Source organism: Colius striatus, chromosome 4 (assembly GCF_028858725.1).
Source record: "Colius striatus isolate bColStr4 chromosome 4, bColStr4.1.hap1, whole genome shotgun sequence".
Taxonomy (NCBI): Eukaryota; Metazoa; Chordata; class Aves; order Coliiformes; family Coliidae; genus Colius; species Colius striatus.
The window spans coordinates 45,759,304-46,016,299 of record NC_084762.1 but is presented as its reverse complement, the minus strand read 5'-3'; the positions used below and the strand labels follow the sequence as shown (position 1 = coordinate 46,016,299).

General features: G+C 39.6%; 2 protein-coding genes across 4 annotated transcripts; one reads left to right on the top strand and one right to left on the bottom strand.

Moving 5' to 3' along the window:
* The first annotated feature begins 25,789 nt into the window (after positions 1 to 25,789).
* Positions 25,790 to 36,402, top strand: TGIF1 (TGFB induced factor homeobox 1). 2 transcript variants are annotated; one of them, XM_010209232.2, is made up of 3 exons: positions 25,790 to 26,287; positions 32,610 to 32,836; positions 34,156 to 36,402. In XM_010209232.2, the coding sequence occupies exons 1-3, from the start codon at positions 26,272 to 26,274 to the stop codon at positions 34,720 to 34,722; spliced, it is 810 nt and encodes a 269-aa protein (XP_010207534.1). In that variant the 5' UTR covers positions 25,790 to 26,271; the 3' UTR covers positions 34,723 to 36,402. The 2 variants fall into 2 exon arrangements, with proteins under 2 accessions (XP_010207534.1, XP_061851119.1); XM_061995135.1 differs by lacking the exon at positions 25,790 to 26,287 and adding an exon at positions 26,500 to 26,677.
* Positions 36,403 to 55,511: 19,109 nt separating this feature from the next.
* On the bottom strand, positions 55,512 to 198,844 carry DLGAP1 (DLG associated protein 1). 2 transcript variants are annotated; one of them, XM_061994856.1, is made up of 10 exons: positions 197,891 to 198,844; positions 181,236 to 181,450; positions 154,937 to 155,114; positions 152,097 to 152,337; positions 87,750 to 88,123; positions 81,402 to 81,493; positions 70,931 to 71,349; positions 61,298 to 61,389; positions 58,584 to 58,736; positions 55,512 to 55,721 (listed from the first exon to the last, which is right to left on the bottom strand). In XM_061994856.1, exons 1-10 carry the CDS (start codon positions 198,842 to 198,844, stop codon positions 55,512 to 55,514), a joined length of 2,928 nt encoding a protein of 975 aa, XP_061850840.1. The 2 variants fall into 2 exon arrangements, with proteins under 2 accessions (XP_061850840.1, XP_061850841.1); XM_061994857.1 differs by lacking the exon at positions 197,891 to 198,844 and adding an exon at positions 186,821 to 186,871.
* Positions 198,845 to 256,996: the final 58,152 nt, after the last annotated feature.

Genomic DNA, 256,996 nt, shown 5'->3' with positions numbered 1-256,996 from the left:
AGCTGAACAGCCTGTTATTTCCAACCTAAAGCCACACGTGGTCTGCAACGTGATGCTGTCTTTGGGCCTAACTGTTGTCTTTCTCCGTCCTACACCAAGTCCAGCAATCATATGTTGAACATGTTTAGCAAGGGTGGACAGCACTGAGTGGTGCACAAGTACAGTGGCATCTCATGCAAAATCATGACTGATGAGATTCATGCCTTTTGCATTCCAGCCCAGTATTTAGATCTTACATACAGCAAGCAGAGACCTGGGTGTAATTTCCTTTTGGAGCTTGAGAAGACTGAAGGCTCTTAACACCAGAAACTTCTAGAATGAGACCTTACTCTGTTCTTCCTGTTGAAGCTGGACTTTAAAAAAAAAGGGTCAGATTCACAAGAGGACAAGAGAAGACAGAAAGAGACAGCACAGGGTAACTTTTCTATCTGGATTTAATGAAAATGCAGAGATAAGGTGCCAGTTTCCCAATTTTCTGTTGATTAGGTTTGGATGCCGTGTTCTGCAAGTACTTAGGTAGGAGAAAGAGGCTGTCTACACTCTCCACCTCTACTTGGGTCTAGACGTCTAGTCAGTGAATTTCTGCAGGTTTTAAGAACACACAAACAACGATGACCTGACTGAAAGATGCTCTTTTCTGCCCGTCATCTACAGTCTCCTCCACTATACATCCAGTGGAGCATTATGTATAACCTCCATCACAGCTTCAACTAATTATTGATGTGGCTGAGATGTGTGCAGGCAAGGAATGAACTCCCTCACTACATAACTCAGGAAGCAACTGCACATCAAAAATTTCCCCATCTGGGGAAAGGTCACAGAGCAAATCTGGACCTGCCATTCCTAGTAAAACACCTGTAATGTACAGCTCTTTCGCACTCTCTCTCTTTACCTGCTCCCTCTTCAAACAGTTCTTCAACATTCAACAGAAAGATGGCCAAAGACCTATACAGCAGATACGGCCTAGCCCTATGATGTGGAAAATTATGGAAGAGCTCTTCAAACCCCTAAATTGGTCTACATTGCCAAATGACCTGAAGCAACGTTTCAAGTTTCAAACCCAATTTAAAGGATTAGCATTTGTCAAGTCTAAACCGTAAAAGGTAGGGGTAGAGGGGATGATACATAGGAACATACCAAGCCTGTGCTACACATTATGCCTCCTTCTGCTCAGGTTCCTGCCTGACCTCACCCTCAGACACCAGCCTTGCCAATTTTTAGCTCCCTCTCAGCAGAGCTGTTATGCCACAGCCCAAGCATGCCAACACACAGGGCTCCAAGCCTTTAAATAACACTGCTTTTCCATGCATGGATTTTCCCTGCCCTCAGCTCCCCAGCCTGAGTGCCTCTCTGGTATGGGATTAATTTAAGAGTGGGACACCTTCAACACACTCCCATTGTAATGTAGTAACAGAGGATGACAGGAAAGCAGTCAAGCACTGGGGGGAAGGGGGTGTACAAGTGCTTGCATGAATGAACTCATGCATTGACCCTGTTCCATTTTTCCCCCATGTGGTGCTTAATACTAACATTGCAGTAAACTGTAGATCTGGCATTTTCTTACAGCATAATATGGGAGAATTCTTCTGTCATTACCGCAGATCCTGGCAGAAGTAACGTGCGTATGGCAAGTCACCAAAGTGAATTGGTTGTGGCTCCACATCTGTGGTTCCATCAGTAGCAAGGCATGGATCCAGTGGTTCATTCTCACATGTATGTCTACACTATGAAACAAGTCTGCTTGTTTGCAACTCTCCTTTAAAATTGTCTGGAATCAGTACATTGAGCCTATTGCACATTCCAGATAGGTCCACTTTCATCTGTCTGAACCAGGCAGCCCTTTGCTTATCTGCTGCACCCCAAGACATCCTTGGCTTTAGCTTCGGTGCTATGCAAGTCAGCACATTCCCCTTCTCCTGGAACATTTCTGTACAAGCCCATCTCTTCTCAGCTTTCTAAGCCAGCTTTACCAATATCAGCCTGTGCCACATTCCACGCCTTTCTAGTCCCAGCTTCTATCTAAATTCTGTGAATCCACAGAATGGCACAAGATAATCTCTTCACAGGTCCTGAACCAGACCAAATAATCAGAATAATATCCCACTGAAACACTTTTGGTGTGAGATGACATTATGGTAAAAAAATTAAGATCAAACATCACAACCTGATACAATCTTTTTCTGGGGATGTTGTGGAGAAGAAGTCATGGTAATAAAAAGAAATCACTATGGACTGAGGGAAGCAGGTATCCTACTGAGGAAGATGTCTGCATAACTACTATATAAGCAATAATTACTACACAGGGTGGTACCAAGTTCAAGAACACACAGAAACTATCATGACAAAGGAAAGCATTAGTAATACTGTTATTTATTAATCTTTCACAGTAAGCAATTAAAGTTAAAATCAGCGTCAACTGTATTTGACAAAAAAACCTTGAAAGATGAAACAAAGGTGCTTTCATGATTTGCTTGTTGAAAAGGGAACTTTTGAGATTCAACAGGAAGCAGTCAGACTATCAACATAAAAGGAGTGATTGATCAGAGGAGAGTGCAGAGGGGCTCTTGCTACAGAGTGTGCTCAGGAAATCTGTGCAATGGGCAATAATAGTGATGATGGAGAGCCCAGACCAAACGTTATGGAGGGGTTTCTTAAGCGATGGGAAGGCCTAAGAGCCCACTTGTATGAGTTAGAAGGAGGCAAACTAGTAGCAGAAGTTTAGGGGGGGAGGGGGCAGTTGAAGGAAGAAGAGAATTTAGATTAATGCAAAGATAAAAATTCTTTGCCTGTGGCTCAAGGAAAAGGCCAAATGGGGAAGACAGGCTGAGTAGAGACACAAAAGTTACTGAAATTGAAAAGGGAATCAGGCGTATTAGTGTCTTCTGATGGCAGACATGAATGACAGAAATTAGCGTGCTGCCGAGAACATTGTAGAATAGTATGGCATCATTATATCTAACAGATGAGGAAAGCTATTATCTTCATCCTTTCTACTTGAGAATCCCAAATTACTTTGCACTGCAATACCTTAAGGCATGGAGAAAGTTCCTAGTCTTGAAAGGAAATACCAGTAGGCCAAATACAACTGTTCATGTTCATAACAGCAAAAGGAGAAAGGTTAGCAAGGGATGCAACAAGATAGTGAAATCTGGCTGAAATAGGTGCAACTGTGTTCAGAAAGGCACTGTCTGGTCATTCTCTGAGTGGTGAGACTATGGGAAAAAAAGTACAGAACAAAGGAGCATCGGGTAGATGAGCCCAGGAGCAGTTTTGAGACACAAGCAAGAGAATCTTCCCAGTGAAGGCAAAACAGAAGTGTACAGAGGGTAATCAGAAACAAAAGAAATCACAAAGGAAAATTCTGATCAAACCACTTGTCAGTTCTGCTGGCTTGCTTCATTAAGAAGTTTATTTAATATGTCATGTGGAAATCAAGAGTTTGTGCTTATTCCACTCCTCTGTGGTCAGTTTTAAATGTTACCCCAGAACTCTGACAGCCATTTTAAAGCCAAAGTAAGAAACTTCCTGAAAACCAGAAGTTTTGCTATCCATATAGCTGGCACAATTCATCAAATGTGTATACAATTAACATGAACAAAAAATAAAGTAACACCATCAAGTTAAAATTTCAACATTTTCTGTGCCCCCTGCTTTTTCTACCTAGAAAATAGGCATATCAATCACACCTCCTCTTTTCCCTCTAATGGGCATTGTCCTTTGCATGCTGTCCCCCTGAACAGAAGGTGGAGGCTGGGAAAGCTAAGGACAAAGATTTTCAGAGAAGGGGGGTGTTATTGACCAAAGGACGTCAGTAGATGATAAGGGAGAGGGATTACAGATGTAAGAACCGCCTGTGGAGCTCATGGTTTGGTGCTGCAAGAGGCAACAGCTGCAATCAGCAGTGCTGCATGGGCAGAGGTCCTGGGAGGGACTAGGTAAGCACAGAACATGGGCTGTGGCTAGGGCAAGTGAGCTGGGAACAAGCCACAAACTCCTGCAACTGCTGAGAGAAGGTAACATTTATCTAGCAGGGATGATGTTACCAATCTTCTCCTGCTTTGCCTTGAATTTTTTGAAGACATTTGTCATCCTTACTCATGCAGATTCATTCTTACCCTGGAAGTGACCCGACAGATTTCAATTCAGATGTTAATTCTACAGACACAAATGTGTCATACAGAGCACTCAGAGGCAAAATCATGACCCATAAGTAATAAGCAGGATAAATATTTGCTACACAAAATAGTTTCCTCTGTATAGGTTTTGTTGTCAAAAGGTGCATTACAACATCATTATGTGACTAAGACCAGGGCTTTGGGCTGGTTAGGACTGTTTTGCCATCCTGCATGGACCTTCAGAGGCAGAGGTACCTATACCACTAATAAGGTTTATAGCAGCTGTACATAGCTACCTAGTCAACAAGCAGGGCTCAGGAGAGGACAAACGCTACTATCAATATAGAGAATGCTGAAGGTGGCTGAGGACGCAGATGGCAAGAAGATCCAGTGGAGACATTTAGGTAAAAATCCTGCCATATTCACAAAATATATAATGAAGTCCACAAAACAACAAGGCTGAGGTGGCACACTGATTTGAATCAGGTACTGCCTGGCAACATTCATACACACAGGGCCTGATAATGGTGGACTTTCACAGAACAATTCCTGCTTCCTCCTTGGTAGCTGACCAAATATTGGACCCCATGGGCTCTGCTGGAATCCCACCCCTTTCCACATAGGAATGAAGACTCATCCTGAGAGATCAGTACGTAAACAGCTACTGCTGCCCTTCAGAGAAGGGTAACAAGCTAAAAAGCCACACAGGAGCTGAGATGAAAACTGAAGAGTTTCTGGCTGGATGTCCTCTGGAGGCCACAGCACTTTTTCTGATCAGAAAGAAAAACATTTGATTTACATCGAAATGGTTTTGACAAGAGCAGGGAAAAGACACGCTATATGATGGATATGGTTTTGATTACACTTTGAAAGTTTACCAGTGGAACAGCAGCAGCAAAGTAGTTTGCTTTTTAAACTATCCCCTTCCAAACTTAAGGTAAGGCTTTTCTGCTGAGAAAAATATTAAAATGGCATTTCACTAAAAGTTCAGTCATCTTGCAAAGCTGCTCTCTCTTTACTAAGAAAATTTTTTACTTGCACATTGAAACATTTATGGGTGAAAATAAGCTTGATCCATTACTCATGGTTCATCTGTTTATTCAGATGTTAACCTCAGTATCTTTTCCTTTTCTCATTACAACCATCACTTCGACAGTAGAACTTGCATTTAATGTTGCAGGAGCCCTTTAATGATGACAGAGAGAAAGAAGTTCCTTTTGCAAGTATTTATTGCGCAGCACTATCGCTGCAGCAAGCACACTTATGTACAGATCTCCATTTTAAACTCAAACTTCATCTACTTGAGATGTCTTTTTTGTAGTTTGAGTCCAAAGGAGAAATATTTCTCCTCTTTCGTTTAAAAACCTATTTCCAACACAGATTGCAAGTATTTTATTGCATCTGTTCCTGTTGTTCTTTAATCTATGGATGCTTTGGATGACAGGCTGGAAAAGAACTGTAGAATACCATTTCTTTTGTTGCAGAACTATGAAAGTTAGAAAAAGGGCTGGCCAAATCGAGATCCAAATAATGGACATGGACTGTTCCCACTTGGTCAGGGTATGAACAAAGAGTTAGTCATTCTCTTATATGGGCACTATGAAAAAATATGTTGCTTACCAACTCACTAAGTTCAAGGCTTCATCTAGTACATATTTGACCAATACCACTGGAGTCCTGTTTCATGGCATAGCCAGAATCTCCTCTTTGATCTTAAGTCATGATCATGGAAATATTCCATTTGAAAAATTTGGCAAACTGGATCTCCTGATAAAATTAGCATGGTCTTACAGCTATGAGTACATATTTGCATTTCCAAACCAGAGAAAATAATGTACAAGGCAAATATTAATGTTGCTGGATGCATTGTACAGTAAAGGCCAAGGTACTGAACACAGAATTTACTTCTTTCCACAGACATCTAGTTTAACAACTTAGAGTACCAAGGTAATCTTTAATGCATCCAGCATTCCTGTCAAAAACTTCTTTAATATATTACATCACCATTTTAATAAGCTAGCACTCTGAACCTAGACAAACACTGCGTCCACAACCTTTATTTAGAAGTTTGCCATCACAATCCCGTTGGTGGTAGGCAGCTAATTATCTTATGAAGCAGACTAAGGCTCTTTAATAAAGCCAAAGGTTTTTTTACGTAGAATTAAAACAGCCACATCACATCTGGTAATTGGGAAGCACATCTGATTAAGTAGAGATCCATACTATGTGAGTGCCACTTTCTGGTCTGAGAACACCCTGCACCCTTTATATCAGGACATGCTAAATCAGAAGTCCCCTTCTGTGTGTAGCCTGAGCTCTCCCTCAGTGCTGCCACAGGGCCATGCTGGCATAGTCCTCACATTGCTGGAGCTACCCTCCCTTTCACAATCAGCTGCGGCACGGTGGTCACAAGCTTCACCTTGCACCCTGAGGGCTGCTGCCTTGAATATTGGGAATGAGTCAAGTACAGAACAGGGAACTCTAAGGAACTGAGGTCTTGAATCTATTGCAATGCTATGGCACAAATTAAACTGACAAGGTTGCTTTCACTGGTGGAGATGGGTATGCTGGGCAAAGGGGACACACATCTCAAATGGGATGTTGCTTGATTTGTTGTTTTGGCTGCACTTGTAGAATCTTCTACATCATCACAGAGAAGACCTTTCACGTTCACGAGGCCAGACACCCAATGTAGGTCTTTCGAGCAGAGCCATGCATGTGAGATCTGTCTTGATATGTGGGGTCAAAAAGTTCAGGCCCCTGTTATCCTCTCTCCCTTACAGCATATGAAGAAAATTCTCCCTGTTGAGATGCAACTGTGCTTCACCCTTCTAGAGGAGGAAACACTGATAAGATCACTATTTTGAGTGGAGGAGAGCTCAGTGTGCCAGATGAAGAGAAAACCCTGGCTAGGCAGGTTTCTCCCAGACCTGCTCCCTTCAGCAGGAGGTGTAGACTCCTGCAGAACCCTGCCTGTGTGAGGTATTGCCACATGGCTGTCCTGGCTGTCGCCAAGCCACAGATCTTTGCCCAGTTCTGCAAAGCAGGAACAGCACACTGCTTGTAAAGTAAGGCCATGACAGTTTCAGCTCCCTTTCTCTGACCATCCTTCCCAGAAACATCCAACTTCTCTGCCTACCTCCAGGAAAACTGTCTCTGTTTAGAGGCAGGGATACCAGGACTCTAACTGCAGATAGGACCCCTACCTGAAAGGCAAAGCCAGTGCCACATACAACTGAGACAACTGATGTACTAGAGCAGCTGCACAGTTCCACTATACAAGAGTGTTCACAGACGGCAGACATGCTTGTGAGCCTTCCTGTTAGAAAGTGGGATAAATTAACATGCATTAAAGTATCACAGAGCAGCATGCCGTGCCTCCCCAAAAGAGCGACCAACTTCATTTTTACATGTAATTATGTATCCTAATCCTGTCTGACTCTACGCTGCTGTTGCTGAGACAAGGAAGACCCTCAAACTCAAATAATTAAGTCAGGCCTAAACATCAATCATACTTTATTCAAAACAACTGTGCAAAAGAGACAAGCAGATAAAGCACTAGATATTTGTCAGTATAAATTGAAATAAGCACTGAAAAGAGAACTGTGGAAAAATATGTTGTACTTGCTATGGTTTAGGCCACATCCTGATTTCACATCCTGATTTAATTCAGTACAAGTTTAAAACAACATCAGTAAATCCTCTTTGCACTTACCACAGGTAATAAAGCAAACAAAGATCTGGAATGAAATTAAACGATTTTAAATTAACAGTTGGGCTCAGCAGCACACTTGAAAGTATAATCCCAAAAACTGTTCTTCCCCATCCTTCATGTCACATTGCATTTTATACATATCCAGACACTGAAACTATTGCAGTTAGGCAGTTCCTTAGTTACAGGAACATAGTTTTCAGAGGCATCAAAGGTGTATGCTTTGAATCTGCATGGGTTACTTTTTTAGCGTCAGACTGAATTTAAGCAGTTGATTTTGCTCTGGAGAGTTCCATGCAGCCCTTGGATCTATTAGGTTATACCACTCTATGCAACAAGCAAGTAAATCCTGGCAGTTTTCTCCAAAGAGGTTGCTCATCTTCCCACTGCCTGCTAAAACTGAAATAAAGCTTTACCAATCTTACGTCCATGCTGCAAAGCCTAAGTACCTTCATGACTTCCAGAGTCTATGAAAATGCTCCCAAGAACAAAAACACCTGCCTGTTAAACCCTTTCTTTTGGAGAGGAAGCAGCAGGTGGCATTCCCTCAAGCTTACTATGATTATAGTTGAAATTCAGTCCAATAGATCTTTTTTCCAGTCACATTTTCAAATGGGTCAAGAGGCATCTAGAAACAACAGTGTTTCTGTCTTAGGAACAAGAACCTTAAAAATCTACAAATAGCTATTTACAACTGTTTATTCCTGAAGAAACCAAGATACTTTCATAAATACTTTAAGTACTATTTTACTTTTTTCTTTTAATTAAAAAATGGCAATACTGGGGACACATATAACATCCCTTCCTATATCAATGACTCAGACTTCAACAACACAAACACGAAAGAAAAGCTCCAACATTAAGTGATACTAGAAAACTAAGGACACTATAAGCACTAGTGATTTTTGCAAAAGCTGCTTTCTAACTCTGCAGGTAGGTACACTTTCATGATTTCATGTCCTTAAATCCACCCTAGCATCAGTCCTTAGGTATTTCACTGACTGATACAAGCCCCTGAAATCCGAAACCTTCAAGCAGGCTCTTCCCCCAGCATGTTCACCAGGACAACTGAAGCCTGTAGGTCATCTATGAACATCCCTAAGCTATTTATAGCACTTACAAAGGCCAAAACAAGACTTCCATCCCCTCCCCCCACAATATGTTTAGCACTTCTCACTTTATTGGTTAGAGTATTTACAGCTACCATGGAAGATTTTGGTTTCAGGCCCTTAAACTGGACTTCAACCTAGGGATCTGTATCTCTGTGTAACACAGGCTCTTGGGTAAACCTCTATTAAATAACTTGATATAGCTTTATATAACTAGACATCTATTAAAGCAAGGATATGCACTGCACTCAGTGACAATGCAGCTGAGTGAGAGAGGAAGTAATTCTTTCTCTCTGACTTGATAAATATTTATCTATAAGAGACTGGCAGAGATCTCCTGTGGAACATGGAGGAATCTAGGAGCTGGAACATTCCCTTGGGATGTGTGTCACTTCATGACTAAGCAGCATATGCTTGTTCTAGCTAATGACTAGCATTACCTTTGAATGACTTGCCAGATTTAAAGATCAGAGCTTAAAAAAAAATTTTCCACAGTGTAGTGGGGAGAGAGCTTCAGGAGAGGATGATGACAGAGAGAGAAAGATTACAACCTTGAGCCTTAAGGAGAACTTCAGCAGTCCTCGTGATAGTGGAATTCACAGCTGTTCCAATTCATCCTCCTGTTTGCACAGCGGGCTCAATATATTGACTTGAAAGAACAGCAACCCTTCCAAAAGAGGTCTTAAATGCAAGAGCAAGACTAGCTACCTGCTCACAGGTGGAGTGACTGATGGTCTGAATTGAAACTGAAAAAATATACAGTAAACTGAAGACAGGAACGTGTCTTTTAACAGTCACCAAGACAAACATGTGAAACAATCCCTGACAAAGTGTTAACTAAGTGATGGAGAGGAAACCTTCAAAAACTCCCTAGAATCTTACAGTGTTTAAATTCAATCAGAGGAAACCAGCAAGATGGTATCAAAACATAAAAGTTTCTAACCACCTCCTTATTTTGCCTTTCCTCTCTTCTGCCATGCTGGTTATAAACTCTTGAATCTGTGAATTCTTCCTCTGGAACAATCTCAAAATCAATTTTACCCAATATTAATTGTCCTAAATCGTGGCCTTTACAATATGATCTGTAGGTCACAGATCAAGGAGAAAATGACGTGCCGCACAAAGGCATGTTTGACCCAGACCTCCGGATCACTGATTTTTATCAAATGACCTGTGGGTGAGAGTTAATCACAAGGCATCCAAAATGGTACTAAGCACAATGTAAACAGCTGTCTGTAAACAAACATGTGTAGATACAAATAAATGTGAGGGGTAGAGTGGGATAATAACATGCAGTTTAGATGAATTTTTAATTTGGTTGTAAAGGGGAAACCATTCCAGCAACATTACACAAAACATGTGTCCTACCAGGGTGAGATATGGTATGACTCAGCATTCCCTACATTGTTCCTTCCATGTAGGACAGCAGGCCAGAGCTGGTGTACATTGCTATTTGGTTTCCCACTTGGTATGAATGAAGGAACAGGATATAGAGTGCAAGCGTATCATTGTGTGTATTTATTCCTTAAAGTAAATTCAACCCAAGCCTTCCTTGGACAGAGTCAAGAGTTAGGGATTAAGCCAGGGCTGACTGCCCAGTCAAACAAATGCCATTTACAAAGCTAGACTTTGCACTTCAGTGAATGCAGGGACGATCAATACTAAGAACTCAGATTACTGATCTCAAAATACTTTTTAAATGGCATAGTCACTCATTCTAACAGGATAACTATAAACCCCAAACCTTCTTCATTTAATACATTATTTTGAAAACAAATAATACTGGCACCAAAGAAGAAACATTGCAGATCCAGGTTTTAAATACTTCAGAAGGGAAATTCCACCTCAGGATCCTGATATATGGCTCTGAACTATGATACTTTGCAGGGTGCTGCAGGAACACAGTGTGTGGCTGCTTTTAGCTTATCAAAAGGAGACAGAATGATTTAGCTTAAATCTTTTTCCTGGAGGTTCATGCTAACACATTTTACCTTAGGCTTTCTATAGCCTAGCAGCACATATGCAGTGGCACTTACCACAACAGTTAACACACTCAAGCTGAGCAAAGAAATTCCAATGTGCTATCTTTACTTAGATCTCCAAACTCCCAGTCTCTTACACAGAATGCATCTCAGAAAAGCCAATGTAATTATTTTCAGTAAAGATTTTCCCTTCTCCTCCTACCTTTTTTACCTTTTTTTTCTTAAACAGCAAAATAAAAGTTCATGAAGTACTCATCTGTTGCAAATTGGTGCCCAGTTATTATAGCCTTATCATAATGCTTTAGCACTGAGTTTATATGTCTGTGTTTGTGAAAGTATTCTGTTAATTACAGAAAAAGGGAGTGATTCCTAATAAATGTGAACCTTGGCAGATAATTCACTATCTTAGTAACAGACACTGAAAAAGCTGCAATATAATTAAGCTGCAGAAGCACCTCAGTACTATCTCTGAGAGGTCAAGCTACACAGAGCAGGGGAAGACTACAATCATCATCAAGGTCTCCACAGTTAGAAAAAATGCAAGAACTTAATTCTTCTGCTTCAAAGGATAAAAATTGTGATTAATAATTTCACTAATATCAAAGCTAAACTCATGATAAAATACTATTCAATTGGGAATGGGTCTAACATGTTCTTAGTGCTCATGACTCAGGTCACATATGTCACCTCTTAGCAAAGTACTAAGAAAGAACATACAAGACCTAAATATAGGCAGTGTAACATTAACATTTGGATCCAACTCCCTCATTAGCATCTCCATCTTCCATTCTTAAATGGAGATCATGACTTGCCTACAATAACACAGCAAATGAAGACTCAGGAAGAACCACAGCATTGCTTTGCTCCCATTTCATGAATGCTGTCAGACTAGAAGTGCCCTAGAGCTAGCACTGAAGACAACAGCAGTCATTTCTGCAACTTTTTCCCCTCTGATTACCAAGATTATTTCTGGCATTAAGAGCTGCAGGATCAACAATTGCTACAATTCTTCACTGAAATCCAAGGCTGAGCCCCCAGGCCTGGAATAACAGCTAACCTGAACAGGAGTGGGCTGATTACAAAACCAACGATCTTTAAACCAACTCAATCTTGTAATTCTAGCTTCACACCTCTAGGCCCTCTCTGTGTCTCTCTCACACACATACACACACAAGAAAACCCATTCCAACATATACAGTACTTGGGCTCTGCAAAGCAGTTTCTCAACCAGTCTCTGTATTGTTAAGATGTGCTGTAGAGCCCCAGAGTTCTGTAAAGCTTGGCCTGGCATCCACATCACTCCATGTTTTGACAGTGTTCCAAGTCACTCAAAAATTCACCGGCTTCCTCTCTTTCCAAGCACCTCTGTTCACAGAGAATCCAAACCTGACTCCTACCTTTTTCTTTAGCCAAGCAGGCTCTCCCTCCACGTGTTATGCATTCCTGCTGAGAAGCAGCAGGCCTGTCAGCCATGCTGGTTCCCTTTTGTAAAAACAAAGCAAAAAATAAAACACACAAAAAGCAATCCAGAGTCCTCCACTCCAATGTCCTAGCCTTGCAGTTCTGAGATGGAATAAAAAATTGTCCTACTATGGCTCTTCTCTAAGATGTCTAAACTTTTTTTTTTTTTTTCTGGGAAGACAGCTCAGAACTCAAAATGGATGTCCTAATGTGGTCTCCATTTTGGAGAGTGCAAAATTCCCCAGAAAAATTATGACAAAAATGTGCCAGATTATTACACTGTCATAGAAAGCTTAAATTTTTATATAAAAAGATAAGCAAAGTATGGGTAACACTTTTTTACCCTGGCACATATAACTGGATGTGAAGCCACAGGTATGTTACATGGATTAGACTCTCCTGGGACAAAAAACAAATTCCAAGACATAAGGTTATATCACTCATCATCCTATGTATAGAAGTGCTAATTAATGAATTGTTTTCACTGGACCAGCAGCTTTCAAGAGTCTTGTTCTCACATCCATTAATCAGATTTTCTTAGAAAGCAAAATGACGGTTGACAGTTGCAGCGAAATCCAAGAGCTTTTTTCCTAAGATACATTTTTGCAAGGTCTGTGCAGTGCCTGATGCATGCCTCTTACTTTTTATTAAAAATAAATCACTCAGTACCTCTAATAATTTCAGTACAGACCATGAAGAGCTGAATTAAAGTGGAAAAGAAATGTAAGCTTTCAGCATCTAAAGGACAAACAGGTTATCACTTCAGATGCTTTAAATGATGAATGTACAATTTGACCTGAACCAAACTTCAAAGTCAGTGAAGGCCAGGTGAGGATAAAAAAAAAAAATCACCAATTACTTATCACTAATATTTCAGTAGTAGAGAAACAACATGTACTTGGGTTAGAAGAAGACTCCATACCTCTGTTAAATAATCTGGTACTTCAAAAAAAAAAAAAAAAAGCAAAACAAAAACCAGACACCAAAACTATGGAATATTTTTTTACACTCTAATTTTTTTTGTGTTACAGTATAAATAGCAATAACGACTAGGTTTCTTATAACACAGATGTTCTTCAAATAAATCATAGCATGGGAGGAAATATTAGCAAGGAGGGTGAAAGAGGAAAAAAAGAAGGTGAAAAGTATTTTTCCATCCTACCACTAACCTAGAGACCTAGTGAGCTATGTAAACCCAGGGTGGGGAGAGGCAATTTATTTCACAAATCCATAAAATTCACCACAATTATCTTTATGGAATCACATCCATCTGTGCAGAATTTTAGCACTTACAAAATAGCATAATATTTCCTAAAAGGAGATTTATTCAAGTTCCCCATGAAAGGCTAAAGAATTCTGAGGTCTCCCAAGCCTATCATTCACTCTAACAGCTAGAAGAGCTTGGAAAATACAGCTAAAGATATACGTAGCACATGGGAATTCTTGCCAAACTCCCTTCCTAATCAGCTTACTGCCTCCCACTCTGTTCTGCTGCAATCTTTACAATCTGCACTGGGTTTTTAGATTATCATTGTACAAACAGTTAAAAATTACTTTTAGGTTAGATACTGGCAACAGCATGGTCAAAACATCCGATTCACTGGTTTTGGCCTAACAAAGGCTCTATCAGCAAGAGCTGCCTCAATCTCCTTGCCATGTTCAAGAGAAAATTAACTAGTAAATCTGTTGGCACATTGGCAATGACAAAGAACTATTTCCAACCGATCAAAATGAGCTCATGATCTCAGGATGGTTCTGGCTGTAAGGTGGCATTACATCATTCACCCTCACTGTTGAAACAGAGCTTTTGGCACACATTTGGCAGGCAACACCTGCCTTGCTAAAACTCAGATATGAAATTCATTACTAGTTCAGGCCCCCAGGTGCACTAATCAGGGAAGCCACAGTTCAGGTAAGAATAGGCTTTTTTGGCTAGGACATCCATATCTGACTTAGAGGAGGATCAGATAGCACAATCATAAGAAAAAGGATCTAGTCTTGTCTCTGCAGCAGGTTCTACAATCGTTACCTGGAAAACCCTTACCAGTAAACTGTAACTTAGCCACAGAGAGATGACCAACTTAAAAGAGACAGTAGGTAGTAAACTCAGAATCACATGCACACTCACATTATTTGACCAAACTAAAATCTCCCATGTTCATTCCCTAGGACAAGTAAAATCTGCACCCACAAACTTACAGAGGCACCCAAATAATTTTGGCCTGTGATGTAATTATCTTGGTAGAAAGCCTGCAAACCACACAGCCCTACAGCACGGACTCTCATCACTCCCTGCTGCTATCTTACAAGACCTCTTTGGCAAGCTATCTCCTTCCTCTGTTTCTCAGATGCTGGGTAGTGCTTTATAGTTTTTTTTTCAGCCTTTAACCCTACTTAAGGCCCAAGTGACAAGCAGAGGTCTCACCATTAATCCCCAACATCTACCCAGTTAGGGACTTCCACGTGTGACCCTACATAACTACTTGTATAGCTTCAGAGAACATCCAGAGCACCATTTCATTGCTACAGTAGAACTTCAGAGCTGCCTGGCTGGACTGCCATCCTGCTCAGAAAATATTAAGTGTACATAAAACTTTACATGAAGTCAAAGGATGCATACCAAAATAGTGCAAAGAATCTGTTCCTTCTGCAGCATGTCTCATTCTCCTGCCTCCAGTATATTTTTTTTAGATCTCCCCGTGGCTCTGTCAAAGCAAGTTAGACTTTATTAATTTGCTGATCGGGTTTATTCATATTGCAGAAAGTAATGAGTAGTGCAGCCTCTTTGACTGCTAGCAGATGTTATAGCACCATGTCTCGCTTAATTCCATGGAAGTTTCTGCATAATTTTGGACCAAGCCAAACTCTAGGACCATCTAAACACTGTGGCTGCTTGAGTCATGTTGAGCCCCTCCCTCAAAGAAGTTTACTTGTCCATGCAGCTTGCAGTCCCAGCTGCTCTTGTATTTATCTCCACCAATACCTCTTTGCCTTTCTGCTGCCTTAAGCTGCTCCTGACATTGAGCCATCAATAAGCGCTACCTTGCTTATAGTGAATTTTACACTTCCAAAGTATAATGGACATTTCTGACAGGAACACTGTATTTCTGAAACTGCAGTTAACAAGGTGTTTGACCACTTCAGGGAAAGCATATTGCTGAGAATAATTAGTAGCATGACTTTATTGGCAGTTGTCATGCAGTACACCTGTGTTATGTGGACACAAAAGCCAGAAGCTGGCTTTGAGAGTGAAAAGTAGTATGGCTATACTAGTGTGCTGTTAAAGGTAATGCTAAGCTTTACATCTCAACTAATTACTAAAGCAGCAATGCCACAGTGACATGATCATACTGTTACCAGTATTCAAAATAAATTTTGCATGACACATGTCACTTGGATGGGTCTTAAATTTTAGTCAGTCTATGGAGAACTTTTACAGCAGCATCTCATTTCCCAGCACAACACACAACCCACAACAATCATTTCTAGCATTGCACTCCCTAAGCCTTCCAAAAAGAATAGTTACCCATTTAGTTACTCAATACTTACCAAAAGATAGTATTTCAAAATAGTATCCTACACCTGCACATCTATTATTATTAGTGTAGTATGACAAGGAACACTGATAAAATGTCATCGTCAAGAAGCAGAGATGTATATAATGAACAGCATTGTGTGCATATTTACACACATATAGATACAAGCAGTGGTTAATATTCTCCGCTTTGTGTCTTCTTCTAAAATTTAAACTAACTGTGAAGGTCAGAACAGGTTACTATATTTTATATGTATGTTCACAAGCACATACATATTCATAAGCCTGGAACATATTCATACATATAGAACAGAAAATCACTCTGAAATGCTCTGTATATTAACATGAGGCAACAACAACAGATTAGGTAAATGCACTCAGTGTTGTTATTCTTTTCCTCTTAGATTAGTAGGATCTGCCCATGAAATTAAATTTTGTTTTACTACAGATATTCATGCTTTCATACCAAGACTACAGATATATTAACTGTATTATTACAACATAAAGCAAGAAACAGTACTATAAGAAAACAGACATTTCTCTTGGTGTTTTGTCTCCACTGCACAGAACAACCTTTAGATAAACTGCATGTAACAACCTTTAGATAAACCATGTAACAATGTGATTTAATACCCTTATTCAGAGCAAATAATAGCTGTCAAGAATTGTAACCTTCAAACAATATTAAAGCTATTACATTTCTAAAATACAAACAATTTGAGAAATCATGTTTTGGAAGATGCCACTACCGTCATAATAATTATCAAGCAATGAGTTCTGTCTCTTACGTAATCCTTATCTCAGTCTCAAATACATGGTTCAGTGTATGAGTTAAAGAATCAGATTAAAACTTCAGTTTAAAGAGGGGAACTAATAAAAAAAGGGGATACATTTTTTTTCAGCATTTCCAGCTTTTGCAATTGGAACAGAGATTGCCAGCCTACACATTCCATGAGCTCACTGTTTCTCCTCAAAATCTTCCAACCTCTTCATGAGGGTAAGTACTTAATGCTACTTTGGCCCTGTATTTCATATCCATTATACACAATGTCGTGCCTATCCAGTTATCACTGTTGACTAAAAGACTCCTTATTGTAGGAGAAATGAGACTTACCAGAAGCATCTATTGCTCTTTTTCCCTCCTGACCAACACTGCTCACAGCAATATGGCTCCTGCTACCACATGACAATCACACACAGCTGGGCACATCTATTTTAGCATGTGAGGCATATTATGTTAATCATGACTACTTTATACATTAACAATTTGACAGTTATAGAACACTTTGTGTCCACTAGAGTTTACTTCAGGTGTAGGTGATTTATCTAATACTAAACCAGGCAGCAGTTTCTTTCCAGAGAAATAAGTGATAACACATTCATTGGTTCAGTATCAATTAGCTTTCAGTTAACAAGGTAAAAATAAATATGGGACTTCTGAAACTTAGAACCTTTTCCTTTCACATTTAAGGCTAAAAGGTTTTGTCTTCAAAGGGGAAGTTACTCAGTCTTAAACAAACATGGCTTCAAAATAGAAAAACTAGCCAGGACCTATCTATGTGCCTGCAGGCACACTTGCAAGAGATTGAAACAGATGTCAATCATCTCCCTTAAATGCACACAGGTAAGACAGACAATTAACATCTTGTAAAGTTGTAAACAGTTTAAAACAAAGACTGAAACTCATTCAAATCTCCTGTAGCCTCCTGTTACACTTTTCAGGACTAAGTAGTTAATCAAACAGCTCCACCCCTGAGGTTTATCTCTGAACAGCTGAAGTCAGATATTCAGCCCTCTGATGATCCTACATAAGACTTAACATCCAGGTGATCCAATTCCAGCTCCTCAGGAGACTAATGACACTAGACTCTCAGGTTTTGTCACAAGGGGTGCAGAGGTGGGGTTAGGTATAAGAGATTCTAGTATTTGCTGGTATTACGATAGTAGCTCTTACTGTAACTCTTGACTGCAATGGAAGGAAACATCTTGACTGCAAACATCTTAGCAGATAATAGATCAATGTATGATTAACAACTGTATAAAGATTTACCTTTGCTCCAAATGGATGTGCAGTTTGAACATCTAGTTTCACTTCTTCTGTAAGTGTCCTAAGATCCCTTCTTCTGAAGGCATGAAGTCTCCACTACTCAGTTTGCACTGACCCGCAGTGCATTATCATGACTTCCCTGAGCTCTCAGGGAAGCTATCCCCTGCTCCTCTGAAAGAACAATGTGTCTCTCCTTACTGCAAGACAAAGAACAATTAGCTATGACTCCCGAGTGCTCAAGAAGTACTGAGAATGTCCCCATGATTTCTGGCAGTTGAGATTAGTCTTTATACTAGGTTTAAAGGCTCTTGAAGATGATGAAAGTCACGAAAATTAAGACAAAAATATATACATGAAAGACAGTTTGAGTATTTACACTGCAAAAATGTCCAAATGCTCAAATCTTACAAAAGCAAATGCTTAGAATGCACACGATTTTAGCGGCTGCCTGCCACCATGCCATTCACTTTACATAAGTTAAGGCATCTCACACTATTTTAAGTGTTGTCACAGGTTCCATACTGTGCCCATGTCACATATTCACAGGGTCACTGTGTTTTGAGATCCATTAACTCTCACGCTCTCATGTTCATTTTTGGACATTGTGGAAGATTACTTGGTGACAGGTTGCTTTAGATCTTCACAAAACAAATCAGTTGTCTCAAGCTGTTATGGACTGCCCAGAATACCCATATCTTTAAGTGCCACATTCCAAAAATCCAGCCACGGGGAAGCTCCTAGGTTACAGTTCACCCTTCACCAACACAGCATAGCTTGAAAAGAAACCCTGAAAATTAAAATTCTGTAGGCCGCATCATTTTACTTTGGCATTCTCAATAAATAACCTGACAAAATACCTTAATATAAAAAGCCTTGTCTCACTTTTCTCATGGAGTCTAGGTTCCTTTTTTTTTTTTTGGCTAAATGGGCTATTTCTTCAGTGAGCAGTAGACCTTTCCCTACATCAGGATGGATCCCATACATCCAAAGAGAAAGCTGTCCTAAAGACGTACTAGACTTGATGATCATATTTAGGATGAACATTTTACATGGGGAGCAGAAATCTTCATGTGGACTCAAAAATGTTGGTACTACCAAACACAGAGAGCATGCATTTCTGTTTCTCTCAGCTGTTCAATCCTCCTTTACCTGCAAACCTTCAGGATCTGGGTTTCAAAAACCAAGCAGAGACACCTGACTGTATTTCCCCTAGTACAAAAGTACTAAGAGAGCCTCCATCTGATGTCCTCTCCCAAAGAACAATAAAACTCTGATGAAATTAATTCCCTTAGACTGCAGCTCTCTCATTATCTCCTAATATTAACACTTGGATAGGGCACATGCAGGTTTAGTAATGTTCCTTGGTGCCCTAAATCATAACTGTGGCCAGATAACAGCCCCAAATCATCAGAGTGGCATTTGCCTTCAGAAGACTAGGGCCTCAGGCTATGTCTAGGATTCTATAGAAAGGTAGCCAACACCCATTACCTGTCACTTTAAAAACTTTACAGGTTACAGGCCTTTTTCAGTAGTGAAAACGTAACTCTTTAGTTGTGAAATATCCTTTTCGTGGCTCCACCTAGGTGAGAACATCACCTCACCATGGACACTTCAAGATAGATGCAAATAGTCTCAAATTTGACAAATTTGCTTCTTTGCATGCCTGCCTCTTGGGTAGGCCACTGAATCTTTTCAGCAAAGCACTACATACAGAAGTGATCAGTAAATAAAATAACATTAATAGCTTGCTTTGATGTTCAGTTGATGAAGCTATGCCATATGGCTGTAATATGACCAGCTATGCCAACTGGTCACTCAAAATCTGTGTAACATCTACAATATCAAAGTACAAACATAATATTCTTTCAATCTGTGAAAATTACAACTAACTTAATTATTAAGCAGTTATTTAGTTACACAAGGTCAGTCTTGCTTGGGGCACCTTGTAGTAAACCTTGTGCATGCCTTGTCTTCGGCATGCACTAACCGATCTGTGGTAAAAGCAAGTTCTGCTTCCCATAATTAAAAAAAAAAAACCAAACAAAAAAAACACAAACCACCACAAACCAAAACAAACCTAAACCCTATTTTATTTTGGTCAGCCATACCTGCTTTACTAGCTTAACTGCTTACAGATAAGCAAAAGCTAATTGTGCAAATTGCAAAATTGCACCCACAGTTTCAAATTTCAGGGAAGACGAATCTGTTTCCTTAAATGTCCCAAGTTTTAGAGCTAAGCCGAGACTGCCAATGCTTATGTCATTTGTCATGATGATTTTGATATGCTCAAATTGTGATTGTGCCACAAAAGAAAACACAGACAGAGCCTCTCCTCTTAAACAAGAGAACAAAGTAGTTACGAGACGTGCCTGTGGTGGACAAATTATCATTGCCGCATAACTGGAAGGAATACATAAGGTCTGTTGCTTGTCAAACTTGTACACTTTTATTTTAAGTTAAAACCTGGAAGTGAACACTGTTACTCTCAGCAAGATTAAACCTACAATTAGTTTTTAAATTTTACACAGTGGTCTGACTTCAACCTATGGAGAAGAATTTGCTTTTACATCAATGCAAGTTTCATAAACCGCTCCCCAGAGTAGCTGCACAGCTTTTAGTTTTGGAATGTAAGTGATCATGCCACTTGTGAAGTTTCTTAACTAACATTACTGTATATACTTAAGCTGCTCCTATAGTAATCATTATATTCTATTTCTACATGAATATACACTGAAACACAGATGTGAGGATCTTGTGGAGATGAGGGAGCATGGGCTGGCACCGGGAGTGGTTAAAGAAGGTCCCAGAGAGAGACTAGGCACTAGAACCTGCTAGAGAAGCCATCATCACTCCCCTTTGGCAGTAAATGTCTGAAAACCTCACTGGCAAGCACAGACTACTCCACTGACTGATCCCCATCAGGAATGGTAAATACTGCTTTTTACCTCAAGTCTGTGCTGAGAACCAAAAGGTTCCAAGCCTGATTATCAGATGGGAAGTCACTGTGATTTTACATAAGCAATTCCTGGGGCTTTTGGTCTTTTCTTAACACAGGAACTCCCATATTAAAAAACTGAAAAGCACGTCTGAGTTGCTGAGTCTATGGTGCATAAGTTCTGAAATCTTAGTTGTCTTCGCAACTTTGATTTATCCTTTTTGCCCTTGCACAAAGGTGGCAAAGTGGGCTCTAATTATGGGAGCACAGCTGGTTTGCATAATTTATTTAGATTTCCAAAAGGTTTTTGACAGGGTTCCATACACAGAGCTACTAGAGAAACCAAGAAGATGCTAGGGGGAAAAAAAGCAAATGATCATCATGACCGAATATTGGGCTGGAGCAAGAAAATCAAAGTCTAAGATTATCTAGTTGGGTTTTATTACAACAAAAGGTTGTAACAGCAAGGTGCTTCTAGGTCCTATTCTCAGTCCCATCTTCTTTACTGTATTAACACAGGCCAACGAGAGAGGGAGAAATAGGGACAGGTAAACAGTGAGGTGCCATAGTCTGCAGCTATCAAAAAATCTATTTGGGAGAAAGGAGATTTATGAGTAACTTCAATGTGACTTCTGTTACATGAATAAACAATGCAATGACAAAAGAAATTCATCACTGAGATGTGTATAAAACCATGCACAAGAGAAACCTCAAAAAACTATGTGGCCTCCAAAGTTGCTAAAGCCCTGTGCTCTGTGTGTAGCAACAGCCAGAGATGAAGTCTAACATGCCAGATTCTGTAAGAAACAGGTCAGGAAGTAAAATCAAATATATACATATGGTAATCAGAGACATAACCTTGTTTAGAATACTGCATACAGCATAAGTCACCTTTACTAAAAAATAGAGTACAGTAGGACTTAGGAGAGAACCAAGGCAATGACTGAAAGCTGGGAGTAATTCTCATGGGAAAGGAGACTGAGAAGAAGGAAAAAATTTCTCTTAGAAAGCAGATGTGAAGTACATAAAATAATGAATGGTAGAGAGCAGTAAAACCCAGAAACTTCTTTTTCCATTGTCTCAAAGTACAAGAGGATATTCGACTAATTAGGTAAGAAAAAAAAAAAAATTAAAAGCACTTGAATGTAATTCACAACTCAACATGCTACTCTGCCACTGCCATTAGAGCTCTAATGCTATGGATACATTCCACTTTTATACCAGTATAAAGACCATCCTGCTGTTACAGTAGTTATATTACATTATTGCTTCAGTACTTGTATTAAACTATTAAAGATTTGGATGGGATATTTGTGTGAAAATATTACTTCACATCTGCCTTCTCTAGTCTCTCTTATTCCTCAGACACATGAGACTAGTCAACATCATGTATAAGAAAAGGTGAAGAATGGGTATAACCCACAGTAGCGATTGCTGTCTTCCCATGCATAGGACAGATTTAATCACTGGAAGAACAATTATTTGTTACATTGCCTTATTCTCATTGTAGAAGGTATGACCTGCTTAACTTACTGAGTGCTACTTAATTCTGTTCTGAATATAAAGGAATAAATTTTCTTATCAAACGTGAATGGGTTTATTTTCATAACATCCTCTAAAGGCACTGGGGGGGGGGGGGGACAGGGAGGGGCTGGGGATACTCTCCAGTTTATAAATGGGAAACTGAAACAAATAGACTAAGATAATAAACATCTACAAGTCTGAGATGCCTACATCCCAGTTTTCCAGAGTACTCCCTTTAAGAGCTTCCATGGCAATGCATGGCCTTGGAGATTTTAGTAATAGGAAAACACAGCCTATTGCTAAGTATCTCAAAGCAAAGCACTTCTCAAGCAAGAAACATGCAATTAAGTCATGCAACAGCTCACACATGGCAGTGTGACAGGACAGAAACACGTGTGCATCACCACAGAACACTGATAAATCTATGACATGGACAATTGTTGAGCAATTAAAAAATCTAGCCCCTCCAGTTTTATTTCTCTCCCTTCTTGGAATCCAGATTTACAAATACTTACAGCATGTCTATGCAGATGGGTCCAGACAAAGCTGAACTTGCTCTGACTAAATGAAGCTGTTCAAACCTGTTGGCACAGATGTATCTTGATGTGAGGAGCAGTACAGATGCCAAAGTTGCTCAGTGTGCAGTGCAAACTGCTTGTGAGATATGCTTGTTGATACAGCTCCAGCAAATTAAGTATTACTAAAAACCAAAGCCTCGCCAACGTGCAAAGGAAAAAGTGTGGAAAGTTACATATTATTTTCCATATCATCTGCTTCTGCCTGTGTGCAGCAGCCAACACCAATTATCAACTTAGAGGCCACCAGGTTGCTGCTTCCACTGTAAAATCAAGTTGTTCTGATTTAGCTCAAGACAGGCAAGAAAAATCACCTGCCCTTACTTTAGATACAAACTTGTTTCAGGTGTGTTGAGGCTTTACTGATAGAGAAGGTTGCAAGGGTTTTCTTTTACCCACTATTTTTTTGCAAACTTTTGGCACCCTACCACCTCCAACACACACCAAGAGTCTTCAAGTGGTAAAGACGGCCAGAATTTTCAGGCAGAAATGGTATCCCGTTTCAAGTATTTCAGACCCAAGGTATTCCCCCAGCCAAGAATTGCAAGATACACCATAGAAGCCCAATTTCTGTCTTTCCTAGGGGTCTCAAGCATGGATATACCCCACTATATTCACATCCATGGTTCAAAAAGACACGCTTATCCCTGCATTCTGCACCCAGGGAACTAGGAATGGATATCCATCCCACTGGTCCACTGCCTGCTCTTGCTGGCTAAAAAGCTGCCATGAGAAGGCAACCACCTCCTAGTATCCTTTGAGGAAATTCCTAGGAACCCACATTTCAGCACAGGTGGAAAGGTGAGTTCTAACACTATTAAAAGTGAGCATGAGCTCAGTGTGGAAAAAAAAAAAAAACCACACTTTAAAAAAAATTATTTCCCTTCATAAACGTGACCTTAACAAAGACGGGAAAAACAAACAAACAAGCTCCAATTCAAACAAACCCCCAAAACAAAATAAAACAAAAATTAAAGGAAAAAAAAGGAAGTTTGTTTCACAAGCTTGCCGGCCGTCCCAAGGACAATAAGCAAGCGTGAAACGGCTGGGGCGGTGCGGAGAAAGGGAAATCTCTTCAAACCCTTGACATGTCTTTTGTTAACTTCCCATAATTACTTTTCTGGCATGACTACGCCTGGACGCTCAGAACACCCGCTCGAAGACTCAGCACTAAGAGCTGGGAAACAAAACCAAAACAATTCAAACAAACAAAACAAAACGCCGGCGTGCACGCATGAAGCCCTCGCCCCCGGATCACCTGTCCCCCGGAGGCACAGCTCGCCTCTCGTCACGTTAAAAACACCTCGTCCCTCCCGCGCTCTCCCAGCCCCGTCCGGGCGGCAGCCGCGTGGACGCAACCGAGGCGCGGCGAGAAGGCGGCCTGAGTGGAGACCGCTCCCCCCGCGCCCCCTGGCCGCCGGAGGGCCGGCAGGTAACAGCCCGGCTCGCACCACGCGGCAACAACACAGCTGCCCGCCAGACCCAGCCATCACCGAAAAGTGAGTCGACAGTGGGGCCTTGTTAACTTGCCATGAGTCATCAGCCGCCCCCTCCCCCCCAACATGCCCCCCGCTCAGGATGTAACAGCTGTTTTATCTCCAGCAAGGTTGCTGTAATTACGCCACATAAAAAATAGTTACAAGGTGCTTGGGAGGATTTGCTATTAAAACGTTGTTGCTTCCTCTACTGCTGTTGAATGCGCGTTTGTGTGGATAGCCGCGCCGCCGACCAGGAGGGTGGGGGCACAGCTCTGCCGTAGGAATGCCATTATTTCGTCAGCCGTCTAAAGCGTTTTGCTTCCCAACCCCCAGCGCCTGCCACCGCTCCTCTTCGTCCGCAAACAGCCCCGCACGTGGCGGTGCAGGAATAACATAAATAAATAAATACACGCCCGTGCGTGAGAGCCACGCTACGTTCGCACGCGCGTTTCGAAGCAAGGCGGCTTATTGTGCTTTCCACGCCAAAACCTTCCCGCGTGAAAATCTCATCCCAGAGCAAGGCGTTCTGCACTTTGAAGTACGTGCCCGGCACCAAAGGGGCACCTCGCTTTGACAGGGGCCGGCAGGAAAGGGGCACCGAGCTTTGCCGCCGAGGCCGCCCGTGTTCAGGGAGGGCTCTTCCCTTTCATCTTCCCCCTCCTCCCCTCCCGGTAGCAAGCTGGAGCGAACACTCCACCGGCTCGCAGGTCCCGCATTTCCCATCCCGGAGAAAAATAAACTGTTGCTTCAAGGCGCGCTCGCCCGAGAAAGATGAGTCAAGCTGTGAGACTTCCAACAGCTATGAGCATGTGTCGCACCAAAACCCACCAGGCTGAGGATGATGGGGGAGGGGGAGGAACGGAGAGGGTTAAAAAAACCCACAACCTTTACGAACTGGTGTAAAAATAATCCCAGAAACGGGGCTTGCCTTCCTCACGGGAGAGGTTGGCCAGCGCCGGCCGGCCCCGCTCCGTGAGTGCCATCGGGGGCGGGGGGGTGGGGAGAGAAGGGTCTGGAGGCGAAGCAGCCCCTGCTTGGCAGCACTGAGAGGGGCACCGGTCTTTGGAGGGCTCCTTCTCTTGCCGTACGTACTCTCCTTTCTTCTCTCTATTCACGCGAAGGAGTGGGTGGTTCATCCGGCAGCAACAGGAGGAGGCTAGTCAAGGGCAGCTGTCAAAATCTGTCCCTCCCCCCCGCCCTCTTCTCCTTCCAGTTTAATGATCAAACGTCTGCCTGGAAGAAAGGCGAGGGAGCGGGAGGTACAGAGGTCTCCACTGCTGTTGTGTGTGCATAAGCAAGCGGGTAGGGGCGCACTCCCCCCCTTCCCGCCGGCCCGTCCCTCCCCTCCCGTCTGACAGAGCACAGCAGCCCGGGAGGGGAGGAGAGAGAGGAGGAGGCAGCGCGGCGGTCGTGAGTGCCAGTGCAGTCCTCGGTTACTCTCCCATACTCACTGCGGGGAGGTGGGGGAGGGCGGGCTCCGGGTACCTTTTCCTCCTGTGCCTTTCCTCACTTTAACTAAGCCGAGGCCAATCACTGGCAGAAGGGAACAAAGGGAAGGGGGGGAGGAAAGCCCACCCCGGCAGCGGCCGCACCAGAAAACCACCGGGGAGGAAGAGTCCTGCGGTTCCCGCTGACAGCAGCGCGGCCCCAGACTGGGCGCCTGGCTCCGCGGCGGCGTTTGTTCTTCATCGTTGTCCTCCTCGCCGAGTTTAAAAGGAGAGCGGCGTCCGGCAAAGGGAGAGAAACTTGAGTTGGTGTGCGGGCTGTCGGCGGCAGCGGCTCAGCCCTCGCGATCAAGATGAAAAGTAAAAAAGGTAGTTGTGATGGGAGAAAGCGGGGTGCCCCGCGCCTCTTCTCCCCGCGGGAACGGCGTGGGGAGGGCTGTTGCCAAGCTAGACAGAGTCTGTTTTCCTTTGCTTCTCGGCCCTTTTCTTCGTAGTGCTCCCCCTACTCCCCCTGGCAGAGCTCCCGTGGAAGATGGCAGTGGATGCTCTGCACCCAGACAAAACATGCGGGGCTGTTGTTTGGAGGCGGCCGCCTCTGCGCCGCTGGCTCCCTGTCAAAAACATGTCCAACCGACCGCTTTGTGCCTCCGCGAAGTTTTGTTCTCCGTCTCTCCGCCCAGCCTCTTCCCTCTGCCCTCCGTTAAAAAGCTTTTTGATGCTTTTTATTTTTCTTTTTCTACGCTGAACTCCGTCATCCCGGTACAGGAGGGGTGAGGGTGCGGGGTCATTTCCCAACTTGGGGGGAGGACAGCAGGGCCGCCTGCAACTCCAAGCGGCCGTCTGGCAACTCTTTGTTCGCAGTGGCGCGGTGGGAGCGGGCACGGTAGCGTGGGGGGACGCTGCAGGAGGGTCTCAAGCCCTGTCCGTGCCCTGGGCTGCCTTGCTTTGCTGAAACTTGCTGCCTTTTCATCTCCTTTCTTTTATCCCTTAAAATGAGGCTGGGGGTGGTGATTGAGGAGGAAGTACAAAAGTTTCGACACAGGGTTAAAAAAAAAAAGTTTACCTCTCCCCCTGCCCCCGAAAAAATAAGGCATTTTGAGTTTTCTTTGTGTAAACTTATGAACAGGCAAACTTTACAGTTATAGGATTGTTATCCGTTGCGCTCATGGTGCTTTAAGTGCCTTTAAATTAAGAGCTTGGCCACAAAGACGCGGAACGTGTTTTCAGATTGAACACATCTGCGCTAGCTGAAAGAAGTTGATAGCAAAGCACGATCCTAGTTGCGATTTACCAGTCTGTAGTGTGGATGAAAGGTGTTTTTGCATTCAAAGACCATTAAATTACCGAAAGTGGAGGGCTGAGTGGAGCAGTGCGCATGTTCAGTACTCCAGAGTTGTGCTGTTTTTCCCCTACTACGCATTCCTGTGGCTCTGTAGTAGAGCAGTCTCGCTCATTGTTAGTATCCGGGGAGCAATTAATGCATATATAGTTCGTGAAATCATTGGGCTGCTGGAAACGCGATGTACTAATATGGTTTGTAGCCCTCTTAAGAAGCTTCGGACGTGCTACTCTTCTAAGAGGAGCATACACAAAGGGAATTAGGGCACAAAGCCGAAGTTGAAGCGGCGGGCAGGGTGCAGTTTAAGAGCGAAGCTTCCCCACCGTGCCTGCCGCAGACTCCCCGCGAACTGCGGGGCTCCACAGCTTAGCGCCTGTGCCTAGGGACAGGGACAGCGTTGGCCTCATAGTATTTCAGTCGTCTTAAGTAGGTCGAGATTCTTAACCTTATTGGAAACATTTTTGGTTTTGTTTTTGGTTTGGTTTTTTTTTTTATGGTTTCACTGAATTAATTTAGCCCAGTTATTTTTAGGACATTCCTATGCTCCCTGTTTGCACAGCAGTGGTGAGCTGGTTTCCTGTCTGCTGTTGCTTCCATTGTTCAGACTTCGCTCCCCGAGGGCAGCTGCTGGTTGGTGAAATACCAAACTCCCTGCACTTTCAACTGTTGTTCTTGCCACCCCCGAAATAAGTGCGTGTGAAAAACGCTGACGTAGTTTCTAGGTATGCCTATGTAAGGCTTTGTGTGTGTGTGTGTGAGTGTGAGACAGAGAGAGGGAAAGATCTGCTTTGAGGATTGCAAGTCCTGAGCTGAAACAATGGAAACAACGAAAGGTGACAGGCGGGAGGGAGAACTTTTGAGAGCAGCCATGGGCCTGGGGTTTTCGTGGCAGAAATTAAAAGGTCTGAAGACAAAGACGGAAACTTTTTAAAAAGATGTTAGGGCTAGAGTGCCTTTGTTTTATTAAGGATTGGGCTTGTAGTTATTTGTGACCTCCTGGCATTTGAGGCTCATTCAAGAAGTTTCAAAGAGTGACTTTGTTACAGATGCCTGTCTTGCACTCTTAAAAAAAAAATCACATTAAAAGAAAAAAAAATGTATAGCACAGCTAAGTCTGGCCTCTCTAGAAGCAATAGAGCACAAGCTGTGAAATACAGAGAAAAACAAGTAAGCTGTTCCTCACTGATTAAACTTACTCAGAGGAAAAAGTTGGGTTGGTTTTTTTTTTATTGTGGAATTTCCCTTCTGCATCCTTGTAGTTCTTGTTTGCTTATGAATAATCTAAAACTAATTTATTTTTGTTGGTGGTTTTAAAATTCACATTAATTTTAGGGGGTTTTTGTTTAGCTTGATTTGGTTTTTGTTGATTCTTTTTTTTCCTTTAGCTAACAGGCAGTGGATTAAAACCCCAGGGACTCTCTGTGGATAGTTTCTTTTACAAATAATAATGTGATAGTAATCACCCTCAACATATTCAGCTTGTTAATTAGCTGATTTACAATACATTCTTGCAAAGATGCAGGCATGTTCTCAAGTTTATACATGTGAGGAATCCTACTGAACCTGGTTGCAACAGGATCGGGGCCTTAGATGGGAACTGGTTCTGTTTATCTGTGCTCATTAAAAAAAATCTGCCTTAAGAAATTCAGAGAAGCCGAAGGGAGTGGGAGGTTTTCCATAAGGTGATTTTTTTCTTTTTTTCTTTTTTTTTTTTTTGTCAACCCACTCTTTAGAGGGCAGAGATTGTTCCTGGTGGTATACTTTATTCTGTTTTGAATAACAATTGGCTTCTGCTGCTTCCTCTGTGAAGCTCTTCCCTGACACAGTGGGATAGAGGTGTTGGGGGTTTTTTTTCCTGATACTCAGCCTAAATTTTTCATTTCCCTTAATTTGTTTCAGCCTCTCTAAAGGCTTGTCCTCCCCCTCAAAGTATTTCGGCATGCCTTCTTAAGTAGCAGTAGTTTATTTTGAAATCAACTTTAGTCATCACTGTACTTTTACTCAAGCTGTTAAAGGCTGGGTGTTGAGCCTAGATCTTAGGTGTAATCTTCCCTGAGCTGATTGCAGGAGGACTTGTAAAGTCTTTGGGCCATGATACAATGCAACAGTGCATTCAATCATGTATATGACTTCAGCAGGGAAGCCAGGAGGATCAAGTAATTTATCAAGAAAGGATGCTGATGGTGTAGTTCTCAGGTCATTAATAGTGTGGACTGCTCATCTAAGTGGTGATGGCTGGAGTGGAGAACTGGGATTTTGTATTGTTTCTCAGACCTCTGTAAATTAACTTGTTCAGCTTTCACGTAGTCATGTAAAAGCAGTTTGGTGGGGTTTTTTGTTTTGGTTTGGTTTTTTTTTTGTTATGAAACACCACATCTGCTGGTGTTAGCCTGCTTTAAAGATGAAATAAATTAGTAGGTCAGCTGTGACTACTCGTCGTGTCCACAAGCCTTTATTCTGGGTGTAAATAACAGTAAGCCAATGGTCCAGCCATGGAGCCTAGCCAGAAGCCCTTTCATTTGGGCCCTGTTAAAACAGGAAACCAGTAGCGAATAGCCTGATTTACTAACAAGACAGAAAAACAAAGCTGGGTTGTAATCAGCAGGAATGCTTTAATGAAAACACAGCCTTGACAGCAACAACGTGGCTTCTGCTATAGTAAAAAATATCAGCTGAGGTAGTGCGAGATTTCTAGCCATGACTTCCTGTTGCTGCTCACTCTGTACAGCACTGCAGAGAAAGATCTGCCACAAGTTCTGAGGGCTGATCCTCTATTTAAATGAGCTCATTTAAATGAGAGGTTGTACTACACTGGATTTCCTGCTTAACCAAAACCTGCTTTGTGTCACTAACTTAGTGTGTCAATTAATATGACACACTAAACGAGTGGGTCAAAGGGCAGGCTCTGCTGTTGACTCATTTCTTGCTAGGTAGGTTTATGGTTAGTCACACGGCAACTTTTACTTTAGCAAAAGATCATGTTTGCAAAATAGAGAAAGGTTTTTTTTATGCTGCTGGCTTTCTGACTGTATTTTGTCACCTCTCTTTTTTGAGTGGAAAACAGTAACAGTTGTAGAAGTTTAGGTGTCAAATCGGTTTCCTTAAATTCAGAGACTTCCCGGTGGAATATTTTAGCTGTTTGTTAGGTCTTGCAGAGATTACTGCAGATGGGATGGTGTGTGTCTGGGGGACTTCCTGTTACGCCACGTAAATAGGGCTGGCAAACCATTAGACACTTAACTTTCTCATTGGAGTAGTTTCTTTGGCTTCTCTTCACTCTTATTTCCAGCCCTCATTGTTTGCCTCTCCCTGTTTTCCAAGGTCCTGTCTTGCTGTATATTATACTTAAAAACAAACAAAAAAACCCAACCCACTGAAGTGCTGCAACACTCTGGTTTCTGACAAACCAGAACCGTGCACTTGGAAAACATGGAATGGCATAGTCTAGTTTTAGCTAGTTTTAAAATTCAATTTAAAAGACATTGAGCTGCTTTGCAGAGCTGTCATGTTGTCTATGCAGGATCTTTGTTCCAAGAAGAGCTCCTCATGGCTCCAAGACCCCATTGTGCAAGGAGTATTCTCTGGTTAAGTTGCAAGTGTGACACCACTTTCTGTGAAGCTATGATAAATACAAAGCAGTTAGTTTAGAATAATTTTAAAGCAAACTTGGTATGCTTTCTATGGGAATTAAGAACTTGTTTACATAATTTGGAGTTTATCTTATAATGGCTATTTAAGTGGTCCTATTGTTCCTGTTCTATGACTGGATAAATTTATGTAGCAAATCATCCCAGGAAAAATTTGGTATGTCAGTTTAGTGTTTGTCAGTTACATAAATCAACAATTGTGAGAGTGAGAACAATACTAAGTTACTGAAGTAACTACACCGGACAAATTGTGGATCGATCATCCTGCTGGGAATGCTTGCGTATCAAAAATAGACATTGATATTTGGACAGCTTAAATGAAATCGAAGTATGTTGGAGCTATTCATAAGTAGGAGAAGGAAATAATAATTCGTTATGTCATCTTTGGCTGAAGTTTTAAAGTGTGGGGAAAGGGCCTCCTCTGCTTCACCCTTCCAAGGATGAAGGAAAACTAACTTTCTTTACTCCTTCTGTTTCTTTATTTAGTTTTATTCTTTCACAGGCCCATTTCTTTTATTTTAAGAGTTTGTTTCCTGAAATAGATTTTTTAAATTATCTTACTTTGATTTGCATATAGTTTGTAAGATTCTTGAATTTTTTTGTAAGCTTAATCTGGTGAGTATTTAAAATGTGGCATTCTTTTTATTTTAGGGTACTACTTGTTTCCTCAGTGACTTGTATCTCCTCCCAAAGGAGTAACATTGTAATCTTCCTAACTATTGAATACCTGCTTGTTTTAGTTTTATTTACACACCATAGCTTCATATTGCTAGCAGTGTGGTGCATATGTAAAGAGATAATAAAATTTTGAAATATCTTCCTTCCTTTGTCTTGAAGGAAGAAGGTATGCAGTTAACTTGTAAATCTGGAGCCTTTGTAATAAGCGTAGCACAGAACACACATTTCCACAGATAAAAATATGAGATGAAACCAATGAAGTTGAAGAAATAATCAGGAGGCAAAGTGATACATTTCAAACATACAATAAATCCACCCAAAGGTTAAATGATTCTGGTTTTTTGATTACAGGAGTGCAATTAAAATAAGTAACTCCATCTACTGTAAACTGGAGGACTCTTACACACAAAGTTATTTCCTTTTCCTTCACTTTTCCTTCCTAGGTGAAAATCCACTTGGGGTGGGAGCAGACACAGTTTTGCCCGTTCTTCTTGTTCTATTCGTTTTTATTAATATATCTGAAATGAGCTATTAATTTACAAAATCTACAGGGTTTCTCTCCCAGGAGGGAAGCAGCAGCATGTTAAGTAATTAACCCATTGCTTGAGTTGGGTGTTTCAAGTTCTTGCTTATTGACCTTTTGCCCAGGCACTGGGTAGTTACCCTTGAAGAACAGTGTTGGATGCATACCATAGCAAGCAAATTTGGACAATATTGGCATTAGATAGAAGCTATCTGATAACATGCAGCAGATAAAAGGTTGCCAGGGGAACAAGAAAATGAGAGTTTGCAGGGAGGAATTCCCCTAGGAACAGATCATTGGTGCTACTTTTTGTTCAGCTGACAGAAAAGCTACAGCTTGACAAGTTAAGGCTACAGGACAAATCTCCTGTGTAGGAGGCTATAGGAAGCTGTACTATCATACTTAGTAAAGAATGTAATAAAATATGTCTGAACCATAAAATGCTGGACCTGAGTAATTTTTGGATTTAGGAAGCTAATTGTTCTTGTCTTCTTATAATTGTAGGTGTAGTTGCAATATCAGGCAGTGAAACAGAGGATGATGACACTATGGATGTTCCACTGGATCTTTCCTCATCTGCTGGCTCAGGCAAACGGAGAAGACGTGGCAATCTACCCAAGGAATCTGTGCAGATTCTTCGAGACTGGCTGTATGAGCACCGATACAATGCTTATCCTTCAGAGCAAGAGAAAGCACTGTTATCCCGACAAACACACCTTTCTACACTACAGGTATTGGAAAAAGTAGTTCCCGCTTCAAAACTAATTGTTTTCTCTTAATCTACCTGAGGTCTAGTCACGGATAAATTTTTTTCTTACACTGCATGTAAGATTTCATTTTTTTTTATTGTTACTATCCTTCTGATGGCACTTTGTAAGAAGTAGTACAAATGAATTGTGAATTATGACAATGTTTGTTCATTGGGAATAAAAATGCTTCTCTAGGAGAACAGACAGTCATGAATTCAAGCATGCATGCAAATTTTTGTGGCATTAGGCTCAAAAAACCATAAAATGTCTGTATAAGGTAATTTATTGTGAGAAGGTATTGTCAACAGAGGTTTTATGGTGATACACAGCTTAACGTATAACTTGTCACTTCTAAAAACTTAACTTGAGGCTCATTCTGGTAGAACACAAACGTATATAATTAAGTGTACGATGACTTCATTAAGGTCAGTGCAACAACCTACATGGGATAGAACTACTTGAGTATGTTAGTATAGGTACAATGAGGCTTTCTTGTGGTTAGCTTAGATTGTCATCCTGGGATAGCACTCAGCTGTGAGATCCCTTGGATGCATAATTCTCGTATTTTCTGATCATCTTTGGTGGAACAGCTATTGACAATTGTTGCTTTCCACCTCCTGGGAAGGTGGCTACATGAGAACTTCGGTAAACCCTGGTTTGGTTTTACAAGGTGCTAAATGCAGGAGGTTCCTGTTGACTCCTGGGCCTGATTTTTCCAGATAATTCATTAGTGCAAATTTTGTAATTGTCTGTGAAGCAAAATTTCCATAATGTAACATCATAGAGAAAATCTATGTAGTAAACAGAAAAAGACGTTAAACTATAAACTATCCAGTATCACCCAGGAAACTGGTTTGATATTTAAACAAGGACAAACTTAAATGAGGTAATTCATGTTATGTCTGTCGACACAGTCAGTTGAACAAGGAAAATCAGTAACTATTTGTGGGAGGAGTGGCTCTCTTCAGAGAGAAAAGGTTTTCCTGTTGTTAATTAACCTAAGCTAGGGAACAATAGCCAATAGGTTAATGTGTGTGCAGAGTTAAAAGCTAAACCCCTCTGTTTTGGTTAGCAGTCTTCAGATGTCCTGAGGCTTTCTGTAACAAGAGCGGGGAGCTGGGGGTAGAGCCGGACAAGGGAAGACAACCTTTGCCAGGCTTGTCAGAACTTGTCAGTAGGTCTCTTTTGTTCTACAGTTAAGGAAACTGCTTGGAGGGATTCATTAATCTAACCCAACGACTCTAATGGCACATAGTTGGAAATGAATGAAGGTAGAAATTAAGATGTCATTATATTCCCAGGTCTGCAACTGGTTTATCAATGCACGCCGCAGGCTTTTACCTGACATGCTGAGGAAGGATGGCAAAGACCCAAATCAGTTTACTATCTCACGGCGAGGGACCAAGCTTCCTGAAGGTGGCCTGGTGGAGTCTTCCATCAACACAAAGAACTACATTCCCCTGCTGGAGGACTCTGCCTTCCTTCCCGCTGCCACATCGCTCGGCAAGACTCTGTCCTCTTCCAAGCCAGCTTCCCCAGGATCGGTCCTGGCTCGGCCCTCGGTGATTTGCCACACGACTGTGACTGCATTGAAAGATGCTCCTTTCCACTTTTGCCAGCCAGCTGATGTAGGCCAGACCACGGACCTGCAGAAGCCCCCGGTCAACGGCTTCACAGACAACTCCCTCTCCTACCATGAGGATGCGTCTAAACTGGGACCTGGTGCAAATGCACAAAGTGGGCTCTTTAACACTCCTCCTCCAACCCCACCAGACCTTAACCAGGATTTTAGTGGATTTCAGCTACTGGTGGATGTTGCACTCAAAAGGGCAGCAGAGATGGAGTTGCAGGCAAAACTTACGGCCTAAATCCCCTTCCTTCTCCTTTACTGTTTTGTTTTTCCAGGCAGGGATCTAACAGTTGTGTGGTTATTGCCACCCACATGATATCAAAAGACTTCACTGCATTATTATTATTTTTTTTATTAATCTTATTTGCACAAGGGATTGCTGAAATGAAGCTTCCTGTCACTGAGATGGTCTTCAGTGGAATATGGTCATTCCAAGAATTATAAACTTAAAGCTACTGTAGAAAGAAAGGATTCTCTGTTGGGATTTTTTGTAATGTTTTCTTTGTAGGTTTTTCATAATGTGAGATGGTTCCCAAGATCATGTGATTTGTTTTTGTTTCTTTCAGACTGTGCAATATCTAGTAATGATATAGAGTCTTCTTATCATTCCCATGTGGAACAGACTATACCGACACGCTGTCTAAAATGAGTTTTCAATTTTTTTAACAATATGAACTTTGGATGATTATGCTTTTTTCCCATAATGTAATAAAATATTTTCTTTAAAAAGGGATGCATTCAGAGTGTTTTGTTGAATACGAGCTTTGCAGGAAACACAGCTATACTCTTAAAATAAATGGAAGTGAGAAATATTTTTGAGCTCACACTGACTTTGGTTTAGCGAGCTATGCTAGCAGTTGTTGTTAACCAGATGTTTAAAGGAATGCTGAAAAGTGGGCCAGAAGTACCTAACCATGTTCTGCTATGTTGAAATTCTTTAAAGAGGCCAAAGGGAACTATGTAGGCAGCTCATTAAATTTCAGGGGGATATCTTAGGCCCCTCTAAGAATTCCAGCTTTTGTCTCCTAGAAATACTTTAGGCTAGGAGAAGTGACAGCCTGGAGAAGTTCTGAAGATGAAATGAGGAAGACAGAAGGGATTGGAGCAAGCATTCTTTGCAGGTCTTTGTGTTACAGCTGCTAGACATCACTGGTGACAAATTTTGAGGGGGTTAGGACAAGGGCTCTCACTCTTCTTTCTTGATCTAACTATGACAAGGTTTTGACTTGGTAATTCAGTAGACTGAAAAAGAAGAGTCTGTGTTGGATTGCAATCTGAGTTCTGTGAGCCAGATCTTGGTGTAATATTTAAAACAGGTGGTTGGCTAAGATGTAGAAGAGATCCGTGTTGTATTGGGATGTATTTTGACCAACACAATCCAAGTTACCTTTCAGAGAGTGACTTTGCTATCAAAATGACTTATTACTGAAAAATGTGAAGACTTGCTTCTCAAATTTCAACTTACTTGAATGTCAGTCACCCACACTTATCCTTCCAAGAACAGTGAAATAAGAGACCTCTAGGGGAAAAAATCAGTTCCCACTAATCCTTAAAAACAAAACAGTTGTCTGTGAGGTTGGAGGAGGGCTTTGTGGAGCAGGAGAGCTGAAAAACTTTAGGGTATCATTCTAAGTAGAAGAATGAAATGCTCAGTGTGCAATGTGTAAGCATTTTGTTTCACTTTGGCATTTTTTTTTTGTTAATGTTGGAAATAGTATTTATTTGTTCCCTGGATTACTCTTTGGAATTCTGTTGAACTTTTGCCTTTATTTAACCTTCATGTTTAATTTTTTTACAGGCAAATAGTAAACACCGTGCCTTACTCATGTTTGCATCAGCATCAGTAACACAGTGATCCTAATATACTGTCTGAATGTAGAGTGATTTTTAAAAAAAATATGTTGAAATAAAGCTAGAAAAAAGAAATTGAACAAAAATGGATACTTTGTCTTCAAGGAATAATTTTGCTTGTGGGTCCAGGAAGAACATTGTGTCTTGCTTCTTTTGACACACTGTACTTCTAGGCTGTTTTTCCTGGGATACTGATGTGTGTTGGTTTAGTTATTTGATTTTTAGTGGTAAATATAAAATAAAATGGAAGTACCCTTGTGTGTAACTGTGAGGTCCATGTTGAGGGAAACACTGGTCGGTAGCTGGCCAATATCTATTGATGGCATAGACTATTGTTCTCAAAGGGCCCTAGACACTCAAAGAGGAGTGTCTAGGAGTGTAGAGGTTTGGAAGATACCGCGTTGTCCATATGCAGGAAGGAACTTTATTGCAACACTCCTGACACCCACGCCTCAAGCACTGACGAAGGAAAAACAACCTCATGTAAATATGTTTGCATTGTTTGATTTAAGTTGTTTGACTTTGTCTTTTTTTTTTTTTTTTCTAAAGCAGGTTGCTAGTGTGCTGTGGGAGACTCAGATTATTAAAGGGCATTCTCAGAGATCTCTACTTTTCATTACTCTGCCCTTTAAAATAAAATTTAAAAGGCAACAAGTTTAGGAAAAGAAAAAAAAAAGCTTCTCTCTTTAAGATGACCAGTTTTGTAATTTCAGCTGCAATACTGAAAATGAAAATGGGATGAGGAAGAAAGCTGTTGCCATTCAGGTTAACAGTTTTCATTGAAAGTAAAAGCCTGTGATCTCTCTGCTGTTTTCATTTACCATTGTGCCACAGAAAATGGCATAAGTGTAACTGAGCATCAGAAGTCCTGCCTGTATGATGAGCACTGAATTTCTGTTATGCTAACTGACTTACCCTGAGGACTTCACTTGTGACCAGTTTTGCTTGAGGCCAGTTATTTATTTATTTAATTATTACTCCTGTTAAGGTTACACCTTGTAGTTTAGCTGTAGTCACAAGCCAAACTCCCTTGGCTGAGTAGCACCTGGCACACCACGAAAGAGCTTTTCCTTACCCTGAGGTGTTATTTAACTTGGAGGAAGAAAATTACTTATATTGAGTACCCACTAAAGTAATACCAAAATGGAGTTTCTGCTTTCCTGGAACTTACAGCTGATAGTTTTGGTGCTGGCTATTGAAGTTTGCCTGAGCCCATTAGTTTTGATGCTGGCTATTGAAGTTTACCCAAGTCCATTCTTTCAGAGCAGAAAATTGAAGTAACTCCAGATAAAATTATCAAAGGTAGGTAGGTGTAGGACATCAGGTGGAGCTAGGATCCAGAACTGAGTAGGAGTCCTGGTAACAAACAAAAGGCTTCATGTACCAGCCACTCATCCTGGTAGAGCAAAGGAAAAGTTCATTTATGGGAACTTGTTTTAACATGGAATTGGGGGGGAAAAAAAATCAGTAGAAAGAAACAATGAGACAACATGGGCAGTTTTGCTGTTCTTGCAGCAGATGAACGTAATTGGAAGGCAGCTGTGTTAAAACCCGCTTCTGACTGAAAACATATGCATGGGCTGGCTCTGAAGATAAGGGAAAGGCATTGCTGTGCATTACTGGAGACCTCATGGCCAAGCTAGGGTCTAAGCGAGCTAAGAGGTATGAAAAATCTATGCGAGGGGAAATAGCTTACATGCAGACTTTGACAACGTTGTTTTCATGGCTTTTGTGTCTTGTAAACAAGTTGTGGCAGCTGCATGTGATAAATCTGTACAGAGCAAAAATAATTACAATAGGGAGGGAATCTTGAGACTGGCGTCGCTGCCTGTGTGTGTGTGGGGGCTGGTGTCTCGCTGCCTGTTTGGAGGGGGCTTGTGGTATCCCACATGTCTCCTGGCTTCTGCCATGAGGTCAATGTACACGTCTATAAAACTGCTCAAGCTGTAACAGCTGGCCTCATGTGCTATGGGGAAGGGAGAGGGCACAGGGAGAGCAGGAAACCGGGATAACTTGATTCAGGAAGGCAGAGCAGCCATCCTGCAAGCTCCTGCGCATTGCCAGCTCGTCAGCCAGCGCAGTGCAGCTGCCTGGGCAGAGAGAGTGCAGGCAATAACCTCACTGGAGAAGGAGTGTCAGGAAAAAAGTAGGTAGAAACTAGGGAGAGAAATTGTGGGTGCTGGTGGGGAAGGATGACAGGTTTTCCCCTTGGAGAAGAGGGAAGCCTGCAACTGAAAGTCCAGCCAGCAGAAGGTGCAGTGCAGCTGGAAGCCCAGGTGCACCATAACCAGATAAAGTGTCACACATACCTATGCTATTTAGACCATTTGCAGTTAGCTGTGTGCTGCCTGTCAGAGTCTGTTTTTATGCATCATTTTTCTCACAGCCCTTAAGAGTTTTATAGTTAACACTTAAAACCTATTCCTCGAGAATTTCTTCGTTCTTATAAAGCTCATTTGTGTGTTGTGGTGGGTTTTTTTTCTTCCTCTTCTTGGCATCTTGCTGTTGTCAACTTCCCTCTTGGCGTTTGCCAGATAGGGATTACTGGCAGGAATGTAGCACATGTTCACTTTTCAGGATGTTACTTGTTTTTAGTCTCTTGTTCACTGGTTGCTGGAGTTGTTATGTCTCTGTCTTGTTTTGCTGGTTCAGTGGGCTCTTCTCCCATGAGTTTCAGTGTTCAGACTGAAGGAGAAGAGATTAGATTATCCACTTTCTGTAGCAAAACGTAGCTTAAAGCTGTTGCTGTTCCAGACATAATAATTACATCCACGTGTGCTGTATGTGGTTCAGTGTCTAGTCCGGTCCCTAGCACAATGAGTGCCTGATGTTCTGCACACACAGAAAATCACATAAAGTGATGTTAGCTATACTACAAAGTCAAAACTCAAGACTACTTTCTCCATCTAAATTTTGTGGGGATTCCTGCTAACAGCTCAAAGCCATGGCATTTTGTCATTTTGCTCACCTTTCTCTCTAAACTGGCTTTACTTGCCTTAAAACTTCCTTTGCTTTCTGGAGTTTTCATCCTTCACCTCTGAGGCATTGGGTCTATGAGTAAAACTGGCGAGTATCACAAGTCTTGCTACACAGGCTTGCAGACTAGGGTAGCTTCCAACAACAGATAAATGTCATGGTCCTTTGTAGCACTGCAATGCTGCCTCACTGTGTAATATGAATCACAGTTCCTGAAGCTGATGCAGACATGCATAAGTCACATCTGCCTCCCAGCTAATCCTTGTTCCACTGCATAGCAGGGTTTCTGCCAAATTTCATGCATTTCTACTGACAAAGTGTTGATCTGTCAGCTGCTTATACTGAAGTGTAATAAACCTGTAAAGATGTGTACAGGTAGCAGTGCTTTGAATTTGTGACTTAACCAGAGGGCAGGTGACAGCTTGTGTGTTGAATGAGTGCAACTGGCAACTTCTAACTCTCTTTATTCTTGGATAGCTTCTCTGGGGCCACAGAACAGGGCTGTGGCTGCTTCCTCTAATTGCAGTCTAGCCAGTGCCTGCCCTGGGCAATGAGTCCTGTCTGTAGGTGTGTAACAGCATGACCCACTTGAAGGGAAGAGCACTTGTCTGGGCATACATAAACCCTGCACATGTTTTTTGTTGTGAGCCTTTCATCACATCATTCAGATGATGATGAAGAGTATTGACCTGACTGTAGTGAGAGCAGGTCAGTCCTGGTGCTGCAGGTTTTAGTGGTAGACATATATATTTCTGTAGCTTTTCTGAGTCTTAGCCCTCTCTGCACCTCTGCCATGCTGCTGGGGAAATAATGCCCTGTCAAGTGTTCCTGGAGCTCCTCCATCAGTGACATTTCCCAGATTGGCAGGGCTCAGCCTCATTTTGAGAATATTAATTTTTTTTTTCTTTAGTTGGGAAATAATTCCCACTGTGAGGCCTGTAGTTTTCCCAGTAGAAATACATGGACAATGGTCCTGCCTCTGAAGTCCCTATGGTCTAATAGCTCTTTGGGAAACGATGTGTCATACACTTGAAGATTGCTGCTGTTTCCACCCCTACAAACCAACATTTAGGGCCATAGCAGCTTGTGTTAGGGATAAACCCTTTTATTTCTTAACTGATGCATCCTATCTAGTTTCAGTATAAACCAAGTATTCTTTCCTACCCAACTTTTGTCTGTAGTGTCCTAACTCTGTTGCAGGAGCAAAATAAGTTTCTGTTTGGTGAATAGATTTTCGTGTTTTGCTGGGGGCTTTTGGTGTTCTTTTGGAAGTTGTGGATGGAGAAGGCAATTCTAATTTGCCACAAGCTTATAGATCTTACCAGGATAGTATATATATATATATATATATATATATATCTCCTAGTAAGGACACCGTACATAAATGGATCCTGGTATTTATATTTAAAAAATCCTAAAAATCACTTGGCCGCTTCCAAGAAGAACGTGATATCTTCCAGCTTGCTTTTATGAATTTGTGTAGCTTGTCTTGGAAATTGTTCTGGATAGCAGACACATAGCTGATGGTAAGTATCAAAACAGTTTTGTCATTTTCCTGAATAAGCATTCAGCTGTTTTGCCAGAGCCTGTAATTTCACTTCCTTTTCTAGCCTGCAATGTTCTGATTGCCTGACCTTGTGCCGAATGTCTTATTTTGTTTTCTTTTGTACCTCTAGTCTCATTCCTTGTTTGAACTCTCTCTCTATCATTTCTCTCCCTGTTTGACTTGAGGGGGCTTACATAATGTCATGCCTAGTCCATTTAACTAGGTGAGAGATTATTTTGACTAGTTTTGTGCTGTTTTGAAAGTCACCTGATCCTTGCTACCCTGTTAAACCAGCCACAACAGCAAATCTTGCTCTGATGCAAACAAATCAACTTCTGTTCATGAGAGAAGGCACATCTTCCCAATGTAGATAGCTTGGCTTTTTTGTAACTTCTGCTTTCTGTGCTGTAACAGGGGTAAGACAAAGACAGAAACAATTAGTAATAAAGTCCGTCAAGCATTTTAAAAAACAGAGGGATTGTTTAGTTTTGTGTTGATGGCTTTCCTGGTTTCAGCACAGTCCTGGCTCTGCTGCCACAGGCCTTCCCTAGGCGGTCATCCCATGAAGTGAGGTGTGAAACAGACATTCCTCTGCCAACCTTGACTGAAAGGTTAGTTCAGGTTATCATATTAAACACTACTTAGGCAGTTGCTGCTGCAACTCATTCTTCATGTTAAATTCAGCTGGCTTGAGTTCAGCCAAGGTATTTCCAGTGATGTGCTGCCAACTTTCTCCAAGGGCTTTGTCAAGTCTCTCTTCCTTAGCTGGTGATACATGGAAAAAAAAACCCCAAAACTTGTAAGTATCTCCTTTTAGTGTATAGATTTATGTCTGCATACCACATACTGTCTGTGGTAAAGCTACAAGTCTCTCCCCTTCCTCTACCAAACCAGGCCTCCTTGACCCTCTCCTCCCTCCATCCTGCTGCAAGCAGCTTCAACCAACTTCATCTCCCTGCCTGTCAGGACTTGTCACCATTTCAGCTGTGCTGTCCCTAGGAAGGGCTCCCCCTGAATTTCTGTAGGCTGCTCAAATGCAGAAGGCCTCTTTTATTGCCTGATCTGTAAAAGAATAAATGTGGTCTGGGTCTTTGAGAGACTCTTGATTTTCTCTCTTGCTCAGTCTTATTTCTCAGCTATCATATCCATGATGCTTAGAGCAGTGAGGAATAACCTAGTTACCCTCTGAAAGCAGAACAGTATCCCCTTCTGTCTCTTTAGACCATAGGAGGAGGTGGAGGGAAAGTGGGCATACAGGTCTCTCCACAGGAGAGTTCTCACTCAGTCCAGCAACACTTTATTCCTTCACCTAGCTTGAGAGTAGTGGATGTGTTGCAGGTCCCCAGGCCAGAAGGGTGCTGGTGGTCTCTGGGAGAGCCACACGCAAAACTAGGCTGGGGAGCGTTCCAGCAGCCAGCACCACTCTGAGCTTCCTCTGATGTGGCAACTTGACTTGAAATAAGCAGCACACATGGAGCTTTGAGGGGTGGCATAATTTTTCCTTCCTATTTACAGTGATAAGCAACAGGTATTTCCACTATGAGAAATTTCCTTTCAGATGCAGTGATAGAGAAGCTCAGGTTTCCTTTCACAGGATTGGACAAGTAGGGAGGAGAGCTTAGACCAGCTGATGCCCACATTAGCCAGACTCCCTGTCTAGCTGAAGTGACTCATCTGTGGCATGACCCTGCTGCTTCCTCACACTTGCAGAGCTCAGGGGGAGTTTGACTTGGGATCCTCTTTTTCATGAGGATTTACTTTTAATCCTCACCTTGCCCTAGACCTCTGCTATGTTTGCTAGCTGGTCTGGGCTGAAGCTGGCTGCCCTGGGCACCTTCCCCTGCACCTCGGGGCTCTCTTGGTGGGGTGCGGGGAGCTGGAGCTGCTCACTCCACCTGGGGCTAATTACAGGCTGCTTCCTCTCCAGCTGCCAGGGGCCTGGACTGAGAGCAGGGAGATCACATGTGAGGCACTTGTAAAAGCTGCAGCTTGGCCCTTGGTGCCTTGGCCCTTTCTGCCATGGACGGGAGAGCTGGCTGAGTCTCCCTCCCTGCGGGACACACTTCCTGCCCTAGGAAATCCCCTGCTGCAAGGCAGCCCTGGAGACCTACCTTGGGGATTTTAAACCACATCCAGTCAGCCTTGTCTGGGCACAGAAAAAGAGCTATGGGTTTTGAGAAAGACCTAATAAACCTTTTGATTTTGTGTAACAGAAAAATAATCTTTCCTTCTCCTCAGCTACGTGGTTTGTCTAAGCTTACTTCCCTGGAACACATCAGAGTTTGATCTGTAAGAAACGATATCTAAAAAACCCACATGTAAAAACTTGACTGTTCCGACAGTAGGATTGTAACCTGCCTTTGATGCCATGAATTGTTGAACCACAACTCTATCTGTTGCCCAAAGACTGAAGGAAATGTACACAGACTTATGAAAATTTCTAGGAGAGGGAATGTTTTGCAGAAGTGGGACTGAGGGAGAAGGAAGATGGCTATTGCTGTGACTCTCAGTTTCTGGATTGCAGCTGAATAGTTTGGCAGTCCTGACGCTCTCCTGTGTCACCCTGCTGCCAGTTCCCACGGCTTCTATCCATCACGGCTCGTTGCTCAGTTGTGCAAGCCTGGTGAGGTTTTTCAGAGCTCTTCTCATGTATGCCAGTGGCATTTACAAGCAGCGTCTGCAGACTTGGTCCTTTGGCTGTGTTTTTCTCCAAACAGCCACAGGAGCTGCAATGTTCACGTTTCACCTCTAAATCCCTGTGTCTTTTGATGGTTAAGGAATATTTGCATGAGGCTGGGTGAATCTGATGGCAAGAGACAAAACAATTTATTTGGGAACCTTTGAAGGGGAGCCAAGACTGCACCAGAGCCCAACCAGGGCAGAATGCAGCAACACCACAGCAGGGACACAGCCCACAGCTGAGAGAGAGCTGTCAGACAGGCCTTTAATTTTGTGTAAAATGTGGATTTTCCTCTTTCCCAGACTTGTAAAAGTATACTCAAACCCTTGTAAAGAGGCAGGTTGGGTATAGTGTGGGAGTTCATCTGTCACTACATTCAAAACAACCACGCTTTAAGTCCTAACCCTGGCTCAAGGTGGCAGATCCTGCTAAAAAAATGAGAACAGAGATCTCTTGATCTCCATGCTTTCTCTCTTTTTTTTTTTTTTTTTGGGTATGTAAGCCAAGTGACACAACACTGGACTTTGTTTCTTCAGCTGATTTATTTTAATTTGCATGTTGAAGAAAGCTGTCAAAAGGGTGAGAGGAGCCATCCATCGCCCAGCCGCCCTGGCAGGACTCCCCTGGCAGCCATGCTGCGTTGCTGTGCTGTGTTGTGCCATGCCATGCCAGGGGAGCTCCATGTTGTGCTGTGCCCTCAGCGTGGCCTGGCATTTTTCGTAAGCCACGTGTGCCACACAGATATGGGGCTGTACACACCAGAATGTGGGTCAGCACTGTCTCAGCTAGGCATGAGTTTGTTTTGCTTGTTTCTGTTTGCTTTTTTCACCTTGGTGATAATGCTTACCCAATGCGTGATGTCTGCTCTATGTACTTTACTACTCCTTGTGATAATAAAAATCCAGCCCTAAAGCTTTTCACTCCAAAGGAAACAAGAACTTTGCCCCATTGGCTGTTCACAGGTTGTCTGGTGGTGCTGCAGCCTTTTCTCACGTGCAAAAAGCCCCAAAGTCTTTTGGAAATCAAGGTTACACACTGATGGTAATACGTTTACTGTTTTTTCAACTCGTATGAGTGAAGTGGAGGTCAGGTGCTGTAACGTGACATGAGATTTCTGGGGTCAGCCTTCTCTTAAAAAAGAGAAGGCACACAACCAGTCAGTGGAAACAAACCTATAAATGCCAGGATTGCTAATAACGTGCTGCATATGGCTCAAAGTGCAACCTGTGTGGGCAGGTGCTGAAATATTAACCAGACCTTGGGACACTGTCTGTAGTTGCCACCGGGTGCCCACACCACCACTCCCAGGAGCAGGGAGCAAGGGCTGCAGTGTTATTACTCCACGCAGAGCCAGGGCACAGCGGTGTTTTCAAAGCCCGTAGGGAAGTGCTGGCAGCAGCCCCAAGGCATTGTGTGTATGGCAGTGGGGTTAGCAGTGAACAAGTATGAGCTTCCCCGCATAGGAATCTCAGTATCTGGCTCTTGTTGAAGTGCTCTGGCAAGCAATGGGGTGGAGGTGGTGGTCTGAGGCTGTCCTTCCCACATACACTCCTATGTTCACAGGTATATCCTGCCTGCAGGCAAAACCTCTGACTCTAAGCCTCCCTCTGCCCCCAGAACTTGTGGGAAGAACAATTGTCATCTGTGAAATGGAAGGCTGCAATGGCAGAGGAAAAAGAGAATGCTAGAGATGCTTCTGGGCCTACTCTTCAGATGGTTTGGATCTGGGTGACCTTTTTTTGCTTTCCTGGAGATCAGGCAAGGAGATACAAGGAGCCAGAAAGTTTTTCTGAGCACATGAGTGTTGTAATCACGTTACTGCTTCCTGAGCTCAGCTGACACAGGAGATCGGTAAACATCTCCCACTGCCCGGGTAGGTGACAGTACATAAATCTTCAGAGCACCCTGAGGAATAACAAGTCTTTTGCAACTTTGCCTTTGAACTCTGAAGGAGTTATGCTTGCATGATGGATGGCAGCAGCGCCTGGCCATCCTGCGAAGGGCAGCGCAGCTCCTGACTGCCTTGCAGAGGTTTTATCCTCACCTGGAGGAAGGGTATAGCCAGGCTCAGTGCCAGTGGCAGTACTCAAAGCTGTGGAAACCGTCTTTTCCTTTCCAGACACTGGCACACTCTCAGCAAGGTGCTTGAAGCTAGGTTGCACGCTTGGCGTCGGGCCAAAAGCCATTCCTACGGCATTGGCTCATACTAAACGCTTGTGTAATGTTAACTGAGTCCTGCTATGGGTTTCTCCACAGCCACCACCATGTATCCGTGTGTTATCAGTGGAGTGGCTTTGGGGACAGTCCCTTCTATTAAGGCTTAGAGTGAGTTTACCTGGTAGTGTGCCATCCTTCAGGAGTAGCAAGCCCTACTGATGGTGAATCACTGTTACCCAGCAAGGCTTTGGGAACCGTGAGATCACTTTTTCTTGTAGTATATTACAGCTGCAGAAAAAGTATTGGAATTTGGATTTATAATAAAAGATTAATTCTTGGTCAGGATGATAAACTCATAACATATAGGACTTTGCCTTCACAGGTCCTTGTAAAATAATTGCTCTCCTAGTAGCAGCAAAAGAAAGGACATGCTCATTTATGATGCTTTAAATCATATAATTAATATCCAAAGACAGATAACAAAATTGTAACAGAGAGCTCTGGTGCAGAGCTCCTTGGATTGTAAACACTACAAGACAGAAACCATCAATATTTGCAGAGTGTTCATCACAGCACAGCCTCTCTAGTTGGGGCTTTGGAGGGACGTTAATGGGAACATTAAATCACACCGAGTACCTTCTTACAGTATTTACAGTTTAATGATAACCATGCATGTGTGTGCCAAGGATTGTGGATTGTGACTGTGCAGCTCTGGAACCAGAAAACCCACGATGAGGTCAAGTGTTGTGACACAGCCCCCTGCTCATCCCCCTGCTTATCATGCATGCACTGCGGTGGCTGGGACTCTTTCAGGTGCTGCTTAGAAGGAGCAATGTAAGAGTGTGTTACCGTGTGAGCTGTCAACAGATGTGCCAAGGGCTGCGTATTGAAAAGAAAGGGGGGGAAAAGAGTGCATTAAAAATACCACAGCCATGTTGCCCTCTGGGCTTACACAAATGTGATGCAGAGAAGAATTAGACTTTTGCAGTTCCGTGTTTCTTTGACATTTTGAGAGTGGAAGGAAAAAATGGATCCAATTTCTGCTCACAGTTATAACACTGAAAGTCCAGAGCAAATATAGTATGCTGACTCCTGAGGTGCAAGAGCAGAATTTCATGCTGTCTATAGAAAAACCAGAAAGAGAGATAAATGAGGTGTAAAAAGATTTGAACAAATGCTGGGTGAGTTGAATGCTAAACCTGTGTTCCAAGCGAGTGAACTTCTTGGCATTTAAAAAGGTTTGTCCACTCTGCTCTGGTGGGATTTCTCACTTGGCATCAGTGCAAAGTAAAGCAGAAAACACGTGTCTCTGACAGCACAGTGCCCTCTTACCGCATGAGTGAGGAACATGTCACAAGAGCAAGTTCCCAGACAGCAGCACTGCAGCTGCCAGAGCGTGGTGGTGGTGACTATGGCTAGTGCCTGTGGAAGAGACGCTGTGGCAGCACCTGCATCATGCTTGGTACAGCCTCAGACCATTGAAGTGAAGCTCACACATGCTACTTGGCATGAAAACAGTTAAAAATCATTTCAGAATACTGTTGTATTGGCTTGTGCAACTGTTGACAAACAAAATCTGTTTGGATTATGCTTTAATGACAAACTGAATGCTTCAACTGGTTTTCTTTGTTTTGGCTTGGTTTTCTGATTTTATTCCCCACCTCCTACTAAGAAATGTTTTAGTTCATAGAGGACAAGCATAGAATACCTGAAATCTCAGCATTGCCTGGGAGAAGTTGATCAACACAAGTCATTGCAGTGAAGGCAGTAATGCACACAAGTAGCTTTTTACCCATTTTATATACAAGCACCAGGCTATTAAGCAAAGGACAAGAAACGCGTGGAGTACACCGCAGTTTGCTAACACATGGCTGGGTTCCCAGGTCCATGTACATTCTTGCAGACAGGCTACAGTTGTCAGGATGTTATTGCCAGGATAGATGTAAACAAAAGGAAACCTCTTGTCAGTTGAAACATTAGGTCAGTAATACAAAAGAGTACTTCACAGAGTCCTTTAGATTGATACACACCATCTATCTATCTATCTAATCTATCTAATCTATCTATAGCTATCTGTTAAAGATGCTAATAGTTCTATGTAGTCATACAACTTCATTGACCTAATTCACAGGTTTTCACATTTTTTCAAATCACAGCAGTATTTACTATGTAGTGAGTCAGGGCAGTGAGCAAGGTGATAGGATCTTCTTGTGTAGGATCATGAATTCATGTGGCTTAGGCACAGGCTCCTCTGGGTTCACTCGGAGATAGACAAATGGGCACGTTTCCATTGAAGTCACTAAAGGTTTGTCTTTATGTCTCCAGTAAATTTCACAGCTAGAAATTATCCTGGGGTGAAGTTTTCTTTCTCTCCCAACACTGCAAATGCAACTGTGCAACTTTACTAAAAATCCAACACTGGTGTTTGGATGAAAACAGTTGCTAGTGAGATGAAAAGGACACTCACCCTTTCAAGGTCTCCCACCATGATGGCTTACTTCATGGAAGTAATAGCCATGAACAGATACGGATTACTTTTGGGTTATGTTCTTTGTGTTAAATCCGCAGCACGTTTCGCTAGAGTTGACATCATTTCAGTAGCATGACGAAGCCCTGCCCAGTGCAAGTCCTGGTGCTGCCCAGAGACTTGTGTCTTCCCAGCCCTCAGCTGAAGGCCCAGGGGCTCCTGGAGAGCATGATGCTGCCCTGACACATCTGAGGCTTGCAAATAGCATGGTAGAAATTGTGACTATCGTAGCACTAATGCACTGGGAAGAGATGGTAGATATTTAGAAACTATTTAATGAAATGCTGCTCCAAGAAGGGAAGGAATTTCTCCCATTAGCTGTTGCTACAGGTTATGACAGTGAATGCTTTGGCTACTGATGAACTTGATGGTATCCAGCCTCTTCTGCCAAGTCCCTCTCCTTTCCTCCTGCCTTCCTCCTTCCCTTGGGCTACTCACGGCACTCCCTGTTTCAGCTCTTGATACCATAGGCTGTGCTCTCAGTGCTCATTTTGCCCAGATACCAGAGCATGGCAAAATTTTTGGTGCATCTTCTGTGAGCTGCCAAACCTCTTCTAATATTTTCTCTTTTGTTGTCAATTATTGAGTAAAGAGATGAAGAATAACACATGCTTAAGCGCACTAGCTATCTCCATTTCCCCCACCTTAGGCCAAATCTAGCCATGACTTGCCAGGACTACCTACAAATTGAAGAAGTTTCAGTATTGCTGTTTTTTTTTTTTTTAAGTGGTAGACAAGTTTCCTTTCCAAGATTGGCAAAATTACTGGAGCACAGTCAGTTAATATTACAACCACTTATTCAAAAGAAAAAAAAAAGAGAAAAAAAAGTAAGAAGAATGTACTATAGGTTGACAAATACCATAAAAGCCGAAAAAATAAAGCCATACTATTTTAAGGACATGACTTTGATAATTCTCTAGTTAAAAGCAAGGTAAAAGTGATATGCTGGGCATTGCCCCTGGTGAAATAGGTTAGTTACATTGGAAGGGGTTACCTTTTGCTATTCACCATCTTGGCTGCCTAGTTACCATCTCCAAACTAAGATGTTTGCCTCAGCACATGGCTGTTTACACAAGTGACTTATCTTACCCCAGTGAGACATTTGATACCCATAAAACATCTATCACCCTCTTTCCTACTGCTTTTCTTTAACTCCAGGCAAGTCCCATTCCTTCACCTGAGCCTTTGACAGCTTTGAAATGTGGCAGAGTGTCAACATTGGTGTGGCTTGGGGGCCATGCAGTGGTTGCCTTCTGCAGGGGCTCCACAATGCTCGAGTATTTCTCCTCTTTGAATAGAGCTGGCAAAATCCATAGTTGCTTCCATTCTGCTTGGCTAAAAATGAGAAAAAGTCTGGCACCCTATCACAGAGGTTGTTAAGTGCAGAGTTGACACGATGAAGGCCTCTGTACTAGGAGTTGCCCACAAGAGGTGGCAATATTACAGCTCAGTTTGTACTTTAAGTTTTAAATTTTTTTTCTCCTTTCATATGTTGTTTTTTTCCCCCTGGGTGGAATGCAGCCAGGGAGGTGACGACTTACCTGCCAAAGCTTAACAGATTGCAATCTGGAACTGGCAGAGTGTTAACACAATGCCCCAGCAGAGCTTTTCTGTCTCTAATTTCTACGATTATGTTGTTACCGGGTCAGTGAAGAGAACCATGAAAAACACAATTACCAGGAAGCCCTGTTCCTTTCCTCGTCCCTTTGTCTCACTGCGGATTGGGCGTGTGACTTGTCGAGCAAGAGAGAAGCCGCTGTATTCGCCCGCGCTACCGAAAAGGATGCTCCCGCCAATGGGACCCAAGCGTGGGAAAGCCCAGCTGTTGGCTGGAAAGGCCATTCATGTTGTATTTGGCAGCTGGCATCCAAATGCATCCTGATGGATTGAGCAATAGCAGCTACCGCTCCTGCCACAACAGTGGCCGAACAGCAGTGCAGAAGAAGGACTGCAAAAACCTCCCTGCTGCTGTGTACAAAAACACACAGAAGGGATGATGTTGCTGTGGAAGGAGAGGTTTTTTTGTTTTTTTTTTTTTTTAGATTGGTGGCATAGCATTAGAGGGAAAGGGGATAAGTATGTTTCAACTGTGAGTGCCAGTCCAAGGTTTGCTCTCACAAGTCCACCTGCACGCCATGGGCTGGTGGGGCTGACCTGACCCCGTTATGTGACGCACAGTGGGAAAGGAGAACTTCTCTTGTTGACCGCACTCCAAATCATGTATAAACCTAAGACTCCAACAACAAATGCCAACAGTGGCAGAGAAAGACAATATTTTTTATTGTTAATTGCTATCCAAAATGTCAGCTGAAATCAACACCAACCCTCAACAGGTCTGATAGGCGAGCGTACTCTAAACTGATGGTTGAAACACATTATTTGCCTGTTGCGTGCTGCAAAAATAAATGTCTAGCAGGAAAGAACAGACTTTGGCAAAGAAACTGACAACATGCTATGCTTGCGGGGAAGGCTGGTGATTTGATCTGGAAGGGAACACTGAGTATAAACAGGGATAAAGTTTACTTTAAGCATGCATGAAAGGTAGGGCTATGAGCCATGGTTTGGACTTCTTAATTTTTCTGCTGGAGAACAGCTTGAAACATATCTGCTATTTTATGCCTTATGATCTATTCTCATTACAAAATTTTACCAGTCATCTCAGAAAGCTTTTTAAATAAAAAAACTTGTGGGTTTTTTTCCCACCCATGGTGCCTCAGTTTATCAGTAACCAACAAGAACATAAATTCCAGCAGATGAAGAGAAATCCCTTCTCAGATGAAGAGAAATCTCTTCATCTTGGTGATAATAAACCTTTAAGTTGAATTTTCCCTGCCTATAGATCCCTGACACAAATCTTTCTGATCTTCCTGTGCTGAGGGTCTAAACATGTGCAGATAGTATACGGTGCAGCACAGGCATGCTATTAATATAACTATTAGGCTCCACAGTTGTAATCAGAATCTGTTTATATGCTGATATAGCCACGAACAATGTCACTCAGGACACGTTTCTATGGGATTTGACAACTGCAAAAAACCCTGTCTGGAATCAGGATTCCAGGGAAGGGAAAGTCAACTATCTCTGCCAGGGATCTCTTTTACCCCCTGAATTTCAGCCATCACTGGAGATAAATGCAAGATGAAGGGAACTAGAAATGGGAAAAAGAAACAGGCTGGCAGTTTCTTGCTGCTTCTTTTGAAGTCACCAGCATTACTCCTGACATCTTCAGCGGGGTTTGGCTGGGCTCCGTGCAGAAGCGCCTTTGAAGATTTTGCTAAGGCTCAAGGCCTTGATCACGACAACATTTACGCCTGTGAGTAACTCTGTGCAGCTGAGCACTTCCAGTGTGCTCAGCAGGACGCTTTGTATGAGACTTTGCAGGATTGGTCTTAAGCAATGAGTGCTTAAAAGAAACATTCTGCTTGTCATGCTTTTATCCTTGACCACATCAAATGAAACGCCTTGGCAGTGCTGGGAGAATGGATTTGCATTGAAAACCCACAGCTCTTACAAGCAGTGCATTAATTATTTTATTAATTTGCTCTTTTTACATTATGGGAAACATTCATCTATTTACATCTTCCTGTCCACACACAAACCAGATAATCCTATGGAAACCCAAATTGTTAAGCCATAAAAACACTCTTCTCTGCCTAAAGGCTTTCAATTTTGTATTTCGTTTCAAATCAAAAAAGTTTTTAAAATCACATTTGGGAATGCAGGTAGGCCAGTGATTTACATTCTAGTTACATAAAAGTTGAATTTGATAATTTTCCTTAAAAAAAACCCAAACAAAAACAAACCAAAACCCCAATAAATTCACAAAGATACAGTTTAAATTAAAGTGATAGTGCACACTAAAGCATTAAGGGAACACCAATAAATAAACTCAAATATATTACAAATAAATTATTTCTATTTACCTTTTCAAATATTAAAAATCTTTAATCCATTTCTTCATCTTTCTTTACAAAAAGATTATGAGAATTTTATGGAAACATCTGCGAAAAATATAATAAATAGGGATTTTTTTTTTTTAAACTTTTGAAGCAGGAGACAAAAACAACCTTTTCTAAAATTTCTCCCAAGGAAAAAAAAAAAGCAATAGTTTAGTTCCAAAGTGAAACAGAATATAGGCATTTCTAATATACACTGGGCAGGTTAGACTAAAAAGAAACAGTTACAAATTATTCTAAAACAGATGATAGAGCAAACACACTACCATTAGTGTCGGTAATGAGTCAAGTGGTTAACTAGTGGCATTCTAGGGGCAGAATTACTCTATTTTATATTTTCCAGTCTTGGCTAATATTTTCACTATTTTGTTAAAAAACTAAGCAAACATTATAATACCTTCTCCAGCGCTAAATGAACTAACAGGCATTCAGCTAAGAATAGATTCATTTAAAATAGATACGAAAAATATTCTATGATACACAAATACAATAATTTGTAATGTACAAGACTAGACTAGTCTTTGCTCTTCTGCCTTTTTTAAGGGGGAGCTTGCTGGATATAAATTTCTGTAGCCACTTGTCAACCAAAGTCTTAACTCATCTTTCATAAAACGTTCACAAAACTGAGTAAGTCTGTGACACAGTTGTGAATGTGGACTCTCACCTGGATACTTCAGTACAAATGAGTTCCAAATAATTAATACTTCCTATGACTATATATGCTCAAAAATGGCAGTTGGCACTATTACATACTGCAAACACGGTGATGTTTCATTGATGCTAAAAGTTAAACACAGTGTTTCAAAACTAGCAAATACACTGGTATTCAAACGCTTAGAGAGTCAAACCTTTTGAAGCTCTTGTAACACAAAGCACTCTAGGGTTACACTGGATTTCTGATTACTCTAGTTAAAAGTCTTTTATATATGAAATTATTAGCCCTTATCTTGTAAACCACAGCAGTAAATATTTGTGCCCTGTTTATAAAGACGTAGCTCAGATATCAATGGCTTTGAGAGGTAGCAAATTCTCTAGTGGTTTTAGTATGCTTTCATGAAAATGCTTGGTGCCAGAACCTATTACCTCTCCTATTTTCTTGAATAAAATTAAATTAGCACCTGGCTATGATGTTGTAGGAAAAGAAGCTGTCTGGCATGATCTTGATGAATAGTTTTAGCAAGAGCTTAACTTTTCAATGACGACTTTAAATGCTTTTTAAGTACAAGGTGCAGAATTACGCCACCCATGCAGCGGGATTTTTCACGGGTTGGACCATCCATACAGGTTTAAGGGCACGGACAGCCAGCGCTGGCATGTGGCAACGGCTGCACTCTGTGCCCCTCTATGGTGGGGCTGTCCCTGTGCCCGTGCCCATTGGGAGCAGAAAGCAGCCTGCCTTCTTTTCCTGTGTACCCCTACCCTGGCAGCCAGGGCGAAAGGTGTACAGGGACCAGCAGAAGGTCTGGAAAGCACTGCTGTGGGGCTCCGCATGTAGCAGGGGCCACACAGTGCTCCCCAGACTCAGACCAGCCCCATCATCCAAACCAGCTCACACTAATTCTGTTTTCAGCAAGCAGCACATGCCAGATAGGCACGCATGTGCACTCACTCACTCACTCACTCACTCACTCACACAACGTCCATTCAGCAACATGCCTGACATAGCTTTCCTAATATTGGCACAAGAGATTTCAGTAGTGGCGTGGTCAGCAGTGCTCCTCGGCAGAGCAGCCAGAGGACAAGCTCCTGCTTCAGCCAGGGGTGGCTGGTGGGGACAGACACACAGTGGCTGACCTCTCAGGCTCTTCTCCAGCCCTATTGTCTGCCATTTCCCCTCACTATTAATGAGCTACTCGGGATGCATATTTTGTATGATTGCAAAACAATGGCAGAAGCCAGGGTAGGAAGGCTTGTCGTGAAGAAAATTAAGTTCATGTTGATCCCGTATATTATGAAAAATACTTTATTGTTCTTGTTCAAATGAGTATTTTATACTATTGAGAAGAGGCTGGATTAGAAACTTACTTCTAGATATGGACCATTTGGTGATAATCAGTTTGAACTATAGCATACAACCGGCTGTGGACAGAGCAAAGCAAGCCTGGCCTAGAAAAGCATTGGAGGCTCCATGTACAGCAATTTGCCTACAGGTGTCCATGTGTGGCTGTGTGGATGTGTGACATTGGACGGTCCCACCGAGATAAAGACATCAACAAAGCCAAGCTTTTTTTCTTTTTTCTTTTTTTCTTTTTTAACCAATAGAATCCATACAATACAATACAAGAGGAATTGACAATACAGTACAATTTTAAAAATTCTTAATACTTGGACAAGAAAATCCTTCTTTTATATTATCTCTTCAACTGTCCTTGCTTCTTATCTCCTTCCTTTTCACTCTTTTATTGCCTTTCAAAATAGATTATTTCCCTGGAAGATCGAATTTACAATCTTCTGCTGATTGAAATGTTTAAGTAGTGACTGATGAAATAAAAATGAGGCAGTTTGTGCAGCTGTGAGTGTGCAGGTATCTTTCCACGGGATCTTTACTATCCCTTGCCATCTCACCTGCGGGATATACTTCCACTTTTTCATCTCCCAGAGCTGTATTTTGTTTTATTTTGTTTTTTTCTTCCCCCCTCCCTACTCCCACCCCAGCCCCCTCCCCTTGTGTGACTCCTCAAATTCAGGTGAGAAGGTGTGATTCGAAGGTTTAGAATAAAGTGCGCCATCTGCTTTAAAAAAAAACAGTAATAAAAAGAAGGGAATCCAAGTCATAGCTCCTTTCATCTTTTGTGAGGAAGACGGCAGAGTCTGAAAGGATCACCCTGCATGACTGAAATTTCCAAAGTCCCCTACAGTTTGATATTGCTGTACACTAGGTAACAGACTAGCTTTAGGTCAACTAAAGATCATGAGTAAGTTAAACGGAGCATCTACTGTACAGGTGAGCGGGTGTGTGGAAGTCTGAACGCTGCGTTTATTTGTTTCAAACAGAAAAAAGAAAGGAGGATCGTACTTGTTTACATGAGGCAAAGAGGCAGCATCAGTACATGTGACAAAGCATTGTGATGACATGGGTGAACCTTCAGAAAGCAAGGGTGCTTAGAGGACATCTCTCGGAGGACCGACAACTACGCCACGGCAGTGGAGTTCACTGGGAGCATCGGGGTGGCTGTGTACAGAGAGAGGGAAAGGAGAGGTAGGGGGGGAGAGAGAGAGAGAGAGAGAGAGGAGGAGGTACAAATACTTCATGGTGACCTTGAGCAGGAGGCTAGAGGGGCAGATTATACATGAGGCTTGTCTTGCCAGAGAGAGTCCTCCTGGTTGGATCCCTTCATAGCCTGGTCTGGGCTTCGGGGATGTATATCTCAATGCTTTCGGCGCTCTCGGTAGCTGAGTTCTGGCGGACCGATGCAGCGCGCTTGGCAGCCATCAGCCGTTTCCGGGCCTCTTGACGCTGCGAGCTTTCCAGAGAGCGTTCTCGTATGAGTGGCACCTGACCTTTCGATGGCTTCTTTGGCACTGGAGGAGGGACCCTTCTCTCCTGATCAAAGCAGAAGGTTAATGGCATTATACAGCTTCTCAGGGAAAGATGGGAAAAACTAGGATATGTCAGTAGTTAGAACACACATTTTACCTAAGGTTTGTTAGCTCTTATCTGCCTTTCTGTCTTCAGTGAACTGGCTTTTTTGCTCAGGGGGTTCATAAACATAGGACCGGGGCAAAGGGGAGGGGAGGGCTGGCGGCAGTGCTACTTCTCCTCGGGGATGGTGCGTTACACGCCCGGCGCTGCCAGGGCCGAGGCCCCACTGCTTGCCGCTTAGTGCGGCTCCCCAGGGCAGAGAGGTCCAGGCGTCTCCTCCTGCTGCCAGGGACTAGAAAAGAGAGCGTCTCAGAGGTGGCTGCGGCCGGGGAGCGAGCGAACCCTGCTCTCGCCGGAGGACCTCTGGAGAACCCCGGCTCCTGGGCCACCCTCTTCTATACGTGCATAATGCTAGGCGCTCTTGCAGCACGGGGATACCATGGCTGTGGTGTTCCCAAATGCAGATGGGAACTAGCTGCCTGCAGCTGGTGCATCAGAGTAAGTACTTTCTTTTAAAAAAAACCCACCATATATTGCTGTAAATATTGTGCAGTGGCTTAATGACTGCTCAAAAATCCCACGCTTCAGGTCTCACTGTGCAAGCTCATAAACTCTAGCCTCCTGCTAAATAGGCATGACAAGCTACAATCAGCTAGAAATAGAAGAAAAAAACTAGTAGGAAAAGCTTGAAAATCATTAAGAGAACATGCATTAATCATCACGGTGGCAGCTAGCTCCAGATATGCAACCAACAAGGAGGACTTTTATGTAAATCCTGGTGCATGTACACGCACATGAAGAAAACCAACACTAACAAAAACCCCAAAACCCTTAGAGAGGGATTTCTCCCCAAAAAGAAAAGTGTGTTCAGATCTGAATTTCAGGCAGCCACAAAGACTTTGTCAAGTTAATTAGATTGTCTTTTAAGTTACGTCCCCTTCCAACTGTGAACATGGTCTCTGAGCGAAAGGATTTTATCGCACTACAAAGGTCCCATTCTACCCTTTCGTTTTCTCTCATGCTGCTCACAACAGCCTCCATGGCTCGAAATATAAAGGTGCTTAGTTACACTTATTCATACTTTGCTTTTTCTCTCCAAACAAGGATTAATCTATGCTGCTTAAAAAGGGCTCAGTGGCAAAGGGCAAAGGCAACTGCAAATATCAATTCCACAAAAAGTTTTTTCTTCTTCTTCTTTTTTTTAATCCTTTTTAAGAAATGAGATGATCTCTTTCATCTAAAATCATCGACAAATGCTGTTGAAAGAGGAACATGGTCAGCGTACATCTTTAAAATCTTTACTTTCCTACTGTAGGTCCCTTTTTTCAGCACTACTCAACTTCTTTTAACCCATTATAGTCTTCTTTTTGTTGGAAACTCTTTGAAACGTTTTTCAGAAGCAAAGGTATATATTTTGTTAAGGAAAGCTCTTGTTTCCCACTGCTGCAATTGCAAACACTCAGCCTACCTGCTTTACTGTAAAAGCTAATGAAAGAACATATACCAGCATTTCTGTGCATGCATGTTTGATGGTTTTAACTTCCTTTTCTGATAGATACTGAAAAATAAAAGAAGATAAGAAAATTACTTGCCTTCAGTACCTTGGGCTAGGAAAACAGATTCCCATTCATTCCCCTACAAAACACACTAGGATGTGCACAAATGGGGTGAACGTTTCATTCCTAACTCAGGAATGAGTATTTAGTCATAATTAAAGGAGGAGAAAGAGTGCTAACAGCACTGCCTTTTCAAGCTTCCTGCTGCAAGATTAATGGGGTTTGATATTGTTACAGTTCTTTGTCCAAAGTAAAGCACTGCTTTGGTCATCGGCAGTCAGCTGACTGTAAGTTGGGGCAGCCCAGACTCCTGTCTGAGCCGCTCTGTGTGTTGTGTTCCCCATCCTTCAGGTGACTCTACCTGTTGGCCGTATTCATTGGTATCAGACGGGCCACAGTGGAAATTCAGCCATCAAATTACATACTTACAGAAGTGCAACATTAGACCATTGATTTCTCTAGGAATGGGTCTGTCTTTTAAGGATTTTCTGAAACATTTGTGTATTTTGGCTCACCCAAGTGCCGTTTGTCTCGACAGTGAAGAGAAAAATAAGGCAATGGTGCCAAATGAGAATGGGAAGTGAAATGTGTCTCACACTCGAGAAGATGTGGTAGTTTTCATGGTGACAGAAGAAGACTACATTTAGAAAAAAAAAAAAGACCAGGGTTTCAGGTGATCTTTGTGTTACCTTGGGTAAACAGCACTACCAGCAAAGTGAACCTGTTCATGAAATCACCTATTAAAAAAAAAAAAAAAACAAACAAAAACCCAAACAAAACCAAACAAATGGACAAAAAAAATGTAGTTCTTTCATGTAACATTTTGGAAGGCATATTTTTGATATTACTCTGTATCAGTGATGGTTACAGTGCTTCCCTATGGTTTTCAGTAACACAACCTAGAACTCTTGCTATATGCAATAATATGAACCGTAAATGTGATTTATTTAATTTAAAGAATCAATATATAAGGCAGTTCCTTCCAACGATTGACCGTCTAATACCATTAAATGTAAAGCTTAACAAAGTACCACATTCCCATTATCCGATTCACAAAGACAGATTTGGTTTAAAAATATGCCTGAAACATATTACAGATAATATCCCAGATGATTATTATGTAAACATTGTTATTACAATGGAATTAATTTGATATGAGCTTCATTTCACATTTTTAACATCAACGCTGAAACACAGAGGCCTATTTAATCTGTCCGGTATTTGTGCAGGGTTTTAAATGAAGCATACAAAATCTACAATGTTCTACCTTCTTGTCATGAGGATCCATCTGTTTCCAATTATTGGCCTTTAACTGATGAAGTTCATCAAATTTCATACTAATATTTTCTATGGACAACTGCAGCATATCCCAAAACCCTGCTAAATCCTGGGAGGTCGGCCGTGGATGTGCATTAGGATTCTGTGTAACAGAAGGAAAAACAGACCTTGGCTTTAGTATCTCTTAATGTAAAGCATTTGTGCAAACGGTCATGCATCTTGCTAGCAAAGCAGTTTCAGTAGATCCGAGTGAGAGACAGAGAGAAGCAAAGCAGAGCACTACTTACTGGTGGGTTTTTTTTTCCCTCAAGGAGTCTGGCTGGGTGTTGAGCTGCTGTGCCCCTGCAAGCCCCTACTCACTGGAGGCAGCAGCTACTCCCACAAACCATAGAGGAAAGGCATATGGCAGAAATCTCTTGAGGTAGGATCTGCCCAGAGATGTTCATGGGCACAACTAGTGGCATTCTAACTGGACTGAAATTAATCACCAGCCTCCTCTTCACTTTCATGAGGAAGGATTCCCAGCCACGTTCACATTTCTGAAAAGACTGACACCTCTGCAAAAGTAGATTTGCTGCATGTGCAAATAGTGATGCACCAATGTGTGAATGCTTTTTCCACATTCTGAGAACCTAAGGTCTAAGAAGTACACCATTTCAAGAAAAACTGCCTCTTACACGCCTCAGGCCAATTTAGTGTCTTTTTTTTTTTTTTAAATGAGAATAAACTCTGCAGGGTGGAAAGCTCAGAAGAGAACATGCAAGAAGCACAGTAATCCCATTTTTGCAGGTGTCTTTTTTGGGAAGAGTTAGAGTGAGACAGGGGTTAGGAGCATTGTTTTGTGTGTGCCAACTCAGTCCATCCCATCAGCCCAGGACAGAAGAGTACACCTGGGCTGTTAGCTCCTCCAGCACAACAATGGCCAGATCCTGGTGACCCCAGAGGTCCTGTGGTGTCATCTATCTCTTCATTGCAACCCAGCTCTGAACATTTTCTTGCACACAATGGACAGATATGAAATGGACCCTGCTTTGCTGGCAAAGTTTGTATGAGACAAAGCTTTCTACAGGATGTGTTTCTATAAGCTTGTTTCCAATCTAAGTTCTTCAAATAAAACACGATGTTGCATACGCTCCCTTCAACCATGGTTTTCTGTAAATCCTAAGGAGTCCCTACTCAGCAATCAGAGTCAGCAAGGTTTCACAAGTGCTGTGGCCTTGTAAGATTACATTGAATATTGTTATTAATATTTAGCTAGCTAGCTGGACCTTTGCATGTTGTTTTACATGGCTCATTTTACTCTGCCTTAAGTTTTCTCTCTCACCAGAAGCAACAAACCCAAAACTGTCAGCTGCTTGCCTTACAAAATTTGTAACTATTTGTCCTTTTCACAGCAACACACAAAAATTAATTTGATAGGATGATTAGATCACCATAAGAGCAATTGTTGACTACAATAAAGTGTATATTTTCAGATTCTTAAGGAGACCAGAGATTACATTTGGATTCCTCGTTTTTTAATGCTTGACACTAGCAGGTTGCCCAGCTGTAGGCTTTTATTTACAAACATGTGCAAGCAGAATGCTTTTTCAATTTTTATATTAAGAACTGGAAAGCTTATTCAGATGGAGCCAGCTGCTGTTGCATTTGTCCACTGAGGCAGATTTTAGTTTGGGGCTTGATTTCCAAGAGGTACATTAATTGAAGGGGAAGACAGTCTCCTCACTCTGTTGAGTATCACAGGGTTTGCCTTCCCTTTCCTGTTCTATGCTGACAGAACATAATGATCTATGCTTTTGTGGCTTCTAGGAATTTATGCCAAAGTTGGGAATTAAATGTATTGTATCTACTCTTCAAGGCTGGATTGTTAATTTAAAGTTTGAAAAACTGTATAAGTGCTGGCATTTTTGAGAATACTGCTTTAGATACATGGTGTGAAACGTATTTTTATTTATGAACAGGAATATAACTCTGATTCTAACGCTACTAACAGCATAAAAGTAGTAAATTATAATAATAGTGGCAGCATATGCCAATTACATACAATAATAATTATGATAATATACTGGCTTTCTTTGTCTTTGCCTTGTTAGCATTCTGGAAAGCTACTTTTCTCTTTTTGACTATTAGGGTTCACAGAATCACAGAATCTTAAGGGTTGGAAGGGACCTTGAAAGATCATATAGTCCAAGCTCCCTGCCAGAGCAGGATCTCCTAAAATAGGTCACACAGGAACTCGTTGTGGAACACAACATACTAAGGGTTGTGGAACACAAAGCACTGACTTTCAGTGTCTGATTGCCTGGTATTTCTGCCTTGTTTAATACAAACATCATTGGGATTACAGGTGAAAGGTCCACCCGTGAAACTCTGGTCCACCCTGTAAGACCTTAATGTCTTTTACCCAAAGACCTCTGTGCACATGCAAACTGAACTCAGAGGTCAAGGGACAGATCCTTGCTCTGCTGAAGTCACCAGCAGAGCTTTTTATGTGCCATTATTTTAAGGCTCTCAAACTATTGCGAAACTTGTGCTGACTCCTCCAAGCTTCCTAGAGGTACTCTGAACTCATACCAAGGCCCCCAAGGCCTTCCTTTACTTGACAAAATACCGCATTAGTCAGAAAATGTGTCTACTTTAGGTATGATTATTCACAGCATTAGCAAAAGGCACACAACAGTGTCTAGCAGGAAAATTACATACCAGGTTTTCTTCGCAAAGTTCTCTGAACTGGTAAAATTTCTGGGCCATGAGAAGCTGGGCACTTCCCACCGCAGTTCGAATTTTCCCTAGAACTGAGAGACAAAAGAAACATAAGTCATGATGCTTTCTTTGCTGTGGGCAACTAAAAACCTATACAACGAGAGAAGCAAGCTGTGCAGTAGTCAGCTCTGGCTTTCAAAAAGCATGTTATCTGTCAGTCACAGATTAGAAAGAAGATGATAAAGACAAGATCTACACTAGCAAAAATGCAAATCTGTTGCTTCACGTCTTACCCTTATTCCCCCAGTGAGACCAGTTGTAACCAGCAAAGAGCACTTTCATGGCAGTGTAAATGTGGCTAATCAAGACCTCTTGCAACTGGTACAGAAAGCTCACTAGAAATGCCACCTCTCATCATTCCTGTGACCCAGGATCAGGCTTTGAAAGCAGACCTGGCTCCCTGCTCGAGGACATGCAGCTTTCAAACTCTGTCATGCCTTCGACACTCTTCAGAATATGCTGGGGCTGCCAGCATTTCTGTCACCTTGCTTAGCAACTTGGCGCCCTGCTTTCAGATTTAGCTGAACATTGCTGGATCAGAGCCCCAGAAAGGGCATGGTGATTTTAATGCATGCCAATGAATTTGACTTGGACCCTCTGAGTACATTCCATGAGCATGCTCCAAGGCAGCTTCTACCTTTGAATCCAGATACTCAGGCATACTTTAGGGAGCAACAACACTGTGGCCTTTCCTCCTTGCTAGTGACCTGGAGGGAGGTGTCAGAGTCCTAGTCTAGTTCCTGCACTATCTGGGGACTCCTCTGTACAGACAGATGCATACTCATGGTCTCCTTGGACTGGCTGAGTGCTGTGAAGGACTGCGGTGAACCAGAAGACAGCCCGTAGTAAATGCCTCTGAATAAAACAGGAGCTCATACTGTTTTGGTTGCATTCGACCACACTGAAATGATGGAGTATTACTGCTGCAAGGAGTAGCTAGCAATACACTCCACAAAACTGAGGCACACACTGATGCACTCAGAGGCCAGCATTTCCCTGGGGTTTTGCCAAGTTCTGGTCAAGGGGGAGTGTGTGTGCGTGTGAAAAAAGAAGCCAGGACACAGAAACGGAGCAGACAGACAGACTAGCAGTAGACATTGAATCCAGAAAAGGAAATGAGGTTTGGGGGACTGCTGGTTGAAAGAAAATTGATGCTGTGAGCAGCCACCAGTTTGTTTAAAGCTTTCAATGCTCAAGAAAAAAACTCAACAACTATGCTATATGCACTACCTTTAAAAAACAGGCTGGCGTCACGGATATATCTGGCTCCATCATGAATTTTCCCTCTCAGCTGAAGCAACTTTTTATCCCCAATTCTCTATTTAAAGATTGATCTAGAAATGGAATTATTTTTTTAAAATATCACTTCATTAATGAAATATGTAAATGGCACCCATTGAGTCACAATTTTCACCATCATTTCTACTCATAGATGTTCACATTGTCTAGTTGTCATATGAACACAGCAACTTTTCCATGCAGAATTTACAGTCTGAATACATGAGGCATGTGAGTGAGGACGAGGAAAAACAACGAGCTGAGATGGTGTGCACAGGGTGAGTGAATTGTTGACAAAGCCTAGAAGAAAGACTAGTCCTAAGTGGCCATCCTCTGTACCAGCCCTTGGACATGGTCACTTTGTTGTATAAAACCTAACACAGCATTAGCAGGGCTTCACTGGGAAAATGGTGCTAAGTATTTTGATTTATCACAATGAAAAAAAAAAGAAAGAAAGAGAGAAATAAATAAAGAAATGCAACTTTGCTATAACCCCTTTTTAGGGTCTCACAGTCCTGTGACTGGCTGCGGCTTGCAAATGGAATGCCACCATGGGGTGTTTTGTAAGGGAAAGGCCACTCTCTCCAAGGGATTCACTTGTGTAGACAAATGCTAAACAGACTGACACAAACACTCACGATGAACTGAAACCAGGCACACGCTAATACAAAGTCTGTGTCCTGCTCCTTCGAGGCAAATGGCTTTCCTTTCAGCAGCCTTAAAGCTTGCTTCTTAAGGCTGCTGAAGGAAAAGTGGGATGTGGAGTTCATTTATACTTCAGACATACAAAGGGGCGGGGGGGGGGGGAAGGGGGAGGGAGAGAAGAGAGAGTCTTTTCACTTTTTTTTTTTTTTTTCAGAAACTATAGGAGAGAGCTCTATGAACACACACAGAGCCCAGACTTTCATTTTGTTCCCAGAACTCAGCTCAGCACTGCCAGGAAATAGCCATGAGCTGGAAGATTCACTAAGCGGAATATTTTCAGCATATTGCGCAGGGAGTTTTGCACACAACTCTCATTATTGTTAGCAAGGCTTGCGTGTCTAATTCTATGCGCACAGTGCTGAAAATGGACCCCTTGGTGTGTCTAGTCATTTATGCAACCCAATATGCAAACCACTCAACTGAAAGGACTTTTCAATAGTAGGCGGAGCTACTCCTGGAGCTTTCATGTGGTTTCTATTGTTATGAAAACTCTTCCCACTGAGTATATTTGGGAACAGCTGCCTCATCTGGAGCTGGGCCACTCTGACTCTTCCCAAGAAGGGGAGAAAAAGCCCTTCTCAACTTCTCCGGATAAAAAACCCCCACGAGGTGGGCTCTTCCTGCAAATCTGCACCACCTGTCCCAGCTGCTAAGAAATGTAAATACACCTTGTTGGTGATGGATGGGAATGTGCCCCTTTCTTTGAGGGAAGAAGAGCTTAATATTCAGAGATCTCAGCAGAGGGAAAAGGAAGTCCTTGTCCTTGGCTGCCTAGCGACTGGCTATTTGCCTAAAAACCATCATCCCAGCTGACTGTGGGATGCATGCTGATGCTGTTCTCTATTGTTGCCACTTCTGCTGTAGCTGCGGCTGTATCTAGTCAAGTGTCACTGATTCCTCGCCCCTCAAAAGCAAGCGGTCTGTTAATGTGTAACCCATCAACAACCAACTCTGTCATGGAAGTTAGGGGGGAAAAAGCAAGACAAAGGAATCTCTCCAGAAGGCACAAAGCCTTATCAATAGTCTGAAGTTTTGTTTCCAAACGCATGTTGCTTTTAGTGTTTCACGTCAGAGTGCTTGTTTTGCTTACTCAGTCAAAACCTCTTGTGCCAAAGACCAAGGTGTTGTAAAAAACCTAAAAGTAAAAATAGACTGATACTTTCTTCGGAGGAAAGCCTGTGAGGTTTGAGGTCAAATACCAAAACATTAAATGGAATTCCAAAGAAAATACTCAAAACACATCAGAAAAGAATCAGAGAAAGCTTTAACAGCAAGGGAGATGAGATACAGGAGAAAAACACAGACACATTAAAATGGATGTGTTCCGCTAATAGGATACAAACAAACTGTAAAAAACACAAGACACGACAAAAAATACTGACCCATCAAGATGCAATTATAACAGATCTAAACATCTATATAATGTTATTCATGTCTGCTTTCTATTCCTTACAGGGTTATACAGCACACTTAACACTGTGGGATCTGAATGCCTTCCAGTAATGCATTAAGCAACATGATTAACATCCATCATATGCTTTGCTGTCACCCCTTCCCCAGGGGGAAAAAGTGTGTGTACTGCAGTGTTTTGTTTTTATAGTTTGAATTTTTCCTATTCTTTTTTTGTTCCTTTCAGCTCCTTGCTTTGACATCTCTTCCTTGGAAATCCAGCTCTTTCTTGTGATAACTTTTAAGAAATAGATGGTTATGCCTACTCTGGAAAAACTGCTTCAGCATACCTATTTTGATATGATTTGGCTCTTGTGGAGTACCTCCTCGCTGTAGTGTTCTTCATTAGGGATCACAGAATGTTTTTCTAGGACAGACACATGCCAGTGAATTTCCTTGTGTCTATAACCACTCAATCTGCTCTCCTTTTAAAATGTTCTTAAATACAGCCTTAGACTTTGTGCTGTTCAGGCAATAAGTTCTTGCTTCTCTTGTTACTAAGATCTACACAGGACCTATTTTGGGATTGTAGAGCTGGGAAAAGAAATGAAATGATAAAAAAAGAATTGCAAACAAGCAAAGAAATGGTGATAATATCACCTGCCCTGCCTTGGGAGGAGACTGTGCATGTAACAAGAATAACAAAAGAGAAAACAACAACAACAAAACACACCTGCATTGATGTGAAAAGTCATCATATAGATGCCACCAGGAATTTTGAGGAGTGGCAGCATTATTTAGCATTAAAGTACCAACTCTTTGCATTTCAACTTTGACAGGCCCCAGGGTCTAATAAGTGACAAAGGAGACACTTTAAGACGGTGACTATCAAATATCCTTAATGTGAAAACACCTGGTTGGTAGGTAGGGCTCAAGCTAGGGAACAGAAAAACAGCAACTCGATCATTGCCCCAGAACAATAGCTGAAATTAGAGGGGTAAAGCCTGACATTTGCCATGCAGATGTTGTCTGGGCACTGTGCATATGCAGCAATCCTGCCATAGAGCTGTCACAATCCATTTCCAAGCCAGGATGGACCAGCATTTTAGTCTATTCATGTTGACAGACCTACATTTAAATAATGCCAAGCATGACAAAAGCCAGGAAATTTAAAGTTAAAGTTACTGCTCAGGTCCTAAGTTCGGCTATTAAGGTGAAAACATCCAAATGGAGCAAACTATGGAAGGAGTGACCTTTGCTTTGAGTCATATATACTTACAGGAGTGATCTCATTGAACTTAATAGAGCTGTCTGCATGAGTAAATGCTGTTCACCAGGAGTAAAGCAGTTTCCATGTGTTCTCTGACTTACTCTGCTTTTATTAGCACACTTCATGTTCTTTTTCCCCCCCTAACTAGATTACTTCCTTGCCTGTGGATTTCTCTTTTTTCCTTGCTAGCCTTTGCTAGCAGGGCTTCCAGCCAGGAGCTGGCTTTCCTTGGAGAAACCCTCATGTATGGAGAAATCTCTTCTGGGGAGAAAACCAGAACAAGAAAAGGACATGTCCGGCATATGGCCAGAGGCATGTAGCCAAGGGGATTCCAGCAGGACTCAGCCACACATCAGGCTGGTGACCGTCCCTCTGCAGGGTTGCTCCCTCACTCCTCTCTGCTGAGTGAGTGGTCTGGACCAGGACAGCTTGAAGAAGCCCTGCCCATGACTGGCAAATGTTTTTTCTTGCTCGTGGCTGAGAGTGAATACATGGGTCTCCTTATATTTTGCCATGAACAACTATTACAAAAAATAGATCTTTTACTTGTTTTTTTTCCTCTTGCTTTTAGCCTTCACTCTTTTGGCTTTTCTTTGAAAACAAATTGAAACAGTAGAAAGTGTGTCAGCATTGCATAATTTGCCAGAAGTGGCTGAATTTGCAGAGGCTCTGGTCCTAAGCAGAGGTGTTACTGCAGATTTTAGGTCAAGCTTTGTTCACAGACAAGTCCAGAGGAGTGTAATATACACACAAAATAATTATAGTGACATGTCTTGTCAGAGCTTTGGTTTTATATTTTAGTTTTTACTTGATAGCCTGACTGTTCTCATCACTAAATCTACACTACACCTCACTTGTGGTGAATCAGACCCACTGTTTGCTTCTAATGGTTATATTTGCATCAAAGCCACATTGCGACCCAATGTAAAACATTCAGAGGAGAGGACAAAATGAAGCCCCCTCATTTCTTCAAGAAAGGTTAATGCCCCTTGTAAAATAAAGGTAACAGCAAAAAATCCAAGCCAAGATTATAGGTGTATATTCCCATGCTCATTGCTGCTGGGAAAAAAAAAGCAGTCAGATGTAACTGTTGCATGGGGAGGGAGGTCTGTTGCTGCTAATTCTGTGTGTAAATAGTCACTCCAGAGGCCTGAGACAAAAGTCATCAACACCAGCAGTGAGGCTCCGACTACGTGAAATTTTACAGGAGAGATAGGAGGAGACAGAAGAGAGTTGAGGAGAGAATAATAATGATAAAAGAAAGGTAAACAACTAATTTCATTTGAGACCTGATCCAAAGCATCAATCAATTCTCACAAGGTGTTTAGTTTCATATTTCTAACATTTGTTTTTTCTTTTTTTTATGACAGTTCTACAGTTTGCAGCTGATGTCCCTGTAACAGCAAAATATATGGAAACAATATCCAGTATCACAGCTTAAAGTGTGAGTGGTGTTCATCTGCCTGTTACACATGCCACGGCTTTATCAGAAAATGATTTCAGATAAAACCAGAATAAACTATATAATAAATAATTCATGGGGGAAGTGGAGCCACATTTCTCTCTATATTGGCATTTCATTGTGCAGCCACTGAGACACAGCTTGTTTTTATACACAGCAGCAGACTCCATTTCCCAGCTAGAAACATTCAATCCCATCTGGTAGATTCATTCCCAGCTAGATAATACCCAACGTATCTATGTAACATACAAGCTACTGTCGAACAGCAGCGAGCCGTCTCCCTGAGACAGCTGTTCCGCACAAGGGCTGCATTGTCCAGAGGAAGCGCGGCTCGTTTTACGTGAAGCGCTGGGGGGACTGGGACGAGCCCTCTGTCAGCTGCCACGGCATCGAGAAAACCTCACTCATCACGTGTTCTCGTTACTTCGTTATCTGGCCAAACACACACTGGGGATGTCAGGTTGCGAACAAAGGATGTGTTCCCTGCTCTGGTTATATTTCATTAGGAAAACCAAAGCAAACACACCTCTTCTGCTCCTTTCCTCTCTCTCTTCAAAGTTTATGGGCATATGAAAAAGACATATTTCAGGGCAGGGTTTGTAACAGCCAGGCTTTTGTTTCGGGAGCTGCTGAGTGGGCAGAGCAGCCTTGGCCATATGGTCTTCCCTGGCACCAGGTACAGCAGGGCTTGCTGAGCCGCAGCAGAAAGCCCCACACAGCCTCTGTGGGTGCCAGCTGCCAGAGCAGCCAATGGCATCACACAGAAATCAGCATCTCACCAATGACCATAAAAGCCAGGTGACCCCGTTCCTCCTCCCATTTCAAGTAATTGTGAGAAGCACTGGTCAGAAAAGTGAAGAGGAGGAATAATCCACAGGACACACATCATGTGTGCTGTAAAGAGGCATTGGGAATAGCCAGCTTAACCTCTCCTTTATTTTCCCAACAACTGACTTCTCCCACCCATTGCTCGAAGAAAAGCCTTTTAAAATGATCATCCATCAAAGACACCAAGATACTGAGAGAAAATTCTGTACACAGATATACATGTTTTGCATGTATCAGCAATGTAGGACTCACTTCATGTTCTTTTCCCATGATGAATAATGACTTTGGTGCACAAAAAAATATTTGTCCTTTTTTCCATTATTATCAATTCATACAATCACAGAATCACAAATGTTTGGATCCTATGGAACCTTTAAAGATCAGCTAGTTCCAACCCCCCTGTCATGGCCAGGGATATCTTCCACTAGACCAGGTTGCTCAAAGCCCTATCCAACCTGGCCTTGAACACTTCCAGGTATAGGGCAGCTGTAGCCTCTCTGCACAACTTGTTCCAGGGTCTCACAGAATTACGGAATGGTAGGGGTTGAAAGGGAGACTTAGAGACTTAGTCAAACCCCCTGCTGAAGCAGGTTCACCTTGATCAAGTTACACAGCAACATTTCCAGATAGGTTTTGAAAACCTCCAGAGAAGGAGACTCCACAATCTCTCTGGGCAGCCTGTGCCAGGGCTCCCTCAGTCTCACAGGAAACAATTTTTGCTCATGTTTCATTTTCCTCATGCTCAAGTGGAACTTCCTGTGTTCCAGCTTGTGCAGGTTACCCCTTGTTCTATCCCTGGGCGCTAAAGAAAAAAATACTTGCCCCATCCTCTCAATACTCACCCTTTAGATATTTACAAGTGTTAATAAGCACCCACCCCAAATCTTCTCTTCTCCAGGCTAAACAGCCCCACATCTCTCAGCCTTTCCTTTTAAGAGACACATTCCAGTCCCCTGATCATCTTGGTGGCCTTGTGCTGGACTCTCTCCAGAAGTTCTCTGTCCCTCTTCAGCTGGGGAGCCCAGAACTGGACACAGGACTCCAGATAAGGCCTCACCAGGGCAGAGTAGAGGGGGAAGAGAACCTCCCTCAACCTGCTGGCCCTACTCTTCTTAATGCATCCCAGGATGCCATTGGCCTTCTTGGCCATGAGGGCACATTGCTGGTCCATGTTTAGTTTGCTGTTTACCAGCACTCCCAGGTCTCTCTCTGCAGAGCTGCCCTCTGCCAGGTTAATCCCCAGCCTGTACTGGTGCATGGGGTTGTTCCTCTCGAGGTGCAGGACACTCCCCTTGCCCTTGTTGAACCTCATGAGATTCCTCTCTGTCCAGCTCTGAAGTCAGTCAAGATCTCACTGAATGGCACCACACTTTCCATTAGAAGTCAATTTCCAGTTGATTACAATAGTGTCTAAATTCAACTACCTAGGTCAGACTTCTCTATGGTTACTTCTTTCATTGGGCTGAATGAAAAATTCCAGCAGAAATAGCTTACACATTTCCAGTAATTTAAAAAGTATCTCCTTTTTTTGGCCAATACTTATTCTTTACCTTCTATAAATCAAATACTTCACATCTCAAAAGAACTTTAGTGCATCCCTTCTAGAGAGGAAGGATTAGAAATTTGGAAGAAGCAATCCTGGAGCTGAAGTAGTAGCCCTTATTTTGGTAGGAGCTAATCTGGGGTTTAGAAAAGTGTTCCCCAAGAAAATACGCTTAGGTGTGGCTAAATTATACAATATGGAATTCCCTTTGTGCAGCTGCTCCTTAGTGTTTTCTGTAAGCTCACTGCTAGAATTTGAAAATGCTTCATTCACATAAATGCATGTTCCTAAACTCACAAGTTTACCTATGTCCAAAAGCTGACAGCTATTAGTAGCACTGCTTCTTGTAATGAAAGTAAATGCAAAAAGCTTCCATTTTTACTGGGAGAAAAAAATCTGGACAGAGAGGAACATGTTCAGTTCTTCTTTCCTAATTAGAGTGAATGAATAAGACATGAGCTACCCAACCCTCCTTACTAATGAAGGCTTACTAGGCATTCCCATTACTTACACGTGGGGTAATACTTTTGCCAGCAGTGACAACTGAGATGTAGTTTGCATGTGTGTATTTTTTTTTAATCACAGAATATGGAGAGCTTGTTTTACCAGGAAGATAAAATTGGAATGAGAACTGCAATGGAGATGAAGTGAGGCTGAAGAGGGGAGGAAGAGAGAAAACAAATTGGAAGCACGACTGAAATCTCTTTCAGTTGGGAGAAGCATCTGAAGACTCTGATGACAATCGTGATCTAAAAAGGCAACTAAAATATGAATTTAATGAAACGGAAATCTGTCCACTTATATTCTAAGGTTACAAGAAATTATTTCAAATGGAAGAGTTAAGACATTAACACTACAAGATCCCTAGTGCAATTCCAAAAGCTAATACCTCAGGAGTTTCAGAAGTGCCAAGCATTTGCAATCCCTGTCAACTTTAATAAGGGTTATTACATACACATACACAGTCCTTTGATGAATCACAACCATAGTTTCATTAGCTAAATAAGAAAGGGCATGACACAGAATTCACTGGAGTAAATTTGACCTATATAAAATACTTTTTTTGTAGTTACAATATTATTGTATGCAGTTACTTACTGTCCTCAGGTAAGTTGTTTTCCCGTTCTTCTCTCTCCATCTGTTGGCACCAGCCCTCCATACGATCTCTCTCTGCCTGAAGCAGCTTCAGAAACCAGTGGCCATCTCGTGGGCACACTGACCTTTGAACAGCTTCCAGAGGATCTTCGGTGATAGAGTCAATCCAGGGGTCAGGAGGAGGTAAAATTGACGGATCAAAATCTGTATCAAAGTCATCATCCACTGCACATGCATGGTAATGGTTTCCTGATCCTTGTATGCTAACAGTAGAGGTGCTTGCATCTCGAGAAAATTGTCTTGACATTTGTCCAGAACATGTATTGTCCTCTTGAGGGTCGATTATTTCAAAGTTCTCATGGAAATCCAGGTCTGCTTGCACGGCTGTTGTTACACTATTAGAGCGTGTAAATCTACGAAAGCTTTGGAGAACACGAACATAAAATGTTTAGAAAGCATTATCTAGGTAACTTGGTAAGTAAGAACTTCTCAAGATTCTGCCACTCCTCCTAAGACTGGCAGTTCGGTTTGTCAGTGCTACATTCAGGCACTTTTTCTAGAAGCAATCAGCATAAACTTCTCATTGAAAGCCAACGAACATCTCTCTTTTTTCCACTAAAGCTTGCTGTCTATTGATGCAAGTACCCCTAATTGGTCTGTGGTGTAACAAAGCCAGAGGCTAGCACAAGAGACAACTGATAGTGTCAGTAGCTCAGGATTTTAGGTTACCAATTAATGAAATTTAAAGGGGCCCAATTTGAAGAAGTGGCTTATCTTTGAACTTTTAAAACTCCTGCCCCTTTGAAGTTACACACCCACTCACAAGCCGCATTTAAAAATTGTACATGTGAGGTTGATAAGAAAGTAATACCAATGAGACTACCTACCACCACCATCTACATAATGTTATACACTCCATTTATAAGCAGGTGGTAGTTCACTTCTAATTTGTTCACAACCCCATATTTACTCTTGAAACCAGTGTTAGGACATATTTCCCTGCAATATTTTGTCTGTTTTTCCCTTACAAGTTCTATTTTTAATTTGATCTCAATCAGCAATGAAAATGCTGAGGAGACAGTGGTGTGGGATGCTGGCCACTATTTTACTCCCTTTCATTTATATTCCACCTTCCAATGAAGCACAATAGCCAATTAGACACATGTAACTGACAGCAAAACTTTGTCAAGTGTATTTAGTCTGCAGCTGAGGCGGGAGCAGATGGAAGGATGCTGAGAGAATTTCATGTCCTATATACCTCATGCATCCAGATACTTCAGGTGGAGTGCAGTAGACTTCAAGGAGGACTGTACCAGGTCCTCCTGATAGAGGAAATTAGTGGCTGCTGATCTGTGGCTTTGAGAGGAATAGAGCAAAGCAAAACCAGAGTCGAGAGAGCTCTCCAGTTTAAAAAAAGAGGCCAATTCCTCTGCAGAAGAAAGCTCAGATTATCTTCTCAGCCACATCAATCCCCGAAAAACTTTAATGATAGATTGTGTACATATTTTTAATAATGGCCCAGAATACAAACATTTAAATGTAGCGCCTGCTGTTCGTAGTTCTTCTGAAGCAGGTGTTGTTAAATGATGCGAAACTCATGGTTATGTCACTTTAGTTTTGCAGGGTATGCACCAGCAAACTGAAAAATATAGAGCGAGCAGAACTCTTCAGCTTGGTAGTATTTATCCTCTGACAAGCATAGCAAAGCATTTTGCTAAGTACTGATACAACTGAAAAAGTTCAAAATGGAGGTCAAGGATCATTGGAGAGATGATATGGCTTCCTTAGGAAGAAAGACTTTTCTTGGTTTAGAAAACAGATGACTGAGGAGGGATATGAGAGACCTATGAAATCCCAACTAAGTGATTTTTTGCCATTTCTCAGAGTGCAAGAACTGTGGGGAGGAGGCAGTTGAAAAGCTTAGATATCTAAAGATTTACATCTAGTGAAAGGAAGTTTTTCTTCACACAATGTGTAATTAAATTGCCACAGGATCCTGGGAAAAGGAAAGGTAAAAACAAGTTCAAAGAGAACCTGATCAAATTCACAGGAGAGAGATCCAGGAAGAGCTATTACACAGATGCTGTATCTGGCTTAGGAAGCCCCTGAACAACAGACTGCTAAATTGGGAAAGTCTGCTGGGAGGAGTAGTGTTTTATATACACCCTTTATACTTTTCCTTTACACACACTCCTTTATACTTTTCCTAAGTATCTGCTACTGGCCCCTGGTAGAAAAAAACTGTTAGATTTCTATTAGTGGTTAGAAAGACTTTAGCTTTAGGCCGACATTACAATGAAAATCTTTTGGTCCTATCTAAGCTAGTTTTATTTTAAAATATGCTTTAATTTGGACACCAATCTGACAAATCTTATCTGCAGTGAAGTACATGTATGCACACACACACATACACACACACACACACACACACACACACAAACTCATGTGTGCCCACACAGGCACATGCTTACACAGGATTTCTTTTCAGCCATTTAGTCAGGGCTCACTGAGACACAAGGCATTGGTACACAGTGTACTCTTCCACACCTTCCATGGTACTGGAGAGGAAAGCTAATGCCTTAATCCAAGCCTGTTCTGTGTGCCCCTACCCCCACGTCACAGCTGCCTTCTGCTCTCCTCAGTGCCCTAGACTCTTATATCCTTCTGTTTCAGGTGACCATTTCTATTTTCACTTAACACCCTGGCTTTTCAGTGTACACCAAATCCAAAATGTGAAAACATCAAGCTGTACTTGCCAAGAGGATATATTGCTGGAGGCATTACATTTCAAGGCTTTCAGGAGTATACTTTTATTGGGTTCAATATGAGCTAGTACCACCAAAACCAGAGTCTGTTCAACAAACAAAATTAAATGACCTACTTTATTTGCCTTTGTTTTATCTATATAATAGTATGCTACAGGCTTACTTGACAGATTCTTGGCATTGGATTGTGTAACATATCTGTCTTCAAAAGAAAAACAACTTGGCAACAGACTATAGCATCAGTTCAAAGTTAAAAAAATACTTCCAAGGAAATGTATGTTCAATGAAATGGAAATGCAGGTAGGCACCCACTATCTGCTTGTCTCCAGCACATCTATGTAAAATGCCTAATAGATGGTAATTTTGACCTCTGACATAGCTTCCTCACTCACTTCCTTCCAGGATGCTTTACTCATACAAAATACCATTTGTGTCCCATATTGAGGCTTTTTTGTTTTACTCTCAGTTAACCTCCATGCCACAGGACAACTGTTGAAGCTACTGCTTAAATTTTCACCGTTTCTACACGTGCAAAACAATCACAGCTTTACCTAAAGAGTTTTCATAAACTGCTAGTAATCGTTTAAAACAGAGATTTGATTCTTCCTCTGCATTCAGGTTTGGCCCTTTTGTACTCAGTTGTGCCCTGCAGACACAAAGGTGTAATGATCACAGCTTCAGAGAACTGAGGCAGGTATCTGCCCTAAGGTGCAGAAAGCCATGAAACCTCAGACTGGATAAACCAGTATGGAGAACAACGGCACAATGTGTTTTGAACAACAACAAGGCTACTTGTTAGTTTTCAACCCTCCATTTACAAGTCTTCTTTTGCTTTCTTTTGAAAAACATGTTTACATTTCAACTCTAAAAAAACCCCCAAAACTCAGAAAAAGATCTTGATTTCAAACCAATCACGCATAGTGAGTCTCACAAGCACTTACATTAAATTCAGCCTGCCTCATTTTACCCATTGGCTGTACCATTTCTTGGCTGTGGGCTTCTCTGCTAAGGCTGTGGCTGCTGTCAGCAGAACAAAGCAAATTGCAGAAGGAATTAGCACATACATTACTCTATCTCCTAATGTCAGACTCTTCGATGATACATCTTAAAGCTACACAATCTTGTAAGCTTTGCTCTGTTCCTCCCACTTCTCCCATTCATATAGTCTTTTTTCATCACTAAGAGGGATGAAACTCTAATCCTTTATGGCAATGTTAGAATGAACTGGACTTAGAACAATCTTGTAGTCCAACTGCCTGACCACTTCAGGTCTGACCAAGTTAAGCATGTTATTAAGGGCATTGTCCACATGCCTCAAACACTGGGAGGCTTGGGGCATTAATCACCACTCTAGAAAGCCTGTTCCAGTGTTTGATAACCTTCTTGGTAAAGAAATGCTTCTTAATGTCCAGTCTGAACCTCCACTGGCACAGCTTTGAATCATTCCCATGCATCCTATCACTGGGTATCTAAGGAGAAGAGATCAGCACCTCCCTCTTGATATCCCCTCCTCGGGAAGCTATGGGGCCCAGAACTGCCCACAGCACTCAAGGTGAGGCTGCCCCAACACTGCATACAAAGGATAATCACCTCTCCTGATCAATTGTTCTGGTGTGTTTGATGCACCCCAGGATGCAGTTTGTTCCCTCAGCTGCTGCTGACTCACACTGAGCCTGCTGCCCACCAGCACCCACAGGTCCCTTTCTGCAGGGCTGATCTCCAGACATGCATCTCCCAGTCTACACCTGTGTCCAGCATTACTGTGTCCCAGGGTACAGCAGAATACAGCATTTGGGCTTATCAAATTTCACTTCATTAATCATTGCCCAATGCTCCCTCTGCAAGGCCTCCTTTTCCTCAAGAGAGTCAAGAGAACCTCATAGTTTGGTATCATCAGCAAACTTGCTCATGGTGCATTCAACTGGTGCATCCAGATCATTGATAAATATATTGAATGGAACTGGCCCTAGAATTGAGCCCTGAGGAAACCATTAGTGACTGGCTGCCAGCCAGATGTAGCCTAATTCACCACAACCCCTTGAATCCTGCCCTTCAGCCTGTTCTTCATCCAGAACATTGTGAACCTGCTCATCTCACAGTTGGATGACTTGTGTAGAAGTGTGCTGCGAGGGAGAGTATCAAAAGCCTTCCAAACTTCAGAAAAATTACATCCACCACCTTGCCTTCATCCATGAGGTGAGTGACCTTGTCATAAAAGGATATCAAATTAGTTAGATAGGACCTTCTCTTTGTGAATCCATGTTGACTGTGCCTGTTTGCATTATTCTTTAAACGCTCTTCAATAGTATCAAGTATAATTTCCATAATTTTTCCAAGAATGGAGGTTAGATCAACAGGTCTGTAGTTTGCTGGGTCTTCCCCTATGCCCTTATTGTAAATTGAAATAACACTGTCTAGCTTCCACGGACCTGTGAACATTCAGCTCATACAACCAGTCCCTTACAATTTCTGTGGTCAAGCAAACAGATGCAAACCAAGAAAACAATATTCCTGCTCCAACTCCTCTACCCACAGCAGCTCATCTTTGTCCATTCCCCAGAAGCCTCAAGCCATGCTTGTGACCCATGACACCTGAAACCTCCTCCCCATCTTCCCTGAGATCCCTGAGTGAAAGGCAGCAGCCCCTGCTGTGCTCAGTCTCCCTAGGGATGCCCCATTTCAGACCAGGATTGCTTGTGATACTCTCTAGTCATGGGTGTGGAATAGGATGAGACAGTAGCAGGGTAAATCTTGCCACTTTGGTGTCTGTCTTGGCACTTGCAGGACCTGAGTCCACTACTAATAAACAACGTCAGAATTTCAAGTAATGTTCTTGCTGCCGTGCTCTGCCCAGCTTCTCCCTCACCCACTATCCCATTGAGATACTATTGCAATGTTGATGTCAGGATATGCTTGAAGAATAGCCTATTGCCAACCAGCAGGGTCTGATCAGGAACTTATGGCAAATTCTGCAAATACAAGGCTTGAGGCAGCCTACCAGTAGACTGAGAGCCACTAACACAGACAGAATTTGCTCTGATCACAGGCAGTCAAGACCAGGGAAGGAAATCAGTCATGTCAGAGTCAGTGACTGCTTCACCTTCCATTGCCCCACGTGGCAGTTCCTCCCCAAAGCACACTGTGTGGGCTCAGCTCCTTGGCAGTGCTCAGGTATGCTGTGGGAGGGAAGCCAAGGCCTTAGTGCAGCTGGCCTATCTCACAACCATCACTCAATCAATTAATCTCCATCCATCAATCTCCATTGAAACATGGCAGAACTTCAAGTGCTGTTTGGGCCCTTCTTTCCTGTCTTGTCCTGCCCCACAGGTATTCATAGGGTATCTGCCCTGCCTTTCCCACTGTGTGACCAGCACAGCAGTACTAGAGAGGCCATCCTTGGCAAACACACACTCTGTGCTGGGCATGTCTCTCATCATCAGAATTTGCAGAAGATGGAGGATCAAAGCATTCCTGGGATCTCTCATGCTCAAATAGACCTGTGCTAACCTTTGCCTTGTGACACTTTCTGGGAATTTCTGGGGGAAATAGCTGGAAGAAGAGTGGGCAATACTTTGTTGAGGTCTAAAACACAAGACCAGGTCAGGGCCCTTAGTTTTTAACAGAGTACATTATTAAGCCTTGCTTTTGAAACTGCCCCTCCTTCTGAATGTCATAGAAACATAGAATGGTCAGAAGGGACCTTGAAGATCATGCTCAGTCACTCGCATGGTTAGAATCATAGAACAGCTTGTGTTGGAAGGGACCTTTACAGTTATCTAGTCCAACACAAGCAGTGACATCTTCCACCAGATCAGGTTGCTCAGAGCCTCATCGAACCTGACATTGAATTTTTCCATGGATGGGACACCTACCTTCAGAATTTCTCAGTGGAAAGGCTTCCACTGTGGAGAACACAGATAGTCAGAAAATGGTGCAGAGAAAAGCCCGGGAAATACAAATCCCAGGCCAGCTTAGCCAAAGCACAGATTTAAAGGTCCCATCCAGAAGAGAGGTGAGAGAGGTGAGAAGTTTCCCCACTGTGCAGGGAATATCCTAAAAGCTGAGTACTTGTTGTCAAGACAGTAAGTGACCAAACTCAAAAATCTAAATGAAAAAAAGAGAAAAATATAGCTTTATGTAATAACAAAAGCCAAAGATGTGTTGGTTTGGTTTTGGGTTTTTTTTTTTTTTTCCTTGAAGAGATAGGAGAGGATTTTTCTGTTTTGGTTTTGTTGTTATTGTTGTTGTTTGTTTTGTTTTGTTTTGTTTTAATGTTACCTCACCACTATTTCAAATAATTCCACTTTACACCACACCAAGAGATATGTTATGGTAAACCACAATTTATACCACATCAAGAGTTGAGGGCACCTTCCCTGGCCTCACAGAAGCCAGAGAAAATGGAGAAGAACCATCTATCTATGGTTTCAGTCTTTCATGGCATTTTTCTTACTTCAGAAACTACCATTGTTTCACCATTCATAAATTCTCATGGCATCAAATCAAGCAAAATTATTAGCTGATGGTATGACTAGAGTAGTAAGGAAGATAATTTCAGGGGTGAAGATGTACTAGTAGGAGATTGTGGGGTAAACAAGGTAAAATGCAAGACAGACTAAAAGTGAATACAGAGCTATGGGATTGAGAGCCCCTTGTTCAATAAGGATATGTGCTAATTAGCCTGGCACGCTATATGACTTATCTTCTGGTTCAGTAGAACTGGTTGACTTTCAACAACTCAATTATATTCTGTAAGTCAGGAATGGAAGGCGGTCTCTTGAAGTCAAGAAAGTCACAGGTGGAAAGGACAAACAGAAATGGACAGAAATGGAAGTGCCCTGAGATTGAACTGATGAGCTTCATTAGATAGACATTTCAAAATTGCCCTGGAAGGGGTGAGTCAAGTGAGGAAAGGAGAGGAAGATTTTGGTTGATGTTTTGTTAGCATTCTGAGGGAGATCAGGTGAGAGATAAGAAAGTAAGAGCAGGAAGACCATGAGGTTGAAAGAAATGTATACCAGTTTGGTTTGGTTTTGTTTTTTTTCCATGATAAGGACTGGACAGAATCCAGAGCATTCAGAGGTGCTAGAAATCACAGAGCTGCACTTAGGCTATTGGTATGAAAAAGATTATTGACAGCAGGCAGCACAAAGAACTGAGGATAAGATGAATAGTGGTGATGGATCTAGTTGTAATACGATCAGGTAGTGGTAGGCATATTTATCCTTTGAGCCATACAAGAGGAGGAGGGCTGAGAGTCATCTGTCTTGGCAGGAAGCCCAGGATACAGAGAGTGAAGGGCTGATGAAAGATCTGAGTTGAGATGGAAGAGATAGGGCTGTCCTCTGAAGATGCTCTGGTTTTGAGCTACTTTTATCAAGAAATGGCAGCAAAATCTTTTGCTTACTTGCTCCAAGCACAGAAGCAGGAATATTTATAAGGACATGAGGAGGTAAGACTCCTTACTGTGAGAAAGACAGTCATACGGGGTGATGGAAAGCGGGAGGAAAGAGCAGGAAGCAAAGAGGAGTGAAACAAATTTTATATGGTGGGCTTTTGGTGAAGTAAGCAAAGAGCTTTCTTGTTTTATCACAGTGCACTTAATAGCTTAGACTAGCAAGGAAGCATGATCAACTTACTGCATTTATTCTCTTTGCTGTGTCATTCTTCTCTTCTTATTGTGTATTTATCTAATATTTCTGAAGCCTGGAAGACTTTAAAACATTATTTTGACAAAGATTAAACTCAAAAGAGCTTTCCTGAGGCTCTGCAGATGCCATGGTAAAGGGGCAAGGAAGAATGCACTGTATTTACAATTCTGTTCCTGTAACAGCTAATCAATACATTGTGCTCTGCTGTGTTAAAAAAAAAAAGGAGGAATATGAATGCCAAACTGATGATAAGCCCTTTGTGTCTTGAGTGCACTCATTTTCTAAGGATTAGGGGCTGTCCTTTATCAGTCAGTTCACTTCTGAAAGTCCATGATAGATTGCTTGCCTGTCTGCTCCAAATGGCAGCAACCTCAACTTTATCAGAAAGGAAACCCCCCAAACATAGCTGTCAGTAGGTAATGCAGAAATATCGCTTTCTCAGGGCAGACCATCACCGGCAAATCTTACCTTTTTCTCTGGAGCAATGCAGTAGAAAGAGGACTTTGAAAGCAAGGTATTTATAAAAAGCCATCTTGTCCTTTCTTTCCTCTCTTGTGTTTTGGTTTTTTTTTTTTTTGTTTTGTTTTGTTTTGTTTTGTTTTACTTCTTTTTTCTTTTTTAAGGGAAGAGGGGAGGGTTGGGCTTTTGGGGTAGTTTTTTCCTTTGTGTTCAGGCTGAAGAGAAATAGTCCTTCAGCATCTATTCTAATGCGTTCATTTATCTAGTGCTGGAATAGTTGTGGGTAAAAGGGGCTAAGGTCTAACACATAAAGAAATGTCTGCCAGCAAGAGATGTTTCAGCAGGTTAATGAGGAACTTGGTAACAGCCTAGCAGAGTCATTGCAAAATCACATTTCTTTTTGCTGAAATCACTTCAGCCTTTCCAAACTGCAGGAAAATACCCCGCTGCTTTACAGGGAGATTTTGTTTAATTGAAAATGGTGTAGATAACAATATTTTTGAGCATTTTTATCAGAAGTCGGAAAAAAAACAGTATGAAAAAAGACAGCTTCTCTACTTACTGCTGCAGTCTACGGGCTGGAGGAGGGCAGAGGGCCCTAATTTTGTTGGCTCAGATTTGCTGAACACAGGTTTTCTCTGAACAGATTGCAAGGGTGACTCATGGCCTCATGGACAAGCGATACTGACCCAAGGCTTCTCCGATGACGTTGTACGTCAACAAAATCACCCCAGAATCCAAAAGTTAGGCTGTACTCAAGTGGCTTTCAAAAAATGAATGAAGACTTGAGTGGGTGCTGGCAGCTGCAGCAGCAATGGTCAAGCTTGCACAGAGACCTGGGGGGCAAAGCCTGACTTTTCTTCAGCCAACAAGTCCAGTTCTGGGCAGGAATGAGGATTTGCAGTTGGGGTCAGGTGCTCAGAAACTTTATGTGTATAGAAAGTGCTATGCACAGTTATGCTGCCCTGCAATATAACTTCTGGTTTGTCATCAGAAAGAAACACAACTCTTAAAGACAACTATTCTTGATTTCGTTTTATTTTTATTGGAGTATAGTTGTTTACTAATTCAGACTTCACTGTAGACTGGAGAGAGAACCAAGTTTTACAAGTTTCCCTTTTATTCTCAACATTTTTTTTCGAAAGGGAGTGAGCAGCTGTAATGTAGAGATGTCTGAGTGAGATATCTGAGCAAAAGCAGTCAGTTTGGCTCTGCCACTGCACTGCTCCACGTGGCTGATTCTGCTGAAAAACAAGGTAAACTTCCCCATCAACTCTATGCTGCTTCAGCCATCCTGAGGCTATTACTCCAGCTGCATCACATTCCACTATTTAGGTGGATTTTGTGGGGAAAAAAATTGCTTATTAAAAGAATATTGACCTTCAAAACATTTTCTTCCAGTTCTTCCACTGGTTCTGAAAAATCTCCTCTGAGAAAGAAGACCTACACCATTTATAAGACTCAGCTTTTCAGTTGAGTGATCTAATGATTCATCTAGGAAGCAGGTTTATATGGTCATGCATGCAGGAACCAGGGCTCTCAAAAAGTAGCTGTGGCATAATTATTTACATTACAAAAACAATATTAACTTTCACTTACCACTTCTCTTCCTCTACTTGAACTCCTATGGACTGGAACTTACTGGTTGCTTTATTTTCACCTGATTTGGTGGATTCTTCAGCACCATCAACCTTAAAAACATTAACCAGTTAATCAGAATGTATTTTAACAGCGATATCACCTACCTACTTACAATTCCTACCCACGTTAACAGTATACTAAGTATCAACATATATAGCTTGTACCATAAGTACCATCATCTAGTCAACTAGTTCATCTGTGGTGTGCTTTACACACATTAGACATCATGTCTAATGTTATTAGTGAATATTCATCATCTTTGTTAATCAATAAAGGCAACTTTTGTGCTGCAAAATGCAGGTGGACTTTATTCAGCATTTTATGCAGACTGAATTCTCACATTTGCTAGGGCAAATCTCTAAGCAGTTGTATCTCCACTTACTGCGCTTCACCACTTGTTTGATTTTACCTGTTAGTCTATATGTGTGTGCATATGTGAACTCATGTAAAAATTACGTGCTAATTTTGTTTAAATGTTAGTGTTCCAAATCAGAGCATTGTACAGGTAAGATTTAAAGAAAGCAGATGTGACTCAGGTGCATTTTCTTCACTGTGTCATAATGCAAACCGATAGTTTCCTAGAGCATAGGCAGGAATTTTATACCTTTGCTCTATCTCTATGAGGAGATTTATACCAATGGCATAAAGTTAAAATTTAACCACAGATGTGTCTTTAAGCAAATTCAGAAACTTATGAGTCCAATTAGTGTAGTTGTTCATTCCCAATCCTATATATGATATTGTTAGTCATACATGAAAAAAACTTCCCGGCACAATTTTTGGTCCACAGCAGTGTTACATAGTGACCTGTGAATCCACTCTCATCCTGGGCATACAAAATCTCCACCTGTACTTAGCATCTGTTCCACCAGTAAATAAGCTTGTTGTTGAGAAACAGTTGAACAGAAGGAAGGCCTTGGTGCCAAAGAGAATGTTTCAGTTTTTATGACAATGGGTCCTTCTTCAGTGACTGTAATTTGATAGGGCAGGATGGAATACACCTCTCTTACAAGGGCACTGGTATCTTTGGGAATAGGCTGGCCAACGTGATTAAGAGGGCTTTAAGCTGAAGGACTTAGGGGGCACGGTGTGAAATGGCAAAGTATGTGCCATCCCATGCAACAGGGAAACAGGTCAAGGCAGGAAGTGCAATGATGAAGGAAATGCAGAAGGCTGACTGCCCTGAGGGAGTGTCAAACAAGGGAGAATCCTCTTGCACCTGTCCAGAGAAACCTATCTGCTCAAGTAAGCCCCTGCATTGCCTGTACACCAATTCACGCAGCCTGGGGAATGAGCTGGAGGAACTGGAGATGTGGGTGCGGATGCAATTACAGAGACATGGTGCGCAGCTCTCATGACTGGAGCACAGCCCTGGAGGGCCATGTGTTATTTAGGAAACACAAGAAAATGAAGTGAGGAGGTGGAGTTGCTCTCTATGTGAGGGAGCAATTAGAGTGCATTTAGCTCTACCTGGGTGGGGATGAGGAGCAGGCTGAACGTTTATGGGTGAGAATCAAAGGGCAGGGTAGCGCAGGTGATACTATTGTGGGAGTTCACTATAGGCCACCTGATCAGGAAGAGGAAGTGGATGAGGCCTTCCACAAAGAGCTGATAGCTGCCTCACAATCACAATGCCTGGTCCTCACGGGGGACTTCAACCACCCTTATATTTGCTGGCAAAGTTGCACAGCTAAGCACAGACAGTACAGGAGGTTCCTGCAGAATGTTGATGACAACTTCCTATCACAAGTGGTTGAAGAACCAACAAGAAGGGATGTGCTGCTGGACCTGGTGCTGACAAATAAAGGTCTGGTTGGGGATCTGAAGGTTGGAAGCAACCTTGGTTGCAGTGACCATGAGATAAAGGTCAAGATCCTGTGTGGAAGAAACAGGAAACCAAGCTGGGTTGTGACCCTGGACTTCAGGTGAGCTGACTTTGGCCTCTTCAAAGGCCTGCTTGGAGGAGTATCACGGGACAGAATTCTAGATCATAGGAATACCCAAGAAAGCTTCAAGTACCACTTCCTCCAAGCCCAAGGTCAGTATGTCCCCACAAGTAGAAAATCAGGAAAAGGAGGCAAGAGGCCTACATGGATAAAAAAAGAACTACTGGAACTACTCAAGGAGAAATATGTAAGGTGGAAAAAGCCTGGTTGCTTTGGAAGAGAATAGGAACATAGCCAGAGTATGCAGGGACAAAGCCAGGAAGGCCAAAGCCATTTTGAAATTAAATCTGGAAAACGAAGTAAAGGAAAACAAGAAAGGCTTTTTCAAATACATCAGCAGCAAAAGAAAGATTCACTGTCAAGGCTGGCACTCAGGAAGCCCAGTCCCTGGAGGATAATAGGATAGTCTGGAGAATGGAAGATTTTCCCTTTGTGGATGAGGATGAGGTTAGAGATAAACTGTTGTTGGACAAAATGGACACCCATAAATCTGACAGGATGCACTCATGAGTGCTGAGGGAGCTGGCTGATGTTATTGCTAGGCCACTCTCCATCATTTTTGATTGATTGTAGAGGATTGGTAAGGTGCCTGAGGACTGGAGGAAAGCCAGTGTCACTCCAGTCTTCAAAAAGGGCAAGAAGCAGGACTCAGGAAACTACAGGCTGGTCAGCCTCACCTCCATCCCTGCAAAGGTGATTGAACAACTGGTCCTGGATGTCATCTCAAAACACACGAAAGAAAAGATGGTTATCAGGGGGAGTCAACAGGGATTCACCAAGGGGAAATCCTGCTTTACCAACCTGATAGTCTTCTATGAGAGTATAACTGGCTGGCTAGATGAGAAGAGAGCAGTGGATGTCATCTACCTTGACTTCAGCAAGGCTTTTCATTTCCCATTACATACTCATAGGAAATCTCAGGCAGTGTGGGTTGGATGAGTGGACAGTAAGGTGGATTGAGAACTGTCTGAATGACAGAGATCAGAGGGTGAATATCAACGGAGCTGAGTCAAGTTGGAGGCCTGTGGCCAGTGGGGTTGCACAGGGATCAGTTCTGGAGCCAGTCTTGTTAAACATCTTCATCAACAACCTGGATGAGGGGACAGAGTGTATGCTCAGCAAGTACCCTGATGACACTAAACTGGGAGGACTGGCTAATTCCCCAGAAGGCTGTGCTGCCATTCAGCAGGATCTTGACCAGCTTGAGAGTTGGGCAGAGAGGAACCTCATGAGGTTCCATAAGGACAAGTGTGGAGTCCTGCACCTGGGAAGGAACAACCCCATACACCAGTACAGGCTGGGGATTGACCTGCTGGGGAGCATCTCTGCAGAGAGACACCCAGGAGCGCTGGTTGACAATAAACTGAACATGAGCCAGAAATGTGCTCTCGTGGCCAAGAAGGCCAATGGCATCCTGGGATGCATCGAGAAGAGTGTGGCCAGCAGGTCACAGGAGGTTCTTCTCCCCCTCTACTCTGCCCTGGTGAGGCCTCATCTGGAGTCCTTTGTCCAGTCCCCTGCTCAAGAGAGACAGTGAACTTCTGGACAGAGTCCAGTGGAGGGCCATCAAGATGATCAGGGGACTGGAGCATCTTCCTTATGAGGAAAGGCTGCGGGATCTAGGACCATTCAGCCTGGAGAAGATGAGACTGAGGTGGGAACTCATTAACACTTGCAAGTATTTAAAAGGTGGATGTCAAGAGGATGGGGCAACACTTTTTTTCTGTAATGCCCACTGACAGGTAAAGGGGTAATGGACAAAAGCTGCAATGCAAAAATTTCCACTTAAACACAAGGGAAAACTATTTTACTGTGAGGGTGATGGGGCCCTGGCACAAGCTGCCCAGGGAAGGTATGGAGTCTCTTTCTCTGGAGGCTTTTAAAACCTGCCTGGATGCATTCCCATGTGATCTAATCTACATTCTTAGCAGGGGGTTGGACTGGATGATCTCCAGAGGCCTCTTCCAACCCCTACTATTCTGTGATTCTGTGAATAAGCTATGCAGGACAAGTGCACAAGGAGGAATGGGAGTTAAAGAGCTGTTTGGTGAAGTGAGGCACTTTCTCGATACTGAGGCTCTTGGGAAGATAGCTATGCCTTAAACCCCATAACTGACAGAGAGAAGCAGCCTTTTGAAATAAAGGGGTTTTTTTACTTTACTTTGCTTGTTTGCTAAACAGATTTACAGCAAAGGCTTGCAGTGTCCTAAGAGTGACTGAAGGGTGCAGAGGACACTCATGGAAGTTGATTACAAGTGCACATTAGGTTTATTTGTTAGAGGAGGAAGCAAATCAAGAAATATGCCTCTGGCTAATGCAGCTTAGAGCTAATGCTCTACAGAGATGTGTCAAATTAAGGTGTATACCTGGTCTAAGGTCAGTCTAAGCCTAATCTAGGCTTCCTTTACAGTCAGTGGAGAGAGACTGACTTTGTATTAGCAGAAAGAGGACTGACAGCCTGCCTACCTATTCTTGCTTCTAAAAGAAGTAATTTCTGGCAGCAGCAGCTGTCTCACAGTATTTCTACTCCAACACTACCCTCAGTTGTACCAGCATGACTGCTTGTGCAATGATGCTGCAAAATGGACCAGACAGCGGACTAGCAAAGTCATTTTATTTGTGAAGCCTGTCTAAAAATCTCACTGATGGGTGCAACTGGGAGAGTGGCATGGTACATGGACAGGAATCCTGTAAGGCTGTATAGTTGTGAAGGTCTTGCTTCATATAATCTCAGCTTTAGGCATCTCCATTGGTTTGTACACAAAAACTACCCTGGCAGCCCCTCATGTACCATACCAGGAAGTTTTCACGTATCATTATGTTGGTCCTCTGTAAATGTCAAAGTTGTAGGAGATTGTCAAAGGCTTGTACTGCATTTAAGGCTCTATTTTCCTCAGACTTCAGGAAACTGAGGCCCCTATACTTCTCAAAAGCAGCATTTGTTACTTGCAGCAAAAATACCTTAAGAAGAGACAGCAGGAGATGGTGCCTCAAGAGCCATGATTCACACTACTGTCATTCATTTTGGCTTCTGCGAACATAGACGTTATTTCTTTCTATCCACTATTTTGTAGGATGTTTGCCTGCTAAGGAATTTTTGTTGCTTTGCTCAGGGAAGTGAGGAATTACAGCAACAAAATGGCACTTCAGGCTTGGCTGGGAACGGGAGTAAGTAATAGAAGAGCTTTCCCCTATCCCTGTCCCACCTGGATCTTGTTCCAGTGTTTAACACTGAATACCATCCTTTCTTTCAGAATATACCCAAAACAAACAGCTGTGAAGCAGAAAAAGGCTACAACAAAGGCATTGAACTGAACCTACAGGCAATAGTAATTACTGCCTTTCCAAGAAGAAGTAAGAGAAAAGTCACAGCTTCTGCAGGAGCTGCCTCTGGGATGGCATACTTCTACACAGCACCTCTCATATCACTGGGCTGATGCAGATTTCATGGTAAATGCTTAGGCTTTGCTAATCAGATAAACCTGTTCAGGCACATAGTGCTACGCTTACAACCTCCATCTGCAAGCAAAAAAAAAATTCCTTTTGTGAAGGTTGATAAGCTTGTGGATTGCTGTTTTATCTGCTTGGGATTCATCTCCCATCAAAACCTATGTTGATTCCCAGTTGATTGTAAATTCAAATACTTTGTTGCAAAAGCTAATCCTGCAAGGAGATAGTTGGAGTCTTATGTACATTCTTTGTTGGGGGTGGGGGGAGAGTATGGGAAAGATTCATTAAGAAAGCAGATTAGATTGGTCTAGTTTATTTGCTCTTCTCCTTTTTGTAAATAGGAGTGTACCTTGGCAGAGTTAGTTTTCTTGTTTCATTCCACTGGAGTTAACAAAATACATTTTTCTTTAACAAGGGCAAATGGGAAGGAACTTATCCTCTGCTCTTGAGGCTGAGATAGGAACAATGGTGCCTCATTCAAGCAGCTACCAGTCATTATGAAATGCATGAATAAGCAGTGACAATTAATTCCGTGAGGCTGGATGAAAATATTTTTTGGGTGATAGTGTAATGTAAATCATTGTTTTACACATTCCCTTTCAATGATTTAATTCATGCCTTTCTGACCCCCGCTGTGTTATGATTCATAGATTAGTGCTCATGTATGTAATTTAACAGAGTTGAATAACAAGCAGCAAAGAGATTCAAACAAATCCTTGCATGTGATGTTTTTACGATCAATTAGGAAAACATCATTAGTACCACGCAGAATGATTACGCTGCTGCAATTTCTACATAGGTACCTGTCAGGAAAAGAAGAAAAACACACAAAACATTGCATAATGAGCAGCAAAATGGATACAGAAATCCAAAACAATGGTGGGCATATAATCCATGCTCTGTACTGTACCTGTATTCCAATAGATAAGCATCTGTTTTTCTTGAAGTGGTCCTTCTTTCTATCTTCTACTGCAACGGTGGCAATGGTTGTGGTGGTGGTGACAGTGGCAGTATTGTTCCCTACATGTTGACTTGCAGGACCATGGATCTGTGCATTGGCAGCTTCAATGGCAGCTGTTAGTGCCTTCATACTGTCCAAGCTCTCCGTGGAATTGCTAAGTCCAGATTGACTGATGATATCTCCTCTCTGTCCGTGCCCGTCCATGTATGCATCTTGGGCAGACTCTGTGCTGCTCTGGGCTGTGATAGAAATAAAAGGTTTGGTGGTAGTTCTTGGTGGGACTGGAGGTGGTGTCTTCTTATAGGTCGTAATGCAGGATGACACTGGAAAAAAACACATGAGAGTTCTTGATTTATTGATGCTGCAGCAAAAATGGTTGCAAATATGATCTCAAAGCATTAGTGAGCACGGACAGAGCAGACAGAAGGAGAATGCTGTTAGCCAAAGAGCTCCCAAAAGCTCCACTGTAGGTGCCATGGAAACACCTTGCTTATCAGTGCCCTCTGTTCCTATTAATGTGAGCGGCAGAATTGCCAATAGAGGGAAAGAAATTATTTATTTGCCAAGTTTCTCCTTAGTCTTTTTAAGATTGCTTTCTTCAATATGTTTTCTACTAACTGTTCAAAGTCTCATGGGAACATGCCCTTCAAACAAAACACTTATTCTGCTCATGGCTCCAAACAAGATACACGAGGATGATGAGTCTCCAACCACTTAACCTAGCTAAAGTGTACCTCATGAAGTTTTATTGCAATTGTTTTTTATTGCCTCTCTACTCTGTCCTACTATATTTATCAAATTTATGTACATTTTTAAACTACCTTTTTCTGAGCAGAGAGAGATGTACCCATACCACCCTAGGTCAAAGTTTGTTAACACTCATTATGCTTGGACTTGTGTATTTCTTGCTATAAAATGTCTTGCTTGTTGCACAGACTTCTCAAATAGTTTGCAATGCTTTGTAAGCTGCTTAGGATGTATTTTAAAAAAAACCCATTTTTCCATGCCTAAATTTCTCATCATAAATAGAACATATCAGTTCTGGGAAAAAAAATGCTTAATTTTACACACAGGGTGTTAGCATAATGAAGTCAATAGCTAAAGCCTGTCAGTCAGTGGGACAACTTAAAGCAAAGCATAAGTATAAATGTTTGCAATAACAGAGGCTTTAATAGAAGTTTATAAGGACTCCTCTTTTCATATTTTGAAGGCCATGCTCTCTCTGTAAGTGCTGCTATATGGATTTAGAAGATTAGCTTCAGTTTTTCGGCATAAAAACTATTGGCCTGTGTATGCAGAATTATATGCAGAAACCACTACATGGAGATAAAAACGTCTTCCTTTAAGGGATAGTTGGCAGCTCTGCATTACTGAAGTCCTGGAATGGTTTCAAGTGAGGAAAGAAAGTCCTTTAAGTACAAAAAACAATCATGATATACTCTATTTTTTAAGAAAATAAATGCAGGCATGAACATGTGCAAAGTTCAGACACAAACATGTTAACATAAATTCTTATTAACAGTAATCATATGGCAAGAAATGATTCATCAGATCATTTTAATTGGCAGACATCTATGCCACCCACATAAAAGGTAACTGCTACAGCTGTTCTGCTCTCTGTTTGCACTGTACATGCCTGTCGAGCCAGAAGCCATTATGGTATTAATTTGACTAGCTCAGATCCATATGCCTTCTATCTCCTGATAGCTGTAGGAGTAGTTATAGTGTAAAAGGTGTTTCCAGGGCATGAAATCACATGGGATGTTTTAAGGACTCTAGCAGAAGTTTCTGATAACATGTCTGAACCCATGTTAAGCATGTTGAACGCTAACAGAAGAGTGTTTCACTAAGGTGGTGAGGGGTTTGAAACTATGATTCACTTCTGAAGACTCAAACAGAAACCACAGCTACTTTGAGAGAAGAGATGGCTAAAAATGATTTTGTCAAAGTTTAACTACAGGGAAGTGAATAGTTGATAGAGGATAAAGATGCTTTTTAAAGTGCTTATGACTAGTATCCGAAACTAAGAGAAAGTATGCCAGTTACACAAAGGGAATTGTGAATTTTGTGCCATTCTTTGTGCCATTAGTTTTGCTGTTGCCAAAAAAACATTTATTGCAACTATGCACATTCAGGTAAATCAGCTGCTGTTGCTGCAGCCTGAGCACTAACTCCAGGACTTACAGAGAATTGCAGAGGCAGCTTGCTTGGGTGATGGTACACCATAAGCAATCCAGGTGGTTCATGGTCTGGAGAATGTTCTCTGAGTGATGGAAATGCAAACTGACATTCACCACTGAAGAATTCAGAGCACATATACATGGTATATATCCAGGTAATGCTTTGGGGAGCTGGTGCCAAACTTGTCTAATAATGGTTTGCAATTCAGCAAAGTATAAATTGCATGATTTAAAATATGCTATGCAGGTCATTGTGGAACTCTTGGGGACATGTCAGCACCTTCAGGACATCCCAGCAAGGCATGTATCATTTTTCCTACAGAGCATATAGGGAAATAATAATGAAACACACTTGAGAAGTGCTCTTAGGTAGGCGAGAGAGCATCAAAACCAAAAAGCAAGCTTTAACAAGACTGGTCCCCACATCACTGGTCATCTCCTACTAGAAAGGCAGTCAATAGCAACTGTCTGTTGACAGCCACCATGGACACAGCAGTACAAATAGAGAAACGCCCAATTAAGATGTCTTTCTTTCTGTTGGTAAAGGTACTCAGTGAGGAGTCTAATCCACACTGAAATGAAAGATGTTTGCACTCAGCTAATTAAATCTGAAGTTATTCTTAAGAGGGGAAGATAATTGACAAGTCATACAGTGAAACTGTAAAGAGAAACAGCAAACGTTCTTTTAGCAAGTCAAAACAAATCCTCAACTTCCTGAAGTCATGCAGCACATACTGTACAGCTCCGGAGAAGCAGAGAGTATACAAGTCATAAAAGAACCCCGGGCACTTCATTACTGGAAACGATGTAAGGTCCTGGCGCTCCTCAGCAGAAATGACAACAAAACAATGCTCGAGCCGCTGCTGTCGGAGGCAGCTGTGCTCTAAATGTTGTAGCTGGCTGAGCCCTCTGAATGGCTCAAGCACAGCACCAAAACAGATTTGATGCATCAGTTAATTTGATGCATCCAGGTGCTTTCAAGAACATGGCAACTTGTGACATGGCAACCTGAAGGATCTGCTGGCTTTTCAAGTGGCTATGGTACTTTAAACACCAAGCTGCTTGAAAAACAAAACAAGTCCTCCCCAAGAAAAATGACAGAACCCTGGCACTCTCCTTGTCTCAGCCAAGACAGCCTGACTGTTCAGTCAGTGTGGGAAGAGCACGTCATGTTGCTTCCTGTCCCTACTGGCAAAGGGGAACCTTATCCATCCACCTCTCCTGCAGCAGAGATGGACTGCACAGCAGGAAACTTCTGAGCAGGAAGATTCCAGGATCACAGGACATGAGAAAAAGATGGAGAACTCCTCACCGCACGCCCAGGGAACTTTCAAAGTGTTTGCACATGAAAGTTAGCTTAATTCGCAGCAGGAAGTGAATTTAAAGGGCTATATAAATTCCCTGATAAATACGTTCTTGGACGTGGATCAAGGAGCAAAGTTCCGTATGGAAATTGATCTGAGTCAAGTCAAAGTAGTCTCGTTTTTCACTAAAATTGTTTAGACATGGAGTTAGTCAGAAATATATTTTTCTGAATGGCAAACATATATATGAACCATCAGTTTGTCACAATATAGGCTAGCCTTTCATATTGTTTTCCAGAGCAGGCACGCTGCTGAAGCAGGTATACATTCCTCTCCCAGGGCATATGCAAGGTTTAATCCAGAAACTAGTTAAATCATGCGCAAGAATCCTTTTGACTCCCAAAGAACCTTGAATCAGGCCCACTGTTTCCAGCTGTATCAACCTACCAAGTAATGCTCTCCTTTTCCTTTTGATCTTTATCCTAGTTCTGTGGCCTGCCTCCAGGTTACAGTTTAATCCCAAATACCTAGTGAAAAAGCACTTTCTCTAAATTAAAAAAGAAAAAGTCATGGTGTTTGTCCTCCTAGTCAGTGTTTCCAAACAACTAGCTCATGGGACAGGAATTTGGAACAGGGAGTGTCAACCACTCAGTTCAGAAGGAAGTCTAATGATAAAAAAAATAATCCCAGATTGCATAATAATAAAAGCTTGAATTTGAATGTTTCATTGTGAGAGCACTTTAGTTGTTTAAACATGCTCACTAGGGAGATGAGCCTGAGGGAACAAACGCAAATTTTTAGCTCAATGAATGGGTACTCAGGAGAACCCCAAGGCAGATTAATATTTGTGAAGAGATCAAATTCATGCAGTACTTTGAACAGTTCAAGTGATGAGATATGTAAGCAATATCTAATTTGGCAGTCTCATATAAAGTTGGTTAACAAATAACATGAAAAAAAAGAAAGTGCAAATTTAAAGTTAATTAACACAATAATGTTTCACTTGAGAAAAAAGACCAATTCCACAGTTTGAAAGGAGCAGTAAAGGACACAGCTTGTGCACAAATAGGTATTAAGGTACAAGGCAGGAGCTCTCCCACCCTGTACAGATGGACCTCAGTCCTCTTCTGATTTACTGTCTGTTAAACAGGTGTGCTAACAGCAGTGCCCTTGCATCTTACACAACTGCAACACAAAACACAGATGTAGGCTCATCCAAGCAGACCTGAGCCTTGCAGCTGCAGCTTCTGAGCTCCCCCACAGAGGTGCAGTGCTTGATTTGGCTTGTTAGACTCAAAGAGAGCTGTTATTCTCTTTACCATGCACTTATTTCCTTATTTTGTTGAGGTTCGGGAATGAATACTTCAAAATAGGGTTCTTTTGCATGTATTTTTTGCATGCCAAAAATTGGTATGAAAGCAGAATATGCATTTTCTTAATAAAAACCTGTATTCACATAGCAGATGGCTTCTGAGGATGTAGAGATTTACTGTTACAAAACTGAAGTAAAGATTTTTATAAGAAGTTCTAAACTGCCCAAGGGAATAATACCAGAGTAAGTTATGGATGTCATTACCCCAAATGAGAACTACTGAAATCTATGTACCACACTCTCAGGAGTTCTGCCAAAGCCATGCTTTTTCCATACCTCCACCACTGCCAAGCCAGGTATCTGACAAAATGCTAAGCTACACTGGGTTAGGAAACAGGCCTAACTGATAATTAAGATCTTGAAGAAATCTATACAAAGTTTCTAAATTATCTTTGCTGTACAAAATAGCACCATAGGTTTCATATTGCTTTTACTCTGGGGTCTAAAAGCCAGTGCTGGTGAGTTTTACATACATCTGGATGTTTTTGTTTGCAAGGAGGGTGCCTCCAGCTTCCCAGTTGGATACAGTGAAGGACCTCCTGAAACTTCGGAGAGGAATGAGACTAAATATGGCTCATCTGCATCTCAAATGGATTGAATGAAAAAAAAATGTGTGTGCATAGTCGGTGGATAATAAGTGAACAATGCTCTAGTAGTTTTTAGTTTTGTTTTTTGGTTTTTTTTTTTTTCTTTTAATGTCCATTGCTGGAAGCTGCTGATGCCAGTCAGAAGTTTAATTGCTACCCCAGAGAAGCTGAATTAGTGTACAGAGAACAGGTGAGTCAGCCAAAGGTGCCTTCTAAATGCAGTTTATCACTAGGATATCACCACAAATTAGAGATGCACAGACGGAATTCAGTACATGTAGGCTTCCCATGAGACCCACTACACTCCTTGTCCAGCCATAACGGAACACCTCTACACATAAAAATTACCAGTATGTTAACACCATGCAACTTAAGCAATTCAACTCGTTTGGCCTCAATGCCAAGAAGCCTATAAACGACTGAAAGTCTGGAAAACATAAACTGAAAGCTATTATCCAAAATGGATCATTGCTAGAACGGCTTACAATACTCCTAAAAAATCTGTGATCTTTACTGGGTCAAGCAATTAGGATTCAGCTTTATCTTTTCTGAAGACAGAGACACAACTGGTAAGAACACAATCACATGCAAACCCTAGATTTAATTTGGAGGGGACGACGGTAGCATTTGATTCTGCCATTCCCTGGCCAGAGGCTGTCTCCATGAGATTGAACTGCACTGTACTTGTAGAGATGGTGCTTTACAGGTGTGTTAGATCCTGCCCATTGGCCCATGGGACATGACAAAGCCACAGATGACATGTGAATAGCTGCTCAAACTGAAATTCAGTCAGGCTGAGAGGGAAGTCAGAAGTGAAACTATTTTGGCTTTGCCCTTAAACTCTGGCTACCAACAAAGCATCTGGAAAAACATCACCAAGAACTGCAGGGATGAGGATGTGAGTCTGTTCTGGACAGATGCTCTCAAAGAGCTTCAAAGATTCAATTTGCTTTAAAACAGTCATGGTAGAAGGTATCTGGTACAAAACATCAACCCCTACATTAAATGACACATGTTGGAGAAGAGTGCAAAAGAAAGAGAAAAACTAACGGCAATGTGGCCTTTCTTTTTGTAAGCATATGAATTATTTACCATCTCTTTTCATCTGTACAGCATTTTTTTTTCTAAGAAAATTAGGGCAATACTGTTTGATCTATAGCTAAAACTAAGTCTAGCAAACCAGTCAAATGCTTTCTATACTTAAATAATTCACCAAATCCTTCGTACTTCCCTCCCATTTTGGAGCAGTCATAGAAAACAAGAAATATTATAATTTTAGATTAAAAAGGATATTTAAAAGTATTTCATGTATGAGAATCTACATGTCATAAAATAACCAGTGTAAGAAATTAGTAAACTTTCTTTTTCAACAAACTGATCTTTTAAAGGGCATTTATGGAAAACAGAGGAAATCTTGTGAAATATGGTAGACTATCCCACTTAGACCAAGAAAGTGTAACATTAAATAAATGTAATAATATGCAGCTTGATGAAATCAGATCCTTTTCCCATATATTTTCCAGGAAGCAACTTCACTGGCACTTTTATATAATACTTTGTTATGTGTTATTGCAGCACTCTCAAATTCCTGAATTTGCATCTTTTCCCCTCTGGCAACACTGTTAATAAAACAAAATAGGTGACTTTTCTTTAATGTGGAGTTGTGTCAACCAAATACAGACACATACATGTAAGCAGCTATGGGAGTAAAAACAGTGCAGGAACGAAAGTCTGGATTTTCAGAAACACAGGGGGTTGAACTCTTTGGAAGTAGAGAGCTAGGAAGATGTATTTAGGAAGTTTCTGAGCATACTCTGAAAAACTAATGACTTAAATGACCACTGAGAAATGGATGCATGTAAAGACTTTGGCTACAAGTGTACATTGCAAGGTCTTGGGGTTAATCGCTTAAAAACCCATCTCTTATTTACATATGTGAATTGGATCTGGATCCTTGGAAACCTGACCTGAACTGTGAATACACAACCTAATTTCCAGACTACACCAGTAGCTCTTACAACACAGCAAGAGTGAGCAATTCACAGTGGAGCCCACACTTGCCACTTTGAGTGTATTAGTGTAGGTAGTATTTCTTGAAATTATAAAGTAATATTTGTAAATTCTGCTGTTGGACACATTAAATATTTAATATCTGCATAGCCAGTAGAGACACTTATACCCTATCAAACTGGAGATATATCAGGGCAGATGTGTGGTCAGAACCAAGCCCTCACGTTACTAAAAGTCTACTGAAGCAAGTACTGTGAGTCATTCCCTTCTTTGCAGTTTGATAAGAAGCTCTGCATTTTGTCCTTCCTGAGACTTGGCTGCTAATCTGTCATCCTCCCATGGTGCCAATGGAGCTGACTGATGATAAAGTAAGTTTAGCAGTCAGTTATTTTAGGAGGAGCTTGTCATGAATTTGACGGAGAAATTGCAGGTTGAAATTGTACAGCTTTTGTAACATAGAAGGTTAGGCTAGAGAATAGTTGGAATTCTTCTCTGCTAAACATGAGTTCCAGAAACTAACCTGTGAACCTAGAAGAGACAAGCAAGTCAATTATCTCTGAGTAATCTGATCACATAACATTTAAGTTAGCTAGATATCAACTGTTTTCAACCTTACTGCAAGGTAATGTTTTTTTTAAGCTCTTCACTGCAACTAACTTTCAGAAGGCACTACTCAGCTGAGGTATTGACTCTCCAAAGTGTGATTTCTGAATAAGAAAGAAAAAATCTGTAAATGTTGTTCCCTCTTCCTCAATCCAGAGATGTACCTTCTTTGTTTGCTGCTGCTGTAGGCAAGAAAACAAGCTGCCACTGTTTTGAACTCCCGGGGTTTTTCTGAGTACTTAATAAACTTAAGGTAGGCTAAGCAGAATTCCGTATCACCGCACACATTGGCATCAAGCTGGTCTCACAGAATTTGATTAGCAATGCATCTAAATTGGCTTAGAATCAATTAAATTGCTGCAAACCCACTCTGCTGTAGACACATTTACAAATGGATATGACTGATAAAGTCCTTTTTTTTTAAGCTTAAATGAAAATGCAGTGGAAATAAGAGTGATCCCCTCAAACAGTTTATTCTAATGAAATATGTCAGTTCAGTGATTTTAAACTGATTCCCTTTTATGCCCTGGTGTGCAAACAAGCTGTATGTTGTTATAAATTGATGTTATTACATTCATTTAAATCCACTGAAAACTGTACGGCTATAATTTAACCCAATGATAATTTGTGAATTTTAAGAGACCTCTTTAATTTTCTGGGTCAAAATCAGTTGTCAAGGTTGCTCTATGTGAGTTCATTTGTGCCTAAATGTTTTGGTTACTTTTATATCTGAGATTTTTTAAAAGCTACAATAGAACACAGAACATGGTGAGCAACATTGTTACTAATCAACTTTTCAAGGCTGACCCACACTGGGGAAGTTTTGCACTACAAGACATGTATAAATACACATATAGGACAGTTATATTCCTCCAGTGAGTAGGGAACTGGTATACAAAGCAAGTACAGAAATGTAGGTACACCAGTTTTGCACGTTACTCAACCCTAAGGCTGTTCAGAAGCTTTTAAGCAATCCAGAAAGTCATTGCTCTGACTATTCAAATGTGTTTAATCCAACCTGTATGATATCAGATTTAGTATTTTTGGTACAGTAGCTACCTACTTTATTAAGCAAACTACCTAATGATGACGATGATGATGAATATAGGTTGTGATTCCTCACAGTAGAGAGGGCTTTGTCACTGGATCCAGCAAAGGACTCAAATCTCTTTAAACTCTTGAGAGAAAGTATGTACTTAAGCTTTTTTGCTCAGTCCCTGAAGGCTTTACTGCTTTCATATTGTCTCAGAAGTCTACTTTTCAATTTGTTTTGTGAATCTTATTTTATGCTACTTGATATTTAAGATTATATTAAACAGTTTGGCTAAGAGTTAAAAGTAATTCAAATGACAGCAATGATGAAGGGTTGCTGTGTTTTAATCAGATATATGTTGTAAAGAAACTGTATAAATGCCAAAGACAAGAAAATAAATGCCAATACAAACTAAAAGAAGAATGTGATTGATAAAACTCACATGAAAACTTCTTAGCTACTCTAGATTGCCATAAAGCACCACAAGAATTGATTTCTATAATTTTACTATTGGTTTCAATGTACTTCACTGTAACTCAAAAGAAATATGAAGGTATAACAACACTCTATATTATCCTTATAGATATTTACTAATAAACAAAAATGAGTAACACCAGCATTCAGGAATGAAAGTATCATGTGAATCTTGAGCAACATCATCTGTTAATCTGAGGAAGTACTGACTTGTTTTTAAGCAGACAGTATTGCATTTTTCAGCATACTTATTCTTTCTGGGGTGTTTCAGTCCCAGCAGGAATGTCTAAAACAAGCCCGTTATGCTTGTGTATTTTCTAAAAACCCCAAACCAAACCAAAATCAAAAGCAAGTGACACTTGCAGAAAGAAGAAGGAAGGGAAGAAGGAAAATTACAACTAAATTGATGCTTTGGGCTGTACAATGACTTGTCACCTGAGAGAGAGAATTATGACACTGCTCAAAAGTTCTGTCTCCCCTGATAAGGTTATCAGATGACCTGCTAAAACTCACCTGTCAGGACAGACCCTCTACTGCCTTGGGGGAAAATCCAATCCCTTCTCAAATGAAGAGGAAATGAGGACAAAGGGTTTACACAAGAAATTATACTTATCTTTGGCCAAATTTCAGGTAAAATGGCAAAACTGACTCAAGCTTGAGGATATTAACATTTTTCAAAACACAGAAAAATATTGTCTGGTGAACATGGCATATGAAAAATGTGCATGCAATACATGTTCTGTGTTGAGAGGAATGAAAATCTACACCAAAACCTGACTTCTATCTTCCCATTTTATATTCAAATTAACAAGTTATGTCCTTACTCAGTGACAGGTTTGAGGTCACTGTGAGTGATCTCATCCTTCTTTCTATTTGCTTGCTTTTATGACAAGAGTCCTAGTTAATAACACAACAAATTACCTGAAAATTCTGTCTTGGTGTGAGAAATTCCTTATCATCAGCTTGAGTGTCCTGAGCACACAAAACTTTGACATCTCATTTACAGTCACCATAGTATACAGATAAAAGCATTTAAATAAATCTCAGACCAAAAATCTCTTCCTGTTGGGAGTCCTGAACAAGCAAGAGGACACCCTCAATTCCCAGAAGACATGAAGACAAAGAAAGATGAGGGCCCTGGCATACATGAAAAAGGACAGATCAGTCTCATATTACTTTCAAGCAAGAATTGAGTGAAAGACTTTCACATTTCTTTCCACTTATTTCTTCATTTATTAAAGAAATGCCTGTAAAATGGGCCTTGAAGAAATTCAGATTCACAGTTTGTAGAACGTCAGACACAACCTTCCAAAACATTCTTGGAAACACAGGCTACAAGCCTGATGATAGGTCATCAGATTTTTTTCTGTCTTTATTTAGTTTTGTTTTGGTTTTTTTGTTTTTTTGGTTTTTTTTTAAATTTTAAAAACCCCATCCATTTACTAGAGGTGGAAATTTTAAAACTTGCCAACATAATCCTGAAACCCCGATGGCTGAATTCATGTCATATCATTCCAGTGGCACAAATCAGAGGTTTATTTTACACAATTTCCACAAGGCCAAGAAGCATTGTCACACTAAAGAACCAATGTGAACAAACTTTTCTCTCTCAAAACCATATAGTATTTATTTTCCAATTTCAATTGCCTTCAGGCATAGATTTTGGAATTAGTGCTCATGGTCTCAACCTGGGATAACTCCTCCTTTTCTCTAGCACATATACAGCAAAATAATATTGACATTTCTCATATTTACATAGTTGTTAAAAATGAGTGATGTCTTTTGTGTTGGCTTAGCTCAACGATAAACCCAGGCACTTTGTGCTGGTTAAGTTAAAAGGTAGACTCAGGCCATCTTATTTAGCTCGTAAAAGGAAAGCAAACATGCCCAAACAAATTTTGGTATTTCAAAGTATTTAGACCTTCTGAATCTTCAGACAACAGAAATGCTTTCTGAAGATCACAAGACCAATACAAAATCTTTGGAAACACCAGCAAAGTGAATCGCACAAATCTGTACATTTTCACATGCAAATAGCAAATCCTCCACATCTCTAAGTGTGTCAAATGCAGGAAAGACCACATTTTTAGCCAAAGCTCAATTTTCCGAGGCCTCTCCCTACCACTTTCTGCCTCAGCCTGAAACTTACTCTTCTTAGTCACCACTCTAATAAGTCTCTTTTTTCTTCCCACTCACCTGTTCCTCCTACAAACTTGGCATCTCTTTAGGAATAAAAATCTGTCTCTGAGACTTCATTGTCTCCCAGTGAATCAGAAGGCACACCAAATCTCTGCCTGAAGATGCTCACACAGGCTTACAGGATATGAAAGAAAGAAGAAGAATCAGGCCTGGATCCTCTCATCCAAATTGGTGGATTAAATAATTAAGTACACCAATACAAATAGCTCAGCAGAGCAACCTGCAGCCTGGTTCAATTCATGCTTTTCTTGAAAACCGTTATATGACCTCAACCGACGTTTGAATGGATGTTTGAAGAATGTCTGTCTTAACATCAGCACTGCCTGATTAATATTGCTGAGAATATGTAGTTATTCATTATTGGTTATTCTCATCAAATTACATAGTTGGAGCTGTGTCACTGGCAACTGCCAATCACCCTGCACAAAACCCAAATAATTACAATGGACAGATGATGAATAATCCACAAGGAGGGTGCACTTTTCATAAACTGTCTATTAACAAGTAATAAACAAATGTGTGTAACAATGAGGACTGTTCAAAAGAACTTGGAAACTGGGAAAAATTAGAAATTCAAGATTAAAATTAGTGAGTAGATCAGCCAGCTCTTGTTACCAATAATATAAATAAAATTTTTATCACACTTTACCATCACTTTTTATCACTTAAGAGTATATATAGATTGTGCGTAGCTGTTGGTCACAGGAGCATCACCCACATCTGCACTGCACTTAGCTGAGAGGACAGTTTGAGGCTTAGTTGGGCATTTTCGAGAAGAGATATAATTCCAGCATAATTACTACCCTCTCCTCCTTTTATTTGGGATTAAGGGTATTCAGACAAAGAGTTATTCTGGAATAACCACAGTACTTTTTGAGAATTTTCAGAGTTAGTCAGACTTTGCTGCAGAGAGGAGTGTAGCACACTGAGCCAACAGTCTCTTGTTGTGACTTTTGTTTTCTTTGGAGTCTGTCAAAGTGCTGGAAAGGTCTGATTCCCTTCAGCTTTTAAAGAATAAAAAGGGCAATATTCAAGGTACTTTGGCTGAATGACTTGGGTGAAGAAAACAGCAATAAAATGTGTATATGAACTCACCCCTATCTAAAATTTCTCAGGCAGAGACCTACCTACCTGCAGAATGATTGGAAAAAGCATGAACAATTAGATTTCAATAATTTCAAAGGCATCTTATTACATCCACAATGCCGTTCTTTTATGTATAAAATTGCTGTTTAATACAGGTACATCACGAAGGAAAAGAAAAACTCGTAGCAGTTTTCCTGAACTTAGTGCTTAGGACTGTAGATGATTCATATTTTCCTCGCTATCCCATCCAGTTGACTTTTCTATACATGTCATGAATGTGCTATGTATTAAAAGCCAAGTAGGCCACCACAGCTTTTTCCTTTGAGATTAGGAACCTGCTGATTTGACCCGTTTATCAAGAGAAAAGTGTCATCTCAATAGGACAAGATTGATTAATATTGTTCCTACCTATTTTCCTCTTGTGAGCAATTTCTTTGTAACCCCCTAGAGCCAAGTAAAATGTCACTGGTCTAGAGCAGGTTTTTTTTCTTCTTTTCTAATATTTATACACCATTCAGGAAAAAAATACAGAAACATTTTTCTTTATATAAAAGTTTAAATTGTGGGGTTGGAACAGCATACCTTTAATGTTCTTTATATATGTCTGTGTGGAATCTCTTTGTGTCTACTCTTAAAGAGGAAAATGATTATCTACATTTATGAACAACTCCATAATGATAAAGGAAAACGTGCAAAACCTGTCATGACAGAATGAGAAGACAATAATTTCAAACGTTTCCACATCCACACAACAGAATGGACAGAAGCTCTGTTGACTGTGTTGAGTCCTTCAGGATGGAAGGCACTATTTACTCTAATTTAAGTTAGCATTATGGTCAAAGAGCTTTCAGTTTTAAAATTGTCCTCAGCTGTACTGAAATGTTCCAAAGCTTTGTTTTCTTCATTTCCACCCCTACAAGTTTTAAGTAAGATCTCCTAGATCATTGTATTAGCCCCACTAATGAGCCTATGGCACACCCTTCCTTGCCACCCCCTCCCCCTCAAATTAGATGTTGTGAAAAGAAAATTTGGGTTAAAAAAGCTACATTTCACATTTTTCAGTCTGCTGCATGCCATTTGGTCAAGAACTGTGCTCTTGACGACCTTCCACAGCCTGCCATGTGTGAAATTCATCTTACGTGACCATTTTTACATCAGTTACATCATTAACACATGTTCCTGTCTGTACAATGTTTTTTTGCACTTTGCCAGATGAGGCAGAGGCTAGATGAATTGTTACTGTGCACATGCAATTTTCTAATAGAAACAATATGAGCATTATTATTTTTGGAAATGCATTTGGAAAATCTTACTCTACATTGTATAAGGGTGTATAACGGTGACAGGTAGGTAAGGCACTTGGAAGTATATTTGGAGTGAAAAAGAAGAGTCCAGAAGTACAATAAATACCTGCATGCATGAGCTTGTCTGAACATACAAATACAGCCACCCATGCATACACATACAAAACTGCCTTTGGGTTTTGCTTTAGATCTCACACAATGCCACAAATCTCAAGGCATATTTTTCTTCCTGAGCTTCAATTTATATTTCTGGTTTCCTACAGGAAACAGGTTTATTTTGAGTACCATTCTCAGCATCCTTGGCGTATGACACTGGGAGGGATTATTTGGTCTATCCACAGCTTACACACAATATGTTAAGTCCCTTGTATCACTAGCCATTCTGACTTAAACCACAAAACACACCAAAACTAAATGAAAACACTCAGAACTTACAGTAAAAAAAGGCTAAGACGTCAAAAGTGAAATGCTATGGAAACAGAGCAGAAGAGCTTTAAAGACTCAGTGAGCATCATAGGCGCTTCTCTCTGAGGATGAAACTGCTCCAATGATCCTTTCTTACAGGTAAACTAATTTATTTGACTCTACAGGTTGGAGTTAAGAGGTTGGTATCCCTAGCATTAACTGGCTTGAATCCAAACACAACTTAGTTCCCTGCCAGTTCTTCACAGAACAGCATATGAAGAGATACTTATAAACATTTTTTTCTGGAAATAGTTTTCTTCAGCTTCAAGGTACATGCATGTGCCTATATTAGTATGAAGGTGTTACTAGGATGCAGAAGGATTTATAGTTAATAGCACCAGATGTCCTATAGCATTGTGTCAAAGACAAAAAACCTGCAGCCCGTTTGCTTGCAAAACCAGCTTGCTGTGGGCAAAAAAAAAAAAATCTGCTTATGAACACAATAATACACATTATTTCACTGCTCATTCTAGCACCAACCAACCCTATAATCACTGCATTCTCAACTATCTTCCACATTCCCCTTGAGCTGTGAATTACAAGCTTTCAGCATATTGGATACTAGTACTGTGGCATGATTGGATTACCATTTCCACAGGTTGCCAAAGCAGAAGAATAGCTCATCTAAGTATGAATAGATTCATTTACTTGAATTCTCTTTACCTTTCAGATTAATCGTCTGTGTCTAAGATGGGGTAAGAAGAACAGGTTACCTTTTCTTAGAAAACAAAATGAAACCTCTAGTTTTTATATCCCAGCATTTGAAGGTATGAAGATTTGGGGATTATGGCTGCTCAGAAGAGAGCAGTTGTTTGCAGAATGCAGATACAGACCTGTTTTCTGTTGTAGAATGAGTGCATTAGTCACTAAGGAGGCTAGAGCATAATGGAAAGTAGCCATTTTGTGTTCATTTCAGTGCACAGCCTTGGAGAGGAGAAACACACATTTCCATGTCATTTTTGATGTGCTATTGAATAGAATATAAACATTATAAATATTTTATTAGCCATTTATAGGTTAAAAAGGTAATTTGCACACAGTAAATATTTCCCCTTGGAATTCATGAAAACATAACAGGTTTGAATTTGAAATAAGAACCAGCGTTTGCAGATATTTGTTATTTGCAAGCTATTTATAGCATGACTATTCAACTATGTGAGTTCAGAAACACTCAGCTCACTGGTAACACCCGTTCCAGCACTACCAAGCAGCATAACCCCAGACCAATGGACAGTGCCTGTCAAACTCACAGCTCTTGTATACTGGTGGAACTGCAGGCAAAGCAGGCAGGTGAGTCCACTCTACAGTCCAGTCAATTATATAGGCAATAGATCACATGCAACAGGCTTAGCTTTTTCACATGAAAGCTGATGTACTGCACATGGTGATGCAGGTCAGAAGCAGCCTCAGTGACTCTCTGGCTTCACACTCCCACCATTGATAGGAAACTGGTTTTGCTCAAATGCATTCACATCTTTGCACAACATTATGGCATAAAGCAGACAACCCCGTATGTTGCCTTCCAAACCATTCGCATCTCACAAGCAGTTTCGGTGGATGTGACGGCTGACCTATGCCAATGCTGGAGAAGTTGGTGTAAACTTACAGGTCCTTCCATTGATGAGCAGCCTTTATGGCCCATCCCTTATGTTTGCAAATGAGATTCCTGCCACACATTTGTTGCCTACTTGACACTCTTCCTGTGTTTTATACTCCAATTTACAATTTTGTTATTTTAATATGGTCTCCAGACCATCTGCAAACCACCTACTTGGCCTGGCAGCTCCCACAGTTTGGGAAACATTGACTTATACTTTTCCATAGTAATTACATTAAAAGCTTGTTAAAGAGGTGAATCCAAACAACTTGAGATGTTAACGAGAATCACAGATTTCTTGATATGCATCATTATGTAGTAAAAGCACATTCTATGAAACACAAGGATATTTATTATTCAACAGATGACACTCCATTACAGCTTAAGATAGTCTGGAGGAAAAAAAAAAAAAAAGAAGATAGCATTGTTTAATTAATGGTGGTTTGCAAATTACATCCAGAGAGAGAAGAGCTGCCTTTTCCATTTTTATTTGCCTGCATGTGGCTGTGTGAACACTGCTCACAGAATGAATATACAACCCGTTTTTCCCTCGCTCACACACAGACATACACATCATCCTCCTGACTTTGTCCTGAATGTTCCTGAATATTTTTCCATTCAAACAAGCATCTAGATAAATAAAAACATGTCGACTATAGGAAAAAAGAAGCCCTTTACCTTGGGGTGTCCACATCTTTCTCCATAGGACAAACACTCACTGTGTTTTCTGCTGTGATCTCTCTCCAAGCTTTCTGCCTCCTCCTCAGTCCAGACTCATATTGCACCCTTTCAGATGCTCTTTCGAAGTGTCACTGCTTCTCTCAACCCAGTGTGATTACAACTGAATTCCTCCTTCCTTATGGACTCAGGACAGTGTATTTCTTCCTGTTAGATAGTTCAATGCATTATGCTGTCACTGGCCTCTTGTGCATGTGCTGTTTTGCTTTGTATAACAAAGTAGTAAATGTCACACTCGTTATCCATAAGGATAAAGCCCCTGTGTAAGTGCATGCTCACTGACCAGCATATGCACAAATGCCTGAAATTTGCCAGGATGCTGTTTGTGTCCTGTTGTGGTACCACCTTTCAGAAAATCTCTGCATGATGGCTGGAGTTACCAACCTGGCTAATTTCAGTCCCTTGCTGCGAAAGAAAAACTAAAACAAATACAAGGCATACTCACAATCCACTTGGCAAATATTTCTAGAGGACAAAAAGAGGAACAATCTGGAAGATCTTCTGTAAGTAGCTATAAATGCCTAGAAAACACAGGCATTCTGGCCAAATAGCTTATGCCACTCTCCTTACAATAGCTATGTTTGGAGGAGATGAACTGCCCTTTGGCAGTGTCTGCTCACTCTCTGTACTAAACAGCAGGCTCAGATGACTAATTTTGAACGCCTAATTAGACATGAGGAATCTCAACACCAAACAACTCCAGCATGTTGCTGTACAAAGTTGCCCCTATTTGTATTTGGTCTCCTTTCTCCAGTTTTGTTGAGCTCTGGGATGAAAATCTGGAGATAAAGAGATACTATTGTAGCTGCAGAGTTTATCTGTCTCAGACACAGTGCCTGTTAATGTACAGAAAGGTTGTGCTTTTCTGTTTGTGTAGTGTTGCACGATGGAAATCAGCAGTTTGTAGACATCTCTTTCAAAGATCAGTGAGAAAAAACACTCTTTTCTTTCCTCTCTGATTTCCTCTGAGTTAACAACAGATATTGACTTTATGAAGTCATTGTAGTACATTGTGAATTAAATATGAAATGTAATTACCCTGTCTGCTGTAGGCAAGTTTCACTGTGTTTTTAGCGGTACCTATAGTCTGAGGGTTCATAGTATTCTGAGAGAAACAGCTAAGGCAACTCAACTCACTAAAAATAAACTGTTCGTTTTAAATTAAAACCATCCCATTTCAATTTCTTAAAATCCTTCCAGCAAGTAGCTTGTCATAACTTCCATCCCTACCTCCTAACATAGCTTAAAACCTTTCAAAAGTACAAGTTTTAGTCTCCCAAGGGTTTGACGTGCTTAAAGGTGAAGTGCAATGTTAAATGAATGGAATGGAATGGAACGGAACAGAATAGAATGGAATGGAATGGAATGGAATGGAATAGAATAGAATAGAATAGAATAGAATAGAATAGGATCATTTCAGTGGGAAAGTACCTACAACAATCAACTAGTCCAACTGCCTGACCACTTCAGGGCTGACCAAAAGTTAAAGCATGCTATTACAGACACTGTTGAAATATCTCTTAAACACTGACAGGGATGAGGCATTATTAATTTTCATTCCCTTTGTTACATTCAGCTTAAAAGTTGCCCATCCTACTTTTATTATCATCATAGAAACAAAGTACCAACATAACTATGAAAAACAAAAGTAAACACTTGCTAACGCTTATTAACTGTATATAAAGGCCATAGAAGAGGACAGAATTACTGAAGTTATTATGAGGAAATTTCAGCTAGGTGTTTTTTCTCTTTTGCCTTGTGCAAGTCCCATTAACTGTATGTACATTAACAATGTACGCATGGTTCTGGATGTGTAATAGGGTAGGAGTCTAGCACGAACTTCCTAGTAACATGGGAACAGCATCCAGCCACATTGCTGTTTTTCTGAGACTCGGGGATTTTTTTTTGGGGGGGGAAGTATAAACTACATTTACACTTGAGTAATGTAAGTAGAGGCAGAACATGTTAGCAAGCTACCTTTACCTGCTGATTGCATGAGCAAATCTGACAGATACTTGTGTACAGCAAGTAATTTGTGTCAACAGTTCATTCTGCTGATGCAAGGGTTGTCCTGTAAGTTGCACTCAGAAGCAAGCAAAGTTGGTTTGGAATGTTTGCTTCTAAAAATGAATCATAAAACAGGCCACTTTAAATGCATAAATACATGTCCTTATGGGCATGTATAATTTGCAATCGTAGAAACTGTAGGAGCATTCTTTCCTCTGTTCTCAAGTAATTAAATGTGAAACTGTTCAGTTATTTGCATGCAATGAATTTGCTGTTTCCTCACACTGCTATGTCCTGTTACACACTACATTCAAGGATTATATATTTTATACACGTAATTGCTTTTGGTCCTGTGGTGGAAATATATTTTATAAGCCAGTCAAACTTCTCCTAACCACGTATACATCTGCTGTCTCCATGAAGCTTGCTGACAGTTAATTCCCTTTCACATCTTCTGTAGCTGTACAAGAGGTACTGTTCCCAGTGCCCTTGTGAGGTTACAGCCTGCTCCCACCCCACATGACTAAATCAAAGCATTCCAAAAAACCAAAGGGACAGTCAAGTCTCTGGAATTTCAAAGCAAACATTTTCTGTATGTCTGGTGCTTCAACTCCTGCCAAGTCATTTCTCCTGGTAATCACGTGTCTTGTTTAGCACACCAGCCCAGCTCTTGACTTCCATTTCAATAACAGAGCAGAGGCATTTATTCTGGTCTGACGTACATTTGGATAAATCCACCACACAACTACACAGGTATAAATTGAAAAGAAATAGATCCAGACCTGGCCTTGTGTATTATATAGTAAGAAGGCACCACGATTTTTGTAGTAAAACTGTCCAGTCTGTTCAAGAGCGCACATCCATTGGAAGCAACGACCACACTGACCTGCCATGTGCCGGTACTGTACTGGGAAGGAGAGGTCATTCTGGCTTACCAACAAGACACTATCATGATGGTAACACTCTTATCTTAACTGGAGACAACTCAAATACAAATTTTTCAAACAGGAAACCTGCCCAAAGAATGTTAGTACTCTAGGAGAACAACAATCCCATATAACATCACTTAACACTCAATTTACAAAGCCTCTGAGAAGTGATGACCTGTATATATTGTGATCTAACATGGGACTGTGCTACACTGTAAGGCAGAGCTACTAGCTTGTGCCACTCCATCAACACAGGGGCATGTTGGCTGGAGCAGAGGGTCAGATCCAAAGCTGCGAGGGTTGAACAGTAAGGTTTGCCCAACCATGCCTAAGGATGAACTGGGCAGGAGCAAAGAAGAGCAAAGAAATTGATCACAGTCAGCCTCAGTTGCTTCCAAATTAATTGCACACTTTCCTGGGCCACCTCCAGGATGACATGGCCTGTGATGGCCATGGAATGGAGATGCATTATCACACAGTTCTCCTTCCAGATGTGATAATATAGTTTGCTTTGGTGGACAACTGCCAGTACCTAGACAGAGCTGGCAACAGCTGGTAGCTCTTGACGTGCCTGGTCTGGCTGGATTTCCAAGGAAATGGCTCTCTGGCACCTCCTTTACCTTCCCAGGAGAAGGAGCCATCTACCACTCCCCTGGCTCAGTATAACAGCAGTCTTTCATTCTCTGCTGCTACTGCCCCAAACAAAGCCTTTCAGTTAAGAACTCCCCCTTGTTAACAGATGTAAATCTAGCAAGCCTCTGTAAGAATAAATGCAAGTTTTTAATCTAAATACGGAGTCTGCGCATGACATTAGAGAGAAGTAGAAGAAAAGAAATACAGAAAAGCAAGCAGGTCCAGACCCGACACCAGCTTCTACTCACCACAAAACCTGAAGACAGGTATAATTCTTCCAGCTTTATTCATATGAGAATGAGCAGCATGCTCCCTCACATACTGTTCCCTCATACTCTTTACTTCTCTTTTCCTAATGCTCTGAAAGACTTCTGTCTTTACTCAGTCATCCTTGCCCTAAGTTTCTTTAAACTGTAATTGGATAATGTCCCCAGCTGTGGGGGAACCCCTTTTCAGAGGTATTCCTGGGGCAAAAGCAGAGGATGAAACAGAGAGTAGCTAAATTGTCAAAGGACTAAGATATGGCTCTTTTTTTTGTAGTAGAAATCCTATTTACCAGCAACTATTTTTAAGGAACCCTAAAATATAACAGGTCTGCTTGTACATTCATGCTCCTGTATTTTATTTTCTCTCAAGTAAGATGCTGAACTTCTCAATGTTGTGATCTGTATGTGTCTCATTGTGAATTTGGACCTTAGCATGTACAGTTGCTACCCTTGACCTTAGAGATCCCAAATGTGTAGGTACCATTTGAACTAATTTCCCCAAATCTATTCATTTTTTGCACTCTCAGAAAGCTCTGCAAGAAATGTAAACAGAGGATTATTTTATTCTTTTAGATTTCCAGAGTCTCTGCTCTCTGCCCTGAGGCATGTCCCACAATCTTAATTGCTTTAAAGAACAACCCTGAAAGCACTCTTCAGAAATTTCGTTATCTGGTATTACTTGTGCTTCTAATATTTCAAGGAAGACCTTGAATGACATTTAGCTAACAGGCAGTGTGCAGCTATGGACATAATTATTTCTGAGGTAAAGACCTTGAACTGAATGTGCATATGGTTTACATTTGTTTTTTAAGAGAAGTCCCTAATGAAGCACATGCCCTATCCCACAAGGCATAACAGTCTGCAAGAATGGTTGAGATGAAGTCTTCCTATTAATAATTAAATGCTTGTTGCTACCAAAGTGGTGAGCATCAGGCAATTACCTTTTGTATTTAGAGCTGTTTGTTTGTAAACAAATCCCTGACTTTATGGGTCTGATACATTAGAACTAAAAGATAAAAATAGCAAGTTACCTCCTATTCCAGAAGACGGCAAGGACTTCTGCAAATGTAATACTGTTTTCTGCCCCAATCACCATATGCATTTTGTCTGCATTTTGTTCATGATCTTTGACATATTTATCAATAAGCAGAAATTAATTTTATTAATTTCAAAATTATCAAGAGAATATTTCTGAGGAAGTATACAAGAATGCAAGTCAATCCAAGAAGCTGTAGAGATCACTGCTGCCAGCTACATGAAGTGCTCAGGATTGCTTCTGTGCTTGACGAGTGCGCTTGGTGTGCCTCAGCCAGGGTGTATGTTGTACCAATAACACCATCACCTCAATGTACATGAGCTCTGGCACGGGTATTTTTGTGACATTCTTCCTATTGTCATCAAAGCAGACACAATGGATGGAACTTGGTGACTACTGCTGGCCAGGTGATCCCAATGGATGAGGCTATCAGCCTGTTGCTTCTGCCTCTTCCTTCAAGGGCAGCATCCTGGGTAAATCTGGCTTCCCAGGACCTCAGGTGAGCTGGAGCTCACCAGCTTCCACGAAGATGTTTAGAGCACATTCAGTTTAGATTCTCGCCCTGTCCCAACCCCATTTCTCCATCACTTTGCCAAAATCTGACTATGAGAACCTGCAGTTTGAATGTATGTGCTGGCTTTTTTTTTTTTTTGCCAGAAGTTTTCAGACATCAGTAACACGCTGGAGGTGCTGCCACTTTTCCCTTTCTTTTTGCTTGCTTTTAAAACACTTTTTTTTTTTTTTGTAGTAAGGAAGAATGAGGATGGCTCAATATTTTGGAACATAGGAGGCTGTGATTGTGCCAGTGAAACTACATTAAGAAGATGCCCGGGTTAAAGTGTTTATAATCAATAATGAGTGTAGCCACCCCTTTTTCTATTCATAAAACTTGCAAAAAGTTTTTTTTATATTTTTCTGTAATGCAGCATCATTTTGTAACACCTCTTATGGACCTAGGTCAGGTTTTAGCACTTGTTTATGAACAGCTCATTTTAACTATATCTTGGAATATTCAGTGTTTATGGTGGGTGGCTGAGAAATTTTCATCACACCTGACTGTTACTGTTCTCTGTTTCTTAATGGAAACTTCAAAATGCCTGCAAAACCAATCTGAGTATCTGAGAAATGAAAACTGCTCTTTGAACTTTCCATGAAAAATACCTGGAAAGAGTGAAGAATACTGTTCAAATAATCTTTATGTTACTTGTAAGCCAAAAATTATTTAGGAGACTTGGGGTTAAAAGTCCCTATTGCCAGGTCAGAATTTTTAAAAAAATGGAATGCTGTAGTACTTATTCCTAACCAAAGATTGAATTCCAAGGTGGAACTCAACAGCAAAGTTAAACATAAAATAAATCCAACAAGATTATAGAAGGGCATCATAACCCTGTCCCTGCAATGACCCATGTAATAGCTCTATGCTGGTGCTTGTGATGACATGTCAGCAATTCCACGTTAAGTGTACTTTAAAGGCACATTAGCTTCTCCTCTTCTTTGTGCTTCCAGAGGTTTCCTTCACTCCTTTACGAACAGATTTCAGTGCTTTCTGTCCTCTTCCCCTTACCTTATGCTATCTATGAAGAGTGTTACGTTGTTCTCGCCTGACCTTCCTCCTCAGCTGACTGCTGCAGTGAGGAACATATTTTGAGATAGCAGCTCATTTTTTTTTCTTTCTTCTGTTTTAGCAGAAATTCCTTCGCAGTAGCTTGTTTGAAACAGCTGCTGTGTGCAAATGCTCTTTCAGCCACATTTGCTTCAATGCTGGCAAACAGATAGATAACATTGTCTTTGTGAGATATGAAGGCAAAAGAGCCACAGTCCTAGAGCAGCAGCGGTAAGAGCAGAGATAAATAAGAGAGTAGAAGTACGTATCTGTACCAGGTAAATACTATCTGGGGTGAGGGAAACAAAATTTTCATGATGAACTAGAGGCTGTATGGATATGGGCAAGTATTTAGTATCCTATTTTACACTTGTGAAGTTACATGTTAGGTAGCATTTAATATAGACCCTTGTCACTTGGTTTCAATTTTATCTTCCAGAAAATAAGCCCAAAAATTGTTGTCTGGGACAGCTTAAAATGCTGTAGTTCCTCCACAGATGTTGTAGGTAGGCAGAGGGAGCTTGTCTGAATGAAAAACCACAAACTGCTTATTTTTAGGCCACAATTACAACCTCCAAGTTTGAAGGCTGGTGAGGACAATTTTTCCATAAGAAACAGAGCCTATTTTCTCCTGGATTATTTTTTTCTCCCTTCAGCTGCTTCTCTCTCCATATCTCTATCTCTCCTTTGCCAAGTACCCCGTCACTTAACCTCTTTTTGGTACCTCTGGATCTCCTGCTCCAGGCACCTGGTGCCATCAGCTCACTGGTGCCACCAGCTCACTGGGACCAGTAGTACCCACTGGCTTTCAAGATTTGGGGGTGCTGAGGTGGGAGCTGCTGGGCTTGCCAGTGAGGGTGCAAATCCAAGTTGTGCTTTCACAGAATCACAGAATGGTAGGGTTTGGAAGGGACCCCTAGAGATCATCTAGTTAAAACCCCCTGCTAAAGAAGATCAGGTCACATAGGAACACATTCAGGCAGGTTTTGAAACCCTCCAGAGAAGGAGACTCCACACCCTCTCTGGGCAGCCTGTGCCAGGGCTCCCTCACCCTCACAGGAAAGAAGTTTCTCCTTAGGTTCAAGTGGAACTTCCTGTGTTCCAGCTTGTGCCCATTACTCCTTGTCATGTCACTGAGCACTACACGAAAAATCTTGACTCATCCTCCCGATCCTTTCCTACTCCACTGCTGATTTTTCACAAAACGTAGCAGAACATAAGCAATCCTCACTTAAGAGCACTTGAGAGCTTTTCCTCACTTAAACTTCACTGAAACAGATTAATGGGTTAAAAAAAATTATTCAAGGGAACATGGGTTACTGGCTTGTGCAGGCAGTGGGAGAATATAGATTTCGGAAATGAGACTATTTAAAAAAATATTTTAAAAGGAAGAACTTTATTCAGAAGGAACTGATTTGTAATATTGCTGTGAGATGACAATGGTAAGCTTGAAACATCCATAGCACTCCGTCATTAATGCTGCTTGTGATAGAAATACTGGACAAAGGCAGCACTGGAAGTCTCCGAGCTCCTGACCTGTTTTCGCTTGTACATGCTCAGAAACTAAATCCCTATTCAAGAAGTAAGTTTTGTAACCACTCTAGGTAGCCCTGCTCTACCACTAGACGATCTCTTGAGGTCCCTTTCAATCCTTAAGATTCTGTGATTCTCTAAGGGCTATTAGAATACATACTCTTTCATTTGTGAGACTATGAGGATGTATTCCTGCTTCTAAGAGTAAATCTCAGTGTTAGGAGTCACCATGAAGAACAGCATCTGTCACTTGAGGCTCACATTTTAACAAATATTTGCAAATATCACCATTTGCTGCTGTTGGATCTTGCAGTGAAACATGTCTGATGTTACATGTTGGATGTAAGAGCTTTATTAAAATCTATCAGTCCATGCTATGTGGAAATTTTAAAAAAGATGTATTCCATTTGCATGTATAGCTAGGTTTTTCAACACCTATTTTTCTTGCTGAAAAATAGCACAAAATTATTTCTTACGCTTCTTACACTATTCTCTTTCAGCACATGTTTAACATATATGATGGAAAATGGTCTCAGCCTTGCAGAAAGCAGTAGTAGAAATGACTCAGGATTCCTCTTAGTCTCATTTGTAGTAAGCATCACCTAATCTTGACATTTCAACAGAAGGTGTTTTGTGAAAATATCTTTCTCAAAGCTCTGGTCCTTGAATTAAGCTAATATTCCTGTAATACATCATTTGCACCTGAATGGTTTGAAAATTGGAGTAGAAAGACATTTCTTTTTTTCATCTCATTCTGTTTAGGTACACATCATTCTTCCATATTTGGAGTTGATACAAGTGCATACAAATGACAGTTACATGTAGAAATGAATGAATGGTTTGGCATATTTTAGATCAGGGAAAACTTCATAACTGATTAACACAAGTTAAAATGTGCCCTTCCAGAAGTCATGTACAGTGACCCTCGATTTTCTGGGAGCCTCTTATAAGCAGGGAGAATAGAACTTATATAGTTACTCTTCTCTACTTTTTCCCCTGAACCTTTCAAACCACATCTCTGTCCTAAGCCAGTAAAGTCAATTGGAACAATAGATGTGGAAAAAAAATCTTATATTTAATTTTACTCATTCAAAAGAGAAAAGGTGTGGCACTTTTATGATCTCACACTATGTTATTATTTGGAATTTTGTTCATAAAATACACAGAAGCAAGGTTAAATGAGAAATTAACAGCCTCACAGTCCTAATCAAGTAACTCATTTTTTTCTTTCATGAAAGGGAAGATTTCAAGCCCCTATGCTATCAGGCAGAGATCTGTACCACCCTGATACTACAACCTCTTTCTTTTAGGTCTGGAAAGCATAAACACAGACATTACTTTTGGGAGACTCTGCCTAGCATAGTTTGTGTGGGAGTTTTATGAAAGTTTGCCTCAGTAAATCATTTACCGGGACAGTAAAAAGATCAACAAAGTGCTGAGCTGGTGTCTCAAGACAAATTACTTTCTTCACTCACTCTTTGAAATCCTTTAAAAACTTCTTGTAACAATTACTTTTCTAGGATTCTAAAATGTGTTGAAGATCAGGTCCTGTAGCTACTGCATATCTCTCCTGGGAATAAAGACATGATGGCATGGTCTTGGACTGAATCCCATCTGATGCATCCACACGTTTGCTTTGGGTATCCATTTGTTTTACTTGCTACCTGAATTGTCCTATAGAGTCATTAGGATTTTGATGTTTTATAATGCTGCACACTTTTCTATCAAACAAAACACAAGAGGGTCTTTTGCTTTCCCTTTTTGTATTCATTTTGTCAAAATAATTTGTTTCAGTCACAGTAAAGACAAAAGAAACTTGAAGGCAGTAGGATGAGGCAAGTGGGAAGAGACCAATAATGGCAGAGAGGAGAGATAAGGGAGATAAAAAGAAATGACTGCATGGGCTCAGGAGGCTCCACTGCCTTTCCTTCCATGATACTAGTGCCTTGCTGGGACTCCTGAAGAGTTTCACAATACACATAATAACAGTAGAAGACACATGGAGAAGAACAATTAAGAATAACAAAGACAAAAAAAATGCAGGCATAATTGTGCCTGCTAGAGGTACCTTATAATAATAAACAACAGTATGTATTTTGGGTGATAATGATCCTACAGTTTACTCTCTCCACTTACTCTAATTCCCCCTACAGTAGCACTGCTGTCTATATAGCAAATTTATGCAAAAGATGACTTAGAAAATTAGATTCCATTATAACAGCATCAGGCATAATAAGCAAAGCTATGGAAAATAACCTCTCTTCCTTTACAGCTTCTGCACCTTTCATTTCTAGTGATTTCCGCCACTAATCCACAAACATCAAACATTTTACAAGCATTACTATGTCCCATTCTCTTTATTTTACTGAAGGAGAAACTGAGGCACAGAATAACTTGCCTACAGAAACAGCATCAAGCAGATGGGCTAGTCCTCAGTCACATGCTTTAACTTTTCTGATGTTTCCACATAGAATATTATTAATTACTGGCAATTTGTAGCAGGCAAACCCATATGAAAACCTTATTGCAGTGGGTGAACACGGGGAGAAAAGCTTCTGCTCCCTAGAGGAGGTCCCCAAAGGCTCGTAGATTTAATAGCCCATAGAAGCTCACGTTGGGAACAAAGATCTTTTAAAACACTGCTCCCATAGTAATTTTAATTATGGCAGATCATTAGTCGGCAAACCCATGCTCTGGGACCGTTTATTGAGCAAGTGAAACCTTGTATCCAAGGCTGCAGCTGCAATTGCAAGCTGGAGTGCCTCACAGTGCTAACACAAGCAATTACAGAAATATTTTCAAGCCCCTTAGCAGACCCGGGCAGGACAGTTTATTCACCTACCACTCACTACCGGTCTAGCAAAACTAGAGAGGAGAAAAAAGAGGTGTGGTGCTGCAGACATTGCCTGCAGGGTAGCCAAGGGTCAGGCGTTTGCCCCCTTTTTAGCAGTAATTTGGTACCTAATGGCTTCGTGTGTGCCTTTGAAGTGCAGTGCAGTTATTTTTAAAGGCTCTCATCAACCAGCCCATCGTGTAACTTAAGAAATGGCGCCGTAATAGCAGACATAATATTCTTCTTGCAGAATCTGCAGTTCTCCAACACATCTGCTTGACTCTCCCTTCATAGTGAACAAACGTTCTGTCAGGAACCAGTTAACAGGAACTGCGATGAGCAACACTGACAAACAGCAGCTCTGGAGGAAGGCAGTCATGTATTTAAAAAGCAAAAGCCTCCACCAAGCAGCCCACAAAAAAAGCCACACTTTATTTTTCTGGAAGGTGAATGGGAAAGCTTTCAAAGCATGGCTCTTATGCTGTTTTGGCACAAAAAGTACTTTTCCAAATTGAAATCTTCCATCGGGCTGGCTTTGAAAACAGCATGTGGTTTATAGCCATGGCTCGTTCCTTTCGGCTTTGCCTCTTCTTTGAGGTTAAAGTCAGCAGCTGGGAGCCTCTCAGGGAGGAGGGAGGAGCATGTAAAAACCACAGAATCCCCAGCACATTTCCACTGGCTGGCCCTGGGATCTGCAGGTAGTAAACACAAGCGCTCTCCCTAAAAGGACCTTGCTTGGCAGGATACCAAGGGAACAAACTGAGACTATTGCTGAGGTGGGGAGCAAAAAAAAGTTGTTATTTGCTGGCACAGGGGAAAGGAACGAAGGATGCTGAAAGGGTACTGGGCAGCTGCTTTTCCGGCTGCTCTGGGAGCCAAAGGAAGAGCTTTTGATCTGCTGAGCAGGCCTGGGCATGCCGCCAGGACCTATATCCTTTCTCCAGCAGTGACAGCAAGCTTCCTCACTAGTTCCTCTCCGATTGCAGAGTCAAAAAACAAGTGACGTAACTCATATGGGGACCTCACCGAAATGTTTCTATTATTGCCAGCTCTGCAGAAAACATCTGCTACAGATGCCTCAATCTGAAATGATTTTCTCATCCAGGGCAGAAAAAAAAAAGAAAAAAAAAAGAAAAAAGAAACCACAAGGTCCTCTGGATTACATCTTGCAAACCTCATTAAAAAAATCCCTCTAGTGTACTGTTGAACTAAACAAACCCATTGGTTCTACAGGTGAGCTACTGTGTCTGTATTGCACCGTGGCCAAGCAAGCCCTCCTCTAAATTTTAATGGGCTCTACCTGTTGTGACCGGGAGATTCAAATAGGAATATGGCTTCCAGACCTATACCTCAGACGATGTCATCAAGATAGTACTTAGTAAGGAATGAGCTGTTTCAAAAGAATTTTTACTATAATGTGTAAACCAGCCTGCTTGCTTTGTGGTGTTGTCCAAGAAAGGGGAAACAATAAGGAAGCTGTGTTCCTCAGCTCTCAGATCAGAACAATCAGAGTATACAGAATAACCTCTAGCACCAGTGCCTTTAGTACTTATCAGCATAGCGCATTATCACCATCACTGTGGGTAAATTCTGCTTGAATGGGATACAGGTTTACATCTTACCCCAGAACCAAAAAGGATTTGGAAGTCTCATCAACTGAAATGCAGAAACATGTTATGTTCCATTTCTGATGAAGCTGAATCATACATTATTGCATGACATAACCAAAAGTGCACTTTACTTTTTTTGCAGCATGACAACTTTTGCACCGTCACCTCCCCTTCCTCTTGATGCTCACTATCACTTCTGAGATCACAACCTTGCAAGACACTAGGAGTATTTGCTCAGGAATTTGGATGGTCCCATAAAGTTAATTCAAGCAAACACTTCTATTCTCTCAATAATGGTCCCAAGCATCCCAAGTACTTGTTCTGTATTAATGCTACTTGCATGACAGTGGCAGCTTCTGTCAGGAGGGATCCTCTGCAAAATGTACTGTCTGGCTCTGTACTAGTTCTCTTTCTCAGATCAGAGCTTATCACCATGGCATGCAATAACAATTGCACCAGGTGTGCTGTTTTCACCATGTTCAACTCTGCTGAAGTCAGCTGGAGCCCTGATATTTGAGTTAGATTCTGTCTCCAGCCATTACCATACTGACTTCAGCTCGATCTGGATTGAAATCCTTAGTCCCTGGTTCCACTTTGGGCACCAGTTTTAATCTCTGATACTGCTTGCTCCTTTTCATGTTAAAAAATTTTGTAGTCCTTTCCATCCCCAGATCTAAGTTGTACTGAACCTATCAGACATTGCTACACTTGAGAAGATATTTTAAACACAAATTTGGGTGTATTGAGAAAAGAACAAACCACAGAATGTGAGCAATGAGTTTCGAAATCATCCACAAAATTTTGCCTTCTACACACAGTCAACTTTTGTACTTTTTTCTTTGAACCTATGTACCTGGATCCTGTTTTGGGGTTTTTTTTGGGTTTTTTTTGGTTTTTTTTTCTACTTGAGACACTATCTCAATTGTGTGCAATTGCTTCAAATTAAGGCGACATACATTGGTGGAACTCTTAGCTGGAGTAAACCCATGCTGACAGTTGGGATTTCTACCCATTCTAAGAAACTATATTGCTCACTGCAATACTAGAAGAGCAGCCAAACCCTCACCTCATTAGAACAATCGCATACATTGGTTAAGGCAGGATGCTCAAGACAAGAACAAGGCAAAGTAATGTTCTGTCTCTTCCAGCCCTAGTGACGTGCAGTTCAGCAATTTTCCTAGTCTGTTGTGGTATCCTTCACAATCCTATAGCTGATTTTATTTAATATATTTGTATGTTTACTTCTTTAACCCATACCATAATGATTAAACATTGAAATAGTTTTGTACATTTCATAAAATCAGTGAATTTTCTTCCCTACCCATGTGCAATTTGATTTCAGCTCTTTTGGCACACTCATATCAATACACCACATGTGTGGTTGCCTTATTTCTTTTTTCAATGTTATCACCTTACTGCTGATAACATTGACTGAGGCAAAGACAGAGGTATAAATAGAAAAGGGACATCTGCAGTTGTGGAAAGAGTTTAAAATAAAATGTCTGTCAAACAGAAGAGAACAGTGATTGAGAAAGAAACAAAGTTTTCCATCTTCCAACTGTACGTTGCAAAAGATTTGCTAAAAAGGATGACTTTGAAAAAGTAGTTGACATTTTAATTTTGAAGAGAACTAAACAGTGAGACTTAGAGCTTCATTTTTAATTTGTCATCAGTGATGAACATGCAAGTGTAGAAATGTCAGTTGAGTATATAGGAACTTAACACTACTATAACTACAGATAATGCCGCAGAGCAACTGGAAGCATATAGCAGCAAAGCCCTCTTCTCTCTCTGTCCACAGCTGCATAGCGGGTTAAACTGTGACACGTCTTGAAAGAACTATGAGAGGATTTGTCTGAATTATTATGTGGTTGGAATTTGGCCCAGAGAAATGACACAAAAATCATTTTGCTGTGGTAGATTTTTGTCTGCCATTGACGTTTTGAAGCTGAAGGCCCACAATGACTTGTTTTTTCTTATGTCTGGGAATCAGGTGCCCATGATGTCGAACAGCGCCTGTTGCTCACCTTCTTGATGCCGTGTCAGCAAGGTTAGAACCTTCCTTCTGGAATTCAGCACCAAGCAGCCCAAACTGGGAGATCAGGTAGGAGATTTAATGACAATAATTCAGCTAGTAGTTCTTCCTATCATTTCCTCATGCCTGTGACTCTGGCAAATGACTTAGTCATTTAAAGGGCATCATATACTTAGAGAGCCTCTTAAATTGGTACCAGCCAGATCTTAGCATAGCAGGTTCCTGTGATGCAGAACTGGAACTCAGCCTGCTGGAAATCAGCTCAGACTGTATGCTTTTGCAATCTGGTAGTGATAAAAACCACCAGTATATCTCCTAAGTCTCTTCTTCAGACTGCTGACAGTTCTATGTGTCTAGTATGTAACTAGCATCAGACAAAGGGAGGTAAGCCTATAGAGCAGAAATAAAAAACACTTACTAAACCAGATGTATCACAGCTATAATAGTTTCCACTTATTTTTCCACATCTTTAATAATTGCCAATCTGAAATGAGATCAGCTGAGCGACTGTACAATATAACAAATATGTCCATGTTTATATATGTCCCTAGTTTCCTTCCCCACATGTACACATTTGAAAAGCCTTGTGTTTTGAAGCATTCACCCAAACATCTGCAATCATTTAGGGAATAAAACAGTCTACCATCTCAGCTGAGGCTTTTCAGTGCACACTGTAACTGATGTCATTTTGGTATTTTGGATTTTCAAAAGAAATAAACAGGTTTCCAGGCAAACCACATCACAGAACATGCCACGGTTATCAGAGCCTCACTGGCTCAGCAGCTAGTGTTATGTTTCATCATGTCTTTCTGAGGTCAGGCAGGGAAATGCTAGCCCAAGAATACACATCTGTCTGTATACAAATAGCTTCAGTCTTCAGTTGTTCTCTCCCTGACTGTCCCCTGAAGTAATCCTTTCCAAAGCACAAGAATTGTCAAGTACAGGCTTGGCCAAGTGTAGTTTTAATACAAATCATGCTACATTCTGGAGTACGGGTGTTTTGTGTGTCATTTTCAGGATGATGAAAAACAGACTGACTGAAACAGAGATTGTTACTGCACTATCCCACCACCTCGCTATGAAAAAGTCCCTCAAACTTATTTACAAAAGTGTATTCTGCTTACATTTTGTCTTTCCCCCACACACCAAAGCTAGGGTGAGAAATAAACTTCTTGATCATCCCAGAGAGTAGAATTAATACTGGATTCAGGATGAGTAGCTTAAGTCTTCGCTTCTTCAATTTGGTAAAAGAAGCAAGACTTATTTTTGGGTTCCCAAGAGGAATGAGCATGAATCGAGGCTCCAGTGAGTGACAGATTAGATTGGACCAGCAGAGGCAAAGCAGAATTGTCTTGGGCTGTTCCTGGCTAGACTAAAGGTGGTTTCAGTTAGTAGCCTTAGGCAAATCCTGGGCTGATGTCTATGCAACTTTTCTGAAGCAAACTGAGCTGCACAAATGAAACTAAGGTGTTGTAGTAGGGAGGATGAGAGCAGCTCAGGATTGGTAGGAATGGATTAAACCTTTTGCTGACTAATCCTGACGGCCTACCAGTGATAAAATTACATTAGACACTACAGATATCCAGTAAACTTTCTAAACAAATATCCTTTACAAAAATTAGAGGAATAAACTGTTCAGGGGATTCAAAGGAGTGCTGAGTTTTTTAATGTTATGCTACCTTGGTAAAAAGCTTTGACATATATGGTCTAGTAGACACTATATTTCAGATGAGGTGCAAGGGCTACAGTTTCAGAACACAAACATCAAATGAAGTGTTCTAATATCTTGATATAAAAACTCAAGATAGAAATGAACAAAATTGAAAACAAAGATGTAAAAGTGACTCAGGAATTTCACTCTCGGAGATCAGTCCCTGCATCGTCACTGGGACTATTGGCTAGTGCTTCTCTTCCCTGTTTGCAGTCTGACATATGCAGGTGCACACTCCTGTGTCTATGACTAATTTTATTGTAGGTTATACATTCTCATGGAAGGGCCTCAATAGGTGGGTGTTGTTTAAAGCAGGAATTCAAAAGGACATGTTTCTAAAAATGTGTTAAACAGAAGAACTAGTCATATTTTCCCAAATGCAAGTTGATGGGGTTTTTTTCCTTTTTCTTATCCATGAGGTCTGGGATTTCTTTTCACAGACGCAGATCCCCAAAGATCCTAGTGAGAAATGATTCATGTTGCACATACTGCCTCTACTGTTCCTACATGCTGCCTGGCAAAGTCTTCTGAGCTTTAAGGTAACAAGACAGCGATTACTTTTGAGTCACGCTTGGCATTGCAAATTTTAACTGTTTGTAGTACTCTGGTTTTATACAAATACGATAGCTCCAATGGTTTAGAGGACTTGTCCTCTTCACAGGCATGCTTATCTGATGAATAAATTTCACATTCATAAACAGGTGACCTTCCCTCATATCTGCTACATTCAACAATATGGTACAGCTATTCCTTTTTTACTTGATTAGATGGTTGTTATTGCTAGGAAAGGACTGTAGTGATGGAATAAACGTCCATCTTTGAATCTTTTTAACAAAGAGTAAAGAGAGTCTGACTTCAACTCTGGAGAATCAGAGACAAAGATTTCTGTCCTGCAAATCTAAGCTGCTATCAGCACATACTTTAACCAAAAATTGCCATTTCATATTCCTTCCCACTCCTAGTGTCATGACCTGAGGGTTTCTGTGCTATATCTAGTATGTTTGATGTACCTATGTGAGTTTCTATTGTTTCTGTCCTGCACCAGATACGTATAGTTCAGTTTATTGTTTTTGCCTTTATACTTTGGTCTTAAGACATATTCACAGATGAATTTTTAAGTTTGAGGTGAAGACAATATATAAAAGAACTTGTTTTGGAAATCTCGTCTCAGTGAAGAACAATTGATAGACCCAGAAGCTCCTATGGAGATTCTCCCCATTCCCCAGCAAGGCAGCATTCCCCAGACCAACTAGCAAGATTCATCATAAAACCTACTTTTTTAAAAAAAACATTATTCCACTTCACTTCAGTGCTACTATTGCAGAAGAAACACCTGCACTACTCAGGGGTGGTGGGCACCCAGATATGTTTTATGTAACATAGATATGTTTTAGCCTCACATAGAGAAGTCGCAAGGAAATGTTTAGAAGACTATAGTGACAATGTTCTCAGTGAATGGGCTGTTCACTGAGAATCATTTCAGTTCCTTTCAGAGCGTGTATTAAGGACAAGGTTTCATTGTAGTTGTCTTCAGTGGTAGTACTGATGCAGATACCTTAGCCACTTCTGCATCACTACGTTCCCATCTGTATTAAAACATATCAGTTAGACGGTGCTGTCAACCAGATCAGGTACATGATACATATCATTGCTTTTTCATTCGGGTTTTTTCCTTCTTTCTCGCTTTTATTTTTTAGTTTTAAAAATACAGCCACATTCACAGCACAGCTCCAGAAAACAGCTGTATTATCAGAGTTGGAAGGAACAAGAAAATGTGAAACAGGGACAGAGATACAGTACATACAGAGCTGACAGTACTACTTCTGAGGAGTGTATTATCACTGCAGCCTAACTTTAGGTGCATGGAGAAGCCTATGTCTTTACAATGGCTATGAAAGCAGCACAGGGAGATTTACTTTTTTAAGATGAACTTGGCCTTTTTATATACCTTTTGCCCATATTGTAGGAAGATTAAATTTGTATGCTGATTTTTACCTTCAAGATAAGGAGTGATGTATTACTTTGGAACCAAGGAATCAGACCTGAAGTAACAGAAATGCTGATATATAAACGGATTTACAAATCCAAACATACTCAAACACCTGATTTCTGTGAACGTTACCGGGCATCTCTCCACATCATTAAATTCCTAAATATATTTCTCCTCCTCTACATTCACAGTGGTGTAATTGAGATGAGAATTTGATTCTAGTTTTCTCAGTGTTCTTTTTCACCCATCAGAAGAAAAAGATTTACTGCCCAGATAATTTGTGTATGGTTCTGAATTAATGAATTAACAATTAAATATCCATCTCTAATAATGCCCAGATCTTTAAAACACCTCTGCAATGCAAGTCATCCACCTAAATGTTATGAAGCATTTCCTATATTCACCATTATAACAATGCCAAAATCCTCTTTTTGTGCTGGTGAACTCTGTAAAGCAAACACACCTAAGAAGAGAATAGGCTCATCTCCATTAGATCTTACACACCTGCAATAGAACTGTTAGAAAACCAGTTTTGTTGCAGAATCCTTCACCGTGGCAGCATTGTGAAAGCCAGGGGCATACAATTTACACCGAGCTCAACCTGGATTTACTTTGATATTCATCAATGAAAGGGTGATTTTCACAGAATACCCTTCTGAGAGCAGAAGAGAACTTTGAAGTCTTACGCTGAAAAGACACCTGAATCATGTAATGAGCTGATCTTTACTTCATATTCCACAGGTCATACTCAGTGTAATGGCTATGGAAAGTTAAGCACCGTGTCAATAATATGAACTAAAAGCAGTCAGTGTGAACGCATAAATCACATGTGAGGAAAAAGCAAAGAGTGAGGCTCCACTTTAGTCCATTGTCTTGAAAGTTCAGCAGTGAACTGGAGAAGTTTCCTACCTGCCCAGCCTGTGTGAAGCATAATGGAGTTGGGTCAGTTTGTTCAAATGATTTTTAAAAGATACTGGCATAGATTCACCTTGAGGCTGTCAGTGTGTTTCCTTTCCATCAGTTAGTGCAAATCCAGCAGTTGCAAGAGCGTCTATAAGGAGAGCCCAGGGGATTCACGTTTCACGGTCCAGGCCAACTGAGACTTTGTGGGCAAAAGGACAGAATTTTAGTAGGCACAAAATATAGCTACAGCTGCTGAAAGGGTGGCTCATTTCCAGCAAACAGATAACCCACTTGCTCTTTGCCATCTGAGATCTGTCATCTGTATACTGAGATTTGCTTCCATGGAAAACCAGGGCACCTGGAGAGATGGTTGCACACTGGTTCCTTTCCAGCATACAGCACACCTGGGGAACAGGACTCTGAGGGTGCGAGGACTTTACTAGTTCAGCACAGGCATTCTTAACAGAGAGAGGGCATGTGTGGATGGACCAGGACAAAAGACTCAATAAACAAGTGGAAAAGATTATTTCTTACTTCCTGCTTATCTGTCTTTGGACACAGAACTGTTAGCCTCTAGTACTACAAACAGATCTTCAAAAGTTGCTGGATGGTAAGTGGGTGTTACGTGGCAACTCCTTACACTCCGTACGCTGGAGTCAACACTGAAAAATGCTGAAGAACGCAAACTCTTCCAAATATCACTAGAATGAATGATTTCACCATTTATATTTTCGTAGAGTCAAGTCATCCGAACTTGTTTTTCTTTAGTTAGAAACCTCAGTCAGGCTATTTACAAGCCCGGTAACTCGAATCTTTTGCTTTCCCTGATCTTCAGTAGAACAATAACTCCCTCTGCTGTTTGCCTGCTATTGTTACTGCTCTGCTACATTCCGGGGAAATCGTGACAGATGATGCACGTCCTATAAACTCTCTTTCCTCGGTCGACGATGCTTTCTGCTTTGGGCAGAAAGGAGAGTGTGGGCCCAGCGGGCGGGCACACGCTGGCCCAGGGACACTCGCGCTGCAAGTGAACATCACTGCATCACGCAGCAGAGTGCCTCATGGTGCCCAGGACCCATTAACATGCTCCCTGAATTTATTTAATTACAGGAACAGTAGGCTTATTGCAATGAGTTTGGATGCTTTATTTGATGAACACTGGAACTGATCAACCTGGTCCCGAGAGGGTCAAGGTTCATATAGGGATATGTCAGGTGCCTCCATGATAGTTCAGAGTCGATGAATTGCCGTGCTCTGCTCTTGGGACACACAAAGTGGAACTGTCATTCATCTGCAAACTTAACCACAGGAATGCCGTCACAGCTTCAAGGCTCAAATCTGACCTACAAGTGAGTTTCAAGTTTTATTTGCAGGCAGAGGAAGCAAAATGAGATGCAAGAGAATTAAGCTCCTGTCCTTCGGGACATACTGTATCTACCCACTGTCTTAGCAATGCTGACTGTCAATTTCTAAAATAAAAAAATGACAAGACAATGTAATCTTTTAATGTTAAATATACACCACACAATAAGTTATGACTAAAAAATAGTTGGCCTTTTTATTTTCTGGATCTTTGCTGTAATCAGATGATGAAAACAAATCTGCAAGACAAGATGAAGAAAACTAAATATTTGAGATATGCATTTTGCCAAAGAGAAGAGGATATTTTGCTGGGCTGTTTATTAGAAATTCCTACCAAAGAACCATGGTCTCATTCAACTGGATGCTCTCTCCAAATAGCCCACAGGCTTTTTATATTTGACCTAAATGTGTGGAGGTTGGGTTTTTTTTTTTCTTCAGCATATCACAGAACAGGAAGCTGTAAGCTGATTATTGTTGCTGTTAATTCACTTCTGAATGCCAACATCTTTGCATATTTCAAGCCCTGGTGTATGGAGCTGAAATCAGAAAAATTAAAAGAGCTTGAAAGCTCACACTAAATCCTGCCTGTCTGTCTCCCTGGCCAATACCTCATATTATACAAAGTATGTAACCATACTACTCCCCTTTAATGTGTTGTAATCTCTTATTCCCTTTGTTTCTCAAACAATAATCCCCTTGCACATGACAATCCTCAAAATCCCATATGCTTTTTAAAGCTTTTAGTTTGGAAATCATTCGTATCCATTTTCTAGGCACTGGCAACTAAATATTACAGAAAACCTGATTTTTCTTTGTCTGAATTTTTTTTGTATTCCACATTCACTGCTTGGAGGGAACTGGGTAAAGAAAACGTGTAAACAGTTTCTAGCTGTCCAGCAGAGTGGTAGCAAGCCTACTTTTTGTTTGGGCAAGGCAAGGGTACACAACACGTCTGGGAGGGTTAACAGGAAACAAGTAAGATGATATTTCTATTTGAGTTGTGAACTAGAGAATTAGATTTAGTTGTCTAGAGTGATTTAAAAATATGTCCTCTTGGACATCTAAAACAAACTAATAAAATTAAAAAATCCCACCCTAGCAGTAATAATCAAGCTATCTAGCATTGGCACCTGAATATTAACAAGCATACTATCAGCTACACAAAGTTTAACTACTGCCGGATTAAATGTTTTTAGATATTGCCACCTTAAATCAGAGACAGAGGTTGAGACTAGATTACTTCATTAGATCAGCATGTTTATTTAAATGATCTAACCATGAAAACTGGTGATGACTATAATGTGAGTCTCTAAAGGTCAAATGACATAAACAGCATTAATTGCAGGACATGTTGAGTACTAGCTTAAGAGTTCAAAGAAAAATGTTTATTTGCTGACAAATGTGCACGCTGCCATAAGGAATTTGTAGCAAGCTATTAGGAGTGTCGAGGTACAGCTTCCAATGATACAACACAACCTGCTGGTCAGATCATTTCATCTTGCCTGTCCAAGCCCAGTCAACTTGCCTTCCTAGATCCCTAAAAGACCAAGCACAGAAATTTCTCCAGGTTTGCTTTTCACAGAGAGCAGGGTCTGCTGCTAGCAGGACAGATCCTGGTTGTACTGGTGAAGTCTAGGGATGTTTTTTTCCTTTTGCCCTTGTTGGGATTGTTCTTGGGCAAGCGGATCATCCATCCACAACCCCTCTATGTTAATCTGGCCTACAGAGCCATGTTGTCTTCTCTTCTCCTGGGCCAGCAGGCAGAATGAGGGATCAGATGTGGGCTCTGAGTCAATTGCCTTGGGGATGATGGATAAATATACCTGAGCTAAACAGCACAGCTCTCTTATCATCCTGAGTTAGCAATTCAGTGTTTGTTATTTAATCTTGAGACTACAAAGGCTTAAAGTTTCTCCTAAAGTTCTGTGAAACTCACATTCTAAAAAAAAAAAAAAATACATTCTACTTAGTTTATTCCATTTATAATCCTCATGAATTACAAACCAGAATGCAAACTTTCAAATTTGAAAGTGTGAGGGAAGAGATTTTGACATTCTTTCAATCTAAGCAGGTTTGAAGCTTGTTGGATGTTTAGGGATGCTCTGCAGACCTTCAGATCCCTCTTTGCAGTGAACTGTGGTAGCACACGTGTTAGAGCTCAAAGGCGCAGCAAGAATAATAAATAGCACTGATAAACACTCCAAGCTGAAGTGGCTTGCATGTAGGAATCAGGCAGTACTATTTCTAAAAGAAAGGCAGGAAATTAGGCTCTCTTATACCATTTTAAATGTTTACAGTAAATCAGCAAAATTACTGGTTCTATCAGAAAGAAACTCTACTCACTTAGAAATTCACTGTACTCCAAGCAAACTAGCCAAATATTAATTTCCTTACAGCTGTTTTTGCCATTTATTTCCTTGATCTGCCAAAATTAAGCCAGCTGAATTTTCTCATGAGTGCAAACATTTGTGTTGCAAAAAATAAGAAATTCAAGGATTTGGTCCATTTTTAGGAAATAAAGTTAACTTATCATCTATAGGTGCTAATCTTCCCCTCACATGAAAGTCCAGAAGCTCCAGATAGATATAAAACAGTCAGGTAACTTGGCTGTTTGCATGAAGATTTTTATTCTAAACATTGATGGTAAACACCTGTAAAAAGGAACCAGTTTTAATTTGGCAAGCAGAAAAAAGTGAGGTAAACCACCAAGGTTACAAGCAAGATCCCCAGGAAGATGCTAAATAGTTTTTTTTTCATGCAAATGCATCAATGCATATTAAAAAGAAGTAACTTAATCTCCTCCATCCCTCTCTCTGTCGAGGATTGGAGGTCCAGCTGCCACAGGGAGCATGCTTGCTCTCTTTAGTCATTGTCTAGGTGACAACAAGCAACTCTAATTTGCCAAAGCTTAATTAAGTAATCACTTTGTCTAACTTCATTAGCGGTGTATTGATTATAAAAACACAATTTTTACACTATGAAATAGGTTGCCTTGTTCAGTTTCTGAACTCTAAAAATCAGTGTAATCACTCCTAAATCACTGTTTTAATGTTTGTTGACTGGAAATCAGATTATTGAGCTAAGAGCTAATAGTTATAATTAATACTATTTCTCATTAATCTTTATTATTGAGATGAAATTAAATGAACAGAAATTAAAATAGAAGCCAATGTAAACTCACTGTATATATGTTATTACTATGACGAAAAAAAACTGTATTCACCTGAGAAGCTTGATGTTATCAACATTTACAAGACTGCAATCGGAATCTCCAGATTAAAATTCAGACTCTAATTCCATTTTTATTTCAGCTTCTCATCAATGATACAGTGCTAAAAATCTTTTCTCATTCATAGATTGTTTCAAGGATGAAAAATACGTCATTGTTGAGTATTATCAGAACTAGTTTTAAAAGTGTGAATGAAATAATGAATATGTACCATAAAAGTAAAGAAATAGTGTTTTTGAAATCATAAATGAACAATACTCAGCTCATTGGGAAATAGCAGTCTGATAGGTAATGAAATGAATCTTCTTCAGTGACAAGGAAATAAAATTTTAAAAATCACCATATGATGTTTTTTCCCACATATTTCTCAATAAAGAAGTCCATTCTGAAAATGTTTCTGGAGTAATTTTTGATAGTTAAACCTATTACAGGTGCAACTATCTTTTGATGTATTTATGGATAGGGTCTAAGATTTTCATTTTATAGAAGGACGGTGGCACAGACAAAGAACAGGAATAAAGAACTAATAAAATGTTGTGCTAAATGATTCCAAAACAGTTAGTGATACATACAAAAAAAGAGGAAACTACAAAGCCCTATTTAGTTACCTAACTATATTTAAAAAAAAAATTAACTCAGCTCACTTGAGAGAATTCATGGAGTACATGAATTACAGGTGGAAAATAAATCTCCTTAAAATATTAAAACTAATTCCAGCAAAGGTTATCTATCACACTTTAAGATAACACATGACAACCACAATCAGCTTATTATCTTTCGCGGCAGTCAGTAGAAGGAGATGAATGACAAACCTTACATATGACAGCAATTTATCAGTTACTTGTAAACTAGGCTAGCTATATTGCCTTAAAAAATGTGTGGCTATATATCAAGCAGTGGTTTGACTCCATTTTTCACATCATGGACATCACCTGGTTACCTTTTCTCTACATTTGCAGGACTCAGCTGATAAAACATAGGAGTGAAATGCTTTGGGAAATTTGGCCCTTTATCTTTTCTACTTCTAGTTTCAGCAAAACTTCACACCCACAAGCACCTGCTTGTCATTCAAAACAATGTTAATGGACACTGTCATGTTTCTTTTCAGAAGAGATAGACAAAACCCAAGTCTTACGTTTACATTCATAACTGAAACACGGAAATTTCAACCCATTTCATGCTTTTAGGCATTCTTAAAACAATATGAAGACTTAAGTTCGAATGTGGGTTTTGGTATAAATTAATTTGTTTGGGCTGCAGGACCAGGAACTGATTTAGCTATTCTCTCAAAAACAAATTCAGTCTTATATTCCTTTCTAAAAGAGCTTCAGGAGCAATCAATTCAATTGGGGACGCAACACAGATAATCTATGGCAAGGTATATGCAAGGTCTGCGTGCATTTGCAGCATCTTATTTACTATGAAGGTGTCTATGCTTTTTCTGACTTGAGGATCCATCTGTATACTATCTAATGTGAGGATGAGATCAAAATGACAGAATTTAAAAAGTGACAGTAAAACTATCAGATTTTGCATGCTGACACACTTACCCGCATGGTCCTGACTGATTAAAATCTGCGATAATTTAAAAAGGAACCAACGTGACATCAGGAGTACAACACTGTGATACTATAACTGTGCTTTGGTTTCTTCTGGTTTTTTTTCTGCAGAAAATGAATCCTTTATTCATTGAAAAATTGTTTAGTGGTAGTCATTGGTTTAGATAATTTCCACAGAAAAATGAGTAAGAACATATATCATGTGGCTATCATAAAATCATAGAGTCATTTAGGTTAGAAAAGACCTTTAAGATTTGTCTAATCCACCACTAAACTGTGTCCCTAAAACCACACTGGCACATCTTGAATACCTCCAGGGATAATGACTTTATAATTTCCTGTGGCAGCCTGCTCCAATGCTTGACAACCCTTTCAGTGAAGAATTGTTTCCTAGCATCCAATCTAAACCTCTGCAGGTGCATCTTGAGCCAATTTCTTCTTGTCCTATCACTTCTTATTAGGGAGAAGAGATTGAACCCCACCTCGCTACAACCTCCTTTCAATTGTAGAGAACAATAAGGTCTCCCCTGAGCCTCCTTTTCTCCAGGCTAAACAATCCCAGTTCCCTCAGCTGCTCCTCCTAAGACTTGTTCTCCAGACCCTTCACCAGCTTTGTTGTCTGTCTCTGGACATGCTCCAGCACCTCAGCACCTTTCTTGCAGTGAGGGACCCAAAACTGAACACAGTTTTTGAGGTGGAGCCTCACGAGCACCGAGTACAGGGGGACAATCACCTCCCTGGTACTGCTCCTAATACACTGTTCCTAATACAAGCCAGGATGTTGTTGGCCTTCCTGGCCACCTGGGCATACTGCTAATTCATGTTCAGCTGGCTGTCAACCAACACCCCCAGGTTTTTTTCCTCCAGGCAGCTTTGCAGCCACATATACCCAAGCCTGTAGTATTGTATGGGGTTGAAGTGCAGAATCCGGCACTTGGCCTTGTTAAACCTCGTACAATTGGCCTCAGTCCATCATTCCAGCCTGTCCAAGAACCTTGCTTTTCCGTCCAGTTTCTGCAAACTTACTGAGCGTGCACTCAATCCCCTCTTCCAGATAACTGATAAAGATGTTAAACAGAACAGGCCCCAGCATTGAGCCCTGGGGAATACCACTGGTGACCAGCCACCAACTGGATTTAACTCCATCCACCACCACCGTCTGTGCCTGGCCATCCATCTAGCTTTCCACCCATCTCTGAGTAGGTCCACCCAAGCCACAGGCAGCCAGTTTCTACAGGGGAAAGTTGCAGGAAACCATGTCAAAGGATTTACTAGAGTCTAGGTAGACAACGTCCACAGCTTTTCCATCATCCACTAGGAAGGTCAGACTGTCAGGCCTGTAGTTCCCAGGATCCTCCTTCTGTCCCTCCTTATAGATGGCTGTCACATTTGCCATCATCCAGTCCACTGGGACCTCCCCAATGAGCCAGGATTGCTGGTAGATGATGGAGAGTGGCTTGACAAACACTTCCACCAGCTCCCTCAGTACCTTCATGTGGATGTCATCTGGCCCCATAGACTTGTGTGACTCTAAGTGGTGTAGCGGGTCACTAATAATTTCCCTTTGGATTACTTGGGCCTCATTCTGCTCAATATCCTTCTCCTCCAGCTTAGGAGACTGGGTACTCAGAAAAGAAGGCATCATCTCAGCCTTTTCCTCATCCATGAATATGTCATCCTTTGTCACTTACAAACAGCTTTCAAACCTTCAGTTAAGGCATGCAGGTTTATCATTATGTCAAATCTCAAGCTTTTAACACAAAACATGTGATTAACGTTGTCAGATCTGTCAAAATTCAACAACTTTATGAGATACTAAATGTAGTAGCACTGACTCGGTTGTTGTCAGCTGGTTGGCTGTAGCAGAGCCTGCTGTGTGATCGGATTGGAATGCCTCTCTAGGGGTGCTCTAGGGGTGCTCCAGGGCTCTTTGTCTCCCTCTGCTCCTGGCAATCATCTTCTCTAAAAAACCCTGGGAAAGCCTGAGCATAGGGTGAGCTTTCTCGATGATGGAGGGACAGTGAAAGGATTTAACAGGTGGCTCGTTGCTTGAGTTTCTGTTTAATTGACCATCATAATGCTGCTGGGATCAAGTTATATTGTTTACAGTGTGTTATGAAACACTACTTTGGACAGGGTATTTTTCATTATTATTGAAATCAAGTAACTGAATACAAAGAACAGCTGTGCAAGAAACATATTTTGTAGCCAACACCATATTGTGTTACATTATACTACCAAAAGCACACAATGAATGTCAGAGGGTGTAAGTTTTCACTGGCCCAAGTCTCCTATGGTTGTGTCTTTCTTGAATGAAGACATATTATGAGAACAACTAAAGAACATTTTAATCTTAGTTTTCAAAGACCAGTTTCTTGTATAGATATTATGTATCAACTCTATGTGGCTCAAGCTTTGAAATCATAAAGCCAAATACATATATAAAACTTATGAAAGCTTTACATGCCAGAAATTGATAATTTCAACTTTGATACATCAGATCCGTACAGGATTTGAAAGAAGCAGCTGCACAGAATAATTAGGCAGCTGGAGATCAACCCTCTGCAGTGATACAAAGCTCCAGTTTCTGAGCCTGCAGGGATATGAGATACTAGATTTTAAGTAGTGACGTCTTAACATGCAGAAGAGCTGTCACTGCTGGTTTTTGGTTTCCAGAAGAGAAATTATTTTGGGGGTAAAGGTAAAAGAGGAAACATTCTGAGGGCTGGAAAACTCTTTGAAATGGCAAACATGTTTGAAAAAGCATAGCATAAGACTTCCTTTTAAAAGTTAATTATCACTACATTTACCTTTTCTGAAATAGTTGTTTACAATGTGTTCTGGTGCATTTGTGTGCTCTAACTCTTACAGCCCCAAGGCAAATCACTTTGTTCCACTATTTTTCAGTCTCTATGAATTTATCTTAAATACAGCTTTTTTTATATTTGTAGATTTACTAAGATGATTCATCAGATATGTTGACCCTTAAATACTGCAAGAAGAGTATGCAAAAGTGGTTTGCATACACTGACACTGAATTTTGCAAAAACTAGGGGACCTGTCTCAGAGCTAGCCAGGCATGATAGGATTACCAGCAGTGTTCCCAGCACACTCCTTTTGCATCTTCTGCCTATAAAAGATCCCCATATTTCAGATGAAATGACTTAGAGTCTCATTATGAACACCAGTGATTACAAACCCCATATACTGGAGATCCCAGGAGAAAACACACACACGGGGACACAAGCCACAATTTAAACTAAACAAGAGTTTTTGAGAAATCAGAGGACAGAAGATGGGTTAAAAAGTGTATATTCCTTCATAGAGGATGCTGGAAGAACAGTAAACACCCTGTTCTCAAAACGTAAAAAAATAAAGCCCTTATAAGCCTTAGCCCCATTGGCTATTTCTTTACAACACAGTACTAATTCAGTACACAGAAAAAGCAGTGCTCATCTGATCAGCAACTCTGCCCTACCTTGAGTTTTCCTCCTTGTTCAGCATGCAGTCCCACCATAGGTCTGATAAATACAGCTTGCACTACGCTCAAAAGATAGAATCCCTGTTTTCTTTGGTGGCTAACCATTTCTTTCAGAAAAAAAATCCCCACCACCATATTTATTTTAAAAATCATCCCTCTGAGGAAAAGAGAGGTCAATTACTTCTATTTCAGAGGCAGGAAAATGAGAAGCAGAACAACTAAATATAATATTATCTACAGTACCAAGTATCCAATGCAACCTGAGATGCTGTCTAATTTTCTAGATTGCATTACCTCCTACATGCAAGGGAGAGATCCCTGTGGCTTCAGTCCCAGCTGAATCTTTCTCTGATCATGGTGGATTCTCTTAGAGATCCACTTGAACACTATTCCTCCAGTGATGTGCCACCTAAGTCTTCCTGCCTTGCCAGTCATCACCTGCCTAAGTTTCAGTGCCAGGCTTATCACAGTGCCATTCTGGCTCCTTGGTTCATCTCAGAGTCATCAGTAGTTTATAGATATCCTATGAGGAGATTGCTTTGTCTTCCTGATGTTTGTTCTTGCAGATTCCCAAGAGAGTTTCCTTAAGCAAATGCTTGGCTGTGGGGCTGAATTTTTGTCTTCCAAGATCTCTTGTAGAACTTTTTTTTTTTTTTTTTAAACAAAGTACATCCCCTTGGTGTGATGCTTGAGGAGTTTTCTTCCCCTCAGCATGTGTGAAAGCTTTAACTTTGTAAGGAAATCCATCTCCTAGAACGTGCTATGTATCATCTTTCTGTTTTAAAGATGACCATGGAAGTCAGCAAGTATCTATAGTTCTGCTTTAATTTCTTTACTAGGAAGCAATGTTTGCTACAAAATGACTTTAAGGGAACCAGAAATCCATACATTAAGTGAAGATCTCTGGAGGAAATCATTAGCTATTCGCTCTGATTTCCTTTTTTTTTTTTTTTGACACAATCATATCTGCATTAAGTAAAACCAGTTGTTCTCTTGCAAAAATTATCTCCATCTGTGTCAACGCGAATGGCCAGAGAGCTGCAGCACTGTTTGGTAGGGCTCACTGGCGATGCTAATGAAGAACAATCACATCACAAGAAGAAGCAGCCACAGCTCATTTTTGTCATTGGTCTGTTGCAGTTACCTCCTAGAAAGTTCTCATTTATTCATTTTCAGTACAAAATTATTCTTTGTCAAAAGCACAAACAGATAACCTTCAGTGGAACGTGAATTCACACTGCAACTTTCTGCCTAGGACCAATTTGTATCCTAGGGGAGCAATAGAATTTATTTATGTAAGTGAAGTAAACAAGAAAATCCATTTAAAAATCTTTCAAGACTGAATAAAGCTGACAGACTAAAAATTAACAAACTGAGGCACAACAGCATCTCTCAAGAAAATAAGCACTGTTTAGTAATGAATCTGCAAACTTCTGCAATAGAACAGGTGCATTTCAAGGAGAGCACCTGTTGAAATATTTTATTAGCCTTTCAAATAAAAACCCCATTCATTGTTTCACATTCCTTGTTTCCTGGATCAGATGTCAAACTCCTTGGAATCAGGAGGTGCAGCAAATATTTCCTCTGTTGCACTTTCAGCAGTGCTTGCTAACTGTTACTTTCCAAGCGTGTCTTTCTGTTTTGCTAAGTTTTGTGAGAACAGTTTTCATTTTTTCAAATGAGAGGGATGATGTTATCATGGCAGCTGCACAATCTCTAGAATAGTGAAAGACAAAGGGCATACTGGTGAGGTTCATGCTCTGCTGCAGTTCACACCCAGATGAACTTCACTCCTTGGAACTGCCTGTCGTCAGCACTTGCAGCAGCTGTGAAATTCAGAGCTATGCCTTGGCTGATGCTAGCTACATCATGGCACAGTCACACATCACAGCCTGTCAAGCACTCAGGCAGTAAAGGAACTAGCAGGAAGCACACCTGCATGATTTTGTCATGATTTCACAGATATCCTCAGCTGCTCAGCTTCAAAAGACATCAAATAACGGATTTTCTTCTGATATCCAAAGAGGATAATCTAGGATGTATTTATTTCAGGGCAAAATTCACTTTGGCTATGGAAGCTGTGTTGCCTTCAATGTTCAATAAGAATTTTTAGCATTTCATTTAGGGTACATAAAAAGAAAAAAAGGGATTAGCTCGTAACTTTTCAGATATCAGAACTATGCTTAATTCATACTACTGCCCTCATTAATAATCTAATTTTTGTGAAGGCAATTGTATTTAGTTTAAACCTAGTTAACAGTTTTGTATCTTGCACAAGCAGTAGACACTTATGGCTGATTCTGACCCATTAACAAGATGAGAGCTCTCAGAAGGCATCACATGAGATAAAACAGCACATGCAGATGCAGTTATTAAAAAACTTGACCCTGTGCCATAGTCCATGCAGTAGCTGAATGAAATATGTGCCTTACTTTTGCCCATAAATTCTACATTTTTTAAACTATAAGTTGAAAGAACACAACATACTGTAATTGTACTATATTTGTAACAACTTGTTCAAAAAGAGATTTTTGTAAAAGAACAATCATTTTGTGGAATTGAGCCAGTCAGATTACTGGCAAAGCTTCCTGCTGATTAGATAAAGGGAAAATGGAAACTGGAGAAAATCGATCCTCTCAGCAGAATTTGGCATAATTATATGCAGGATGAGGAATTAACTATTATTCTACTGTTAAATTCCTCAAGTGGCCTGAAGCAACATTCTTGCATAATCTGCTTTTTCAATCTAGTCCATGCAAAATAAATATCCTGTTAAGAAAAACAGGAGATGTGGCTGATCAAGTTCCATAAACCTGCTAATTTTTCTCCCTAAAGGTTAGACAGTGGCAGGACGTATAGAGATTGCCCTACCAGCACTTCTCCGATAGTCCGCTAGGTTCTGTTTAACAGAAGTTTTATTTTCAAGAAGTAAAATCATTGAATGTCACACATGCATGAATCCTGGGCAAGTTGCAATGCAAAAAGCCTCTGAACCTCCAATGCTATACTTGTAAGGTAACCTTTTTGCAATAGTTCATTGCTGACACGACCTGAACTCTGCCCTGTTGCAAGAGCAATCATGTTGCTCTGAATCAAATTCTTATGCTTTTACTAGCACAACAGGACATTTCTGATTGCAAGCTTCAGAGTATGCGAAGAACACATGGGTTGGAGCACAGTTTTCTTAATGCTATCTAATGCTTGTGGAGATGATACTAATAATAGGACACAATAATTCAGGGAAGATACAGATAACTCATTAACACAAACAAGGAATATGCTATGTAGCTTAGCAAGATGGAGGGGATTGCCCTTAATGTTACTGAGTGCAGTGAAAAAGCAACAGTGACATTGTGATAGGTTGGCATTGCTGGCCTGTGGGCTAACAGCTGAGTTTGGTAATAGAGGAAGCACAAGCACAGCTACACAAATAAAAATTTCTCAGAGCTTCTCATTTAAAAAAAAAAAAAAATAGAAACTGTTACATAATTATTCAAATTAGCAACATGAAATGGAATCAAAGGAAAAGGAAACAAAAGCAAGAAGCTATGAAAAGGGACAGCTTGTCTGAAAGATAATTACGTATAGTTAAAGGGTAAGGGAAAAAAAAGAACTGTGTTCAGTATGCCTCTAGATTAGCCTGTTCTGCTAATTCCTTCTAGTTTTTTTTTATTAGAGATGTTGCAAACATGATGGTTTATAGTTCATGACAGGATGGGTGACCTTAGCTGCAGTGTTACTACAAGCCATCTAAATCGAGTTTGCTAAGATGGCCTCACTGTAACTCTGACTGCTAAAATAATCACTAACTAAAACATAAAAAAGGAAAGAAGGAAAAATAAAAACTTATTTACTAGTAGAGGCCCAGAAAAAAACTTGTCAGGGCTGCAACACTGTTATCTCTGCTTTCTGATGCATCCTCTTTCTTCAGCCAGGAATGACACTTGGCTGCTGGTGCTGCTCAGGTTGTCCAACACAACATTTGATTGGGAATGCACAGAGCTCCCCTTCATGCTAACCAGAAAGGTGCAACTCGGAGAAACCAGAACATCAAGACAGAAGCAAAATTCAGAGGAAATGACTATTAAAGCCATGAATGATTAACATGCTTGTGCACAGTGGGGAGAGTTGCATACCAGTAACATTATGCAATAATGGTTTTAGCAGGTATAAAATATGGCTTTAACGGATGTCATTCCAGAGAAAGCAGCTATATTCAAGAGGTGTCTGCAGAGGTGGAAATTCAATTAAAGGCCTTGAGACAACAGCAGCTCTTGGTATGTAGATGCCACAACTGCTGGGCTAAGGGCACCTGGGAGTTCTTCCCCATAAATGCCTTTGTTTACTCTCTACGTAACACCAGCCCAGATGCAGCAAACACTTTTATGCCATATCAGTTTTAGATATTCTAATTTACATCTCTAAGATGTAGGCAGATAGCAGCACATCTTTAGACTCTGTCTCAGAAAATATAGTTACACACTACTGGATGGTAGTTCCTCAATTTTTGTGAAAAAGTCAATTGAAAATTCCCTTGTCTGTCTGCTGGAGGTGGTGTTGGCTGACAAACTAAAAGATACCTACGTTTTCATGGGAAGGACAAGGTGAAAGGTAAAAGTCTATGGAATAAAAATAAATACAGATTCGTCACCGATTTTCTTCAAAGCAGTGTTGTGGAATGGTTGTAGAGCTGTTATCTGTAAAAAATTAGAATAAATGGACTAGAAAAAATGATGACCGACATGAGTGTCATGAGGTCACCAGAAACAGTTTACTAAACAGCAGTTTTTATTGAATAAGTGAGCTATCCCATTAGCTTCAGCTTGTCTCCAAACAAATCTTCATTAACTAACCACTTCTGCCAAGCATGGCAAACAGCTCAGGCTTGTTTATTGTGAGGAGTCATCAGGGACTGAGCCAGAGAAATCACAGTGTAAACAGTTATCTAGGAGAAGTCATGCCAGTTGCCTTCAACACCAGCAAGTACTAAAATATGGATTCAATGGAGATTGAATTGAAAATCGACAGTGAGAGCAAAGATGAGTTAAAGTGCATGAAATTAGAAGTTCTTTACAAAACCCTATTTTAAGCAAACTGGTAAGAATCAGCAAAGCAGCTAAATGTGAATAGTGGAAAGCTGATGGGCAGACGACTTGTGCGTTGGCAGTGCATGAAGCATTTGGAAGCCTTGTTCTAGAAAACTATTTAATGACACAACCACTTTTGTGATGTGAACTCCTGTTCACTTCAGCTAATTTTAAAAATACAACATTTTCCTCTATTGGATGAAAAAGCATGACTTTGTAACTTGACTGCACTTTAAGGAAGATGTATGCCAATTAAGTTTTTGCAAAATCTATAAACTCTTCCAGCAGAAAGATACTCACTTCTTCCTGCTTCATTGTCAAAAAGCAAACATGCACCATTTTTATGTTACAAGTGAAATGTTTTTCAGAACAATATGGATGAGCTAGATGTTGCTGACAGCTCAAATTAATAATTTCCCTAGGCGTCTTTCTCTCTCCTAAGAAGCATAATGTCATGCTCCAATAAAAATAATAGACTTTTCAGAAGAAAAAAAAATAGATTTAAAAGTTGATGCTGGATGATGCCCAGTGCAGCCAGTGCACTTCAGTAGCAGAAGCTGACAATGTCTCAAACCCCAAAGAAATTAGTATCACGTTGAAAGTTAGAGAAAGGAAAGTGCTTCTTGAAACAAGAAGCCTAGACCAAGTGGGCATGCCTTAATCCTGCATCCATGATTGTCACGTGTTTTGAATTACTACACTGATGTTGTTTGATAACCTCACCACTTATTTTTGAAGATTAGTGATAGCCAATGGCAATATTTTGCAACTACACGGGTTCCAGTCTGGGATAAAAAGACTTTTGTTCCTGTGCTTCTGCATAAGCAGTGGCCAGAATGTCACCCTAAAAGAGTCTCTGACACCTCCCCAGGCATGCTGGAGAGGCAGCCATCTGAAGATAGAGTAAGACTTCCTTTCCTCATCAGAAGTAGCCAGCAAAGTCAGCTTTAAATCAGTTCTTCAAAGGTGATGAAAAGGACATGCATGTACAAAACTTCATGTATTGAGGAGGAGAAAACACAGTTGATTTGTGGGAAGTACACATGATGGCAGTGCAAAAAGAAATAATATTTTAAATGGAGACATGCTAGTTTTTTCAACAGTTTTTTCATCATTTAGTATACGTATAAGAAATATGGTGGCAGTGGTTAATTCACAATATGTTATGTTCAACAGATGTGAGGCACCTGGGACTGCTCCATCGCATTCTACTGAGTGTGTTCTCCTTGCTAATTGTGGTCGTGGAAAGAGAGATACAGTCACCCCTTCTATGTCTTCCATTTATGAATGTGACAGAAACAAACTTGACATTGGGTAAAAATTAATTTTTCTTATGCTGCAAGTTTGTCTACTATGGCATAATGAAGGCATAAATATTTACCTCACTGACATTTCCCAAGATCTCATATTTTCTAGCAGCATAATGGAAAAAATCTCCAACATTTGAAAAGATTCCTCATAAATTATGTTTTGTAAGCCATTTCTGTATTATTCCCCAGCATCTGGTTGCACGATTTAAGCTTTTGATAGAAGAAGTCTAAAACTGCTAAAAAATATCATGAACTGGATTCCAACCGTTTCATGCTCCCGACCCAGAGTTTTGATTGTAAAGGCACATGCAGTGAACCAGAGGAGCCAGATGTTTCTGTGACACCAGGCATATGGAAATTATGAGCTGATTCTACACTGCTGGCAGCTGAGGACACTCAGCACCTTTTACAATTAGACCCTCAATAAGCAAAGTTTGCAGGAAAAGAAAGATCTGTCTCACTTTAGTAGCTCAACAGACTGCTCTGATCTGCAATTTTGTACTTAAAACATAAAAAAAATGTATCTGCAAAACAGATGGGGGAAAGCGTTACACTTCACTTGAAATTCCAACACTGCTGCTGTGGTCCCACAAATTCCCACAGCTAGTTAAGCCATCCAATGCATACTCTTATATGTCATGTTCATTATTTTCCATTCACTAGTTTTGCCAGCCTTTTGAATGCAACTGGGTGCCATTAATTTGATGACCATCTCATATCCCTCTATATGTCCTGCCTTCGGGGAGACTAGAGACACAACAACACCAGAAAACATGTTCTAAAATAAGTGTTAAAAACTGGGGGATCACATGGCATAAATAAAATGTGCTAGATAGCAAACCATCTCCATCTAGTCTATACAGCAAGTAATATGTGATGAAGGCATAAAGAGAAGACAAAGCATTTTGAAAAAACTCTGGTTGAATGCTCTATGCATCTATTTCTCACTATCAACTGTTCACACAAGGAAAGGTGGTACTGATTCTACATTTTGTTGAAATGAGTGACTTCTGAAGTGCAGCACGCATTCCTGTTTTACAGAAGTGTTCTGGATCCACTTTATTACTCAAAATCAGTTTCTTCCTTGTCCTTCTCCCCATTCTTTTGTCATTTCTTCTCAGCTTTTTTTCTTAACCATCAAACTCTTTGCCCATCAATGAAAGGAGGTACATTGAACTAGGAAAAAAAGTATAATATAGAGTAAAAACTGCTTTAACCCTTATTTACAGATACTTGTTTTCTCCATTGGTACATGTCATGTGTAGGGTGGGATATTACATTTTATTAAATAAGAAAAAACCCACTCATATGCTGTCAGCCTCAGTAGTTCTTCACCCTACAGCTACTACTCAACCATTCCACTCAAGCTTACAGGCAATAAGCCCAATCTTTGTACCCAGTGTGAGTCCTCTCAACTGACTTGGTTGTACATGCTCTCCATAAGAGACATATGTACTTTCAGCAAGCATTGACAGAAACATTTTCAGCAAGCATTGACAGAAACAGGAAAAGGCTCTCAGGACTGCAGCATGTATTTGAAGTCCATAAAAGGGGATGACTGGAAAAGTAAATCAGATTATTGAGAGTGTTGTCATTCATAATGTCATGTGTAATCTGTGGAAGTAAGCATCATCAGAACAGATGTTGATGTGCTACTGGCTGAAGAGTCTGTGTAGACGGGGAGTGTCTGTTCAGGTGTTAGTCCTGCAAATAGCTCATGTGAGGTTAAACACAACTGCCCATTTACACAAAATGACACTGTCCACTTTTGGGAGAACATGATACTGCATTTTGGTGTGGGTAAAATTCTAGAGGAAGATTTGGGAAGGGTGAATGTGGTATTGGAAACCTTAACTAATGACTTCTTGCCCTTATTTGCCTCTCTTTTTCTGAAAAGAAAGTAAGCATTTTGGTCTCAGCTATGCATTAATATTTAACGTGATCTTACCTCTTTACAAGAAGGGAAAAAGTTGCTATAAAACCATACATATAAGGATAGAGACAGTTCCTTTGAAAGTACATAACATGAGAGTAACTGACTTCACATAGATCAGAACATGCAGCCTTGCAAATCATGCTATCAGAGCTTCCAACACAGATGCAATACTTTCCTCACCCCACCTCCATCTCTCTGAATACCTTTTCCCATTGCTTCCCTTTTTTTGGTGTTTTTTTTTTTTTCTTCCCCTAAAGAGGCAAATGGTATGACATCAAATGAGAGTTCAGGGAACTGTGTGAGACAGAGTATGGCTGCAGCACCAAGCGACAGCTAATGCTGTCACTTGGGTGTAAATTTTGCTTTACGCAAAATGGAAAATGGCAAATTTTTTCAGGACTTCTCAAGGTAGTCAGATTGGGGATGGCAGTTCATGGACAGATTGGGTTTTTTTTCATAGCTTGTATAGTTTTGGTGTGCTAAGACCCTAGCTTTTTTTCTACCACAGATGTACATCATTTTATTTGACTCTTAACAAAGTTCAGGAGGAGAGAGAAGAAATTGAGAGTAAGGAATTTCAAACTAGAAATAGCTTGCTTTGTTTAAACAAAGAGACTGCCAGAATTAATTTTGTTATACTATTACAGTGTTCTGACTTCCATCTAAACCTCCCTGGAGGGATACAGATCTACACTTTACTTTGGCTAAAGACAGAATTAATTTGAAAAATCATTACAGCAAAGAGAACTGTTATCGTGCCCCCATCGTCTTGACTATGCAGAGACAAAAAGTAGGCATCTTTCTCAACAGAACATGCAAGGTACCTGTCACAGTAGAGGGTTGTGATATTATTTATTTTTTTTCCTCCTCTGATAGCTTAGCTCAAATCCTTGATCAAAGCAACTAGGAATTGTTCTGCTCAGATGGCTTACTGCGTTTTAAGTGGAATGCAATTTAGCACTCTCACATCTGATGAAAAACAAATTCAGTAAGGGAAAACAATTTACAAAGACCAACACATCCATTTCCCCCTTGAGAGGCCAGACAAAGGTTGTGGCATTAGAACAGATTACCAGCATCTGCCTGCAGTGTGCCTTTGATAAAAGGGACTATTAGACTGTGATGGCAGCTAGACTGCCCCTCTTTGCAAAATAACATTAGGCATTTTCCAGATCCCAGTATTTGAGTTGCATTGTGCTCTCTTATTGAGCATTGCAAGAAGCAGAGCAGTAGGATTGGTGTCACAGCAAGAAATAAAAAGAGTAAATCGCATCTCTGTGTATACTTCAGAGTTTCTGTAATTTCTTTTTAATGTACAGAATTCTTTGTTGTCACATTTCCTTTGGGTTTATTTATGGTATTATTAAAGAAAAAAATCAGTCTCTGTTCCAAAAAGTGGTTAATAATATACACACCCCATAGCCCACCATAGCTTCAACAAGCCAATTACTGTTGGACTGTTGCATAAACAGGTATTTAGAAAGCATGAAAATGTGTAATTATTTACTGGATCCAGTACCTAATACATCATATCTGAGCTCTGAAATGGGAATTACTGACATGAGGAAATATAACAGCTCCAAATGAATTGCCATAGTACAAGAGGGGCCCTGCAGAGCTGTAGTTTAATAACTCACTTATTAACATTTCTTACTTAGTTTTTTGAAAGTGCAAGTTCACTCAGCCACTTTAAAAAGCCCATCATCACTAAATATCTCATATATAACTTTTTGGAATATGCTATGGTTCAAGAGAGCTTTGTAATCGTTATATCTGTGGGCAAACAAAATATTAATGTTTGTCTTAACTTACTGCAGGTGGGTGGCAGCACATTGCTGGAGACTGGACAATAGTACACACGAAAAGGAACAATCTGAGTTATTTTTACGCACTGGATGTATTATTTAAGCATAGCCTCTTCAGGGAAGAGGTCTGAGTCTTGCTTCCCAAAAGACAACTGTAGTTAAAAGCCACCAGATTAGTCTATTTTAGGAAAATATCAGGAATTCTACTGAAAATGTGATCGCATTATATAAATTGGAGCATGTCTTCAGCTTTCAGATTCAGCTCATTTCTGTTACTGCTGCTACAAAAACACGGCATTGGAAATAAGCCAGAACAAAGAAAAGATTTGGGCATTTGTGGTATGTCTCCATAAAGGGAAAATGGAATTATTTGCCCTTCATTTGTTATTGGCATCTCAGCTGAAAGACAACATATCCCTAATGCTCAGAGCTCTGCTGTTTTAACGGAATGACTAGTCCCTGAGAACAACATTTTGGATAAATGTTTCACTGTCCTCACACAATTTGCAAGTGGAAACAGATCGTGGTTTCATTTTATATTCTGCTGCACACTCTACCCATTAGTTTGCAATTATAAGCCAGTGCTGCTACATAAATCTGTTTCCTTGTGATGCGATTCTAGCCATATTTCAAAGGGGTTGGTTCCTACTCCCGCTTGCAAGTCAGAAAACATTGTCCCCAGAACCACAAATACACAAGGCTGCCAAGTCAGAGCTGTTGAAGTCACATCAGCTTGGCCCTGTACTTGAGCTCACTGTTAGGACACCAGCCAAACTGCTTCTCTATGTGAGGTAGACCTGCTGGTCAGTCCGAGCTTGACAGCAATGGGTAGACTTGCCTTGCAGCAATGAACAGAAGAGAGGGTTGATTTAGGCACCACTCCTGGGACTGTGGCAAAACCACTGAGGTTTCATGCTTGTTTTAGGCTTAGAAAACAGTTAATTCTAAGCTAAGGAGACCTGAGGCATGCAGTGCTCTGCCAACACAGCAACCTTGAAACTACTGTTTTGCTGTTTTGTTTGTAATACCTTAGCATTATAGAATCACAGAATGGTAGGGGTTGGAAGGGACCTCTAGAAATCATCTAGACCAACTCCCTTGCTAAAGCAGGTCCACCTAGATCAGGTCACACAGGAAAGCATCCAGGTGGGTTTGGAAACTTCCAAAGGAGATTCCACAACCTCTCTGGGCAGCCTGTGCCAAGGCTCCCTCATCCTTAGAGCAAACTATTTTTTCCTTGTGTTTAAGTGGAACTTTTTGTGTTCCAGCTTTTGTCCATTACCCCTAGTCTTGTGACTGGTCACTACAGAAAGAAAGTGTCACCCTGTTCTCCTGATATCCACCCTTTAGGTACTCATAACTGTTAATGAGGTCCTCCCTCAGTCTTCTCCCAGCTAAACAGCTTCAGATCTTGCAGCCTTTCCTCATAAGATATTCCAGCTCCCTGATCATCTTGGTAGCCCTCAGCTGGACTTTCTCTTGTATATTTGTTATGGTAAACCAAATGGTATCCAACTAGGTACCCGACACATTCACTTGTGTTAATATGCTCGGACAGGCATAGTTCCAGGCTCTATCAGGGGTACTTGTACAAAGAATGTACACACCAGCAGAAATGCAGAGAACCTTAGAACTAGGATTGTCCCACTGCATTCATACACCAAGAGATCTCCATCTAACTGGGGCTCTGGACACTCCTACAACAATCTCCAGATAGTGGTGTATTTGATAACACACTGCGATGGTTTTGCTCTGTCTGGGTGCCAGGTGCTCAAGAAGTTGTTATGTCACTCTCCCTCAGGGGAGAGAGAAATATAATAAAGGGGCTCATGAATTGAGGTAAGGGAGATCACTCAGCAACTCATGGGGAAAACAGACTCAACTAAGTGAGAACTGGTTCTATTTATTAACAATCAAAATGGAATGGGGAAATGAAAATGAAAAACTGAATCTTAACATTCCTCCCCTCATCCCTCCATTCTTCCTGAGATTCTACCTTGTCCCCACCAGTGGTGCAGAGGGACAGGGAATGGGAAATATGGACAGTTCATCACAGATGGAATTTGCCACTGCTTCCTCTCGGGGAGGACTCCTCGCTTCTCACTGCTACAGTCTAGGGTCCCTCCCACTGGAGACAGTCCTCCATGAACTTCTCCAATGTGGGTCCTTCCCAAGGACTACAGTTCTTCATGAACTGCCCCAATGTGAGTCTCACCCATGGGGCAAACAGTCCTTGAAGAATAAACTACTTCAGCATGAGTCCCTCACAGGATCACAAGTCCTGCCAGCAAAACTGGTCTGGTGTGAGCTCTTCTCTCCACAGGTTCCCAGGCCCTGCCAGGAACTTGCTCCAGCGTGGGATGGGAGTGCACAAGAAGCTGGGAGGAAGCATGACCAGAACAGTTGATCTAAAATAGTCAAGGAGTATTCCATACTATAGAGTCTTGCCTGGTAAATAAACTGGGGGGAGGCTGGTGGATTCCTGCTCAGGTATCAGTCAGTGAGTGGTGAGCAATTACATTGTGCAAAACGGGGTGTTTTTTGGTTTGTTTTTTTCCTTTCTCTTTGTTTTTGTTACATTCCTTTTAATTACAACTATTTATTATTCATTATTATAATATTATTTTATTTGATTTCATTTGATTTCATAAAACTGTTCTTATCTCAACCCATGAGTTTTCCAGTTTTCATCCCCATCCCACTGGGAGGGGGCAGTAAGTGAGCACTGTGTGGTGTTTAGCTGTTGTCTGGAGTTAAACCATGACAGTAATGATCTTAAAAGTTCTTTTCAGAGAAGAATACAGATTTCTGTTAAAGATCTCCTTCTCCTGAAAAATAATGTTTTATTGCTGTTTCGTTTGAGACTGTCAAATCTATGGATCTGATGGACATCCTATTCCCAGCATTAGAAAAAGCCTGCAGTATACTCTAGAACTGAGGGCTGCTGACTGCATGTCAGTCTTTGCCAAAGCACAGTTGGCAGTTTGAGCAAGGTGCACTGCTGCTGAGATCATATCTTGAATCTGTGCCCAGTGTGGCACTGTCCAGCATGAGAGACACATGAATATTGATCAAGGGATGCTGGGGTGTTATGTACCCATTTTCAGTCCAACTCATTTGGACAACTGGAGAAGTCAACCACAGAAGCACTATCTGAACGTAAGAGCAGAGTTGTTCTGTGCTTCTGTTCAGAAGGTAAGACAACATATTCCTTCAAGACATTTTAAGATCACATTTTTGAATATTTAAGGTTTTTCTCAGATTCTTACTTTACTAACAGCCTTAGCACAAAAATTTAGAAGCATACAAGCAAATGAAGAGTAAGAATAGTATGCAAATATTGAATATGAAAGGATATTACAAGTTTTGAGTTTCCTGCATCTGAGACACATAACTTTGGAGATCACTTTTAACTGCTCTAAGCTTTATGTTTTCAGAGGTGAAAAAATAAATAGGCCATACCCTATAAAACAAAGTCCTTGTCTAACCCCTTCTCTTTAGGGAATTCTGAACTTTCACTGTGTCTATATACTCAGTAAGTCACCTTGAGCCTTAACTGAAACTGCAAGGACTGAGTACCTTCCTGAAGTGCTGTGCAGGAAAGTGGATTATCATAGAAAAAACAAAATTACCAAGCTCCAGGCTGAATGTCAGAGGTTGTGTCTCTCTGTTCTGAATTTCTCTCACTGAAAACTTCCACAGGCTTTATAAATGGTTGGTGTTTTTTTTGGTTGGCTTTTGTTGTTTTTTGTTTTTTTTTTTTTTTTTTTTTAATGTGATGTGGAACTTAACATTCATAAAGCTGACTTCTGGGGTAGATGAGATGAAAGGTGCTCTAGATACAGTTACATGCCTCTGAAATTGGAAATAGTGCTTTCCTCCAAGGTCAGCTCCACATTAATAAACAAAAACATTTTTAAGTGTTGGTTTAAACAATTTTGTAGTAAAACCAAAGGTGGACTGCATGTCAGGATTACTCAAGGAAACAGAGGAAATGAACCATGTAAATTCTTTGTCAAACAGTTTTCTTCACTCTTTGAATCTATTTTGAGGCTCAGTATCTGCATGAAGGCCTTAACTTAGTTACATTTCTCCAGACCTTCTGCGGAAATATCTTAATTTTGGTACAGATCCAGAAATCAATCCTAGCTTCAAGTGGAAATCAAATTTGAAATCCTAATTCCGTGTTTCTTTTTGGACAGAAGAGCCTTTGAAAATGTATCTCTGAGGAGTCCAAAAGAGCTTGGACACAGCAGGCATACAGTCAGTTACATCTTCCTTCTCCACAGGATTTGATTTTATTTTTGAATTCTGGCTGTTACAAGTCTATTTTTAAAGTTGCTTGCATTTTGAATTTTGCCTTTTTTTTTTTTTTTTTCAATTGGCTAGACAATCCCTTAGAGATTTTCCACAAAATACCTGGTTCCTCTTGGTCAGATGGTTCAATGGACAGAAGGAAAACATCTTGCTCGGCTGAAGCACAGTAATTAGCATATATCATGATAACTGTCAGTCATTCTCTAACCTGCTAGTCACATGGCATAATCTCCTTGGGATTTTTGTTTATTTTACTCTTAAGAAGAAGTGTGATATTCCTGAGAATCACCAGATGGCATTGCTGCAGATAACTTTGATGTTTCTGTTTACCTGACTGTACAGAGGACAGATATTAAGAAAATATATATTGCAATCTAGGGCAGAGTTTTTCCTGATGTTACTACTTGAGCTTTATTACAGAGGCATCATTTTCAAATTAAACATATCCAATCTGAAGTACACACTTGTATCCATGTGTTCTAATATCTGAGCCCTCACAATGTCATATGGTTTGTTTGCAGCAAAGGAATGTGCACAGCTGCACAGGCATGGTTTAGAAACATAGACAAAAGAAATATGGGAGAAAGATGTTCTTTAGACTACTTTAAAATTTCATTACTTCTTAGTTATGATATGATTTAAGCTTATTGAAATGATGCACAGACTTTTAAAGTTGTTAAAAGGCTACCTATTTAGTGACTGAATCCATTGGCTGAAAAGCTTTAGCTATAATGGTTGCATTTGCAAATAACCTGGGATCAAATTATGCAATAACTCAGCTCATTACTCTCCTCTGAACAGACCAAATGACACGGGTCATAATTTTTAGTGCAGGCTATGGTGTATAACATATGCCAGCACTTCAGAGCTACTGTAGCTCCCAGCCTGCACAGCCTCATTCCCAGGAACAGGCCCTGGACAGTTCACGGTGTGACTGTCCCTGTGGATACAACTGATGCTGAGTGAGCAAACAGGAGGGTGATTGAGCCTTTTCTGCTACTTAGCTTTCAAGCTGTGACATGGTGCTTATTTCCATTTCCATATAAAGTGATAAGATAATATTTTCTGTTCTTCATTTTGAAATCCTTCATTTAAAAACATGGATAAAACATTTAACATAGAAGATTGCCTTATGATCAAAGTACTTATACACACAGATACTTCACTTTCATGAGGTTAGGATTTTTCTCCCCACTCACAGCACAAGATTTCATCCCATTGATGATGACAGATTTGTGCCTACACCCCTCTTTTCACATTGGGGCTTGGTTTCAGGCAGGTGCAGCCACCCCACAGCATTCCTGCAACAGCACTAAGCCCAGTGCAGGCTGCAGAGGCCACCAATTGGGCAGTCACCCATAGCTGAGCTCTGACACAGCCAGCACATTAGCATTGGATACAATTAGATTGACGACATCCTCAGGAATTGAACAGCTGCAACCCTACAGATGTATTCCTAGTTTCAAAACTAGACTTCCAATGCTGTGTGGCAAAAGAAAAGGAAAACTTGAGGCTGCAACCACCATAGCATAGGCTAATAAGTAGAGATAAGTGTGATTTTTGTCTATAGTGCTTGCTTAATATTTGTATCCAAGTGCCCTGGAAAGCTGTGGGTCATTGCTCTCGAGGAATAACTTTGAATATAGTGGACAGGCAACCCTTGTGTTTTTTCCATCATCATCAAGTTGGCTTTTTCCATGCTTCCAGCAGTCAAAGAAATTCTCAGTATCAGTGCATGATCACAGCTTTGTGCATTAGTGAATTAAAAGACAGATCCCTGAGGGAACTGCTAATGTTGATGAAAGGAAACTCACTTGGTTGAACAAGCAGAGGTGGTTTTGAGGTAGGAGGACAGCTCTTTCATTTGGGGACATTAAATCGGTCATTTAGATCATAACTGGCCTTATTTATCCCACAAAGGCATTTGAAATATCACCACAGTGGAGATAAGTCTGACATGTCCTTTTCCTTTCTTCCACAAATGCCTCGCTGTTGTCCCATTTGCCATTTTATTGAAGCAGATATTAACAGAAACCATCAACAATACCTTCCATGTTATTCCTCTTCTGTGAGCCAGTCACAGGCAACAGCAAGGTCATCAATATGAATGCTTTTGGATGAAATTAATTCATCTCTAATCCCCACTGAATGGATAGTTGTATATAAGTCAGGTAGTGAAGAGACTAGTTGTGTGAAATGCTACCAGTGCAAGGGTTGGGCTTTTGGGAGTCCAAGAATTAAAAATCGAAAAAGATTACTCAGTAAAATTCCCACAGCAGAAAACAGATACACCTACAGTAGCCTTCAAATGCTTCTCTGGATGTGCAAAGAGAGGGCTGCAAATCATTCCTCCCTCTGCATTTTAAGGGACTGACTATAGAAGCAGTAACACATGACAGACCCAGTGGATTACATTTTTCAGCAACACAGCCTTGTTTATATGATTTTTTAATAAAGCCAGATACCCAAAGAGACCAGGCCTCCATTTGTAGTTTTACTACAAAAAAAGGAGTGTACACAGGAGGCAGTTTACAATAACGATTTTCCTCTTCCAGGTTTTCCAGGGATTTTGCTGATATATGCAGCCAATCTTCTTCATTTATACACCATCGTCCCCAAACACAGGCATAATTTTTCTAAGTTTTGACACAAACAACCTTTTCTATAAAGACAAATAAAAACTAGTTGTTCTCTTCTGAATTAATTATTACAGTTATTTTTATAAAGGAAAATGGTGAACAAAGCTATTCTCAAAGAACTGAAAAACCACTCTGGGATACTCAAGGTGATCTAATAAAGAAAAATGCATGCAGATCAAACCCTGAAAACTCCCATCCTTCATCTTTTGCTTCAGAGTATGTTTGACACAAGCTAATACGTTCCAATGAGGTAATGTATACCTTAAGTAAATCCTGCCTTTGTGGGGCATGCAAGAACTACTTTTACAGCAGAAATGTTGTCACATGAACACAATTTTTCACTGGTGATTTAGATGAGAACTGCTCTGCTGCATTTGTTAAAAACATTTTGATGTTTACTGACAATGTATTTCCAGCAGTACTTAAACTTGTTACTTTTTGAAAAAGCGTGAATTAAGCTGTGTGTGGTAAAAGGACTGAAAATGTCCTTTGATGACATAAACCAATTGACAAGCCTCTCAAAAAAGGACTGGCATGAGAGATAAGGAACTTACAGTGTATAAACAACTGCACCTTTGAGATAACCCACAAAAAGGCAAAAGTTTAAAGTACAGAAAACAGAAATTAAAGAACCAGGAAAACAGAGATAGTGAGTACAGTGAAGTACTTAGATAGTCAATATTAGTCATGGATATGAATAGTAAATGAAATTTGTGTAAAGTTGTAGAATGCAGGATGTAGAGAAGTCAAAAGAAAGAACCTCTCTCATCCTTCCAGAAAGAAGAGCACACACACATAGGGTTCCCACCTTTTGCCTTCCTGAATGAGACAGGCAGATCTGGACTTTGGTTTCTGACTTCTCTTTCTTCCCCTTAAACACTAATTTTTTTGTGACAGAATCTGGAATTCATGATTATTTCCAAAGGAAAAGTAACCTCAAACATTAAAAGGAAGGTTTGTTAAGTTTCCCATTTAGAGCGGAACCTCTCTTGCAAGGTTTGAATAGTTTAAGCTGCAGAAGGAATAACAGCAGGATGTGAACACGCATGTTTCGATCTGCAGACCTTTTCATTCCTTCTTCATTCCTACCTCTGAGCTATGGCCTAGAGAGCTCTATCAGTCTCTCCAAGCCATTAAACAACAAATCCAGTAACTTGTAACTTTCAGAAAACACCAAGATTGGCTCATCTTAGTAGAAAAACTCATCAGTGGGACCCTCCTGGTAGGAGCCAGCAGAGATACTAACTCAGAGCTTTTTTTCATCCTTGTCAAATTGTGATTGCTCTTTAGGGAGGACAGTGAGAGGAGACATGACCTTGGACTTCCATTCTATGTGCTTTTAGCCCAGAATAAATTAGCTTGGAAGTGGAAGACACCACAGCTTTATCAACTTTGATCTGTGAGTCTTCCCTAGTGAAACATAAACTCTCTTATGGGCTCAGTGACAGAGAAGAGCTCATCTTATGGAGCTGCACGGAAAGGTAGCTTTCCTTCCCACCACCTCTCCATATTTCCCTTTTTGTTACTCACCAGTACTGCTCTGGATGGTCCTCACCGTGGTGGTTGTACGTGGGGGAGATGAAGACCGCAGTGATATGCACTCATCGTCCTGGGAGCAGCCCTTCTCAATGGCTCTGACGTAGCTGTGGCTCCGCATGCGGAAGCAGCCTGGCATGGGCAGATCCAGGGCCTCCACTGCCTGAGACTCAAGTTCGCTGAACACTGACTCACAGACGGATTCAAACTGACCATTCACCTCCATCTCACTCACCTGTAGGCAAAGACCGCTAGGTTCAGTACATCCCATACACCTATCTGCTTTTGTACTAACATTCACAAGCTACAAAAGCACAATGGCCAACATCTGTTAGAAGATCACTTCCCATATGACAAGCAGAGGAATGGCACATAAACATGTCCCATTTCACAAAATAATTGTTAGGGGAAAAAATAATGTACAAAAAGGGGAACACTCAGGCATAGGTGGACATCCAGCAGAGTTAAGGCTCTTGGCTCCTGCTGAAACTGCTGGAAGTTTGGAGTCCTCATAGTAGGGCCTGGTTTATCTCACCCTGGTCCTACAGCAGAGGTTGATTGAACCTGTGGCCATTATGACTGCTACATTGGAAACAAAAAAAAATCACTGTTTCTATGGGGAGGTGAAGAGAAAAAAAAAAGACAGCTTAACCTCCATAGACAATCAATGCAACACACAGGTAATCACAGTGATAAACCTAAGGGGAAGCTTGAGGGTAGAAATAGCAATAAACAGCTGGGAAAGGAAGGCTGATAAGAGAACCAGCCTTGCTTCACGGGAAAAATGTTTGTATAACTACTTGGCTGAGAGATGCAAGGGAAACTTTAGTCCCTTTCTGGAGCAGACACTAGGTGGTGACAAAGACTTGCACTCATGTAGGTTAAAGACCATTCAAAAGCATGTGGCCGTGCTACAGGCTTACAAACCTGGAAACCATTTACCTCGGCTTAATTAGTAATGGATACTCATATCTCTAAACTGAGAATAGAGCTCTGAGCTTGGCACTAAAATGCAATAATTACCCCTGTAGGAAATATGTACATGGAAACCATTGCTTGAGGGTTTTCTTAGTTTTTAAGCATGAAAAAGGCCAAGAATGCTAGAGAAGGTAGGACTGTGTTAGGGTAGTAAAAAAAAAAAAAAACAAACCAACCCTTAGAAACTAGAAAACATTATGCCAGGTATTTGTACACATAAATGAAAAATTAAATCTCAAAGAATAGAACGTATTTTTTTTCAAAGAGAAACTTTTTCAAAGAGCATGGAAGATTAACAGATAGTACATCATAAAGAACAATCCTACAGTGGTGGAGAACAGCCATATCCCAAAATAAACATCTCTGAGTTAATGTGGTTTTTTTGTTTTGTTTTGTTTTGTTTTTTAAGAAAAAAACCCCAAACTTCTTCATATTGGCAATTTATACTTACTCTTTGGCAGACAGTTTTGTATGTGCTAGTTGTCCAGCTAAGTAATCTAACCTAATGTTCAAATAATTGCCTTTGAGATATGAATTTCAGTGCTGTTTCCTCCTAGATACATCCTGACCCTCTTTCTTGAGCATCAGCCCATACCCTGTGCAAAGTGCCTGACTATAAAATACACAGGTGAATACTCTGAGGTTGCAATGCCCAAATACAGAATACTGCAAGAATTCAAACTACAGCTCCATTCTAAATGACACATATATTTGTTATGGCCCCAGCTGAACTCCTGGAGTCAATGTCATGCACCTTTTTTTTTTCTTTTTGTAATGACTTGACATGCCAATAACAAGGGGCCAGCATCTGGCATCACAAATTCTGTCTTGCTGCATTTCTGGAGTAGTGTAAGAAAATTCTTTTATCCAAGTGATTTATCCAAACAACTCACTTAAGCAAATAAACCAAAAAATCATACCAAGGTGCTACAAAAATTTAGCAGATGAATTACTGGCCCACTGACTTGCAGACTGCTGGCACTTGTGCATTTCTTTCAGCTCTGTCCCTGACCAATTCAACTTTACAAGCATGTTGCATGTAAGGACAAGGTATTTTATGACACTAAAACTCATAAATGGAATGTATCATAGTAGCTTTTTTTTTTCTAATTTAGAATATGCATGAAGAGATCTCACAGAATTTCAGGACAATAACACCTTTGCACTTTATTTTTACACATATACATATAAAAATACATACTATATAGGCCAAAAATTCAGAGGTGAGGTGTATGGGGTTAAGAACGTCTGCAATAACATAATCATAGGATTATGCCAGGGATTGGAAGGGACCTTAGAGGTAATAGTCCAACCCCCTGCTAAAGCAGGTCTACCTAGATCAGGTCACACAGGAACGCATCAACGTTGGGTTTTGGAAATGAAAGCTTTAAAATCTCTAATAAAATACTAATAAAATTGTGAACTAGAACATACTACAGGCTTAATTTTCCTTTATTTCCCTCAGCATGTGAATATATGAATATGGGGTTTCTGGAGGCATTAAATAAAACATTTGATTTCAAGTACTAAGCACAAGATCCTTAAGAGAATCCTGTTGATGAGCACTTGCTTTTGGAAAAGAGAAAATTAAAGATTAGACTGCTCCTTCAAATGAATTGGACAATGTGTTACTCATGCATTTGCAAAGAGCAGGTTATGGCATTATAAAATGTTACCCTCTCAGAAACAAGACTATGTGAAAACATTTCTATTTTCTCAAAAATATTTTGAAAATGTGTGTCATGCAGCTGCCTGATTACATTTAAAACAAAATCACGTTCCTTCTATTGCAAGGGCTCAGCTGGTGTCCAGCCCAGCAGCTGCTCTCTGGGATACCATGGGTGAATGTCACTTACCTGACTGATGGTGCTCATGGCTCTCATGTAGCTCTCATTGCGGGAGCGGAACTTGGGGGATGTAAGCAGCCCTGCAGGGTCCAGACTGTCCAAGCTCCTATTGATGGACACTTCACTCACTGCCCTCAGGTAACTGTGGCTCCGGATCTGAAGCTTTGGTGAGTGTTCACTGGATATCCTGGGATGTTTGGTAAAAAACAAAGAGAAACAGGTATTTTAATAGAAGTGGGATAAAAAAAGCAGAAGCAGTAAGGTTTACCATATGATACTAAACACATCATCTGAACGTTCACTTCCTGAAATGCAGTTGCTAGGAACAGTAGGGACTCAATTCCTCTAAAGGGTTGGTCCTCTTCTAAAATTTTGTGCTGGTCAGACCTGCTTGTGCTTTAACTCTGTCACCTACATATGTACCTGTGTGACTGGGTGTTTTACGTTCACATGGGACTTTAAAGAGTGTATGGACAACTAAGGTAGACAGATTATACACAACATTCAAACATAATCATAGTACATAGAATCATAGAGTGGTCTAGGTTGGAGGGCACTTTAAAGTTAATCTAGTTCCAACCCCATACATCTTAACCTGGGAAATCATTCCAAGAACTTGAGGCACCCAGTAAGGTTTGATACATATTAAATTCTATTTCACTCCTGACTTAAGTTCAAAGTTGAGTAAATGTAGGCTAGGGAAGCAGCTTTATGTGACCTGATGTCAATTTAAAAGTTTAAAAACCACAGTTGTTATATCTGAAGTCATTACATTCTCCAGTTTTCCAATACCAGTGACAGATGACATGCACAAGCAGTCATAAACAAATAACCCCACCCCAGATGAAATGTGACCAAACTGCAGTATTCAAACCATATGTGCATAGAGTCAAGTAGCCAAGGTTGTAATGTGTAGCTACAAACATCCACCTGTGAGATGTTTTAGCCTCTGAAAATGCTGGCTAAGTGCTATCGTCAGAATTGGAGGCATCTTATAAAGATGTGAGTCACAAAAAGTGATTCATGTCACGTCTCATTCAATACAATTAATTTTTTCATCATTTCTTTTTAAACAATGAATCAATGGATAAAGTATCAAAAGGGTGATTCAATATTCTTACTGGAATATCTTTAATATTGTCTAAGTATTACAAATTAAACAAATTAAAATATTAACTAATTTTTCCATTTTTAAATATAAATCTCACATAGATGTTTGCAGGTATATTAAAGAAAAATCTGTAACCTAATTGCAGTCTTAGACTTGGTTTTCATGTCTTTAGAAACCCACACATAGCTGACCTGAAAGATGAGAATCTATTTTATGTCTAATTTCTGAAGCATTTGCAGATATTTTGTATTCAAGTAGCTAACGATGGTAATTAGTATGAGCAATTTCCCAGTGGCATGCACAATTCTGGTAATTGACAATGTATTTTAGGAGGACAATTCCACTGTGTAATCACACACCTAAGTAGTTCAGAAACTGGGTCTGTTTCTGAATTGTACAATAACATAATAAAATCTAGGTCATCTCTACAGCACCGTATTCTCTGGCTGCTAATTACTTGTCTAATAAAAATACATAAATTTACACAAATTACTCAATATTCCTGTCAAAAGTTGAAGATAAAGCTTTTGCTTGCCATTGTGCAATACTCAACAGCAACCATATTCATCTGCTTTGACTCCTTCTGCCATTTGATTCCACATGACAAAACTAGAAAGCTTCTTAGATATCATAATTAGTGATGTTCCAAATTCAAATAAAAGAAGAGAGAATGATGAAAAAGTGACTGTTACTAGCAGTTAGCCACAATGTTTTGACAACTAACACTAACCATGGAACTCTTGGAAAAAAAACCCCAACTTTGTCTGTTATTTGATAAAAAATAAAGAAATAAAAAATGAAAAAAGATAAAGTAGAATGAATAATTCAACAGACATTTTTTCAGATGCATGCAAGCTACTTCACCACACTGCATTGATGAGCATTGTCTGAAGTGCATTTCTTAAACTAATGTAAAATGTATTTTATGAATATGTTGTTAACAGTTTGCTGCCAATACGTGACATGCAAAATTCAAATATGTTTGATTAGCTGCCAGTCAAATCCATCACTTGGGGCTGTTGTTCACTGATTAGCTGAGCTCACAAGAAGACTGCAGCACATCACCAAATTCAGGACACAGATATTGCCAGACAGAAATTTGCAAGTGCTGAGGCAAGTGCCCTTTAAAAACTGGACCCAATATGACAAGATGGAGGTACCCACAGCAGCAAGATTTTGCTGTGGTAGCCAGACAGAGCAGGTGAGGTTCTACAAGTGTCATAGAAAGCCACTACAAAAGGTCATGGAAAGCCATCACAAAAGATACAGAAGTTTATTTTTTGTATGCACTAGTGTTGCGTAACAACATTTACCCAATTTTCTTGAAATGAGGGCATCCATCCATGACTGTTATTTCAGATACGGGTGGTCAGCAAAGCTGCCTTTTTCTGACTAGTTTTATTCCTGACTATATGACTGGCCAGTCTGGCACATAGCTAGAACCATGTTTTACAAGTGGCCACTTAGCCTGTGCATAGCCCCTGTCTGTTGTACAGAACAGGTGAGGATAGCAGTAGCTGTTGGAAGAGGTGGCTCCTTGCTTACTGATTGCTACACTCACTGTTTCACTGGGTGTAGTGATGGAAATTAAAAAAGAAAAAGGATTGAAAGCATAGACAAAGAAACATTTGAAGGGTTGCACCAGTAACTGAAGGTTATTACCTTCAGTTATCTGAAGGTTATTACCAGTAACCTGTAAATGAAAATTATACTTTCCTCCTTAAGGGTTCGATGCCATTTTCTATTTATCCTGTACTACCCAAACTTCTGTTTGTGCCATCATAATTTCCACAACTAAGCATGACAGACAAGGGATTGAGACTTTGGGACAGCTCATTAGTCAATACAAAATAGTCTGTTAGCTCCATTTACTGCACTGGATGTATTAATTGGCAAAAGGAGGATGTGAATTATTAAAGATCTTGAAGGAGCTCCTCAAGCACGCTGCATCATTTCTGTGCTGCAGTGCCTGCTGGTGTGACATAGGACAAGTGCTGAAAGGTGGTCCTGAACACAGTGCCAGAGCCCTTTCAGGGGGGTTTATTTACAGCTCACCCTTACTGCTATGGTAAAATAGAGACTTTTATCTGTGAGGCTTCTACTCTCTTCTGGATATATGATGTGATGACGTTGGTTGAAGCAGCAGTGAGCAGTGATCTTGCAGCAGATGTGAGGAGCCAAGTGACCTGTGGCGCTGGGCTGTCCTTTAAGGCAACATGCTGTGTTCACAGGTGGCAGGTCCCCACACTGGTAGCAATGTCCTTTTTCCCCTTACTGCTGCCCTTGACCCAGGTCTCACCCCAGAGGATGGACACACAGCCATGATGGTAACATGCTGATAATGCATGGGGCAGGATTAATAGCACTGCTAGATGTGATTCCCAAAGAACCACAGCAAGAGGCACCAGGAGAAGATGAGGCTTTTGTGTTTCTGCCACTTGGCTAGCTGCCATTGTGCATGTCCTAAGGGGGTTAACCAGAAAAGGAGTCAGTCCTGTGCTGAGGTGTGTAGAAATGAAGGTTGTTGAGTCCTGGTGGCAAAATAAATGCTCCCATAGGTAAAGGAAGGCAAGGGCTCCTGATCCACACTGTGCCTCAGGGGAGACTAAGGTACTCCACCTACAAGGGCAAAATGCTAACTGAAAGCCCATGAGGGGCTCTTAGAGGCAGAGAGTGTTCATTTAAGCAGAAACTGCATTTTAGTGAAGCATCTAAAATTGCAGGTCATGTAGGTGTGTAAAGAAAATCTACCTTTGCACATTGCTCTTTGGTTTCAGCTCTGTGCACTTCAGACACATTGAGGCCAATTCTCCTGTTTACATTCAAATACAGAAATCAAAACACTGAAAATGCACACATATACTCACCCCTACCACTGTTGCAATGTGCATGCTAATAAATATTTTTAACCAACTGTTACAGATGTATTTGCATTTATACATTATTAATTCAGATGGCAACACATTTTGGTCTCTAATTTACTTAATTGACAATTTGCAGAGTAAGGAGCTGATCAGCATAGTAAAGCAGGGGAGGAGCTAGGCTTAGCTAGTTTGCTCTTGTTTGTACAGAGAAGTCCAGGTTGGAGGCAGAAAATAGACTTAGTCTAGTGGCCCACTCACATTATAGTCCAAGATGAGTGGAAATGGAAGGAACTTTATGCACTGTCTTTACATACTGCCTACCCTGTCATTTCTGATTTGTATATGCTTCCATATTCATTCAAATATATGTTAAAGAGTTGAAAACAAAGTGTTAGTAGACTAAAAATGAAATAACTTTGAAAATACTCCTGGAAGAGTTCCTTTGCCTTCAAAATGGCTTTCAAATGCCAAAGAAAAGATAGGCAACAGGGATTTATCAGAACAGGTGGGTTCAGTTTCAAATAAATCCTTTTAATTTAGGAGAGCACAATGAACTCTGTTATATATGTGTTCTTTATGAGAAATACTTTCATTTATTACATTGCACTTCTGAATGAATAAAGGGGAAGACAAGACTGATGATGGCTGGTTTTTTTCCCCTTTAGGCCAGGCAAAATATAAAAAAAAGTTACAATGAAAAGCAGCCCTAAGACTGTATTATCTTCTACAAGATTGGCATTCAGATTCATGGCAGAAAGCACAGTGCTGTGCCAGATGGGTACTGTGCTCTGCCAACTGAAAATGACAAAGCAGAATAAAGTGAAAGTCCAGAAACATGTCCTGAATGCTTCTGTAAGCTAGCAAGTATGCTAAAATTTGCCTTCAGACAAACAGAAAGGCTCCAACAACACACCACATGTAACTCAAAACCCAAGGAAAAAAAAAATCAAACTTCAAAAACACCAGCATTGCTAAATATCCCAGCTCTCATTTTTTGTAGGTTGCAATGGACAACTTAACTCCACGGGGCTTAATTTTTCTTGACTGAATGACCCACCTCTGGTGTGGCTGATGAGCACATCCAACATACCTTTTTGTGCTTAATTTTATTTGCATTTTAGTATTGCTAGAAGGTAGTGATTGCTACCTTAGTACCTTTAGTATTGCTAGATTGCAGTGCAGTCCAACACAAGACCAACACTGAAAGACATCAGGGAGGAAAATGTACAGAGCAATGTCATTCAAGTGCATTGTCTGATCCCGCTTGTGAAATGGGTCACCAAGCTGGGGTAATTTGATCATGTTGGCACCCGTGTTCTGGGCCTTCGTCAGTGCAGCATACACAAAGCTGTCATACTACTGATGGAGACAAGGGCAGTACATTAACAGTTTTGGGCATTCTACCCCTCACCTGGGATTCTCCTGGTTTTGAAGATCTCTTTTTCTGTTTTTGTTCATAATCAAGCAAACTTCATCAGGAGGATTTCCTATCTTGAAGCTAAAAAACCCATAACACTTTTGTTCAAGTCCTTAGTGTGTTGCTAAAGTCTTGAGTGTGAGAAAGAAAAACCTAAAACTTGGAGATAACCAGGAAAAATTCATCTACTGAAGAGCAATTCAATGATATTGGCACAAAACTGGAATTTGAGTCTTTTTGCATTATAAAAGATTCCACTACAAGACGACAAATTGTTTTTGCTGCATGGACCAGGCAACACATACCACAAAAGTGCACGGGACATGCCTGCATCAGAGTTTGTCACTTGGTGAGAAGAGGTAGAAATTGCAGTGTGGTGTATTTTTCTTGCTGCCTGATTTTTTGGATTCTGATATGGCTGCAGAAGAAAGGACGTAAAAAATAAATCAAGAAGTCCACACCTTTTGGTGTCACACAGCTCTCTAATGTGTCTGTCTCCAGCTGTTGTGATTTTTTTTTGAATAAGCACAGTGTCCTGCCAGAGGGCTGCTGTTTGCTTAACAGAAGACGGCAGGAACTGGATCAATGGTTTTCAGTAGCAAATGCTTCGAAAAAGCCCAGTCACTTCTAAAACCCTTCACATCTGACTACTACCAGCTTCAGAATCAGTCATGAAATCACTTCTTTGTGATTTTATTACAAACTTGCTTTCCTCTTAAAAGACACAGAAGTTGTTTTTCTTCTTTTTAGGATGTGGAGGTGTTGAGGTTGTATCTCAAGAGCAATCTTTAGTTGTTAAAATGCTAACAAGTAAAGCTGACTCCTGTAAAAAAATTCACATGTACATTAGAACAAAGCTTTCTCTTTATCTCAAAGATCCTCTCAGGTGCTGTGTACAATTAAAAAAAAAAAAAGAATTGAAGGAACATTTTTCTTGCCATTGGCATGCCATATTTTCTTCCTGCTTTCTAGATATGGTGAAAGAACAGAGCACAGCATGGAAGGGGCACATAATGCCATGCACAATTGAGTTGGTAAGAGAAGCAGATGGGAGATGATGCAGACAAACATTATACAATTATCTTTAATCAGAAATCTGGTCGACATCCTGCTGCTGATTCCCATGTGGGGGTGTGTATGGGGGAACAGTTGTGAGCACTCTTCTGTTCCACCTTGGAGAGTGAAAAGGGATGCTGAAATATAAAGTTCAATCCAGACGAACCAGCTCAAGCCAGTGATGCCATGGTAAGCCATTTCTATATAAAACCACATATTTGTTTTTCTTCACACTAGAAGAGAAATCCATTCTCTCCTGTCACACCTAGCAGGATAAAATAAAACATTGTCAAGAGCACCCAGCTTGAGAAGAGCAGCTTTCCACTTAGAACACCTTCTGAGGAAAGCTATGTATCTTAAAGTCCTCCCTGTTGCCAGTCTTGCTGAGTACACATTCAAGTCCTTACTTGAGGAAAAGATGTCTGAACCTAGACCAAATGTGTGACAAAAGGCTCTTGCCTTTTTCAGCATGAGTGACCTGGTATAATCCCAAATGCACCAGCATATATTTACCTAAGCGGGAAAAACTCTTGCCTTGTAACAGCTATAGCACTAAGAATGAACACTGCCTGTTCCCTTTCACCCCTTCTCAAGTGAGGATGAATCCTTTGCTAGTCTTGCTAATAAAGTCCTTCACCACTGCTTTGATGAACTCTTTTCTTTGCCAGCACAAAAGTAAAACCCTTCTTCCTTTAGAATACACTCCTTCAGCTCTCCTCAGGGAGGTCAGGCTCACCCACTCCATCTCACACCACTTTATGTTCTTGGTTACTTCAGTGTCACCTTTCCCCACTAGTGAGACTCAAAAGGTATCCACAGTCTGCTCACATGAAACTCTGTCAGTCTGACAGCCAGCCACCTGCACGTGTTTGATGGCAAGCTCTCCAAGGAGGGAAGGAGGTACCTCCAGGTCCATTCAGGCACAGCTTTTGGCATTGAACATGGACTGCTTCACTGCCACTTCCCTAAGTGCTGCTGTTATCAGAAGCGAGTCCAATCACACCGGGTGTCTGGTAACACTAAAAATCCCGTTGCAGACCTGTGGATCTGCACATCTTAATGTATTTGTGACAGGAAGTTTGAGTCTCTCAGTCCATTTTAATATTAAGCTTACTCCTACTCAGAGTACTAACAGCTTTTTCTGGGATAAAGAAGTCCCTCATTGCAGTCCTTCTGCTACTCTACAAAAAATCACAGTCTCCACAAGCTCGGACCTCAGCTGCTTAATTTAATTTTCACGTCTCCCTCATTCATATGATAAGAGTTTGGTTAATTCTGCCAGTGGGAAAAAAACAAGATTTACAGCTCTCTGCCAAACCGCAGGAGGAAAGCAGTTACTTTTCAGGAATGTCACCCGGTTGTGTGCTGAGCTGGCTGCACAACCAGCTCTCCCTGCTTAGCACCATGATTTATGCAGGAACTCTGGCTTGCTCCTGGTAGTGGGAGGATAGCACTCCAGTTCAGCTAAAAGGCATCTTCTGGGCAGACTTCCCATAATTGAAAGTCCTCCTGTGCTACTCCAAGTTACAATATTGGGCAGTATTTATCTACAAATAATGTTTTCTAGGTAAATACTAAAAAAGTATTAGTTGTTGAATATCACGGCACTGTTTATTTAAGAGCAATTTTCCCTAACAAATTGCATGCATTTTCAGTGTTCAGTGTCCTCAACTTCACATGAACCTGAAGCCAGATGATTGTTACCCACACACTGCATGGCCATGAGCCTTTAAGTCCTGACACATGTCTGCTTCTGAGTCACCTAGAAAGACATTTCCAAACATCCAGGCTCAATCTGTGTAAACATCTCTCAGTGAGATTAGCAATACATCTTAGTTTTGTAAATCAATACTCTTACTCCAAAACCTTCACATAAACAAGCAGCCACCTGCTTTTTCCAAAAATGCATTTTACATATGCAGCTTTTTTCACTTCCTATTTAGTCTTCTGACATTTCAAAAGCGTCAGATACCTACTAAAAAAGAAAAAAAAAAAAAAAAGAAAAAAGAGGCAGCAGATTTAACACCATCTGTTCAGATGTGCAACAAAAACCAAACTACTGGAGAAACTCTGAAAAGCAAGTACCTTTTAAAGCAATGAGGAAGGTAGGCTGGTAATTCTGCAAGGGAGAAGGGAAAAATCCCAAATCCAACTAAGCTAAGGAGTAACAGCACTACCTCCAAACCAATGTTTTAGAAAGCAAGACTCAATAAAGGGCAAAGCATGCTACCTGACAAATACTTTGAGTGTATCACCACTGTGGGCATGCATTATTTCTTAATAATACCTGGAAATTATTGACATGGACTCTATTATGCCTTGGCAGTGGCTGTGGATTTTCCTTTCTTTTCAGTCTTGATGAGTTACTTTGAAAGATTATGTGTGAACTCTTACTAAGTGGCAATTTCAGTATCTTCTGTTTCAGCTGATTTGTATTTGAAGAACACTAACTGGATTAAAATGCCTGAAGAGAAGACTTCTTTTCTAAGCAAGTACTTCTAATTTACTACATTTTGTTCTTTTGCAGACACCTGGAAATTGGTGACTCAAAATGGGATCCAGCTACTCCTGACGGCACAGAGGCTGAGAGAGGGGTGATAAGACAGAGCAGCGAACTCTTGGATAACCCTACAGCCATTTTCTCGAGCCGTGTCTGAATAAAAGTAGCTTGAAGCTCAGACATTAGCTGCAGTTGTTTCTTCTTGATTAAAAAAAGCAAAGATTTTATGGGAAACCATTCAACTGGGTATTATCATTAAGATAAAATCCTGCAACTACTGTCACGCCAAAGAAGGTGGAAATTTTAACTTTTCTTCTATATTTTTATTTACGGTAATGTCTAGATTGTAAGTCAATTAAAAATACTGGTGAGCAGTAGGGTTCCTGGCAAATTCTCTGGATGGCAGTCTGCTGCTTTTGGTGATTTTCCCTTTTGTCATTGATCTTGCACAGCAAAAGTGATCCTACAGGGGCAGGGAGACTTCCCCTCCATATAACTTTACCAGAGCTATTTCTAAGGAAAAAAAGAGCTGCTACTACTTTCCCTTCAGGTGCTTTTACATTAAAAGAAATCCCTCAAAACAAAACCAGCTAATTAAAAATGCTCAGTTACCCATGTATATTTTATAATTCTCTCTTTCCATTCCAAATCTTTCCAGTTTTGTTTTGCAGTGATTACAAAAACACCCGTCTGCTGTACAGGAAGACAGCAGGAATCCAACAGGAAGTGATAACTTGCTATTTGAGATATATAAATATATATTTATATTGTGGTCTGGGCAAATTGGCTTGACAATGCTTCTATAAGCAGAGCCAAAACACTGAATACCTCAAGGTGGAAGCCTGCAGTCGATTTCCATTATGAAAACTTTTCTGATAAACAAAAGTTTTCTCAAAAGATATAAAATTATGCTTAACACACATTTTCACATTCTTTCCCCCCTTTAAAAAAACATCAGATGGCTTTTGTGTTATAGGCTATCATTGAGCCAAACTTGTGCAGAATGAATCCTGGTAAAGCACAATCAATTATATTTTGGAGTGTGAGAGAACAAAAGAAAAAAGTATCTTAAGAAGCCTGCATAATAATGCAAAATGCACTTGGGACTTAAAGTGATCTTTTTCTTTGCAATTATTAAAAAAAAGGTAAAGTTTAATCCCATGAAAGAGAAATACACTGAAATGGTTATTTGGACCCGAGAGTAAAGGAACAAGCAGTTATGCCACTCATCATACTGTTAGTGTCAAATACAATGATTTAGATGGAGACAAGAAGAATATAAAAAGTATTTCTGGAGAGTGGATGGTCTTCAAGATTAAGGATCTTCAAAGAGGCTGTGCATCTCATTTTAAAGGAAGAAAGCCTTAGCTCCTGAGAAAGTCAGCTGGCTTCTTAACCTGTACAGTAGGCCTTATTAAGCATTTCCAGATATTTATTTGAAGTTTATTATCATGCTTAGAATTAAAATATGTCATTTACTGAATTGGAACACTGATCTTTTCCAATGAACAGACAACTAAGATGCTTTAAATTCTTCACTTTTTCAGTTTAGCATACATCAGATAAATTGATAAATTGCCTGGATTTGGTGTAAGGTACCATATGGAACTACAGAAACACAAGTGGGGTAATCCTCTGTATGTGACTGCTACTGGGAATCACGTAATGTACAGAAGGGATTGGGAAAGCCTGAGAACAATATGGAGATGTGGCCTTGAAAAACTCAAAGGCTGTTCACGAAACATAGGCATAGGCATGTACACAGAGGTATCGTGGATTACCAAGCAGGCATGGAGTAGGAGGATCCTAGTCTGAAAAAAGTAACTTTCCAGTCGCTAAACTGATAGAATAATTCCTTGAGATGTTAAAAAAGAGCTGTTTATTTTCACTGGAGCCATCTAGCCACTAGAGGGAGAAATAATCTATTGCTGCTATTTGTCACATTTCTGCAATGCATTTTGCTTTTCTTAAAGCTCATATCATTAGGCTTTCAAAACCTTCCTAGCTAAAGGAAAAAAACTTTTGAGTCTTCAAAATCGCTGAAGAAAGCACACAAACACAGAGTTCAAGTACTCAAGAAAGAGAAAGCATATAAAAAAGATGCTGCACATCTATTACATATTAGAATATATTCTGATTTTTATAGCCCAGATGAATTGTGGACCTGATTTCCAATTAATTAGGATTCATAGGGCAATTTTCTTTCATAGCATTCGGCATATCATTACAAAATGATAGAATTTAATGCTTTTTAATGTGTTTTTCATGAATGAAAGTATTTTTCTTGATGACTAGAAAGGGCAGGTCAGTACTGTATTGAAAGGCAATTTGCTAAAAATGTTACTTTCACGTTCTTTAAGAATAAAGCTATTTGAAAATGGAAACCAAAGAAAAGCTCAACACAACAATATACTCTCAATGGCTGCATTACTAATCTTGCTCCTTTTACTACTACAGATAACTATGCTAAATATCTGTTTATAGTAGGAAGGAAGCAATTTGGCTATGTGAAGGCAGGTTTTTGTGTGTAGAGTTATTCCTCGTTGGTGAGAAGATATTCAGCAGCAGGACCCAGCAATGTGCCCTCCTGGTCAAGAAGGTCAACAGCATCCTGGGGTGTATTAGAAGGGCTGTGGTTACTATGTTGAGAGAGGTTCTCCCGCCCCTCTACTCTGCCCTCAGGAGACTGTGTCTGGAATATCATGTCCAATTTTGAGCTCCTCAGTTCAAGAAGGACAGGGAGCTGCTGGAGAGAGTTCAGCGAAGGGCCACCAAGATGATGAAGGGACTGGAGTATCTCCCTTATGATAAAAGGCTGAGGGAGCTGGGGCTCTTTAGCTTGGATAGGAGGAGATTGAGGAGTGATTTCATTAATGTTTACAAATACATGAAGGGCAGATGTCCGGAGGATGGAGCCAGGCTGCTGTCCATGATGTCCAATGATAGAACAAGGGGCAACAGGTACAAGCTAGAACATAACAGATTCCAAGGAAACACAAGGAAAAAATTCTTCACTATGAGGGTGATGGAGCACTGGAACAGGCTGCCCAGATGGGTTGTGGAGTCCCCTCTCTGGGGATGTTTCAAACCCACCTGGACGAGTTCCTGTGTGACCTACTCTAGGTGGTCCTGCTCTGGTAAGGGGATTGAACTAGATGATCTTTTGAGGTCCCTTCCAACCCTTAAGATTCTGCGATTCTGTGAATTTATCTGAAGATAAGCAAGTACTTAATTAGACAGGTAATTGCTAGATGTTGAGTAGGTTAAATCTTGGAATTTTGCCGAAAGTCTGTCAATTGAAAAACCTGAGTCTTCCTTTTTTCCTCAACTTAGACAAATTCTGATGAAGATGACAGACCCAGTCTTGTCCTTCCAAGCATGAAAAAAAGAAGCTTAAAATCAGCAGAAGAAAATGCATCAGTACTCTTCATAAAAAGACAGTGGAAAGCTCATGGACAAGCTCTGTTTTGAGTGTACTACGAAATTGGGTTCTAAGTAGAAAACTGCTTCTCCACTAGCTCTTGTGGATTTTACTGTCCCTGGCAGCACCACGCTGCCATCAGTATAGGCCCGTGCTGCTGTCTGCCCTCTCAAAAGAACAGAAATAAGAAGACAATAACTGAAACAAATGTTTCCTGCAGCCATCCAAATGGCTTTTCATCAAAAATTCACAGGTTTTCCAGGAATAGGCATACACAGAACATACAGTGGGAACCCCCTCCATTCCACCACTGTGATTTTCAGTATGTGTGTGGTGTGCTTGCCTCTCTGTGCAGCACATACCATGGCAGCTGAGGCTCTGAGATGTATAAAAATATCTTTTCTCAGCTCTGAAGGCCTTCCCCATGAGGGCCGGGTGGGGGGGGGGAAGGCATTTTAAAATTCCCTTCTGCTGTGGTGTGAAGGGTAATAAATATAAGGAAAATTTATAGAGAAGTGAGTGGGAAGCTGAACATTAGTGTATGTAGGCAGGGCATAGAGGGAAGAGGAGAGTTAGGATTAGCTGAAAGGAAGCATGCCCATCTACCATTTATCGCCTGTGAAAGTATTTGAACCACCTCTTGGACATATGTTAGCAATGAGTGTGGGCTGTGTAGTGGTAAGAGAGAGGGAGATGTGTCAAGTCATGAGAAGACTGTACCCATGAATTTCAAGAGACACAGCAAAATGCAACATGAGGTGCTGTTACTCTTAGAACTTGCATGCTCCCCTTTGGGCTCTCGCACATCATGGGGAGAGCAAATAAGTACAGCAGGTGGAAAGAGAGAAGAGAGTATCCTGGAAGCAGGATGCACATGGGAAGCACAGTTGAGGAGAAACTGTAAGAAATAACCCTTTTGTCCCCGGCTGAGGTCTTGCCAGCATCTGCATCTCTTCCTCAGGCAAGGAAATATGAGGATGATTTAACTTCTTCCCCATGCTGTGCCTTGCTGCTCAGGTAATATGGTGGGGCTCTCCCCAGGCATCTCAGTGATCACAAGGAAATGCTGCCACAAGCCTTGCTTTGGGATTACAAAACAGGAGCAAAAACCTAGAGGACAATGACTAATGATGACTGTATTAGCATCTCTGTAGCCTCTTTAGAACGCTCTGTAATTGCTTTACTGTCTGTAATGAATCATTCCTAGTGCCATCCCTATGTGCAGGAGGTGAACATTATTATCCCATTTTACCCAGTGCTGCAGCCACATCCACATCTGCAACTGGGAAGAGGCCAGGCAGGGAGTAGCAGGGGTGGGACATCCAGCACTCTTTCCTCGGCCCCTGCTCCTGAGGCCATGGCCTACCTGTCATTGAGGCACATCATGTTGGTGTGCAGGCCAAACTTTCCGATCATCATGCTTCCCTCTGGCAAAAAAAAAGGGCACCACACCGGAGAATTTTTGCAGTTTCAGTCCTTCATTTTAATTGCTTGACTGATCCTCCCCTTCCCTATGGGAACAATACAAGCCAGGCATTTGTTCCAGGTGCACCCCTCATGCTCTTTTTAGACCTGAGAAACACCAAACAGCCAAATCATACCTTAGAGTGCTCCTGAACTATAATTAAGCTTAGTGTATCATTTTATGGAAGAGAAGGCTGTTAAATTTGTCTGAATTCAAAAGAACTTGGAAGAACAGTGGCAAGATAATGTTTTTAACAAGCGAGTGGCTTGATTAATTCATGGCAGAGGTTACCATCCAATTGTGTCGGGTAGGAGACTGACATTTAAGACTTCATATGTACTTTGTCAGGGAGACAAAAAACCCCTTCATAGCTCAGATTTTAGACACTACACTCGAGACCTGTAAACAACCCCCCGCAGAATCTGGTACTGAGGACTCAGATCCCAGTTGTATAGTATTCCCAAGGTGTTTCAGAGAAACAGTTGGCAGCTATTTTACCATGTCTTATTACTATTAAGTCTCACGTCTTAGAGGAAAAAACCCAGTGCTGATTTTGAGTTCAGTGCATAACTCTCCATGGAGCAGGTTACCCTCCCAATGTGAATATCAGGCCTATACTGAGGCCAGTGGGAAACCCAGGGATTAGCATTCATCTCATATCTAACCTGGATCAGATCTAACCTTCCCATTGTGTTTGGCTTCAGTGCTGCCCATGATAGAAACACTGAGGGAGTAATTGAGAAATAAAACACAGTATAATAAAAACTATAAGATTCGACTCAGAAGCAAGCTTTTAATTGTTTTTGGCTACAAAAAGACCAATTTTACTTCTCCTTTCTTTAAATTTAAACATTCTACTTATGAGATTGGATTAGATTTTTAAAAACTGTTTGTAATTGAAAATATTGTAAAACCGGCTGACAAATAAGCATCAAGAAGTTCTAAAATCAATATCTTAAGTATTACTTTACATGTCGATTTTATTTCATCTTCTTCTTTACAAATAACCCTTAAAAAAAGTATTCCTCTTGGTATAAATTCTTACTGTCTATTATGCACATCATTTAAAGGAGGTACATAAAATAAAACACATCATCTGAAAACATACTCAAAAGATGAAGAATCTCTGTGACATCAACATCAAACTACAGCCTGTTTTTAAAATGACAGCTGTTCAGGTGATTCATTACTTGTACAAACTTCAAATGGGTTATTTTATTATTCTTTGGGCTGTTGCCCTTAAGGGAAGTAGTTACATTAAAGAACAAGCTACCATTATATGGACATACTGATTCTGAGAGTAGGGGAGGAAGATACACTCGTAACATGAAATTTCAATTCAAAATGAGGGCTTGCCAATCTTCTGCCAGAGGCAAAACACTCAGGCAGATGCCACAGTCATGACATATAACAAATCTGATTAATTTCTCTGGAGAAGGGACAATTAGAGCTGATAAGATAAAGCCTCCTTGGAGTTCATGCGTGTTTGCCCTGGGCTCAGTGTGCAAGGGCTGCCTGACTGCTGGTTGATGGCAAGGGCACCTCCTCTGCCAGGCTGCAATTATGAGCCAGTGCAGCAGCTTCTATCCAGAGAACTGCAGCAGGAAGCAAATGCAGCTGCCCAGAAAATCACTCCAAAGATAAGCTTGAAGTGTGACTGAGTGCAACTAACCTCCATGTATCTGATGGCATCAATGGAGCACTGAATTGTAGGCTTTCCAACACAAGCTGCATGCCTTCTTGGTAAGAAAAGGATGCAAAGAGAAGGATCCAGGAGTGCTAGCAGCAGTTCAGCTCTAGTTAGGGCTAGAAACTATGGGATGAAAGAACTGTGAAAGATGCATAAGGATGATATTAGTAACAGGACTAGTGAAAAAGGTTAATAATTAAATCATCACTGATGAAAACTGCAGCGGGAGAATGTATTAGGGTCAGGGCTATAATAAATTAAAGAAGAGAATGCCATGTACTCACTGTTTTCAAAGGTGTGAAATTCATTAAAAAAAGGAAATAAACTAAGCAATGGGAGATGGAAATATAGAAATAATTGATGGTTACTGTGTGAAGGGACAGCCACACTAGATGTGATATTCTTCATACAAATCTTGTCTCTTCTAATGGAGAAAGGATACTTAGCTAAGTTCTGAGGATTATTACTTAGGAATAGTAAGGAATCACTCAAAAAGAGAGATAAATAAAAGAGAAAGGGATAACAGAAATAGTATCACAATGTTGACATTCATTCCAGCCACTGTCAAACATCTTATTTGAATAAGGCATCATCTACTCTAGAAATGACAGTCCACCCAACACTGAACAAATAGAGTGTCACAGCCTGACTCACCAGCATTTCAAACGAGTCTGAGCAACAAATCTCTGCCAAAACTCTGTTGTCTCATAGCTCTTACAGTTGCATGATTGAGTCCAATAGATCCTGTATCAGTCTGAAATCTATGGCTAGACATTTAGATTGGACCTTATTGACTAGACAGTGCCAATGTTTCTGAGATTTCCAACATCTTCGACTGCAACTTCATGAGGATTGTTGCATGACATGTTAGCTACATCCCGCTAGAATAAGGGAAAAAGACTTCTTCAAAGTCAGAAATTGCCCCCTCCCCCAGTTGCATCCTTTATAAATTTCTATCACTGTTACAAACATGAACATTATAAGATGAATGATCAGTCGATATCAACCTTAGCACCATTTCACCCAGAGTGTTTTTAAGCTTTCTGCATTATGCACGTATTTTTGGTTTTGAGATTTATACAAAGTTCAGCACAAATTATTTCTCTAAATGTGATAAAAGCCAAGTAGCAGTTTTAAGTTTTGTAAAACAGAACGTAATAAATGAAGACTCTTGTATTATTTTGCATTCTAGTACATATTCCATTTTTTAAAATGCACATAATAATAGATATTACAGTTTTAATAGGCATTTATATTGTGCCTATTTTGATGTGATAAGGTTTTAGATAATAACTGTGAACATTTTTAGAACTAGCCCAAATGAGGTCTACCTTCCAAAAGAAGTTTTTTAAGGTTTCTTTTTAAGTGCAGAGTAATGAAGGCTTAGCATAGATTTGCAATAGCAATTGTCACATATAAACCAGAGATTTATATACTGGTCCTGAAAGCTCCTGAACTTGCCTTCAGCATGATACATCACTGTCACAGTGCAGAGCAGCACAGACACAAGCCAAGCATGGCTGCCATCCCAACATCACTTACACAGAAGGAAGGAATTGGATGCTCTGGATGTGGCTGCTGGCATTCAGGGATGACAAAAACAGTCAGTGCTTACTGTGGTCTCTGGGCTTGCCACAGGCAAAGCTGCTGGTCAGTTGAGGTGCATGCTGGTCAGCCCTTCTGGAGGGGAATGGGAAATTGTCATGCAGCTCAGCTACAGATATAACCACAGAAATGTCTCACAGGAACTCAGTAGCTGCTGCAAAGGTGCTTTAAAAAAAAAAAAATCACACCAGCAAATAACAGGAGTGATCACATGATGGTTCTCTATCTTTGCGGTGTACAATGAATAAGAAAGTAGGCAGAATGTAAGAAATTCTTTAAGGATTTTCCCTAGTTTCTCCCCTCCTGAAAAGACAAGAGAAGAAATTTTAAAAAGTCAGGTCTCTTCAGATGAATTTTCTTTCACCTGTGTCACTGGGAGCAAAGTGGTATTTCGTGCTGCTCTGTCTACTGCAGCATCTCTGCTACCATGGGCCATACACTTTTTTTGCTGACCCTGTTCCTAACCTTCATCCTATACTGCACACAAGCCAGCAAAGAATTACTGAAATAAATTGAAAGTTACTCCATCTTAGCAGTAATAACAACACAAGAAAATACAAGAAACAAATGACTGGGCATCAACATGACTTAGATATTAATACTATCTTTTATTTGTAAGGGCAGAACAATCATTCACTCTCCCTTCTCTCCCTCTCACCCTAATGTGATGCAAATTAACGGAAGATCTAAATGCATGTCTGCAGAAACACTGCTTGTCTTGTAATTTCACATTAAAAATAAAGCAAAATACGCTATTCTAACTTTTTCTTCTTTTACTCTAGGCTACAGTAATTCACAGTGAAAGGATATTGCACTTTTAGATGATCAGAACAGCATATTGTTATGAATAATTAACTTAGTTACCATAATCTGTTTGCTTGTTTTGTTTTGTTTTGTTGGACATTAGGGACTACAGACTGAATTTTGTGCAACTGCACATCTCTTTTGCCTGTGAATCTTCTGCATGGCAGATCTAATACATCAGCTGAGTTCCCCTTAGCAAAATAAACCACATAGTACAAGATCACATACCAAGAGTATGTGATATGGTATGGTATGTGACATGGTATGGCTGGCAGCAGTTGGAACATAATTTCAAAACACTAACAATGAAATAACATTTAAATTGCATGAAATAATTGAATAGCACTGCTGTGAGTGGGCTATCTATATTTACTATCCAACAGCAGGCCTTCAAGAATAATTTCGTCCTGATGAGAATTTTATTTCTATATTTATAAAGTAAGTTAAGAAAAGGAAGCAATAACAGTGATAGTGAGTATACTCAATGGCCTGAGAAAGACAGAAAATCATAACAGATAGGTCTGCAGGGGTCTTCATGAGGTCATTTGGTTCCTCCTCCTACCCTAAAGCAGGATAAGCAATACTTAAATTTGTCCTGACAGACATTTTCTATCCTTTTCTTGAAAATGTCCAGAGAAGTGATTTCTTTTGGCAATCCACTCCCACACTTAACTATCATTACTATTAGGAAAAGTTTCCAAATATATAGCTTGTCTATGTCCTTGCAGTCTCAGATAGTATTTCTTCTCCTGTCCCCACTGGACATTATTAACTTTCTTTCTGAGGCAGCCTTTTAAGTAGGTAGGTGGAAAGGGTAGGCTAAAAATAAACAAGACCGTTTTTTGCACACAAACATGTAGGTTAGCTGTGTAAAAACTATAATCTGAAAGAGATGTCTGAAAACCACATCTTGATTCAATTATTTTTGTTGTGTTTTTAAAATCAAGAAATAGAAGTGCCCACTTCACTCATAAAGTACAGCAATAGACCTTGCTTTTTAAAACAGACAATGGGATGGTCTGGAATTCAGCAAAATAATTTCCTCTAAAATGAATAACTGTTTACAGAGACAAGCTAAAAAGTTGGAAGTCCTCATTTTCACCTGTACCTATGTCTAACACAAAGCTAAATTTTGTGCAGAGTTGAGCCAGATGACTGGATACAGGACAAGAAATTTCATTTCCCCAAGTAAGGCAATCACCTAAATTAAATGTCAGCTTTTCTGCTTTTTCCTGCTCCATTATTGCCAACAGATCACACTTGGAGTAGTAAAGTTAAATGCATCTTTTTTTGGACTATGTTTGTTCTTAGGTAAGTTAACTGTTTCATTGTCTCAAGCTTCAGCAAGTAAAGGTAAAAGCACAAGTGAGGCAGCAACTGCAGTATAGGTCACAGATTACAATATGATTCTGAAATCTAAAAGAAATGAGAAATAACATTATTTATACCAATGTGACAATACCCATGTAACAGGGTATAAGGGCTTATGCAGTTAGGTGTGGACTGGATACAACGATGGGTTTTATGACGAGATAAGGAATCTCTGATAGCAGTGAGACTGTAATAGCTAGGGGACCTCAGATATCTCTAACTTGAAGATCTTCTGTGGTGAAGATCACCACAGAAACAGAGAGTAAAAGTGCCTATCCTACCTATGTACTATGCAGTGAACTGTAGGAATGCCCTGGCTCCACAAAGGATTGTACAATGAGAGTTCATTTGGATTAATTTATATGCTTTAAAGGCATATGTATCTTTGTATGAGGGGACAAAAAGCCCAGAAAGGAAGATACCATGGGGCACAAGCTTTCTCACAGCCCAGTAGCAATGTTAAGCATTAACTAACCAATCATGCTTTATGTATCCATTGGTGGAAAGTTCCAACTGCTCATTAAAAGTTCCACGCTCTAAGTTCCATTGATAAAACAAGATCCTCTGCTCCTTAAATCTCAAGTACGCAAACCAGATCTTAGCTGCCATAAGAAAACAATTGGCTCCAGAGGACTGGACTAGCTGACTGGACTTCTTTTGTTATCTTGCATTTCAAATTTTTTTCTGACTTATAAGTCATTCACTGAAATTAATCATATCTGACACACTTTTCCAACCTGAAAAACAGTCAATTTGTCCAACAGTTTTTCCCTTGCTTCCAGAGAGGAAGTATTGCAATAATATGAATAAAAAGCTAAGTAATATATTCTGTATCAGCAACTGTGGTCTGGGAAAGTTACTATGAAAGGCCAACAATAGTTCCAGAATAATATTCCTCTGGCTGCATGTCTAAAGTTCATGGAGATGCTCCAGTCTCTTTCATAGGAAATAAAAAAAAAATTTCCCTTCAAGTAAACAAACAAAATACACCTCAAGGAAAATGAAAACAATTCTTTTACTAGCTAGAGGTGTGATAAAAATGAAACAGATTGCAGCAATAAACAATTAAAAACACTGTACTGGTAATATACTGTAAAGCACTAATAAAAGTTTAATCAGACTTATTCCTTTTGTACTAAGTAGGAAAGTCACTGTCACTTAATTGGAAGTCACTCAACAGGAAAGAAAGTTAATAAGCTTGCCTGCATGTATCTAAAAATATTCACCATAAAGAAGATGAGGTATTGCATCACCTTATATTTTCCCTCTCCCTTCCCCCTATCTGTGAGCTGAGCCAGTAAAGTTAATGGGACATTTTTGTTAATTTCAGCAGAATGAGGACAACACCTTAATTTTTTTTTAAAGTATGCTTTTGTTATATGACATTTTTTTCTGTGGATATTTTGGACCATGTTCAAGTAATATAGAATCACTTCAAAATAAATAGTTCCTCGCTCCTAAGATCAGGGTGTTTTTCATCCCTAAGGATGTATGCTACGATGTATGCTACATTGTATGGTGGAGTGCAGCGCTGCTGGTACAGCTTAAGTTTGCTCAATTGCCAAAGCAGCCTAGCCAGTGTGTCAGAATACAATTATTCTTACATCCCTTATCACTTCTCTCTGTACAGGCACTTCTCAAGAGCAGCATTTTAGAAAAGCCAAGAAGCTGGGGAAACCATCTTCAGAGTTCAAATTGCTCCACAGTTTTCTAAGAGCTGCATATTTCTGTTTGAGATCCCACAACGATATCTACATACACAAATGCATGTGTTGAATCACTACAGGAAAATTAAAGCTAAAATGACCTCAAGCTTTGCACATAACATTTAATAAATTATGACCCTTAATTTGCTGTTTCTATAGTGAAAAAACTTTTGGACTTTTGTTTACCCATTCATTCACATCAGTCCTAGCACTGTGTTTGAAAACAGACATTATGCAATTTCACCATTAATTGCTGAGTGCAGATGATGCACTTCATGTTCCCATTAGCCCATGTGAATGTGGCCATGTCTACAGATCATCTTTCTCTTGATCACCACAAATTACCACTAGACAAAATTATTCAGGAGCTTTGCACATTATAAAGCTATTTTGATGACAATTTCTTTGACTTTCACAAGGATTGTTGAATTTTCTATCTGAAACATACTATGTAACAATGCGGTGGTTGGTTTTTTTTTGCAAGTCATCTTAGCAGAGTTGGTCCTGGAACTTTTTCAATATTTGATTTGGAATATAGGTTGTCCCTAGCTTGAAGGCTTGTTCTCCAGGAATTCTCAGGCAGGTGATGAAAATTTCGAATTCAGGATGTATAAAACAGATCTACCTTTTTCTTCTTGCCTTTGTCACTGTTACTAAACTTTCTACCAGATTCTGCCTCCTAATTGAGCTTGTTTACTGTGATTTTAGAGGATATTAAGAAAAATGACACAGAGGTTATCAAAATAATTTAACCTTCAGATTCCCATAAAGATATAAGTAGAAAGTCCTTACGTTATTTACAGTACCACATTAAAAATATTAGCCTGAGTGTACACAAATAACATACACATATTTTGAGATATTATTTTTGTAATGTCTCTGATAAGCTTTAAAGGTAGGAACTGGCTGGTTTATTCAAGTATCACCCATCTATGCAGTAAATTAGAGGTGTACATGTAGCTCCAATGGAAGTTAAGCAGTCAAATAATTTGCCATGGGGTAAAAAGGAGAAAAGCCTAGTGCTTTTTGCTTATATGTTCACATAATTCCTTTCATCATCAGTGGTGGAACTTGGTGCCCATTAAAAAGTGTTTGTGGTATTTCAAATGGTGTCGCTCCAAATCACAGCTGACTGGAAAAACAGAATATGTCTATTAAAATTCCTTGAAAATAAAGATTTGTTAAGAAAAAACTAATTTCCTGGTTTTCTCTCTCTCCTTTCTTACATGAGTTCTGCAAATGCATCTCTAAAGTCTGAAGATCATTGAAATTTACAGCAGATTGGTGATGAGAGACTATAACATACATCAGAAAAAAAGTCTGTATCATCAAATATGAATTTAAAACAACAATTATGCAACTGTATATAACCCATAATCCATGTAAGGTGTACACAAATGGATTACCATTAAATACTCTAATATTCTCAAAAAACCTCACAAAACAATAGTGCAAAAGACTCAGGTGTTGAAGTCCCCACATTAGCAGCAATATTGAAGTAGGAATCAGAATAATATTTTCAGCAGTGAGTGTGTGTGCGGTGAAGAGGAAAGGGCAGAACAAAATAGAAAAACTATGGAAACAGGATCCATCTCTTAGACCTCTTATCCTCAACAGACTTTTCCAGTGCCTTCCATGTTCCTCCTATTTGAGGCTGGGAAAGTGCTGCCATTCAGTTATATCTTGCACTGACTCACCAGCTGCTTTGCCTGTACTTCTTCAAGAGACTGTAAGGCTGCAGATCTTTCTCTGCCTTACCCAGTTACAGATCTTCCTCATGTTTGCTGGAACGTTGTACCTTTCAGACTTGAGTCTCTCTAGTAAATTTTGTTAAAGTTGGCCAATGGATTCAAAAGTTACTGCGAGGTGAAGCTGACAGGTTGGAATGTGGACAAAGTATTTGCATACTTTTTTTCCCAGCAAAAAACAGGCTAAACATAACCAAGGCACATAGAAACAATGAAGGAATATGTCCTAGTCGAGTTCAGCTGTAACAGAAATGTCAGATATCTGTTGCCTGCACTTTCTTTAGAAGTTAGGTAACTAGTCCATTTTTCATCTGCTTAAAAGTGCAAGATAAATTTTTGCCACTTTTCAGGCAAGAAAATGTCATTTTTTTCCTGTGAGATCTGTTTATCTTGATTGTGAAAGATAAAGCACCAAGAGGATACTGGCAGCAAAGACAGAGAGAAAAAGTTGCTTACTTCCTGGTAGGATAATGAGAGTGCAGCAGTGGAGGTGTGCATTTCAAGATCACAGCAAGCTGTGCTTTATTCAGAATGGTACTACAGCATTTGACACATATGCTGTAACCACATGGAAACCATGGCATGGGAAGAATATTGTAGGAGGGAGATTGTAAGGTATAGCACGAAAAAAAAACCAACTTCAGCAGAACCAGGAAAATAAATTTGTATTACGTAAAGGAGCTATGACACAGATGTGCTGTTCAGAAGTTATTCTTTATATAAAAAGAAACATTGGTAATAATGAAAACCTGTTCTTAGAAGAGTAGGCGCATGAGCAATGGTAGGTAGATAGCTAAGTGGGAGCAATAGTGTGGGTTGTGAGACCAATATTAGACTTAAAGTACTCAGAGAGGAAAAGACCCACAAGATGAAAAATCCTTTTACAAACATCAGTGAAAGCAAAAGTGAAAACGTTTTTAAGTTGTTTGCTCTGCCAAAGATGAAGATGAAGCCAACTACAGAATGCACATAGAAAACATAGTAGCAAAAGAAGGCAGAAGATCCCTGACAATTACCACAAGGTCCCTTGTTCTTCACTGATAGAAAAAAACAAAATTAAGAGTGAAATACCATTCAGCTTTCAGGTGTTAGTAATGTCCTACAAGCTTAGTTAGAAAGTCCAATAGTGTCTGTAAAAGGCTGCCTGCTGACTAGAGCAGCTTTTTGCTCTTTTCCATAAAGCTCTTATTCAGGTGCAAATTGAACTCACTGTCAACAGTATGCCAAGGAAATAACTTGTTATCACACGTTACACAATTCCTTGATGACCTATATTCAGTGAGCTAGGAGCCCTAATTTAGTCTCTGGCTGACATACCAGTGAAACTCTATTACAACTCTCAGAGTAATCAGGGTAGCCCTGGGATGTACAAGCAATGTCACAGTCAAGGTCAAGTCATGCTACTAACAAAGTATGAATAAGTCTGCAAAAAAAGACCTAGCTTAACAGAAGCCTTCAATTCCCAGAGCAAGCACTTGTATAGTTCTCACAAGAAAACTCTCCCAATTTACCATGTTCAGCAGAAAGGGATAAAAGTAATGCATAATTATGTATTATACGATTTGTCTCTGAAAGTAGAAAGGTTTCCTAGGAAGAGATATTTCTACAAAATATCATCACAGATTAAAAGAAATAATTCTACTTCATCCCAATTTATGCTAAAAAGTTATTTCATACACCACTACAGTCCTCTTTTTTTGTTTTACTACCATTTACCAGTTCCCCCTTCCTTCTGTACTATAATTTACATCCTACTTTGGCATAGCTCCTAAACTTACATGAATTTTACAGAGTGCAGCTTAAAATTAAGCACATTCCTGAAAGTTTTCCTGAACAGAAAGGGATTAAAAAACATATGTGCAATTAAGTATTTCTATGAGCATTTTGCTGAATTACAATAACTTCAAAGCTAAACCCAAAAAGCTTCTGCTGCCTATTCCCTCTAATCTAAAATCCTCTGGGTGAACAGTGACATGCGAGACTTTACTTTTAATAATTCCGTATTCTTTTGCAAATCTTGTATCTACAGAGGAGAGAAGTGACCAAGAGCAAATACACTCACTGTGAGGCATTGTACTTCACATGCATATCGCAGAACTTTGGAGCATATGTTTCTAGCCTCAAAAAGAACAAGCTCCATGCCTGATACTGCATGGCTTTCTGGAGTTTGTGGTGGTACGTAAAATTTATGACTTCACTTTGCAGAAGTTGCAATAACTGATCCCAGAGGAGGAGTTTTGGCTCAGGGAAGGATGTTGTAAAGTCTGCTGGATGATGACAGGAATCACTGTATACCTTGAGCAAGCGCCAGCTAGTTTATAAAAATCCCTGCAGAGAATGAGACTGCTTTCTCCTTTGGACAGTAATGGAAAGAGAGAGCAACCACAATTCCTGGCTTCCCCTTAGACAAAGCCAGGCAGGCTGCTATGGGGAGCTGCAACAAGCATGTTTTTGTCTTCTGGTCTATTTGCCACTGATGTCAAGAGCATGGCATTCTTAACAAGGATCAAATGCTTTTCTCTAAAATCTATTTATCAGATAAGATCTCTGGGAAAAAAAGGAATAAAGAAGGACAAGGAAGGAGAGTTAATTAGTGAGGAAAATGCAGAAGGAGTCTTTTCTCACTAATCACAGATACTAGAAGAGATACAGCTCTATTTTCCCCCCATTTTAAAGCTACAGCCTTAGGCAAGTTATACTAAAATTAGGTTATTTTTGGTTCAGTGAACTATGATTCATTATTATAGTTAGGAATTTTGCAGAAGACAGACAGAAACAATAGTTGATTTAAATCCACATTATTTTCTTTTATGGATATAATTTATTTTCTCGCTTTAGAGGACTTCTCAATTTTAGAATAATTTAAAATAAAACACTAGTACCAAAATTTTCCATTTCTGCAATTTTCATGAAAATTTGGGCAGCTTTTTTAAAAGGTCCAAAAAAATGAAAAACACAAAGCCACATTAAAAACCCATAACGTCATCATTCCTCCCGACTAAAGCTTTCATAAATGATTTAATAAAACTCAGTTTTGGTTATTTTTCTCCAGAAGATACAGTGCCATTCTGAGTGAACTAAAGAGTAGAAACAATGGATTTGCCTATTTTCAGGCAGTTATTCTTCTTTTTAATTAAATGTCAGGTGTACTCTGGTTAGTTGCAAGCGTTATTTTAGGGCTAATTTCACATGTTGAGTATATATAAATACTCAATTATGCAAAGCTTTTACAGGCCAAAGCTATAATTCAGCAAAGTATTTAAATAACAGACCTATTGTACCTGAATACTCACTTAACACCAAGAGGTTGAAATACTTTGGCAAATTCAAAGTACAAGTCACAGGGCCCCTTTACATAGTAACATTAAAATTAATTTTCAAATCTACTCTTGTTCAGAAAAAAAAACAACCAAAAATAAGCATGACCAAATATGCATGTTGAAATACTTCCCTTAACTGATACCTAGAAGTGAAGAGTAGAAACATATAGGAGCAGAAACTGTATGTCTTAATGGAGAACTCTGTATGATGAAGTAAAACATGGACTTACTTGAGGGTGGTGAGCTCTGTAAGGGATGGCTGGGTGGCCTTGAGATAGCTCTCTCTCCGTGCAGCAATCTTTGGAGATGGCTTCGGACTTGTGTCTGAATCTCCACTGTCATCATCCCCCATGGCTTTGATATAGCTGCCACTACGCATCCGTCGGCAGGGAATCTCATCATCTTTGCCTCGTGGAGTGTATCCAGTCCATTCATCTTGAGGAACCTGAAGTGATAAACACAATTCTCTTACTAGTACATTCTTCCCTGATGGAATTGCACAGTAAGATTTCACTGTTCTAAGACACAACACGGCCTGTCCTCAATACCATTTGACCATGGGTTGCTCTTAGCAGTGGAGGCCCAGTTTTCCCCCTGCATAGTCACAAGCACCTCTGGAATTGTTTATTTTCCACTACTTATCTGGGAAATTTCTAGCAAGCACACTTCAATTAGGTGTAATACTAGGATGGTGAAATTATACTATTATTGCTGCTATAGCATAATTAGTGCAATTGAACACCCGTCAGCTTGCAGGGATCCTCTTTATGAATCATGTTAGTCTGAGTGTCTGAGTCATACAACTCTTCCCTTCTTTTTCTTCTTATTGATGTGCATTATTTCTCCTGAACAGAAGTAAGTGCTGTCTTTGCATTGGAAATGTGGAACACTGGGAATGTGCATTCTCAAGATTTTGGATATAGCAGAGGACAGTTGCATGGTTCTCTTGCCCAGTCATCCTCTCCCTTCCTTTGCTTGTGGGGCTTCTTACCATTGTAAACAAACACCCTTCTCTATCCTACAGCAGTGGAAACAACATGCAGTGGAGCAGAATCCTTGAAGGAATTGTCCTGACGTTATTTTGCAAACCTCCCATTTTATAGTAAAGGTGAAACTGCAAAAGACATTTTTAATTGCATATATTTTATATTAGATTAATGTAAAAGTAGCTGTGAAATTTTAGTTTGATACATTTCTGATTTGTCTTACTGAAGTGAGCTACATCTACAATGCTCATAAATCCCTACAAGCCATATAAAACACGGAGTTTCAAACCTGGCTTGCTAAAATTTGTCCTGCAGCTTAAGAAAAGTCGCATCTACCAGGATAACCTCCAAGTGTCTCTTTTCTATGGAAAGTTTATTCTTCAAGAACATTTAACTTCTGCTGAATGTCTCATGTAGCAATTGCTTCCCAAACTTCAGCCACAGCATTTACATGCCAGCTTGTTTAGACAATCAAAAAGGAAACACTGGGCTTTTTGCTAACAGCTTAGCTGTTGATCCTCACCAGAAACATAAGCCTAAGTTCAGAGGCCATAAGGCCTTTCAAATATTACTGTCAATGTAGGTCAAATTTTTATGACATTTTATCCATCTGTGCTGCTATAATTGCAGTCCAAAAACCACTCTGTCATAAAAGGAACAAAGATATTTAATGGTTCTAAGCATTCATGTGCTTACTACTAATGATAATTAATTGACCGAACTATTCATAAGCTATGCCATTGCTTTTCTTCCTGCTGATTTCAAACACAAGACCTTGCCAACTTTCTTCCTTCATTGACTCTTCCTGCTGCTGACATCATTATTTAGGGCCTTCTTTGAACTTCCAGGCTTAAACTAGTCCTTTTTTCCTGTTGTGCTCAGTCTAAACTCTTTTTTACCTCCCAGATCTCTCTTGGTCAAGTGTGGCTTTGATGAAGTCACTTGGAGCTTTGGTATTTTCCTCAGAGGACTCAAGAGTTTATCCTGGAGGTGTATTCTAGTTTGTATCTTTATAAACATTTCTTCTTATGACTAAATCTTTCTTCTTGGGACTCAAACTACCTTGTTAGTTGCTCTGTTTTATTTAACCTCTTTTCATTGTGCTTTTTAAAGCAAATTTCCATGTTTTCTTTAAATATCCTTTAGTTAATGACTCTGGTAATTCTAATTCTGTAAAGCATCTAAATTCTTACCTTCCAGCAGCACTCAAAAATTGCTGATGGCTTTGTTGGTTTTTTAAATTTATTTTTATTTATATTTTCCCTTTTTCCCCCCTCCTTTTTGATATTTGCCTGGGCTTCAAGAATATAAGTTATACAATTTCCCTAAGGCATCTATAGGAAGTAATTCAACAAATACACTTAAAGCCATTTAGAATATTCTTCTAGAAAAGGGTAAGGCTCTAACTAAGAAGTTTAGAGTATTACAACCTGAGAGTACTAACAGAACACACTGGAGGAATGGTATGGAATATATGGCTCTGACAGGTTTCCACAACAAATTGAGAAAAAGAAATTAAAATCAATGTTTCAATTCTGTGACTAAGTTTATGCCTCAACCTCAGATCTGGAAGGCTGATGCTTTCGTAGTATGTATACATTTCAAAAGAGCAAATGAAGGTACTACTTGGAAGTGGTTTTGATTTTGATTTTTGACATATAAGAGTACAGAGCATTTTACACTCCTCCTCCACCCATTTATGATAGACAGAGGACAATATTCTTTTTAAGCCTTACTCCTGCATTGATTCTAAGCATATAGCATCATGAAACAGTTAAAATATAATCTATATTCATACCATCTCTCACATTTTTGAACCTACAGCTCCTGCTTGTAAACTGAAAAACCTTGACTTTTCAAATCACTCATGTACAAAACGGAAGTTAAAACAGGTTTAGTACAATCAAGCTCTGCTGACATTTTGATGACACGTTTGGACCTCAGTCAGAAGTTTAGAACCTGTAATAGTGTATTTCCAAACAATTTTCAGATAGATATTATATATCTAAGTCAGAGTATGTAGACAATCTTTGAATTCTCAGAGAACCTGCACATCAATCTGTTTAATATTTTATTAATTATGCTTTACTTAAAGGTCTGTTCTTTTACGCATTAAAGTAAATTTGTTAATTAGTCTTTAATGCATCAAATAAAACATGTTATTATAATGCTAAGGTTGATGTCTTTAACTGAGAAAAACTTGGAGTTAAAAGTCACAATGCTTAGACAGCACCCATAATTCAGGAAACCTGAACACTTTTAGTTTCATGAAATAATAAATATACTGTTAAATTTAATGCTATAATTTATACATGTAATACCAGTGATGAGATATAGTTGCTGTGGGCACGATAACTCTGAAATTCTTGTGTTCTGTTGTCAATAACTCCATACATAAATATGATACCTTTTCTGCAAAGCTTCTCAAAGTGATTCAGACATGACTGGAAAAGTTTTGAAAGCTAGTTGCAATGAATTTACTGCAAACCTTCCTGTTTGCACATGCAAACCCTGTGTACTGTAATGAGCTTTGAGTGCATTGTTCTAGCCCTGCAATTCACATAATGTGATTTTGAGGAAGTTTCCAGTTTGATTTCTGCTCACTCAGTGAATTGGGCAACCACTGAAAAACAGCATGCCATCTTTTTAGTAGCTCTGCCACCTTTCAAATGCTCTAGTTGCAGAAAAAGAGAGCTGGGGCATACAGAGTCCTGGGGCAAAGAAGTCTCAGGAGTGCCACAAACCCACTGGCTGCTTTGTGTACTGCAAGTTACTTGCATGCACAAAACCAAAGGAAATGATTTAAATGCAACCCATGTTACATTAGCATGTTATGTGTTTAAGGATAACCCTCTATGTATGAAAGAGAAAAGGATGGCTATAGCTGGGAAAACCATCCAGATTTAGAGAACAGCTGCAAATATCAACCCAGATAAAATTCCCATTTCAGTTAACATATTAAGGAAGTCAGAATGTTTACACAAACTATCTGATCTGCCTAGACAAAGATGCAGAATAAGAATGCAATGAATGTTTGATTAAAAGGTTATTTTAGTTAATTAGTTTTCCCAGTTTTCTTGTGGATATTTAATGCTGTGTGTTTTCCTTTTTTCTTTTCAGTAAACTTTCAGTATTTAAGAGACTGTTAGGGAAAGCAATTTGGGTCTGGCTCCCCTTTCTCTCACTTCAATGTCACAAGAGTCAGTAACCCTGATTTTAGAATTTGGAGTAGGAGACAACAGTAAGACATCACAGACATCATATAACTGGTAGAGAGCACTTGTGGAGTAAAGAAATGCTTTAGAAGTAGTAGATTTTTGCTTTGGCTATTAAGTTGTAATACTCTTCATGAAAGGATCTCAGAGCACCACATATTACTTGAGTAGAACAAACAACCCTTAAAGCTCAGCATTTCTTTCATTGTATCTATTTTGATATTTAGAAAAAACAGGCAGATAAAATAATGTCAACATTTTAATACTTCTGTGCCTATAGCCAAACACTTCAGGCAATACCTACTAAAAGAAGTGACCTGATTTTCAGAGTGCTTTCTTTGATGCCTAAAAGGAATGGCTCTAACAGTTCACAGCAGACAAAGCAATTTATTGTCACAGTAGTGTTTTATAAAGCCCTCTCAAAACTACAAATTGCAAAAATAAAATCAATCACATGATTTCATACATTCTGCTTCTATACATATGGCACTAAACACTATAGTGTGTTTCCTTCTGTTGATTTGTCAAAAATGCTAGGAAAAGTGTCTATATGAACCCTTAGTTATTTTCCTTTTTTTTTTTTCCAGTCAGGAGATCAGAACAAATTTTCCCACAGGCTCTTACTTTGTTTGAATGGCTAATATTATGTCTTGCTATGCTGCACGCAAGAGCATATGCATGATATCTGCTGCCTTAGAGCATTAACAGCATTAAGATTGACATACCTGAGATAAAGCTGCTTTGAGATTTTCAGAAAATCATATTATTGAACTACCTTGGCAATACCATTTTTTTTCAGAATCAGAATATGAAGCAGGAACATTGTTTGCATGATTGGTTTTACTGTCATGAAAAGGGGAAGAACTAAATGCAGAACAATCGTTTTTCTTAAAATATAACTATTATTATTCATACTATTGAAGTAATATTTCATTCTGCAAATGATCTTTAAGATTATACAAATTTCTTTACTTACAAACCTAAAAATCAAGAGTGCACTTTACTCACACAAAAAGTGCAGTAAAACAGAATACCATTATTACTTGAAAAAACATACAAAATATTCAGCAAAGGCATCTGAGACAAGCAACTTACTGAAACTTAAGACTTCAGCATGCTCCTAGAAATAATATATTTGTACAAGTATGAAAGCTAAGCCTGACTAGTTTCTTTCTTCTGATTAAATGGCATGTGTAAGATTTTTTTTGTAAACAGAACAGACTATGTAGACAACATTCTGCCACCAGACAACTTTTTACCTGGATTCAGGTTCATTTAGTGTATAGACTACCTGGTCTGATCTTTATCTAAATTCATGTTGCTCTGGAAGTGTTCACATTTTGTCATTAGCCAGGTTGGACTGACTGGTTGATTCCTTCATGCATTTTTTGGATATAAGGGTACTGGATTTTTCCCCAGATAGCAAGTTTTTTTTTCCCCAGACAGCAAACAAGTATACTGGCTCCCTAGTTTTCAAACACTCATTTGATACAGTGGTAAGTGAAATAAACCCAGCATGTAATGACAAAGGTAAAGAAAACATTTTTTATTCAATTTCTAAACAACAAAATATCTAATTTCCTTCTTTCTTTCCCCAAATTGTTATTAACTTACCTTTCTGGATGAAATAGCAAACAGACTGTCTCTATGGCAAAGTAAGTTCATTACTGATCTCTAGTTTGATTTGGTTTATTGCAGCTGAAATCATTAAAGCTTCTCCCTGTGCTTTGCCAAAGCAATGTGGATGACTATAGAAAGTAAATACAAGGACTGGAAGGAGTGGCTAACCATCGCTCACAGCAGTAGACTTGTAACTTTAGCTTTCTATTAGTATGCAAATACTTAATGAAATGAAATCACACAACTGAAGAACAATGCTTAATGACTGCTCAGTGCAGATTTTCAAACCCGTGCAATTTGGTTTTCTTAGCTGTTATTATGTCTCTTTTGCATGCTGTTAAGGAAGTTTCAATTGCCATCTTCCACTTACTGAGCCTATTCCTAGCACTCATGAATATTGAATTAATCAGACCAATAAAGATGAGTAGCATTTCATTTTACCAATGTGCATGTGTTGAAAGAAGTACTCAAAAAAAAAGGGAAGCTTTAGAAAGCTTAAAGAACAACGTATGTTTAATAAGCCTCAAGAGTTTTCAATAAGGCAGATAATAAGATTCCTTCCATTTAGGACAAACAATGTACTCTGTATCTGCAGTAACACTTGCTTTAGCTTGTACTATTTCAGCAATCAAGTCCTACTATAAATTAATTTTTCTGACTTATCTTTGTATTTTTTTACATTAAGAGAATTAACAACCAAGATAAAGACCCTACCTGAGAAGGAACTTTATTTTTCCATCCTAAGTGCCCCCACACCTTGCATCAAACCTGAACAATCAGTGTGAAAACTTTCAGTCTTCCTCCACAATAACATAATTTGGAAAATAATAGTTTGAAAAATCTTCTAAAGCAGTATGAATCCTCATAGAGTAAGTCAATAGACAAAATTCTTCAAGCACCACCCATTTTCATTCATCAATGGTTCCTTGACCACTGGCTTGTCAATCTGATTCACATTCTGTTTTATGAAGAGGAATGTGTGTCTCCTGCAGAGAACAACCACGTCCTGAATCCAGATAAATTTTCTCCTCCTGCTTTATGCATAAAAATCCAACCAACCATGAAGAAGGTCATGTGGATACAATGATTCCAGTCAAAGGCTTTGAAAGCTTGCCTCAAACACATTCTGCAGCAAGGAAGTCAAATAGCAACTACTACGTCTATTAGCTAAAGGAAATGTAACTGAAGGTCACATAGCAGGACTCTTGGCCAGGACCTCAAAACAAAATGGCTTTAGTGATATCCATGGATGATATTCTCTCTGTGGCAGAGGGCAGACATTCATTCTCATCTTTCTCAGTACCCTTGAAGCTTTCAGTGCAGTTAGCTATAATGAGATATGGCTCTTTGCCCAGGTAACGACAACGGGATGACTGTTAACATGAACACCAATCCTTGAAAGGGCACTTTCAATGACTAGCAAAAAAGTATTCTTATGCTTCTAGATACCTTCTTTTGGGGTGAATTGGTTCTTTCCCTAACCACTTCAGCATCTGCATACAGTGACTACTTGGCATTAAACCTCAATATTGTTAAATGAGATGTATGTCATTTTACCTTTCTTTCATTACATATGACCATAAACCTATTTAAAAGGAGCCAGCAGAAAACTTGCTTGTGGATGGATCACGTAGCTGAATCTGCATCCTTGAAAAAAAAAACAGACATGGTGGGAAGAGCATTTTGAGAAACAGACCTTATGCTGTTTCTGTTGGCTGACTGTAACTGGATAATCTCTGGTGCTTTGCTACTGTTGTGCTCTCACAGGCAGCATCTGTAAGTAATGCAGTTAAGCTATCAACTCCAGCTGGCTATGAGCTTCCATCACATTTCAATGTACAGTGAATAAACCTCATTGATCCTTCCACAACACTTTCTTTTGGATTACAGCAATGAAATATAACTGCATAAAAAGCTTTTATTTGGCTCTAAGGAAACTGTCTGGGTTTCAGAAAATCATAGTGTGCCTTCTCAGTAACTCCAAACTGTCACCTCTGCTCTACAGTGGTCTTCCACTGGAAATGAAATCAAGGTCTCAATTCTCATCTGTTGAGAACTAAATTGCTAAAGATGAGGAAATCTCAAAGATTTCCTAACAAACTGATTAGCACATTGGAGTTATGTCAGTAAAGTAAAATTAGACCCAAACTTATTTGCATAAAAGGCTCTCAGAGACAATTCAAACTGTATCTGGAAGTCCTAGCCCATCAGAACCGTCACAGTGCCATATCTAACTTCATGTCACATTGCTAAGCCTTTGGTGAAAGAAATACATATCTATCAGAAGTCCATGTAAGATAGTCTGTTGCATAGGCTCAGGGTAAGAGAATGACAAGACAAAAGATATAGAACAGATTCATGTTCTCATTGCTTAATTCACTAGTGACAGAAGCTCATATGTGCAAAAAAGCACAGTGCAAGAGCATTTATAAGGCAGAACAGAAACTGTAGCCAGCTGCTCCCACTCTTCTGGCACTGTAGTATTTCCTCACTCAAGATCTGTAGAACAAATTCCATTATTGAAACAAAAACCCAATAAACATATCTAGGGGAACTATTACTTATTACTTTGAATTGTCTGAGGAAAACATACCAGTGCTTAGTGTTCTTTTCCCCACCTGCTATGCATGCCTCCACAGTAAAAGTTATTTCAAACTCACATGCAGATTGAAATGATTCTCTTTGCAGGACTTGATTTATATTGAAGATTTCTGTTTTATTTAATTTTTCACAGTGAATCTACTGGAAATAATAAGATTAGAACACTCCAGATATTTAAGGCTACAGAAAGGAGTTAGATCCAGGACTGTGTCAAATCTTATCCATGAAGGAACTGAAATAGATACTAAATGACAGTTATTAATGGGCAGCCATAATTTTTATACACATTTCTGATGTAACAGTATCTGCAGTGTTGTGTCACTCAAATATTTGGCTAAATGCTATGTATGCTAAATCTTTCATATGAGCATCTTTCATATGAGGAAAGGCTGCAGGAACTGGGGCTGTTTAATCTGGAGAAGAGGAGATTGAGGGGAGACCTTATTAACATTTATAAATATCTAAAGGGTGGGTGTCAGGAGGTTGGGACATCCCTTTTTTCTATTGTATCTAGCAACAGGACAAGGGGTAATGGGATGAAGCTGGAATACAAAAAGTTCCACTTAAATATAAGAAAAATCTATTTTACTGTTCAGGTGAGGGAGCCCTGGCACAGGCTGCCCAGGGAGGGTGTGGAGGCTCCTTCCTTGGAGGTCTTCAAGACCCGCCTGGACATGCTCCTATGCGACCTGATCTAGGTGAACCTGCTTCTGCAGGGGGGTTGGACTAGATGATCTCTAAAGGTCCCTTCCAACCTCAATCATTCTATGATTCTGTGATTCTATGATTCTATGGTATGTTAGCAACACAAAATGGAGATCCAGATTGCAGAATTATATTCATTAATCAATGTGCTAACAGAATGATCCAAGAGTAATTCAAGTTTCTCTAGAAAAAAATAAGATCAGTGCTAATATATTAAATTCCAAGTTACAGAATAGCAATAAAACTAAAGGACAGAAAATTATTACCCAAGGAACACTGGTAGATAAAGTTGCAGCTATATGTAAAGTACTGACATTGCAATAGAATAGCTCTCTTAGTACTTGGGTGGCCCCCATTACTGCATCACTCAGACACCAAAGATCAGTCCAGGTATTAATTAAATGAAAGAAAACAGAGCAGTTGTTAAGGTGAAATATGTGGCAAGATCATTCTCAGGAATTTAACTGACGATTTTTTTTCTTTTTTTTTTTTCTTTTTTTTTTTTTAGGAAAGGATTGTAAAGATGAGGAGTTTGGGTATACTGAAATGCTCTCTACATATTTGTCATGCTACAGCAAATACATCCTGTGTAGGTTTGCAGGCAGACTAAATAACCAAGATGTAGGGTCAGTGGAATTATTTGTTATTAATATATATTTTAAAATAAGCTATTTTGTGCTTTATTAATATTTTCAAGTGCCCACAAATTCAGTAACTTTATTTATTATTTATATTAGCCATGTTGAAATTTTAAAACTAAAATAAATTAGCTTTCTGTGAATGGTATTTTTTGTTTGAATGTTCTTAGATACTAGTTTATTTTAAAATTAACAAACATTTAAGAATGTTGAAACGTTTTCATGATTATTTAATTACCTGGAAGTTGGCCTAGAATACATTACAACTTTTAACATATTATTTCACAATTATTCAAAGTGTTTTTAGCTTTACCAAGACAAATGTTTCATATGAGAGCAGTAAAAAAATTTGAAACCTATATCTCATATACTTTGTGGTTTTGAATGGAAAATTGAAAGGGAACTAATATATGCTTAATTAATTTTCAATTTACAGTGGAATAACAGAAAAAAAAGGTGAATCCTCAGATATATGAGAAATGCAAGATCAGTATCTATGAGAGGTGGAAACAGGGGCTGACTTCTTGGGAAGAGTATAGGAACGTTGCCAGAGCATGCAGAGGTGCAACTAGGAAGGCCAGAGCCCTTCTAGAATTAAATTTAGCCAGGGAAGATAAGGACAGCAATAAGGCATTTTGCAAGAACATCAACAGCAGAAGGACGACAAGGAGGAATGTGGGCCTGCTGCTTAACGCTGAGGGTGCCCTCGTGATCAAGGATGCAGAGAAGGCTAAACTACTGAATGCCTTCTTTTCTTCAGTCTTTACAGCCAAGACTGGCCCTCGGGAAGCCCAGTCCAGAAAGGATAGTAGGATGGTCTGTACAGCAGAGGACTTGCCCTGGGTGGAAGAAGAAGAGGTTAAAGACTTGTTGACCAAACTTAATGCTCATAAGTCAATTGGTGCTGATGGCATGCATCCTAGAGAGCTGTCTCGTGTTATTGCTAAGCCTCTCTCCATCATTTTCAATCAATCATGGAGGACAGGCAAAGTGCCTGAGGACTGGAGAAAGGCCAATGTCACTCCAGTCTTCAAAAAGGGCAGGAAGGACGACCCAGGAAACTACAGGCTGGTCAGCCTAACCTCCATCCCTGGAAAGGTGATGGAACAACTCATCCTGAATGTCATCACTGAACATATGACGGAAAAGATAGTTATCAGGGGGAGTCAATATGGCTTCACCAAGGGGAAATCCTGTTTGACCAACCTGATAGCCTTCTATGAGTGCATAACCAGCTGGCTAGATGATAGGAGAGCAGAGGATGTCATCTACCTTGGCTTCAGCAAGGCTTTTGACACTGTCCCCCATAACATCCTCATCAGAAAGCTCAAGCAGTGTCGCTTGGATGAGTGGACGGTGAGGTGGATTGAGAGCTGGCTGAATGACAGAGACCAGAGCGTGGTGATCAGTGGCACAGAATTGAGTTGGAGGCCTGTGGCCAGTGGAGTTCCACAGGGATCAGTTCTGGGGCCAGTCTTGTTCAACATCTTCATCAACAATCTGGATGAAGGGACAGAGTGTACCCTCAGCAAGTTCACTGATGACACCAAACTGGGAGGACTGGCTGATTTCCCCATGTAGTGGGTCTGGGATGGTAGTGATTTTCCACAGCAGCTCCTGCAGTGCTGTGCTTACTGTTATCAATATTATGACTACCGCTCGCACAGCATCAGGGCTGTCCCTCCAGCATTCCTTCCCCTACCTTCACCAATAGCTGTGAGTGGGCATGATCTTGGGAGGGACTATGGCCAGGACGGCTGACCCAGGCTGACCAAGGAGATATTCCATACCATATGACGTCAGCTCAGTAATATAAACTGGGGGAGAGGAGCAGGAAGGGGAGGCGAGATTCATTTCTGGCCTTCCCAAAGCAACCGCTACGCGTACTGAAGCCCTGCTTCTCGGGAGGTGGCCGGACATCGCTGCTGATGGGAAGTAGAGAGTAACAGCTTTATCTGCTTTTGCTTTGCTTCCTGCGCTCGTGGCTTTGCTGCTTATTTATTAAACTGCTTTTATCTCAACCCACGAGACTCCCATCTTATTTTCTCCCCTTCCCTGGCTTGCTGAGGAGGTGGGGGATAGAGTGGTGTGGTGGGCACCTGGCATCCAGCCAGGCTCAAACTACCACACCCCAGAAGGCTGTACTGCCATTCAGTGGGATCTTGACCAGCTTGAGAGCTGGGCAGAGAGAAACCTCATGAGGTTCAACAAGGACAAGTGCAGAGTCCTGCATCTGGGAAGGAACAATCCCATGCACAATTACAGGCTGGGGATTGACCTGCTGGAGAGCAGCTCTGCAGAGAGAGACCCGGGAGTCCTGATTGACAATAAACTGAGTGTGGCCAGTAGGTCAAGGGAGGTTCTGCTCCCTCTTTCATCTGCCCTGGTGAGGCCTCATCTGGAGTCCTGTGTCCAGTTCTGGGCTCCTCAGCCCAGGGACAGAGAACTTCTGGAGACATTGCAGCATAGGACCACCAAGATGATCAGAGGACTGGAACATCTTTCATACGAGGAAAGGCTGCAGGAACTGGGGGTGTTTAGTCTAGAAAAGAGGAGACTGAGGGAAGGATCTCATTAATATTTACAAATATCTAATGGTGGGTGTCAGGAGGTTGGGACATCCCTTTTTTTCTTGGTATCTAAAAACAGGACAAGGGGTAATGGGATGAAGCTGGAACACAAAGTTCCATTTAAATAGAAGAAAAAAACTATTTCACTGTTCAGGTGAGGGAGCCCTGGCACAGGCTGCCCAGGGAGACTGTGGAGTCTCCCTCCTTGGAGGTCTTCAAGACCCACTGGGATATGTTACTGTGTGACCTGAACTGCTTCTGCATGGGAGTTGGAACAGATGAATTTTAAAGGTGCCTTCCAACCCCTACCATTCTATGATTCTATGAATATTAATGGCTATTAAAAGACAATGTGTATAGATATAAGGGCATACTAAAAAATTAATTTTAATATGGTAGTTGTAACAGAAACACAAACACCACAAATAAGGAAAAAGTAGAGATTAACTGAAAATGCAGATAGATTTGCATAGGTGAGCCCAGTATAACAGATCTAACATCCATTGCTGTGTCATACGGATAAACACTTTGTAATTTCAGGTACCATATTAACAAAGCATATGTTAGATACTGTTCCTTATTAACACCCTGACTAGAGCGATGCCCTCTATTTGGCCATCTATGGACAAAAGCAGCAGAAAGACTGAACGATAACTCCTAAGAAACTGTGAATTGCCTTATTCTGAGACTTGAAAATAAGTCACCTTATGGGTTTCTTAACATTACACATTCTATTATTATAACACACATTACAGAAAATATTCACACAGGAAAACTAAGCACAGTATAAACCAGAGCCCTTCGCCACCAGAAAATGCTTATTACCCTCAGAAACTTGGCTTATGTTTCTTTACAGCATTTGTCACAATCTCCTACCACAGGAGAAGAGATGTAAATGTAGAACTTGGATGACTGCACCATCATCCCCAAATACTGCACTTCCGTTTTCAGAAGTCAAATTTCCATCCTCAGTCTCAAGCATCTGACACAACTGACTTCTGTCTCATCAGATGAGATCAAAAGAAAACATTACTGATCCACATAACAAGAAAGGAATAATATGAAAAATGTCAGTCTTTGTAATTTTCTCCATCTTTCACTGGATGGACAAAGGATAATGGTAACAGTAATTACAGGGAACATTGAATAGCGAAACTATAATCAGAGACAAACTCTGCAGTGTATTTTACACTCTATTAGCCTAAACAATCATGAATTCATAGAAATGAAGAGTGTAAAAACTACCTACTCATGTATTTAGACCCTATTGTTTGCAAAAATCCACTGCTCCTTTTAGTCTTCCATAATTTTGCTGAATTTTAATTTTTTAAGAGGAGGGCTACCAGAGGAGTAGAGGCTGTCCACTACTTTACAAATTATTCTCTCAAGGGAAGGAAATAATTTTGAAGAAGAATTTTGAGAAAAGAGGAACAGTTTCCTCATCTTCCTTCAAGTTAGTTCAAGTGTAAGCCTGGATCAAATAAAAGCAATTTCCTGAGGTAAGAAGCAGCTCAAATAGAGGACCTTATCTTTCTACTATACAGCTCATTATTCTTGAAAGGAGAAATAGAAGACAAAAATACAATTCCATTACCAAAATGTAGGTGAGAGGAAAAGGTTTTCTCAACAGTCTTTAGACTAGTCTGGGAGCTAACACCTCTTTCTGAAGATGCAGAATGTTGACCTAAGCTTCCCCTTGACCTCCAAAGATGGACACTGTATCTCAGCACCCAGGCTGGATGCAGAGCCTGACAGGGTAAAGAAAGACTGTCCAGTGCACAAGGACTCCGTACTTGATCCAGATTCCAAATTATGAGAAATAAGCCCATCTGTAACAGGAACTACTGCCAACTCCCTCCACAGAACGGTTGTGTGGAAAATATCACACCAAGTGAGATAATTGTTTGTTATTTCTTTACACTGAGAATTCATTCAAATACTTTTGTGATAAAAGCTCTTACAAGGAAATGTGAAGTCAATGTCATCTGTGATCTCTGATATATTACAATTTGTCAGGATAAAGAAAATTATTCTCAGTACTCTAGTTTTAAAGAAATCTCTACGTTGACTTCAGATACTATCACGGGAAGAGTTTACATGAACAAAATAATTGTCTCTTTCAAGGATCAGAGAATTTATGTCCTCGATCATAAACAACAGATTATATTGCAAGTGAGTTGATAAAAGCATCGATTTAATATTTAGTGAGTTAAATGAAGCAACAAAGAATCATAATTAAAAAATCAGAATTGTCCAGTATTGTATTGGATTTGCAGCTTTCATTTATCTCATTTCTAACTGTCCTAGCATAAGACACCATTTTGGTACAATGATGAGAAAGTCACAAGGAAAATAACAGATTTTCAGAATTCCTCTGCAGTATCCCACTAAGGGATACTCTGTTGCTGTTAATACATATTTATATTGCAGGACAGCCAAAAGGCCTCAATTATTTTCTGTGTCCCATTGTGTTTGGCACTGTGAAGACACAAAAGCAAGCAAAATCCAAGCCCCAAAGGGCTTGCAGTGTAAAAAGATAAGTCATATACTGGAGAGAAAGGCAATGGGATGCCTTCAAAATGGACCGACTGTTTAATACCTATATCCATTTGTCAACCTTTTTAATCTGTCAAGAGAGAAGAACAATCATGACCTGCTTCCTCAAATCTACCCTACTCTGTTTGAATATGATTTCCATTGTTAATTGAAGCCTGTTTAAGATTTTCCTTTATTTAAAAACTATTTCAAACCAGTTATATTTCCCTGTCTTTTATAAACAAGCATACAATCAGAAAAAAAAAAATAAAATGAAATTAAAAACAAAATAAAACCACCAGGGAAACAGTGAGAATATATTAAAGGTGTGAATTCTAATTCCTGTCCTTGACAATTGTTGGACATAGTTTTGTACAGACACAGATAATGTCCTCTAATTCCACTTCAGGAATCTATTCCTGTCAGTTAAATATTATCTTAAAGTCCCTTCGGAGGTGTTCATTTAAAGCTGATGCTGGCACAGTTTTTTCCCTCTTTTCTAGCCATCTGTTCACATACTGAATTGTCAGCTATTTTATCTAAACCTGAGAGGAAGACTGAAGGAGTAAACAAAAACATCAACAAAAGAAATCTCAATGTCCAAAGTTTCAACAACAATGAAGCCTGAAGTTATCACTTCTTCTCACTCACAAAATTTGGACAAAAGAGACTTAATTAAAAAAAACCTCTCAAAAGGTTGCAATTTGAGGATATTTTGAACACTCTCTCCTTCCCTAGTCCATAAACACAGCTGTAAACACACACTAAGCATTCATATTGCTCCCTCTCCCTGCACCCCACTCTCCTAACAATTAACAGAAAATGCACAGATCCATTTATTTAAGTTTAAAACTTAGAATCACGGAAGTTGGCATTCAAAATTATTTTGCATGTAATTCAATAAAACCTTTTAAGATCAATTTTTAAACCTGGATGCCTCAGTCCTACACTTTCTCTGCGTACTGACTTAACATAATGTGGAAGCTATCTCATTAAAGCACCCATATGAGAAAACTCGCTACAGTTCCTATACACATAGCCAAGCATCCCACTACATTAAAATAAAACCAAATCATCTTAGCAAACCTCTTTTTTCCTCATGGTCTTCTCTCTTCTCTGCGCAACGTTGTTCCATCTTACACACACACTTAGATGTGCCATAAGTGCTTTGTTTAAAGTGCATTAAAGCTATCCACAGCTCTCCTAAGAATGAAACAGTTTTAATATTTTCTGATCCATGTTCCTGCCTGCCACAAACATCCACCAGCAGTACGGTAGCTCCAAGAGCAGACATCTGATTCTTGACATTTAAAGATACAATACTGGTGAAAAATAGTGACGCTGTATTAACTACAAACAGCTTGTGAGGGAGTAGGTGATATGCTCCTAAACTGTATAATCAGAACAAGCAATAATTTCAACCTTTTGATTTTTTATTTTTGACTCAAAGCCATGAAAAAGAGGAATAGCCAGATAAACAAATCTGGACATGTTACAATTACTGGTTTATGAGAATTTATATTCTATGATAAAAAGGGAAGTAGGTTGTTTTCCTGCTGTAGAAAGCATTAAGGTACCCCAAAGTTTCTCAAAAGGTTCTCAAAAGCTTTCATAATAAAATAAGCAGCAAATGAAGGCAAACCTTGAAATTACAGAAATCAAAGAATTTGTATCCTGGTAACATTCAGTTAATTGACACTGCAATGCTAAGTGCAAGCACTACAACATCAAATTCCCTGTACCCCTACTGTGGCTGCCCTATAAATTCAAGAAGTATACAGAAAGGACTTATTGTTCCAACATGAACTATTTCTTTGACATACTGAATGCTGGAAAAAAAAAAGAAATTAAAAAAAGAAAGATAAAGCAGTTTTATTTTTAATTTCAGCAGCAGTACCCCTTGTATGGGGATCAGTGACCTCTGTGGAAAGCTGAAATATCAGAGCAAACCACCATCCCCCACAAACACCTGAGACAAGGCAGAGCACAGTTAACAGCAGTTCTCCACACTGTACCTGGAGGTACTGACATGACCGTTCCTGTTGACATGCCTCTGCCTTCACCACTGTCTGATCCATGTTAACTGATGCTTTCTGGTAAACTTCACGGGCTCTGCTCACGGTTAATGTAGAGGACCAAGAGCTTTTCTTCATTAACTGGGAGTCCAAATTCACAGGCAGGTTTGCACAGGTAGAGCATTTGACATCATTATTGCTTCTGGATGACTTCACAGTATGTTCGCTAATAGTATTATAGGCTTCCATAAAATATTGGGAAGAAGAACGATCAGGGCATCTTCCCATGGTCATGACCCCACTGGGACCATGATAAACGCAAACATCATTGTCCAAGTTGTCATCTGAACTCCACCATCCCGATGCATTGGATCTGGGCTTACCTTCTGATCTCCTTTCTTTACTTTTGCTGCGCTTTCCATACCTCATCGTCTGCGACTCCTCTGGGCTCGCTTTGCCCCCATTTACACTCCCCTTGGATGGTCCTTCCAGTGAATGGGACTTGGTAAAGAGCTTTTGGACAGAATGAACCAGATGCCGGATCCTCCCTGGGCTGTCACTGCGGTGCTCCATGGCAGTCCGCTTGTACTGCAGAGTATGGTAGCCATCCCGATTCAGAGGCAGCTGCCGTTCAAACTGGTCCAAAAGGTTGGCAGGAATGCGGTTGGTCTTGTTGGCAGTTCCGTGGGGAACCAGAGCACACTCGTCCTTGAGTTCATGGTGGGAACTGTAATGCCTCCGGGGAAACGTGCTGCTGGCAATCTGATCGTTGTAGGGCACCATGCACTCTGCCTGAAAAGAGTTCCTTTGAGTGTAGTAAGGGTGGTCTGCAGGATGGGGGTCCACTGGATTTAACAAATATGGCTTCCTGTCCGGGTGATGTGGCAGACTGTCACATGGAGAGTCACAGGCAACCCCATGATGATGACTACGGCTGCTAGATAATCCCTTCATTGTTGATGTATAGCAAGTCCCAAAGTCATCTAATACGTATGGCTATGCAATGGGCAGATCTCACAGAAAGGCCTAAAGGAATGAAATACAACAGAAGCCATAAGATATTCAAGTTAAAAGAAAAAATACACGTGCACATTTAGCATTAATTGTTTCTTATTGTAAAAATAGTTGGAATAAGCATGCTCTGAATCCTGTTATCACTCAGTCTTTCCCAGGTCCAACACAGTGATAGGGAATACCTAAATAATACACAGAGAAAGTGATCTTGTTCCACCAGCTGAAAAATAGAGGTAAGAAATTATTTTCTGATACAAAATTCACTATTGTTCACAAATCCACTTATACTCTCTACAGGTAATTACAACCACCTATACGCTAAAACCTCAGTCCTGAAAACATCATGGAAAGGAGTCTCCCAGTAGCTCTTAATTGCTCATCTGCATATTTTCAGGGCCAAATAAATGCATTAAAAAAAAAGTCATGTCCTTTCTGGGTTACTTTTGGCTGAATACCAAGTGTGTGCACTTAAAAGGAAACTCTTCTATGTCTTCAATGCATGTCTGCTCACAATTCAAGTACAGTTTTACTTGATTTCCATGTCATCTGCCTAGACTAAGCATCTCAATACAATGTCAAAACAGTACTTCTGTAAGCTCTTTTCAAATTAAGAATAAAACAATAACACATCACATTAACTCTGTCAAAATGAAGCCAAAATGTTTCATAATCTATATGTTTGGGATTGTTGTGTTTACTGTTTACTTACTCCTGTTCACACACAAAAAAATCTTATTATGATAATTTATAGCTTAGAGACATTTTCCCTAATTTTTCAGAGTACTAAGCAGTGTTTAAATAACCCTATCTACTCCTTCTGCCATGAGGGGAATTGGTATAGACAAAACTTACACACTGGTCTAACAGTATAAGGGATTTCAATACTTCATTGTAGCTATTTGTCCCTGAAGTGACTCACAATGTTATAGACTATTGATTACAAGTTCAAAATGGAAGTCTTCATTACTAGTGATATAATAAGCACTCTAATGTCTTCATTTCAGCTCTCACCACTAGCATGATGTGGATGCAACCGCTCCTGCAAACTCTGAGCTACTAATGTGTATATAATGGGGTTTCAGATGTGGGAAAATATTCTCATGGTGCCATCTCGGCTCCTGATGGGCTGAGGACTCCTTAGAGGATATTGTCTTATCCCGCACACAACTGAAACTCAGCTACTTTATTCTTATCTGACATGGCTATTCATGTAAACTTTTGGAAATGGCACTTTTGAGGTCTTTCTTGGAGTATGGATAGAGATGCATAGCAGTTTTCCTCTATGTTCCTCCAGTGTCGACTCAAATAAAGTTCATGTTTTAACAGGTTGTAGACATTGGTCCTACTGACAAATTAGCAACAATGAAGTTTTCTAAAACAGCATTAAGTTAACGTCAGTCTGGAAAAGCATGCTCTGCATTTTATCAGAATGTATGTGATATTTTCTTCTAAATCTGCGGTGAGCTGAAAAGGAACTTTTTTAAATGTATGGACGTCCTGCATTTCACTCCACCTCAGCAGATCCCTGCAATGCAGAAAATGTTCATTCTCAGGAGACCCTGGATTCCAAAAAAAGTTTTCAAATACTGCAAAAGGCATTTGAAAGATTCCAAACAGATGAGCTCACTGGATTATCTGAGGAGAAGAATGACCATAGGCACTTTTAAAAGCACAAAAATAATATATTCAGAGAGCTGGACTTATCAATTATACCATAGTGAAAACACTTAGCACTCCTAAAGAGCATTTTACATCCCTACCAACCCTTTAAAAATGTGATCTATTAGACTGCGTAATAGAGAAACATACAATGTGATGTAGTAGTAGACCCATTACTTAGATTATTGAAAAAGTGACTTGACGGTGAATATCCCATCATCAAGAATACTACTAAAGGATATAATGACCAGATAAAAATACTCCAGTCTCTAATATCTATGAATATCTTTCATGCTTGAAGGCTTGGGAAAACAAGGTTTCTGCCAGTTAATTTTTATTTTAACCCATTTACAATCATGCAACAGTTTTCAAGATGATTGATAAATTATCTTAAGGCTAAGCATAGACTAATGTGCTATGTAAGATAACAATAGTAACACCTTGTACCAAAGATATAAGACATAGAGAAGTAAAGTGGGACATAACCAGAACCAGTGATTTGTTTTCATTTTTTTCATTATCTGAATGGCTATGAATTTTTCATTTTTGTATTCTGTGCAAAATAAGTATATGTATATGTATATGTAGACAAAGAACCAAAAGAACAGAGAAGTCACGATAGGCATGGGGGATGTAATGGAATTATTAAGAATATGTAGTCAATATACTGATAGAGAAGAAAAATTGGGATGAGGAAACATATCACCTGATTTATAGGCTGGGACAGAACCATGTGTTACATCTTGAAGATAAAGATGAGCTTAAAAGATCTCAGTATGGTTTGACCAATGAGAAGAGCAGTGTTGCCAGGTGTGTTTGGGATGGACTGGCAATATGGATGATAAGGAGGATGAGCAAGAAGTGGAAAAGCTTATGAAAAGTGACATTTGTCTGCATATAGAGAAAGGGACAGGCTTTCCATAAATTGTGGAGGAAGCTAAGTGGTGCTATATGAGCCTCGATGGCAAGTAGGATGGTGAAAATGTTTAAGAGAAAAGATAACATTTAGTTCTACACTCATTTTGAGTCTGATCTGTCAACGAATCTTCCATGAGGAAGTGCTGGAGAAAAAAAGCAGAAAATAGATAGGATGGTCTGCCCAAGAGGAATCAGATAGATAGATACAGAGAATAACAGAAAATATTCTTTTGAATGCAAAAGACCATATATTTACCATAAAGGAGGATAAAGCTCACAGTAGAAATTGTTTATTCCCAACTATTAGAACACTGTATGCATTATGAGAGTTTTTTTTCTCCTGCAACAGTATTGAAAAAATTACTTTGCCATATGTCAATTGTGATAAAAACTCATGAGTATTAACTACAACATAGCTTCAATTGACCTTAACATTATTATTTCTGCTAAGGTATTGAAAGTGTAATGAACTAGAAAAAAAGTCCAAGAAAGTACCATAGTGCACCTTCTGTGAAGGAAAGAATGAGTGTAATATGCTCTGCACTGAAGAACAGTGGTGCTTTTCTTAAATATTTAGGAAAGACACAATTCCTAAATCACTCTAATTTTAAATCCTACTTTAATATGTTAATATACATTAGGAAAAACCCACCCTACATACTCTTATTACTTAAGTATTTTTAAAAAAATATGCATAATTTTTCATCATTGTGTTGGCTGAACCTGTCAATCCATTTTTAGTGCAATTAACAGCTGGAGACAAGGTTTTCTGATTATGCCATAAATAGTTGAGGGGAAGTCAGTTAAGATTTTTATTGTATTGTTATTTTTTGGCCAAAATAGGAACAACTAATTACTCGTGAAATAAGGCAAGATAATCGATGAACATACTGTGTATCAATAACCACTGGAAATAGCAATTCTACCTAAAGAGCTGACCAAAACCACTTGATGGCATAGCAAGAAATGAGATGTTAAATAGATACAGCATTGTAAGGCTGAAGAATGCTTATTACTTGCAACATTCATGTTGCATTTCCTTTTGTCTTCTTGAGGATGCCCTGGGTAAGAATGGTATGAATATATTCATTCTTGTTGCTAATACGGTGTTCCTAATGCAGAAAAAATTGTTGGAATAACTCAGTTGCCAAAAAATGTATAATGAATTCTTACATAATTAAAGTGAAAATGAATGCAAAATAACAAACCTGGAATGCATAAATTACATCCACTTCTACAAATTTTACGTAACTATATTGTCTACTCATGTGTTCCAAATCTGTCTTCAAGAAGCATATTCCTTCCCCTAGATACATGTGAAAACTTATTTCTTATAAAAGACTTACTTATATGTCACATAGTCCCTCCAATTTTATCTCACAAGATTGTAGCATTACAGAAAGATGTTTTTACAGGAAGGTGTAAAAAGCAATCAGGTAACAAATGCTTTCAGTAAAATAATGTATACATAAGTATATAAGGAATAAAGTATATAATACTGGAGAATGTAGCAGGTAGTCCAAACCAGATAATTAATAACTCAAAATGACTATTATAATAAAAAATGGTTTATGGCCATTGGTGACTTACAAACCTTCATAACTGAAATGTATTTTATAACATTGGTGCAAAGAGTCAACATTCACAATTTTTTCTCCAATTATGTTGTAGCAGTTCAAGATTCAGAGCAAGGCAAACTGCCATATGCACAATATAATGCATAATGAAAAGTGTAAGGTCAGAATGGCAGTAGATATCTATGTCTAGTTGTGTATCTTAACTATAAAAAACATGCAAGTAAGGTATATATGAAAAACAGACAAACATGCTTTTGCAATTTTTATTAGCAATATATAGAAGGAAGGCAATGCAACTACATTGTGTAGTTACCAAGAGATGCCCTGACAGCCAATCCTAATGCCAACAGAGACACCCCAATTAAGTGTCATCAGGACGGTAGCACCTTCAGTCTCCTTGCCTGTTCAAAAACTAAGGAGTGGGAGATGTTGAATATTTTTTTCATTTGGTGACCGTGGTTCTTCTAAGATACTTTTCAATCACTAGAGGACACTTTTGAATCCTCAGTGTTGTTCTAGGTCCAGAAACTGATGGGCTGCTACACAGATGGAAGGCAATGTAAACACATAATGCCATGCATGCACAGCTCTGAGTCAGGAAGGAGTTGAATCATGTGCACAAATTAAAACACGCATTTGGTACATATCGTTACTTACACCTCAGATCACATCAGCCTTTTGAAAGAAATGCTGTGTTACTGTTTGAAGTGAGAGCACATAAATTAACCTTTTTAACAGTACGGTTTGTAGTTGTGCTCTCATTTCCATATTGAAGACCAAAGATTCTCAGCATTTGCTTATTTATTTACTCTCATGCTAAGAGGTGTTCTCAGAGAAATTATTTTCCCTGATTCTCAGACTTTCACAAACACATGGAAGATACATTTATGCTGAGAATCAAACATCCACGTGCTCCTCATGCAGCACGTTGCTTTAATGATATTTTGCAGCTGTTCTGTGTGGCCTTTCTGTTATGTTACATCACATTAATGAAAATCTAGACATCACTAACAGGATACATATTCCAAAATACATCTATCCACATATTTCATTAAAGGTGTTCAGAAGAAAATGAGGTTTCAAATTATCTTTCTAATCTATTTTGGCATATAATATGAAAGATACTGTGCCTTGGGTAAAACTCTCAAGAGATTGTCTGGCTTTTGCTTCCATATCAGCAATCATACCAGGCAAGCAATACTCACTATATAATTTAATCTCAACAGTGGACTGGGAGTCATAAAGAGAAATGTTTTGGACAGTAAAATAAACTCATTCCAGGTTCACAGGCAGATCAATAAGTGAGAGTAACTGGGAAAAAATGTATTTAAACTCTGTGAGAAGTCCCTTGTGAATGGTATAGATACAGAAAAAAACCCAATAAGAAAGGCATCTCACCAACGATGTAATAAAAACAAATGTTTTTTGTTTCTGCCTGCATCCAGCATTCTTTAGTCTGCATGTACTTGTGGTGACAAGTTTCACATTTACATCAGATGACTGTTTTCATCCATGTGCTTTTGGTGAGCAACTGTGGTGGTCAGTACCAGTGTAGTACTTGAAGGTTTGGATTTGGATCTCTTTATCTCTGTGCCTAATAGCAAGTCGATTCTTCACTAGGAATGTCAAAAAAACCTGTAGTCACTAAAGGAACCTAACACCTAACTAATCTCCGAGTCATATGTAAATACATTGCAAAGTCTGCATTTCTAGTAGTAATATGTCAGCAAAATTTTGACAGTGATTTTTAAAATCTTGCTAGAAGTGCAACTGGCAATAGGCGGGATTGCATGCAAAAATCTTGACTCTACAAATAGAAACACTAAACTGGGATCATCTGCTCTTCCACTTTAACTACCAGTCAACGTCAAAAAAATTCCGATCTCTTCCAGTGAGTATAATATACTGTGTAATTACTGCTCATGCCTATTCTGTGGTGTAGGACACAGAGCCTCTCTGACTTGATAAGGTACAGCACATCTGTTGGCAAACTTGTTCTGAAATCAACTGCAAATTCAGAACTGTCAATCAACATGTTCTCCCAGAAAGAAAATGGCCAGGAGGTCATGTCTTTATAATGTGCATGTAAAACAATATATTAAATTGAATCATCTGATAAATGTCATATAGGTAGTATATATAGACAGCTCAATGTAGTACATACAAGATACTTATTCACAACTGTCTTCAGTTCACACAGTAGAATTGTTGAAATTTGGAGTGTTAATTCAAAAGAACAGTTTTCAAATTCTTGAATTCATGCTTACATAGAAAGACAAATTCACATTTTACCAATAATTAGATAAAGTAAAAGCATTTCTCTTGAGATCAGTCACATCAACTGGTATTTTCACAAATGTGACTCAGAATCATACTCCATGTAAATAATCACACTCAAGTAAATTAATTTTACTTTCCATTCATATTTTCAGCCATTACTCTTCACCAATGTTAAATCTGTACTAAATGGAGAAAAGGAAACAAAATGATGCTAGTCCCCTAAAATAGTATCTGATCTACAATTTCACGTTTGTCCTCTTTCTTGGAAAGTTCACAGTAAAGCCAAAGCTAGCGATCATTATTGACTCTGATAGTCAGGCTAACCCCCGCTGAAATAGCAGTGCATGGGGGCACTAGCAAAGAAATGAAATCTATCACTGTTAGAAAACTTGTGCTATTGCAACTACAATATCCATTGTATTTTCAGAATGTACTATTTAAGGCACTGCAGAGAAGATCACAGGAAGGAATTTTAGATAACATGGGTCTTTGCCTTCAGAAATGTATGGTTTCTCTAGTAATATTTTCCAGCAGATAAATGAAGGACACTGGTTTCAGTAACTATTAACTTTAAATGGCTTGAGCATCAAACTTAACTTTGGCTGCTAGCCAAATATTATTTAAGGTAGAGTTTAGTTCTCCAAGAACTTATAAAAGTCCTCATTGTTATCGGAATTTGTAAAGATAAAATAGCTGCAGAACACTAGTGAATAATGAGTTGAATCTTGTGCTTAAGCAAGCAGAGTCCTGGGACCTGCAACACTGTACAGCCATTTGAACTTTGAATTCCTTTATGTCCCAAGATGACTGCATGGAATAAGGTGGGTTCCAGCGATATAGGGATGTATATTTCTTATATCCAGTCTCATTTTCTTTCAGGTTTAAGGTGAGACACAGTTTAGGTGAGATGAAAGGAAGGCCCATCATTTTATTTCACCATCTTCCATAGCAGGCTTTTGTAGAGCAGTGTGAAACAGAAGACAAATCAAAACACATATGCCTCATCAATTCACTGAAAACACACAAATAAGAGCATGCAAGTAGGTCTAGTGAATGCTGCTCTTCTTTACTTCATATGAGTGAATACGCAGAATGTTATAAAGTGATGATCCTACTCATTTTTTAGGATAAGCACTGTACTGGTTGATGATAAAGCTGTGTTCAGAAGAGCCTTGCTTACTTTACAAAAGTCACTCTGTTTTCCGAAAGAGGAAGAGATTGGCAGATCAGGGAAAGACATAAAGTTCAGAATAAAATCTGGAAACAGGCTTGTGATCTCTTCCACTCTAAGTGAACACGAAGAAACCATCAAGCTTGCTAAGGCTCTTAACATTGTTTTAGTTCTGTAAGACTAATTTAAAGGGAAGTTTTTATGGTCTTAATACAGTCATTAAGAGTGTGATCTCAGACAATTACAGTGCATCTTTGAAATCTACAGGAGACAAGTTGAACAGCAGTAAAAATGATCTGTAAAAATGACCTGCCAGATCTCCTGCAGTAACAAGGTTTATACAATCCTCCCCATCTGTGCAGTTGTGTCCATTCTTCCACCCACTTCCCTACCTCCTGCCCTGTCTCACTATTTCAAATTTTAACTGGCAGAGGTTGAAATACAAGATTTCCTGAAAGTTTTGGCAGAGAGGCAAATCCCACCTAGCTCTTGACAGAGGAATGAACCATAAAAGAAGCCCGAATCTTCTTAAGAGATGAAAGAATCTGGGTTGGTTTTGGACCCGGGTTCCAGTAATGCAAAACACTAGAGACATCATCTAGAGCCAGGATCGTTCTAATATTCATAGCTTTGTAAATGGTGCCATATGAAGACCAAAGAATAAGAACAAAAGGCACAGAGGACATCATGCATTCTCCAAGCTCTCCTTTTTCCTTCAGAAAGCACTGGCCTCCAAAATACACTGCTTGGAAACCTGGGAAAGCCAAAGATCCCACAGATCAACCCCTCCATGGATCTCCTACAATCAGCCCTCAATGTTTGCCTGATGATGGAACTGCTGTCAGGCTCAGATGTTGCCAACAAATGTGTTTTCTTTGGTCCTGCAGTTTGAATCCTCTGAGTTGACTTAGCATTTCATATTGTACTGCTCACTCTTGTAAGTCGTCTTGGCAAGCTTCCTGCACATGCTCAGGTTGACTTGTCCTCTGTTAATTCTCACATCACCGAGAACTGTACAAAAGAACATTTTTCCCCATAGTTTTGAAGGACTGTGTAACTATTTGGACAGAACACATAGCTATATTTTCTGCCATTTCCTCATAAAATTTTGAACTAAAATCTGACTGAGGCAACTATAGTGCCTGTAAAGATGATTACACTCTTACAGGTCTCATAAAAACATAGGAACTCACATCCAGTTTGAAGATTTACAAGTTCACATCTTGTAACTTTTTATTCCTGTGTCTGATTACTGCACTTGAAGAAAACAGCCTTACTGTTGCTACCTAAAAAATGATATGGGAAAAGACTAAAGATACACATGGAGTTACAAAAATGATTCAATTAACTATGTAGTCAATTGACACACACAGAGCTACAGAAAGTCACATTTCCTAGTCAAGGCGGCAATACTTCACTCACACTGCTACTTGCTTTATGTTATAATAATGAACACATTAGTATCAGCACTTTCGGTGTTCTAGACTTCTAGACCTTTGAAAGGCTTGGAATCTATGAATATCCAAGTAAAAAAAATTTCCTTTTCAAAATAACTTCCAAGTGGGTAAAAAAAAAAAATCTTGAGGAAAAAGAAATAGATTTCCCAGGTATTTTTTCAGGTATTTTAACACAATTTTAAAATCTGGGTTGGGAAAAGTAATCAAAATCAAGTGTGTAAAACTTGATCTATTTTAAACATAATGGTGACATATGACGATCCCAGTACCTACTAGCTTAAAAAATGATGCAGTCAAATTAATATAAATTAGTTTTGCTGTTTTACCTCTAACTTGGACACATAGGACATTCTTGTAACTAGACAGAATAACAGAGAACTTGAATTTAATTATGACAATTGTAAAAAGCATTATGTCTGTCTTTTCTTGATGGCTCTTTTTTCACAAACAGAGCTCAAGAAACTAGAACGTGCGGTAGTAGGAAGTTGTTTTTATTTCTGACTTCAGCAGTAACATGATCTAAATCTGAAATGGTACTAATAGAAACACTTCTACTAACCTGAGAAAAGCTTAATTATTATAGCACGTTTAGTTGTTTCACAGTCATGCAGGTAACAAACGAAAACAGTCCTTTATACCTTCAATTCCAGCTCACCCATTATCTCATAAGTGCCTAAAGCAATTAATGTCATCTGGAAAAAAAAATATCAAAGTGTATCATTCCTCATTCTACACATTTTAAATCTTAGCCAAAGTGAGCAGTTCTGAAGTTTGTGATATCCTCTTGCTGGGCTCAGACTGAAGTGATTGTGTCCTGGGTGATGCCTATGTTTCACACCACAACCCTGTCATCCTCCTGGAGTGTATGTCATTGATGGCCAACAAGTGTCCGTTGTTACCAGACTCTGTGGTCACCATTCTCCCATTGCCTGGTCCCTGCAAGAGTTTGTATTGTTTTTCCTCAGCACTAGTTGTGATTAGAAACCAGTAAGGCTAAGAATGCAAAATTACTTTGCTAAAAATGCACTGATTAACAAAGTTACATTTATTTCCCTAAGCTGACAATTTTCATGCCATTGGTCATGAATAGTATGGCTAAAATCAAGATGTCATGGAAAATATTTACCTGGAAAGCAACAACACAAAAGGAACATTCAGCAATGAACTTAACCTACGGTCCACGTTTCAAAGCTTGACTAATGGCCAACTAGATGCCTTTTATGAAGGCAGAATAATTGGCAGATGAATTTCTAATTGTCAGTAACTGAAAATTTTTTGTTAAACACTTCAGGATACGACTTCTTCTCAAGCTAGTTGCAGTCCTAAATGAACTCCACAGGCAATAATTTAGGGATATGGTTTAGTGGTGGACTTGGCAGTGTGAGGTGGCTGGTTGGACTTGATGATCCTAAAGGTCTTTTTGAACCATAATGATTCTATGATAATTCTTTCTTTTATGATGCAAGCAATATTATTCTTCCCTTTGCTTCCAGGGCTAACTTCAACATACAGCTAACTTCACTTTGCTTTAAGGTGATTTGCTCTCAGAAGTACATGCTCAGAGCTTATGGCTCTAAAGAGTAATGTTCTAGTTGAAAGAGAAGATGTAATGAAGTAGGAGAAGAACTATGAAGATGAGTGAAAGGAATACGAAATGCTCCATGGCTAAGAGAGCTTGGCAGCCTTAGAAACAGAGGAGACAATAATAAGCAAAGAAATTGGCTGGCAGGATTGAACTATCAGCCAGAGAAAACCCTTTCTTTTTCACCTCCTGGTCAGTTACATCTCATGTACATATTTCTTAACTTCTCAGAGTTGAGGGTGATGGCATTCTCTGTGAAGCATGAAGAAACAGAATGTACACAGCTTCCCAGAACATCATATGACACGAAAGAGATGAAGTGAAACAGGAATGTCTCAGCGACGCCCACAGGAACAGTCACCATTGCCAAATTGTCAGCATGCCTCTGCAATGCCAGACCACAGTAAGCATATGGATAGTTTAGGCTTTCTGCCATTAGACTAGATTAGTGAAGCACATGGTTCATGCATATCTCGTCTAGCTTTGTGTGGAAAAAATATTTCCACTACAAGTATCCCACTGGACTTGCAAAAGAAGGGTTAGCTCTCAGACCACTTCCACAGAAAAGCCTGCTGCTGCCTTCTGCATCTGTCAGATTCTCTGGTATCTCTCCTGAGAAACCCTTCATGTGATCTGTGATTACACCTCTGAGACCATGAACTGAGGTGTGAAACAGAATACCCTTCCCTTCTGTCAAGCAAAATGACTGACAGTTCTGCAAAATCCCTCAAAAGGATGACACTACTGAAGATTTTCATTCTTTACAACTCGTGCACGCTGTATGGCAGCAATTTGTGCAATGCCTGCTCTCCATGACCTCCCCAGGCAAGAGTACTTCAGGGAAAGATATACACTGCCCAGAAGCACAAAAGTAAAAAAATGCTCTGTATCATTTGGAAGATAAAAACTCAGGTCTGGGGGAACTGGACATTTCAAGTTTCATTTTCTTTAGAAAAATACAGCCAAAGCACCACTAACTAACTTTGGTCTCTCTAGAAACAGATTCTGGTACTGTCTGCAGTGCCAGCTTCTGCATTGCAAAATAACCAGTGAGTTAGTATATTTTCATGTATTTTTCTTATGGAAGATTACTCCAGCAGAAATTTAGTGTTGAATTTGCTATGTATCAAGAAAACAGAAATCCAGTATATGTATCTTGTATTGCAGTTGTCTAGCTAAATCCTATCAGCACTGAATGAACTAAAAATGTGATTATAAAAAAAGTTTCTCCTTTTGCAGTTGACCTGGTTGTTTATATCCCAGTATATAACCCATTTCACAACTCTGAGATCTAGGAAGGTTTCTAACTAATATGCTATATATAGAACGGTGGCTGTCATGTACCTATACATTTGTTCCACTTCAAACAAGACAAAAAATGTAAAATGGGCCAAAAGTTGAATGGTAAGTTAAATACCAGTTAACATGTATATCCATCATTCTGTAAACACACATGATTAATTATACTAACTTGAATAATCCTATGCAAATTAATCTATTTGCAAATAGAAATTCATAATATTAAATATTTGTGAAATAGAGGACAAAATGTTCGTGCCAAACTTACAGTTGAATGCAGCACTTAAAATATCCTTCTACTGTTTGCCTTTCAGTTTTTGGCATATTAATTGAATTTTCTTTTGCACTGGCAGCATACAGAAATGATTCGATCAAGAATTCTTTAAATATTAACAATAAGCCAGAAGAGTCTCAGAGGAAAGAATCTTGTTAGTTGCAGTGTAAATGCAAACATATGCAATGTTTACTTCTGGCATCCTATTATTTTGGTCTATCTTAGAGGCCAAAAACATTATGACCCAAGTGTAGTGGGTTTGTGTGGCTTGGTTAAGGTAGCTGGGGGCTACAGGGGTGGCTTCCTTAAGAAAGCTGCTAGAAGCTTTCCCTATAGCTGACCGGGCTAATGCCAGCCAATTCTAAGATGGACCTGCCACTGACCAAGGCCTGGCCAATTAGTGATGGAGGTAATGCCTCTGTGATTAACGTATTTGAGAAGTTACCATGCAAAGGATCGTTGCAGCAGAAGAAGGGAGTGAGAATGTGAGAACGACACCTCTGCAGACACCAAGGTTAGTGGAGAAGAAGGGTGAGGAGGTGCTTAGGTCCTTGAAGAAAGACTCCACTGTGACCTGTGGTGCAGCTCATGGTGAGGCAGCTGTCTCCCTGCCATCCATGGAGGCCACTGGGAAGCAGAGACACACTCGCAGCCCATGGAGGAGCCCACGCCAGAGTGAGTGGATTCCTGAAGGAGGCTGTGACTCCATGGGAAGTCCATGTTGGAGCAATTTCCTGGCAGGACCGTGGGAGAGGAGCCCACACCAGAGCAGGTTTGCTGTCAGGACTTGTGATCCTGTGAGGGACTCAGGCTGGAGCAGTCCGTACCTGAAGGACTGTTTTCCTGGTGAATGACCTACGTTGGGGCAGGGTGTGAGGAGCTGCCCCCATCGGAGGCCCCATGGTGGAGCAGTTTGTGAGGAACTGTGGCCCATGGGATGAACCCAAGTTGGAGAAGTTTGTAAGTGACTGTCTCCTGTGGGAGGGACCCCACACTGTAGCAGTGAGAAGTGTGATGAGGCCTCCCCTGAGAAGAAGCATCAGCAAAGTCCATCTGTAATGAACTGACCGTAACACACATCCCCCATCCCCTGAGCCGCTGGGGAGGAGGACAGAGAGACCCAGGAAGAAGGATGAGTGTGGGAGGGTGTTTTAAGATTCATTTTTCATTTCTCATTTCCCTACTCTGTTTTGACTGATTGTTAATAAACCATTTCTCCCCAAGTTTAGTGTGTTTTGCCCATGAAGATAATTGCTGAGTGATCTCTCTGTCCTTATCTTGACTCACAATCCCTTTGTTTTATTTCTCTGTCCCCTGTCCAGTTTAGGAGGAGGAATGATTGAATGACTTGGTGGGCACCTGGCTCCAGTCAGAATAAAACAACCACATGAACACACTGTAATGAGATGTCTTAATATAGATATAATTAATATATTTTTAAAAGATTAATCTTCATGTTGAGTATTAATGTATTTTTTCTTAATATTTAAATGTTCTGTAAAACCGAAAATAAAAATTAGCTATGCAATATTTCAATGAAAGAGTACTTCTAACTACCACTCCTCCCTTATAAATTTTAAGCATACAACAATATATCCCTTATAAGGCAAGGCTGCAGGAACTGGGGCTGTTAAGTCTAGAGAAGAGGAGACTGAGGGATGGATCTCATTACTATTTACTAATATCTAAAGTGTGGGTGTCAGGAGGTTGGGGCATCCCTTTTTTCGATGGTATCTAGCAACAGGACAAGGGGTAATGGAATGAAGCTTGAACACAAAAAGTTCCATTTAAACATAAGAAAAAACTATTTCACTGTGAGGGTGAGGGAGCCCTGGCACAGGCTGCCCAGGGAGGGTGTGGAGTCTCCTTCCTTGGAGGTCTTCAGGACCTGCGTGGACATGTTCCTGTGTGACCTGATCTAGGTGGACTTGCTTTAGCAGGGAGGTTGGATTAGATGATCTCTAAAGGTCCCTTCCAACCTCAATCATTCTATGATTCTATGATTTTATGATTCCAAACTTAAGACAAGAGTTGAAAAAGAAACTACACATCACTATATAGCCTTGCTCTTCTGCAAAAAAGCATGCTTACTTCTTTCTGCAAGACTGATCATATTCTTTGCTAAAATTATCATTCAGTGCTGATAACCATTAGTAATTTTATTTAATACAAATTATTCTAAGTAAAATATCTTTAAAAAGAGAATGTTTCCAGGCAATATTTTATCTACGAATAAGAAAATAAACATTCAGGATTGAACATAATAATTACAGGAACCTAACTGTGCTGACAAGTCTTTGCATTCCTGTTTGTTCCAACACACAAAAGTTAGTCACTGCACAGAGAAATAATTGGAATGAAGATCACTCCAGACTAGGTACACAAAAATAAGTATTTTTAAATAGGTCATAGCAAGACATTGTTGGCAGAGACTGAGCAACCATGTTCAAAAATCTCTGACTTTGTGCACAGGTATTTTCCTAACAGCTCTTACCTACACTGATCATCCCGTTCTCGAGCATAATTTTATAATTCATAATAAAGGTATTTCCATACACCTCCACTGCTGAAATCACAAGTCAGAAGGAACTTGAATTATACTGATAACTTCTTTAAGGTTCATTTACATTACTCTTCAGGTGGATGAAGTTGTAAGCCTGTAACAAAATATGGTGCTAATGCCACTGTGAATTTTTTGAGGGTATGACAAATTGCAGAACACTGGAAGTGGATTGCTGCTCAGTGACTGGCTGGGAATTGGTCAGAGAGCGGTGAGCAATCGTATTGTGCATCACTTGTCTTTCTTGTGTTATCTTCCTTCTCATCACTATTATTATTATTAATTTAAATTACAAAATTGTTCTTATCTCAACACACGAGTTGTATTTGGATTTGGTTCTCCTCCCTTATCCCATTGGGTGTTGCAGGGGAGGAGTGAGTGACTGCATAGTGCTTAGTTGCTGTCTGGAGTTAAATCCAAACAATGCATTACACTATCTTGAAAAAAATCTGCTTGCCATATTTATGACAAGATGAACACATTCACACATGTTCTTATTCATGCTTTTAATATATATTCATTTATCCAAGTGATCTGGAAGAACTAGTCTTCTAAGTATTAGATAATCCTTCAGAGAACTTTGCATTCTGAAAAGGAAATAGTCTTTTTCCCCTGGACTGTTGTCTGTGACCAGAATAAAGGTGAAACATGCAGCATCATCATTCAAAACTACCATAATCTTTGTATAGAAAGAATGAAATGAAACATGAGCTCAGCATTCTCTTACTGCTATTCTTTATTCACTAAAGTCTGTTATTCTATGTTTATGGAAGACTTTTAATGACTTATTGCTCAACTACTTTCTGTCCTGAATACAGAATTATCTATAGAAAACTGTATTCCTTCACTGGCATAAGAGATATCAAAGGGACTCCTAGGTATTTACAGATAAGACATGGACCAAAAATGATGAATCACAGTTTCTCACACACTGTTCATTGCATTCATCACTGCCCATTGTCCTCCTAATCTTGACATAGCAACTTCTAAAACAACAGTGGTGCAATGCAACTGTGAGGAGTTGCATACAGCCTCCTACAAATTAAATCCTGACACAGGGGAGAATCCCCATTAGCAAGAGGCTAACAGGAACTGACAGTATTTTGGAAGGCTGCTTAAAATTCCTATTCCTTGCACAGCAAGGAAGAATACAACACCTCTTAAAAGACAGATATTGTTGGGTTATGACTACTTGTTCAGTGAAATGTGCCACTGCTTGCAATTTACTATTGCATTTCAACAGTTGGAATGTCCTATAAGAATGAATTTGCAATATAAAAAGTCAGACATAAAGTAAGAATGGAAACATAATTGCTTTCTACCCTTTCCTCCTGATGGAGATTACATTTAATGTGGTTTTGGGAAGGAATTCATTGAAAAAAAGAAAAATAAAAATATAAGATCTTTCCTATGAAGTGAGGCAACAAAACATTTTTTTCTGCAGAATACCTATATCACTGAAATATTTGTATCATTGTTATGTAATTAAGCTAAAAATAAATCTATTCATCATCTTATAGCACCAGAAAACTATGTTTACATGCAAATTTCTGCAACACCCACACACGCATTTCACCCTACAGAAAAATGTCAGACTTCTACAAGCATATTTATAATGCCTATAACCGGGTCAGTGTTTTATTAAAAAAAAAAAAAAAGAGCCAAATCAATACAAATACTCAGCACACAAAGTTCTCTGTGTGTAGGATTTTTTTTTTCCCCAGCATTTCAGTGAATTTCATGGATTAATATCAAAGGAGCCAGGAGGCTCCAACCCTCTGCATTACCATCTCATGCTTCTCCTTCAAGTTCCCCTCATTTTGTCCAAATTCATGTCAGATCCAGAGAACAACTCCTGCTAGCTCATGCTGCCTTTGAGCTTTTATATTGAAATTAGTAACACTCATGTCTGGTCTTTTTACTTTCTCCTACAAGTATAGCAATCTACAAACTCCCTTTCCAAGAAGAGGTTAATTTCTTTTTGTAAAATCATAAGCACCCACATATAAATCATAATTGAAATCCACTGAAGTAGATGAGCACAGGATTCACAACTATCGCAGAACCCGCTATGGTTTGCCATCAGCGTCAATAGTGCCACTGGAAAAGAAAGATCTTGCTATGCTATGAACTGCAACTTGGGAATAAATAAAAAGGAAGGAGAACTGAACTGTGACAGATGATAACAGCAGGTTGCTGAATTTTTCAGTTATTTGCAGACTGCTTGTGGGAAAAGTTTGAGGCAATGTACTCTCAGCTGCACCTCATTTGCACAGTGGTGGCATTCATGAAGCACTCCTGTATTTGTAGAGGTAAAGGCACATACTCAAGCTCAGGCTTCACATCATGTCGCTTTTGTCAGGTCCCACAGCTATATTCAGGTAGGTAATATTAATGAAATTAAATGATATTTAATATGGTATGAGCCAAATATGCACATATTTCTATAAACACGCAGCTAAACCTCTAGACAAGTTGACAAATATTTACTTTATTTTTTTTTCTAAAACACTATCAGACTGTATCAAGTTCTTTATTGTTACAATATACATTAATAACATTTTTTTCTGGTATTGCAAAAATGATAAACAGATTATACAGCCAAAATCCAGTTCCACACTGTCAACTTCAGCACATAGCAGTTTCTCACAGCATTCAAAGTCTTGCCAGAGCTGCCATTTTCCCTTCACTCCTTGTCTACACTCAAACATGTCCTTACAAACAAAATAAATTTGCAACGTGATGGCTTAAAGGCAGCATTTTTCATAAAGGTGAAATCAGTATCTCAGTGAGGACAAAACATTTTTCTGCAACAAGCATTTGTTACTCTTAAAGGAGAAGTGAATGTAAGTCCTCTGAAATATATTTTAAAATTACAGGTTTGGGAAAACTTTCAGATTTAAGCTGAATTTTTTGTGAAAGGTACCTGGAAGCACAGGGCTTATTTTTCATCTCTCATTCAGTGATTCTGGGATGATTCATCCATTTATTGCCCTAGTCCTAGTAGTATCTGACCAAGCAAGCACTGAGCTGAGGGAGCCACTGAACTTGAGGGAATTTGACATGGATACAACTTGTTCAGGCTTGCACACAGCTAAAGAACTTGAAAATACTGGCAAAAAGTGCAGTATGAAGTATGGTTGACTTGATTGAATATGCAATCATGTCAAACATGGGGTCAAACATGCATCACAACATATATAACACTGATGATGCCACTTCCTTTCTAGTTGCTTATAACCTTAAAACACCTCTATATATATTGGCTAATATTTTCCATCACTGGAAGTTTTCTCTTATTCTGAATATTCTTAGAAAATTTCAGCCAAAATAATCCTGCTATTTCTGCAGGATTCTGTTTTGCTCACCAAAAAAAAAAAAAAAAAGAAAAGAGAAAAAAAAAGTTGGTGACATGCAACAGCTCCTTTGTACTTTAAAACAAGACTATAAAATTCGTCAGACGCTTCTTCACCATTCTTGTATTTGCCTAGACTGAAGATTTAAAAAACATTTCTACAGTTCCTAAACTCCAGGGCTTACTTACATTTGCAGATGCAATGCAAATGTTTTGAACACATAAATCTATGCAATTCTAGTTCTGAAAAATTATGTCTTGAACATATGGATGTGCTGTATATATGGCAGAACTTTCTCACATACACAACTTGTCTGATGCTCCAATGTTTCAAAAATGGGCTATGTCTACATCCATCTCAGGTAGAATATGCTCTGTTACAGTTTCTTCAAAATATGCCATATAAAGAACTTCAAAAAAGAGTCACGACGTGTTTTAACATAGTCAAAGTTATTAGTATATCAGTGTGTAATAGCTTCTGGGAAGTATTTGGAAGCCAGTCGGTACAGATAATTCTGTAAATATTTCAGTGAGTGCATAAAGCTTTAGCAGTGGAAAGATAAATGAAATGTCTGTAATACAAGAGGTGAAAAGGCATTGAATGTGTGCTACCTCCCACATAGTTGAGAGGTCAATGAGTAAATGTGATGGTTTAATCTTGGCTGTCAGGTGTCCAACAAACAGCTCTCTCACTGTCCCTCCTCAATAGGACAGGATACTCTCTGATCACCATCATGTACTAAACAGACACAACTTGAGGAAACTAATTTAATTTACTGCCAATTAACAACTGAGTAGGACAATGAGGAATAAAAAAAAAACCCTAAAAACACCTTCTCCCCAGGCTCAACTTCACTCATTCACTTTTAACTCTCCTACTTGCCTAGCAGCAGCTCAAGGGGAAAGGGAATGGGGGTTAAGTCAGTTTCTCCTGTCACTCCTTCCTTCTCACACTCTTCTTCTGCAGTGTAGGTCCTTCCTACAGGCTGTAGTTCTACAAGAACTGCTTCAGCATGGGTCTTTGCCACAGAGTATAGTCCTTCAGGAACAGACTGCTCCAGAAAACCTGCTTCTGTGTGGGCTTCTCTACATGGGCTGCAGCTCCTGCCAGGAGCCTGCTCCAGTGTGGGCTCTCCATAGACTCTAGCTTCCCTCAGGGCATGTTCATCTGTTGTGTCATGGAGCTCTCCACGGTTGTAGGTGGATATTAGTTGTCCATGAGCTGTAAAGGGACAGCCTGTCTCACCATGGTCTTTCACCATGGGAATCTGCACAGAATCTGCACTAGCGCCTGGAATTCTTCCTTCTCCTTCTTCACCGACCTGGTGTCTGCAGAGCTGCTTCTCTCACGTTTCTCATTTGTTACTATCAAAATGCTAACTTATTTTCTGGAAGGAATAAGGAGAGAATGAGCAGTGTGCTTGTGCCTGATCTTTATCTTCCTTAGTCAATATGCACTCAGCCGTGGCATACTCAAAAGGTGTTTCTAGAGGGCAATACAGTCCATTATTGGATAACTTTGATCACTGATAGAAAGTGCACATGCAAGATCTGGCCAAGGTTTCTCTATGGCTTGCCTTGTCTTTATGCAGTTCATTAATTTGACCCTATGTGCTTTCCAGAATACAGGTTCCAATCCCATGAATATTCAGAGATGAAGACTAAATGAAATAATTGGGTAAAATTCTGCTGTGATACCACCTAATAAATACTGAGAATCACCTTCTTCGGCTTCTCAGTGGCTAACACAAGAACTCTGTAGACAGACTCTCTGATCCATTGTGCAGAGTCAATTGAGTTAGAGTTTGAATTCAGTGTACTGGCAACTGTACCTAAACTGTGGAGTAATTCAGGCTACACTGGAAGCAGAACTTTATTGTATTCAGTCTCTGTAACATCCTGTGAAGAAGGTTTTGTATAGTAACTGTAGGTTTTCTAATTATATACAAGAACCTGAAATCATCGAACAGCAGAGGATTTCAGTCTGCCCCTCCTCTTCTATGCAATAGGATCACTTTTAAAATTTTTTTAACAAAAGCACCAGTAATCACCTGTCGTTTACTACACTGAACATAGTTGTTCTGTGACTGAAGGGCTATGCAGTCCTCCCTTCATTTATATAACAGAATAGATTGTAAAGCTGATCAATTCACTAAAAAGGAAACTGAACTCCCATTGCAACTGTTCTCTTTTTTATTCCTGTCTTGTTTCTCAGCGTTTCCCACATAATAGCACCCTATATTCTGTTAGAATTGTCATTGTTCTCATTTCTTAGCCACTCCACTGATGCATCAAGTTGAGAGATCACTCTAATTATCAGTGGACTGGATATATGCAGTGGACTTCCATATATGAAATACATTTATACACTTATCTATTCCAGCTTATTCCAGTAATGCTTAGATGCTTTAAGTTTTCATTTTTTCACACATTTAATTGATGGAATTTTCTTTTTTGGTTAACAATGACAAAAACAACAGAAGCATGATTGCTTTTAGAAAATACACTTTTTAGAATGTGAGCATATGGGAATATGTATTGAAATCGCTACATTTTATGTATGGTGTATTTTCACCGACAGAAGTACCTGAAACTTCAGCCTATTTTTACCTAAAGGCAACTGAAAGATACCACATGTCTAAGAACACAGCCCAAGCTTCCCTTTTTCTTTTCTTTAGAAGCCAAATGAACTCCCAATAGCAATTCATCTCAGTGGTTGCTCGTGGTGTTCTCACCAGTTCATGCAAGGGAGTGGGTTGTAATGGGCCGTAAAATTTTCTTTGGGGACGCATGGTAATGGATACATTTAATAGAATTACACTGCTGGAGCTGATCACTTCTAATTTGGCCAGGCAGTCATAATGCTAAATGCATTATTGTGGTAGTCTTGGCATGGGGTGAGGTGGGGAGGAAAGAAGTGGAAATCAAAGAAGTATCAAAAGCTAAGTTATGGTATTACTACACAGTAATCTCCCTTTTTTCATGGAAGCTAGGAATAATTTTTTTTGTTTTGCATTTCCTAATGTACAGCACTGTTCCCAAAGATTCACACAGATCATTGTTTTGTTTTTTTTTTCCCCACAACTGTGCATTCAACTTGCATACAGAGTTCTAACACAAAAGGTCACAAAAAGCTAATGTGAACTGGCATAGAAACTCAAGGACAAGCAAAGAACCTGAAAATAATTCACTTTTTTTTTTTTTTCAAATTTAACAGATTTTAAATGACCTTTTACATCCTTTATATTGTTGCCAAAGCATTTCTGTAAGGCTACCAATGAGCAGTGTTGCTTTTTTGCACAATTTCCAAGTTAATTCTTTGCTCTCAAAAAGAAATGCTGTTATTTCTTTCCTCTGGAGGAAAAAACCACAATATGAGGGGTGAGACGATAGGGATAATTAGACTAAATGGTGGTATAGAACACAATGGGAAAAATATCTTTTATGAAGACCACCTGTCTACTCATTTTTGTAGACTGAATGATGTTTTGTTTTGTTCAGGGAAACAAATTCACTTAATAAAATCCAAAACACAGATGGTAGCTGCTAGAAAAAACCAATACAAGATTTTGTTGCAAAGGGAATAGAAGTAATCTGAGCTCTGAGTGGAAGAAAAAAAATTCCTGTCAATGGTGCTCTTTTCCAAGAGCTATCTCTTACACAATCTGGGATTTGGAGCAGTAATTCTAATGCTGGATGTTAGAAAGAAGGCTTTATTTTATGCTTCTCTAAGCTGTTCTCAGATATATTCTTTTCATACGTCTTCATTATTTTATTGTAAATGATTTGAAAAATATTGACTGAATCTACATACTCAGGTTTGTTTAAAATCAGGATTGGGAGAAAATGCTTAAATTTCCATTCCTCTTACAAGTTCAAAAGCATATTTTAATGTAAAAATACATAACAGTTTAACAAAAGATATCGTATTATTTTTTTCTGATGCTATTGTCCTTTATTAAAATAAGTCCATATCTCAGTTTAAATCCAAATCTACAGCAGATAATGACATGCTCATTGGCCAAAAATATACCATGAGCTCTCTACAAATAATAGTAAAAGCAAGAGTTAGCCACAGAGTTATTTCACAGCATCTCTTTCAAAAGCCCTCAAAACAAACACAAATGATATACTATGAATTCATTCTGGTTCTGCTCAGGAGTTTGGTAAGACAATTGTCCTTGATTGAGAACAATTCTAGACATCAAGTCAGAAGCACATGAGGTATCTTAGTCTCAGTTCAATCTAGCTTAAGTCCTTCAAACACATTTATCTAAATATGTGAGGATAAAGCAAGGACTGTGAGCAAACAATTACTTTTATTGTTTAAATATCAATATAATCTTCTCCTTGAGAGTAATATCTTCCAAGGAACAAAAATATAAGTAATATTGGGGGCCTACTTGATTATTTTTCCTTAGAAAGGGAGCCTGTCTCATGGGGATCTTATATTAAAGAGGAGGCCAGGTACTTACTTACAGCAGGGCTACTGCTCCAGAAAAGCAGACCACCACCAGAGAGATCAAATAGTATAAAGATTACTGCAGACCTAGAATCATAGAATGGAATGGTTGGAAGTGACCTTTAGAGATCATCTAGTAAAACCTCCCTGCAGAAGCAGTTCCACCTAGAACTGGTTGCACAGGAACATGTCCAGGAGGGTCTTGAAGACCTCCAAGGAAGGAGACTCCACAACCCCTCTGGGCAGCCTGTGCCAGGGCTCTGTCACCCTCACAGTAAAATAGTTTTTTCTTATATTTAAATGGAACTTTTTGTGTTCCAGCTTCATCACATTATCCCTTGTCCTGTTGTTAGATACAACAGAAAAAAGGGATGTCCCAACCTCTTGACACCTACCTTTTAGATATTTGTAAATTGTAATGAGATCCCCCTGAGTTTCCTCAGCCCCAGTTCCCGCAGCCTTGCCTCATAAGGAAAATGCTTCAGTCCCCTGATCATCTTTGTGGCTCTGCGCTGGACTCTGTCCAGAAGTTTCTGTCCCTTTTGAGCTGAGGAGCCCAGAACTGGACACAGACTCCAGATGAGGCCTCAATTGGGCAGAGGAGAGGGGGAGCATAACCTCCGTCAACCTGCTGGTCACACTTGTCTTGGTGCATGATAAGATGCTATTGTATGGTACATCTGGTACCATGCAATGAAGTTCTGCAGTAAAAAATATAACAGTACAACAGTCTCCAAATAGATTCACCTTTCTGTAGCCAGACAAGACCAGTATCTGGCAGATGGATTCCAGCTGAGCACCAAGAGTCAGTGCCGATACAGCTTGTGGAAGTGATTCAGTTGATTAGAAATTTTGATTAAGAAATTTTCTGTTTGCTCCCCTATCACATAAGTATATGTTAAAAAAAAAAAAAAAATCCTCTTACAAGATTTCCGTAGACTTTCTTACCATGTTTGGAAAATTAGCATAAATTAACAAGCTGCAGATGTGTTAAGTTCTTGGTTAGCTGATTCTGAGGCAATCATTACTCTAAGGCCTGTTCACAACAATAAAATATAAAATCTCTTGGAACTGAAAAATAAAGTGAAAACCACACAGGGAATACGACCAAAATTATGTACTGAAATCATATAAACCACAAAAATTTTCACACAACTTGAGACAACTGGATTGGAAACCACTGCTTAACAGAAGTAACAACCAAGGTGTGTAATAAGCAACTTTCAATTTAAAATAAACGGATATACATCATAAGAAGCTCAACTTCCATCTGTTTGAAAGCTTTTTCATGCTACTCTGGCAGCATATCCACTGAGGAAGCATGAGAATGTAGTCTTAGTGAATACAGACTTGCCAGATATTATTGCCAACGTGTCCTCAAATCAGATCTATTACATGCATTGAGAATCCTCACCATTTTATTTTTTTTCTGAGAGTGAAACAGTCTGTGAAAGAGAACAGGTTACAGAAATTGGTATTTCTTTGGAATAAGCTATCTATAAAAAAATTCTATCAGACACGTGGTAAAATGTATTTTTTGTTACTTTCATAAATGTCAAATCTCAAGAAAGTAGGCACAATTTTTGAAAATAACCTGTACTGAAACCTGAATGAAAGCTCAAAAAAGTAGTAAATGATGAATTTTTACCTCCTACCAAATAATTTAGAAGCAAGTAGGACTGGACTTTGACCAATTACTTGAGTTAAGTTTTTTGTTATAACTGGAAACAAATTAATTTCACAGAATCACAGAACTTTCAGGGTTGGAAGTGACCTCAAAAGGTCATCTAGTCCAACACCTCTGCCAGAGTAGGACCATCTAGAGTAGGTAACACAGGAATTCATTCAGATGGGTTTTGAATGTCTCCAGAGAAGGACACTCAACAACCCATCTAGGCAGCCCATTCCAGTGCTCCGTCACTCTCACAGTGAAGAAATTCTTCCCTGTGTTTCTTTGGAACCTCCTGTGTTCCATCTTACACTCATCACCCCTTGTCCTACCGTTGGACATCACTGAGAAGAGCCTAGCTCCACCTTCCTGACACTCACACTTTACATAGTTGTAAACATTAATGAGGTCACCCTTTAAGTCTCCTCCAAGCTAAAGAGCCCCAGTTCCCTCAGTCTTTCATCATAATGGAGGTGCTCCAGCGCCTACATCATCTTGGTGGTCCTGCACTGAACTCTCTCCAGCAGCTCCCTGTCCTTCTTGAACTGAGGGGCCCAGAACTAGACACAATATTCCAGATGCGGTCTCATGAGGCCAGTGTAGAGGGGGAGGAGAACCTCTCTCAACCTACTAACTTCACCCCTTCTATTACACTCCAGGTTGCCATTGGCCTTCTTGGCCAAGAGGGCACACTGCTGGCTCATGCTCATGCTGCTGTCCACCAGCACCCCCAGGTCCCTTTTCCTTACACTACTCTCTAACAGTTCATTCTCCAACCTGTACTGGTACCTGGGGCTATTCTTTTCCAGATGCAAGACTCTACACTTGCCCTTGTTGAATTTCATTAAATTTCTCTGTGTTCAACTCTCCAGCCTGTCAAGGCCTCATTGAATGTCAGCACAGCCTTCTGGTGTGTCAGCCACTCCTCCCAGTTTAGTATCATCAGCAAACTTGCTGACAGTGCCCTCTGTTCCCTCATCAACGTCATTAATGAATACATGAAATGGTACTGGTCCCAGCACTGACCCCTGGTGGACTCCACTAGATACAGGCCTCCAACTAGACCCTGCCCCATTGATCACAACTCTCTGCCTTCTTTCCTTCAACCAGTTTACAGTCCACCTCACTACCTGATCATCCAGCCCACAGTGTCTCAGTTTTTCTATGAGGATGCTGTGGGAGTATTTGTTTACAGCTTCTAGATTATGTGATTTTCCATTGTCTAGAGTATCTACATTAATATTACACACTCTCAGTCTCTTAACCAACCAAAGAATGGAGTTGAAAGTAACTTCCTCATTTGAAGCATTTTCCCCATACTGAGTTGCTATATTCTTTTGTGTTACTATGTTTAAATAAGACTTAGTCTATTAAATTAGGAGTAGCAGGTGGCATGTTAATGCTAGATTTCCTTCCATCTTACATGCAAGGTCCATCAGAGTCAGTTCTATCCAGCTTTGGAGTTCTAGAGTGACTGCTCTTCTCTTGTCAGTGTTCCAAAAATGAAAGAAAATCTGAACACAAAACTGCTCTTATTAGCAGCATCTGTATGAGAAAATATGACCTTTTAGTTAATAGCAGTAGGCATCTTCTTGTTTGACATCATCTTTGCTGTGATATTTTTATTGCTGAGCATCTCTCATACCACAGCACACTGGTCGTTTGTCTTGCCCTTTGCATGTTGTGTTTGCAAAGAAAAATATAATGCATTTGACTGGGCAAAATCTGAGGTCTGCAATCAGAAAATTACTGACTATATGTGTTTAAGAAGCAGACTGCTTGTGCTTCACACAAAACAATGTAATGGGCTGCCTGCCATTTCATAAAATGAAAGCTTGGTTAGAATGGCATTATATGGAAAAGAAATTGGTTTGACATTACTCTGTGCTTTAACAATGGATTGCTTTGTCCAATATGATGGATCAACTAGAACCTGATACAAAGGAAGAAATACTTTTAGTATCATGGATGTTAATTAAGGCATCAATAAAACAAATAGTCACATTTCAGAAAGATAATTTAGCCATTTAAACTTATTGTAACTTGATCTTTTAAAAAAGAAAATGGTAACATCAGTTACAATTGACTAAAAGGGTGGTGTGTAATGGCTTAAACTTCTGTTGGCAGTTGGTCATCACTGTAGTTCATTGGGTGGATGCTAAGTCCAATACTATTCCATATCTTTAGAAATTATCTGGGGGACAGGAGTGACTACACCCTCACCAAGTTTGTGGGTGACATTGAAGTGCAAAGACAGACAGATAAGCCAAAAAAGCAAGCTACTACTCAGAAACATGTAAACTGGCTGGAGGACTGGGAAAAGATTTCTATGAGGTTTAAGAAAGGTGAATGTGAACTCCTGCATCCTGAATAATTGCACACAACAGTACAGACTGAGGTCTGCATGTAGGGCTCTGTGGAAAATGGCCCAGGAGTTCTGGCCTACAGCAAGCTGAACATGAACTAAATGTGTTCTAGGCTGCACCCTGTCAGTACAGCCAGTGGATGGAAGGACATGGGATTGCCCCATCTGCCCTGCACTTATTAGGCCAAATCTGAAACACTATTCTGCTCTACCATCCTGGTCTTCTCAGTTCAGAAGAGACACAGAAAATTCAAGGGAGTCTAGTGCAGAGCCACCAAAATGATCAGAAAGTTGGAGCAGCTGACACAGGAAGAATGGTTGCTCAAATTGGCTGTGTTCAGCTCAGAGAAGAAAAGACTCAGGGGATTTAACCACAGTCTTGCAATATCTTATAGGTAGGCACAGAGGAGATGGAGGTAATCTCTTTATAAGGATACCCAGTGGTAAGACAAGGGACTAAAGGTCCAAGTTGCTTGAGAGAAAATTCCATTGGAACAAGAAATTCTTCACTAGGAGAACAATTAAATGCTGGAACAGGTTGCCTAGGGAAGTGGTGGAATCTCCTTCATCTGGAAACATTCAAGATATCTGGACTGGGCCTTGGATAACTGAATTTGAACCTTGCTCTGGGTCTAACCCAGCTGGTTGAACCAGATGATCTCCAGAGGTTCCTTGCAACCTTGACTTTTCTGTAATTCTGTATCTGAATGAAGCAATAGTGATACAAGGATTGCAAAGGCATAGTGGATTTTTCACTCTGTATGAAAAATTTACTCATGAATAACCAAGCCATGTATGAGATATGCTAAATATTCCAATCAAGTGTGGATGAAGTCTTGCAAATCATATCTCAAATGCACAAGTTTAGTGTCATATTTACTGTGAAAGGCGTAAATCTTTGAAATGTTTATGGCATTTTCTAACTTAAAAAAATCTTTACTAGGCTATTCCTCTATGCATATTTAAAGGCTCTTTATCTTGTAGATATGAGACTAGAGGCTTCAGACAGAGGGTGAAGTAGGAACACATAATGTACAAAAACAGTCTAAACCCATAATAATAAAAAGTGATATATCAGTTACTTTGATGCATCAGTAAAGATGCTTCTCAGACTATACTTATCAATCTTGTAGGAACAAGGAAGACTGGTAAATTACAACATACTGTCTGTTGGACTGAGACTGAATACTGATCATTTTGGATCCTAGGTTATAGCAAAATTAGGGAGCGAAATTCTGCAAAGTCAGATCTCTAGGAACTGAAAAGAAATAACAGCTGCTACCTGACTGTGCTCAAAATCTTGGAAATTACATGTAAACAGCTGGAGTAAAGGTGCAACACAGGGTAACACAGCCTTTCTTTACATACTCTTGCAGCAGATAGAACATGTTAAATGAAGGATGGGGCTTTCTTTTTAAAATGTCCTCACTTGAACAAAATAATATCACAAGTCAAGTTAACTGAGGCACTCGACACTTCAGTTTGTCTTTTTCCAAAACGATTTTGTTTCAGCAGAATTAGCCAAAAACAGCTTCAGTTTTAGCCCAGACTCTACTCTGGTGGCCAGCCATATCTCCTTTCTGCCTAAGTCCCTGTCCTAGCAGGTCAATGATACCAATCTATTTTTTCCTCCAAGGATACACACCCGCTAACAGACTGAAATGATAAATGCATTTCTGGCACATTGTTACAGCTAGACGACAGCAATACTCTGTTTTTTCAACTTTTCAAGCCCTGTGAGAGAGAAGGAATTCCCTGTTTCAAGTTACAAGACAGCACACACATCTTTCCACTACTAAAGGGAAGGGCACGGCTATTTAATCAAACCCCAAAAAGTATTTCTATGTGTATCTTCCTAAAATGGTACACTGAGGTTTTAATTCTTATGCAAAATGAAATGAAAATCAAACATTAAAAAAGTCAATACAAATACACAGATGTTACTAAAAAAGTTTTTAATGAAGTCTTATGTTCCACAAAATGTAACTCTCCTGCTAAAATAGTGCTAGCTGCTTCATATTTGAAAGCAGCAGGCAAAGAGGCTGCTTGAAGCTACAGATAAATAATAGATTATGCTCTTCCCAATGGAAAAGCAGTAAGCGCTTTAAAAGCACAGCAAAATGAAGAAAATCTGTGCTAAGAAGTTGAGTATAGTTAGGATTTCATACGAAAAGAAAGTGCTATTCTGTTTAAATTTGTAAATGATCACTGAATTTCTGGGTCAGTGTCCATTCCCAAGTCAGAATAACTTTTGACACATTTTAAAGTGTTATTCACAGTACTTCAAAGAGAATGTAGGAAAAAGAAAGAGCTTTCAATAAAAAAAAAAAACCAAAACAAACCTTCAGACAACTTCCAAACAGGCAGCCCATGGTCTGCTTCCAGAGGCTGTATCCATCATATCTCAGAGCTTTTGAGAATTTTTCTACACTTTTGAGAAGTTCTGTCCCAGTCTGAGATTTCATTTAGACACAGCTAAGGGAGGCTTTGGGTAGACTAGAGAGATCCCCATGAGAAACTTCATGATCACATACACATGGACACATGCACTCTTTATGCTGATATGTTCTATGAGAATGTATGTGTACAAGAAAACAACAGGAATAAGAAACAATTTCCCGAGTTTTATTCTACACATATACAAACTCTGTTCTCATTCCTATCACACAGCCTTTATTGACTTTACCGGAAAGTACATAATTTGGCAGATATGAATAGGCTTAACAATTCAAGTATGTCAGAATCTACCTGGACTGTTGCCACCATACGCTACAGTAACAATTCTCCATGAAGCAACACCATTGAGTTGGTGCAGCACAACATACAGCTTAACTCCAGACTGCTCACCTGGACCAGTATTTTTGTTCTTAGCATATGCTTGTTCATGTCATTTTTAACAATTAATTAAACAGTTTTATTTACAGAGACTACTTTTTCACCTAAGGCTATTCAGATATCATTCCTTTAGATAGTCAAACCTAAACTATTTGCAAGTATTCAAGGAGAATTCTTTCATTGTCAACCACTGGAAAATATCGGAATGTCCAGAACCTATATTCTCCTTTCTTAACAAATACCCCATCTGATTCATCATATTGCTTCTTTTCTGCTCCCTTCCTCAAAAATTGCATTCTTGATTACACAGTGACCCTGTAAGCTCAGCAGAGGGAATGGGAAATGCTTGGTAGTTGGGGTACCCAACACACACAATGAGACTGAGGGAAGTCCAGAATCCAGGCATTACATCTCATAGGTGTGTGCTCTAATGAGGCTACTAGGCAAAAACTTGTACCATCATCCAAAACATCATCATTACCTCCTACTCCAGGCGTCTATTTTCTTTGTCATCTTGGTCCAACATATTCGATATTCCACGCTCTGAGTCTACCTAGAAAATCGGGACCTTTAGGAAATCATGTGTTTGTGGATCCTACTGTTTGTACACTGATGATGTAAAAACACACAGTAAAACAAGTTAGGATGTGTGAAAAACTTTAAGTGGGAAACCCAGACATCTGTGGTGGTGCAGCTTTACTGTTCAAGTGTGCACTTGCTTAAACTGCTTTTGTTTCAGTTGCACTTTAACTGCCTGAGGACCATTTTGCATCTTCTGTTTTGTTTAGAATTCTTCATATAATACAAAATGAAGAAACTTTTGACTCTCTGGTTTCCTCACTGACAGCAAAGAATGGATTATAGAATACTAAGAAACTGTCTTAATGTCAAACAAGTACTGAAATTGATGGGCATTATTTATTTTCATCTGAGTACCACAGCTGTTGTCATGCAATAACTTTGTAATTCACTTTCATTTCATTTTAAGTGAGCTCTAGATGTTTGCAACTGTTTTCACGTGCAGCTGAATGCATGCATCACTGGAAAAAGGTAACATCAATTCAGGATATGAATTTATCAGAAAATAGGAAATATTTGTAAGTTTACCTATATTTTGAATTCATTAGAGAAGGTTTCCAACAATTCATGTCACAGACACAAAATTTTCATTATGTAATTACTAATAAAGGTGCAATTGTAATTCATGGTACAAAGGTAATGACAGATAAAACTAGATTTTATGCACTCTATTTGACATCAGAAAACCACACTTTTATCTCTAACAAACTGGAAAAAAAACTTGTCTCTGATTACTGAACTAAGAAGTACAAACACATTACTAGGAAATTAGTCTTCGTCCCCCTGGCCCCAGACGAAACTAATAGTTTCTAATAAAAGTACAAAAGTTTTAGTGAAAAAGTTCCTTGGCCAAACTGAAATACTGCTGCAATAGGACTCTGCATTGCAAAATATATTCCTAAAAAAAGTATATCAAGTTATCTTCATCAAAGAATGAAATCATAATTAAACCTATGTGCAAGTGAATCAGATACATTTTAATGTGCAATCAAGAAAATAATCACAGTTGGAAAGATTAAAAATTGCTATTCCAGTGTGAAATCCCTATCATGCTACTTTTCAGTGTTCTATTAGGGGAATTTTTAAACCAGAAGGACTGCTCTTGTAATAAGAGTCTAATTGTAATATTTCTCTTCCTCAGCCACTTGAATAGCCATAAATTGTAAAACTGCCTGCTCATAGACCATATTCTGTTATCCACTAAACTGAAAAGAAGTATAATTGTGGAGTTCAGATGGTGAGGAGGGTTTTTGTGAGAATTTAGAAGGTTTTCACTTCTTCCAAAGCCTGATCTAGCTCTCACCCTTGTACTGCTAGGATCTACTTGGAAGCTCACCTAACACTAATAGCATTGTTTTGAATGTGGAAAAATGCACAGGACAGAAAGAACAAATATGTGACATACCAGAGGAATCACACCAGAAGAAAACTGAAGCCACAGAAGTTTTGGTATGTCTGCTTCTCCTGAGTCAGGTATGTTACTGCTGCAGCATGTTTCAATGTTGGGATATCTTGTTGTCTTTTTCCAGTTTCCTATCAACTGCTAAACTGTCTTAATTTCTTTAGACATAACTGACCAAGCTATTTGCTTGAAAGCAAATGGTAAGTATACATTCGCTGTTCAAAGCATACATAGTACTTTTGTCTCAATGCTTGCAGTTGAATTAGTTCTCAAAAAAGCTTTTGATGTACTCTAATAAGATACATAAAGGAAAACACTACAACCTGTTAAAGGTAAGAAATTGAAGCACTGGTATAGTGAAGAATCTTGTGTGACACTATTTTTGTCAGAATGTTGTGTGCAATTACTTAAGAGTTTGGATCTCCTTTGAGACAATGTCTGCCGCAAGTGGGATGAGCCTTCAGCTGAACTGTCTCCAAAATGAACCTCACTATTTCCATTAAAGCCATAACTCTAAAAGTGGTCTGATCCACTTTGCTACTCTTACAACCCCAGTAAGATCACCTATCCACTGTACAGAATTCTCTACTACATCCTCTCCAATTTCCACTACAGATATGCTCAAAGGAAGACTTGTCTTCAAAACCTGAACATTATTTCAAGTTTTGCAAGAACCGAGCCCTTTATTTGAATTTATAATAAAACACTCAAGCAGAAAATGATGCATTGCTGGTTTGAACCTTCAGTATTTCTCTGTAGTGTCACATTTTGCAACTCTTCAGTGTACTCCTATAAGGTCTGCAGTTTTCAGCTGCTGTTATGAATCTGACAGATGTTGGTATTCAATACTCCCTGAGGCTAAAGAAATTATGTACTTATAGAACATAAAACTTAAATCGATAAGTATCTCAATTTGAGACTGAAAAATCCCAGATCTTGTTTTACCTCTGTTACATACTGCAATAAGAAAAGGGCAAATCTGTTTAGACTGAAATGCAGGTGGAAACTTCACTTTTCACTTGAAACTAGCCCTTCCTGATGGTGCACGTAAAAAAATCAAAATCTAGCCTTACAGTCAGACTCATGTAAGCCTGAGAAGTTTTCAGCTGAACCAGTCATTTTAACAGGAGAAATGAGACATCTGGGATTCACATTGTTTTGCTGATGTAACTCAAGTTACACCTGAAAACCCATCAGATACATTCTCCTGTTTTGTCTCTTGAAGTCAAAGGACATTTTGTTGGCAACTTCAAAGGGGCCAGATACTCTATATTTAGCTTGATGATCTATCACATGATTAAAATGCATTTTGGAAAACTTTTGAGTGGAGTTGGAGAGAGGCACCCATTAACACTTAAGAGAAGTAAAACACCTTAAGGAATAACAAAACAACACTGTGTTGATTCCAAAAGTGTCATTTTCTTCTCTTGGCAGAAGAGATTTCATAAATAATTTAAGCAAAAATATGTGCAAGAAGATAAACACCTTGTAATCTAAATTCATATTTCTTTGCATAACAAGTAACCACTTAGGAAAATACCAAAGAGGAGCCCAAATAACGCCTTTAAGAATGTTCAGTGCATTCAAAAATAAAAAGGCATTCTTTGTATGTTTGCAGTTTTTGTTAAGAATTTAGAAAAAGTCATGATGTTTGGGCTAAAGTATTTAATCTCTCTAAGCTTTATAAATGGTAGATTTGTATCAAGGACAAATTTTATTTGGAAACAACCTATTTTCTTTATTGCCATGAACTTCTCAGCAAGAGGGACAGCGAAGTGCTGGAGAGAGTCCAGTGCAGGGCCACCAAGATGATCAAGGGTATGGAACATCTTTCACATGAGGAAAGGCTGAGGGAACTGGGGCTGTTTAGTCTGGAGAAGAGGAGATTGAGGGGAGATCTTATTAACATTTGTAAATATCTAAAAGGTGGGTGTCAGGAGGTTGGGACATCCCTCTTTTCTATAGTAGATAGTAACAGGACAAGGGGTAATGGGATGAAGCTGGAACACAAAAAGTTCCACTTAAACATAAGAAAAAACTATTTCACTGTGAGGATGAGGGAGCAGTGGAACAGGCTGCCCAGAGGGGTTGTGGAGTCTCCTTCCTTGGAGATCTTCAAGACCCACCTGGACATGTTCCTATGCGACCTGATCTAGGTGAACCTGCTTCTGCAGGGGAATTGGACTAGATGATCTCTAAAAGTCCCTTCCAACCCCTACCATTCTATGATTCTATGATTTTATGATATCATCGGGAATTTTGTGCAAAGCCAGAATGTGATATAGTCCAGTTGTTTTTCCCAAGATATATGGTTGATTGGAATCACACATTTAGAAATACTGGAAAATTAATTTTCAGTGGAGAATGACAATTTTCTTTTAAAACTATTTTTTAGGCAAGACAAAAGGAATAAAGTTAAAATTCTTTCCAAAGCCAGGCCCTGCCCAGTCCATTATGAATAGTAAAACCGGACGGTATAGCCTTTTTTATACTTTTGTATATAATATAGGTTGTATAAGAATGAATGGAGGCTGGGTCTCCTTATACATTTGTAATATTTCCTGTTTCATCCTGGGCCATGAATTTCATGGGTATATGTATTTATAAGCAAACTGTAACATCAGGTGTGGCCTGAAACTGCGTATTTGTCCTCTCTGACTTACATGGTAGGTACATGCACAAAAGTATGGTTCAATAAAAGCAACCAATAAAAATGGTTGCCTATCAAGTGCCTTTAAAAGAGATGTCTGGGATAAAATAAAGTGCTATACAGTAATAATTTAACAAAGATAGGAGGTGGCAGATAAAGAATTAGAACAATATATTCAACAATTTTTTCTTTAAGAGGTGCCTGACATGACCCCAGGAAAACTCTATAGGTCTGTTCTAGAGAAGGGTGAGTTGGTTGGGAGGAATGAGAAAATTATTTCACAAAAATATAAGAGATAAATGTAAAAGTTAAAAATATCTGAATTTCTTCCCTATTTTTGAACACAATAAGAATTTTAAAAGTAGTTTTCTGTTATTTGAGCAAGGTAAAAAAAATACCCATTGGAAGAATATGGAAGAGATAATATGTTCACACAATCTAAAGTACCAGGTCATAAGAGTTATTATTATTTCAAAATTCAGTACGGTCACATAGTCTTAGAATCACAGATTGGTTTGGGTCAGAAGGGACTTTCAAAGACCACCTAGTTCCAATACCTTTGTCATGGGCAGGATGTCTTCCTCTAGTTCAACGACCTATCCCACCTGACCTCGAACACACACAGTGATAGGACATCTGTAACTTCTCTGGGCAATCTGTTCCAGGGTCTCACCACCCTCACTGTGAAAATATCCAGTGTAAATCTACCTTCTTTCAGTTTAGAATCATTGTCCCTTGTCCTGTCACTATAGGCCCTGGTAAAAAGTTTCCTTCCATCTTTCTTATAAGCTTCCTTAAAGTACTTGAAAGGTCATAATAATGTCTCCTAGAGTCTTCTCTGTTCCAGTCTGAACAACACCAATTTTCCCGTCTGTCCTTATAGAAAAGGTGTTCCAGTTCTTTTTTGTGGTCTGCCTCTGGACTCATTCCAACACGTCTGTGCCCTTGCTGTGCTGAGGGCCCCAGAGCTGGGCACAGGACTCTAGGTGGGGTCTCACCAGAGCAGAGCAGAGGGGGAGAATCATGTCTCTTGATCTGCTGGCCATGCTTCTTTCAATGAAACCCAGGATACAATTGGCTTTTTTGGCTGCAAGTGCTCAGGGTGGCCTGTCTATATTTTTTTGTCTATCAGTGTTATTGGATGTTACCCCCTCTCAATTTTCTACTAAAGCTCTTGCTTGTCTGGGGAGGTCTCTGGAAGCTAGCCAATGTTATTCCAGTTACAAGAAGGCCATGAAGGAAGACCCAGGAAACTACAGACCTCAGTCTAAGTCCAGTTCTTGGAAAAAATATGGAGATTATATCAGGTAATGAAAAGGCACTTGAAGGACAATGCAGTAATGAGACACAGTTAATATGAGCTCAGAAAGCAAAAATCCTCTCTAATTTGATATTCGTCTATGACAAAGTTACCTCGTGGATGAAAAGGTGGTGGATGTAGTTTTCCTGGAATTTTGAAAGCTTTTGATACTGTCCCTCGCAGCACCCTTCTGCACAGTTATCCAGCTGTGAGATGAGCAGATTCATGGTGCTCCGGGTGAAGAACCAGCTGAAGGGCAGGGCTCAAAGGCTTGTAGGGAATTAGGGTATATTTGATTGGCAGCCAGTCACTAGTGGTGTCCTCAGAGCTCAATTCTAGGGCCAGTTCATTCAATACATTTGGATGCAGCAGTCGAATGCACCATGAATAAATTTGCTGATGAGACCAAATTGGAAGGTATGTTGACTTTCTTGAGAGATAAGAGGCCTTGCAGAGAGACCTAGACAGATTGGAGCATTGGGCAATGATGAATGAGTCAAAATTTAACTACTCCAAGTGTTGGATTCTGCACCTGAGACAGAGTAATATTGGGCTCAAGAATAGGTTGGGAGATATGTGTCTGGAGAGCAGTCCTGCAGAAAAGAATCTGTGGGTGCTGGTGGTCAGCAGGCTCAGTGTGAGCAAGCAGCATGTCTCAGCAGCTGAGGGGACAAATTGCATCCTGGGATGCACCAAACACAGCAGAAGAGTTGGTCAGGAGAGGTAATTTTCCGCTGTATGCAGTGTTGGGGCGGCCTCACCTGAAATGCTGTTGGCAGTTCTAGGGCCCACAATTTAAGAAGGGTGTGAAGATCCTTGAATACACCCAGAGGAGGGCAACAAAGCTTGTGCAAAGGCTGTAAGACATGTCCTGTGAAGAGCAGCTGAGGACACGGTCATCAGAACAGACACCACTTTGATCTTAACTGCTCTAGCTTAATGAAACATTCAGATAGAAAAAAAAAAAAAGTCTCTTCAAGAAATTAATATCTACTTTGAATTTGACACCAGTCAATTTACTAAGACATAAACAGCCACAAAATGGAATATATATTATCCATGCACATTAACACACCTCTATACAGCATGAATCACCACCGGAAAAGATACTCACAGCAAAACTGGTCAGAGTTCATTAAAGGGTCAGATGATTATCTATGCATTAGAGTGTTTTGCAGATAACTGAAAGAAAGTTGGCTTGCTGAAGGAACAAGTAGTACAGCACCAAGGAAGACAAACTATGTCCTGGCCACACTTAGGTAACAGAACTGGCTTCTGCTGGCTTCTCTGTGATGTGCCCCCATTTTAATGAGCCAATGGCTGTCTGACCAAAAATGGGACAATTCCTTCTGGGTATACAGCATGAGAAAGAACAGACACTGGTATTTGTGTTTTTTTTCCATTGAGATTAAGTTTTATTCTATTGAAACTTTGTGTTTTCACTGATGTGAGACTATTTACATGCTACCCAATCTAAAAGTTATGTTTCAGGGACTAACAAATCTACTCTTTGCCAAAATTGTGGCCTTACACGTGAGTTTTAACCTTATGAAGAAGACAGAACTAGACTGGGTTGGGGTGAATTTATCTGCTTTATTCACCTGCCTTTCTCAGACAGGTAAGAACTTTTCTGGGTTTAAAGTGATTATATTGTGCTTGATTAGGATTTGTACTTGTTCTTCTGAGTTGAGGGTATGGAGACTCACCTCACAGTACCTCTTAAACTCTTTCTGCATTGTAGATTCACACAAATCGTGTTCTGCTCCAGTTGTATAAGATGTGTTTTACCCTCAGTAGGATTTGAGCTATTTGTAGCATTCTCTCCTATGAGAGTCCTGACTAAAATGAAATTTCAGCTACTTTCACATGGAAAAGAAAAACAAATTCCTAAAAGAAAACCAGAAATTCTCAGATAATACTAACATTACTATGAAAAAGCAAGTGAATGTTAAAAAGATTTACCAGCCACCATGTTCTAGATCACTGAGCATCTCAGATATATGGGAAGTTGACATTCTCTCTTTAGAAACAACTGTTGACCTTTCAGACTCATATTAAATCTTGACATATGGTAACAAAAGTATAGCCAGCAAGAACAGTACCTGAATAATTTAACAATGGAGTCACAGCCAAGGAAGCTGAAACAACTGCCTGAAAGGAGGTTGCAGTGAGGTAGGGATCAGTCTCCTCTCCAGTAACAAGCAACAGAACAAGAGGAAATGGCCTCAAGTTGTGCTGGGGAGCTTTAGTTTGGATATTAGGAAAAAATGTCTTCATCAAAAGGGCTGTTAAACACTAGAACAGCCTGCCCAGGAAGATGGTGGATTCATCATCCCTGGAGATATTTAAAAGATGTGTAGATGAAGTGCTCAGGGACATGGTTTAGCAGTGAGCATGACAGTGTTAGGTTAGTGTTTGGACTTAATGATCTTAAAAGACTTTTCCAATTGAAACAATTCTATGTGATTTTATGACATTTAAAGTAGACTTTAGGGATTTGTTCTTGGTGTTCTTCCTACAGTAATCTGACCTGATACTACGCCAATTGCACATTAGTGCTTTGATTTTAGTGATAAATAAGCTTACTTCTCTGTTGATCTCTACTGAAGTGGGTTTGTGACTTTAACAAAAACTTCTGGTAAGACTGATTGGGCAAAACAACTCCCAGAGGTAATGGTTGGTAATTTGACAAGATTAGATTCTGAAGGAGGACACAATTTTTGATTGTTAATTTGTCTATTACTTCAGATTTTCTGAGAAAAAATACAGGTATATTTGAATGTTTGCAGCATGTGTCCCTAGTATTTCACAAATGATGAAACTAACTTAATAATTTAATAATCAATTAATAAGTTAATCAATTTCATAAATTATATCTATTATCATCAATATACGATGTTCAATAAGTGCACAAAATGTTATCAACATTAAGTCTCAACAAATCAGAAATTCTGTGCATGCCATGTGGAGTTAGGCCTGTCCTAAGTTCATTTGTAAGTTCGTTCTAACAATGTTCACTATATGAAAAAATAATATTTAAGGCAACACCTCTGTTTTAAAAGGCCTGGCAATTCACAATTCAGTTAGAAAATTACCAACAGGCTCATTTGGCCCAAAAGCAAACTCAAATGGAATTTCTTCTAATTTCTACCAGAGAACATGCTACACAAGTACAAGGCTGTGTAGTGTGCAATACCAACAAGCAGAAACTGCTTAAGAAGGAATAAAAGTAATGTGGTCTTGTTACCTTCAGAAATGCTTCCAACTAGTCTCAAATGGAAGAAATGTGCATATATATACATATAGATGTTGTAAACATACAAAATACACTCTAATCATATCAGATGTTATCGATGCAGACTCCTAGTCAGTATGTGTTAGGTATCTAAAATCTAATCTGTATGTGGAAAATAAACTTGCCATTTTGAAAAACAGTAATCAGAGGCAAAGAGAAATATAATAATCCACTCAGTTATGATTCAAGCCATGAGGATGAGATGTGTATCTCCTCACCACTTTTATCAATCCACCAAAAAGAGGTTTATGAAGATTTACCAAGTAAAACTATCCCTAACTAGCCTAAGTAGGCTAAAGTAAAACATGCAGTTTGCTAAAACTTTAGGTCATAGCTTGAAATTTTGTTAAATAATTTATTCACTAGAATTACTTTGTAGGTCTGTCAGAGAAAAGCCAATGAAACTGCTCCTATCATGGGTTTCCCCCAATTTCTCCAAGCAGATAGAGGTGATATTGCCACTTCTGCTGAAGCATTCCTTGGGGAAGAATCATTTCAGGTTATCACACACTTTCCCAGTAGTGACAACTGGCAGAGGTACTGAAAGGAAATACTGAGTGGCAGCTCAGCACCAGTGGTTTCTGGTAATACAGAAGTTTCTCCTCAGTGTTTAGCTGGTGGGTCTCTGGAGCCTCTCTTTTTCAGCGAAGGGGAACTGCACCTGCTTTCCATTGCAAATAACTACAAGAGCAAAGGCTCTTTGTTGCCAAATTCTTAAACCTGTTTTCTAGCTAAGTGTTGCACTAATGGTGATCGTAACAGTAGCAATTCCTGTTGGTAATTTGCACCATTCAAATCGATTTTCAGAAAATTCTCTTTTCTCATGAGAAATCCAGATACCTGAGCAAAAACTTGAAGTGTCTCCACAGATGATCTTAAGGTGTTACAGCTCTACATAGAATTTTTGCCCGAGAGCAGCTTTCTCATCGTTTTGAGGTGGTCTGATGTAGATTGGATGCATATGCATTAAGAAACACCTTTGGTTCCCTGGATTGGGAATCATGGTCAAGGATACCTGTGCACTGAAATCATAGAATCATACAATGGTAGACGTTGGAAGGGATCTCTAACAATTATCTAGTCCAACCCTCTTGCTCAAGCAAGTTTGCCTAGATCAAGTCACAGAGAAATGTGTCCAGGCAGGTTTTGAAAAAATCTCCAGAGGAGACTCCACAACCTTCCTGGGCAAACTGGGCCAGGACTCAATCACTCTTACAGTAAAGAGTGTTTTCCTTGAGTGGAACTTTTTGTGTTCCACCTTTTGTCCATTAGCCTTTGTCCTGTCACTGGACACTACAGAAAAAACCTGTTCCCCCATCCTCTTGACCAACACCTTTCAAATACTTTTAAGTATTAATGAGGTTCCCTCAGTATCCTCTCCAGGCTAAAAAGTCCCAGATCCCGCAGCCTTTCCTCACATGAAAGATGTTCCAGTCCCCTGATCATCTTAGTGGCTCTGCACTGGACTCTCTACAGAAGTTCTCTGTCCCTCTTGAGCTGGGGACCTCAGAACTGGACACAGGACTCCAGATGAGGCCTCACTAGGGCAGAATAGATGGGAAGGAAGATCTCCCTTGATCTACTGGACACACACTTCTTGATGCATCCCAGGATGCCATTGGCCTTCTTGGCCATGAGGGCACATTGCTGGCTCATGTTTAGTTTATTATCAATCAGGATTCCCAGGTCTCTCTCTGCAGAGCTGCTTTTCAGCAGTTCAACCCCCAGTCTGTATTGGTGCATGGGGTTGTTCCTTCCCAGATGCAGGACTCTGCACTTGTCCTTGTTGAACCTCATGAGGTTCCTCTCTGCCCAGCTCTCAAGTCAATAGAGATCCCACTGAATGGCAGCACAGCTTTCTAGGGAATCAGCCAGTTATCCCATTTTGGTGTCATCAGGCTACTTGCTGAGGGTACACTCTGTCCCCTTATCCAGGCTGTTGATGAATATGTTGAAGAAGACTGGCCCCAGAACTGACCCCCGTGGAACCCCATTTGCCACAGGCCTCCAACTTGACTTGGCTCCACTGAATACTACTTTTAGATGAGTATATAATGGGAGATGATGCCAAAAGCCTTACTGAAGTCAATGTAGATGACATCCACTGCTTTCCTCTCATCTAGACAGCCAGTTATACTCTCATAGAAGGCTATCAGGTTGGTCAAGCAGGATTTCCCCTTGGTGAATTCATGTTGATTTCCCTTGATAACGACCTTTTCCTTCATGTGTATTGACATGGCATCCAGGATGAGTTGTTCCGTCACCTTTCCAAGGATGAAGGTGAGGCTGACTAGCCTGTAGTTTCCTGGGTCGTCCTTCTTGCCCTTTTTGAAGACTGGAGTGACATTGGCTTTTTCCAGAATGACAGCAAGTGGCTTAGCAATAACATCAGCCAGCTGCCTCAGCACTCGTGGGTGCAATAATACTGTAATTTGTATATTGTTGTTGATCCTTTATTACTTTGGACAGCAGAGATGGAAAAATGGTTGTCTTCTGACACTCTTATAACATCAATGGTATATTTAGCGAACCTAGTGCACCAATAACTACTCAAATGATTAATATAAAACTGATCTTAGTCTATAAATAAATAATTAAAACCCTCAGCATCACTGCATCTAGAAGAACTGTTCCTCTAATCTACTGGTGGAAGACCTTGTTTCTTGAAAGCCAGCATATTATATCTGGTCTGACAGGAAGCACTCAGCTTTCACTGTACTGCTTCTCAATTAAGGATTTTCATTGGAAATTGCTAAATCACTGGAATTTTTCTACAAAGAGTGTGAGTTATGAAATTGCAGATTTAAAAAAACAGATTTAGTATTTGGCTTTTCTTTAGTTTTTGTAAGAAATACTGAAGACTGCTAAAGATGAACACAAGCTAGTAGGCTTCTCGTATCATCTCTCTATATTCAATCTGGTCATTGTACCATTTTTACTTTGAATCCGTTTCATGCTTTAGGTGCTATTTATCTAGCTCAGATACACTAAAATTCTCTATACCAGGACTCGCTTTTTCTCCTCCATCTCATTCTCATCATCTCTGTATGTGTAAAATATCAGAACCTGTGTCTTTTTTTTCGGATGTCAATATGCTTAAGTAAGTTTCTTTCAAGAAAATTCTGGGTTTACTTGCTGAGTAGATACTTTCAGTTGATCTCTTGAATACATGAACAATTTAATCATCATTCCTTTTTTCCTCTTCCAGCCTACTATATTTGCAGTTTTCTATGCTTGCACATCATGTTTTGCACATTATTTTGCTTTGATTCAAATCCACTTTGACAAATGGCAGTCTTTTATTTCAAAGGACCTGTGAGTTCAAATTCACGATCTGAAACGTACCCTATATATTGTCCAGGAGCTTTTAATTTTGCTTGGATGAGCAAAAATATGGCTTCTAATAAAAAAAGCAGCAATTAAGTCAATTGCAGAGCTGATCCATAGTCATTATGCCTGTCACAAAAAGCCAGATGCCAGATTAACTTTTCTCCTCTACAAAAAACTTTTTTTTTTTTGGTGTTAAACAAGCTCCTACCTTGATATTATCGGATATATACCAACAGAGCAACAGTGTCAGCAGCTGGAAGTGCATTCCTTCCAAAACTCAATCTAGTTTCATTAATAATGCAAGTATATCTGATAAAGCTGTTCCCAAACACTCTACAGGCTGCCACTGAATGCATGTCTGGAATGCCTAAAGGTAGTAAATTTCAAGTAAGATTAAAAAAAAAAAAAAAAACAAAAAACCAAAAAAGTCCTTCCTTTCTGAAAGTTTTCTCATTCATCCTTCTAACAAACAGATGAACACATACACTTTCCTGGAAATTGTAAAACAAAGGTTATACCTTTATGTTCCAATGGAGTTGTATTATTCCTCATTAAATACTGAAAGATTTAATATTTTTTCAATTAATAAATATATAGAAATGCCATCTGCAGAATTCAGGAGTTTGCAATTACTCCTGTTACAGATTGGTCACTACTATAAAGACACTGAGTGATTGAGTCTCATCAAATATCTGAAAAATAATACACATTTTGATGAGCTATTAAAAACTAATTAAATGTGCATATATTACTATTACACTGTGGAGATGCTTTCTTATTTATACTGCAGTTTAAATATTACTAGGTCTTTTCTATCCTCCTTTTAAGTCACTACTGTCTAGATAAATTTTTCACACAAGTTTTGAACACTGTTGTTCTGGACTAGCCACCTAGCAGCACAGTTTTTTATCTGCTAAAGACAAAAAAAATATGGTTAGCTTTAGTAACTCATCTAACCATAATTCTAATAGAATTTATTTCACACCTTCAGTTCAACAACTGCTTAATTTGTGGCAGTCTTCCAAGTCAATTAACATTCAGAGGAATAAGAAAGCAACTAAGTACTAAAAAAGTCCAATCTTGTAATTTGTAAGAGGTTTCCATGGTTTTAAATGATTTCTTTTTTAATGTTGCTGAAATCTTGCTTTATATGGAACACATTTTATATTTGAAATGCATCACAAAATAACCATTACAACAGCTGTAAAGTCTCACTGAGAGAATTGTTGAGAGGTCAAAAGTGCTGAAAAGTGAAATCTTAAAATATTTTCAAGCTGGGGACGTCGTTCTGCTTTGGAAGGATGCTAATGTTTTATCTTAATAATAATTAGCTTAATGTTAAGCTAATAATAATTAGCTTAATAATAATTTAGCTTAATGTTTTATCTTAATAATAACATGTTTCTCCAATTTTCTTATTTACAAAATTAAGACAATCATTTTATATGCCAAGGTAATTAAATGTAACAGTTACGTGAGCTATGATTATGAATTTATAAAATAGGTTATAAAAGAGGTCATTAAAGAGTCAAGACCTCCAATTCTGTAGCATAAAGCTAGGCTTTACATGCTTTTTTGTTCTATCTTAGTACCTTTTCTGTTTCCAAATAGTACAGAAAGAAATTTTTCCAGCTTAGTCACAGACAGTACAATGACAAAACATGGTAAAGCAGTTCTACTTTATATATTGGACAGACTGGCTACAATTCCTTGATGGTTACTACTAACTATCCAATTGGCAGCAAATATAGCTTGAAATAATTTTTTGTTGAATAAAAAACCCTGCAGATGAATCCTGCTGTTCATTAATCTACAGCCACAAAACACTGATACACTTCATCTTCCTCTTTAAAGATGCAAACACTATCTATGAGAGTGCCTATCCTACAGTGATTCCATTCTCCTTCTTAAAGAGTATTTCTAAGATTTTAAATTGCATTCAGGTTGCATAAAGAAAATGTCCTTTCTCTTTGTCCCAATGAAAACAACAAAAACCCCTAAAAACAGATTTTGTGGTAGAATGTATTCATGCCAGTTTTAGACAGATTCCCCTCCTTTATATGAGAAAGAAGGCTAAGTCCATTGGAAATAACTAAAGCCTGTGTATTTTCACCAACAGCTTTTCTAAAACCCCCTCAGAAAAATTCAAAAGCAGGGTGCAGAAGTACAACAAAGGAAGAAAGAAAACACCTATCCACCTGATTAATCAACCCAGCAGTGCTACAGAACTTCATATTCAGAACTCAGCATACTCTCAGAAATCTTAAATTAGTAGCTGGCATCACCTAGTTTTAAAAGAGAGAGTGGAGTAGAACACAAAAAATATTCTCTTTTATATTTGCTCTTTGTTCAGAACAGATGTTATACTGTATCTGAGCTACAGTTGAGTGACCTGAGCATCTAGAATAACACGCACAGGAGAGACAAGAGGAACTATGCAAGAGTACTCAACAGCAGGAGGGACATGGCAGAAGAATGCCAGGCAAATTAAATAGGAGGGAAAAGGCTAGAAAAGCCCAATCCATTCCCAAAACACCCAGATGATGTCTTCACCTCTGAGATAACCAGTTCACGGGGAGAAGCATGGGCACAAGATAAGTCTTCATGGGGAATTCCCTAAGCATTTATTTCCAAATGCCTGACTACAATATTATAAATTCACAAAGCAAACCAAAGGAAACAGTGTAGGTATTCTGCTGTATCAATGCCATTTAAAATAGAACTTGTGTGATGTTTATGAGGATTGATGTTTTCTAATTTGTAGTCAAACAATTTTATACATAATTGTTTTAAAAATTAAAGTTTAAAAAAGCAAATAGGCTTTAGTCAAATTGCAAATTACTGTACTCTTAAGTGTTGAGCCAATGCATACCATAACATTGAAGCCTCTTCATGTGATGACTGATTATGCATTTTACATATTCAGCTTACATAAATACTGGAAAGAAAGTATTTTGGATATTTTCTTTATAGTGCTATCTCATTAATTTTGAAAGATATGGAAGTCTAGGGTCACCAGTTTATTGCTAAGTTTTGAGAAAAATGTCATGAAATAAAAGCAGTCAGTTTTCACAGTATTTTTCATGGATATAGAGGCATAAACATCTGTTTTTGTGTCTTTTTTTTTTTCCAAGTTTCTTTGTGCTTGAAAAACAGTTATGCACCATAAATATCACTCTATGAGTCATTTTCTTAAGTGAACAGCTGCCTGCTAATTAGCCAAATGCTCTCCATTTTAAATCATAGCTAAATGAACACACTGCAACAGGCACAAGAAGTACAGGAACTTTACTAAAATGATGAAATAGCAGAAACTTGTCATTTCTGTAGCAGCAAACAACAGAGGTAATTTCCTTACCCTGTATCTACGGACTGAGAAACATAATGATCATTTGCAGTAGACTGTGGATCTGAATATAGAAAACTAGGCCAACACCACAGAGTCTTGGTTAAATGTACGAAATGAGACAGTTTTTAGACCACCACTGTTTTCCACGAATCTAATAATGCTAGCTGTGTTTTTTCTCATAGAACTGCTGAAAAGAGCTAACACCAAAGAGCCAGATTAGTAGGCATTACCAAGGATGGCTATTCACGTGTGCTCTTCTGTTCTATAGTGCTCCAGAAAGCTAATCAAATCCAGACAAAAGACAAAGTAGGTATGCCTTCCTGGAAGAAATAAAACTAAAACAAACCAAAACACCACGAATGGTCTCATGATCATCCTCACTTATCATTCAAATCTTGTAATTTTTTATTGTCATAATTGTTGGCAGAAGAAAAAGAACTGTACAAATAAAGTCTTCCCTTCGAGCCTCATATTCCTATATAGTTTTTTATTTCATCTTAGATACAATAAAAACCAACAGATTCATAGTACCAAACAAAACTCAAGTGGCTAAAACAACCACGTGCAGAATGAGAACAAAGCATCTGGCCAATCTGACTGTATCTAACGCTACACAGGTCTGCCCTTGAAAATCACTAGCTTTTGGACATGCTTTTGCATAGTTAATTTGGGGCAGGATTTAAGAGAGTTTTTCATTGTCCATTTGAATCTTTAAAAAAAAAAAATTCAAGAAAAATCATAGACACAGAAGCTAAGAAAGTCAGAGGCATAGGACTCAAGAAATCAATATGTGGAATCCTATTTTTTAACCGATTAAAAAAAGAGCCCACAAAACCAAACAACCCAAGAGAAAAATATTCTGTTTTCTTTTTGTTTTTTTTTTTTTCCCCCTGAGAAACTCTGTTCTTCACAGAAAACTAACACAGCTTAGTAAGAAGGCTATTATGCATGGCTGGACACATTCTGACTGATTTTCTACCAGGAAGAGTAATGCATGTGTTCCTTCTTGTTTTCCTTTCATTACAATCGAGAGGTATGCTTAAACAATTAACCAGATCTACAAAATTATTACAACAGTGACCTCCAGTGAAAGATAACCATAAAATGAATCACACACTGACAGGACTGACGTAATGAGGAGCTTTAAAAAGTAAATTGCTTTACAGTATTTGACATGTTTCTGTTTTCTTTCAGAAACATTCAGTAGCGATAGAAGCTATGAGTATTTCATGAACAGAGTTTCAGAAGTCCAATATTCTACATCTTTGCTTACATTATCAAAATAATTTCTTAAATGGTGCATGATACATTTAAAAGAAATGTGTGGGATGTGATTGTTTACATTAGAAAAAGACTTGACTTGATAAATGCCCCAAAAGCTTTAAAATCCTACATTCATGATGATAATCAATACACAAAAATCTCAGAAGCTACAGGTACTATGTCTTATATGATCCTTACAGTTCTTTTCTACCATCAGTTACCAATCAGACTCTAACCTCTCATTTCACATGGCCTTATGTTACTGTTTTTTTCCAATCAGTGATGAGGCTTTAAAACAACATACAATTAAGTACACCGACCTTCCTGATGGTTTATCAATTTTACAGGGATCCATCCAGTCATCCAGTACCACGATCCTGTGAAATCTGGCCGGTAAACCAGACAAAAGTAAAAAAAAAAAAAAAAAAAAAAAAAAATCCATTCCCCACACATACAGTCTGGAAATGAGTGTTCACAGTTCCTGCTGATTTCTATTTCAAATGCAATCTCGAATTTTGGGTTTACATTTGCTATGCTGTTCTTTTGTAAGATGTAAATCACTTCTTGAGTCTTGGAGCCTACAAAAGGAAATGACAAGTGGACAATTTCTGCCCTAATCTGTGCTCACACTCAGGAATCAATAATTTGCCAAAAGAGTGAATATACTGCAGTAGCTAATAAAGATCTTATCTTAAAACAATGAGTAGTCACAAATTGGAAATCTTTGCACAGAACCTCAATTGTTTCACCAAGGAGGTAGAGGGCAAAATTTGTTATTAAAAGATGCAGATGCCATCTGTTCATTGGGAAAACCAACTGCATCATTCACCTAGTATGACTCCCATTCTTGCCAATATGCATGATTCAAAGAGAAGTCACATATTTTTGGCAAAAAATTTTCATGTTGCACATGGGGTATGAATACTCACTTTTTAAGCACAGATAACCCCTCTTCTTACCAAGAGTCTTCAACTCTGCAACAAAAAGTGACTGAATCCTCATAAACCCCATCTTCCTGAATCAAGCTGTCACCTGGCCAGCAATACCCTTCCTGCTTTATTGACAACATCACATGTCAAATAGGCAAATTCTTTTAGGAGTGGAACAACAGGTACAGCTGGAGCAGGATTTGAGTACTGTTACATAAAAGATTAACTATTTGAGCTCTATCTTGTGAGGGTAATAAGCCCAATTGAGAGGAGAACAATAACAGAAAAGGGTATAAGGAGAACAAAATTTTCAGGAAGACTACTAAACATTTTGGGTTTCAAAACCAAAAGTCAGAATGGATTTGCAGAGGGAATTACAAATGTTCACGTTTATGAAACTCACTTCAACTGTGAGTCAGGCATCTGGGCCAAATACCTTTTTAGCTTTAACTCCCATGACTGCTGTGTGTAGACAGAAAAGACACAACAATGTCTGTAGAAACACACCACAGCCAGAAGACTGCAGTACATTTAAAAGTATGCTAACATAAAAAAGTGCAGAAATAACAACAAAAAACTGCAAACCATAATCAGAAGTTCTTAACTTAGTTAATTATTTTAAATTGTTTCTTACATAGAGGAATAAAAAACAAGACACAAGAAGTAGAAAATCAACTTTGGATGGATAGCTTCATCATTTCTACATTTTTTTTCCCCCCTTTCTTATTCTTTTCCTCACTTTTCAACCTTACATATATCTTCTATAGCATAGGACATTTTCACACCTGTATTAAACTTTCAATGCTGTTTGCCTGGATATAAGGCACTCATGCACTTTACTGATAACCTCAGTAACAGGTCAAAAACATAGACACATCTGAAAGTCTTCCTAGCACGACCTGCCTTTGGCTGTATGCACAGTATGCCCAGAGACAGAGCAATGCCCAAAGACTTTCCATCTACCTGTACAATTAGAAAGTTCACAAACTTGCAATCTTCAGTTTTGTATCTCTTCAGTGTGGGTGTTTTTATATGCATACTGAGCTAGGTGTCATAAATGAATGTAATTAATTTAAAAGCCTTTATCTACCATCTAACCAATGCAGGTGACTTAGATAGCAGGGAACAGTTACCATCCTCAGCTGTTTGCTCTCCTTCTCTCCAATGGATTACCATCAACATTGCATGGATGAGCAAACCACATATGAAGCATATCCTTAAACAATCACAGTTAACAGCCTGATGTTTTCAGGCAAATGAAAATTGATTCTGGGCTATAAATTGCAGCAGGAGATGCCTAACAGAAAGCTCAATAGCTCTGCCCTCAGTACAGAAGATTGCTCAGCAGAGCTGCTTAATCACACATCTCAAAAACCTGTCCCTGCCCAACTGCAGTACTCAAAATGGATCTAAGCAGTTCGAGTCTTTTAAATCATGCAAGTGCTAAATGTTTTGGGTTTTTTTTTTCCCCCAGTAACATTATTGCATATTTACTTTTGCAGGTAATGTAGGCATTTCTGTTAATTTTCTCCTACTTTGCAAACCCAGAAAAAATTAAAAAGACCAGTCTGTCACGGTGGCTTCTGAAAGAGCCTAGTGAGAGTGTGTAGCTCCTTCAGGGAGTGATATATTCCTTTCTATGACAGCTAGCTGAGACATGGAATTGCTTTATGAACTCTCATAATTCCTTGATCAAAAAGCAAGACAAGGTGATGCTCGCAGACAATACACTCGACTCTTAAACATTCAGTTGGACATCTCTTATCCTGAGCAAACTTCTGTTCTGGTTCAGGTTTATCTGCTATGTATTTCCTCTTTTCTCAGATGAGAAAAACAGGAGAGCAAAAGTCATTTCAGGCACTTTGTTAACTATAATACTACCTGTCTACTGAATTTTGACATTAGAAAGCTTCATGACTTTTAAAGCTTCTCCTAATGCTCAGTCTAGATTTTTCCTCCTTTAATGCTCTCATATACTCTTAATTACACTCCCACTTTTCTTCTATGCTAAAGAGATCCATTGTTACTAGCTATGAAATTTAGATGTGATATTTCCATGTCTGTGAACAGTACAAAGAGCTTGTTCTTGCATTTGATAAACAAGTAGATACCATATCAGAACAAAAGGAAAAAACATGCTTCTGAAGACACGTTTGGTTTTGCCTTGTCACATCATCCACACAACTCATTTAAATCTCAAGTATTCTCTTTGGGACTGGCAGGATGCACACCTGAGGCTGAGGTAATACTAAAACTTCACAGATAGTCTTTTCAGCCTGGCAGTTCTTACTGCTATGCATGCATTACTTGTTTCCTATGGAAATCAGAATTTGAGTATTGTTATTAATAACAGAAAAAAATGTGAGCTGAAAATATCAGGTGTCGAAACGTGTTGTCTCAAGTAAATCTGTACTCAAATCCTAGATTTAGTATTTAAAAATAAATTATTAGCTAAATTGCTACCTCTAAAACCACATATCATTATAGTAAGCTGATTTGTATTTGATGGGGATGCCACATTTCCTTTAAAATTCTTTTTCTGATCAAGTAACCTTTTTTTTGAAGCTGCCTAGTTTGAACCTAAATTATGTAATATCTAAATTCTAGCTAGACAAGGTTATTTTCTTCTTACCTCCCAAGACTTCATTAGATGCCACTATCCTAAGTTCACAATCAGCATATTACACGTATTTAAGACTTATTAAGGCATTTAGGTACTCTAAAATAAACTGAAAAATAGGAATCAATACAATATTCATAGAAAGGTTGAGATCTGCTAGGAAACACACACTGATACTCATTTTTCCTTTTTCTTTTTTTTTTCAGATAGTGCATCTAACTTTTTTGTGAAGGGAAGAAAAAAACAACAAAAAAAGGTTTTAGACACATAACATCATATTTTGCAATATTAACTCAATATGAAAGCAAATAATAGTATGTTGCCTCAGACATTGAAAATATTGGCAGTTGCTTCATTACAATTCATGAGAGTTCTTTAAAGTTGCATGGATTTTTTTGGACAGATTTTGAGAAATGAAAATGAAAAATCCATACTAATGTGATTTATGAACAGATGTTCAATCTAGAAAAAGAAGAAGAAAATAAGAGGCATAGCAAAAATGGAATGGAAAAGACATCTAACTGCACTATAACATACATTATTGTTGCACTTCTCAGCCTTAAAGTGAAGAAGAGAATAGCCTGCCAGAAAACACAGCATATATTGTAACAAATTAGATTTTAAGTCACACAAGATAAAAAAAAAAAAAAAAAAGAAAAAAGCCTCAAACATGAGTCATTTCTAAAGGGTTTATTATCCCTTAATTACAGATATTTGATGTGACATTAAATTATTAAGGGGACCAGATGGTCACTTTTCATCAGCAGACCCTTAAATAAGATGTCACAAGTAGCTTTTGAATAAATAGTTGTGAGAAGGGGCATCTTTACAAGAAATCCCTTGTTATTGCAACATCGAAGTTCTTCTCCAAAATGCTGTCTAGGTTAGTGCTGAAGATAAACACTTTAATAGGATGAGAAAAATACAAATAAAAAGGCAAAGGAGGCCGGGTAAGCACAAAATAGGCACTGACTCTAGCAGTCCACAATGACTTGAAAGGGAAATCAATGGATACACCCTTCTCATGTATCCAGGGAACGCACATGACAGGTATTTCCAGAAATATCTAATTTAACATCTTGATTTTGATGCTTGATTTGTGACAAGAGTATGGTATCTAAGGAAACTGGAGGTGGATATTATGAAACACTGGAATCTAAATTTTTTCCTCTGTTTCAGTGTTCTGTATCAATAAGGCACTAACAGCCAAGGGGTGGTATGATGATCACAGAGTTAAGTGCTGGTGAAACACTTTGAATATGTGAAGTGGAATTTAAAAGATGAAACTGTCTGGGCTGGGTCCAAGTAGCCTGTCTGAGATGGCTTTACACCACCAGATGACATTGGGTTTACAATACTTGCATTCAGATAGTGCTTTATGAGGTAGAAAATCTTACACTATCATCCCCAATCCCACTGAATCTGGAAGTCTGCAGATTCTGCTGTTGGACACTGCCTCTCTTAAAAATTTTTATTGAAGCCTGTCAGTGTCAGATTCTTTGGTACTTCTCCAATTCAACTATGAAACATAACCTGCAAAATTGATTAAAATATATTTGTTTGCATTAAGACCTACTACTTGTATGTAACTACTTGTCAGTCCTATAATATACTACATAACCACTGCCATGAATTTTGCTCACTGTCCTCAAAGTTGTGATTCAAGAATTGTTTTAGCATTAAATGCCTTATTATTTTATTAATGAAATCCTCTGAAGGTCATTTTAAACTTTAGTCATATCAATTCAGGTGTTAAACAAGAAAATGTACTCAATGCACCAAATGGTGTATCAACTAACTGCTTTAGTTAAAACTCAGCATCCTTTGAAGCAGCTGCAGCATTTTTGTTCACCTGCAGTGCTTGCCCCAGCTGCTTCAGTTTTCAGAATTAAAATGATCATGCTGTCAGCTTTGATCACTAAGGATGCTTTCCAGGTTTTGCTCTTTCCTGAAATATAAAGTTAACTTAGATGAATTGCATTTAGTCATAATAACGCCTTGGCAATTTCTCTACCAGACAAAACAGACAATTTAGGCAGCATGTAATATTTAAATCTTTTATGCTCACTTTACTTTTTCCAAAGGATTTCTATGGCCTCTCCTTCATATAATAAAGCAGTCATTTTAAATAGTGCTTCCTAATGGGAAGGCTCTATGGTAGTAATCTCTGCACTACAGAGAGACGTAGTTTCATCTAAAAACAAAAGGGATTGTTTGCCATAAGCTTTAGCCTGAGTGAAAAAGATGTTAAGATGCTCAAGAAAAAAGAAAATAGTACAGTCCTACCTAGCATTGCTACCTGAATATACTAGGGTTTTTTTTCCTAAAATTAATTATATGTTATAGTTCCCCAGGCTCAAAAACAAGAGGAAAAAAGGCAGCCTCTCTCAAAAAACTCCAGACCAGGAGCCATTCCTTGATATTCATCTTACAGTTTTCTAGTTCTTATCCCCTTCATAGTCCAAGCAACATATATGCATCCTTTAAGTTTTGCAATACATTATTGCCTATGCTGATAATTCTATGGACAGCATTATTCCTCACAAACACAAATGAGAATAACTTCAAAACAGCAGTGCCTTGAAAGAAACTTTGACAGACTAGGAGATTTGGCTACCATCAACCAGTAAATCTCTTGCAGAGCAAGAAAAGAAACCCAAAATTTTAATCTAACTTCTTGATGTCATTTTAAAAATGAAATGCCCAAAACTCAACACAAGGAATACTGGTTTCATTAATGCCACAACTGGAAGACCCTATACCCAGATGGAGCTCTGTGAAGGATGGATTCCGCATGCCTTCTGCTCCTTTGGCTGTGATTGGGATGTTTTTGATAGCGCTACGTATAAGCAGCACTAGGCACAGGCTATCAGACCAGGCAGTAAGAGTAGCATGAGAAAGCTGAGAAACAGCACAACTTCTAATTTGTGTAGTAGCTCCAGCTCTCCAAGTGGAGTTTCCTTGTAAAGACCCCCTGTCTAGAAAATGTTCTGCACAGTTTTAGAAAACTATATTCAGTGCCTGTGATGACTACTTGTAAACCAGGAACTTGTCACAGAATATGGAAAGAGCACTGCTGAAGGTGAGCTACTGCAGCTTAATGTTATTGTATGCATCATTATCACCTACGCAAACCTTTTGATGGATGGATGAATAAGTCCTGTGTGGGGGAAAGTAACACCAAGTGATGGATTTCACCAGCATAAATATCACTAGCAATTAATTAGAACAGTTAAAAAAAAAAAGAGAAAAAGAGTACAATCAACACTTCAATTTGGAAATATGTTAATTTTTAGGTAAGTAATTCTAATCAAGAGTTTCATATGTAGTGCACTGGGAGCCTTCAGAATGGGATTTATTTTGATTGTAAAAGGGATGCATAAATGAAGAAACATCTTTCAAAGATGAACACTGAAGAATATTTTCAGTTTAGTTTTCCATCTGTTTTGCTAATACAGAATATGAAAATGTGTAATATGATCTCCATATAGACAGTATTTGGCCAGCAAATGTTTATCATTATTATGGATAAACCAGTTTTGTTTGTAACCGATACAGTAGATAATTGCCATAATTGTTCCTTAGACACATCTCATGCATTTTTTTGCTATCCTTAAAATTGTGAAAGCCCTTGAGCTCAAGACAGATGGCAAGGCCTATTTAGTTACTAAATGTTCTTCTGAAGTGATATATTCAGTTAGTGAAGGGGATTACATACAGTTAGACCTAGATTTTAACAGGTTACTGACTCCATTGAAAAATACTATTTCAAATCACACCTTATGGACATTCATACTTTCAAACAAATCCATTATTTGTATCTTTTGGAGCAAGAAGAGAAAAAGCAATCTTTCATTAGATCTTATAAATGCAAATATGACAGCTGGAATAATTTGAAAGAAAGTGGATACAAACAAGAATGAGAATGTGCTTTTTGATGTTTCATTTATAATTAAAATTGCAATATGGTAAAGAAAAACATGTATAAACACACACAAGTTCCCCTTCTCTTTGTATTATATACTTCTATAGTATACTGCAAGCAGTAGAAGCAATACATAAACTTCATGGCAAACAACTGAATCACAGCTTGATTTTTTGATAGCAAATAGTCCTGCCATTTGTTTTGAGATTTGTGTTCTAGTGATTGTTGTGTTAATCTGTTAATTTCCTTTTGACCATTAGGTGTCTGTCTTTCCTTCTTATTAAAGAAAACATGTTAATACTAAAGTAAAAGGAAATGGAGAGCAAAAGTAGGTATCTATATACAGATTGCTCATTAACTTAATGAAATGAGCTTAAAAACAATGCAATTGTGGCAAAAATCTCCTTCCTTTGAAGACAAGATCTAAATCAAGTTCAACAGTACAGAGTAAAGACAGAAAGATCAGTCCAGCAGGTTACCGCAGTTGGTTTCACCTTCATTTTCCATATTCTGCTCCCAAGAAAAGAATTGTGGGAAAAAAAGGAAAAAAGATAAGATTATGCATACTTTTGCTAGCAGTACGCAATCAAAATTCCTGTCCCTCTGTTGACTTTCCTTGACTGGAAATCCCCTGAAGGACAGAGAGGAAATAGTCAGGCATTATCTGCCCGCTTATTCCAGAGAAAGCAGGCAGCATTTCACCCTGGGCTGAGCTGCCAGGCTACTATGTGACCCTGAATTCATCCTCTGTGAAGTCTGTGTCTCAATTTGTTGACCTTTTACAAACAGAATAATGACACACGTACCCACTTAACGGTCTCTAAGGAAAATTATTTATTTGTTTTATTATTCTAAAATCTTGGTTCTGGTTCCTTCTCAAGCATTTTAGGTTGTTTAATCTTGTAATTAAATTTCACATTGCATATTGACTGAACTGAAATGGTCTCAAAAATAATGAAGAGAACGGAATATTACTTCAAGAAGCAAGAAGAATCAAAAAGCAGGATAAAGGAAAAAAATGAGTTTTGATTTCAGTGGGGACATTAATGATTTAAATTGGATTGGTAAAGGAATTTGAAACAGACAATCAATGCTTTCATGACTTTTAATCACAGTAAACAGTAATCATATCTCAAGCTGTATAGTTGAAAGGAAGCCTTGGGGAAATTAGACCACTAGGCCCAATAAAAAGCACTGGGCAGAGATAGTTTTAAAATCTCTTTAAAAGTATAATGTAAAATACAGTAATGGATAGAAGTCATTTCTGCAATGTACTTTTCAAATGGAATTGCTACACTGGCCTAAGTTGCTGATGGTATCTCATCTGAAAATGACAATACATTCTGCTTTAATACACTTTTTCTCTTGCTTCAGAGGTTGACAGGCGGATAAATTGTCATTGGCAATTCTGCACAGTGAAATTCCTCTGCAAACAAGTCAAACTAGTTTTTGTATCTCTTCATTGCTGAACAGATTTACAACAATTGGGTGGCCTTCCAATACATTTCAGTGGTTTTAATAATGAAGTCCTCAGAACAAAATACTGTAGCTGTCAAAAAATACTTCAGTAAACATATGTCAGGGAGCAGATCTACATTCTTTCATAGGTTATTTTCTTTTAATTGAGTAATTTGGACATAAGTATTAGCTCCCTGGCTCCTTCACCCTCCACAGAAATCCTGTCCACTGACTCAAGTGATTCTCTCACCTCAGGCTCTCCTGAGCTGCTGGCTGAAGGCCAGGTGAAATTTTCCCTGTGAGGATGTGGAATACATCACATGAGCATAGTGGGTTCCCTAATGCCTTTCTCTGATTAACTGCTCTGTGGACAGAAAGACAATAAAGTTCTAGACTTCACTACAAAGGAGAAAAAAAAAGCAGATGCTCAGCTTATCAAAGCACTAAGAGCCACATACAGCGTGCAATACAACACATACTTTGGCATGGGCAGAACAGGAGGGATGCAGGGGCTCAACTGGGCTTTTCCAGTGCTGATGATATTCTTAAGTCAGCTAACTCAAGTGTCTCAGACTAAAATGTAGGTCTTTTATGCCTACATTCAGTGAACATCAACCCTTGGTGGTTAAGTTGCTGCTAACTTGAGGCAAAACTGAAACAAAACTGGAGACTGCAAACATGAGAGCTCTTCAGAGAGAAAAAACTCAAGTTATGACTTCACTCCAGAGCACATTCTTTACCTGTATTTTGTTGCAGGCATATATTTCTCAGTGATGTTACCATCTTGTAAACCCTACAAATCCATATTTACATGTTTATTTTGTTGTTGTTTTGTTCAATTCCCATACTAAGGAATGCTCAGTGGTGATTTGGGACAGTTGCTGTTAATGCAACTTATACACTGTACAATGATCCCAAGATTCACACCACATTAGTGATTTAAATCACTAATTTCACTGTCACAGGAGCATGGCAGGAATTATCCAGTGAAAGTATTGTTTTGCCTATATTACATACAAATATTTATAGGTGTATTAAGAAGCACCAGCATTTCAACAGATTAACAAATTCAATATAATCAGATGCCAAGTTCACAAATAAAACTGAAAGTTATTTTAGTTATCACTGAAAAGACAAGAAAAATCTGCTGCAGGTTTTGATATAAGGATGTGCATGCATGTACAGAGCTACACACAAGCACCACTACTATCATATTAAAAACATCCCATATTACTACTGACATTTCATCTCCTTTTATTGACAAAAATATAAAGTGACATGACTTCTATTAAGAAGTTGAAAGAAAGAACAAAGTCAATTTGGGGTTTATCGATATGGGTAAGTGAGGTGGAATATTTGTATAGTAAAATCTTGCAAATGCAGACACTTTAGCAATATTACTATCATTGAGTAAACAAACATAACATTTTCAAAGTTGCCTTCCTTTTCTGAAAGTCTTGTATATTGGCTGTCAACTTTAATGATTTAGTAAATTAATTTACTGCTAAGTGTCTAAATGTCTTTCATCCTTACCTAAAGCATTTTGAAATTAAGATGACTCATTTGAGTAACTCCCATTAATTTGGGAGGCTGTAAAAGCTCAATGAATTATTATTTCTTGATACATAACTTAATCTAAATATAAATAGCAAGGTCTCAAATAATCCTAGTATACATTGATCTATTTAGTATACAGATCTTTTAAAACTGAATTTATTAGCAACTGTCTAGCCTGCAGTTGCTGAGGGTCAGTTATGAAGTTCTAAATATGCTCTTACTGGAGGCATTTACAAAAAGAAGTGTCAACATCCTACTCAGGGATCTGACATGCAAGACCAAGTTGCATTGAACATTTTTTTTCTGACAAACTGAGCAATAAGTTCAGAACATATCTTGTGTACTCTAATGTAACTCTCATGGCATAAAACTGCTTTCCAAGTGTTCTGACCTCCCTAAGGGTGCATATTCTTGGTTGTCTTTCTTCAAGTTGGTCAGTTTTTATTATTTCAAACTGAACATCTGATACTTCATCTAAATTGAAAAACATGTGAAGTCTATTCATTTCTCCTGAAGTTGCTTGCAACATCTTTCTAATTAATAAAACCTGCATGCTACATCAGCATACACTTTATTTTCTTACCTCAACACTCACTGAAATGATAATGAAATTCAATTTAACCCTCTCTTTATTTTCTCTTTAACAAGTCTACACATTGATTGTAGACTGTAGGTAATTAAAGTAAATATCATATGTCCTCTTCTAAAACAGGAATATTGCAATGAATGCTCTGTTGGTTTATATTCCCTTCCCTACCAGCCTCTGTGAATTACAGGAGCTGCAGATCATAGTTGAGTCATTCAGTGGAGAAACTGTCCCTTCTATTTCTATTTAAACCAGAGCAGTTTATATCATTGAAAATTGATCCCAGATAGGGGACAATTGTCAACTCTGAGCACAATTCGGCATCAACTTATCCTAGTATAGAGTTCTCTTAGGGATTTGTTCCCACTACTTTACACATTGGAGTT

What these genes read in the sequence shown, in the direction of transcription:
- TGIF1 (XM_010209232.2), top strand. An exon ending in CACACCTTTCTACACTACAG is followed by an intron (nt 32,837 to 34,155) that starts GTATTGGAAAAA and finishes TTATATTCCCAG; the next exon opens with GTCTGCAACTGGTTTATCAA.
- DLGAP1 (XM_061994856.1), bottom strand. Translation starts at nt 198,844, where the DNA reads ATGAAGGGATTATCTAGCAGCCGTAGTCATCATCATGGGGTTGCCTGT. An exon ending in ACAGAGCTCACCACCCTCAA is followed by an intron (nt 155,115 to 181,235) that starts GTAAGTCCATGT and finishes CAAACATCCCAG; the next exon opens with GATATCCAGTGAACACTCAC. An exon ending in GACCATCCAGAGCAGTACTG is followed by an intron (nt 88,124 to 152,096) that starts GTGAGTAACAAA and finishes GTTTTTTTCCAG; the next exon opens with TGTCATCCTGCATTACGACC.